The 261704-nt window shown below is 38.8% G+C and overlaps 1 protein-coding gene and 2 non-coding genes across 3 annotated transcripts; 1 reads left to right on the forward strand and 2 right to left on the reverse strand.

Annotated features, from left to right (window-relative positions):
• Positions 1 to 22193: 22193 nt before the first annotated feature.
• Positions 22194 to 143222, forward strand: LOC136872244 (glutamate receptor ionotropic, kainate glr-3-like). Its single transcript, XM_068227383.1, has 6 exons — positions 22194 to 22361; positions 43562 to 43668; positions 59431 to 59610; positions 88395 to 88615; positions 101048 to 101262; positions 142938 to 143222. Exons 1-6 carry the CDS (start codon positions 22194 to 22196, stop codon positions 143220 to 143222), a joined length of 1176 nt encoding a protein of 391 aa, XP_068083484.1.
• Positions 127640 to 127713, reverse strand: TRNAL-CAA (transfer RNA leucine (anticodon CAA)). The gene has a single exon. It is a non-coding gene; the product is annotated as a tRNA-Leu (tRNA).
• Positions 127937 to 128010, reverse strand: TRNAL-CAA (transfer RNA leucine (anticodon CAA)). Its single transcript has one exon. It is a non-coding gene; the product is annotated as a tRNA-Leu (tRNA).
• Positions 143223 to 261704: the final 118482 nt, after the last annotated feature.

Below are 261704 nucleotides of genomic sequence, written 5' to 3' on the forward strand. Positions count from 1 at the left end.
CATTGAAAAGGAGAGGGGACAAACTGCAGCCTTGCCTCACTCCTTTCTGAATTGCTGCTTCTTTTTCAAAGCCCTCGATTCTTATCACTGCAGACTGATTTTTATACAGATTGTAGATAATTCTTCGTTCTCGGTATCTGATCCCTATCATCTTCAGAATCATAAATAGCTTGGTCCAATCAACATTATTGAATGCCTTTTCTAGATCTACAAATGCCATATACGTGGGCTTGTCCTTCTTGATTCGATCCTCTAAGATCAGACGTAAAGTCAGGATTGCTTCCAGTGTTCCTACATTTCTTCTGAAGCCAAATTGATCTTCTCCCAACTCAGCTTCAACTTGTTTTTCCATTCTTCTGTAAATAATACGTGTTAAAATTTTGTAGGCATGAGATACTAAACTAATGGTGCGGTAGTTTTCACACCTGTCAGCACCGGCTTTCTTGGGAATAGGTATAACAACATTCTGCCGAAAATTGGATGGGACTTCTCCTGTCTCATACATCTTGCACACTAAATGAAATAACCTTACCATGCTGGTTTCTCCTAAGGCAGTCAGTAATTCAGAGGGAATATCATCAATTCCAGGTGCCTTGTTCCTATTTAGGTCACTCACGGCTCTGTCAAACTCTGACCTCAAAATTGGGTCTCCCATTTCATCAGCATCAACAGCCTCTTCATGTTCCAGAACGAAATTATCTACATCTTTACCTTGATACAACTGTTGGAAATGCTCCTGCCATCTTTCTGCTTTGTCTTCTTTCCCTAGAAGTGGCTTTCCAACTGAGCTCTTAATATTCATGCACCTAGATTTCCTTTCTCCAAAGGTTTCCTTGATTTTCCTGTATGCAGCATCTACCTTTCCTAGGACCATACAACCTTCGACATCCTTGCACTTCTCCTTCAGCCATTCTTCGTTAGCTACCTTGCACTTTCTATCCACTTGATTCTTTAATCGCCTGTATTCTTTTCTGCCCTCTTCATTTCTAGCATTCTTGTATTTTTGTCATTCATCAATCAGGTCTAGTACCTCCTGAGTCATCCACTGATTCTTAGTTGATCTTTTCTTCCTTCCTAACATTTCTTCAGCAGCCCTACTGACTTCATTTTTCATGACTCTCCACTCTTCCTCTTTAGTGTTTCCTTCAGCCTTTTCATTTAGTCCTTGTGCAACATGTTCCTTGAAAGAATCCCTCACACTCTTTTCTTTCAACTTGTCTAGATCCCATCTTTTTGCACTCTTTCCTTTCTTCAATTTCTTCAACTTCAGATGGCATTTCATGACCAACAAGTTGTGGTCAGAGTCCACGTCTGCTTCTGGGAAAGTTTTGCAATCCAACACCTGGTTTCTGAATCTCTGCCTAATCATAATGAAGTCTATTTGATACCTTCCAATGTCTCCAGGTCTCGTCCACGTATACAGCCGTCGTTTATGATGTTTGAACCAAGTATTGGCAAGGACTAAATTATGATCAGTGCAGAATTCAACCAGCCGACTTCCTCTTTCATTCCTTTGTCCCAATCCAAATTCTCCTACTGTACTACCTTCTCTTCCTTGGCCTACCACTGCATTCCAGTCTCCCATCACAATTAGATTCTCATCACCTTTTACAAATTGTATTAAATCTTCTATCTCCTCATATATTCTTTCAATTTCTTGATCATCCGCTGAACTAGTAGGCATATAGACCTGCACTATTGTGGTGGGCATTGGTTTGGTGTCTATCTTGACGGCAATAATTCTTTCACTATGCTGGTCGTAGTAGCTTACCCGCTGCCCTATTTTCTTATTCATTATTAAACCAACTCCTGCATTTCCCCTGTTTGATTTTGTGTTGATAATTCGGTAGTCGCCTGACCAAAAATCCTGTTCTTCCTGCCAACGTACTTCACTTATACCAACTACATCTAACTTTAGCCTATCCATCTCCCTTTTCAGATTCTCTAACCTACCACAACGATTCAAACTTCTAACATTCCACGCTCCGACTCGCAGAATGTCCGTATCCATCTTCCTGATGATCGCCCCCTCTCGTGTAGTCCCCACCCAGAGATCCAAATGGGGGACTAGTTTACCTCCGGAATATTTTACCCAGGAGGAAGCCATCATCAGTACATCATTCATACAGAGAGAGCTGCATGTCCTCGGGAGGTAGTTACGGCTGTAGTTTCCCGTTGCTTTCAGCCGTGTAGCATTCTCAACACAGCTAAGCTATGTTGAGTATTATTACAAGGCCGTATCAGTCAATCATCTAGACTGCCGCCCTTGCAACTACCGAAAGGCTGCTAGCCCCCTTTCGATGAACCTCCCTTACGGAACCTGAAATATTGACCAAGCAGGCATCAATTTTTGGAAATGAGACAAAGTCTCTCATAGTGCATTGGCACTGCCGGTGGCTCCACATAGCCTATGCAGTGGCCTCCACGGTATGCACTAGCCATGCGTCTTGGTGGGTGTGCTATTTTCCAACTGATGAGCCCAACATAGCACACTGAGGCAAAACACTGGCAACCAGGAATGAGTTAGCTGGAAAATTTATAATGTCCAATAACGGACCAACTACATTGGTATTATAAATTTACTTATTCAGGACAAATATTTCAGGTTCCCTGTGGGATTCAACTGTCGTGACCCTAAGGGATATACAACAGGCTGAGGACTTGGGTTCGGAGTTCTGGGAGCGTATAGTCAGATTGGCAAAGTTTAAACACTAATTATATTCTACACCCAGGATATTCACACATCAATATATACAATAATACATACAATATAAACTTGCTGACACCATTTACTCTCAATCCCTTCTCAACTTCAGATCTATGAGAATGTCTTTAAGTCTTGTTTCTAATACACACAAGAATACTTATAATGCATATATTTACTGTTGAATACTTAACTACGGAGTATAGCTGATTCTTGTGCAGCTGACGTCTTCACTCTTCTCTTCTTGCCTTCTCCTCTTCTGAGTAGGTATCCCTGGAACTCGTTAATCTTCACGGCTACGTGAATTCTCCCAATTACAATTGAGCTGCTAATCTATAAGCTTATATTCCAACACCTACTTTGACAATCGGTGTGGAGAATCTTTGTGATTGTTCAGCAACAAGTCACACTCAGTTCAAGAGCCTGATACCGCTCTATCTTACTATCACTTTACTGTGTCTGCGACTGAATGCTAAGTCTACCAGTACTCCAACAGTTCTCCCTAATTAACTATTCACTCTTCTGCGCGATACTGCCTACCGTCGAAAAGCCTCCTTTGAGGTCTGCTAGTCCAAAAGCCTTCTTCGAGTGTCGTGAGTCAAAAAGCTCTGTTGTTTACAAGTTACCCAGTTATATAGTTTCTTCTATTCTTTCTCGAATAATCCTACTGATTCATATACCACCACCACAAGTCACTAGTTCACGTCACAACTGCACTGTTCTCCGATTGGTTGTTGCGCACGGAACCACCCTGTCACGTTGCATTACACACATTGTTCTAGAACACTTTGGAAACTGTTTCTACGACTCTTACACGTGACTCTGTATATTTCTAACCCAAAAGAAGTGCGCATTTGACTTACACAATGTTCCACAATATTGAGACACAAAGCTCTTGGCTTACGAGCTCCCAAAGCAACATCGAATATTCTAAATCCTTCTTTGAAATATTCTGTTATTTCTCTTATTATTATTACTGTCATTTATGAATTATGAGTTATGAATATACACAAACTCTCCTATCATTTCCCTTCATATATACATGCGTTCATATGCCTGCTACTTTTAAATCACAGGCTTTCCACCCTAGAGTTCGCGGATTCGAATCCCATTCGAACCCGTTCGCTCTCTCGTTAATACGCGGAAGACGCGTCGTGAGCCGCCGTTCACGACACCTCCCCCGCCTGGGAAGAAGTGCTTTGCGTCCTCTTGACGCAAACACTTCTGTCAGACACTCGTGTTTGCTTACAATTTCCCTGGATGTGGAATGTCTCCCGTGTGTGGCATTATTATCTTTAAACTCTACCTTTCTCTTTATATCTCAAGCTACTGGGTGTTTGTACTGTTGCTGTGTCTTCAATTGCAACTACATTGACTTCTGAATCATGTATACTGGCGCGACTACTCGCTAACCTTGGTCTCTCAAAGTGGACCACTAAGTCATCATCTGATGACCTCTCTTTAACCCTATTCTCATTAATGATTTTCTGCTTAAAGCAAATTCGCGTGCAGCAAGCAGTAGCATGATCCCAGTGCTTTTTCTTAAAAATTCCCGAAAAGCAAGGACAACACTTGCAACATGTTAACAAAAGTACTAGAGCCACAATAGCCATTATCGTCCACACTATGATTTTATACACATTGATATCAGCATGTAATTGCTTTGTATACAACTCTTTTTACTTTTCCAATATTAAATTTTCCACATCTTCAATTTTTACTCCTGAATTTTTAACATCGTCTATATGTGTTAGTAGACTGTGTAGTGGTACCTCTTTTAACTCAGGTAAGTCATTTAGTTTTATATCACTATTAAGATATTCACAACATTCATATTCTAATAAAATGTCAGGAATTATATCCTTCGTATAAGTTGTGTTAACACTACCTGTGGACCGTATCTTACTATCTGGTCCGTAAATTGTACAAGGTTGATACATTGTAATTATACCCACATTCACTAAATTTACATTATGTGTTTCCTCACAAACTACTGTTATCCTTGTAAGTGATGGAGTCAAATATAAATATTTATTGTCACTTACAGGTAACCATACAAGCTGACTAACTTTGATTATGTTTTTATTACACTCACTTGGCATTATTGTTGTCCCTTTCAATAAAGTTAAAATGCAGTCTTTCTGTCCATGTACCAATTTTAACACAATACTAGATGTACACACTCTGTGAATTTTATCTACTTGTTTGCAGTCTTTCACTTGTTCTTTACTTAAATATGCATATAACTGCTGCTCTGAATCAATAATAACAAAATTTTTTTCTACCCTGATATGAACATATTCTTTTACAATATTTACATTATCATGATTTGCATTATCATCACTGTCTTTCATTAGCGTAGGGAAAGGAATTATCTTATATAACTGAAAATTTTTCTTGTCACTTAGAGGCATTTCAATTACATACACCAACATATTCTTATTTATGAATGCATTTACAGTTGCAATCCTGTAAATTAAATAATCTCGAGCCATATCCAACTCTAAAGGGAGGGTCATCCCTTGTGGAAACTGATCTTGGGATTTCCTATAAGCGTTTAAAATCTCAGAAGGGCTCAAAATTTGCATATTAATAATCCCTAATTGTGCATACATTATTCCATCTGATATCACCTTATATTGATCATACACCTGTGAAATGAGGTCCTCTATCTCTATCAAATGTCAGTTAATGGCAATCTCAATATCTAATTGAGTGAACTCGCGTTTTAATAGACTTGTTTCATTTCCCAAAAACTCTTTTATCTGTTCTAAATTCTTGTTTAATTTTAGCTCATTAGCTGTTACATCATATAAAGTATTGTTTAATGACTGTAATGTAGATCGTGTGACCGTAAGTTGTTCCTTCGCAAGTTTAAGTGTTGAAAGCTGTTCGTTCTCTAATTCTGAAATTTTATTCTGGTACATCTCAGCATCTTCGCTATCCAGCGTCCCGAACAATGTTTTCGATAATGTGCCTATAAAATTAAATAAACCTCTCTTTTCACGTTTCACTGTATTCTTAGTAAATTGTTTCAAAGTGTCCCTTAATTCCTGTATTCTCTGTAAGCGATTAATCTCCATCTGCACTTCGTGTTAGCAGGTAAAATTCAATTCACTCTGTAATTGATAACATAACACTTGTGTTTTCTGTATGTTCTTCCTAATTACTGTATATGCCTCTGCTAATTTACTTAAATTGACATAAGTGATCAATCTCCATTCTGTAGTAGACAATTGTACATTTCCCTCATCTTTAAAATATATCCCTGGGGTTTTCTCATACGGAGTTATCTGAAAATCTATCCCATTTCCAACTACTTTTCCCTGAAAGTATACTACAAGCACTACATAAATTATCCAATACATCTTGAATGTAGTGTGTGTCTTCTTGTTTCCTTACGGGTGACCTGCAAAGAAAAGTCTCTGTTGTACTGTACTGTAGGAGTACTATATTTATGCAAAAATTTGCAATTACATATGTTTCAAACACTGTTATAATAATTCATAGTAACTCATTTCTGATGCAAGTTATGTTCATCACGTCATATGGTATGCACCTTGTATCCCCTAATGAATGTTTCCCGTGTTGGGGTTCGTATCCCGTATGTGGTTTTGTTAAGTGTAGCCACCACCATATTTCGTATAGCTCTCCCAATTTGTGTACCCCTGTTTAGTTATTAGATCATTTTTACTTCCGTATATGCAACTACTGAAGGACACTTTCGCTCAAGGTTCATTAGACTCACTTTCCTGTTATCTGTAGCGGCCTGGCTGGCGTGTTCTAACAGTGTCCCTTGCTAAGTGGTTTGTTATCTGATGAGTGCCGTGAAGTAAGCTTGAGCTGGTCAAGTCCAAACATCCCTTCGCTCTACTCAACACTGTATTCTGTTATTATTATTATTATTATTATTATTATTATTATTATTATTATTATTATTATTATTATTATTATTATTATTATTATTATTATTATTATTATTATTATTATTATTATTATTATTATTATTATTATTATTATTATTATTATTATTATTATTATTATTATTATTATTATTATTATTATTATTATTATTATTATTATTATTATTATTATTATTATACTTTTCACTTTTAGTTAAACTGGATCTCTCTGTTCACGTTGTCGCATGCACATATTATATCAACATATCTCCTCGTTTATCTCTAACGTCATTCTATAAGATCGGACTCTCGGTTCGAATCCCGATGTGTGAGATGACAACTAGGTTAGGCTCTCACGGACCATAACCTTTCTGAAGGGTTTCACGATAACACACAATGTGTTCCGCTCCACCAATTATTTCTTAGCCCCTGGGTAATCTAGGTTTGAATCTCTAAAAAGAACTTCTCATGAAATTTAGGACGTGATTTGGCAGGATATTTCAAACTAATCCTACCAGCAATCATCTATACTTCCAAAGCGCCGTCGGAGTAAGGAGAAGTGTCATCTTACCGCGGCCTAAATCGGGGCGATCCTCCATCCTGTGGTCTGTGCTTCGACCCTCTACACATAAAGTTTTAGGCGGTTTTTGTGTATTTTGATTAGCTTACCTTTCTTGTTGATTTTCAACAAGCAGTTTACACCATCAATTCGCTCTATTTCGTAATTGATGGTTATGAATTTCATGTTTTTGGTCCGTATTGAACTGAGAATAATATATAAGTAATAATAATAATAACGTAAATGTTTCCACCTTTTCAATACTACAATATATTCACAAAATTACAAAATTATACGGTACTAGTTTCGACCCATCTAGGGGTCATCATCAGCCGTATTGGAGCAAAGATCATTTGTGGCGAAATCCTAAGACAATATTATTTTAAAGAATAACAAGTGAAATGAGATGTTATGGTAATAGTTAATAATACAAGGAATATACATACTAAGAGGTTTTTAACAAAGAATAAAGTATAAATGGGGTGTTGTAAAAATTATAATCATGGAAATCAGTAAGTTCTTGTATTGAAATGAAATATGGCTTAGGAAGAGGGCTTAAGGTGGGGCTGAAGGGTGCGGGAGAAAGTGTAATTGTCTTGGAAAAGTACCTTTGATTAAATTTAGGATTGAGTTTAGGTTGGCTGCATTATTGTTTCTGAGGAAAGTGATAAATAGATCGAAGAGTATGTTGGGTTTCTCTGAGATTTCATTGAGATTGTGACTGGCATTAAAGTATTGGTCTAGGTGTATGTAGTAATTTTCCATTATGTTCAGTAAAGGGCCCTTGTTTGCTAATACGAGGATGTCCATGTCTTGTTCAATATTGGTGAAATTATGGTTATAATCTTGCATGTGTTGGCCGATGGCTGAAAACTTGTTGTATTTTATTGCGTTAGTGTGCTCGTGGTATCTGATAATGAAGTTTCTCCCGGTTTGCCCGATGTAGGTTTTTTTACAGGTAAAAACCTACCTACATTGGGCAAACCGGGAGAAACTTCATTATCAGATACCACGAGCACACTAACGCAATAAAATACAACAAGTTTTCAGCCATCGGCCAACACATGCAAGATTATAACCATAATTTCACCAATATTGAACAAGACATGGACATCCTCGTATTAGCAAACAAGGGCCCTTTACTGAACATAATGGAAAATTACTACATACACCTAGACCAATACTTTAATGCCAGTCACAATCTCAATGAAATCTCAGAGAAACCCAACATACTCTTCGATCTATTTATCACTTTCCTCAGAAACAATAATGCAGCCAACCTAAACTCAATCCTAAATTTAATCAAAGGTACTTTTCCAAGACAATTACACTTTCTCCCGCACCCTTCAGCCCCACCTTAAGCCCTCTTCCTAAGCCATATTTCATTTCAATACAAGAACTTACTGATTTCCATGATTATAATTTTTACAACACCCCATTTATACTTTATTCTTTGTTAAAAACCTCTTAGTATGTATATTCCTTGTATTATTAACTATTACCATAACATCTCATTTCACTTGTTATTCTTTAAAATAATATTGTCTTAGGATTTCGCCACAAATGATCTTTGCTCCAATACGGCTGATGATGACCCCTAGATGGGTCGAAACTAGTACCGTATAATTTTGTAATTTTGTGAATATATTGTAGTATTGAAAAGGTGGAAACATTTACGTTATTATTATTATTACTTATATTCTATTTCGTAAGGTCCTCTGTATGGTGGTTCAAATTTTGATGACCTCCCTCGTCTCAAGGTTTCATCTCTTAATAATACCTTATCGCCTACCTGAAAATCTATTTCCCGTTGTTTTCTGTCATAATTTTGTTTCTCCCGCTCCTTGCTCTGAATTAGAGTTTTGCGTGCGATCTCATGGTTTTCCTGTAATCTACGGGTTAGGCCTTCGATTACATTCTGATACTCATTATAAGTAGGCTCTGGTTTTCTCTGCAAATTTCCCGGTACATTAGCCTTTCGCCCGAATATCAATTCATATGGTGTGAACCCTGTGTTACTGTGTTTAGAAGTGTTATACACAAAAGTAGCTGTTGGTAGATAATCATCCCAGTCATTCTGCTCTTTACATACATAATGACGCAAATATTCTATGACCACGCGGTGTGATCGCTCAATACTCCCGTTTGATTGCAGCCTGAATGCTGTTGTATGGATCTTTTCGATTCTCAAAATTTTACATAATCTCTTAAAAGTTTGACTCATGAAATTACTTCCCATGTCTGTCAGAATTTTACTTGGAATCCCGAATATGGCAATTACATTCATTACTAGTGTTTTTGCTACCGTCTCAGCTTCTTGATTGACCATTGGACTGGCAATTAAATATTTTGACAGCTGGTCTTGACAGGTAAGTATATATTTGTGTTGTCTCTCTGTAACCGGCAGGGGTCCTACGACGTCGATTGCTACTTTCTCAAATACTTGACTCGGTGTGTCTGTTAAAATCATGGGCATTCTAACTTCTGGACCCGTAATTTTGTTTTTCTGACACGAAGGACAAGAGCGTACAAATGTTTCTACATCTTTCTTCATATTTGGCCACCGTATAACATCTTTAATACGTGCTAGTGTTCTTGTGATCCCTTGGTGTCCGCCTACAAGGGACGTATGGGCATCACGCAATATTGTTAACTTTTCCTCCTCAGTTAAGTCTTTTCGCTCTTTAACAGGTGTTTCGCCTTCATCTTCGGACTCACTCTCCTCTGCTATTGCGTCCCCGGAGTTGGAGTCTTCGATTCGTACCTCTTTTCCTGACCTCTCTGCTTTCGCGTCCGTGAGACCATTCCGTTCAATATCTACTCTTTCGGTTTCACCTGTTTCACTTATCCCTTGGGGAGTAGTTCCCTCTGAACTCACCACTTGTACCGTTCTCTCAGGTACAATGGAAAATCTACTCAATGCATCCGCATTCTTATTTGTTTTTCCCGTCTTGTACACTATCGTGAAATCATATTCGGCTAACTTTAATCTGAATTTAATTAACCTGGAGGATGGGTCTTGCACATTAAATACCCACTTCAGTGGCTTGTGATCTGTTACTACTGTGAAGTGTTTCCCGAATAAGTATGGCCTGAAATACTTTACACCCCATACAATTGCAAGTAATTCTTTCTCTGTGACTGAGTAGTTTCTCTCCGCTTTATTCAGAGTTCTGCTTGCATATGCCACTGGTAAATCTTTCCCTAATTCTCCCTGTGATAATATAGCACCTAAGGCTTCACCACTTGCATCCGTAGTGAGAATGAATGGCTTCTCAAAATCTGGGTACTGTAATATGGGTTTCTCCGTTAACTTCTGCTTCAAAATATTGAAGGCTGCCTCCTGCTTGTCTGTCCATACATAAGGGACATTATTCTTCAGGAGTTCGTACAGAGGTTTTGCGATTTTACTGTATTCAGGAATAAATCTCCGATAATACCCGCTTAAGCCTAGAAATCCCTTCAATTGTTTTGTGGTTTGAGGCCTAGGAAAATTCTTTACCGCCTCAATCTTTCGCTCATCTGGTTGCACTCCATGCTCGGTAATGATATGACCTAGGAATGCTACCTCTGTTCGCAAAAATTCGCACTTATCTGGCTGTAATTTTAGCCTGTGTTCCCTGAGTCTTTGAAATACTTCTCGTAGTCTCTGATTATGGTCTTCTATGGAACTAGCATAGACCAAAATGTCGTCCATATAAATGAGACATTTAACACCATTTAGGCCCGACATGGCTGTTGTCATGAGCCTCATAAAAGTACTCGGCGAGTCCTTCAATCCCATGAGCAAACGTAAATACTCGTAATGTTTCCCTAAAGCTGAGAATGCCGTCTTCTCACGGTCCTCTGGCCTTATTAACACCTGATGATACCCTGACACCAAATCCATGGTAGAAAAATACCATGCTTTCCCTAAAGCATCTAAGAGTTCTGATATGAGAGGTATTGGGAATACTGTCCCTATTGTCACCTTGTTTAAAGCACAAAGATCAATGCACACCCTGTATTTCTGTTTCCCTGAAGCGTCCAATTTCTTGGGAACGAGAAGTAATGGCGCTGACCACGCACTTTTACTAGGTACGATTATTTCATTCGCCAACATGTCGTCAATTTGCCTTTGAATTTCCTCCTTTTGAGCCTCAGGTAACCTGTAAGGTCTCACGTTGATTGGAGGTTGGTCTTCCCTGACTCTAATCTCGTGTTGTAACAGATCGGTGCACGTTAGTTTATCCCCTTCTAAATGAAAAATATCATTATATGCTGCACAAATAGCATACAACTCTTCTCGGTCTTTAGGTGCTAAATGGTCGACCCTTAATTGTTCTATCACTCTCTGTTCTCGAGATTTCGTGTTTCCCTGTTCTACTTGTGTTACCTGGTTCACTCTCTTTTGTTCGATACATTCCGAGATTGTCATAGGTTCAAGCTCTTGTATAGGGAGTATGGGGCTTTCGAAGTTTACTTCGGTTTCCCTCGTATTAAGCACACTCACTATTGCTTTGTGATTGCGTGCCTTTGTTAAGCAACTCGCTATGTATACTCCTGGCAAAATTTCCTTTTTGTCAATCACACCTTCTGCTACTTTTTTGTCAGTTCTCACTTCAATAATCGTCTCTGTTCTAGGCTTGAGACAGATTGTGTGGAGCTGAGCAGTTTTCATCGTTATGTGATGTTGCTCACCCTTTAATATGACATAACCTTCTCTGAAATTTATTATACTATCTTTGAGTATGTTTCTGCCTACAATCCCGTCATACTTGAGCTGTACGTTGTCACCCGCTATATGAAAATCTGCGTTTGACTCCCCTATTGGAAGTCGTACGGTGCCCTTCGTTCGGATTCTCTCTGAATCTACGTCTTTTAATTTAGAGGCAGGTTCCCTAGCGATCATGGCTTCTCTTGGCACTACCTGTCTCTTTATAAGGGATACTTCACTCCCAGTATCTAATAAGAATCGAAGCAGGTTCTCCTGACCTCGTATTCCAATTTCAACAGTGCCTTCTAATGCACTCAAATTATCCCGGTTGGTGACACTTATTTGGCATATTTCATGTACACTTAAACCCATTGGGTACCTTCGATCGAAAATTTCTACATATCCATCTCTGTAATTAATTATACTCTCTTGTAAAAGGTCTCTCCCTATGAGGCCATCTGACGAAAATCGAAATTCATCTCCGACAACATGAAATTCAGGGGAAGAATCCCCTATGTGTAGTATAACACATCCCCGAGTGCGTGAAGTCTTCCCAGTTACGCCTGAGAGCTCTACTACCGGTTTACGATAGTGAATCTCTTTCTTTGGTATACTCTTTTCCTGGATTAGGCTAATGTCAGCCCCTGTATCTATCAAAAATTTGAAAGGTCTATCCCGTTCTTTAGCGTGCACGAGTATCGAACCTGATCTATCATGTTCCCTTCGTGATTGATCTCTTTCTGTAATGGACTGGTTTCTACTAATCTGTCGCGGGGAATTGCGCGACTTATCTGCGCATTTCTGAGTTGCGCTCCTACATGGGCCTTTGCTTTGCTGGGACTCATCCTTAGGCCCGTTGTGGTGGTCCCTGTTTAGTTTAAATCTTTATTATGAAGACTTTTTCCTTTCGCATACTGTTTCGGCCCGTCTACGTACTGTTTATCCCTTTCATGTCCCCTTCTCGCGTACTCACGAGGTTTGGATTTTGCACTATTCTCTTTTTGGTCTTTGAACCAACAGACTCTTTGTAAATGACCCTTTTGTCCGCAAATGAAACATTTTCTTTCCCTGAGTTGCTTTGGCCTTTCGCGACAATGGGACTGTTTGTGTCCCGTCCTGCCACAATTATAACATCGGATTATTTTTCTCGTGACTTATCCTCATCTTTTTCCCTAGTTTTCTTTCTACAGTCTTTTTCTATATGGCCTACCTTCTGACAATATTGGCAGGTAGGTGGACCTTTCTTGGTGGCTTTCTGTTTTCTACAGTCCCTAGCTATATGCCCCTCACAATTACAATTATAGCATATCACTCTAATGTTCGCCCTCTTATTTGTTAATTTACGGGGTGTTTGCCCGGTCATTCGCGGTGACTGTCTGTCAGAGTACGCGTGTGCTTTCACTCTAGTTTCGGCTGGTTTCCTTATCTGACCCGTGAGCTTTTGCTTAGACTGAGCGGAAACTATCGCTGTTTCCTCTTCTGTGGCAATGTTGACCGCCTGTTCTAATGTTTGTGCGTCCCGGCTCTTAATGAGAGATTGTATTCTCTCGTCTCTAATACCCTGTACAAAGCTAGCCTTTACTAACTTACGTACCGCCCGTATTTGGTATTCTCTGGCAACTAATGGTTCACCCTGGACCATTGCGTTCCGGAGTTCGGTTCCCATGCGGTCAACTCGATGGGCCCATTCTGCGATACTCTCGTTCTTACCCTGTCTGGCGGCAAACAACTGACATGCATAGAAGTCTACAGTTCGTCTCTCGGAATAGTATTCGTGTAAAGCTCCCTTTATATCGTTCCACGTTTCAATATCGGCCCTTACCAGTAGTTTGCTACGCGCATCTTTCGTGATTTTAGTGAGTATTAATTTGTCAAATAGTTCGCGCTCTTCTGGCTTAACTAACCCTATTGCCATTTCAACATTTTCACAAAATTCTTGCAATCTTTCTTTGTGTAAGCCATCAAATTCAGCCCCTATGAGTTTTAAAGCCTCTGTTACTGTTAAAAAGTGGGCATGCAACACTCCACTTGCATCATGCATTATTTCTGCATTACTAGGGGTAGGACTAGCATTTCTATCTGAACCCTCCATTATGAGTTGGCTTTTGACTCACCCTCTCTGGTTAATCGCTGGACTCCGAGCTGGATTGACTGTTCCCAAATAACTGCTACTGTCTGCTTTCTGCCACCAAGCGACTCGAACAACTTGAATTCCTTTCCCGTTGCCTTCCTCTTAAAGTACCTGAAACAGTGATCAAATACAATTACAAATTTATTCACCTTTATTCCCGATCACTAAGCAGCACTTAAAGTGATCGTAATTATACTTATATATATTCACTGCAAATTAACACCCGAATTTTCTATTAATTTCCCGTAAATTAATTGTTACCCCTCATCTGCACACCAAATATTTTAAGTCCACCTGTCGTGACCCTAAGGGATATACAACAGGCTGAGGACTTGGGTTCGGAGTTCTGGGAGCGTATAGTCAGATTGGCAAAGTTTAAACACTAATTATATTCTACACCCAGGATATTCACACATCAATATATACAATAATACATACAATATAAACTCGCTGACACCATTTACTCTCAATCCCTTCTCAACTTCAGATCTATGAGAATGTCTTTAAGTCTTGTTCCTAATACACACAAGAATACTTATAATGCATATATTTACTGTTGAATACTTAACTACGGAGTATAGCTGATTCTTGTGCAGCTGACGTCTTCACTCTTCTCTTCTTGCCTTCTCCTCTTCTGCGTAGGTATCCCTGGAACTCGTTAATCTTCACGGCTACGTGAATTCTCCCAATTACAATTGAGCTGCTAATCTATAAGCTTATATTCCAACACCTACTTTGACAATCGGTGTGGAGAATCTTTGTGATTGTTCAGCAACAAGTCACACTCAGTTCAAGAGCCTGATACCGCTCTATCTTACTATCACTTTACTGTGTCTGCGACTGAATGCTAAGTCTACCAGTACTCCAACAGTTCTCCCTAATTAACTATTCACTCTTCTGGGCGATACTGCCTACCGTCGAAAAGCCTCCTTTGAGGTCTGCTAGTCCAAAAGCCTTCTTCGAGTGTCGTGAGTCAAAAAGCTCTGTTGTTTACAAGTTACCCAGTTATATAGTTTCTTCTATTCTTTCTCGAATAATCCTACTGATTCATATACCACCACCACAAGTCACTAGTTCACGTCACAACTGCACTGTTCTCCGATTGGTTGTTGCGCACGGAACCACCCTGTCACGTTGCATTACACACATTGTTCTAGAACACTTTGGAAACTGTTTCTACGACTCTTACACGTGACTCTGTATATTTCTAACCCAAAAGAAGTGCGCATTTGACTTACACAATGTTCCACAATATTGAGACACAAAGCTCTTGGCTTACGAGCTCCCAAAGCAACATCGAATATTCTAAATCCTTCTTTGAAATATTCTGTTATTTCTCTTATTATTATTACTGTCATTTATGAATTATGAGTTATGAATATACACAAACTCTCCTATCATTTCCCTTCATATATACATGCGTTCATATGCCTGCTACTTTTAAATCACAGGCTTTCCACCCTAGAGTTCGCGGATTCGAATCCCATTCGAACCCGTTCGCTCTCTCGTTAATACGCGGAAGACGCGTCGTGAGCCGCCGTTCACGACACAACATTTATATCATCTGATGGCCAGGCAGGCATCAATTTTTGGAAATGAGACAAAGTCTCTCATAGTGCATTGGCACTGCCAGTGGCTCCACATAGCCTATGCAGTGGCCTCCACGGTATGCACTAGCCATGCATCTTGGTGGGTGTGCTATTTACCAACTGATGAGCCCAGCATAGCACACTGAGGCAAAACACTGGCAACCAGGAATGAGTTAGCTGGAAAATTTATAATGTCCAATAACGGACCAACTACATTGGTACTATAAATTTATTCATTCGAGACAAATATTTCAGGTTCCCTATGGGAATCAACATTTATATCACATACCACTTAGTCAAGCAACTTGTCTCCTTTCTCTCAAGTCTTCCCAGCCCAAACTTTGCAACATTTTTGTAATGCTACTCTTTTGTCGGAAATCACCCTGAACAAATTGAGCTGCTTTTCTTTGGATTTTTTCCAATTCTTGAATCAAGTAATCCTGGTGATGGTCCCGTACACTGGAACCATAATCTAGTTGGGGTCTTAACAGAGACTTATATGCCCTCTCCTTTACATCTTTACTACAACCCCTAAATACCCTCATAACCATGTGCAGAGATGTGTATCCTTTATTTACAATCATATTTATGTGATTATTTATTAGATATTTATTACACAAAGACTGATTCCAACACTCGTATCATATGATGAATTGGAACAATTATTCATCCAATAAAGATTCAAATACATTTTACTATAACCCATTAAACCATATCATGAAACACGTGTTCTAAAATATGAAGTATCGCCAGCATAAGAATAAACCCTATTTCATTGAATTCAATAACAAAGATCCAAACTAACTTTTAACTGTCACAGAGAGTAACTATAACATTCTCAGAAATGTACACTTATCTGACATCTGATTCAACATTATGATGACATTAAATTCTATCACCACAAGGCAAATAAGTTCCTTAAAATTACTGAAATATCACTCGAAGCTAAACAACATTTCCACAGAAAATTTGTAAAAGTAATGTTAGTTGTCTGATGACTTAATATTCTCTAAAGATTTACCAATGATAAAAATACCACATGATGATCTATCACTGTCACTGATACTTAACATATGGTTAGAAAATCTATCATTCTAAGTCAAAATATTCAATGTCTGAAGATCACATTTCAACATGAAGTGCACACAGAATGATGCTTATCAAAAGAAATACTGTTCATGAGAAATAAGAGTGAATAACTTTCTACAAGACCACACCAAAAGAAAGTAAGAATACAAATACACAGAACAAATATCTAGTATAATGGAAATGTTGACTTAGTTTGTTGCTTGTTGTTTAAAGGGGCCTAACATCGAAGGTCATCGGCCCAACTTAGTTTAGTTTAGATTGATGGTTTCATTTTGGATGATGGGGTATCGCCCTCATCTGATGTATTCAGGGTGGATGCCTCCTCATCTCGCTGCTGCCAGCTGCGGTCCCGTAGTTTAGCAGCACATGATGATAAACAGGTTGCACACACTGATAGACTGCATCTTCATGGTGAGTCTTTTCACATGGCAACAATCACTCATAAAATGCACTGAAACTTGTACAGAATAACCAGTAATAATTCTCGATGTAGTTCCTCTTCACGTGCTTTATTAAAAATATTTGGCAGTATCTGATGTCTGTTGTTTTAACAGATAATGCTTCTGGTGAATCACTCATCTATGCAAGCATGGCTTCTCCCTAAACAACTATCTACATCTGAATATGCGTAGCTCCAGTCGGGTATCGAAGTTGTAGTTCCTGTGTCCGTGGAGAAAGTCAGGGTGAGAGTGAAAGGCTGCACTGTACATGATCTTCTAGGGCACTGCTCGGCCGAAAGCAGAAGTATGCATTCAATTGAAATACTGTACTAAATTGTCAAGTCGTAATTCTAAAGTAATTTCCACAAATGCATTAGTAAATTTCTACAACATTTATTTCAAAATCTTCTTGTAAATGTTCCCATTAGAAATAACTTCATCATAATTACCATAACTCACATTATTGTTGGTAATTACACACGTAGTTAATTACAGGTGGCGCTAGTATTCGTCTTCTGATATTTGATTAATTTCCATCAACATAATTCTTCTACTTTAGAAATTGAGACTCAGCTGTCCTGAAGGTCATATATTATCAATTTATCTGGTCAAGGCTGAATTATCTGACCCCAAGCAGGTTACAAAAATAGCCACAAAAAGAAAAAACTTACTCGTTTCAAGGGAGTATAACACATATCTGGCAATCATAGGGTGGGTGAGGTATATTGCACTCACAAAAACCAAAGAATTTCATTTCATTCTCAATGTATATAAAAGTTACAATACACTTGATAGCTAATTTATAATTATCATCAAATATATGTTGAAATGAATGCCAATTATGACTTAACAAGTTTTATAACTTTAAAAAAAATAATCAAGATTTCCGTTCCTGTACAACAGCCCTCACTTCATCATTCCACTAAAATGTTTGCTTTTTCCCATCTTTATACTTGCATTCCATTGCTGTTTCTACTCCAGCATCTTCTGAACGTACTTTTGTCTACTGTTTGAAACTTTTCACTAATCGTATCCATGTACTTCTGTCTAATTTCCTCATCCTGGAGACTTTCTACCCTTAGTTGTCTGCAGACAGATTTCACTTTCTCTATCTTAGGCCTAGAGATAGTTCTTTACAGATCAGACAGTGATCTCAATCATCAAATAATCCCCAGAATATCAGCATATTTCCAACAGATTTCCTGAATTCAGTCGGTTTTGTTATAGTCTATTATGGATCTGGTGCTCCTACTCTCCCACATGTAGTGTTGAATAGCCTTATGCTTGAAGAATGTATTTTTAACCGCTAAACCCATACTAGCACAGAAGTCCAGTAAATGCTTCCCATTCATATTAGCTTTTATATCTTCCCCGTATTTACCTATCACCTTTTTAAATCCTCAGTTCTATTTCCAGCTCTTGCATTAAAATCGCCCATTAGAACTATCCTATCCTTGCTCTTGACCCTGACTACAACGTCGCTCAGTGCTTCATAATACTTGTTAACTTCATCCTCATCTGCACTCTCACATGGTGAATAGACTGAGACAATTCTCATCCTAATTCCTTCAACAGCTAAATCTACTCACATCATTTGCTCATTTACGTGCCTAACAGAAACTGTGTTGCGTGCAATAGGATTCCTGATTAACAGTCCTACACCACACTCAGCCCTTTCCTTTTTAACATCTGTTAAGAACATTTTATAATCTCTTCCTCATTATCTTACCTTACCCAAATATCATTAAGTCCTAACACGTTCAGATGCATCCTCTTTGCTGACTCACAAGTCAGCCAGTTTTACTTTCTTTCTTCCATAGGCCCCACTGATATTAATAGCTCCTTATCAAATTGTGCTTCTTTTTCCAAGTTGTTTCCAAGGAGACCTTCACCTGTCAAATGGAAGTAGGACTCCATTACTCTCATAGGTCCAAGGCTCGTTTGGAATGGTCTGAGCATGCTCAATGAAAATTCTGTGAAGCAGGATGCTACCCTGCGTACACACAGTCCCAGTGAGAATCTCTCCTCTAACTGATTAGGGGCCACTGGAGAAACTGTATAGTCCTAGCCGCCTGAGCACAAAGAGGGCCATGACTCCGAATATATCTGAGATGGCCACTCCTATTCCATAGCAACTAGTATGCTGACTCTCAGGACCAATTACTAGGCCCATGGTTCATTAACTAGGACATGACTTTAGTAATCCACACCACAAACCATTATGAGATATGAGATACATAAGGTATAAATTGATAAATATTTGATATTATATAGGACCTGAATTAGGTGGTTGCTCTAACATGAGATTATATTGCAAAAATTCTAAACATATGTAGAGTGTTCGTAATTGCAGTTAGGGCTATTTTGTTAGCTTCTTTTTTAATTTCGGTAGAATTTGAGAAAGAATGTTTTGAGAGTGTCAGATTTGAAGAAGAAATGGAGAATTATTTTTCTATCAGTAATGAATAGCTCTATCACATCAATGTTCTGTAAAGGGTACGTACAATATGATATGTTTTGATTATAAATACACTGTTTTTCTTGATTTACTTCCACAGTTCGTGTAACATAGCTCTTAAATAAATTAATGGGTGTCAGTGGTTTATCCATTTTCTGTATCATTGTAAAACACAATTGTGTCAATTTTCTGTTGTTTCATTTTCTGCTAATCCATGAACCTAAAAGATCTGAAAATCTCTTTCTCTAAATGTATTGGTTATGGTGACTCAAATGTTATAATGATGAACATTTCTCAGCAAGTCTCCATGAGGACATGAACCTAGTACTTGATCTGAGCTCCAGACAATAAGAAATCTTAAGGAGAAACGTTTCTGTTTACTACTACAATATTTAATGCCTTCTTCTTCTTCTTCTTCTTCTTCTTCTTCTTCTTCTTCTTCTTCTTCATTTTGAATCACCCACCTTTGGGGTACGTCAGATCAATCACTTCTTGGATGCTTGTGCTCTTTTATTCTCCCAATAGTTCTTCATTCTTACTGATGCCTCCTCCTTTCCTCCTCTGATATCTGAATCGGTTTTCTGGTGTTGTTCTTAACTTGGAACCTCTTAGTTTTGTCTTTGGGTCACTGTTTTGGCTGTGCCATTCTTTAACATGAGTTTGGTAATCTTAAGATCTCTCAGATCCTTTTCAACTTCCTTAAACCAATTGGGTTTAGCCTTATTTTGTAAAGAAGTCAAAGATCTGTTTAGTTAATATGTCAGGATCCATTCGGAATATGTGTGTCCATGGAAATCAATCCTCCTTTTCCTCATGGTATCTGAGAGTCTCTCCGACTTTATGTAGAGGGATTTGTTTCTATAAAAAGTTTATTTGTTATATTGGAATTTGGGACCCATGATCTTCCTCAAACTTTTCCTCTCCTTGATTTCCAATTTCTACATTTGCCCTTTCCTCCCCATGACTAGTGTCTCTTCTGCATAGAGTGCTTCCAGCTTAATTGCTGTGTTATAATGCCTTATTTTGGTGTTCCAAGAGAAGGCTTTCTTATTGTATGTGTTTTTGGTTTTCTGGAGAGCTAGTTCCATTTTGTTCCTTGTCGCTTCCAATACTTTTCCTTCAAGGTTGTTCCATTCAATCCATTCCCCTAGGTACTTGAAACTCTTCACCACCTCTATTTTTTGAGCCCCTACTTTAATTCTCTTAGGAGTGTCAATTATTCATCACTTCATCTTTTCAAAAGAAATCTTATGTCATGTCTTCCCCGCCTGCTCTTGTAATTTGGCAATTTGTTCTTTTGCTTCCTCCCACGTTTCTGCAAGCAGCGCCAAGTTGTCAGCAAATGCCAAACACTTAATCGTGATTCCTTTGTTTTTTGTTCCAAGTCTCATTCCCCCGCTCATTCTTGCATTCCATTCCCTCACAACTTTTTCAAGTGCACAGTTGAACAAAAGAGGGGAGAGACCATCCCCTTTCCGGACCCCTGTTCTGACCTCAAAAGGTTCTGATAGTTCGCCCATGAATCTGACTTTAGAGGACGTATTCATGAGCGTCTCCTTGATGATGTATAAAGTTTTCCCGTCCAAGCCAAACTCCTCAAAATATTTAACGACTCTCTGTCTATGGAATCGTAAGCTTTTTGGAAGTCTACAAAAGTCACTATATATGGTTTTGCCTTCTGCTTCTGGTATGCTAAAATGTTTCTGAAGTTTAAGATCTGTTCAGGGCAAGATCTTCCTTTCCTAAACCCTGCTTGATACTCCCCAAGTTGGCGATCCAACTGAGGTTCAGCTCTTTGCAGTAATGCTCTGGACAATATCTTGTATGTCACATCCACCAGTGAAATCCTTCTGTAGTTGTTGGGATCCAATTTCGAACCTTTTTTGTGAAGAAGGTGTATCAGGGCCATTTTCCATTCTTCTGGAATAACCTCATTCCTCCATATCTCTTTAAAAATTTTTTGGAGTGAGACAAAATAGCATTTTTGCTTGCATACTTCAATAATTCAGCTGTTATCTGATTTTCCCCCGATGCCTTGTTATTTTCCATATGAGTTAGTATTGTCTGGATCTCGCTTATAGATGGGGTTTTAGAGTCAGCGTTGGGGGATTACTTTGGTCCGCCATCGAACGCCATCTTTTGGCATGGTTCTTCACAATTCAGAAGTTCCTTGAAATATTCTGCTAGTATCTTACAGTTACCTCTATTACTATATGCCATGTTCCCTTTTTTGTCCTGAAATTGGAGAGTTGGGAGGTCATATCTGTTTAGCTTCTCCCTGAAGATCCGATAATAGTTTCTCATGTTGTTCTTAGCAAAATCATTATTTATCTTCCTGAGTAGTTGGTCTCCATGTTCCTTCTTAACTTTCTTGATCCCCTTGGACACCATCTTCCTAGTTTCCACAAAGTTTTGCCAGGCACTCTCGTCCTTTTTGGTTTGCCAGATGTGCCACGCCTTCTTCCTCAGATCAAGTAGTCTATCATATGCTTCGTTCCACCATTTGTGCTTCTTAATCCTGGTAACAGGCACAAGCTGCTCTGCCTTGGTTATAAGACTATTATAGAGTGAACTTTACTAATTGGATACCATACTTTAACAATCAGTTTACTATTATTCCAGATTATGGAAGTATACAAGACAGGACATAAGGGGCCCCTTATTACTATTCCTCTAGGAGATTGGACAACTAGTTTGCCAGTGTTTACTAAATTTGAACTTCTCACCTCATCTTTCAAATACAAGAGAAGAAGAAATCTCTATGGCTATAAACTGAAAGCTGTTACTGTTCTGGTGAGTAATACAGAAATTAATAGCCTAATTCACCTATTAAAATTCCATCTACCATATTTTCTTGCATAATTAAAGCACTTTTTTGACATAAAATTCAGGAAAACATTTTGGGTGCATAAATTATTTACAGAATACAGGTATACAAAAATATTGTATTTAGATTTGAAAGGTACGAGGCATGTTTTTGAGTAAGTACTGTTTTAATAGAGAAAAAGTAATGCATTTAAAAAAATTACACGTAAGCATATACCTTGAACTACTTATCAAGAATATTAAAACACTTATCATATCATGAAACCAGCTTCTGAATTCCACCCTCATAGAATTCTGCTGCCTGATGTGCCAGCCAACTGCAGCACAGTCATTTTTAGGTCATCATTATCATCGTGGCACTGACCTCCTAAATGCTTTTTCACTAGCACTAGGTCAGGACTATATGGAGGATGATCATATTGTTCCCAACCAAATGAAGCGATGAGGTCTCGGGTTCGATTAGCAGTGTGAGGTCACTCATTGTCATGGAACAAAAGAATCCTTTTTGTGAGCATGCCACGCAGTTTGTTTTGTATTGCACAATGGAGTATACGAAATGTCTAACAACAAATATCGGCATTTATTGTGTCACCCCGGTGCAAAAATCTACAAGCAACACACCCTGCCTATCACAAAATACAGTGCACATGAATTTGCTAGGTGAAATTGTTTGGCTGTACTTCACTTTCTTGGGTGATGTTGAGTGTCTCCATTCCATGAATTGAAGCGATGTGCCAAAAAGGGATCTAACCAACATTTTTACCAAAAGTGAGGTTTCATTGGAATAAGGATCTACATGGATGTTCCTGCATAGTGGCATAGTCATGTGGAAGAATTCTGAACTTGTTGCTGTGCTACGGGGTGGAAAACTTCTGTCTTATGCAGAAAAGGGATCTAACTCCAGTCTAAAATGGCGTTTTCTGCATTTAACTCGTAATAGAGATTTTGGTGGTTAGACCCCTATTTAGTGCATTGCTTCATTTGCTGTTTTGATTTCATAATAACATAAGCAATCCATGTTTCGCCACAGGGGACAGTTCAGTTTAGGAACGCATCATCTTCATTACAGTACCGCTCAAGGAAAATGTGTTTGATTTTTTGAACCTCTGTTAGCAAACTCGGTACCCAACATGAGCACAACTTCTGATAATCTAAGAGTCCTGCCATAATTTCATAATGAGCACTCCTTGAAATTTCAAGCAACTCATAACTTAATGACAAAATCGTAAAGCATCAGTTTTTTCGCACTTTTATGTCTACTTTCTGCATTAAGTCTTCAGTAATGTCAGATGGTTGTCCACTATGCTTCTTGTCAGCTTTCTTTAATTGCTGTAACCCATTTTCTAACCATAGAACCGTTAACTGTCAGAGGCATTTTCAATACCCAAAAACAAATGTAAATGCGGATGAATACTTCCATAATGTTGTTTGTGGCTAGCCTACAGATGTTCATACTGAGCGTGCATGTGCCAAATGACTACCAAAGCACTGCAGCCACCATATTTAAAAACAGTACTTTAAAAAACATGCTTCGTACATCAAATATACTGTACAAAAAATTGGTTCAACTCATTTGCAATTATCGTTGTTTGGGAAGATTATGGTGTAAGGTTTCTTCTGAAGAGTTGAACAGTGTAGGCAATAAATCAGGCAGGCAGAACACGTGTTTGAACTACAGCCACTGGAAAATATTCTTCCCGTTACAAGGTGATAATACGACCTGAAGCAAAGTAAATATGAATTAACTAAAGTACCAATCACATAAATAATATTGATATACTGGCAAAAAAAGGAAAAAAAATACAATGCCTGGCAAAAAAGTTGAAGCACCCAGAAGAAATTGTCCGGTGTCAATGTAACTTCGTACATGTACACACCATTGGACGGTAGGCAAGTGGTGTTGTTACCAGGCCTAGTAGAGTATATAGCGGGGGGATGAACAGCGTCAGATGTTGAGTGATATAATGCCAATATAAATGGTCCATTATTGGACATGAACACTGTAATGGATGCATCTGACAGATTTCGAAAGTGGACTCATTTTGGGTCTCCATTTGGCCAGCTTCTTGAGTCATGTAATATCCAGATTTGCGGGGCATTCGGATGTGACACTAGCTCCATGTTGGACTGCTTGGGAATGTGAGGGTAGACATACTCGTCGTCAACGTTGTGCCATTTCACTGTTCCCAACAAGATCCAATCGGAACAAAAATGGAGTTTAAGTCATCAGAACGTCGATATTAAAGCATCAGAATACTACTATGAGCCGAAGGAGTAATGTTTTCGTCAAGCGCTCAGCGAGAAAAAAAGCATAAAAGGCGGTGGTAAAGAAAAATGTATGAAGATTGTTAAGAGTTATTATTAAAATTTAACATTCGATTCACATAGAAGGAGAATGTCACGGTCATACGTAAGAGGAAGAAAAACATCATTGCACCAGAATACTAGCCATAAGATAGAGTGAAACTTTTGTTCACAACTGTTTTACGAAGTATTAGGGCTACAGAATATTTCACGCCACGAAATTAAATCGTATTTTAAAATATAAAGACTTCCACATTGCTACGTCACGATATACACCCAGGACAACGTATTAGCCGATATCATCAATTCTGAGAGGCTACAGAGGTGTAATATCGACAAGGAGAGAGAGAAGAAGAATAAATATATACATATATTTTCATAATTTGATTGGAATATTCACTTTTACATATTCCAAATTTTAGAATACTTCCAAGATCAACTTTTCTAAGAACAATATTCATTTTTCATATTCAGATGGTAGAAAAGCATATCCATAAGATGACGACATTAACCAAACTGACGTCTTGTTTTGTTCCGATTGCTCGAGAGACCAGCAGCATGCATTAAGAAAATGAAGGCGAGGCTACCTAGATGATGGTGGCACAGGATGACGTTTCCAGCCCATAAGGACCGATAACCAGCCGAGACAGTCCCAGATGTTCCCAAACAGATGAGGGAAATGCCAGGCGCTGTGCCCGTATGTCCATCCACCTGGACATGAGATGACTACGGGGGAATCAGAGCAAAGATAAGTTTCTTTAAGTCAATACTACAAGTAAATTTTTTTTTTCGAAGTGCTATTCTAATAAATGTCAGTGAAATAATTATATGCGAGAAGACGAATACCATAGTTAGGTTAAAGGTTGATAGGTATTCATCGGACCTAAATGTCAAATCCATGTGTAGGATATGGTCAACCAGTGATAATAAAGCATCCGTTCATAATGCTGTCAATGTAATATGAGAGGAGGTTAACTTTTTATCTCTTGGTGAATTTCATACGACGTTGTGATAAATATTAGACTTATGTGAGAACTTATGACATCAAATAATAGTGAAAATGAGATCGTATGTAGGATATGTTTACTAAATAGAAGGATATGGTAATATTTTACGGAATTATTAAAAGATTGAGACTATGACAGAGTAGTCAGGTACACGGTCAATGATGACAGTTAGAAATACGTCGAGTTGGAATGAGTTAATGCAGTTACTGTGAAGTGAAGTGCTATATTGATATGAAATGTGAAGTGATGGTTTTAAATGTGAATAATGATATGAGGTTATGATGATTAATGTTGGTGATGATTATTGTTCTTCGTGAGTAAGGTCATAGTTTGTTTTAAGGAAGATAGTATTTCAAGTTATGTATTTTTGAGGTAGTTAATGAATATAATTTGTCTTCAGTCGACCGTTGATCCTTGAATAAGCCATAGGTACAGCAGGATACGATCTCAATGACGTCCATATGTTGATATTTTTTATCGTAGATCACCAAATGATTCTTGATGAGGAAGATGATTTTAAATTAACCTACATCCATGTATTTCTTCTAATCGTAAGAATTTTCTCACATTTTAGGGAAGCTTTGAAGTTTATTCCAATGCATTACCCGATATCACTGGTGACTTAGCTTTACAACTAAGAGTTATTGGTAGTAAGTGAAGTCTTCTCACAAGGTAGACCATCCAATTACGGTATGATTTGACTGAGTGAAAGTCACATAAACTTGATAGCACAATGTTATGACATAGATATGCACTTGAATTAATTAATGATCTCAAATAAGAGAACAATTTGCATAATTTCTAGATATGATGTTTGATCATGATATTTTAAAGAATATATTGACTTAAAGGGGGTTGTCTTTGTCTCTGCAAGAAGAAATGTCAAGAAATCTGAGAACATGTTTGGAAAGTGTGATATATATTAAATGTTTGAAATATTTCTGAAGATATTTTCTCATGTCAATCTGGTTGTGTATTTGGACACAAATAGTTTGAGTCAAGCAAAGTTAACTTATTGCAGTGAATTAACAAATATTAGATGAAAGCAAGTAGAATTTTCAGAATAATTTTTCAAGAATTTACATAATGAAAGATGTGATTCCAATTTTAATTTATTCATTACCAAGTATGGAAACTGCGTCCAACATTTAAAGACTCTCAATCTATGACAGTGTATATATTGTGATTCAATGTAATTTTCATTCATTTAATTAGATGCATCTAATGTCTTTGTCTAACTTAAATTATTTTCTTTTCAATCAGATATTTTCAATCTAGTATTTTTCAATTAATATCTTTTAATGTAATGTTTTCATTTTTAATTATCCTAATTTGATATTTTATTTCAATTCAATGTCTCCAACTTAACATTTCAAGATGAATTACAAGATATATATCAATGCTTATTACTTACCATTTCAAAGAGGAAATCTTGACAACCTTTTGCGTCTGACCTTTCTTGATTTATAATAAATGACGCATAGTAAAAGTTAACCATCCTTTAATGACTTCTAGAATAGTTGCTTAGATGTAAGTGCTAACAATTTGGTAATTTCATAAGCCGGAGGTGGAAACTAACTAGGAATACGGGTAGGAGACGTTCTCTGCATAAGTTAGGTATTTCCACTAGCATAAATCGGTGATCTTTTCTCTAATGTGGAACCCATAGCCCGTAAACTGTGAACAGCGAGAAATGTGATCATATTTTAGCTAGCCTGGATCTTGTGCGTCTCGACCTGGACGCGGTAATGGCGCAACGTTCTGGTTGACAACGTCTGACCACCACAAGGGAGGATTGTGGTATTGTGCACCAAGCACATCGCAAACATTTTATATCTGCACCTGCCATTCGAGAACAACATTCTATGTCATCCCACACCATTGGTCAAAGACTAGCAACAGCTGGACTAGGAAATTACCATCCCATGTGTAGGCTGCCGTTAACACCACAACACAAACGGCTTCACTTGGAGTTGTGCCGTGACAAAGAAGTATGGACTGCTGATGAATGGTGTTGCATTGTGTTCAGTAGTGAATCGTGGTACTGTCCTACCCTGGATGACTATTGTCTGTGAATATGGCAGCAGCTTGTGGAGAGGTCCCATTCTTCCAATGTTTTGGAGAGGCACACTCCTGATGTCATGGTGTGCAGAGCCATCAGGTATGACTTCAGGTCACAGCTGGTAGTGACTGAGGAAACTCTGAATGCACAAAGGTATGTCACAGACATCCTGCATCCTCATGTGTTACTTCTCGTGCGACAGTATCATGGTCATTAGTTTCATATTTTCGTATTGATGGTTTACGACTCACAATTACAGAGATTTCTGATGTTCCCACATAATCATTTCTATATGTATGTTGTAAAATTTATTTATTTACGTCTAAATGTCAATACTAGTTTCGATCCATGGATCATCCTCAGTTGCTTATACTAACAATTAAAATAATTCGCATTCACAATCATTAGAAATCACTTTCTCTGAGTTTGTCATATATCACAGTCTTAAAATCTAATAACCACCCATGTTTCATAGCATATTGCTAATATTTGAATTAAAACAATCTTATCAAACTTGTACAAATTCACTATCTTAAGACTAAGGCTATATCCATTATGCAACTAACCACCTATTTGAAGATGTTCCCTCCTAGCCTCACTATGAAGAGTACAACATTAGTACAATACACAAACCTTTTCTTGATCTCTGAGCTCCATAGTGCTGAATGGGAACTTGGGATCAAGAAAATGTTCACGTACTATAAGTTTGTTACACTAACGATTAAAAGAGTACATTCGCAATCATTAGAGACCATTTTCTTTATTTAAATAAAAACCTTTATTTGAATAAAATTAACAATTAACACCGTAAACACGCGCTTCAGCTCCTGCAAGACAGGCCATCTCTCCCCACTACACGCTCACACTACTACCCCTCTTACCCACCCCTCCTATACGCTAAGCCATAGCTTGCCACAAACAAGGAACGGTAATCAGTGCACTAGGAATGAGGCCACAGAGAATTTGCCCATGAGGACACGAGGAAGTAAGTTATGTAACTAATACCTTTTCGAAATTTACACATATTACAAAAAACACTTTCTAATATCTCTTTTTGTCTTTTCAGATATCTCAAAACACATTTACAATCAATCAATCATCAATCAAGGAAGTGCTTCACAAAACTAAGGCTATATTCATTATTCAACTGACCACCTATTTGAAGATGTTTCCTCCTAGCCTCACTATCAAGAGTACAACAACTAGCTGATAAACCAATCTTCAACACTAAGTTCGCAGAGCCAAAATAAAAGATATATATATTGTACAAGGAACCATTAATGGCCTGGAACATTATTTTGTAATGTCAATAAACAGCAGCGACACAGCCCAACATGCAATGAACTGCAATGGCACAGCTCAGGCAGGCAAACGGCGACCTATCTACGTCAGAGCTTCCACGTTGGAGGCTGACATAATGATCACATGAACAACGCGTGATTGCTCTAGAACATACGAGAAGTGTTTCTACTAACTTTTTATCCCATAGAGATATCAAATAATGACCTGCACCATCTTGTAGCCCATGATTTAAACGTCACCATATGTAAATTTCATTAAAATCGGCCCACGGAGTTAAAAGTTATTCCACAGTAAAGAAATGCAATTTTATCAGAAAGGGAGGAAAGTTAACAAGGCTGCATGATATAAAAGAGCAGGTATTTGTCCTGGTCAGACAGTTCTCAACTCACAGCAATCGTGTAAGCACACTGTTGAATACAAATATACACGTCGAAAGTTGAACTTAGTTATCACATAGCGGTACTCTCCTTCAATAATCTTCGGACTTGTAGTCCAGTGACCAGTGTTGGACTTAGAAATTTTCAATTATTACTATGATGACTTGGTAATCTCACCATTTTTAATGTGTTTTTTTGATAGTAATTTACTTTACATTTTGGACTTCAACTCGAATGAACTTGAGTGTACAGACCGGGAAAGGGTAGTGCTGACGCTGATTCAGAATTATTTGATAAGATAATCAGCTATGTTGGAAATGGTATGGAAAGGAATGTGATAGTAGCAGGTGATCTCAATTTACCAAATGTCAATTGGGAAGGTAATGAAAATGACAGGAAGCATGACCAACAAATGGCAAATAAGTTAATATGAGAACGGCACCTGATTCAAAAAGTGATGGAACCAACTAGAGGGAAGAATACTTTGGACATGGTGCTGATAAAACCAGATGAGCTCTATAGAGAAACTGAAGTAATAGATGGTATTAGTGATCACGAAGTTGTTTTTGTCGTAGTTAAAAATAAATGTGAAACAAAGGAAGGTATTAAAATTAGGACTATTAGGCAGTACCATATGGCTGATAAAACAGGCATGAGAGAGTTTAAAAAAAGTAACTATGACTGCTGGAAAATGGTAAATAAAAATGTAAACAGACTCTGGGATGGGTTTAAAGCAATTGTTGAGGAATATGAAAATAGGTTTGTTCCTTTAAATGTGGTAAGGAATGGTACTATATTATAACAGAGAAGTAAAGAGACTAAGAAAGAGGTGCAGACTGGAAAGAAATAGAGTTAGAAATGGTTATGGAAGTAAGGAAAAATTGAAGGAACTTACTAGGAAATTGAATCTAGCAAAGAAGTCAGCTAAGGATAACATGATGGCAAGCATAATTGGTGGTCATACAAATTTTAATGAAAAATGGAAGAGTATATATAGGTACTTTTAAGGCAGAAACAGGTTCAAAGAAGGACATTCCAGGAATCATTAATGAACAAGGGGAGTGTGTATGCGAGGATCTTCAAAAGGCAGAAGTATTTAGTTAGCAGTATGTAAAGATTGTTGGTTACAAGGATAATATCCAGATAGGGGATGTGAGTAATACTAAAGAAGTATTAAAATTTACCTATGATAACAGTGACATTTACAGTAAGATACAAAAGTTGAAAACTAGAAAAGCAGCTGGAATTGATAAGGTTTCGTGGGATATACTAAAGGCAATGGGTTGGGATATAGTGCCATATCTGAAATACTTATTTGAATTGTTTGGTTGAAGGAGCTATACCAAATGAATGGAGAGTTGCTATAGTAGCCCCTGTGTATAAAGGAAAGGGTAACAGACGAAAAGCTGAAAATTACAGGCCAGTCAGTTTGACATGCATTGTATGTAAGCTTTGGGAAAGCATTCTTTCTGATTATATTAGACATGTTTGCAAAATTAATAACGGGTTTGACAGAAGGCAGTTTGTATTTAGGAAAGGTTATCCGACTGAAGCTCAGCTTGTAGGATTTCAGCAAAATATAGCAGATATCCTGGATTCAGGAGGCCAAATGGACTGTATTGCGATTGACCTATTTAAGGCATGTGATAGGGTAGATCATGGAAGACTACTGGCAAAAATGAGTGCAATTGGACTAGAAAAAAGAGTGACTGAATGGGTGGCTATATTTCTAGAAAATAGAACTCAGAGAATTAGAGTAGGTGAAGCTTTATCTGACCCTGTAATAATTAAGAGGGGAATTCCTCAAGGCAGTATTATTGGACCTTTTGTTTTCTTATATATATATATCAATGATATGTGTAAAGAAGTGGAATCAGAGATAAGGCTTTTTGCGGATGATGTTATTCTCTATAGAGTGATAAATAAGTTACAAGATTGTGAGCAACTGCAACGTGACCTCGAAAATGTTGTGAGATGGACAGCAGGCAATGGTATGTTGATAAACGGGGTTAAAAGTCAGGTTGTGAGTTTCACAAATAGGAAAAGTCCTCTCAGTTTTAATTACTGCGTTGATGGGGTGAAAGTTCCTTTTGGGGATCATTTTAAGTATCTAGGTGTTAATATAAGGAAAGACCTTCATTGGGGTAATCACATAAATATGAATGCAAATAAAGGGTACAGATCTCTGCACATGGTTATGAGGGTGTTTAGGGGTTGTAGTAAGGATGTAAAGGAGAGGGCATATAAGTCTCTGGTAAGACCCCAACTAGAGTATGGTTCCAGTGTATGGGACCTTCACCAGGATTACCTGATTCAAGAACTGGAAAAAATCCAAAGAAAAGCAGCTCGATTTGTTCTGGGTGATTTCCGACAAAAGAGTAGCGTTACAAAAATGTTGCAAAGTTTAGGCTGCAAAGATTTGGGAGAAAGGAGACAAGCTGCTCGATTAAATGATATGTTCTGAGCTGTCAGAGGAGAGATGTCGTGGGAGGATATCAGTAGACGAATAAGTACGAGTGGTGTCTTTAAAAGTGGGAAAGATCAAAATATGAAGATAAAGTTGGAATTCAAGAGGACAAATTTGGGCAAATATTCGTTTATAGAAAGGGGAGTTAGGGATTGGGATAACTTACCGAGGGAAATGTTCAATAATTTTCCAATTTCTTTGCGATCATTTAAGAAAAGGCTAGGAAAACAACAGATAGGGAATCTGCCACCTGGGCGACTGCCCTAAATGCAGATCAGTAGTGATTGATTGATTAATTGACTATTTAAAACTTATAAAATTTCTTCAAGACGGAATAACTTAAAACATTTACAACTGATAAACGTGTGTGAGTTGAGGACACTTTCTTGTGGAAAAATATTTCATTTACTAAAGCAGACTATCTCATAATAGTGCTTTAAAATACATGTCTAATGACAATTTTGAACTATCAACATGTGTAATATTTCGTCGCAAATGCGTGATGTTATACCGCAATCAGAACTTGTAAACATTCGCAAGATATAACATTTCATCATTTTGAATAGACTGTGATCTCAGTTTGACAGTACTTGTAAACATTTGCGAGATATAACATTTCATCATTTTGAATTGACTGTGATCTATGCGTGAAAATACTTGTAAATATTATCAAACTGTGCTTTTATAAACAACGATTTTCAGAACAATAATCATTTACAATTTACTGCCAGACTTTGTACGTGTGCACCTAACACAATACTGTGTTCGTCGTCTGATTCATAATGCTGAACTAGGTTAGATAGGATACTCAATAATCATTACTAGTCAAATTTAAGTAAACAAATTTCATTATTCATCCATATTGAACCAAGATTACAATTTATTAAAAATTCGTATCCACCTTATTCAATACATTAAAATGTTGTTAAGATGAAATTACAACATGTATATTTATTTTATCAGAACTAGTTTTGACGCTTTATATTGCGTCATCATCAGCTGATATGCATTGGAAATATTGGCAAACATATGTAAGTTTATCTACGTCACACAAATTATAAAAATTATAATGAAGATTTAAAACCATGTTATAATAATACTCTTTCCAAGTCCATATTGTCCAAGACTTGCAAGTATTAAACTTTGAATTGATAAAATCAGATGTAATTTGGTTTAAATAATCATAAGTTAAACAAAATACACTGAAAACACAATCTACATAAAAACATAAGCTCTGTTTGACACATTTAAAAAATGTTTTTGTAGAACTGTATTAAAACTATTCAATAAAGTCTTCAGGCTGTTGTAATGTAGTGATCATAAAGAATCGGAATAAGGTTAAACAACAAACACTGAAGGCACAATCTTCTTAAAAACATTGTCTCTGTTTGACACTTTTTAAAAATGTTTGTAAAACCATATTGAAACTATTCCATAAAATCTTCAAATTGTTGTAATGTAGTGATCTTTAAGAAGCGGATTGAGAAGCCGGTGCTTAAGGAAGTTAACAATTATCTCATTCCCAGTTCAATGCAGACCTGAAATAATATGAAACTAGTAAACCATCGCATTTAACTGGTAAAGTGAAATTTTTTACGTCTTATAACATAAACATTTATGTGACTCACCTCATGAGATCATTGTCCTTGCAAAGCACCGAGTAGCTAAGCAAACCTTGTAGTGTTAGCAATCCAGTGTCCAAGGTTGGTTTGAGTCAAAGAGGGGAACTAGAGGAACTAGGGGAAGGAGGGAGGAGCAGCTGAGGGGCGGCAACCTGTTGGAGCTCCAGAGGGCGTGATCGTGGAAGGCTGTATGTAAAGCTATTGCCCATAATACGAAATACTGTCCTATTGTCCGGTATATATACATTTTTAAAAAATAAGAAAATCAAAGAGAATATTTGGTTTTTTGGAAATTTAATTTAAATTACAATTTGGATTAAAATACTGATCTAAATGTATATAACAGCTCTCCGTAACATCCAGCAAATTACCTTTCCCTAAGCTCTCCAAAATTTCAATGTCTTGTTCTATAGATATAAATTTATGTTTTGGTCATGTACATGCTGGCCTACCGCTGAAAATCTGTTATATTTTATTTCATTGACATGTTCTGTGTATCTAATTTTGAAACTACGCCCTGTTTGGCCTAGATATGTGCAGTTACAGTCATTGCATTTAAATCTATACACTCCCGATTTGGTATATGCGTTCGATCTGTTAACCGAAGTTGCATTCTGCAAAACTACAGTATTATTATCAGTACGAAATGAAATTTTCATGTTATGCTTTTTGAAAATATTAGTAAATTTATAAATATCCTTGTTATAAGTAAAAGTTGCAAATGCCTCATGATTGGGTTTGTCCTTGACCAAAGTAGTATGCAAACGGAATCTAAACTTGTTAATAATACGTTCAATAAAGCAATCACTAAAACTATTAGCCTTAGCTATTGAACGTATTATATTAAGTTCTTTTTTCAAATTAGCTTTTGTCATAGGGATCTTAAAGGCCCATTCTACTAAACTATTAAAGCAGAACCCGATCTGTTGATTTTTAGGTCGAGGAAATTAAATGATTTTTTACTTTCTGACTCCAACGTAAACTTAATCTGTGGGTCAATATTATTAAGTAAATCAAGAGTAGCCCTTGCATCTCCTACACTTTCGTCCAAAATTACTAAAGTATCATCTACAAATCTAGCCCAAACAAAATATTATCAAAAACTTTGTCATTCTCCATCATGTATGTTTCCAAAGAATCCAAATAAATTTCAGCCAAGATTCCCAAGGCCGGAGATCCCATTGCCAAACCATCTTGTTTATAAATGACTTTTTTGAATCAGCAGTTATACGAGACTCACCTCAAGACCGCTACCTTGCTTACTAAAGCGCAATGGAACATTTTTCAAGATTTAGTTCAGAATAAATTAGATTACCTTCTTCCTGTTAAACAGAAAATATTGGATAAAAAATTAGAAATACTAAAGAAAGAATCGCTTTCAAAAAAACCAGTTGTAGAAGCTAAACAGTATCATAATAAAGATTTACTCAGGAGTTTTCATACACTGGTTATTAACCTTTCCAAAACCAGTTTGAATGAAAGAGAAATCCAAATTCTTTCTAAAGGGCCGAAACATAATTGGCCTAATTTCAACCTAGCTAAAAAGATCACAAAACTTGTGGTGGAAGCGGAGGTTGCGATTGGTAAACTACCACATGAGGTACAGGAAGAAGTTAGAATAGATTTAAAAAGAAAGTTGCATAATAGTCTATCTACTGGTGATAAAAATGACGCCGTTTCCAAGGACACCATTATTAATAAAAAGGGTATTATAGAACTTAAAAAGAAGGTTAAAGATGAGGAGCTTATTATCACAAAAGCAGATAAAGGGAATGTGTCAATTGTCATGCATAAAGGCGATTACTGTATATTTATAAGACTAAACAATTTTTCGATAATGAAAATGTTTTATTATCAAGAAAGACCCAACGCAAGCGCTACAATGCCAGTTAAAGCAGACATTAAAGAATACGTCCTTCATCTTCACCGAACAGGAGAGACAAAAACTAGTAAATATGAACCCGGGCCTTCCCACAGCAAGAGCACTCCCCAAGATTCACAAGGCTGGTGTCCCCATTTGACCTATTATAAACTATAGACCTAGTCCTCTATATAAATTGGCTAAATTCATTCAGAAATTCCTTAGAAAACACTATAAATTTACGGCAAACAAATCCATAGAGAATTCCATAGAACTGGTTAATAAATTAAGCAATTTCAAATTACAAGATCACCATACCTTACATTCATTTGATGTTGTCAACATGTTTCCGAGTGTTAATACTAATAAGTTACTTCCTGTTGTTCTTAAGAATCTAAGATCCTACAGTCAGCTAAGTGAACTTGAAATACAAGATTTCATGAAATTGGTTAAGTTACTTGTAAACAATAATTACTTCATCTTTGACAATGTCATTTATAAACAAGATGGTTTGGCAATGGGATCTCCGGCCTCGGGAATCTTGGCCGAAATTTATTTGGATTCTTTGGAAACATACATGATGGAGAATGACAAAGTTTTTGATAATATTTTGTTTTGGGCTGGATTTGTAGACGATACTTTAGTAATTTTGGACGAAAGTGTAGGAGATACAAGGGCTACTCTTGATTTACTTAATAATATTGACCCACAGATTAAGTTTACATTGGAGTCAGAAAGTAATAAATCAATTAATTTCCTCGACCTAAAAATCAACAGATCGGGTTCTGCTTTAATAGTTTAGTAGAACGGGCCTTTAAGATCCCTATGACAAAAGCTAATTTGAAAAAAGAACTTAATATAATACGTTCAATAGCTAAGGCTAATAGTTTTAGTGATTGCTTTATTGAACGTATTATTAACAAGTTTAGATTCTGTTTGCATACTACTTTGGTCAAGGACAAACCCAATCATGAGGCATTTGCAACTTTTACTTATAACAAGGATATTTATAAATTTACTAATATTTTCAAAAAGCATAACATGAAAATTTCATTTCGTACTGATAATAATACTGTAGTTTTGCAGAATGCAACTTCGGTTAACAGATCGAACGCATATACCAAATCGGGAGTGTATAGATTTAAATGCAATGACTGTAACTGCACATATCTAGGCCAAACAGGACGTAGTTTCAAAATTAGATACACAGAACATGTCAATGAAATAAAATATAACAGATTTTCAGCGGTAGGCCAGCATGTACATGACCTGAAACATAAATTTATATCTATAGAACAAGACATTGAAATTTTGGAGAGCTTAGGGAAAGGTAATTTGCTGGATGTTACGGAGAGCTTTTATATACATTTAGATCAGTATTTTAATCCAAATTTTAATTTAAATGAAATTTCCAAAAAAAAACAAATATTCTCTTTGATTTTCTTATTGAGTTTTTTAAAAATGTATATATACCGGACAATAGGACAGTATTTCGTATTATGGGCAGTAGCTTTACATACAGCCTTCCACGATCACGCCCTCTGGAGCTCCAGCAGGTTGCCGCCCCTCAGCTGCTCCTCCCTCCTTCCCCTAGTTCCTCTAGTTCCCCTCTTTGACTCAAACCAACCTTGGACACTGGATTGCTAACACTACAAGGTTTGCTTAGCTACTCGGTGCTTTGCAAGGACAATGATCTCATGAGGTGAGTCACATAAATGTTTATGTTATAAGACGTAAAAAATTTCACTTTACCAGTTAAATGCGATGGTTTACTAGTTTCATATTATTTCAGGTCCGCATTGAACTGAGAATGAGATAATTGTTAACTTCCTTAAGCACCGGCTTCTCAATCCGCCTCTTAACGATCGCTACATTACAACAATTTGAAGATTTTATGGAATAGTTTCAATATGGTTTTACAAACATTTTTAAAAAGTGTCAAACAGAGACAATGTTTTTAAGAAGATTGTGCCTTCAGTGTTTGTTGTTTAACCTTATTCCGATTCTTTATGATCACTACATTACAACAGCCTGAAGACTTTATTGAATAGTTTTAATATGGTTCTACAAAAACATTTTTTAAATGTGTCAAACAGAGCTTATGTTTTTATGTAGATTGTGTTTTCAGTGTATTTTGTTTAACTTATGATTATTTAAACCAAATTACATCTGATTTTATCAATTCAAAGTTTAATACTTGCAAGTCTTGGACAATATGGACTTAGAAATAGTATTATTATAACAAGGTTTTAAATCTTCATTATGATTTTTATAATTTGTGTGACGTAGATAAACTTACATATGTTTGCCAATATTTCCAATGCATATCAGCTGATGATGACGCAATATAAAGCGTCGAAACTAGTTCTGATAAAATAAGTATACATGTTGTAATTTCATCTTAACAACATTTTAATGTATTGAATAAGTTGGATACGAATTTTTAATAAATTGCATTACTAGTCAGTTGAACTTTTTCGTGTTTTATAAAATCCAACAAAAATGTGTTAAAAGCTGATGAGTGCCTATTATAATCATGTCTACCTGTCAACGTGGGATTGAAGATGTGGTTTCAATGCAGGATTGGAGACATAGTTTCAGTGAGGGACATGGGACGTTGTCTCAACGAGGGACTTGAACGTGGTACCATGGGTGATGACATCATGACACCGGCTGCCAAACATGCTGTTTGCTGAACTGCATATCTTCACAATCCAGTCCTGAATTCCAGATTACAGGTGATATAAGTGTTTTTCAGACTCTTTTTTTTTTTTTTTTTTTTTCCCTCTCTAAAATTCCACAAGACTAACTTTTCATTGGTGGAATATTAGAATCATTGATTCTGGATAACAGTTCAACAAACAGTTTATTGACTCTTACTGGAAATCATAATATTCTAGCAGTATTATCACAATACTTAAACTTCAGTTCGTAAAGAAACTATAAGACCAAACTTTGTAAGATGAATCATTTTGTGATATTTTGTGAAATATTTAAAGAGACTCTAGAGGAGACTATCACAATTTTAAGTGTTAAATATTTAGAAAAGACTCTAGGAAAAATTTCCATATTTTCAAGTGAAGGAAAATTTAAATTCAATCATTTTCTCTTTTCACATAATTCAAACGAGTTTGAGAATAAACTTTAAGAATTTTTAAAGAAAGAAATTGTACTTAAAAATGAAATTTATTTTGGAATGACAGACATTCATTACAATTAATTTGATATTAACTTCAAGAAGAAAGTGAATCCGTTTATTAAAATAATTTTTTTTTGATCGATCATATAATAGGGAAAATGCAAGCCATTCTCAATAAAATGAATAAATTTTTCCTTAAAAAAATCAACTATTATTTCGATCAGCGTATACCTCTCTCTGTACCTGCTCCATAACAACCGTTCACCCCTTTGTTGAATCTCATGCCCTTATTCCTTAATCCATATCTTTTCCTGGTACTAGTGCAACTAATTTCATAAAGCCCTATTTTACTGAGATTTTAACATAGAACAATAAAAACAAATAAAACAATTGGCTACTAGATTTTAGGATAACATTTTTATAAAAATCCTTTTTGAGGCAACACAATTACATAATCCCGACGTACTTATGGTTACAAGTGATTACTTTCATTTTGACCATATTGAAATCTAGTTATTAAATGTTAAACAATTAATTTATTGAAACCACCTATTCAATACTAGTGAAGTCTTTAGGACTATAACGTTATCATTATATTAAGTTTAAGTGTGGTCACGTTTTGCCTGTCATTGCAGGCATCGTCAGTCATGAATTTTAACTCCTAGTCAGAGCTCTGAGTGGATGCTTACTGGGATTATTCTAAAACAATATTTTTTATAACAATTTGCACTAGAGTACAAGAACATTAGGTCATATTGGAGTGAACAAGCTGTTCTTGTTTAAAAGTTCAAATGTGACATCCAACATAAGTTCACATCCAATGGAAATAATATTAACTGTCAACTCTCATGAGCCGGTAATAAGAATGGCATGATACAAGTGGGATTTAAAATATCTGTACATTTTTACAGTCTATTAGGAGATTAACTTGTACTAGAACTATTCTTAAAAACTATTTTTTTTCCCACAACTTACACTAATATATGCAACATATGGTACAATTTGGAAATGAACTTGCTGATCCCGTCATTAAGCTTCAAAGGGATGTCCTACTCATGTCCTTGTCGTATGGGGATAATACAAAATATTAACACACATAACGTCAATGCTGGAATGGCAATTGTAGTCTGTTGGATCATAATATTTAAACATTTCTTTTTACATTAGTGGGAGATCACACACATTTAGCTAATATGGTTTTGGGATGACTTAAATATTCTATAGTAACATCACTTCCTTGAAGAATGAGAATCGCTATTAAAGTGGAGTGCTGGTTGGATGGCAAGAATACTGGTAGAGAGCTTGATTGAGTTTCATTAAATAACAGATTATTTCATCTCTGTATAAACAAGCTGTATGTTGTTTATGTTGTGAAGATTTTGAAGTTATTCCGCGTAAGCCTGACGAGGAGTTAAACTGGATTCTGGATGTAAGTGTGCATCTTGTGAGCATGTTGAAATCTGTGGAATAAAACAAAAAAGCATGTGAGTGCTATATTAGGATGGTTTATTAGTGGATTTAATATTCTTGACACTTACACTTTAGACGTTAGAAGGAAGTCCGGTTGTGTAGCTTGTGTGAGGTGGTCTGAACAGTCGCTTTATCTCTGCTTCTCGTATTGTAGGGGTGTGTCATAGTTGGGCGGTAGTGTGTTGGGAGGAGTGGGTTGGGTGGGGCGTTAAGATCGCTATTGGTGCAACTGGGGGAAGGGATGTGGATGGGCGAGGGGGCAATGGCTGCTGTTGATATATAGGTATTAGTATTGGATTTATAGTTGAAGATTTAAAACAAATTATTACTGTTTATGTTAAGAGATGACAATAAGTTAGGAATTTGTTCCGTGACCGGGCTCTTTGTTTCTGCGATGTCATTTAGATTTTTATTTTTATTGAAGTGTTGGTCTAAAAAGATTTAGGTATTTTCAAATTCAGTCATTAGACTACCTTTATTAATGATCTTTAAGATATGAAGGTCCTGGTCTATGGTAGTGAAGTTATGCCCCGTTTCTTTCATACGAATACTCATAGCGGAGTGTTTGTTGTGCTTAGATGCGTTGTAATGCTCTAAATATCTTGTATGAAAACTGTGTCCAGTTTGTCCGACATAAGAAAATTCACATTGGGTGCATCTGAGTCAATAAATTCCTGAATTGGAGTATCGGTCATGTGTTGAATTTACTGTATGGGAGTTAAGGAATATATTTCTGTTAGTATTACGGGTTTTGAATGAAATATTGATGTCCTGTTTCTAGGTTGGGTTGGTGATCTGATATATAGCCGGATTTGTGAAGGTAAAAGCAGCAAAATTGTTTTCTTTTTAGGTCTTTCAGGTGTTAGGTTTGTAGCAGTAATATATAACAACAATTCAAAGAAAATGGTCTCTAATGATTGTGAATGTATTCTTTTAATCATTAGAGTAACAAACTAGACAAACTGGTTACAGGTTTTAAGGCAGTGAATTTTTACAAGTTCGATAAGTGTTTTAAATCAACTATTAGCAATATGCTAGTGATATGAAACATGGATGGTTATTTGATTTAAGACTGTAATATATATGACAAATTCAAAGAAAGTGGTTTCTAATGAATGTGAATGCACTATTTTAATTGTTAGTGTAAGCAACTGAGGACGATCCATGAATTGAAACTTGTATTGAAATTTAGATGAAAATAAATACATTTTATAACACATATAGTATTGATTACGTGGGAATGTCAGAAAACTCTGTAATCATGTGTATCGTGGTACCATTTTTCAACAGGACAATGCTTGTCCACATATGGCGTGTGTCTCTATGAACTGTGTGCATGATGTTGAGGTACTCCCATGGCCAGCAAGATCCTCAGATCTGTCCCTGACAGAACATGTGGGACCAGCTCGGATGTCAATTCTGTCTCAGTGCGAGTATCCAGGATATCAATGACTAGTAAAACAGTTGTTGACTAGCTTGCCTCAGAAGGGAATACAACAGCTTTATTACACTCTTCCCAACCGAATCAGTGCATGCATCCAGGCCAGAGGGGGTAGAACGTCATACTGATAAGTGGGCTCGTCCTGCCAAGTTCTTTGTAAAGTTGACTCGATTTTGTAATCACTGAAATAACATCACATACCCTCTCAACACATGAAGTTTCAGTTTGTTTCCTCCTCCGCTTCTGGGTGTTTGAATTTTTTTGTCAGACAGTGTAGTCTTACATTTCATAGGCTGCTGCCTTTGATGTCACTACTGGCACTGCAGGAATAATTGCTACTGCTATCACTGCTCCCATCTCTCACTAAGAAGTCATCTTCAGTCCCATCTTATGTATGATTCGAGTTTTCTTGAAGCTCTTTTCAATCACCTTCGAAGAAGTCATGTCCCAAGGAAGCAGTTTCCAGTTGCAAATGAGTTTCACCTGTGATTTCTGAATCTTGCCTGTTGAAAAAAATTTGTGCATTCTTTCACCATTCAGCACTGATAAAGTTCCTGCACATTGTCCTTGAAGTTTTATTTATCGGTATATCCAAGAGCTGAAGTGCTGATGTCAGTCCACCAAGAACCACTGCTAAATTGGTTTTCATGGTTTCTAATGATTTCTTAGTGCCTTCCTTCAGCTGTCCACAATCAATGTCCAACACAAGGAGGGCTGAGCATCGAAAGAGAGAACTCGCTTGATTTCCCCAAACAGTTTGTATCTGATCTTGTACAAATGACGTGTCCATCCACTCTTTTTGGATACAAATGTGGATCTCTCATGAAAGTTTTGCTTTCAGCATTGTTTTTTGTTTCAGATTAATATAAGGTGCAAGCTTTCTGTCTTCAACTGTTACATCAAGCATTACAGTACATCGTTGTTTCTAACTTCCAATAGTGCATACGTTAACACTTGATGGCCCTTTCTTATCTGTTGTTGGACTAGGTGGCATATCAAAGCTGTTCTGATTTCCCATTTGGGAAAGCAGTAATTTTTTCACTTTCAGCTCCCCAATCATGAAGCACCAAAAATCAATGGCTTTTTGGTTGAAATGATTCGGCATTCTTTGGCATAATATTGTTCTTCATTGAAGAGAAAATCCATTTCTTTTAATAAAATTAATCATTCTGCCTCGGCTAACTTTAAAATGTTAGACAATGATCGCATGTGTTTCTCATCCTTTTCAACATAGCATTTTGTAAGAAATGGCCTATCCATAATTTGTAACAAAATCACATATATCTGTAGATCCTCCTCTATTTGCAGAAACTTACCACTTTTTGGGCCGCAAAATGCTTTGCGAGACTTGTTGGTCACTTGAAGTACAGTTTTCTGTTTCCACCAGTAGTGCACATTGCACTCAGACACTGAATACTTGCAACCCGCTGTGCTATTCCCATGTGTTTTGGCATGCTGATCACCATGAGTTTATATGATGCAGTATTACTTGAATACTTGCTCATTGTGGATAAACAAACAATTTTAAGATCACAAAACACACATTTATCTGTAACTCTCTTAAAATATCTCCGTGCCAGACTGGAATAGAGCATCACTAGTCAGATCTGCACTAATTCACTCACTGAACTAAAGTAGTGCAATGGCCAGTGATATTTCCTAATGAGTGATAATTGGAATTTGCGCAGTATTTGGAATGCCAGGTTTTGCAATAGGAAGGCTGCTACCTGACAACTTTATTTCAAAATGCATCTGGAAGAGTGCGATAAATTATCAAGAAAGTAGGTGTGTCAAATACACAAAATTTATTTTTCCCCACTCTGAACCAAAAAAAGTAATTTTAAATTATGTAGGGGCATTAATTATGTGAGAAAATATGGTAATTTGTTGTTTAAATTCTTCCAGTTTAGATTCTAATGGAGATATTCCTTGTCTGTTTTAAATATCTTCTAACATGAGGTTAGCAAAAGCAGTTTTTCTGTTTTTTTAGAATATCGTGTGTATTCTGTATACCGTACTTTCAAATTACAGCCAATTTGTTCAATATAAAATAATGTAGTGGATTTATACATTATACATAGGTAATTGATACATATGTGTTTCCTCATTCAACAGGTAAATAGCTTCTACATTAAAATCAATAAAAATGGTGGAAATTTTGAAATAACAGGTGGATATTTTGGTAGCATCTTCACAAATCTCATGGAAATGATGAATTTCACGTAAGTATTACTGTTGTTTGCTACTCTTAGATTGTGATAAACTATGGAAAACTGATACTAATGTAAGTATGTATCAAAGTAAATACTCCAACGAATATGGAAAATGCTAGGTCTTCATTCCCTACTTGGAACTTAATGTGACACCACCACCAGTTGATAGCAGTGGCATGCGGTGAACACATTCCTTAACCCAGCTACTGAAAAAAAAAAAAAAGCATTCACAGCCATTTCCAAATTGGTGTCACACTAGCATCATAACATAAGCTGCAGCAGATGTTGAACAATGCACTTGCAGTTTCACCTGGTAACGCATTGTAATCATACAATTATGGTTTTCACAGAAATGTACTAGGACTTTTTTGTTCTTTAACTTAAAATCCTAATCTAAACTGAGTGAGCAATGACAGATGTGGAATGATATTCCTCACAATGTTATATGCACGAAGAATGCCACACAACTCATGAAAACTTCACCTATAATACAGCAACAACACTACAAAACAAAATTCTTGTACAGTACTTTGCACTTGACTATGTGTTCATGCTGGACACCCTAAATATTTTCCCAAGTATATTGAAAAATTTCCTCTATACCTGCCATCAATGAATAATCCCAAAAACTTGTAACCGTACACAAGTATGATCTTGTGATTTTAGGTTAGGAAATGTTCATAAAATAATTTGTAATATAAAGTATTGAACATCATATGAGTTTGTTAAATTAAGATGTAATAAAAGTATTATAAGAAGGATTTGTAGTTAGGGAATATTGAACATGTATATCCTTATATTTGTATAACTTTTAATTTGGGTAAGAGATTGTACACATGACTTAGCAGTGAAGATTATGCAACATGGGAAACGGTGACTCTATCAGTAGAGACGGTTGAAATCAGTTGAAAGTGTTGCAACAAGTGGCTTGGAAACCTCGGTACAGCTGGGAAGTATAGGCTGAAGATGATAGTTCATCAATGTGGATGACCACTAGAGATCGCTAACTTTCGTATCGGCTGCTTGGTAACCAATCTGAAAGCTCCAATTTTGAATGAGGTTGCGTTGACTAAGAGACACTTGAAGATGTTTTAGAGCGTTGCTATCAGTGGACTTTTGGCAATGCTACAGCCACAAGGAGCAAGCCTGTATATATGTGTACGCATGTGTGATCTGATCATTATTAGCCATTATGGAATTAGTAATGTTGAAGAACCTCGATTATGGAGTCATTACTGTACCATTATGGAACAGATGGAAATGTTCATAATTACAAGTTGTTTGGCACTAAATTAAAACATATCGAAAACCTATTCCAATGACAAACGCAGATTAACTCGAGGGCTAGTACCATTCTACACAAAACAAGAGAACTAATGAAAATTTTCCCGAACTAAGAGGTGAAAGAAACTCTTGCATCATCACTGAAACACTTCAGTATATGATCAAATGAGTGGATAAACAAACTACTGGACGGCAAACCCAATGGATAAAATTAACATTAGTACAGGAAAGGTTAAGAAACAAATTGTAGATGAACTTAGCCGAGAAGCTAAGTCATATAGACAAAAGTGCTGAACAGTAAATTTGAGGGCAAACTTTTGCATTATGAAAGAAATAAAAGTATTACATTTAAATTAAAATTAAATTAAAATTGAAAATGGAAGAAAGAACAGTGCTTACCCTGAGATGGCCAAGACTGAAGAACGAGGACGTCCGCTTGCTAAGATGGTCGAAGACACAGGCGTTACCTTGCTCCCACTAAAGAAGCGGGGCAAGATCGAAAAACAGGATATGGTGCAACTGCCAAAGAAAATCAATCAGAATCCAGAATCCACCTTGGAATTTCACATTCACCAATTACAATCTTCTTTATTTTCTCCAGTCAAAATGCTCTTCTTTCATGCTGACTCGGGGAGAATCGAATGTACAAAGTTCACACTTATGCAGCAGAAACGTTCTTCCTAAACTGTGCATTATAGTGCAGTGTGTTGCAAAATAATTTGACCCAAAAGAAAATTTAGAAGTTCACAGATTAACTGATAATTTTGCTACAAATAAATAAGAATGTTTTAAAACAGTCAGGGTGAAAAGGTTCTGGATAAGTCTAGGTTTATGAGATTGAAACAATTCTTCCAAGTTCAAAATTTTGGTCCAAACAGAATAAAATCTTATATAACAAATATTTTTTTAATACACTGAAATGAAGAATAAAAACCCACAGCCTGTTTCCAGTCATTTGACCGGGTCAGGAATGGAATGAATGAAGCCCGTATCTAGTGGCGAGGATAGGAAATGTGTCGGCTGCCGAAGCCTGTCGCACTCCTCTGGGGCAACGATTAACGATTGACAGATGAAATGAAATGATATTGGAGAGTGTTGCTGGAATGAAAGATGACAGGGAAAACCAGAGTGCCCGGAGAAAAATCTGTCCTGCCTCCGCTTTGTCCAGCACAAATCTCATATGGAGTAACCGGGATTTGAACCACGGAATCCAGCGATGAGAGGCCGACGCATTGCTGCCTGAGCCACAGAGGCTTTTTTAATACACTAAGAAATTTCAAATCAATTCCCAATTCTGTCTTTATACTGTCACAATTAAGGAAAGACAAAGAGGAAAGGAGGAAGATCATAGAAGGAATAGTTATATCATGAGTATGGCTTGCATCTTGCAACTGTAGTATCCAAGTGCTGGCTTAAATTTTATGAAGCAGTGACAACATATTTATATGAGTAATGCACAAATTAGTCACATATCACATATTTATACAGTATGTGTGGATGTTAAGTAGTTCAAAATCTAATCAGTGTTATTTAGGATGATAAATACCATGTATAAAAGTTGAAAACAACTCATAGCTGGAGGGGAAAATTGAACTATGTTTGGCACACTAAGGAGAGGGTTGAGTGTATTAGCTAAATTTAAAATCTGATATGTATGAAATGATATTCCTCATGTAAGTTAAAGCTTAAATTACAAGAAGAATGTGAAGTAGTGTCCAAAATTCAATCATTTGCAACACCTGTATTTAACCAGGTACACTCTCCAACAAAAAAATTGAAGCACCGAGAAGGGGAGGAGGAAACGAAATTAAACTTCACATATTGAGAGGGTGTGTAATGTTATTTCAGTGATTACAAAATTGAGACAAACTTACAAAGAACTTGGCAGTGCAATCCTACTTATCAATATGACGTTTCACCCCCTCTAGCCTGGATGCATGCACTGATTCGGTTGGGAATGGTGTCATAAAGCCGTTGTATCTTCTCCTGAAGCAAGCTGGCCCACAACTGTTGTGACTGGTCCTCGATATCCTGTTTACTGGCACTGTGACGGAGTTGACGTCCGAGCTGGTCCCACACATGTTCTATCGGGGACAGATCTAGGAATCTGGCTGGCCACAGGAGTACCTCAACATCATGCAGACATTTCATAGAGACATGTGCCGTGTGTGGACGAGCATTGTCCTGTTGAAAAGTGGCACTGTGATACTGTGTAGGAGTAGATCCCAGCATCTCTATTCACACTCTGGACGCAGGATGTCGGTGACGTACCATTGTGCCATCAGAGTTTCCTCAATCACTGCCAGCCGTGACCTGAAGTCATACCCGATGGCTGCCCACACCATGATGCCAGGAGTAACACTGCCATGCCTCTCCAAAACATCGTCAGACGATGGTCATCTGGGGTAGTGCAAGACCATGATTCATTGCTGAACACAATGTGATGTCATTCATCAGCATCCCGTGTTTCCCGGTTATGACACCACACCAAACGCAGTAGTTTGTGTTGTAATGTTAATGGCAGCCTATGAATCCGTCAAGCTCAGCGCCGCCCTCCCCCAGCCATTCTATGTGATTTGTGGGGACATATTTTACATGCCAAGATTAGCCTACTAAGTCATATGAAACATATTCACAAAGCATTGTGAGTGTGAAATTGTAAACTGCTGAAGAATATGTTTACTCAGATACGAGTTGCAGACTACAACAATGAGGCATGGTACGGTAAATCCCTAATCTGGCTGCTGCTAGTATCTGACCACTGATGTGGGATGACACAGAATGTTGCAAGGAATCCATTACTTTTTCACATATGGTAGCATAGATGTGAAGGGGTTACGATGTGCTTGATGCACAAATAACAATCCTCCCTTGTGGTGGTCAGACTTTGTCAAACAGAGCTTTGACAATGAGTATGCCTGCCCTCACGTCCCATGAAGTCCAACATCGAGTCACTGTCACATCTGAATACCCCACAAATCTGGATATTGCATGATTCGACCAGCTAGCCAAATGGAGACCCACAATGAGGGCCCTTTTATACTCTGTCAGGTGCTGATAACACTGTCTCACACAAGTACGCAGCACACATACCCACTCCATAGTCTCATTTAAATCCCCGATCACCCTCCAGTCAGTATCCCTCGTACACAGTATTCCACTGATAACAGTCTCCGCTTCCTTAAATTTTACTCATGCTGCATTTACCAGATCCCACACATCCCCAACTATTTTGGTACTTATACCAGCGTGCCTTACGTTGTTGGTACCAATGTGAAACACTACCACCTTCTTATTCTTCCCCTCCACCTTCTTTTCTACTTTCCTCAACATCTGCCTCAACCTAATTTCTGGATAACACTCTACCCTGGTTCCCTTTCCTCCACACACTTTCCTCACATATCTAACAATGGTATCCCCCATGACCGGAGCCTCAACCCTATCCACCTCATTTGATCCCCTCCCCTCCCGGTCATCGCTATCTTTCCAGACAACTGCAGAAGCTACTTCCTCCTCCCTTTTATCCCTCCCATGACCCTGTTTCACCTGTGTTTCCCTATCCTCTACATTTCCCTTTCCTACCTTTTCCCTTCCTCCTACTTCCACACACCTCATCAACAGTTCCCTGCTCCTCATCTCCCCTCTGTTGTTCTACCTGCAGTGACTCGTACTGATTTCTCACAGACACCTGTCCTGAATTCTGATCCTGATATAACCACATGCAGAGGAAACCTGCATGTCTGACTAGGATGAAGTAGTTTATGGGGCTTTACTTTCACAAAATTTTGGAATTTTTTAGTCCACCTATGTGTTTAGGACTAAAATGAATGTAGCTGTACACATCCCTTGCAAGGTCTTCTATGCACGTTGGTAATTTTACACCAAGAAAACTACCAGTTATGGTACCGTACTTCATTACTCTTGTCCAGCACACGCACAGCCATGCATAAATGTTATATATGCCCCTAGTGTATTCATCAACAATTGGACTTAATTTACTTCCTTTAAGCACATCAGTGGGCAACCACTGCAATCAGCCTCCCGAGTATTGGCGGGTAAACCATAGACTTAACTGACATGAGGAAATGCGTGTCAGGCACCGACTATCTAGTGCATAACAAAGTGTATCACTGCAAAGATCCATGGTAGGCCTAGCAAGTCAGTGGTAGTGTCTTCGAATTGCTTTCAACAATCAAATGAGCCTCGGATGGAGATAAAAAATAATACCGAAATTGACAAAGTCTTTGAGCAGATCTGGCAGGTATGACGGCCAACATGGCTCCGATGAAAGACAGATATGTCCGAAGAACAATGTAAGAATTTGGACTATGAATATTTTGACACTGACTGGAAAAACTGGAGAACTTATCGATATGGTGAAGAGGAAAATCTATCCATATTGGGAATGAGTGAAACAAAATGGAGAAAGGCAAGTAGCAAGATTCTCAGAGATGGCTACAAAGTATGAAGTGGACACAAGGAAGAGGCCAGAAATGGTGTAGCTTTCCTGATAACAAAAGGCATGGACACCATTACTGAAGTATCCTATAAGAATGATAGGATCATTAAATTATCTATACAGATGGACTCCACAAATTACACGGTTGTGCAGGTAAATGCACCACAGGTTGGATGTAGTGCTCAAGAGAAGGAACAATTCTGTCAAGATCTAGAAAATATAATTGATGAAGAAAATGTCATCATCATTGGGGACTTAAATGTACAAGTTGGGACAGACAGATTTTGTTATGAGTAAATCATTGGACCACATGGGTTTGGGAACAGAAATGCAGAAGGCGAACAACTGCTTGATTTGTGCAGAAGAAATGGATTGATTATCAAAAATACCTTCTTCCAAAAACAAGACAGACACAAGATATCAAGATATAGCTGGGATGGAAAACATAAGTCTCTCATCGACTATATAATCACTAACAAAGGTGGAAGAAAATATGTAACTGATGTCGAAGTTATCCCCAGTGAGACCATGGACAGTGATCATAGATTATTGATTTCAGACATAAATCATGTGGCTAATACAACCCCAAAGGAAAAAAAAAGAAAATGTAAAGTGGACTTGGAAATTAGAAGAAGCCAAGCTGAAGGAAGAATGTAAAATAAGGATACAGAGACACTTACCAGAAGGGGAAATGAATACTGCCCCCATTTTTCCTGAGCTAAGCCCAGCCATCGAGCGAGAGATCCCAAGGTGGACCGTTCGATCGTTGGCTATCACTTTCTAGAGGCATTTAAGGGATGTTAGGGATTGATGACCAAGCAGGATAAAAAGAAATGTTAAAACAACACTCTGACATTTATTCACATAAGCAAACAAACAAATGAAATACTCTTGCTGATGTGTTTACAAAAATAGAACTTTCATAATATTGCATTTCTTCCTCGATTTAGAGTGACACGTGTTCTTAATCTCCAGCCTTACTGTGCTGTAATGAAACCAAAGAAAAATTAGGCCTCTTGCCTTTTCAAATCAAAACATTCGACTGAAAGAATTAAATAAATTAACATAGAACTTAAAAAAAGTTGATCAACAGCTGTCTTGCGAACGAGGATTTTACAATAAATGTATTCAAAGCTTTACCAATTCAAAGTAGTCTCAACACGTGGTTTTAAGATGTACTCAACTGAATTTGTCATTTACAGTATTTAATAATAGTCAATGACACCAACATGAACTTCAGTAGAAAATGAAAATTGATTTCAAAATTCTCAAAATTAATTAATTATTATTCTGATTATTATTATTATTATTATTATTATTATTATTATTATTATTATTATTATTATTATTATTATTATTAATTTCTCATCATTTAATTAGCCCATGTTTCATTGTCACACGATCGTGTTCTTAATAATTTTCCACTGCATTATTTACCTAATGATCGTCATTAGCATTTCAGAATAATTATTTTGAATTAATTATTAATGACTTATTTTCACCATAACTCCAATTAATCATGCGGCTAACAAATTTCTACCTCTGATCTTTGTATTTCATTTCTATTCAAATTAATCTTAAAATATTTCAAATTTTAGAAATTTGCATTACCAACGTGTGAGCTAGTTAAATAAATTTTATTTACAAATCGAGTGCCTTCATAAAGTAACGAGATGATCTTTCCTTTTAAATCTCGCTAATTAAGAAAATAAGTTCTTCCTAGTCTTCCTCGACTTAACTTAATCAAACTTTCCCTTAAGGGCATGAAAATTATTTCTTAAGGCAACACACAACGATGAGTGTAATCTGCGTCACAGCGAGTGCGTGACCAGATCAAAATTAAATGAAATCAACATGGCACAAGAGAGATATACATATTTACATACACACACACATTCACACTAGGGAAACACGTTTTTATGTACATTATTTACATCGAATCCTGTTTTGGCAAGTTTATTAATGATTTTTATTGGTGGTCGGGATGCGTAATGTCTAGCAGAAATAATCCGTGTACTGAAATTATCCTTCATTTATAGTGGCTAGTGATCGAAGTCATGGGTATCACTTGGTAGAAACACATTTCACATATCAATGTAAGTTCATCTAACTCATGAAATTATAATGGAAGATTCTAGTAAAATCCATAAGCACTACCATCATTTGGGCTACAGGTTGAAATTACCGCAAGCGTGAGCCTTACTTGTATTACTTTTATTTCCTACCTGTGAAATACACTCGCAACACGTGCTCCAATAATTATAATCCATCTTGCGCTCCCAATACACAAGAATAAGTCAAATATCATCATTAAATCATCAACTACACAATTATACAACAAGTATCCCTCAGGATTGGTCATATTCCAGACCCTTCATGAACAGAGCACATTCAATCTCACATATAAGGACTCTACAGTAGTTTTATGGCTCACGAGCGTTTACTTCTGTTTTACCCGATCTTTAGTTAATATTATTATTATTTAAGTGATTATTACATCTACTGATCCTCGTGGAATATCGTAAAATTAGATGACTTCATCATAAATGCAACAAGTGATCTTGAAAGACACTAGGTTCGACCCTATTCACTCAAAATGTACACGTAAATTTCCATCCAGTAACTTTCAACATTACAAGGAAAGTAGATTTATCGTGTGGTCAGTGATTATTAAATATAAAGCTCCTTAAGCATGGGAAATCATTCAAAGACAACCTACATGTCTACTCTAATAGATTCCAAAATTTCATTCACACGTACCTAGTCTACCACGACACCTTAAGAAGTGGAAAAATGAAATATTTCTAACTACAACAAACTAATAGATCTACGACTTAAGAAGAAAGACCTCTAGTTGTACAAAAGGTAAGACAGATAAATTAAATTAAAAAGGTACTCAAGTTTTTATGTAGTTCGATTCCCGTCGACAGTCAGTTATTCCAGCATACTCCTCCGGTCAGTCTCCTTCCAATTACCAGATACGCCTCACATTTTACAGCTCCATGGAGGCTCTGCAACAGGTGTCCCTCGATGAAATGATGTTGGCGGTGGTTGCGGAATTATCCATCTTGAGATGTTCAATTCTAAGACGACTTCCGTAGAATGCCGGTCACAAGCTGTAACTGAGATGACAAAATTAAGTATTTTGCACAAGCACACGCCGAATATAAATAGCTCGTCTACACTGTCACACTTAACTTGGCTCCTAGGCGTCTTTATTCCATAGAATTCACTAATGGTTTCTCTAAATTCTAGCAGAACGGCGTCGACTTGAACTGGAATTACTTCTCCACGTGGCCCGATAACGTGGTGCAGCACAACACGACGAAGGATATTCAGAGTAAGAGCTTCAGAACTTCAGAGTAAGAGTTTCAAGAACATTAAGAGCATTAAGAGAGCGATTTACTCGAAACAAGGCCTTTTATCGAATTAGCCAGGGAGGTGTGATCTTCAGCGAGAACGGTAATTGGCTGATGGTCTCATTTAATTGGCTCAGACTATTCCAGAAACAAGCTGGGTTGCGCGCGTGCGAAGGCAGTCACGTGGTCTGCTCTGACCTTGGCACAGTCTTGCCGGTGTGTCACCCCTCTGAACGACGAAAAAAAACTCGTTCTCAGCTCGCCACAACTCCCCAAATGATATGCTGCAGTTACAGGCAGACAATAAAATTTTCACTTTCCACTTGTTAAAATATTCGTAATATCGCCAATTTTAACGGGGACAATACAGTAGAAGAAGAATGGAAAATTTTTAAAGATGCTTTGGTGGGTGAAGCTAAAAGACCTATGTGGAGTAACAGGATCGACATGAAAGAAAAAGAAACACCTTGGTGGAATGACAGAGTCAGATTGGCTATAAAAGAGAGAAATTGGGCACAAAAGATGCTAGACAAAGAAAAGCAAAGAGATGTACAAAATCCAGGTGGCCAACGAATGACTAAACTACAGGAATTCTACAGGGCAAAGAAACTTACAGCTAAGAGGATGGTAAGAAAGAGAAAGAGAAAAAATGGAATGAGTTTGTAGAAAAGTTGGAAGAGGACAGCAGTGGAAACAAGAAACTTCTTAACAGAGTAATTAAAAACAAGCAAAATAACATATAAGACATCAAGGTAATAGAGCAGGAAAATGGGTCAGTAGTACGAAAGGAAGATGGAATCAGGAGAGAATTCAAGACCTTCTTTGACAATCTCCTGAATGGAGAGGCATCAAATGTAATTCAAAACAGAGAAGAATCTGGAAAAAGTGAAGAGACCAGTAAAAGTGTGGAGCCACCAATCACATGGCTGGAGATAAGAAGAGCCTTAAAAGTATGAAGAAAGGGAAAGCTGCAGGAATAGATGAGTTAAGTGTGGACATGTTGAGAAGCCCAGCAATCCAATGGCTATATAAACTCCTAAATGTAGTATGGAAGCAAAATACCATCCCAGAAGACTGGAAGAAAGGTATAATTGTACCTATATTCAAGAAAAGCAGCAGACGGAAATGTATCAACTACTGCGCCATCACTCTAATCTCTCATGGACTAAAAATTCTGGAAAATATTATAGAGGATAGATTACGAGAAATTGTAGAACCACTTTTAGAAGAGGAACAACATGGCTTTAGGCCTGGAAGTTCAACAACAGATCTTCTATTTGCTGTCAGGATGCTAATGGAAAAACACTGGGAAAAAGAGAAGCCTTTGTATCTACTGTTCCTTGACATCAAAAAGGCCTATGACAGCATACCAAGGGAGCTTATTTGGGAGTGCCTGGGAAAGCTCAAAGTTCAAGACAGTCTAATTTCAAAAGTTAATGTGCTTTACCAGAAAACCAGAAGCTGTGTACAAGTCGGTTCTTGACTGTCAGACTGGTTTGAGACAAAAAGGGGAATACAACAAGGTTGCCCCTATTATTTATCATTGTAATGGATACCATATTAAAGGCGCTAAAAGAAAAGGGGCAACAAGACTTAAAAGCATTTGCATTTGCAGATGATGTAGTAATTTCAGGTAACTCAGAGAAAGATGTGGAAGAGAGACTGCAGGGGTGGAGTCAGGAGTTTGAGAGATATGGATTAAACATCAACAAGGCTAAAATGGTGGTGTTGAAGGTACAGGTGGGTGACAACCAGCCAGAAATCATGCTAGATGGCACTAAGCTGACATTGTCACAGAATTTAAGTACTTGGGTAGTATAATGTCCAAGGATAACTTAGCTAAATATGAAGTAAACAGTCGAATCAGCAAAGCAATACATTTTTACCTCCAAGTAAGACAGCTACTATGGGATAAACAAGTACCACTCAAAACCAAGATGACACTCTATAAATTATACTACATCCCTATCTTCACATACAGCCTGGAAACTGCTACATTAACAAGAAAGGACAACTCGAAACTCCAAGCAGCAGAAATGAAGTTCCTATGCACAATGATCCAGAAGACCAGGAGGGATAAAATCAGGAATGAAAAAGTCAGAGAAGACGTAGGACTAGAAGACTCCTTACTCCAGGCAAGAATGAAGTGGTTTGATCATGTGAATAGAATGAGTGCCAATAGGTCTGCAAGAAAGGAGTATGAAAGAGAAATAAGGGGAAAGAGACCAGTGGGAATACCTAGAGAACAATGGACAGACTTAGTGAAGAAGGATGTAGAGGAGACAGGTCAGGATTGGGAGCGGATTGTGAACGCAGAATGGTTCATGGACCGAACAAAATGGAAAGGGCTCGTATACCATACCTGGGGAACTGGAGTTGGTCAACAATGATGATGATGATGAAGCACATCAATTATACGGTTGAGACTTTCCTTCCCTGTAACCTGATTTATGATTGCTGTCAGTTTTGTTCTTTCATACTGAATGTGTTTCGCAACCTCTGAATCGGGACATATAGCTTGGATGAGTTTCGGAAAACTATAAGGTGATTATCACCGGCCTTAACTGATTCACTTAATTTTGTTTTACCACTAATGGATGCCATATCACTAAGTTTTATTTGTTTCTGAACACTGACGCACCTACTCATTTCTTTCCCCTAGAATGTTTCACCAGGTCAGTTTTATCAGATGTTATATTCAAGTCACTATCACATGCGCTACAGAACGCATAAAATGGACCCTTCCCACTTTCCTTTAACCATCCATGGAAAGTTGCATCTTTTTTCCCATTCTGCTTTATACTAACAACTATACTTCACATATTTCTTTATTAATTTTGACACAGATACCGAATCAGAACTTGAACTAGAAACCATATTTCTAATAAAAGACTTGCCAGCTAACTATTAGGAACTGTGACACAGATTAACATGCAGTTAAAGTGGCCTGATGTGAACGACAACTGACTGTGACTAATTCACTTAACATCCTGATCTGATTCTGTATGCGGGTCAGTGATTTCCCTTCAAATGATGCAGTCAAGCATGAGTTTTTAAGTTCAATAAGAGGGGAGAGATTACATAAATCGAGCCTAAAATGAATGCCGGGAAGTACCAAACGAGTGATGTTACTGATAAAATGCCACTTAGTGAGACGAGGAAAATGTTTTCAGCACAAATATATTGCGTACCATTAATCATTATTATTTATTTTCCTTAAATTTGAATTGGAAGAAATTTTGGGATTTTTTTGTTTTGTTTTTTGGTGTGTTGCAAAAAAATCAGGAGATCTCATGAAATTTCGGGAGATCTGGCAACCCTGCCTTCTGCATCAAAATTATTAATTGTATCCTCTTCTGGACATTATTGGGTGCTGCTTCATTTTGACTGTACCAGTGATTTTACTGATGAGGCATGTCATGCCACCACATGATTAATGCGTGTGTTTGTGTATTCCGGTCTTCAAAATTGTTTTTGGTCTTCTTGGACGTGTTCCATGCTTCTCCATGTTTCTGTTGCAGATATTTTCATTCGGTACGCCTGTTTAATTGGTGTAATTCTACCATTACTAATTATTTAAAATATGTGATATGTAATTTCTGTGTCCTTGGGCGGATGCAGTGATTGGCCTCTCAGAAAAATCAATACTGGCGCGCATGCACTGAAAGCTTCTTCTTGCTTGAATGAACTCGTTACTGCGCATTTTGCCTTGTGTCTGGGGTCCAAGATGGATGTGCATTTGTACATGTTCATTGGGACACATCCTGTGATCGACAGAATGGAGTTTGATATTCCATGATAGACTGATTTAAGCTATCAAACTTAATTTCTATATTTAAATCTAGTTTTGATTAATTATTTTTGGGTGTGGATTGAAGGGTGATGAGTTAAAATTTACAAATGGCTGTGTGCCAGTCCTGGTGAGAGTGATACCACAAGGTTTCGATTACCTTCCTTATTTTCGTCTCAGCTGATGTAAATAACTTCAAATTTTTTCTATAAACTAAACTATTCTACAGCCCGGTGGATTAATGCAGGAGCATTTTACCTCAAGTTTGAGTCAACAAAAAAAAAAAATGGAACGTTATAGAATTATTATGTGGATGAACTATTCGTATCCTCTTTTCAGAAATGTTAAAAAAAATCTAAATTATAAATTTGTTTAATCCCACTAATATTTTTAATGGGTAACTAAGGTGATTTGTAATTGCGGTATGTGGGCCTATGAGTGTAAAGGTTATCCTACAAGTATTTTAATTTGACTGGGAATGTTGCTTGTGTTTGATATTTTCAACTGATTTTCTTTTGGGGTATCTTTCTTTTTATTCTTATAGTGGTGTATTTTTTATCTTATTTATTCTATGCTTGTAAAGTGAACTCTTGTATTATTATTTAATTGTGGGTTTTGCCTGTGTTTGGTATCTTCTTGTAATGCGATCATTCTTCTTGTCTTCTTCTGGTGTTGGATGTTTAAATTCTACTTCACAAGTCCGTCATGTCACTTCCAAGGCCGCCTTACATTAAATTCAATAACCACGATAATGATTATATTAGTGAAATTTAAATCATACAATCTAATGTAATTATTATTATCACCATGGTATGTAAAGAGTTGAAATTTGATTCTCCTAATTCTTAAATTTTCTTTTCTTAGCCACTCACCATTCTGATCCACATCTGTGTTTTGTTTTCTTCTTTTCCATTTTTTTTTTTTTTTTTTTTTTTTTTTTTTTTTTTTTTTTTCTTGAGTACGCTTTGGTTAAGATGGCCTTGCCTGTTATTAGTAATAGCTTGGCTTGGTCAACTTTATTCCTTTCCTTGTGTGATTTTGTTCTGCAGTTTTGGCGGAAAACTCATATTTTCTTTAATGTTATGTGATTATATTGGGGAATGTTTTACTATGATTTTATATTTAATCATTTAATTTGAAGACTTAATTAGTTTGAGATTAATTTCAACTTCCATTAAGGTTGCATTTGATGCACATATTTAATTTTGAACTTGTTACTATGATTATATTTTAACCATTTTAATGTGAAGGTTAATTAGGTTGAAACAAACTTCAACTTTCATTAATTTCACTATATACTATTCATTTTTCAGTTGGTCCTATTAACTTATTTGTAACTATCAAAAGGAACTATGTTAAATAATTTAATGACTGGCCAGTTTGAGATGTATATGAGTATTGTTTTCTGTTATCCATCAATATATTTTTTTTTAATCTTTGCTAAACACTATGAGTATTTGAAACATTTCCCAGTTTGATTAATTGTAAGTTAAATTTTTATTACTTATTAAATATTTTGTTTCCACCTTACAAAGGTCTTGTCTTATCATTTGGTATACTGAGTGTCATTAGTTGCTTGTCAAGTGCCTATTTTCATTTGAGTCAAGGCCTTTTTATCTCTAATTAATTTATGGGTGCTTCCACATTATTGTTTATTTAATTCACTGTGGGCAAGGTAAGTAGTATTTGTTTCTTATTCTTGTATTTGCTCATTTGTGCTGTGTTTGTTTTTGGGTGTTCCTTGTGCCAGTTCAAAATGAAACAGTTCATTGATGAAAATTAATTAAGCCCTGTGCAAATAATTAACATGGTTCAATCACATGCTGGTAGGAGTTTGGTGTAGCGAGGAATAAAGTGAGTACTTGGGTTCAGTTTCCTCAACAGCTCATTCTTATATGATTATACTACTGTAGACATAAAGATGGGTGGAGCTTACCTTTGATGTACGTCCTAGCAGGAGAACTCACTGGTCAGTTTCTTTAGTCGATAACTAGTGATTTCTCTAACCTGAAGGTATTTACCAGTTAGCTAGCAAATATGTCCCAGACAGATATTTTTGAATGATGTCCAATGACCAAATGTACAGGATTTGGACACTTGGGTTCTTCTGTTGGATTCTAGGAAACCAAACATGGATGACGAATTATGGAATTCAACAATTTCTGTGTTTACAATTATTCTTTTACCTCCAGTCTCGAACACCAAGATTCTAAAATCTGATTTGGTATGCATTCTAAAAATGTCTGAATGACCTCCATCATTCAATACATCGTAGTACCGCTTCAAACAAGATGTCTTTAAAACTGTTCTACACAGTGCACTTACTGTGAAAAATGTTTGTCTTGGTCGTTGATTGCCTGTTATATGTTTTTCTGTAAATAGCTTGCTTTGTATTCATATGAACTGTGGAACAACATGTACAATGACATATCAGAGTTTGTTCATATCTGAAACTTGTTGCACCTTTAATATTGGCTTACTCCTTCCTTGATGGGACCAAAAAGTTTGCATGTAAACATAACTCTTTGTGTTCCTTTGAATGAACTTGTCTCATTGTACACCTTGTGTCAAAGACATTGTCCTTTCCTTTAAGAAATCATTTTCCTGTAACGCATGAGCAACAACTTAACATTGCACTGTGTGTATACATTTCTGCAGTGTATCAGTAGATCTTTGTACTGCTCTTTGTGTAGACTATCTTGCAAAGTGCATCATTGCACCTTCATAGGATTTATATACCAGCGTTTGTCTTATCCAAGGTTGGCTTTATAATATGTCAATTTTTATTCTGGTATTGCAGAAATGTAATGTGCAGTATTTATAACTCCAGAACTGTATGTCACAAGATTTGGTAAAACTATAATCATTGTTGGTTGTAGTTATGAATTGCAGTATCTACCAGGTTACTCTTATGGAAGTGTTGATAAAGATGGAAAGAACTGGACAGGATTGATCGGTGTTCTGCAGAGGAATGAAGCTGATCTTTCGGCATGCGAGGTTTCAATTTCAAGTAATCGTATGGAGATTATTGGATTTTCTACACCTATACATAGTGTGTCGTGAGTATAGTAAATAGAATACACGCTGATCAATTATTGTTTATATTTATAATTTACTGTAGTGCCCGGCTCTGCTTGGGTACTTTTTAAAATGTTTACTGTGTATTGCCTGTTTGAAGTGAATTTTTGTAGATTTTTTATTGTGTCGTTGACTGATTTTGTGAACTCTTTTGTAGATTTAGAAATATTTTTATGTATATAATTTTAAGTTTTAATTTGAGAATATTTTGTTACACATTAAAGAATTTCTTTTTGGCACACAAGATTGTCTGGGAAGTAGCTGATCCTTTCAAGCAACTAATTAAAGTAAGTTATTACTATGTGTATTTATGTGTTGCATTATACAGTAGGTATGGTGTACATGATTCTAACCGTCAGTAGGACTCTCACCAATCAGCCTAGGGACCCTGGAAACTGTGGAATCAATATTCTTCTCTCTTCTTCCATTTCATACATTTTCTTTTTTTTTTTTTTTACCCCTTCTGAACCCCCATGCTGAGGGATGCTGAACTTGTACTTAAATGGCATCCAGAGTGTCACAGTGTATCTTAATGACCCTGAAAAGTATGGATTCATCACTACTGTCAGTCATTTTTGATTATTTTTACATGTCATCCCCTGCCCTAGGGATGCTAGAGATGTCTTACCACTCAAAGTAATAAACTTCATTGTTAGGTTCCGTATTGAGTTAAGACTATGCTTAAAGTAAATACAAAATTTTAATATTCCACCTTCTCAATACTAAAAATCATTTGATGTTTTACAAAAACATTACAATGATATTAATAGGTACTAGTTTTGGTCCACTGTGGACCATCATCAGCCTAGCCAAATTACAACAGTTAAGGACATAGTGATAAAATAAAATAAGATAAAATAAGATAAAATAAGATTTTATTTTATCACCATGTCCTTAACTGTTGTAATTTGGCTAGGCTGATGATGGTCCACAGTGGACCGAAACTAGTACCTATTAATATCATTGTAATGTTTTTGTAAAACATCAAATTATTTTTAGTATTGAGAAGGTTGAATATTAAAATTTTCTATTTACTTTAAGCATGTCTTACCACCACAGTATTTTTTCCAGACAGTAAGTCATATGTGTACCAAGTTTGCTTGAGAGCTATGCTGGAACATACACGCATAGATCCATAATCTAGGTCATTTTGGACCTTTTCATTTTCATCCCTTCCCATACCCCATGTCAATGGGGGCTGAATTTGGAATGAAATGACATCTGGAGTGTCACTATTCATCTCAACAACCCCCAAAACTAAGGATTCTACATTAATACGGGTCATTTTCTATTATTTTTGTGATTCCCTTCCCATTCCCACCCCCAGGGCCCTGTTTCATAAAACTAGCTAATGATATTACCTAATAATATTAGAACTCATAAAAATAATTATTAGTTAACCAAATTCTGTTTCATAAAGATTTACACATGACTAATAAAATATAAAATAATATTAGTTCATTAGTCAACTGATACAAATGGAGGTTAGAATCAGTCTGTTGCATATGTTCTTGGTTTGTGTTTGTTCCTAGCAGTAGTCTAGTGGGCTAGTGCTTGACTACAACTGGCTATTAATCCATATGTTTGATAGGCTCACTTGATATTTTCGTTGTCCTGACTTTGATACATACAAGTATGGATAAAAGAAGTGAAAATAATGTGAGAGAAAGAAAGTTTCCTTGAAGAAAGTAATTGCGTTAAAATGTCTACTATTTGTAGCCTTTTGCACACTATAACCATCCTTGTTCTTTTTACTTTTATATTTTATGTGCTCTTAAAAATCTCTGTTGAGATGGACTTGCAAAATCTTGGTTTACTACCCCCTGTGGGTGGGGGCGGTAGAATAACACCCATGGTATCCCTTGCCTGTCATAACAGACAACTAAAAGGGTCCCCAAGGTCTCCCAAATTTGGGAGCGTGGGTTGGCGACCACAGGGCCCTGAGCTGAGTCCTGACATTGCTTCCACTTACTTGTGCCAGGCTCCTCACTTTCATCTATCCTATCGGACCTCCCTTGTTCTTTTCCAACCTGACAGTATTAGGTTGCGAGGCCTAGAGTGTCTTTCATTTTCACGCCCTTCGTGATCCTTCTCTTTCTTTGGCTGATACCTTCAATTTTTGAAGTGTTGGATCCATTCCATTTTTCTATCTGATTAGTGTTATATAGAGGATTGCCTAGTTGTACTTGCTCTTAAAACAATAATAATCACCACCACCATCTTGGTTTACTGGTGGTATAAACCAAGATTTTAAAGGATAGCTGGCATCTCCAAGCAGAACTGGACTAGGGGAACACAGTGATACTGTGTATCACCACCAACCCATGGAGTGCAATGTGAAGCTGCTGTTTTGAGGTTATACTTCATTCCTTGCAGTGGAACATTCTATTACCAATCCTATCAACCAAATACTCAAAAGTTCTGTAATCTAACCTTAATCTCTCATTGTATTCATATGTTTGTCATGTACCAGTACAGGCTGTTTCTGGTCTAACATTTATTGAACGGTGAATACTTGCACTCATTCCACATCATTATTTGAATCACAGTCGACCATTTCACTGATCTTCACGATTTTTTGCCAAAATATTAAAATACCACTCACTTTAGTTTCACTAATAATATGGATTATGAGTCAAAATACACTCATAGAAATAATCCCAATAATATGAGTAAATTTTATTAGTCATGTTGTCTATCAAACAATTTACTAATATTATTAGGAATATCTATTAATAATTTTGACTCATATACTAATTACTAATATTATTAGCTAATAGTTCTATGAAATATAATACTAATATTATTAGTTAATACTGTATTATATTATATTAATATTAATATTATTAGATGTTTTATGAAACAGGGCCCAGGGCTGCAAGAGGTGCCTTAACACAACAGTATTTTTGCCTCAGAGTTAGTCATACACATTCATCCATAATCTCGGTCATTTTAGACATTCTTTTCCACCCCTTCACAACCTCCATTCCGCCTGGGGCTGAGCTATGACTTAAACGGCATCCAGAGAGTCACAGTTCTTCTTGGCAGGTCCGAAAAGTATGGATTCGACACTAATATAGTTCATTTTCAGTTTTTTTTTTACACCACCCCCCTCCCCCTAGGGGTGTCTTGCCCCCCCCAGTTATTTTTTCAGATAGTAATTCATATATGTACAAAGTTTAATTGAGAGCTATGCTGGAACATACACACATTCATTTAAAAACTCAGTCATTTTGGACATTTTCTTCTTCACCCCTTCTCACCAGCATGCCGATAGGGCTATGATTTTGTCCGGCTCTATGGCTAAATGGTTAGCATTCTGGCCTTTAGTCACAGGAGTCCTGGGTTCAATTCCTGGCAGGGTCGGGAATTTTAATCATCATTGTTAATTCCGCTGACAAGGGGGCTGGGTGTATGTGTAGCATCATTTCATCCTCATCACGATGCACAGATCAAATCAAAAGACCTGCACCTGGCAAGCTGAACATGTCTTCAGACACTCCTGGCACTAAAAGCCATTTGATCTATTTCTATTAATTTTATACTCTTCCATCCCTGCCCTAAGGGGTGCTATGGATGTCTCACCCCACAGCATTTTTTTTCAGATCTTTCAAATTTTGGTTGGCAGCTGTGCTGGAATATACATCCATAAACTCGCTACTGTAGAATCTTTAAGCTCATGTTCCCATGGTTATGGCCAGTCATTTCTTCATCCAATTCCTAGAGTAGGGGTAGTGAGATGTCAATATAACAGTTGGTTTTAGGGCCTTAAAACCATTTTTGGGCTCATAGGGCCTTATTGAGTTTTGTTCTTCACATCGTGAGGCTTAAAATGAGCTTTGTCTCGTCTCTGTATGGCAAATACGATATTTCGCATATATTAATGTGCCAAAGGGCCTAAATCTAGGGATTGGAGAGGGCTATTAAAATCTTTTGTAGATAGGGTTACCTAAAAGTTGTTGTTTGAGTCATCAGTCCATAGACTGGTTTGATGCAGCTTTCCATGCCACCCTATCCTGTGCTAATCTTTTCATTTCTACATACCTATTGCATCTGCTCTAATCTGCTTGTCATATTCATACCTTGGTCTACCCCTACCATTCTTACTGCCTACACTTCCTTCAAAAACCAACTGAACTAGTCCTGGGTGTCTTAAGACGTGTCCTATCATTCTATCTCTTCTTCTCATCAAATTTAGCCAAATTGATCTCCTCTCACCAATTCGATTCAGTATCTCTTCATTCATGATTCAATCTATCCATCTCACCTTCAGCATTTTTCTGTAACACCATATTTCGAAAGCTCCTATTCTCTTTCTTTCTGATCTAGTTATCGTCCATGTTTCACCTCCATACAATGCCACGCTCCAGATGTAAGTCTTCAGAAACATCTTTCTATCCCTATATCAATGTTCGAAGTGAGCAAATTTCTTTTCTTAAGAAAGCTCTTCCTTGCTTGTGCTAGTCTGCATTTTATGTCCTCCTTACTTCTGCCATCGTTAGTTATTTTACTACCTAAGTAACAATATTCATCTACCTCTTTTAAGACTTGATTTCCTAATCTAATATTACCTGCATCACCTGACTTCGTTCAACTGCACTCCATTACTTTTGTTTTGGACTTATTTATTTTCATCTTGTATTCCTTACCCAAGGCTTCATCTATACCATTTAGCAACTTTTCGAGATCTTCAGCAGTCTCAGATAAAATAATATCATCGGCAAATCTCAAGGTTTTGGTTTCCTTTCCCTGGATTGTGATTCCCTTTCCAAATTCCTCTTTGATTTCCTTTACTGCCTGTTCTATGTAAACATTGAAAAGGAGGGGGGACAGACTGCAGCCTTGCCTCACTTTTTTCTGGATTGCTGCTTCTTTTTCAAAGCCCTCGATTCTTATCACTGCAGACTGATTTTCATACAGATTGTAGATAATTCTTCGTTCTCAGTATCCGATCACAATCACTTTCAGAATCCTAAATAGCTTGGTCCAATCAACATTATGGAATGCCATTTCTAGGTCTTGTCCTTCTTAATTTGATCCACTAAGATCAGACGTAAAGTCAGGATTGTTTTACTTGTTCCTACATTTCTTCTGAAGCCAAATTGATCTTCTCCCAACTGCCCCAGGGGCTCTGAACTTTAGAGCGTGGATCGGCGACCACGGGGCCCTTAGCTGAGTCCTGGCATTGCTTCCACTTACTTGTGCCAGGCTCCTCACTTTCATCTATCCTATCCGACCTCCCTTGGTCAACTCTTGTTCTTTTCCGACCCCGACGCTATTAGGTTTGCGAGGGCTAGGGAGTCTTTCATTTTCACGCCCTTCGTGGCCCTTGTCTTTCTTTGACCGATATCTTCATTTTTTGAAGTGTTGGATCCCTTCTATTTTTTCCTCTGATTAGTGTTATATAGAGGATGGTTGCCTAGTTGTACTTCCTCTTAAAACAATAATCACCACCACCACCTTCTCCCAACTCAGCGTCAACTTGTCTTTCCATTCTTCTGTAAATAATACATGTTAAAATTTTGCAGGAATGAGATACTAAACGAATGGTGCGGTAGTTTTCACACTTGTCAGCACTGGCTTTCTTGGGAGTAGGTATAACAACATTCTGCCGAAAATTGGATGGCACTTCTCCTGTCTCATACATCTTATACACTAGATGGAATAACCTTGTCATGCTGGTTTCTCCTCAGGTAGTCAGTAATTCAGAAGGAATGTCATCAATTCCAGGTGCCTTGTTCCTATTTAGGTCTCTCACAGTTCTGTCAAACTCTGACCTCAAAATTGGGTCTCTTATTTCATTAGCATCCACAGCCTCTTCTTGTTACAGAACCAAATCATCTATGTCTTTACCTTGATACAGCTGTTATGTATGTTCCTGCCATATTTCTGCTTTGTTTTCTTTCCCTAAAAGTGGCTTTCCATCTAAGCTCTTAATATTCATACATCTTGGTTTCCTTTCTCCAAAGGTTTCCTTGATTTTCCTGTATGCTGCATCTACCTTTCCTAGGACCATACAACCTTCAACATCCTTGCACTTCTTCTTCAGCCATTCTTCCTTAGCTACCTTGCACTTTCTATCCACTTCATTCTTTAATCGCCTGTATTCTTTTCTGCCCTCTTCATTTCTAGCATTTTTGTATTTTCGTCTTTCATCAATCAGGTCTAATATCTCCTGAGTTATCCACTGATTCTTAGTTGATCTTTTCTTCCTTCCAACATTTCTTCAGCAGCCCTACTAACTTCATTTTTCATGATTATCCACTCTTCCTCTATTGTTAAGTAATTAAAGTATACAAAATTTGGTTGAGATTGGTGGAATGGTATGGATTTGAATAAGGCACAGATAGACAGATGGGCAGGCAGGCAGGCAGACGGACGGACAGACGGACTGACAGACAGACAGACAGACAGACAGACAGACAGACAGACAGACAGACAGACAGACAGACAGACAGACAGACAGACAGATAGATAGATAGATAGATAGGACCAGATCTTTTCTGGCAGTGTAACTAATTTTGTCAGACATTTTAGAGTTCTGCCAAATTTAGTATCCCTACAAATCTTGTATCTACTGTAAATGTGTAATTTCAATGAGACATTGCACTTCATCTTCAGCCATTCTTCCTTAGCTACCTTGCACTTTCTATCCACTTCATTCTTTAATCGCCTGTATTCTTTTCTGCCCTCTTCTGTTGCATCAAAAATGTCAAAAGCAAAGCAGCTGATAGTTTTATGTGACTCCTGATATTGAGATCATAGCCAGTGGAACTTCACTTTTACATGGAATATAAGCCACAGAAATGTGACATTTCATTTCCAAAATACCTAATTCATTGGCTGGCATCTGAACAACGGCCACCTTGCATATGGCACTCAGCTCACAATGTAGTATCTTAGTTAGTTACTCTACAGGGTGTATACCAAAACTCGACGGCAAAAATTTAGGAATGGATTCCTCACGTAGAGAGAAACTATTTTGCTTTACTTTATGTCGCGCCGACACAGATAGGTCTTATGGCGACGATGGGATAGGAAAGGCCTAGGAAGTGGAAGGAAGCGGCCATGTAATTAAGGTACAGCCCCAGCATTTGCCTGGTGTGAAAATGGGAAACCACGGGAAAACATCTTCAGGGCTGCCGACAGTGGGGCTCGAACCCACAATCTCCCGATTACTGGATACTGGCCACACTTAACTGACTGCAGCTATTGAGCTCGGTCATAGAGAGAAGCAAAAAAGAAGGTTATGACAACATGGGTCCGGAAACGTATACTTACAGATTTATTCCGACTTTTGTACATTTACACCGTACGTCTGTAATGACAGCTGAAACACTTTGAGCATGTATCAGAGGAAATGTTCAAAGTGACGACCTTCAGCTTGAATGCAAGCCTCCGCTCGTGGTCGCATGTAGTTATGCACGCAATTAAAAATGCATTGTGTAGTGCGTACTGCCTGACAGGTTGTCACAATGCGCTCATGTAAAGTTGCTTCATCAGGGACAGGAGTCACATACATGAGGGACTTAACGTGTCCTACAGGTAAAAATCCAGGAGGTTCAAGTCAGGAGTGGCGGCCAAGCAATCGCTCCTCCTCTACCTATCCAGCACTCAGGAAAATGGGAATTCAGGTACCTGCGGGCAGGTAGACTGAAATGTGCGGGAGCACCATCATGCATAAAAATCTTCTGTCGACGGAATGCAAGTGGCATGTCTTGCAAGTAATCAGGCAATGCAGTACGCAAGAAATTTGTGCGGTTCTGTCCAGCAGGCCTATTCGGAGGAACGTAGGGCCCCAACAAGGAATTACCAACAATGCCTGTCGAGATGTTAATGGCGAACCTCCATTGATGAGAAGATTGGATCATTGCATGAGGATTTGTAACACTCCACACTTGTTGGTTATGGAAATTCTGTATTCCGTCTCTTGTGAATGTCGTTTCATCTGTGAACAATACAGAAGCTGCGAAGTTAGGCATCATGCCGCATTGTTGCAGGAACCACCAGTAGAACGATAATCCACAGGAGACAAAGATTGTACACGCTGCAGATAATACGGATACAACAGGTTTTCTCGTAGCAGTCTTCAGATCGTGATGTGCGGCCTATTCCTCTGCAAGCCTAACCTCCTAATGCTGATTTCAAGACTTTCATCTACAGCGTTGAGTACAGCTTCCTCCTCAACGGTTGTACTGCTTGACCGTCCCCCGGTTCCTGGTGGACATGCGAAACTCCCGTGTTCACAGAGGCGGCAATGGATTCCTTCAAATGTCTTTCGGTCCGGCAGTCTGCGCCTTGGGTATCGTTCCTGATACAAGCGACGTGCCTTCATTGCCATACCCCAAACCATACATGTAATGCGTGTTCACAAGCTCTGCGTTTGTGTACATGAGCACTTCAGAGCAGCCTGCAAACCACAATTACAATTACTGTTAACCACAAAAACACACACTATGCACCAAATCGCATACGGCTACGGCTAGTTAACTTAACTTCACTTACTTACGTAAGCAGACTGCAAACCACAATCTCTAATCACAGATACCAGACTTGTTAATCAGACTGAAAACCACAGACGTGTTATCGGAAATGACTAAGCCGAAAGATGATCAGATATCATGTGTGAAACCTAAGGTATTTTAAGACTCTCATCAGATTCATTCACAACATGATTACTTATGTAACAATTGTAACCGGTGTCTCAAATTTCTTTTTTGTAGCAAACAGGACATGTAAATTATTACTAACATTCATTTGTGTCACAAAGTATGAATAAATCTGTAAGTATACGTTTTCGGACCCATGTTGTCATAATCTTTTTTTTCTTCTCTCTATGTGAGGAATCCATTCCTAAATTTTGCTGTCGAATTTTGGTACACTCTGTATAAAGTATAACATCATCCACTGGAAAAGGCCTTTTCTTGGAATGCTGTTCTTTACTCATATCTACATATATATAAAATAAGAGTTTCTTTCTGTACATTGCACAGAATTAAAAAAAGAATGGTATTTCTGTATCGGTAATGTCCACACTTTGAGGAAGTGCAATTTTAAATTTTCTGTCTTGTCTGTCTGTCTGTCTGTCTGTCTGTCTGTCTGTCTGTCTGTCTGTCTGTCTGTCTGTCTGTCTGTCTGTCTGTCTGTCTGTCTGTCTGTCTGTCTGTCTGTCTGTCTGTCTGTCTGTCTGTCTGTCTGTGCGTTTATCACGAGAAAATGTCTGAATAGAATGTAATAAAAATCGCTATATAAAGTTGAGGACTAAAGCACTACAATCTAGGCTGTAAATAATTTTATTCACACTGGACAAAGTGGTAGTTTAGGGGCAGGCCTAAAGTGAATTACCAGTTGAAGAGGCAAAATATGTTAATGGGGATTGGCACTGTGCAATTTTAAATCGTAAAATCTAGAAGAAGTAGAAAGTCAGTCACTTATAAGAAGTAAGGCGTGATCTTCTGAATAGTAGCACAACACACGCAAAGTTCAGCACTGTCACATATTGTTTACACGAAGAGGTGAAAAGTTAAATGAGCCAGCATGCATATATAAAAATGCATATATATAAAATTGTCTAGAAGTCGAAGACGAGTCGCTTGATTGAAGCAAATTGCTAGCTCCTGAAGATCAGCGCAACACACTCAATGTCAAGCACTGTGCTTTCAATGCCGACGGAACTCTGTGAATAGCTTGATGAACCAGTCTGTAATTGTTTAGATCATGAAATTTTGTGTATATATTTATATAAATAATGCAATTTAATAAATATAACTGAAGTACATAAACATGATCTTGTAGATTCTTTAGAACAGTTGACATAAAAAACAATTGTGAAGATAAAAATGGTAAAAAGCGCAATTTTGGGACTTCATACTCATTAAATTATATTGCGACTTCGCGCCTGATAATATATGCATGCTGGCTCATTTAACTTTTCACCTCTTCTTGTAAACATTTTGAGACAGTGCTGAACTTTGCGTGTGTTGTGCTACTATTCAGAAGATTGTGCCTTACTTCATATAAGTGACTGACTTTCTACTTCTTCTAGATTTTACTACTTAAAATTGCACAGTGCCAATCCCCATTAACATATTTTGCCTCTTCAACTGTTTTTGTGAAAGACTCACTCTTTAATTTCTTATTTATCTATGCATTGTTTTTTGGAATTTATTCGGCTGATGACCCAGATTGGGGTTGAAACCGGTACCGATTCCGGTTATAATTAAATAGAAATATAACACTACATTTCTTATTTATTTGTATTGAATAGGTTGAACTACATTATTTCTTATTTCAATTTAATTGTGAAACAGTTCAATATGGAACATCATGAAATTTTTATCTTTAAAGGCCTGCAATATCAAAAGCCCATAAAATTGATCAACAAAATAATTACATTGACTACCGATTGTTTTGATGGGCTTTGTCTCTTCCACTACCACTCATCTTCAATAGATGGCATTATTGCTGCATGCCCAGTTGAACAGCCTGCCTGAATATTGGCAGGAACTAGCAAGGGAGTTAAGAAAACTTTCTTTTGTAGCATGCCATTCCTCTGATTCATACGTGTTCGGATAACTACTGCTACATGACACACTGGTTCATTATAGTATTCCAGCTATTCAATCCCTATTAACAGGTGTTGATGGGAAAGGGAAGTGTGGATACATTATGGAAAACGGGGGACCAATATTCACCGCTGTCTGTGGCGGGGTCAGTCCAGCTCTGGAACTTGGCACTATTAGAATGCCAGCATCGTACTGTTCATGAAGAGTGAGAAACTCTGCTGGTCCTCATTTGATAGAGTGTTTCATATGATAGAATTGCTTTTAAACATGACACGCCAGTTGGTTAACATTGTATTCTGTCAAGAATACTGACATCATTGTAATGACATATGTAGTATTCAGATTAATATTTTCCTGTGTCTGTTACAGAATCAGGGGAAAATTGACGGGTGGATTTAAATGAAACTTGGTATTTCAGTTTAGAATAAAGTTGAGTAGGATCTTAGGATAAGTTTTTCTAGAAATTTCACCAGGAGGGGTTGCTTCAGAAGGGGCCTGAAGCATAAAACTCAATATATCTCTCTCATCATGGTTGGTTTTACACTAAAATAGCTCATGGCTATTTTTTGTTCTATACTTATTTCCAATACAGCCAAAAATAAGGGAAATATCAGTGGCAGTCATGTGGAAATTTAAGTCCAAGAGCCAGTAACTAACTCTGTGGACTGTAAAGAGAATGGTGATTGTTCAGGCAAGGTTTTAAAGTCTTTGTACATCTGTCAGTATTTTTTAAAATATTAACCAGATACTTGTCTTTCTTTTATATGGGAGGGAAGAGATCAATACAAGATTAGCAATAATGCAAACAAATATACCAGTGCAAAGGACCACAGAGAGCAAAAATGTGATTACGCCACGACAAACTGCTGACAACATGCCCACTAATATGCCTCAAATTCGGGGGAGCAATATGAGGGTTGGACAAAAATGTAATCATGCACATTCTAAGTGATTGACCCATCAATGATGGGTACTACAGCTAGTCTTTTATATAGAGAGAAGAAAACATAATGGTCCAATAATACTGTCTTGAGTAATTCCCTTCTTAATCGCTACAGGATCAGATAATGCTTCACTTGCTCTAATTCTCTGAATTCTATGTTCTAAAAATATAGCCTCCCATTCTATCACTCTTTTATCTTGTTCAATTGCACTCACTTTTGTCATTGGTCTCCATGATCTACTCTATAAAAAGCCTTGGATAGGTCAATCGTGATACAGTCCATTTGTCCTGCTGAAACTAAAATATGTGCTATATCTTGCTGGAACCCTACAAGTGGAATAACCTGAGCTGCCTTCTATCCATTTAATAATTTCACAAACATTCTAATACACTGCCTGAATTAAAAATTGAAACCCCCTGAAGGAGAGGAGGAAACGAAATAAAACTTAACGTGTTGAGAGGGTTTGTGATGTTATTTCAGTGATCACAAAATCGAGTCAAATTTACAAAGAACTTGGCAGGACGAACCCACTTATCCGTACAATGCTGCACACCGTCTGGTCTGGATACATGCACTGATTCGGTTGGGAAGGGTGTCATAAAGCCGTTGTATCCTCTCCTTTGGCAAGCTGGTCCACAACTGTTGTGACTGGTTCTTGATATCCTGGATAGTGGTTATGGAACGGAGATGACATCTGAGCTGATCCCACACACGTTCTATCTGGGGATCTTTCTGGCCACGGGAATACCTCAGCATCACACAGACAGTTCGTAGATATACGTGCCGTGTGTGAACAAGCATTGTTCCATTGAAAACTGGCACCACGATGCTGTCGCATGAGAGAAGGATGCAGAATGTCCATGATGTACCGTTGTGCTGTCAGAGTTCCCTCAATCACTACCAGCCGTTACCTGAAGTCATACCCGATGGTTCCCCACACCATGATGCCAGGAGTAACATCACTGTGCCTCTCCAAAACGTTGGAGGAATGGGACATCTCCCCAGGTCGCTGCCATATTCACAGTTGATGGTTATGCAGGGTAGTGCAAAACCGTTATTCACTGCTAAACACAATGCCACGCAGTCCGTGGCTCCTGGTCATGGCACCACTCCAAACACAGCCATTTGTGTTGTTGTGTTAATGGACAGTCTGCTGCTGCTAGTCTCCGACCAATGGTGCGGGCTGACACAGAATGTTGCATTACTTGTTCTCAGTTGGCAGGCGCAGATGTGAAGAGGTTATGATGTGCTTGGTGCACAATAGGGCAGTCCTGTCTTGTGGAGGTTAGATGTTGTCAACCAGGACGTTCATAACGAGTATGCCTGCCCTCACGTTTCCATGCTGTCCAACATCGGGCCACTGTCACATTCAAATGCCCCACAAATCTTGATAATGCATCGTTCAACCAGCTGGCCAAATCGATATACACCATCAGCTCATTTTCAAGCTCTTTTGGGTGCTGATAACACTGTTTCACATGAGTACATGGCATCTCTATGTCCTTTACAGTGATCACTCAACATCTGACTCTGTTCCCGCCCCTTATATACCCTTACCTGGGCCTGGTAACAACACTAATGCACTCTGGTGACCGTTCTAACTATCACAGAGAATTGCAATTCTAATCATTTACGTACCCGCCAATGGTGTGTACCTGCATGAAGTTACATTGACATCCAACCATTTCTTCTGGGTGCTTGAATATTTTTGTCAGGCAGTGTATAATTAGGAATAATGCTTTCCCAAAGCTTTTTTTTTTTTTTTGCTAGTTACTTTACGTCGCACCGACACAGATAGGTCTTTTGGCGATGATGGGACGTAAGGCTAGGATATAAAAGACCAAGGTCGTGAATCACCCTGGTAGTGTGATTGCTGCCTGGGAGACTGATTACCTTGGATCGAGTACGGGTATTTCAGTCGCCTTGACAAAGAATACTCCAATGTACCGGTATTCGAAACATTGTCAAACTGTACGTAATGTACAGAAAACAACAACACGGTTCAACCCAAAAATAAACTAAATAAGTTTAGCTGGTGTCTGTCGGGTGGCACAATTAATACTAGAATTGAAAGCAATGGCCAGGGCAGAGAGATTTGCATTCCAAGCCTTATGGTAAGAATGATGAAATATGGAGAGAGCAATTTTGAGATTTCGATGATAGCGTTCCATGTTGTTAGCCTGATGATAATATGGAGATGTGGTAATTCTCTTAATTCCCATTTGGAAACACATATTAAAAAAGGCTTTAGAAGTAAAAATGGAGGCATTATTAGAGACTAAATTGGAGGGTAATCCAATAAAAGGAAAAATATTGCTAGAGAGAAGGTTAATAATCATGTGAGAAGAAATTTTACTTAAAGGGTGTAGAACCAAATATTTAGAAAAACCATCTAGTAAGGTGAAAATATAGGTGTTCCCATGCGATGAAGGCACAATAGGGCTGGCAAGATCAATAAAAAACGTTTGAGTTGGATAAGTAGGAGGAAGAGCAGAATGTAAGCCAGCAGATTTGGTATTTAAAGGCTTAGCCAATTGATAAGGTTCGCAAGCAGAAACATATTGACGAATGCATTTACACATTTGTGGCCAAAAATAAAGGGATGCAATAAGAGCATAAGTCTTAACAAAATCTAAATGACCTCCGGTAGGAGAGGAATGATAGTAAGAAAGTATCATGGGTTGAAGAAGAGAAGGAACTACAACTCTAGCAGAGGATTTAGGGGTGGGCTTGGAAAAAAGAAGTCCTTTGGAGAATGAAAAAGGGCCTCGATATGAGGGGTCAGAAAGCAAAGTTTTGGTTTGGATACAAAAAACATCATGAACTTGATGAGATTGACAATACTGAAATGATAGAGGAAAGTCAATTAATGAACAAATTAAGTTATCCAAAAGATATGAGACAGAAGTGAGGAATGACGGTGAATTAGTAGGGAAAGGAGAAACATCGGAAAAGGGGGTCTCAAATAAATGAGCTAAAGCATCAGCAATGCAATTCTGAGTACTGGAAATAAATTTAAGGGAAAATTTAAACCTTGAAAGACGCAATAACCATTGGCCAGTTTTGCCGATTTTGGGAGCATTTTGGAGAAGCCAAGAAAGGGTCTGATTATCAGTTTTAAAAATGAATTCTTTATGATCAAGGTAATCAGAAAAATGTTCAAGGGTAGTTACCAAGGCTAGATCTTCACTTTCGTAGATAGAATAATTGCGTTCGGTAAGACAAAGAAGTCTGCTGAAATAGGCAATGGGCAAAGCGGTACCATCAACTACTTGATTAAATAATACTGTTATACCGTATTATGAATCAGTTTCTAACCTTGGAGTTATTATCATGGAAACTCTAAACTGGTCAGCGCAAGTTAAGAATATCTGTAAAAAGGTGTGTTGTGGCTTGCACCCCTTAAAACTGTTCAGAAATGTATTCCGTCGATTCCTAAAAATTCAACTTGTTCAGTTATTATTTCCCACTTTTTACTACCTCGATGTAATTTTTACGGATATAACAAATGAATTAAGCTTGAAACTACAACACACTCAAAATGCTTGCCTTAGATATGCTATAGATTTACAGTATGAGGCTTGAGTTTCTCCCTACTATAAACAATTATCTTGGTTATGACTAGACAACAGGCGTAAACTACATTCAAATACTCTTGTGTATCAGGTGCTTTCAGAAGACATCCCTGCTTATCTCTCCAACAATTTTCATCACCTTGGTTCTTTACATGTTCATGATACTCGCTCAGTGTCCCTCCTAGAAATACCTGTCCACCAAACAACCACATACCATCAGTCATTTACTATCACCGCTTTGAATGGTGGAATGCTCTTCCCATCAAGGATACTGCATCAAAAAGTATATTTAAAACCTCTTACCAGCAGTTCCTCGTTAATTGCTTCTAGCAAGGTACCTGTATGAGTGGAACAAGTGATTGTGTGTGAAAATGATGTTATGAGATTATTGTACAATTAAATAAAGTATTGGGTTAATATGATAATTTAATAAAATTAAAAACATCTGTACTGTATTTACCAATTAGAAGTAAACATAGCTAGTAGTAATTACAGTATTTAGCTTAGATCTAGTATTGAAAGAATATAATTAGTTAAATTTCATGTAATATTTTTATTAAGTTTACTAGTATTTTTACTTTTGTATTTCCTTTGTTGTGTATTGAAATGAGTATTTTTATTCAAATCTGTATTATGTAGGCAGTTCCTTTTTTCTTTCTTTCTCCTTTGTGTGTGAATATTCATATTTTTGTCTTAAACATTGGTGTTATTTGTAGTTCTTAGTATATTAAGTTTATCAGTGTCATTGTATTACTAAGTAATAATATGTGTGTGGTTAAGTGTAAGAAAGGGCCAGGAGCCCTAACTTTGCCGCAGAAAATAAAGGCTTTATCTTTAACTCTCTTATCTCTATTTGCATTACCTTCCAATTTGACATTTGGTAAATTGAGATCACTCGTTACAATCATGTTCCTTTCTGTGTTGTTTCCCACATAGCTGATTATCTTATAAAATAATTCTGTATCAGTGTCAGCATTAACCATGTCTGTACACCATGAAAACATCAAGTTGGATATTATTTTTATAGAGATGAGCCTTACACCTAGAATTTCATATTTCACATCCTTAATATTTTCATTGCTTACAAATTCTTCTTTCACCACTATGAATACTCCCCCTCCTACTGTTCCTATCCTGTCTCTTAAAAATTTGCTTTACGTCGCACCGACACAGATAGGTCTTATGGTGACAACGGGATAGGAAAGGGCTAGGAGTGGGAAGGAAGCAGCAGTGGCCTTAATTAAAGTACAGGGCCGATGACCTTCGATGTTAGGCCCCTTTAAACAACAAGCATCATCATCATCATCTATTAAAGTACAGCCCTAGAATTTGCCTGGTGTGAAAATGGGAACCACAGAAAACCATCTTCAAGGTTGCTGACAGTGGGGTTCGAACCCACTATCTCCCGGAAGCAAGCTCACATCCGCGCCCCTGACTGCACGGCCAACTCACCCAGTTATCTTGTCTCTATGACAAACACTCCAGTTCTGTGAGATATTTCCACGTCCATAATATCACTTCTCAGCCACGATTCAAACAGTATCTGGTAAATATATATCTTTTAAAGGACATATTTCTATTCCTTTTTTTATAATACTTCTACAGTTAAACACTACCATTTTTATGTCATCCTTTCTTAATTTCCAGCTCCTTGTTGTCTTATCTATTACCATTCCCTAGTCCACCCCATTTCCCTGAGTGTACGTACTTATAACTATTCTAAAAATATCTCCTAACTTATACAGCAGCTTCCGCTGCATTTCAAGTGAAGGCCATCTGAGTGCAGATCCATTATCTCCTATTCACTCATTAGGGTCTAAAAATCTCACTCCTGGTATCCTCCATGCCACTCCATACTCTCATTTAAATCTCCGATCGCCTTCCAGTTTCTAAACAGCATTCCACTGATAACAATCTCTGCTCTCTTAAACTTTTCCGTTGTTGCATTAATCAGATCCCACACATCCCCAACTATGTTGGTACTTATACCTGCTTGCGTTACATTATTGGTACCAATGTGAAAATCTACCACCTTCTCCTTACCCTCCTTCTCTTCTACTTTCCTCAACATCTGCCTTAACTTCATTCCTAAATACACTCTCCCTGGTTCCTGTAGTAGTAAAATCTTCATGTTTTTCATCCTAAAACCAAACCTTTATTGATAGTGAGATGCACCAAATGTTAGCCAAAGGAATAACTGAGGCCAGTCATTCACCACAGCAAGTAGTTATTGTTTCAAATGATAACCACAAGGAATGAATGTGTGTTGACTGTTCACAGACAATAAATAAATTTACACAGCTAGACATGCACCATCAGCCGTGAATTGAAGATTTTTAAAAAAAAATTTGTTTGCTAGTGGTTTATATAACATATTTCAACTTGTAAGCTTGAGAAGTTCCACCCTTCCCACTGCTCTAAAATCCAATGATTTTCCTTAGATTAAAATAACAGGTGGTAAGTAAACTCAAGGTCTTATTAAACACGACAGCCAGATCACTTTTGTTCGCAACAACATCATAGGGAGTTGCTTTTCATCTTGAACACAATCAGTCCATTTCATCTGACAAGAAAATTCCCCCTTTCAATTCACATCAAGTGTTGAATGTCACAAAAATTTGCATAGTTGTACACTATTGTTTCAATTATTTATCAATAAACTTTAAGATCCCTTTGCCTTGGGATAATTTTCCAAGTGGTACTTTATGCATAACGCATCTTTCACATCAAGAGATGTCAAATAGTGATAATAAAGAAAAAACCAAAGAATCTTTGGATATTTAGATCTTTCATCTTGTCAAGGACAGTTCTTTTTATTATGAGTGGTTAATTGTGTTTTATTTATGTAACCTGTGTTTTTGTGAATATTTTAATTGTAAATTAAGATCACAGTTGAAGATGGTTTCTATGAAAATCGAAACATGTTAAAAAATCCTACTAATTTAAAAATAAATTAATGTTATTTTAATCCAAGAAAAATCGTAGGATTTTAGAGTGGTGGAAGGGTGGAACTTCTCAGGCTTACAAGTTGGACTTTGTTATATATATATAATAATTCCACCATGGACCAAGATGAAATTCATTACTTCCTAGTGATTTAACGTAGCACCAATACAATGAAGGTTTTTGTTGATGCAAGGATGGGAAAGGGCTAGTACTGTGAAGGAAGCAATCATGGCAGTCACATATCAATGCTAAGTGTTACATCAGTAAACATCACTGGTTGGCGTCAGCTACTGACCCCATGATTTTCATGCACATGAAGTGTGTTCGAAAGGAAACCAAACTTTTGAAATAGCACACCAACCAGCAGAGGGAGCGCTACTGAGCGCATGTAGTGGCAGGTTTAGACAACAAATTGCCATTTGCTGTGTTTTTCTCTGATCGTTAATTGCCGAGCTACAGCTGCTGAAGTGAGCATGTGCACAAGCTGTTCATGCTACAAACTTGTCAAAAATTTCAGAGACATTTCAATTGCTGGACCAAGCAGTCACCATGGATGGGCAAATGGTCTCCTCATCCAATAAAAGCATGCATGAGTTGGTCAAAGATCAAGGTGATGTTCGATGTTCTTTGATTGCAAAAGTAGTGTCCATCAGGAATTTGTACAACAGGGTCAGATGGTAAACATGGAAGTCTACCAGGGAATTCTAGCACGTTTGAGGGATGCTGTGCACAGGAAGAGGCCTGAATTGTGGGAAAACCAGACTTGGATATTGCATCTTGACAATGTGCTGGGTCACGCATCACTCCTTGTCTGCAGCTATCTAGAAAAACATCACGCTCCCATTGTGCCCTATCAACCATATTCTCTGAACTTAGCCCCAGCAGACATTTTCCTGTTTCTCAAACTTAAAACCACATTGAAAGGATGTCATTTCCAAACCACAGAAGAGATTGAGGACAATGTGACAGGAGACCTGCATGCCATCCCAGAAAGTGCATTCCAGGAGGCTTTCCAAAAATGGAAGTAGTGATAGGAATGGTGTATTGCTAGTAAAGGGGACTACTTTGAGGGGACAGTGCTTAAAAAGTTGTACAACAGTTCATGAGTGGATTGTACAACAAGAAAGTATCAAAATCACAGCATTCTACCTTGTGTGCAGTATTTGCGAAAACAGGATACACAAGGGATGCACTAGTTTATCAAATGAACAGTATGAAAAAGCAGTATGTGTTGACAAAGTGTGTGTAACATTCAAAGGCTCACAATGTATAATCCTAAGCTCAAAACCGGACGATTACAACAGGGCTAATATCGGCAACAAATTAGACACTTTAAGTGCTGAAATTGATCCTTTAGCTTACAAGAACAAGGAACTGAGAACTAAACTCGATGAAGTGAAGGACTCTATGAACATCTATGAAGATCAGAAATCGATTTTAGCCAAAAAGTAGCAGTAAGATTTATTGAAAATTAAATCACCTGTCCTCCAGTGAGGGTGCCCACAAAGGTCTGGAATACATAACACAGTATGTAATTATAATAATAAAATAAATTTTTTGTCAGGAAAATTCATCATAAGGAGATTACAATTTCAGGTCTAAATGCAACTGTATAATTTGCAGAGAATCTCTTATGATCTGTAATAAGCTTTTCTCTATGGTGTAAAAGGAACCCTGTGTTCATTGGCAGGGTACCTCTGCATCCAAACAGGAGGCTTCTGACAACCTATTGACCAAGAGGAATATTATATTAAGCTGATAGATATGGCAGACATGGTGTATAAATTGCTAATTTTTCCAGATTAACATCATAAGCTTGTTACAGGTCCCTCTCAAAATGAAAGGATCTAACACCATCACTTTATTCTCTTATTGATGGCTATGATGTCCACTCTTCTCGGTGAGTCATCGGCAGAGATGCAGTGAACTACTTCGAGTACCTCCCATCCACGCTGCCTCAGGTCTTGAGCAATTGATGTCTTTTCTTGATGGTAACAATTGTTATGCAATAACTCCTACAGAACCCCAGCACATGTCCAAACATTTCGGTCTCGTTGCAACCGTTTTGGTGGCAATGGGTTGAGCTGAAAGGAACCGATCTTACTGCGATCAGGTTGCACGGCATTTCTATAGCATTTATGTATTCAGATGAAGATAAAGGTGACTTGCAAGACATCCAGGAGTTTGCTTTTGGGTGATCGGTGAACAAAACCACTCCTCTCCTGGAAAATTGACACCATAACCGAAAAGATTGATCTCTCATTATCTCTTGCCGTTTTTTCCCATTGTTTGAGAGGGAAGACTTTCTTTATCAATGTTCAGTTTATGGAGTGCCATGTTCTGTTCATTGGAAAATTTTCATACATGATGCAGCTGTATGTCCTTAATTGGAAGTAAGCGACTGCAGATATCATAATGCTTAATATTAGCCTCCCATTTGGCACAGAGGAGTCCCATACCTCTGAATTTCTTCTGACTATATAACATGGAATTTGGTGTATCATCAGGTAGCGTCATTATTTCTTTAACCAAACTTCTTATAATTTTGTCCAGATCTTTAAGAAAAGTGCTGGATACCTGAGTTAGAGGTGTGCATTGGAGTTGGTGTATCAATACTGGTCATAAATTCATTGATAATTTTTACTTTCTGTTCTGGTTTTAAAAGTGTTGTTTTAACTAAATTGTTCAACTCAGAATTTAGGATATTAATTACTTTAAATCTGTCAAGAGATACTTATTTCACTATTGAAATGAATTCCTAGATACTTAATTCATTTATTATTTCAAGTTACTGATGGTATTGCTGATCCTTCAAGAGTGGAGATTTTTCCCTGAATCAGTATTCCTTCATTTAGGATAATAGATTTACTTTTTTGTGGGTTGGTATTGAGACCTATTTCTGTGAAAATACTTATGGCCAAATTGAATAAAATTTTGCATCCTGTTCAGTTCTGCTGATTATTGCTATATCATCAGCAAATGCAAAAGCAGCGTGGTAACATTTCTTTGGATAAAATGTATCCTTACTTATCACTGACGTCATGGTAAGATCATATAATATTTTATTAATTGCCAAATTGAAAAGGAATGGTGAAGTAGGGGAACCTTGTGCTACTCACGTTTAATTTCTATAGGTTTGGATTTCTGGTTCATGGTGTGGGTTACTGTAGTCACGTCCTAGTTCGTGAACAACGGGCAACGGCTGAGTGGCCTAGTAAGTGGTCCTGAGAGACGGGATACCAGTTGCTATGGAATGGGAGTGGACATCTCGGACATATTCTGAGTCATAGACCTCCTTGTGCTGAGGCGGCTAAGACTGTACAATCCATCGGTGGTCCATAACCCATTAGAGGAGAGATCCTCACCTGGACTATGTGTAAGTAGGGTAGCATCCTGCTTCATGAATTTATCGAGCTCAGAACATTTTAAGCAAGCCTCGGGCCTATGGGAGTAATGGAGTCCCACTCCCATTTGACAGACGAGGGACTCCTTGGAAACAACTTGGTGAACGAAATGGAATTCGATGGGGCAGCTGTCAATATTAATGGAGCTTATGGAAGTAGAACTGGCTGAGTCAGCAAAGAGGATGTATCTGGATGTGCTAGGAGTAAGTGATATTCGAGTAAGGGGAGATAATGAGGAAGAGATAGGGGATTATAAAGTGTACTTGACGGGTGTTAGCAAGGGAAGGGCAGAGTATGGGGTAGAGCTGTTTATCAGGAATACCATTAAATGCAACATAGTTTCTGTTAGGCACGTAAATGAGGTAATGCTGTGGGTAGATTTGTCAGTTGGAGGAATTAGGATGAGAATTGTCTCAGTGTATTCACCATGTGAGAGTGCAGATGAGGATGAAGTTGACAAATTTTATTAAGCATTGAGTGACATCATGGTCAGGGTCAACAGCAAGGATAGAATAGTGCTAATGGGTGATTTCAATGCAAGAGTTGGGAATTGAACTGAAGGATGCGAAAGGGTGATTGGTAAATGTGGGGAAGATATGGAAGCTAATGGGAATGGGAAGCGTTTGCTGGACTTCTGTGCTAGTATGGGTTTAGCAGTTACGAATTCATTCTTCAAGCTTAAGGCTATTCACCGCTACACATGGGAGGCTAGGGGTACCAGATCCATAATAGACTATATCTTAACCGACTTTGAATTCAGGAAATCTGTTAGGAATGTACGAGTTTTCCAGGGATTTTTTGATGATGCAGACTACTATCTGATCTGTAGTGAACTAAGTATCTCTAGGCCTAGGGTAGAGAAAGTGAAATCTCTCTGCAAATGAATAAGGGTAGAAAATCTCCAGGACGAGGACATTAGATGGAAGTACATGGCTATGATTAGTGAGAAGTTTCAAACAGTAGACACTAAGCAGGTTCAGGATATAGAAAGAGAATGGGTGGCATACAGGGATGCTGTAGTAGAAACAGCAAGGGAATGCCTAGGAACAGCTGTTTGTAAAGATGGGAAAAGGCGAACATCCTGGTGGAATGATGAAGTGAGAGCAGCTTGTAAACATCAAAAGAAGGCTTATCAGAAATGGCTCCAAACAAGAGTCAAGGCAGACAGGGATGTGTACATAGATGAAAGAAACAGAGCAAAACAAATAGTTGCTGAATCCAAAAAGAAGTCGTGGGAAGATTTAGGTAATAACCTGGAAAAGCTAGGTCAATCAGCAGGGAAACCTTCCTGGACAGTAATAAAGAATCTTAGGAAGGGAGGAAAAAGGCAATGAACAGTGTTTTGAGTAATGCAGGTGAACTCATAATAGATCCCAGGGAATCACTGGAGAGGTGGAGGGAATATTTTGAACATCTTCTCAACGTAAAAGGAAATCTTCCTGGTGGTGTTGTGAACAGCCAAGCTCATGGGGAGGAGAAAAATGATGGTGGTGATATTACGCTTGAGGAAGTGGAAAGGGTGGTAAATAAAGCAGCAAGAATAGATGAAATTAGACCTGAAATGTTGAAATATAGTGGGAAGGCAGGGAATGAAATGGCTTCATAGAGTAGTAAGATTAGCATGGAGTGTTGGTAAGGTACCTTCAGACTGGACAAAAGCAGTAATTGCACCTATTTATAAGCAAGGGAACAGGAAGGAGTGCAACAACTATCGAGGTATCTCATTGATTAGTATACCAGGCAAAGTATTCACTGGCATCTTTGAAGGGAGGGTGCATCAGTAGTTGAGAGGAAGTTGGATGAAAACCAGTGTGGTTTCAGACCACAGAGGGGCTGTCAGGATCAGATTTTCAGTATGCACCAGGTAATTGAAAAATGCTACGAGAGGAATAAACAGTTGTGTTTGTTTCGTAGATTTAGAGAAAGCATATGACAGGGTACCGAGGAAAAAGATGTTTGCCATACTGGAGGACTATGGAATTAAAGGTAGATTATTAAAATCAATCAAAGGCATTTATGTTGACAATTGGACTTCAGTAAGAATTGATGGTAGTATGAGTTCTTGGTTCAGAGTACTTACAGGGGTTAGACAAGGCTGTAATCTTTCACATTTGCTGTTCGTAGCTTACATGGATCATCTGCTGAAAAGTATAAAATGGCAGGGAGGGATTTAGTTAGGTGGAAATTTAATAAGCAGTCTGGCCTATGCTGACGACTTGGTCTTAATGGCAGATTGTGCCAAAACTTGGAACTTGAAAAAAAGGTGCAATGAGAATGGTATGAAAATCAGCCTTTCAAAGACTAAACTGGTGTCAGTAGGTAAGAAATTCAACAGAATTGAGTGTCAGATTGGTGATACAAAGCTAGAACAGGTCAATAAGTTCAAGTATTTAGGTTGTGTTTTCTCCCAGGGTGGTAATATAGTAAGTGAGATTGAATCAAGGTGTATAAAGCTAATGCAGTGAGCTCGCAGTTGCGATCAACGGTATTCTGTAAGAAGGAAGTCAGCTCCTAGACGAAACTATCTTTACATTGGTCTGTTTTCAGACCAACTTTGCTTTACGGGAACGAAAGCTGGGTGGACTTGGGATATCTTATTCATAAGTTAGAAGTAACAGATTGCAAGGTAAAAGAACAATTTCCTTTTAACACATAACAAAATGGACTTGAATGTGATGAGAAATGACGGGATTATGGGGTAACAAATACAGTATAGTACTCTTAACTGTGTACTCTAGACAATCGATGTTGGAAGAGAGGATCCCTGTGTGTATTAGATAATGAATACCGGAATGAAGTGGCACCTCAGGGGTGAAAGAGATGAACAGAAATATTGAGGTGAATATAAGATGTGCAGGAGGCAACCTGTCAATCTTCTGTCTATGGCAACCGATCACTGAATCGAGCAGGGATGGCAAGAATTGAAGGAGTGGGGAGGATATATAATAATTTTATTAATTGACTGTGAATAATACCGAAATACCTTCCTAACAGTGTGGAAACGCCATTTAACGTCTGCCAATCAGAATTGATGGTTATGAATTTCATGTTTTTGGTCCGTATTGAACTGAGAATAATATATAAGTAATAATAATAACAAACTCAACAGGCTAAAAAACTGCCAACTACATAACCAACAAACTAGAAACTCCAATAGTAACACGTTCGATCGTACGCAGTTTCATCCAGCTGTTGTAAATCTATCTAACACGCCCTTAAGTGAAAGTGAACACTTAACTTTATCCAAAGGACCGAAACACAACTGGCCAAACTTGAACAGCCTCAACATAGCCGCTACTATGATCACAGAATCAGAGCTAGCCATCAGCAAAATGCCGGAAGACACGCAAAATGAGGTTAGAACCGATGTTAAAAGGAAACTGACTGATATCCTCCCCAATTTAACCAAACCCGCAAATAACCTCAATAATAAAGAAAAAATTGCTGAACAAAAGCGCATATATGCCCTCAAGAAGAAAATTAAAGACAACGAACTCATCGTAACCAAAGCTGACAAAGGCAATGCAACAGTTATCATGGATAAAAAAGTATATATTGAAAAAACAAAAAACTTTTTCACAGACAGCTCATTTTCCATAATCAAAAAAGACCCCACCCAAAAAATTCAAAAACTACTTAAACAAACTCTTAAGAACACTTCATTTTTATTTACCGAACAGGAAAAATCCAAACTCATACATATGAACCCAGGACTCCCCACTGCTAAAGCTCTTCCCAAAATTCACAAAACCGGAATTCCCATCCGGCCAATTATCAACTATAGACCGAGCCCCTTATACAAAATATCACAATTCATCCAGTGTTTCTTAAGAAAAAATTATCAATTCTTATCCAAAAAGTCTATTAAAAACACATCTGAGCTAGTAGAAAAACTAAACAAGTTCAATTTGCAACCGGATCACTCCATCCACTCTTTCGATATTGTAAACATGTACCCAAGCATACAAGTATCAAAATTAATTCCGATAATTATAAACAATTTAAACAAAAACAGCCACTTAAGCAAACTAGAGATACAAGACTTTATCACAATATTAAAACTTATCATCGACAATAACTTCTTCACTTTTGACAATGTCATATATCAACAAAATGGTTTGGCAATGGGGTCACCGGCCTCAGGTATCTTAGCAGAAATATACCTGGACTTCCTCGAATACACCAAAATTGACAACGAATTCGAAAACATTCTCTTTTGGGCCAGATATGTCGACGATGTCTTTGTAATCATGAATGAGAAATCAATTAATGCACCCACCACCCTCTTAAGACTCAACAATATTGATCCTCATATCAAATTCACACTAGAATCCGAATCAAATCAAAAAATCAACTTTCTAGATTTAACCATCACTAGAAACTCAGATTCTTTCAGTTATAAAATTTTCAGAAAACCCACTCAAACAGCCTCCACCATTCGCCAAGATTCAGTGCACCCCCAGTCCCACAAACGAGCCACATACAACAGCCTAGTTCATCGAGCCTTCAGCATACCTATGTCCAATAAAGATCTAAAAAACGAACTCAACATAATCCGCGGAATCGCAAAATTCAACGGCTTCAGCAATCATTTTATAGAAAGGATAATCAATAAACACAAACATCGCCCAAAAACTACCCTCAAAAAAGAAATAACAAAACCTCTAACATTTTCCACCTTCACGTTCAACAATGATATCTACAAGTTAACCAACATCTTTAAGAAACAAGGCGTTAAAATAGCCTTCAAAACCAACAATAAGAACATGAACGTTTTATACAATACTTCACACATCAACAAGACCAGCAGTTTTTTAAAATCAGGAGTTTATAGGATCAAATGTACCACCTGTAAGAAAACCTACATCGGGCAAACCGGGAGAAACTTCATTATCAGATACCACGAGCACACTAACGCAATAAAATACAACAGGTTTTCAGCCATCGGCCAACACATGCAAGATTATAACCATAATTTCACCAATATTGAACAAGACATGGACATCCTCGTATTAGCAAACAAGGGCCCTTTACTGAACATAATGGAAAATTACTACATACACCTAGACCAATACTTTAATGCCAGTCACAATCTCAATGAAATCTCAGAGAAACCCAGCATACTCTTCGATCTATTTATCACTTTCCTCAGAAACAATAATGCAGCCAACCTAAACTCAATCCTAAATTTAATCAAAAGTACTTTTCCAAGACAGTTACACTTTCTCCCGCACCCTTCAGCCCCACCTTAAGCCCTCTTCCTAAGCCATATTTCATTTCAATACAAGAACTTACTGATTTCCATGATTATAATTTTTACAACACCCCATTTATGCTTTATTCTTTGTTAAAAACCTCTTAGTATGTATATCCCTTGTATTATTAACTATTACCATAACATCTCATTTCACTTGTTATTCTTTAAAATAACATTTTCTTAGGATTTCGCCACAAATGATCTTTGCTCCAATACGGCTGATGATGACCCCTAGATGGGTCGAAACTAGTACCGTGTAATTTGTAATTTTGTGAATATATTGTAGTATTGAAAAGATGGAAACGTTTACGTTGTTATTATTATTACTTATATATTATTGCCAATCAGAAGCTATACTCAGATCCTAGTGCTCTTGTAAGGGGTAAAATTTGTAGAAGAGCTTGCTGCGATTGAGAATACGCCAAATCCTGTGTGTACCTCATCCACTAACTTCAGCTAACCCTTTATTCTTTGGAAGTTAATTACTGACTACTACCTCACATGTACATCAGTAGAGTTTTACCAATCCTTTAAGGATAATAACTCATTGACGTGTTCTTACCTCATCACACCCATAAAACTCCAAATTTGATATAGGTTTCCATGATGCTTACACTTACCATAGTGGGTATTCTATCGTTTGGGAAAAGATGTCAAAACTCCGAAATCATTGTGGGCACTTATTGAATATTTTAACGCTCACACACATGAGCAGGAAATGGCGATTCTTTTACTCTTTTAAATCTAAGAATTTCATTTTTGTCCGTATTGAACTGAGAATGGAAGATAGGAAACTTAAAAGGGTCCACCTTTTCAATACAAAATTGTTATAGTTTATTACAACATATATTTACATTTGGAACTAGTTTCGACGCTGTTTGGCGTCATCTTCAGCCAAAATGTGGGAAATAGGCTAGCATGTAGACATTTATATTACACAAGGCATTATATTAAACAATACACATCTTGCAAGGAGATAAAAACAGGGACAAATATAGAAACAAATGAATCGTTGAGAAAGCAAAAGTTATACATATTAAAAATAACCTTAACCACACATCTTGTAGTGCGAAAATATTCGCCTTGAATGATTCCTGAATACAAAACGCACGCGCCCACATTTCTGAAGAGCCAGTAGGCAGGAAAAAGTAAAGTGAAACCTTGTGTAAAAAAAAAAAAAATTGGGTTAAATGAAGAAGTTATATCATGTTCAAGATCATGCCTTCACGTCTCTGCACAATATTTAAAATGAAATTTACCATTGGTCTTTATAGCTATTGTTGAGAGTGAAGGAGAATTTCCTGTTGTGTGTATTTATCAGGAACTCAAGGGAAACTTCATTAGTTAGTCGGAACACAGAAAAAATGATGAACTCTTCTCAGAAGAACTCTTAAGGTTTCACTTTACTTTTTCCTGCCTGCTGGCTCTTCAGAAATGTGTGCACGTGCGTTTTGTATTCAGAAATCATTCAAGGCGAATATTTTCGCACTACAAGATGTGTGGTTAAGGTTATTTTTAATATGTATAACTTTTGCTTTCTCAACGATTCATTTGTTTCTATATTTGTCCCTGTTTTTATCTCCTTGCAAGATGTGTATTGTTTAATATAACGCCTTGTGTAATATAAATGTCTACATGCTAGCCTATTTCCCACATTTTGGCTGAAGATGATGCCAAACAGCGTCGAAACTAGTTCCAAATGTAAATATATGTTGTAATAAACTATAACAATTTTGTATTGAAAAGGTGGACCCTTTTAAGTTTCCTATCTTCCATTCTTTTACTCTTAACGTGACTTATTTCTGCGTTCACAAACGAATACTTCAATTACAGTATCTGAAGTTTGCGCAATAAGAATAATGGACATATGATTATAGAAGTAGTGAAATCAATTGAGAAAAGGCTAGGGAAACAACAGATAGGGAATCTGCCACCTGGATGACTACCCTAAATGCAGGATGGATGGATGTATGGACGGACGGACGGATGTCATCCACATTGAGACTTTTATTTAGTTAGCTTTGTAATATCAAAACTCTTTCTCTTCCAGCATAATGATTATTTCTGATTTCAGGCGACAACTATTTGGTCACGTTGGTGCTAAGATGATGGCCGCAGAGTACTACATCAAGCCCTATTCTTATCGTGCCTGGCTGGCTATGGCTCTGGTTGTTGTGAGTCTGACAGTGATCAGGAAGCTCCTTAACTATCTTTCATATAAGTATTTGAATCTGGAAACACCTAAGAGTGAGTGTACAGACCTCTTCACCATCATATCCATCACACTGCAGCAAGGTACACCTTACAACATACCAGAGTTACAGAAAGTACAGTTCCAATACTATGAATTCTGTACATCAGTTGGTATTTCAAGTTAGAGAATTGAGCACACAATATATTGTTACTGATAATTCTGTTATTAAATTACCTCATAAAATAGTGATGAGAATCGTTCTTGTTTCTTCAAGAATCTCTCGGTTGACAAAAAAAAAATACTGAGAACCTCATAACTATTCTTGAGGTTGCAATCTCTGTATGCATATTATGCAAATCACATTTTCAGTTAATTTGCCCTGACTCATGTGGAACATCTTCTCAGAATTCCTTTCCTTCAGAGTATTGTCTGTATATTGGATCTTCTTCATTTATATTAACATAATTGCTCATTTCCAAAATAAGAAATGAAATACAACAAAACCAAGATTAGGAACTCTTTACAAACAAACAAAATATTTCAAAAATTATGTTCCCAGAAGGAAATTGTAATTTAAGTTCATCAATTGCAAATGTTAAAAAGATGTAAGCTCTTTAGGTCTATTCAATCATGAAATTACCAGCTTTTAGCTCCAGTGCAGTAGTGGGCTCATCAGTTGGATTGCTACAACTTTCCAAGACGCTGGCGGCTCTTGAGACACATCATTATCATCATCAAAGCTTTCATTCTTCTACCTGAAGGGAGAGGAGAGTAACCTAGTAGGTTATACCTACTCTCTGGCCAGGATAGTTGCATTGGTTGGAGAAGGGGTGAAGGAATTGGGAGATGGGCAAAAGGAGCTGGGAAGTGTTGGAAGGGGAGGGAGGATTGTACCTCTTGGCCATGTGCTTTATTTGTGTGGAATTTGGGGTACAGTAAAGAGTACATAAATTAGGTAGTATTGGTTTAGTATTTACAATGATTAATAAGAACACCATTATATATATAACTGCAATACAGATGTGTAACTAGCACATATTGATTGCAGACAAGACAATTGAGTTTTTTTTTTAAATAACTAAAGAGATAACAGAAGACAGAACTACATATAATATGAAAATGGTTACACTGAGTTGGATACCCACATAGTATGCATTTACTAAACATCTTTTTTTTTTTTGTTTTTTAATTAAAGAGGAAGAAAACACCAATTATTTGTTTCTGTTTACAGCACAGAGACACAGGAAGAACTTCAAACATATCTTAGAGGTGAAGCTTCCATGGTGTGTAGAATTATTTTGTTTATTTTCTGGGTTGAACTGTGTTGTTGTTCTCTGTACATTATGTACAGTTTGCCAACGTTTCGAATACATTGCAGTATTCTTTGTCAAGGCGACTGAAATACCCGTATTCGATCCAAGGCAATCAGTCTCCCAGGCAGCAATCACACTACATGAGTGGTTCCTGACCTTGATCTATATATCCTAGCTTTTCCAGCTGACGTAAGTACCCTGGCTGTCTCATGAGAATTCTGGAAAGTATGTGTCACAGCCGGATGGTGGGGCTTGCCCGCACCGTTATGTAATAGGAGATTCAACCTGTGTGTTTATGTTGTGGTCTGTATGTCTTAATCTATGTATGATAGGCATCCAAGAATTACTGATTTTATATCCTTCTTCTAGATTCATATTGTTCGGATGTTTCTTGATTTCGATAGCCTTGTGGATTTTCCTTTCCAGATTCCAAGGGATAGCTGCTAGGATCTTGGTCTTGTCAAATTATATTTTGTGTCTTGTTTCAGAGGAATGTTTGGCTACCGCTGAAATATCTGTGTTTTGATTCTTGGTGTGACGGATATGTTCTTTTAGACGGGTGGAGGTCAGACGTTTTGTTTCACCAACATAGCACTTTCCGCAGCTACATTCAGTGTGGTATACTCCAGGAGCCTATAGTTCTATTGTGTCTTTTACTGGTATTAGATAACGGGCTAGCTTCCGGTGTGGTTTATAGATGGTTTTTATGTCGTATTATACGTTATCTACTACCATTAAAAGACACAATAGAAACTACAGGCTCCTGGAGTATACCACACTGAATGTACTGTAGCTGCGGAAAGTGCTATGTTGGTGAAACAAAACGTCTGATCTCCACCCATCTAAAAGAACATATCCATCACACCAAAAATCAAAACACAGATATTTCAGCGGTAGCGAAGCATTCCTACAAAACAAGACACGGAATATCATTTGACAGGACCAGTTCCTAGCAGCTATGCCTTGGTATCTGGAAAGGAAAATCCATGAGGCTATCGAAATCAAGAAACATCCGAACAATATGAATCTAGAAGAAGGATATAAAATCAGTAATTCTTGGATGCCTATCATACATAGATTAAGACATACAGACCACAACCTAAACACGCAGGTTGAACCTCCTATTACGTAATGGCGGGGGCAAGCCCCACCACCCAGCTGTGACACATATCTTTCAGAATTCTCACGAGACAGCCAGGGGGCTTACGTCAGCCAGAAAGGCTAGGATATATAGACCAAGGTCAGAAAACACTCTTGTAGTGTGATTGTTGCCTGGGAGACTGATTACCTTGGATCGAGTAGGGGTATTTCAGTCGCCTTGACAAAGAATACTGCAATGTATTCGAAACGTTGGCAAACTATACAGAAAACAACAACATGGTTCGACCCGGAAAATAAACTAAATAACATCAAAACATTTTTTTTTTCTATAATATTACAAACAGGAAAGAAAAAGATATTGATTCCTATATACCAAACAGATATACAGATAACATATGTGTCAGATGAGACTGCGAAGGTGCATGGCAAGTCTGAACATAACAAGAATTAATGATTTAACAGTGTTTAATTTCATATATACAAATACATTAGGTGCATATATACGTACTTTTAATGAGTTGGGGAAGGACACCGATGCCGGCACTTGCACAACACAGTTGAAGAACTTGTATGAAGGGCAGAGTGTGTTGGGAGCCTGGGTGTGGAGTCCTGTCATAGTTCACAGCTGGCCTCAGGGTCGGTCACCACCTTAGGGTGGTGGTAGGGAGCGGTATAGGTAAAAGTGGGCCTCATGAAGTGTGGGGAGGGAAGGGATGGACCTTGGAGGAGCTGGGAAAGGGAGGGATGATCCCGGGTGAGGGCACGGAGGACGGTGTGTTGAAAATGGATGAGGACGTAGGAATTGAGTTTGAGGAAGGGGAAGATATCATAGAGGTATGAACGGGGAAGGTGAAAGAAAGGCGAAGGGGATGGCAGATGGTATGTTGTTCAAGGGATAAGAGTAGACAGTAAAGATTGGGATTAGAATGAGGTACAGCTGCCCAAGCGGTGAGGCCAGAGGTGATGGCAGGACAGACTAAGGTGTTGTAGGTAAGAAGGAGTAGAGAGGAGTTTAGATACCATCAAGTGGCAGCTAAGTGGCGGACCAGTCAGGCAGGGATGGTGGTCTTTGATTTTAGGTTTAGTAAGTGGGGATGGAAGGTCAGGTCAAGGTGAACATCCAGTTATTTCAGTGTGGGTTGGGTGCGAATGAGGGTGTTACGGATATGGAGGCGGTGTTGGGTGGGGTCACGAGTGATGCTGAATTTGTGGTGTTTGTGGCGTAAAAGGATAGATTGGGTCTTGGTAGGGTTTAGTTTAAGGTGCCAGTGGTCACACCAGAAGATGAAGGAATCTAGGAAGGGTCGGACTGTGCGGTTGATGGCCTGTACGGAGGGGAGAGGAGCAAGGATGGTGATATCATCAGCAAACTGTATTAGCTGGATGGAAGGAGGGGATTGAGGTATGTTTACCACAAATAAAATGAAAAAAGTGGTGAAAGTGGAAAAACTTTGAGGGACACCAAGGGTGATAGAGAAGATGGAGGTGGTTAATGGAGATCTGGGTTGTTTGGTTAGGAAGAAAGGATGAGATGAGCCAGATAGAGGAAATGGGAAGGGCAAAGAAGGAGAGTTGAAGAGCAGAGGATACGAGACAGAGTCGAAAGCTAGGTTAAATTTTATTACAAGTTATTAAGTATATTAAGCTAGGTTGAAGTCAGAGGTGATTAGGAGTGTGGAGCAAGCTCGATTGTAATCGTTGGATGTGGTTTGAACAAAGTGGAGGAGTTGGTCAGAGGTAGAAAGGCCTGGGCGGAAACAAAACTGTGAGGGTGGGTGTGGGTGTGTGTGATTGGATTTTAGGAAGGGGTGCAGGTGATGGATGAGGATTTTGGTTAAGACAGTGATGAGGATTATGAGGTGATAAGAGTCTAGGTCAGATGGATGCTTTCTGGATTTGGGAAACAGGAGTGTGTATTTAGGAAGCAGGGTAGAAGCCGGTTCAGAGGATAAAGGTGTAGAGGGTGGACAAGATGGTTGGGAGGTCTGGTGGACTCTGTCAGATGTGGAGGTAACAGGTTTTATTTGGTCCAGGAGCTGCGTTATGAGACTTTGAAAAGACGGATTGGATTTTGGATTTGGTGATGGTGCATTAAGGGGATGTGTGATGGAGGGGGGATGAAGTGGGAGAAAGCCAGGGTAAGTTTAAGTTGGGTATTGGAGTGTTCAAACTGGGGGGTCTCTATGGATGTTGAAACGATGGTGAAAATTTTGGGCAAAAATCTCCAGTGTTTCTGTGGTATTTGCTGGAGCAATTCTACAATTGATAATGGGATATAGCTGGGAGAGGATTTGTAATCTAGGAGTTTATTAAGTTTGTACCAGAACCTAGTGGAATGGGTGTGGAGGAAGTTGAGTCTGGTACAGGTTTGGGTCCAGGTGTGACACGAGTGGGCTCTGAGGTAGTTCAGGTTGGTGCGAAAGGTTTGGCGATGCAGACGAAGGAAGTAGAGGTCATGGGAGGACATAAATTTCTGGAGATACGTTTGGGAAAGTTTCTGGAGTTGGACAAAGCAAGGAGGGAGTCGGGGTTGGGATGGTGAGTGAAAAGTAGTAGGAACATTGGAATCTGAAGCAGAGGAAATAGCGAAGAGGATGAAAATGTTGAGGGAGTTTATGGATGCTTGGTCGGAGGGAGGGAGTGGGTTTTTTCTACAAATTGGGACAGTTGGGCATGGTACACAGTATGATTACATTGTTGGATGCGCTAGCGAGTAGTTGGCTGTTCCAAGAACTCTGTATTATCTTAGTGATGAAGTAGTTAATAGTTGTAGAAATTTAGCAAATTGTGTGTGTGCGTGTGTGCGTGTGTGCGTGTGTGCGTGTGTGCGTGCGTGTGTGCGTGCGTGCGTGCGTGTGTGCGTGCAAAAGCAAGGAGGGAGTCGGGGTCGGGATGGGAGTGAAAAGTAGTAGGAATATTGGAATCTGAAGCAGAAGAAATAGCAAAGAGGATGAAAATGTTGAGGGAGTTTATGGATGCTTGGTCAGAGGGAGGGAGTGGGTTTTTTCTATGAATTGGGACAGTTGGGTATGGTACATGGTATGATTACATTGTTGGATGCGCTAGCGAGTGGTTGGCTGTTCCAAGAACTCTGTATTATCTTAGTGATGAAGTAGTTAATAGTTGTAGAAATTTAGCAAATTGTGCGTGCGTGCGTGTGTTACATTTAGTTCCACAAATATTGGTGTTTAGTGTTTGTTTGTAGTAATTGCGATTAGTGGTATTTCCATTAATGCTTTCACGGCCCGTACTTATAGACATGATATTGTATAGGCTTTTGGGCTTTGCTGTGTCAAGAAAATAAGGTGAAATTCTTAACGTTTCGCAGAAAACTGTGCTCTGCGTCCTCAGAAGAATTCTCGACTGTCCACGAGAAAGGCTTCTTAAACAATGACACTTTTGAATTTGGAACGTCATAATAGAAGTAGAAGTGGAAATGGTACGTTCATTCACCACCAGATGGACCCCTAGGACGTGGCACAACGCTAGCGTTCAAAGCTTCTACTTCTATTATAACGTTCCAAATTCAAAAGTGTCATTGTTTAAGAAGCCTTTCTTGTGGACAGTCAAGAATTCTTCTGAGGACGCAGAGCATAGTTTTCTGCGAAACGTTAAGAATTTCACCTTATTTTCTTAGTGGTATTTATTTACAATTTTTACACTGAGTAATTGTGTCTGAATGGGTGGGTAGGAGATAGGAATCTGTGCTGAGATGGCCTTCACTTAAACCGCAGTGGTACATATAAGTTAGGACATTTTTTTAAGAGGATTATAGGGAGGTAGATTCAAGAAAATGGGGTGGCCTAGGGAGCAGTGATAAGGGTACAGGGAACTGGAGGTCAAGTGGGCATGACATAAAAATGTTAGTGCTCAACTGTAGAAGTATTGTAAAGAAAGGAAAAGAATTAAGTAATTTAATAGATATACCAGATATCGTAATAGGAGTTGAATCATGCTGAGAAATGATATAATGAATGCAGAAATATTCTCACGGAACTGGAGTGTGTATTGTAAAGTTAGGATAGGAATTGTAGGAGGGAGAGTATTCATTCTGGTAAAAGAAGAATTTGTAAGCTACGAAAAAGTTAAAGATGACAAACATAAAATTATAAGTGTAAGATTCATATCTAAAGATAATAGGACACTTGATGTCTTTGGAATGTACAGACTGGGAAAGGGTAGCGCTGACGCTGATTGAGAATTATTTGATAAGATAAACAGCTATGTGGGAAACGATATGGAAAGGAATGTTATAGTAGTAGCAGGTGACCTCAATTTACCAAATGTCAATTGGGAAGGTAATGCGAACAACAGGAAGCATGACCAACAAATGACACATGAGTTAATATGGGGAGTGATGGAATCAACTAGAGGGATGTAGTGCTGGTAAAGCCAGATAAGCTCTATAGAGAAACCGAAGTAATAGATGGTATTAGTGGTCACGAAGCTGCTTTTGCCATAGTTAAAAGTAAATGTGAAAGAAAGGAGGTATTAAAATTAGGACTGTTAGGCAGTACCATATGGCTGATAAAACAGGCATGAGGGAGTTTTCAAAAATTGACTATGATTGGTGGAAAACATTAAATAAAAATGTAAACAGACTCTGGGATGGCCTTAAAGCAATTGTTGAGGGATGTAAAAATAGGTTTGTACCTTTAAATGTGGTAAGGAATGGTAAAGATCCACTATATTATAACAGAGAAGTAAAGAGACTAAGAAGGAGGTGCAGGTTGGAAAGAAATAAGAGTTAGAAATGGCCGTGGAAGTAAGGAGAAATTGAAGGAACGTACTAGGAAATTGAATCTAGCAAAGAAGGCAGTTAAGGACAACATGATAAGCATAATGGGCAGTCATACAAATTATAGTGAAAAATGGAAGCGTATATTTATGTACTTTATGGCAGAAACAGGTCCCAAGAAGGACATTCCAGGAATCATTAACGAATAAGAGGAGTGTGTATGCGAGGATCTTCAAAAGGCAGAAGTATTCAGTCAGCAGTATGTAAAGATTGTTGGTTCCAAGGATAATGTCCAGATAGAGAAGGTGACTAATACTAAAGAAGTATTAACATTTACATATGATAACAATTTATAGTAAGATACACAAGTTGAAAACTAGAAAAGCGGCTGGAATTGATAAGATTTCTGAGGATATACTAAAGACAATGGGTTGGGATATAGTACCATATCTGAAGTACTTATTTGATTATTGTTTGCATGAAGGAGCTATACCAAATGAATGAAGAGTTGTTATAGTATCCCCTTTGTATAAAGGAAAGGGTGATAGACATAAAGCTGAAAATTACAGGCCAGTCAGTTTGACATGCATTGAATATAAGCTTTGGGAAAGCGTTCTTTTTTATTATATTAGACATGATTGCAAAATTAATAACTGATTTGATAGAAGGCAGTTTTGTATTTATGAAAGGTTATTCCACTAAGCTCAACTTGTAGGATTCCAGCAAGATATAGCAGATATCCTGGATTCAGGAGGTCGGTTTGACTGTATCGAGATTTACCTATCTAAGGCATTTCATAGGGAAGATCATGGGAGACTACTGGCAAAAATGAGTGCAATTGGACTACAAATAAGAGTGATTGAATGGGTGGTTATATTTCTAGAAATTAGAGCTCGGAGAATTAGAGTAGGCAAAGCTTTATCTGTCCCTGTAATAATTAAGAGGGGAAATCCTCAAGGCACTATTATTGGACCTTTATCCTTTCTTATATATATCAATGATATGTGTAAAGTCCGACTTGTTGGCTGAATGGTCAGTGAACTGGCTTTCGGTTCAGAGGGTCCCGGGTTCGATTCCCGGTCGGGTCGGGGATTTTAACCTGCATTGGTTAATTCCAATTACCCGGGGGCTGGGTGTTTGTGCTGTCCCCAACATCCCTGCAACTCACACACCACACATAACACTACCCTCCACCACAATAACATGCAGTTACCTACACATGGCAGATGCTGCCCACCCTCATCGGAGGGTCTGCCTTACAAGGGCTGCATTCGGCTAGAAATAGCCACACGAAATTGTTATATTATATATGTTTAAAGAATTGGAATCAGAGATAAGGCTGTTTGCAGATTATGTTATTCTGTACAGAGTAATAAATAAGTTACAAGATTGTGAGCAACTGCAAAATGACCTTGACAATGTTGTGAGATGGACAGTAGGCAGTGGTATGATGGTAAACAGGGTTAAAAGTCAAGTTGTGAGTTTCACAAATAGGAAATGTCCTTTCAATTTTAATCACTGCATTGATGGGGTGAAAGTTCCTTTTGGGGATCATTGTAGGTACTTAGGTGTTAATATAAGGAAAGAATTTCACTGGGGTAATCACATAAATATGATTGTAAATAAAGGGTTCAGAGATCTGCACATGGTTATGAGGGTATTTAGGGATTGTAGTAGGGATGTAAAGGAGAAGACATATAAGTCTCTGGTAAGACCCCAACTAGAGTATGGTTCTGGTGTATGGGACCCTCACCAGGATTACTTGATTCAAGAACTGGAAAAAGTCCAAAGAAAAGCAGCTCGATTTGTTCTGTGTGATTTCCGACGAAAGAGTAACGTTACAAAAATGTTGCAAAGTTTGGGCTGGGAAGACCTAGAAGAAAGGAGACGAGCTGCTCGACTAAGTGGTATGTTCCGAGCTGTCTGTGGCGAGATGGCGTGGAATGACATCAGTAAACAAATAAGTTTGAGTGGTGTCTTTAAGAGTAGGAAAGATCACAATATGATGATGAAGCTGAAATTCAAAGGGACAAATATTTGCTTATACGAAGGGGATTTAGGGATTGGAATAACTTACAAAGGGAGATGTTCAATAAATTTCCAATTTCTTTGCAATCATTTAAGAAAAGGCTAGGAAAGCCACGGATATTGAATCTGCCACCTGGGCGACTGCCCTAATTGCAGATCAGTAGTGAATGAGCGAATGAAAATATTTAGAAATTGAAATTTGTGTTCATTAATTTAGTAGTGCATAACATCATTATGTGGCTAAAACAATCCTTGTTGAGCAAAATCCAGTGTTTTGTTCCAAACTTGACATATGCTAGAAGTTTGTTCCAAAATACAATTTTCCATTAACTTACTTCCAAAATCCAACATCTGCAATTTCAAAAGTTAAATATCTCCTAAATACATTGTTCTATCTGTCTCTAGACCTGCTTTTTATGTTTATGCTACAGTTTGTAACAAAAATCATTTGAAATTTCCTGAATTTTTCCATTATGATGAATTTTAACTATAAATTTTCTCATTAACTTAAAAAATGCAGACGATGACTTTTGGAACTAGGTGCCTATGTGATTGCATTTGTGCTAGTCTACGATCTCTTGTAACTATCTATGAGATTATTATTCTGTTTTTCTTTTGGTATCATGTTTGACTTGATATGAGGGCGTTCAATAAATAAGGTAACAAACTCTCTCATTGCAGCACTCTATTCAGTGGGCGTGTATAGTATATATATATCAGCCATAGTATGGCTCTTCCATATAGTCACTGTACATGTCTAAACACTTGTTCCACCAGTATACGATGAAATTGTAGCCAGTACATGAGTACTCCATGTCATATCCCCATATCCCCAGCATCGGCCACCCAGGTGTCCCTTCCTTAGTGTGGTAATGATTAATGTTTGAAGAGAGGAAGTACAAATGCACAACCATCCTCTCCCTTCAATGGTCCAAATGGATGAAAATAATTGGCCACTAAGTCAGGGATTAGAGGGGATAATCCGGTACCTACCACAGGTATTTCTGTAACAGGTTATGTTTACTGATGGCTGTGTGTGGTCTGGCATTGTCAAGCAGCAACGCAATCCTGCGCAGTGCGGTCCTGGTCATTTGTGTCCATTTGCCTGCCGCAGTCGCTGGTGTAGCACAATAACAGGCAGCATTCACTGTCTTCCCCTGAGCAAGGAAATCAACCAGCAGTACACCCCTTTAGTCCCAAAAGACTGTCGACATAACCTTCTTCCCTACTGCTGTTATTTCAAATGTCTTGTATGTTGGGGATGAGGTATTTTTCCATGTCTTGAATGCTTGTTCATCTCTGATGACATATGATGCACCTAAGTTTTATCTCCTGGCACAATATGATGAAAATATTGCACCCCTTTCTCATGGAACCACATCAAGTGCAGGAGAGAGTCCCATCCTAGTGGCTTTGCGTATATCTGCAAGTTGCCTCAGTACTTAGCATGAACATTTCCTTCTGTACCCTGTTGCTCAAGGAGATGTTCAGTTCATTGGCAATATCATGAAGTAAAATCTGTCTATCATCCTGAATCAGAACTTCAAAGCTGTGAGCTTGCATTCGGGAGATAGTGGGTTTGAATCCCATCGTCGGCAGCCCTGAAGATAGTTTTCAGTTGTTTCCCATTTTCACACCAGGCAAATGCTGGGGCTGAACCTTAATTACGACCACTACTTTCCCAATTCTAGCTCTTTCCTATCCTTTCCTCATCAAAAACCTTTGATGTGTTAGTGCGACATTCAACAAGTAGCAAAAAATAAATCAGATCTCATGTTGTCATTTATGGTGGACATGCTTGGCTGGCCTAGGCAGTGCTCATCCTGCAGTTCAACAAATAAGGTAACAAGCCCTCTCATTGCAGCACTGTATTTAATGAACGCATACAGTATATATAGATCCCAACAGAGACAAATTGCCTGCCGCGGTCTCTGGTGTAGCACAATAACAGGCAGTATTCTCTGAAACATTTGGCTTTATTTCCATAAGCCGACATCTGCACTTCTTTCCTAAATCCAACATGTTCCATGACATTACATTCACACTGTTTATCTCAGTGAGTTAACAATTAATTTTGCTCATGCAGTACCCTTTAGTTGCAAAAAGAGGGTCACACTGTGTACTTGATCCTGTTTCCATACATGCAGCCATAGTACAACTGGTGTGGCAGGGCATGCCTGACATGCTTCTCCCGTGAACAGCCATGCATCACAGATCTCATTCCTAAGGTGATCAGATGTTCTGCTTTTTGCAGGATACACCTTTTTTCTGAGCCCCTAACCTGTGGTCTGTGTAAATTGTCCAATATCTTTAAAAGATCCTGCTTTTTAATATTATCCTGCCAAAAGTCCTGAAAAATATAATTTTGTCATAAGTCCTGCCTTATTCACTATGAAATTTAATAAAGAAAATTTCAAGACCCGGTCAAAAGTGTGAGTTACTTTCTATATTCTTTACTGTTCTCTATGGTGAAGACTGAATATGAAACATTTCCTGCTCCTGTTTCCATTAAAATCACCCATATGCAAGCCATGGCAGAAAAGAGATTAAGTCTGGTGTGATCTGAGAACGATTGTGACTATGTCAATATTTAAATGCAAACATGTTCTCAGTTCTGATATGTTGATCACCAAAGAGTAAATTGAATTACAACTGTCCTGTTCCGTAACTTCTTTCTCAGATACCAACAGTTGTTGAAAGCAACATATTCAAGTCTGAAACACCAATAATGGACTCATTGATTCTCGAACAATAACCAGTGTTATGTTTCAGTTGTACATTAATATGCATGAATTCACACTCCTTCATAAGGAGATTGCAATATTTCTTATTATTAGTACTTACAGGTACATACTGTATTTCTAGATTTACTTTGCGTTAATCTTAATCATTGTGTTACGAATGTATTTTAGGTATTATGATACACAACAAAAATGCAAATGGCAAAAGCCTAAGTCCATATCACTTGACCAAATTTAGGAACTGGTCCTGCATTCTATCAATGAAATACTGGTCACCCGACTCATCCCCCCTGCTTCTACCTGGCAGAACATTCAATCGTTAGAACAAATAATAGATCTTGGAAGGGGCCTGTTACCTGATATATTGAACTACTCTTATATATTCTGTTCTCACAGTACAATAGTGAACAGTAGATAATTATTAAGGAAGATGATCATTACCACGCCAGGTACACCTCATTATAGTACTGATGTCAGTTTAGTTGTTTCCTAGTAACATCACCTTTGGTGGTCCTATGTAAGAATCCAACCTGCCTCAGACAGATCATGATTAAGCTATTGGAATGAGAGAAAACATGAATGCATTTTAAGTGAAACAATTTATATATGCAGGAACTGACGTACCTCGTAGTTACCCGGCGCGTCTGCTGCAGTTGTCAGCGGCAGTCTTCTTCTTATTGGCCTACACTGCTTACAGTGCTAAACTCACTGCTACATCTACACTGAATGAAAATGATCTTGGTATCAGAGGCCTCAAAGACATTCTTAGAAGTTCATATTGGAAACTTACTCTAATAAGGGATAGCTTCAGTAAAAATATATTTGAGGTAGGTATGTTAAGTACATTGTGATACAGAAGATAATTACACCAAATTTGTTTTTCATATCTCTGCTGTGTTTGTGTCTCATGTATACATGGAGCCATTTATAATCTAGTTATTCTGTACAATGCCTGAACAAATAAATGTAGTTTCATTGTAAGTTATCAGCATGCTAGTCTGAGTAAAAGAACTAACGATAGCTTCCTTACTTGATATCAGTATTGTGTACACATTTGATCATTTCTTTATAGAATTTCTAACCTTTGTCTTCTAGATGACTGTTATTGCCATTGTATCTACCTAACTGTGAAGGAAGTAACTATTCCTAGCTTAAGGTTTCCTTCTTCCATCGCATTTCCCACATCCTAACGGGATCACAGGTGTGAACGATGTCACTTTGTTTTAGGATTGAATGTCCATCTATGGAGGAATGTATTTACTACAGTGTGATTCTGTGGTGGTTGGTAGGATTGTTTGTATATGAAAAAATGTGTGCCGCCGGTTTGGGTCACGTAGCTATCAGCTTAAATTCAGGAGTTAGTAAGTTCGAACCCCACTGTAGGCAGCCCTGAAGATGGTTTTCCATGTTTTCCAGGCAAATGTCAGGGCTGTACCTTAATAAAGCCCATGGATGCTCTGCCCGTTTATGTCATGACTAGCTACATCAGAAACACAAGACACCCCCAGGGGTGCTCAGTAAGGGATTTGACATGTTCCACAAAAAAATAATGGTGTGGATCAAAGGAATTGGGCAGATATAGGCAAATAAGGAATCTTCAAATACAGATCAATGGTAGATGATTTATTACAAACTAGCTGATGTACCCGTGCTTCATTATGGCATTCTACCTTGTATACAGAATTCTAGGTTAGGTGGTGTACACGTTGTGAGCAAGATTGTATTAAATTGCATAGCTCTTAACGTTACCCTAGAAACGCGACGGGGAATTCACCAAATGCCTTTTCTCATATGAAAACTGGGTTAGGGCATTTTCATTGTAAATGTAGGCCCACTTGCCTACCATCAGTCACAATCAGGTTGGGGAGTTTTCATTATAATGTCAGACACTCGCACTCCACGTGCCTTTTTACATCCTCAGAAAGACTGTCTTAATGGTTTTCCCAACTGAAATGAACATAGGTCGTTACAATGACGTCAGTAGGAATGGCGCAATTAAAAGCAATGCTTTCATATGAACTAGTTGATCAAATGAAATACCACACATTTTCTCACTTTTAGCGAATGCTGCCAATCCGACACTCCAAAGTTCCAGAGCTGGAATGACCAAGCCACAGACAGCCGTGATCTTTGAACACTCTTCATCTTTTTTTGGCGGGGGAAGTAGAATAGTGCAGAGTCCCAGGTCAAAAACAATGTCTTTTTACTAGTCTGTTTCCTAGGAGTACCCGATGAGTCGGAAAATCTCAATTCAGTACACTGGCGGTGGAAAAATCTATCTGACTTGGAGGCAAATTTTTCCTTCAAGCCAGAGCAGAAACCCCCTCTTCACTGATAATTAGGAATAAAATGAATGTAGAATTTAATAAAAGTGAAGGTGAAGAAGCTTTTCTTAAGAAACGGCCCTTTTCCGGGTTGAATTTTGAGTTATTTAGTGAATTGCGGTGCTATAATTTGGAATAGGTCTAAATTGTAATTCTAGACCAGGTCATACTACCACTACCACTACTTCTACTACTGCTACTAATTGAGCCTCTGCCTTAAGTGGGCACACTGCTCATTCAAAACAGCGCATCAAAGTAGGGATCGAATAGCTGGAATACTATGATGAACCAGTATGTTACGTACCAGCAGTATCAGAAAATGTATGAACCAGAGGAATGGCATGCTAAAGAAGAAAGTTTTCTAACTCCCCAGCCATTTCCCACCAATATTCAGTCAGGCTGTTATACTTGGTACACAGCAATAATTCCATCTATCAGAGTTGAGTGTAAGTATAAGAGACAAAGAACATCACAACAAACAATGGTCAATGTCATGTTATTGTTGATAAATTTTATGAGCTTTCGATATTGTAGGCCTTCATATATAGTTTTCTTCCAACTCTGAAATACCACTCTTATCATAGTCAGTACAGTAAAATAGAATAAAGCACAAATGATTGGAAATTTTATTCTCTATAACTTTTGTTATGTAGTAATTTTCGATAGGACCAATAACAAAGGTATTTAAAAATTAAATTTTAGGTGCCTTCCCCTAAACTACAATTTCATCCAGGATGAATAAAATTGTTTATAGCCTAGACTGTAGTTTCTTATCCCCCGACTCTATAGGTCTACACCGATTTTCATTAAATTCTGTTAACCCATTGTCTCGTGGCTCGACATTGATATGGACTTATCAACAAATTAATGAATATCTGTGTTATCAGAGCTGGTACAGTAAAAATGTATAAGACATAAATGATCGGAAATTTAATTCTATACAACTTTTGTTATGTATTATTTATCGATAGGACCACTAATAATATAAATATTTGAGAATTAAATTTTAGGCCTTCTCCTAAACTACCATTTCACTCAGAGTTAATAAAATGATTTATAGCCTAGATTGTAGTGGTTCATACTCCAACTTTACATACCAATTTTCATTAAATTCTCTTCAGCTGTTTTCTTGTGATGCATGTACAGACAGACAGACAGACAGACAGACAGACAGACAGACAGACAGACAGACAGACAGACAGACAGACAGACAGACAGACAGACAGACAGACAGACAGACAGACAGACAGACAGAAATTAAGGAAAAGTAAAAAGTGCATTTCCTGGTTACAGTGGACATGACTGATACAGAAATGCCATTCTTTTCAAATTCTGAGCAATGTACAGACAAAACTCTTATTTTATATATATAGAAGTTACGTCATCCTGAAAACTATGATTATGAACAATAATCACTAAAATGTTAAATGTTACTCTCAATCTTGATGTACATTTAAAAAAAAATGGGATGGTACATATTAATAAATTCCTACTAATTCTGACAAAATTTTATGTTAAACATCAATTTCGAATTTCATGACTGTTAAATTTTATTTGTTAAGAGAATGATGCTCGTGTGCATATCAAATCATGCCGGAAAATCTGGAACAAGATTTTAAATAGACATGATGCTGTATAGGCTTTTGGGCTTATGCCGTGTCAAGAAAATAAGGTGAAATTCTTAACGTTTCGCAGAAAACTGTGCTCTGCATCCTCAGAAGAAATCTCGACTGACCACGAGAAAGGCTTCTTAAACAATGACACTTTGAAATTTGGATATTATAATAGAAGTGGAAATGGTGCATTCATTCGCCCCCAGATGGCCCCCAGGACGTGGCACAACACTAGCGTTCAAAGCGGAAGCTGACCGAACCATCACAATCAGACTAAGTGGTTTGCATAACGCGTTCGCGTAACATATGACATAGACAGGTGTAAGCTATAGACACAAGCCTGGAATGAAAAATCTGGCGATGAAGAAACGTACGAATTTGGAAAACACCGAGATGAAATAACAATAGTGAAGGGGACAGGGAAGGGAACTACCTATGTAAATTTTTTAATGGCTGGCAACCAGGTATTACTTAATTGATAGCTGGTGTACCTTTTGAAATTGTTAGGATTTCTACGTATTTCCACAGCTTCCCGTATAACCCTGGTCCTGTAGTGTCTAGTGTGGGTAAGAGCTCGAGCATCTTGGAACATGACATCATGACCCAATGATAGAGCGTGCTCAGCTATTGCCGATTTGTCTGGTTGGTTGAGACTAATATTACGTTCATGTTCTTTGATACGTCTACCAGTGGACCGGCATGTTTGGCCGATGTATACCTTACTGCACGTACAGGGAATTTTGTATACCCCAGGATATAAAAGTGGGGACAATTTGTACTTGGGTTTTACTCAGACTGTGAGCAATTTTAGTGGAGGTGCCAAACACGGTTTTTATATTTTGTTTGCAGAGGACCTTAGCAATTCGATCTGTGGTGTTGTGAATGTAAGCTAAGTAGGCAGTTCCCTTCACTTCTTCCTTCTGTGATCTTGTATTCCATTCATTTGTACTTCTGAGTAGGTAGTTAAAGTATCCGTAATCTATATTTCGCTCCCTCGATCTTTCAGTATTTATGAGCGGTTAGCAAATAATAATAAAGTTCATATATCCCAGAAATTGCAGTTCAAGTCCCTGGAGTAGTAGTAGTTTTGATAGAAATATTTGAGAAATTACTGTAGACAACCTCATATTTTTCAGTAGGCCTAATTAAGGACACTTTCATTCTCCGTCCCGTGGAGTAGGGAAAATAATAGTAATCCACCAGCTGTAATAATCACATACCAGTAACCACATTTCAGTAGAATTGTAGTGAAGATGTATAATATATTAGATAGTATCTTGCCAGTTATATTCGTGGTTTTCTTCGTGTACGGCAATCCTTTCGATACTTAAGCATTTAACCAAACGCAGTGTAGTGTAGTGTAGATACATTGTAGTATAGATACAGTACATTTAGATAGTGCCGTATCTTGCCTGCTATATTCGTGTGTTATTTTTCGTGTGTATCTATTAGACCGTAATACTAATAATAATTTGTCTAAGCATTTAGCTTCGTTGGTAATCTTTGAGTACAGTAGTTCTTGCAAATTTCATTTCTGTTGTGCTTAGTTTAGTGACATACGGTACGGTACCGGTATCGTAATTAGGATACGTCTGAAAGTAGTTTAAAATTACTGTAGTGTACTGTACAGTAGTATATGAGTAATATCCTATTAGAATTTAGTGTGATTATTTTATTATTGTAAAATATTTGTGTAGTACTGGTGTAGTAGAGGTATCCGTAGAAACTCTTACTAAAATACTGTTGTAATTAGAATAGGCTTAATTGCAGTTTGGAATTGTGTAGTTCTTGTGTAGGCTATTACTTTCGATATTCAGTAATTAACAGCAGTTTTTATCCTGTTAGGGGTTGTAGGATTAAAAAAAATAGAGCACGACTAAGTAGTATTGTAGTGTAGTTGTATATTAATTACCTTATTGTTGTGTACTATCCCAGACAATATATCCCTCCGTTCATTTATTTTTTTGCAAATAAGTTACTTATTTCTTTAATTTATAATTTTCCCCCGTAAAGAATAGCTAAGGAGCGCGAGTGTCCTTACTGTGGATGTGGCAAGGTATTGAGGGGTATGAGGGAGGAGTTGGAAAGTTTGAGGGAGATAATTAGGAATCTCACAGAAGACAGGAAGGAAGATAGGACTCCCTCAAACAATGTACAGGTTACAGTAGGTGTACAAGAGGGAGGGGAAGGAAAGGGAGGAGTTATAGAAGACAGGTGGTCTAATGTTCTAAGGGAAAGGAGATTGCAGGCTAAGGGCTCTATTCAGGATCAGAATTCAGGACAGGTGTCTGTGCGAAATCGGTACGAGTCACTCCAGGTAGAACAACAGAGGGAAGATGAGGGACAGGGAACTGTTGCTGAGATGTGGGGAAGTAGGTGGAAGTGAAAAGGTAGGAAAGGAAAATGTAGAGTAGAGGATAGGAAAAGACAGGTGGAACAGGGTCATGGGAAGGAGAAAAGGGAGGGGGAAGTAGCTTCTGCAGCTATCAGGAAAGATAGGGCTGACCAGGAGGGGAGGGGATCAAATGAGGTGGGTAGGGTTGAGGCTCTGGTCATGGGGGATTCCATCGTTAGACACGTGGGGAAAGTGTGTGGAGGAAAGGGTACCAGGGTAGAGTGTTATCCAGGAATTAGGTTGAGGCAGATGTTGAGGAAAGTAGAAGAGAGGGAGGAGGGGAAGGAGAAGGTGGTAGTGTTTCACGTTGGTACCAACAATGTAAGGCAAGCTGATATAAGTACCAACATAGTTGGAGATGTGTGGGATCTGGTAAATGCAGCACGGGTGAAGTTTAAGAAAGCGGAGATTGTTATTAGTGGAATACTGTGTAGAAGGGATACTGACTGGAGGGTGATTGGGGATTTAAATGAGACTATGGAGTGGGTATGTGGGAAACTGGGAGTGAAATTTCTAGATCCTAATGGGTGGGTAGGAGATACGGATCTGCGCTCAGATGGCCTTCATTTAAACCGCAGTGGTACGTATAAGTTAGGAAATTTGCTTGGAAGGGTAATAGGGAGGTACATTCAGGGAAACGAGATGGCCTAGGGAGCGGTGATAAGGGAACAGGGAACTGGAAATCAAGTAGGAATGACATAAAATTGTTAGTGTTGAACTGTAGAAGTATTGTAAGGAAAGGAATAGAATTAAGGGCTCCATTTAGGATCAAAATTCAGGACAGGTGTCTGTGAGAAATCGGTACAAGTCACTGCAGGTAGAACAACCGAGGGAAGATGAGGAACAGGGAACTGTTGCCGAGAAGTTTGGAAGTAGGAGATAGGGAAGAGGTAGGAAAGGGAAATGTGGAGTAGTGGATAGGAAAAGACAGGTGGAACAGGGTCATGGGATGGAGAAAAGGGAGGAGGAAGTAGCTTCTGCAGCTGTCAGGAAAGATAGGACTGACCAGGAGGGGAGGGGATCAAATGAGATGGGTAGGGTTGAGGCTCTGGTCATGGGGGATTCTATTGTTAGACATGTTGGGAAAGTGTGTGGAGGAAAGGGTACCAGGGTAGAGTGTTATCTAGGAATTAGGTTAAGACAGATGTTGAAGAAAGTAGAAGAGAAGAAGGAGGGAAAGCAGAAAGTGGTAGTGTTTCACGTTGGTACTAACAACGTAAGACAAGCAGGTATAAGTTCCAACATAGTTGGGGATGTGTGGGATCTGGTAAATGCAGCACGGATAAAGTTTAAGGAAGCGGAGATTGTTATCAGTGGAATACTGTGTAGGAGGGATACTGACTGGAAGGTGATTGGGGATTTAATTGAGACTATGGAGTGGGTATGTGGGAAACTGGGAGTGAAATTTCTAGATCCTAATGGGTGGGTACGAGATAGGGATCTGCGCTCAGATGGCCTGCACTTAAACCGCAGTGGTACATATAAGTTAGAAAATTTGTTTAGAAGGGTTATAGGGAGGTACATTCAGGGAAACAGGGTGCGCTAGGCAGCAGTGTTAAGGAAACAGGGAACTGGAAATCAAGCAGGAATAACATAAAACTGTTAGTGCTCAGCTGTAGAAGTATTGTAAAGAAAGGAATAGAATTAAGTAATTTAATAGATATATACTTACCAGATATTGTAATAGGAGTTGAATCATGGCTGAGAAATGATATAATGGATGCAGAAATTTTCTCACGGAACTGGAGGGTGTATCGTAGAGATAGGATAGGAAAGATAGGAGGGGGAGTATTCATTCTTGTGAAAGAAGAATTTGTAAGCTACGAAAAAGTTAAAGATGACAAGCACAAAATTCTAGGGGTAAGGCTCATTTCTAAAGATAATAGGCAACTAGATGTCTTTGGAGTGTACAGACCAGGAAAGGGTAGCGCAGATGCTGATTCAGAATTATTTGATAAGATAAACTGCTATGTGGGAAACGATATGGAAAGGAACGTTATAGTAGTAGCAGGTGACCTCAATTTACCAAATGTCAATTGGGAAGGTAATGCGAACGACAGGAAGCATGACCAACAAATGGCAAATAAGTTAATATGGGAAGGGCACCTGATTCAGAAATTGATGGAACCAACTAGAGGAAAGAATATTCTGGATGTGGTGCTGGTAAAACCAGATGAGCTCTATAGAGAAACCGAAGTAATAGATGGTATTAGTGATCACGAAGCTGTTTTTTTTTTTTTGCTAGGGGCTTTACGTCGCACCGACACAGATAGGTCTTATGGCGACGATGGGATAGGAAAGGCCTAGGAGTTGGAAGGAAGCAGCCGTGGCCTTAATTAAGGTACAGCCCCAGCATTTGCCTGGTGTGAAAATGGGAAACCACGGAAAACCATCTTCAGGGCTGCCGATAGTGGGATTTGAACCTACTATCTCCCGGATGCAAGCTCACAGCCGCGCGCCTCTACGCGCACTGCCAACTCGCCCAGTGAAGAAGTTTTTTTTGTGGTAATTAAAAATAAATGCGAAAGAAAGGAAGAGATTAAAATTAGGACTGTTAGGCAGTACCATATGGCTGATAAAACAGGCATGAGGGAGTTTTTAATACGCAACTGTGATCGGTGGAAAACGGTAAATAAAAATATAAACAGACTCTGGGATGGGTTTAAATCAATTGTTGAGGAATGTGAAAATAGGTTTGTACCTTTAAAGGTGGTAAGGAATGGTAAAGATCCACTATATTATAACAGGGAAGTAAAGAGACTAAGAAGGAGGTGCAGGTTGGAAAGAAACAGAGTTAGAAATGGCTGTGGAAGTAAGGAGAAATTGAAGGAACTTACTAGGAAATTGAATCTAGCAAAGAAGTCAGCTAAGGATAACATGATGGCAAGCATAATTGGTGGCCACACTAATTTTAGTGAAAAATGGAAGAGTATGTATAGGTATTTTAAGGCAGAAACAGGTTCCAAGAAGGACATTCCAGGAATAATTAATGAACAAGGGGAGTGTGTATGCGAGGATCTTCAAAAGGCAGAAGTATTCAGTCAGCAGTATGTAAAGATTGTTGGTTACAAGGATAATGTCCAGATAGAGGAGGTGACTAATACTAAAGAAGTATTAAAATTTACCTATGACAGCAATGACATTTACAGTAAGATACAAAAGTTGAAAACTAGAAAAGCTGCTGGAATTGATAAGGTTTTGGGGGATATACTAAAGACAATGGGTTGGGATATAGTACCCTATCTGAAGTACTTGTTTGATTTTTTGTTTGCATGAAGGAACTTTACCAAATGAATGGAGAGATGCTATAGTAGCCCCTGTATATAAAGGAAAGGGTGATAGGCATAAAGGTGAAAATTACAGGCGAGTCAGTTTGACATGCATTGTATGTAAGCTTTGGGAAAACATTCTTTCTGATTATATAAGACATGTTTGCAAAATTAATAATTGGTTTGACAGAAGGCAGTTTGGTTTTAGGAAAGTTTATTCCACTGAAACCCAACTTGTAGGATTCCAGCAAGATATAGCAGATATCCTGGATTCAGGAGGTCAGTTGGACAGTATTGCGATTGACATATCTAAGGCATTTGATAGGGTAGATCATGGGAAACTACTGGCCAAAATGAGAGCAATTGGGCTTGACAAAAGAGTGACTGAATGGGTGGCTCTGTTTCTAGAAAATAGATCTCAGAGAATTAGAGTAGGTGAAGTTTTATCTGTCCCTGTACAAATTAAGAGGGGAATTCCTCAAGGCAGTATTATTGGACCTTTATGTTTTCTTATATATATCAATGATATGTGTAAAGAAGTGGAATTAGAGATAAGGCTTTTTGCAGATGATGTTATTCTGTACAGAGTAATAAATAAGTTACAAGATTGTGAGCAACTGCAAAATGACCTCAATAATATTGTGAGATGGACAGTAGGCAATGGTATGATGGTAAATGGGGATAAAAGTCAGGTTGTGAGTTTCACAAATAGGAAAAGTCCTCTCAGTTTTAATTACTGCATTGATGGGGTGAAAGTTCGGGAAAGATCTTCATTGGGGTAATCACATAAATATGATTGTAAATAAAGGGTACAGATCTCTGCACATGGTTATGAGAGTATTTAGGGGTTGTAGTAAGGATGTAAAGGAGAGAGCATATTTGTCTCTGGTGAGACCTCAACTTGAGTATGGTTCCAGTGTATGTGACCCTTACCAGGATTACTGGAACTGGAAACTGGAACTGGAACTGGAAAAAATCCAAAGAAAAGCAGCTCGGTTTGTTCTGGGCAATTTCCGACAAAAGAGTAGCGCTATAAAAATGTTGCAAAGTTTGGGCTGGGAAGACTTGGTAGAAAGGAGACGAGCTGCTCAATTAAGTGGTATGTGTATTGTATTGAATAGGTGGTAATTAACAAAATTATAAGAATTTGTATCACATAAGTGGTATGTTCCGAGCTGTCAGTGGAGAGATGGCGTGGGAGGACATCAGTAGACAAATAAGTTTGGATGGTGTCTTTAAAAGTAGGAAAGATCACAATATGAAGATAAAGTTGGAATTCAAGAGGACAAATTGGGGCAAATATTAATTTATAGGAAGGGGAGTTAGGGATTGGAATAACTTACCAAGGGAGATGTTCAATAAATTTCCAATTTCTTTGCAATCATTTAAGAAAAGGCTAGGAAAACAACAGATAGGGAATCTACCACCTGGGCAACTGCTCTAAATGCAGATCAGTAGTGATTGATTGATTGTAGAATTCATCAAGACAACACAAAATGGCAACCTAAACGAGGCAGTGTCAAAGCTGGAACTCCAAATACAAAATGCTACCTTACCCATGATTCATGTGAAAAGACATTCAAAGATGTGGTTCATTGAAGTGAATTACATGGCATGTAAGATGATATTGGGTGCTATACACATGGCACTAAACCTTCAAACTGAGGAGCATTTCCAGTCTTATGCCATGAGGAAAGAAAAAGAAGTGAAGGAAGTATATCAAGAGCAAGAAGAATATCTGATTGAAGAGGCAGAGCAGAACCCATGCAGAGTGTTAAATCCAAGGTAACCTAAATACCCTGGAAACATTCCAGTGGAAATCTTTGAATTGCTCTACAAGAGAAAGAACTCACCCACTAAATGACCAAACAAGCTATCTCGGAATCTCAGATACAAAACTATTCACATTTGAGCCGGTGATCCTGATTGTATTTATAATGAGCATCTCAAAAGTACTCTGCTGGTTCCAAAACAAGTCATTATTTCAATTTTAAATGAATGTCTTTGACAGGCAATGATTCCTAATACCTGGAGGATGTCAACTGTTAAAATGCTATACAAGGGAAAGGGAAATGCAGAAGACCCAAATTCTTCTAGAGGTGTTACCCTCGAGTGCACCAAGTTCAAGATGTTAACAAAGCTCCTGTGTAAATGATCAGAAAAGTCAATGTCAGACTCCCAGAATCCCAAGAATCACAATTTTGTTTTCCGAGGGAAAGGTCTACTACACAAGCTATCCAGTGTCTACAAAACAATGTCGAGGCAGTGCTATCAGTTCCAAAAGAATAACTGCATTCTATTTTCATAGACTTCTCCAAAGCATTTGACATGATTAACAGGAAGATACTTATAGAAAAATTAGGAAAATTGATGGGGGAATCACAGCAACTTAACTAGACTAATTTAAAACATACCGGTCTCCAATTATATAGTAATGAATAATGATATCTGATCCTATAGAACAGACCACTGGCACCTTGCAAGGCGACCCGCTGAGCTCACTGTTGTTCATCTTTGATACAGCAAATATTCCAGAAATAATTCCATGACAAATAATATTGTACATGTATGCTACTTGTTTAATGTCGCACTAATTTCACATCAAAGGTTTTCGGCGATGGAAGGATGGGAAAAGGCTAGGATAGTGAAGGTAGAAGCTGTGACTTTAATTAAGATACAGCCCCAGTGGCACTGTATTTACACGACATATTAGAGAACAATTAAACATAGCAGTTAAGACAAAGAAGTAGTGTTACAAAAATGTTACAAACTTAGGGGAGTGAGGAGACAAACAGCTTAACCAAGCAGTAGATATCAGGCATCCAAGTAGACTATCCCTTATGACAGCAATGCTATTGTTTCATCTCAAGATAACATCCATAGTAACATACTGCGTGGGGATCATATGGTCATATCTAAAGAAGAAGCACTTGGCATTAGAAAAATTTAAACCAACTTACCTGAAGAAGGTTCTGTGTGTTTCAAATGTACAATTTCACAATTGACCTACAAATTGACAAAGGAACTATTTTATATAGAGAAACTGTGGTTCCAATTACCTCTTCCATCCACACCAGGATATGAACAACTTGTAAAGGAATTAAAATCAATGAAGAGCAACATATGAAGAGATTTTTATGTCTCAAATGCAATTTATAATGACTGAATGAGTAAGGGGTATGATCTATGATACATAGTCATTCAGTACACCATATATGATTTCTACGATAAATTGTGTGTGACATTAGCCAGGTCCAGACTGCATATGTGATTGCTGTAGAAATCACTGTGACCGTTACTATGTAACGTACTGTCAACTCAGAGGAAAATCTTTAATGAAATTCTGTTGTGACTGCTCTGTAATGTAGTGTATCATTTTAATTTATTTATGGCCATTGGCTGCAATTAATGTTTCATTCAAATGGACTGTATCGCTGTTGACCTATCCAAGTCTTTTGGTAGGGTTGATCATTGGGGACTACTAACGAAAATAAGGGCTATTGGACTAGATAAAAGAGTGATTGAATGAGTGGCCTAATTAGAGTAGGCAAAGCATTGTCTGATCCAGTGATGATTAAGAAGGGAATTCTGCAAGTCAGTATTATTGAAACTTCAAGTTTTTTATATACTGTATATAAATGATATGAGTAAAGAACTGTGGATGATGATGTACTGTATAGAGTACCAAATATGATATAGGATTGTGAGTGACTGCAAAAAGACCTCAAAAAAATTATATGATGGACTGCAGGCAAATGGGCTGAAAAGTCATGTTGTGAGTTTCACCAAGAGAAAATGTCGCACTTTTAGTAACTGTCTTGATGGGACAAAAGCACCCCATGGGGATTACTGTAAGTACAGACCCATTAACAGGTAAATGGGGTAATCACATAAACAGGACTGTAAAGAAAGCTCTTCATATGATTATGGGGGTATTTAAGTGTTGTATTAATAATTTAAAAGAAAGAGCATATAAGCGGCTGGTAAGACCCTAATTAGAGTATGGTTCCAATGTGTCCGGCCCCACGGTGTAGGGGGTAACACGTCTGCCTGTCACCTGGCGGCTCCGGGTTCCATTCCCGGCTGGGTCAGGGGTTTTAAATTGTAAATGATTAATATCTCTGGCCTGGAGACTGGGTGTTTGTGTCATCTGTAATGTTCCTTTCCTCACATTCAACACACTACACTTCCTCCATTCCAATTACACGCAGGTTAATATCACATGGTGCAAGTAGGGGCAAAAGATCTCTATAAGTCAACGCCCCCAACAAATAGCATTTTAAAGAAATGGTTCCAATACATGGGACCCTCACCAGGATTGCTTGAATTCAAGAACTGAAGAACTGGAGAAGATCCAAAGGAAAGCAGAATGTTTTGGATGATTTCTGACAAAGAAGTAGTTTTATGAAAATGTTGCACACTTAGGGAAGTGAGGGAACAAATAGCTTGACTAAGCAGTGTGTTCCAAGCTGTTAGTTTGTAGCAAAGAGATGGCATGGAATGACATTAGTAGATAAATAAGCTTCAGTGGGACCGAGCTCGATAGTTTGTTGTGAGGGAGCTCTGCTATCATACTGTGGTGTATATTTGATTACCAATACTGTAGGGAGCTCTGAATACCAAATACTGTAGTGAGATAGCTTGCGATAAACAAATAGTATCAACCGAAGTGATATTATATAGTATGGATAATAATAAATTATTAAACCATGGAAATGCGCAGTAAGAAGGAGCTAGGCCAATAGGAAGACCAAAAATTAACAATATGAATAGAATATATTTAACAATCAAACATAGTAACAAGATAAATAAATCGAAGACAAATTTTAACAAGTGGTGAAAGATAAATATGTAAAACTTGAGAAAATTAGAAAAGTGTGCCACATTTACAAATAGAATTTCCAAAATGCATATAAGAAAAGTCTATTGAACAAATATGAGCATACAATAAATACATACAGAAACTGAGTAAGAAAAGTGGGAGCAAACCCTGAAAGAAAAGAAGTACGAAAGGAAGGGGAAAGGGAAGTGGGATAAGGATCAGAATGGGGAAAGGATTTTCTTCACCGGGTATTCCTATGTTACGAGAACAGAATTTACAAATGGCATACGTCTTAGAAGACAACTGAAGTGATTACAAATAATTTGATATTGTCTATAGCGCAGTTAGTGTAGAAGTGCAGTCTTTCATATGAGCTTTTAAAATACAAGGTATTAAGTCGGCGGAAGAAAAGTTCAGCAGGCAAATGGCCCAGATGAAAAATTAATGTCCAAATAATGATAAATCTTGCTCACTAAATAGTTTGAACATATACAGTCCAGATGGAATTGACATAATACAAAGTAGCACAGTTATTTTGGTGCTCCACCACTCCGAGACAAAAGCAGACTCAAATGTGGAGCAGCGGAGTGGGAAATATATAGTGGTGTAGAAAAATCTAGAAAGGTGAGAAGGCTACAAGCCAGCAAGTTCGAGAAGCATATCATCACGTGTCCAATAAGTGAGCACGCAGCGCACAAACAACGGAGAAGGCGAAGCGTAGAGAGGATGATGTCATAGTCACGTGATGAATGGCGCAGGCAGAGCACAGGTGAGCAGAGTAGTGGAATGCTTTATGTGGCAAGGACAAGATCGAAGAGAACAGCAGCATGCAAGGTAGGGAATACACGTAAATTCGGCGATCGTAACATATTGCCCACGTGCCGGCGAAAGTGAAGCGTCGAGATGATGCAGAGACGATGGCGTAGCTGTCTTCACAAGTGGTGCCAACTCGGAAGTGCGAAGATCGTGCACTAGAAAGAGAAGCAGACGGGCGAGAAATGGTGTACCCAAATGAAGAAAAAAAAAAAGGAGGTGGGGGGAAGGAGATGGACAGGTCCAAAAAGAGGAAAAGGGAATAAGAGGGAGGAAAGGGGTTCAGAAAATTGAGCGGTGATACATAAACGTTACATAAGTAGTACAATATAAAGTATAGAACACAAAAAAATTGTATGTGGCACAGAAAGAAATAATATAAGTATAGTTAAGAATACATAAGTTACCAAAATAAATTCCATGAGGGCAAAGTAAGAAAAAAAAAAGGAAATTATTTAGCCTCTCATGGGGAGTCCGGGTCGAAACGGAGTGATGGAGACCAGAGTCTGATGAGTAAGAGATATACTAGAAAAAGGTCAGAAACCCAAGGACCCAAAAAAAAAAAGGAAACATTAAATAACCGAACAGTGCTAGGACCAAAGAACAAGCCTCATAAAATAGGGGTAGTTGAAAGGAAACAAACACACCGGGAATCTTTCCCGAGAAAAAAAGGGAAGGGGGAAAGGAGGGAAGGAGAAAGAAAAAAATATTAATTATCAGAAGTAGGAGCATGGAATTTTTTTGACTGAGAAATATGAACACGTTTGACATCAACAGAATCAGAAGTAGACTGTAAGAGGGCATTTAGCAGGAGTAGGCAGGGAAATTATGCGAAATGGGCCTATCCACTGAGAAGCTAATTTAGCAGAAAACTGATCACTGGCAGAACTTTGGGGGTGATTACGTAAGAGAACCATGTCACCAAGTTTAAAGGTAGAGGGTCGTTGACAGGAGTCGTGTGTTTTCTTGGAAAGAAGTTGAGCTGCACGAAGATGAGAAAGAGCTTCGGTCCAAAGAGATTGAATAGATTTATAATCATCAGAATCTAAAAGGGGGTGAAGATCCCAAGTAAGTGATAAGGGAGTATGAAGATCATGGCCCAAAAACAGTTTAGCAGGGGTTTGTTGGGTAGAAGAATTTATGCTCGAATTGAAAGCAAGGACTAAAGCAGAAAGATTTAGATCCCAATCCTTATGGTAGGAGTTGTGGAAAATAGAGAGAGCGATTTTAAGGTTTCGGTGATAGCGTTCGACGTTGTTAGCCTGGGGATAATACGGAGAGGTATTTATCTTCTTAATTCCGAGTTGGAAACACATTTGAAAGAAAGCTTTGGAACTAAAAATAGAGGCATTGTCGGAAACTAAACTAGAAGGCAAACCAATAAGGGGAAATATGACATTGGAGAGAAGATTGATAATAATGGAAGAAGAAATTTTGCATAAAGGGTGAAGTACCAAATACTTAGGAAAAAACGTCCAGTAAAGTAAAAATATAGGTGTTACCACGTGATGAACGAACAAGAGGTCCAACCAGGTCAGTAAAAATGTTTGAGCTGGAAAGGTGGGAGGAAGAGCGGAATGTAGGCCGGCAAATCTAGAATTTAGAGGTTTAGCTAACTGACAAGGTTGGCAAGTAGAAACATACTGATGAATATCTTTACGCATGTTAGGCCAGAAATAAAGAGAAGCAATGCAAGCATAAGTTTTGGCAAATCCAAAATGCCCTCCCACAGGAGAAGAATGATAATAAGAAAGTATCATGGGTTGTAGAATAGAAGGGACAACAAGTCTGGCAGAAGATTTAGGGGTGGGTTTAAAAAGAAGTAAACCTTTGGAAAACACAAAAGGACCGCGATAGGAAGGGTCAGAAAGCAAGGCTTTCGTCTGAATGCAAAATTCATCCTGAAGTTGATGAGATTGGCATGATTGAAAAGATAAAGGGAAATCAATCAATGAACAAATTAAATTATCCAAAGGCGGTGAATCAGAGGTGGGGAGCGACTGAAAAGTGGTAGTAGAAGGAGAAGCGTCAGAGGATGAAGGATCAAATAAACGAGATAGAGCATCTGCAACACAATTCTGGGTACTGGAGATGAATTTAATGGAAAATTTAAAGCGAGAAAAACGGAGCAACCAGCGGCCAGTTTTGCCAATTTTAGGAGCATTAGAGAGAAGCTATGAAAGGGCTTGATTATCGGTTTAGACGAGAAATTGTTTATGATCGAGGTACTCAGAAAAATGTTCAAGGGTGGTGACTAAAGCCAAGGCTTCTTGCTCATAGATGGAATAGTTACGTTCAGTGGGGGAAAGTAGTTTACTAAAATAAGCAATAGGCAGAGGGGTACCCTCAACAACTTGATTAAGAACACTAGAAATAGCATAATCAGAGGCGTCAGTATGAACTTCGAAGGGTAAAGAAATCAGGGAACTGCAAAATGGGAGCTTTGATAAGAAGAGATTTAAAAGTAGAAAAAGCATGTTGTTGAGTAGGAGTCCAAAGAAATTGATCAGCCTTACGTTTGAGATAGTGCAATGGTTCAGCAATACGAGAGAAGTTGGGAATAAAACGGTTATAAAAAGAAACCATGCCAAGAAAGGTACGCAGTTGTTTGATGTTTTTAGGGGGAGAGAGTTGAGTAATAGCCACAATACGATCAGGATCAACGGAAACACCTTGGGAGGAAATGATGTGACCTAAAAATTTAACAGAAGTTTGTGCAAGAGAAATTTTGGAAGGGTTAATAGTGAGAGCTGCCGTACGAAGATGAGAAGATGAATAATATGGGAGTCAAAATCAGGAGAAAAAAATCAATAAATCATCTATGTACGGATAAAGATATTTGTACTTAATATCAGAAAGGAGAGAATCAACAAGACGTTGCATGATCTGGGATCCAACATTAAGACCAAAAGGAAGCTTAGTAAATTGATAGAGACCATTAGGTTTAATAAAAGCAGTAAGTTTAGAACTAGCCGCATCTAAGGGAATTTGGTGAAAAGCAGAGTTACACTCAAATGTGGAAAAATATTTAGCATTAGCAAAAAATGGAAAAGCGTTTTGCAGCTTAGGAAGGGGATAAGCATCATATTTAATCTTATTATTGAGATGACGGTAATCAATGACAAAGCGTGTGGAATTATCAGGCTTATTGACCAGAAAAGCAGGTGAAGCATAATTCGAAGTAGAAGGGATAATGGTCCCATCAGCAAGCATTTGAGATATGTGTTGCTCCAAAAGTTGCATACGAGGTGGACTAAGATGATAAGGGGGAGATCTGACGGGAGAGTGGTCCAAGAGATCGATATGAGCCTCATAATTGCGGACAGTACCAAGCTGTTCCGTAACCACGTCAGAAAATTGGTTAAGAAGCGAGGTTAAAACTTCCTGCTAAGACTCAGTAACATAGACATGCAAGTTAGAGAGATGTAATGAAGTAGGGTAATCAGAAGGATTGATCAAAGGAATGCTAGTCACAGAATCAAAATGAAAAGAAATGGAAGAGCTGTGAGTGTGGAGAATTAAGCCAGTATGTGAAAAAAAATCATATCCAAGTATAAGGGGAATAGGAAGATTTTGAGCGACATAAAAGGGAAAGGACCATGAAAATTTAGAAATCTTTACCGTAAGAATAAGTTGACCAAGAATGTTTAAAGGGTGACGTGAGACAGAAGTATATAATAAATCCGAAAAATGTAATTGAAGATGTGGATGCAATTGAAGTAATTGCTGGAAGAAAGAGGAACTGAGAAGTGAAATAGAAGCCCCTGAGTCTAATAATGCAAGAGAGGGAATGTTCTGAAGTACAGCAAGAACATAAGCAGATCGAGCCGGACACGGAGCGGCAAGTGGCAGAATTTGCCCTACAGACCGAAAGCTGCCTACATACGGCGGGAGGGAGCATTTCCCGATCATGGAGTAGGACAATAGCGAGCGATATGGCCTCGACCTTGACAGCGAAAACAAGAGAGAGTGGAAGTGGTTGGATGAAGAGAAGAAGTAGAAGGAGAAGAAGAGGGAGGTGGGGTGGGAATGATGTGAGGAGGAGGGGGAACAGAAGCACAATATGAAGCATTACTATAAGAATTGAAAGTGTCCATTTGAGCAATATGATAAAGGTGAGAAATAGATGTGGGAGGAGAAAAAGGATTAATTAATTGCCAAAATGGAGGAGCAGCATAAAAATGAACCAGAGAGATGATTTCCTGAGGGTGTTCAGATATGGCAAGAACATCAGCAAAGTTAATGAGAGAATCCAAAAAGTCATAAGTTGTTTCATCAGGACGTTGATGATGACGTAAGAAAACAGAGCTTAACTGTTGGCGAATTTCATAGAGAAGAAAATAATTGTGTACAAGGGAATGAAATTGAATCCAATCGTAGCAATCAGACATGTGTTGTAACAGAAAATTACTAAAATGACCAGAAGTTTTAGAATACAAGAGGGAAAGTAATTGAAAAAATGAGGCCAGGTTCAGTTGTAAGAATTTACAAGCGGCAAACAACCAGAGTGTAAGTACTTGTGGATGCGTTGAAGTGAGGTGGGGGACTAAGTCTAAAGATTTCTTAATGAGATGAAAGTTAATAGCCTCTGAATAAGAAGAGGTAGAGAAAGGATTAGGAGATTCATACAAAAATTGTGGAGACGGAGTAGGCGGTGGTGTAGATTGGGGTGGGGAAGCGTTTGAGAAAGGTTTGGAAGGGGGAGGGGGCGATTGACATAAAAGGGATTTTGTAGGCGGAATAAAAGCGGTACAATCAAGAGATAGTTCTTTTCAGCGATAAAGAAATTTCAGAAGAGGATAGGTCAAAAGACAGCGTAGAATCCGTTGTGGAAGAAGAATTATGAGAAAGTAAATCATAAGTAACAAAAGGGTTTGGAGCCGAGAAATTAAGAGGATTGGAAGAAGATGTAGAAGAAGTGTCGGATTGATAAGGAGCAAAATTGTCTGAAAAGTAAGCCATAGTAAGAAGACAAGCAAAAAAGCCAAAGACTATACCAAAAATAAAAATAAAAGAAGAGACGGGAATCGAACCAAAGTTACTCTGCTACCATACTGTTGTGAGGGAGCTCTGCTATCATACTGTGGTGTATATTTGATTACCAATACTGTAGGGAGCTCTGAATACCAACTACTGTAGTGAGATAGCTTGCAATAAACAAATAGTATCAACCGAAGTGATATTATATAGTATGGATAATAATAAATGATTAAACCATGGAAACACGCAGTAAGAAGGAGCTAGGCCAATAGGAAGACCTAAAATTAACAATATGAATAGAATATATTTAACAATCAAACATAGTAACAAGATAAATAAATCGAAGACAAATTTTAACAAGCGGTGAAAGATAAATATGTAAAACTTGAGAAAATTAGAAAAGTGTGCCACATTTACAAATAGAATTTCCAAAATGCATATAAGAAAAGTCTATTGAACAAATACAAGCATACAATAAATACATACAGAAACTGAGTAAGAAAAGTGGGAGCAAACCCTAAAAGAAAAGAAGTACAAAAGGAAGGGGAAAGGGAAGTGGGATAAGGATCAGAACGGGGATAGGATTTTCTTCACCGGGTATTCCTATGTTACGAGAACAGAATTTACAAATGGCATACGTCTTAGAAGACAACTGAAGTGATTACAAATAATTTGATATTGTCTATAGCGCAGTTAGTGTAGAAGTGCAGTCTTTCATATGAGCTTTTAAAATACAAGGTATTAAGTCGGCAGAAGAAAAGTTCAGCAGGCAAATGGCCCAGATGAAAAATGAATGTCCAAATAATGATAAATCTTGCTCACCAAATAGTTTGAAGATATACAGTCCAGATGGAATTGACATAATACAAAGTAGCACAGTTATTTTGGTGCTCCACCACTCCGAGACAAAAGCAGACTCAAATGTGGAGCAGCGGAGTGGGAAATATATAGTGGTGTAGAAAAATCTAGAAAGGTGAGAAGGCTACAAGCCAGCAAGTTCGAGAAGCATATCATCACGTGTCCAATAGGTGAGCACGCAGCGCACAAACAACGGAGAAGGCGAAGCGTAGAGAGGATGATGTCATAGTCACGTGATGAATGGCGCAGGCAGAGCACAGGTGAGCAGAGTAGTGGAATGCTTTATGTGGCGAGGACAAGATCGAAGAGAACAGCAGTATGCAAGGTAGGGAATACATGTTGTAAATTCGGCAATCGTAACAAGTTGCAGTCGCTTAAGTGTGGCCAGTATCCAGTATTCGGGAGACAGTGGGTTTGAGCCCCTGATAGTTTTCCGTGGTTTCCCATTTTCACACCAGGCATATGCTGGGGCTGTACCCTAATCAAGGCCACGGCCGCTTCCTTCCCATTCCAAGGCCCTTTCTGTCCCATCATCGCCATAAGAACTATCTGTGTGAAAGCGACGTAAAGCAAATAACAAAAAAAAAAAAAAATAACCACTTAAGTGGAGTTTCTAAAAGAAGAAAAGATCATAATACGAGGATAAAGTTGGATTTCAAGAAGATGAACTGGGGAAAATGTTCATATATAGGAAGAGGCATTAGGGATTGGAATAATTTACCAAAGTGATGTTCGATAAATTTCCAACTTATTTGAAATCATTTATGAAAAGACTATGTAAATAACTGATAGGGAATCTGCCACTTGGATGACAGTCCTAAATGCGAATCAGTGGTGACTGATTGACTCATTGATTGATACACCAAATACACTTGCCTCATAGTCCGACTCGTTGGCTGAACAGTCAGCGTACTGGCCTTCGATTCAGAGGGTCCCGGGTTCGATTCCCAGCCGGGTCGGGGATTTTAACCTTAATTCGTTAATTCCTATGGCATGAGGGCTGGGTGTATGTGTTGTCTTCATCATCATTTCATCCTCATCACGACGTGCAGGTCGCCTACGAGCGTCAATAGAAAGACCTGCACCTGGTGAGCTGAACCCGTCCTGGGATATCCCGGCACTACAAGCTATTTGACATTTCATTTTCACTTGCCTCATATGCAGTGGCAGTGTTAGCAATAACAGAAAGGGCATTTTATATGAAAGAACTGAAATGGAAGAAAGTAGCTCTACTTAATGCAACGGTAAAACAGTAGAGGTCTTATACTAGCAGCTTTGGCTCATCCCTTATGCTGTAATTTGGGTTGTCAGTTGAAACAAAATGGATAGTGATTCAGGGACATGCTGTATAGGTCCATTGTCTTACCAAAAATTTCTCTTTCATACCAGTGAAAGAATCATTTGTAAGCTACAAAAAAATAAAGGATGAGAAACATGAAATTTTAGATGTAAGACTTATCTCTAAAGATAAGTTCATGTGTTTGGGATGCACAGACCTGACAAAGCTGGAGCTGACATTGGTGTTGAATTACTTGATAAAATAATCAGCTACGTAGGAAACAACACAGAAAGAAGCGTTATTGTAGCGAGTGATCTCAATTAATCAAATGTTATCTGGGAAGAGAATTTGAATGACGGAAATAATGACCAACAAATGGTGAATGAGTTAATATGGGAAGGACAGCTGAATCAGAAAGTGACAGAGCCAACCAGAGGGAAGAATTTTCTGCATGTAGTGCTGGTAAAACCAGTCGAGCTCTATAGAGAAACTGAAGTGATAGATGGTATTAGTGATCACGAAGCTGTTTTTGTTGCAGTTCAAAATGAAAGTGATAGAATGGTTGTAAAAGAAGTACTGTTAGACAACACCATATGGTTGATAACAGAGGCATGGGGGAATAAAAAAAAACAATTACACTGAAGAAAATGGAAATTTCAACACCCAGAAGGAGTGGTGCTACATTGCTGCAATTGAACATGCAGGACGAGTGTTCGTTTGTGATTCGATGATTACACTTTCAGGTCCCTCTGACCGGAAGTTTGGACAACAATCAATACAGGATGTGCCCACCACGAGCTGCAATACATTGATGAATTTGTCAAGGCATGGAGTCAATTGTGGCCCGTGCTTCCTGCACTGCACGGGTCAGTTGTTCCAGAGTTGTGGGTGGCTGAGGACGGTTGGCCAGTGTCGACCCATCATGTCCCACACATGCTCAATAGGACTGAGGTTCGGGGATCTGGCAGGCCATTCTAAAGTTGTGATGTCGTGGAGAGCTTTTCTGGAGATATGTGCAGTGTGAACCCGGGCATTGCCCTGCTGAAACATCCCATTAGCAATGTTCGCCATCATAGGGACAACCACTGGATTGAGTACCCTATCAACGTACTGTTGAGCAGTCATAGTGCCCTCAACAAGCACTAATTGTGATTTCACATTAAAGCCAATAGCTCCCCAGACCATAATGCTTGGTATTGGCCCTGTGTGCCTCTCGACAATAAGATCTGGGCGGCCCCTCTCCCCGGTACATCGGCGCACACAATTCCGGCGATCACTGCGGGCAAGACAGAAGCACAATTCATCACTAAAGACGACCCTATGCCATTCGTCGACCCACATCGATCCTTCTCGACACCAGGCCAGCCTTACATGTCGCTGTTGTGGGGTCAATGGAATACCTTTTGCAGGGACACGGGCTCGTAAGCCAGCTGTGCGCAGGCGATTACCAACTGTTTGTTGTGTAACGTGGGGTGCCACAGCTGCTCGAATTTGTGCTGCTGTTGCATGGGGTTCCATCCGGGCCATCCAAATGATGCGGCAATCCTCTCTCACAGTTGTCTGTCGCACTGGGCCTGTGCCAGGTCTACGAGTGTGGGTACCTTCATTTCATCACTGCTGCCATACACATTGTACCATAGATGCCTGTCAGCCAACACGTGCAGTGACAGTCCTTAGCGATAATCCAGCCTCACACAGCCCAATTATCCGAGCCCTCTCAAATGGCGACAGTTGTTGATAGCATGCTCTTCTCTGTCGTCGAGGCATGTTTGATGGGGAACACTTCACTGCACAGACTGCAAGTCAACTACGCTACATCAGAGTCCGTACACTAGAGTTGATTCCTCCGCCACCAATCACATGGGGAGACCTGTAGCAACAATCCAATGGGTCTGAAACTTTGATCGTTTACATACCTACATGGCATCGTTCCATATCTTGAAAATTAACACAAACGACCAATGCCTTCATGATGTTGCAATTTCCATTTTCTTAAGTGTATGTTGTATGGAAAACGTAAACAGCCTATGGGATGGGTTTTAAGCAATTGTTGATGAGTGTGAAAACAGGTATGTACTGTTAAAAGTAGTAAAGAATTGTAAGGACCCATCATAAAGTGATTATTTTTTAAAAAATCATTTGCTTTATGGCTCACCAACACAGATAGGTCTTATGGCTACAATGGGATAGGAAAGGCCTAGTTGTGGGATGGGAGCAGCTGCAGCCTTAATTAAAATACAGCCCCCAGTATTTGCCTGGTGTGAAAATGGGAAACTACAGAAAACCATCTTCAGGACTGCCGACTGTGGGATTAGAACCCACTATCTTCTGGGTGCAAGCTCACAGTTTCGAGCCCCAAACCATATGGCCAACTTGCCCAGTAATAAAGAGATTGAGAAAGAGGTGCATATTATAAAGAAACAGAGTTAGGAATAGTTGAAGGAGCAAGAAAAGATTAAAGGAACTTACTAGGAAATCTGCTAAGGATAATGTGCAAACATAATAGGCAGCCGTATGAATTCTAGGGAGCAATGGGAGGATACATATAGGTACTTCAAGACAGAAACAGATTCCAGGAATGACATTCGAGGGATTGTTAATAAACAAGGGGAGTGTAGATGTGAGGACTTACAGAAGGCTGAAATATTCAGTCAGCAGTAAGTAAAGGTAGTTGGATATAAGAATAATGTCCAGGTAAAGGAGGTGACTAATACTGGTGAATTACTGAAATTTACCTATGATAATAAAGACATTTAAAAAAGGCAATGGGTTGGGATGCAGTGCTAAATCTGAAATACTTATTTGATTACTGTTTGCAGGAAGGAGTGATGCCAAATGAATGGAGAGCTGTAATAATAGCCCAGTTTACAAGAGAAAGGATGATTAACACAAAGCGGATAATTACCGGCCAGTCAGCTTGACACGTGTTCTTTATTAACTCTGGGACATTCTTTCATGATTATATCGGACACATTTGCAAAATTACTAATTGATTTGATAGAAGGGAGTTCGGGTTTATGAAAGGTTATTCCAGTGAGGCTCAACTTGTAGGATTCCAGCAAGATATATTAGACATTTTATTCAGGAGGTCAAATGGGCAATATTGCTACTGACCTATCCAAGGCTTTTGATATGGTATATCATGGGAGATTACTGATGAAAATGAGGGCTATTGGACCAGACAAAGAGCGGTTGAATGGGTGACTACATTTCTAGAAAATAGAACTCAAAGAATTAGAGTAGGTGAAGTTTTATCTGATCCTGTAGTGATTAATAGGGGTTACCACAGGGCAGAATTATTGGACCTTTATGTTTTCTTAATATACAGAGTGTATCTAAATAATACCAACAAAAAAATTGCTCTTCGTGTTATATAAAGAATGATGGTGCAATCAGATTGGTGGGGAATATTTTTCTTTTTGAGAAGGGCTGATGACCTAGCTGTTAGGCCCCTTTAAACAACAAACAGCAAGCAACAGCATCTTTTTGAGAAAATGAAATTACTTTGTTACTTCCAGACACATGAATTAAATTGATGAACTCGTCGTATTTGCTATGCCAGAGCACAAATCATTGCCTGCTTCTGTGCTTCATGGAAGACAGGGGAAGTGAGGTGTATGATAGATGGAGACAAGAAATAATGCTCTGTGTGAATACAAGTTTCTTTGTTTGACTCGCAAAGAATATTGTCCTTGTCTCTTACAGGAAAAATCCACAGTTTGTTTATTAAGCAGTCATAATTGCAGACACAGTAATTTAGACACACTTGTCAGTCAAGGAATGCATCCAATCATTTCTCCTCTTGTCTGTCAGTTTCAGTAACTTTCTTTATTATTTAACATGCATGCACATCTGCCACTACATGATCATGCACTCCTTTACTCAAAACATTGTAAAAGGAATGAAATAATGAACGTAAGAAACAATATACACAGTGGTCTGATTGCAGTAAATCTTCAATATTTCTGCCTCCTTCTACGATCTTCCCATAACAAGAAAAGTCCATGGGATTTAAATTGGCCAAACATGGAGGCCATTTAAATGGCCCACCACAGCCTACTCATCTCCTAGGATGATGATCATTTAAGTGCTACGCAACACAGCGAATGAAATGCGACAGAGTTCCATTACAAAATAGCGACATTCACTGCTGAATACTCAGAGAAACATATTCCAATAATCCAGGCAGTGATTCTACAAAGAAACGGTAGCATTCCTCACTGTTGAGGCAAGGAGAAAGGACATATGGCTCAAGTAAATAGTCACCAACAATGCTGGCCCAGATATTGACACTAAACCAATGTTGAAATATGCACCCTACTGTCACATGAGGGATTTCTTCCGCCCTCCTTCACGCAGCCACCTGCCAAGGGACACAAAGTTTGAATAATGAGATTTATTTTGATTAGGGTGCCAGGAATTGTAAATCATTCAGGCTTCTCTTCGGATGCCACTTGATGCGGCATAGGCTAGGTCAAAACCATACCCAATATTTTTAGGGAGGTTCAACCCCACTCACAAAATAAAAAATGACTTGTCAAATTTAAACAGACCATAGGAGTTATCAAAAATTTAACCCATTAGATTAAAATGATTATGAAATCAAGACTTTGGAAAATAAAACAATTGAATTTAACCCATAAAACTGCACTGTCTTTAAAGGTTTCTCTATTAATGTAATTAAAAAATTCAAGTTTACTGAAAAAATAAATAAAAATGTTAATTTGGGGGAGATTTGCTGGTTTTTAATGATTTTAATAAATTGAAATAGACTTTCAACCTATTAGGTCATGTTACGTACATTTAGTACGTGTTGAAGAGATGTCAAGTACAGAACAAAAATGGCCAACCAGACACCAGTGGGATCCGAACCCACAACCTCCCGATTTTGCGTCGGTTGCTCTACCAATTGAGCTATAGTGGCCTAGGCCATCTTTGTTCTGTTGGAAAGGATCCAAGTTACAGGTCTGACACTACTGCCATCACACTGTAGAGTGCGCTTAAGTTGCCCATTGACGCCCAAGTCAATGAATATTGAATTTTCACGACTGCATTGTAATCAAAACAGACTTTCAACCTATTAGGTCGTGTTCCATACATTTAGTACGTGTTGAAGAGATGTTAAGTACAGAACAAAAATGGCCAACCAGACACCAGTGGGATCTGAACCCACAACCTCCCGATTTTGCATCGGTTGCTCTACCAATTGAGCTATGGTGGCCTAGGCCATCTTTGTTCTGTTGGAAAGGATCTAAGCTACAGGTCTGGCACTACTGCCATCACACTGTAGAGTGTGCTTAAGTTGCCCATTGAGGGTCAAGTCAATGAATATTGAATTTTCACTACCGCATTGTAATCAAAACAGACTTTCAACCTATTAGGTCGTTTTACGTACATTTAGTACGTGTTGAAGAGATGTTAAGTACAGAACAAAAATGGCCAACCAGACACCAGTGGGATCCGAACCCACAACCTCCCGATTTCACGTCGGTTGCTCTACCAATTGAGCTATGATGGCCTAGGCCATCTTTGTTCTGTTGGAAAGGATCTAAGCTACAGGTCTGGCACTACTGTCATCACACTGTAGAGTGCACTTAAGTTGCCCATTGAGGGCCAAGTCAATGAATATTGAATTTTCACGACCGCATTGTAATCGAAACAGACTTTCAACCTATTAGGTCGTGTAACGTACATTTAGTACGTGTTGAAGAGATGTTAAGTACAGACCTATGATCTTCCTCAAAATTTTCCTCTCCTTGATTTCCAGTTTCTCCAATTGCCCTTTCCTCTCCATGACTAGTGTCTCTGCTGCATAGAGTGCTTCCGGCTTAATTACTGTGTTAATGCCTTATTTTGGTGTTCCAAGAGAGGGCTTTCTTATTGTATGTGTTTTTGGTTTTCTGGAAAGCTAGTTCCATTTTGGTCCTTCTCGCTTCCATTGCTTTCCCTTCAAGGTTGTTCCATTCAATCCATTCCCATACATACTTGAAACTCTTCACCACCTCTATTTCTTGAGCTCCTACTTTAATTCTCTTAGGAGTGTCAAGTATATTCGTCATGACATTTGTCTTTTCGAAATAAATCTTAAGTCCTATCTTCCCCGCCTGCTCTTGTAATTTGGCAACTTGTTCTTTTGCTTCTTCCCATATTTCTGCGAGCAGCGCCAAGTTGTCAGCAAATGCCAAACACTTAATTGTGATTCCTTTGTTTTTTGTTCCAAGTCTTATTCCCCCTCTCATTCTTGTATTCCATTCCCTTACGATTTTTTCAAGTTCACAGTTGAACAACAGTGGGGAGAGACCATCCCTTTGCCTGACCCCTAGTCTGACCTCAAAAGGTTCTGATAGTTCGCCCATGAATCTGACTTTAGAGAACGTATTTGTGAGCATCTCCTTGATGATGTTTAAAAGTTTTCCCATCTAAGCCAAACTCCTCCAAAATATTGAACAACGACTCTCTGTCTATGGAATCGTAAGCTTTTTGGAAGTCTACAAAGCTCACTATATACAGTTTTGCCCTCTGCTTCTGGTATGCTAAAATGTTTCTGAGGTTTAAGATCTGTTCAGGGCAAGATCTTCCTTTCCTAAACCCTGCCTGATACTCCCCAAGTTGGCAGTCCAGTTGAGGATCAGCTCTTTGCAGTAATGCTCTGGACATGTCACATCCACCAGTGAAATGCCTCTGTAGTTGTTGGGATCCAATTTTGAACCTTTTTTGTTATGAGGCTGTATCAGGGCCATTTTCCATTCGTCTGGAATAACCTCATTCTTCCATATCTCTTCAAAACGTTTTTGGAGTGAGACAATTGCACATTTGCTTGTATACTTCCATAATTCAGCTGTTAACTGATTTTCCCCCAATGCCTTGAAATTTTCCATATGAGTTAGTATTGCCTGGATCTCGCTTATAGATGGGGGTTTAGAGTCAGGGTTGGGGATGACTTTGGTCCACTATCGAACGCCATCTTTTGGCATGGTTCTTCACAATTTAGAAGTTCCTTGAAATATTCTGCTAGTATCTTACAATTACCTCTATTACTATACTCCATGTTTCCTTTTTTTGTCCTGAAGTTGGAGAGTTGGGGGAGGACGGGGTCCTATCTGTTTAGCTTCTTCCTGAAGATCCAATAATAGTTTCTTATGTTGTCCTTAACAAAGTCCTTATTTATCTTCCTGAGTAGTTGGTCTCTTTGTTCCTTCTTAACTTTCTTGATCCCCTTGGACACCATCTTCCTAGTTTCCACAAAGTGTTGCCAAGCACTCTCGTCCTTTTTGGTTTGCCAGATGTGCCAAGCCTTCTTCCACAAATCAAGTAGCCTATCACACTCTTCATTCCACCATTTGTGCTTCGTCTTGGTAACAGGCACAAGCTGCTCTACCTTGGTTATAACACTCTTCTCCATCTGCTTCCAGTCCTGACCTCCTAGGTCACTGGTTAACTTGCCCCATTCCTCCTTGCTCTCCTTTATTATTTCCGGACATATCTCTTTCATGCAAGGTCGTTTTCCTCTGAAAGATACTCTTGGGGATGTTCTTCAGTTTCACTTTAGATAAGTAGTGGTCCAAGTAGAGGTTGACCCCCCTGAGAACCCTAACATTTTGGATTTCCTTATGAACTTTCTGCTTTATCGCAACATGATCTAACTGGAATTCTCCCAAGAGAGGGTTAGGTGATATCCATGTCTTCTTGGCAATTTCTTTAAGCTTGTTGATTTCAAGTCCAAATTGTGCACCTGGCATAATTTGATGAGCCTGACACCATTTTGGTTGGTACTGTTATGTGCTGGGTAACACCCCACTGTATGCCTGAACCATTTCTCTCTCCCCACTTGGGCGTTAAAATCCCCTAGAAGGATGACGTTATGTTTATCGGGTATCTTCTGGATTGTGTCATCTAGTTTATCCCAGAATAGTTCCACCTTCTCCTTATTCCTTTTGCTGTCAATATTTATAGGGGCATGAACATTCACAATTGTACTTTGTTGGTCGACTTAAACGTGACTGTGGATAGTCTTTCAGATGTAGACTTAAAGCTTATAATGGAGTCTAATACTTTCTTGTCGATTATGAAACCTGTTCTGAGATAGGGAACATTTTTCATAACTCTTGCCTCCGTCTTCCCCTTAAGTACCCTGAATCCTCCCATTTCAAAGCTGTCCTCATCCAAAAACCTGGTACAGCCGTTATGATGTTTGTTTGTTTGTTTGTTTGTTTGTTTGTTTGTTTGTTTGTTTGCTTCTTTGTTTGTTTGTTTGTTTGTTTGTTTGTTTGTTTGTTTGTTTGTTTGTTAATGGTTTTAGTTTATTGGGGTATGAAGATGAGTTGATTTTAAACTTATTTTATGCAACAATAGGCTATACATATGTTACGAATAAGACAGCATCTATTTTATTACTCCATTTAATTTAAGGATGACCCAATAAATGCAAACACACACACACACACACACACACACACATATACACACACAACTCTGTTCAGTTATTAACTTCCACCCTTACTAATTGCTGTCTATTTACAAGTCTCCATTCCTTACACACAGCAGGGAGTCCCAGCTCCTTTGAATTACCTGAGAGTGTTTTAATACTATTCACAAGCTCGCCTTACATTCACTTCTGAAAGTCTAGTCACCCTACATAGCAACTACGTGCAAACAGCTAGGATTAAACACAGGCTACTGGCCACACAACACACGATGACTGTTTCTTAGTTCGACTCCAGAGACAGTCCAGTAATTTGCACAGTCAAACACAGCGAACAAATAAACAGCAACAGCTTAACAATGTTAAACAACAGGACATTACTCCTCACAACAACGATTATTAATGCAGTTCCAATTACACTCACAATAGCGCTCTAATTGCTGACTCATGATGATCCTCAGTCCACAGAAGCACACACACACACAGAGTCTTCTGTCCCTTATGCCGTCTTCAGTCCAGCTACTCACTCAAAACTCCGACGTACCAACAACAACCACAACTCCTCGTTTAGACCTCAGTAGGATACTAGGGACAGCCAACACCATTGTTGCCCTCAGCCCAGCTACCAAACCCCAACACACAGAGTCTCATACTCACTCTTAACGCTGAGTCTCACAGTGACTCTAACACTGACTCCACCACGGAGTCCAACACTGACCGACCGTCCGTGGCTAGACTCCCTTTTTATAGCTCAGGTGATGTGTACCAGAATAATTATTGTAGATAAATGAGGTAATCCACCTAATCAATACAATTTAAAATTAGTATTTCAATTTATTTTAATCACAGTACTAGTTTTGGCCTATTGATATTTGATCATCATCAGTCATAAGGTCTTAAAACATTTAAAAACCTAATTGGTCATACATATAATAAAAATTGATAGCATAATAATTGAAAATAGTTGTGATCTAATATTCAATATACACTCAAATTATTCACTGTCTTGAGGATGTAACACAACACTTGAAAATTCTTATGATCTGTTGATATACTTCAATAAATATAAATCACTGTCTTGAAGATCTATAAATAATTTGTTGAAAACTTGTATAAAATGAAAAGCAATTGGTGAGAAATGAAGATAAATTAGATTAAATTAGGTAGGAACTCATCCTCATAGATGTGCAGGTCATCTATAGGGCATCATTTTGAAAGATATGCACCATGCCTCTCCGGAGGCCATACACCATTAGTAGTATGCAACCAGCCTCTACTAACACTGATCAGAAGGATTGTAGAAGATGCCCACGTTCGAAGAATGAAGGCATCAGCAAAAGAAATGGAAGGTCAATGAAGGGATTGAGAAGGAAAGACTTTCTAGGCCTTGCAAAACGTAATAACATCAGGGTCGAAAGAGAACAAGTGTTGATCAGATGTGGTCAGATAGAAAAGATGAAAGTGAGGGGCTTGATACAAGTAAACGGAAGCAATGCTAGACCCAGCTATGGGACCTGTGCTTACCAACCCACCGTGGGTGTATTCTACCATCGCCATCCACAGAGTATTTTACTGCTCCTATAGCTTTTGTTTCTAGAGCGCAAACACCCACCCACCCTCTGCTAAAAAATCCTACTCCCCTCTCCCCCCAAAATATTCCTAGGTATGGCCATGGACTACGTGCACATCAGCCATTTCTTCGTTGGTGTTCTGAAACAGAACCATTCTCGCCAGTGTGAGCAGTGTGTTCGGAATGTTGTTGTTGGGGACGGCGTTGACGAAGCACCGAAAACAGTCGATGAGGAATATAAAAGTGCATTAGAAATTATAAACATTCTAAAAAAGGACAATGAGACTCTTAAAGTTGAAAATCAAGAATTAAAAGAAAGACTGCGATCGCTAGAATTTGGGACTGACCATTCTTCGAGTGATATACCGGTACAAGTAACAAACTCGAGCACGTGGTGTCAAGTAGTTCGTGGATGGCCGGCTAAGAAGAAATCTACAACTGAATTTCCGGAAATAAACATTACAAATAGGATTTCTGCCCTAAATAATTTAATGCTTGAAGAAAGTGATCGCGCGCGTGAAACCAAATCATCGCGATCCGTTGCCGTGCCGAGTTTAAAATTTAGGCCTAGAATTCAGATTCAAGACCCAGTTAGGTCTAAATCAGCGAAGGTAGCTGTGTTTGGTGATAGCCAAGGAAGGGGAATTGCGGGAGTGATTAACGACGAGAATATAGCAGCAACAGGAGAAATATATCCAGGAGCTTCTATCAGCAGTGTTGTGGAAAACGTAGAAGCAGCAACTAGGAACTTCAGGAGCGGCGATGCAGTGCTTATCATCGGTGGGACGAACGACGTAGCTCGCGACGACGCCAAGAATGTAAGATCACAACTTAAACATACACTAGGGAAGCTGACCCACACTAACGTTTTTGTAGTAAACGTGCATGATTTGAGTAGAGACTCGTGTGTGAACATTGAAGTGGACAAGGTCAATACAAATATTGTTAAAATTTGTAAACATTTTCGGAATACTCAGGTTATTGAATGCAGCAGTTTTGAGAGATACTGTTATACAAAACATGGCCTCCATCTAAACAATTCAGGTAAACGAAAGATAGCAAATATTGTTCTAGATTTTATTAATCTTAAGATATGTACTGTAAAACAGGCAACTCCCTTGAGTTATAATACTGACCAGGAAAACTAGTAGAAAGAGCCAGCTGTACTTCAAGCTGGTTCAGTCAACTAGAAAAAGAAACTCAGGATAGTAAGGAATTTCAAGTTACCCAATTGCAACAGTCAAGTTTTAGGGAGGAAGGGGGTCTGAGATTGCTCTTGGTAAACTGTCAAAGTGTAGTAAATAAACAATTAAAATTCGGTACATTGATGGAATCTTATGAGACTGATGTGGTGATAGGAGTGGAATCGTGGTTGAAAGAAGGGGTGGGTAATAGAGAAGTATTTCCAGAAGGGTACACAGTCTATCGTAGAGACCGAGGAGATAAAAAGGGAGGGGGGGGGGTGTTTATTCTGGTGAAGGAAACTTACTGTTCACATGAATGGTTTACCGATGAAAGGGATGAAATATTAGGGATAAAATTAGTTTGTGATAATATGAAGGAGGTGGGAATTATAGGAACATACAGGCCTGGAAGAGAGGAAAGAGACATGGAAATCTTTGAAAAAATAATAGATTATACTCATAAAAACAATAATAATGATATGGTAATAATTGGGGGAGATCTAAATTTGCCTGAAGTTGAATGGAAAGGAGCTGCAAGTGAAGCCCATGAACAGAAACTGGCAAATAAGTTAATTTGGGAGGGAGGATTTACACAAGTAGTACAAGAACCGACTCGTCTCAATAACTTACTAGATGTATTCTTGGTTAAACCATGGGAAATTGTTGATAAAACTGAGGTAATTGAAGGAATAGGAGACCATAAGGCTGTAATAATGGATGTAGGACTCGTACCAAAAAGGCTTAATAAGAGGGTTACACAAGACAAGAAATTGTACAGAAAAACTAAAGTTGATGAATTTGGGACTTACCTTAAATCACAATTCAGTTGTTGGATAAGTGAAGGGAGTAACGTGGATACACTTTGGGCTAAATTTAAAGGAATTATTTGGGAAGGAGAGAAGAGATTTGTACCTGTTAAGAAGGGTAAAATGACCTCAGACCCTGTTTATAATACAAGGGAAATAAGAAAATTAAAAAGAAAATGTAGAATAGTAAACAGGAAAATCAAAGAGGGTAGGGAGAGTAGAGAAACTAGAAAACAGCTAATGAGGGAACTGAATAGAGTGAAAAAGGAAGCAAAAGAGAATTATATGAATGACCACAAAGGGAAATGGAAAAAGCTGTATTCATATATCAGGAATCAAAAAGGAAAAGGAGTCCAAATTCCTACGATGGTGGGAGAAGGGGGTGAACACTATTTAACAGATACTGAGAAAGCAAACCTATTTAGTAGGGAATTTAGAGATTCAGTAGATGATTGTCAAGAGTTGGAAACCGAAACAGAAGATAGAGAGGGAGAGAGACAGAGGGAAACAAGAAGCTTCTCATTCACAAACGAAGATATTTTCAGAGAAATCCAACTGCTTCAGCAAGGAAAAGCTGCAGGAAGTGATCAAATTACTGGGGAGGTGATAAAGACAATGGGGTGGTACATAGTGCCTTATTTAAAATTTCTCTTTGACTATGTCATAAATAATAGTGTAATACCAAAGGAATGGAAGGAATCTATAATAATACCAATTTATAAAGGAAAGGGTGATAAAAGGAAACCAGAGAACTACAGACCAATCAGCCTGACCAGTATAGTTTGTAAAATTCTGGAGAGTTTAATATCGAAGTACATCAGAGGGATATGTGATGATAAAAATTGGTTCATGAGGAGCCAGTATGGATTTAGAAAGAAATTTTCTTGTGAGGCACAACTGGTGGGATTTCAGCAGGACATATCAGATCAGTTGGATTCAGGAGGTCAGTTAGATTGCATAGCCATAGATCTTTCCAAAGCCTTTGATAGAGTGGAACATGGAATATTATTAAAGAAATTGGAGGGAATAGGATTGGACGTAAGGGTTACACGTTGGATAAAAGCATTTCTAAATTCAAGGGTTCAGAAAGTCAAAGTAGGAAATAATGTATCTCAGGAAGAGAAAGTTTGGAAGGGAATTGCACAGGGTAGTATAATCGGTCCATTACTTTTCTTAATATACGCAAATGATTTAGGGAACAATATAACATCAAAAATAAGATTGTATGCAGATGACATAATTGTTTATAGAGAAATAAACAACATTGAGGATTGTTCAGAATTACAAAGGGACCTTGAAAGTATCCAACAATGGGTTGAAGAAAATAATATGAAGGTTAATGGAGGCAAATCAACTGTTACAACTTTTACAAACAGGAGCTTTAAAACTGAATTTGAATATACTTTGGATGAGGTAGTTATCCCAAAAGATGGCAAGTGCAAATACTTAGGTGAGAGATTTGAAAGTAATTTGCACTGGAAGGGTCATATTGATGACATTGTTGGGAAAGCATACAGATCATTACATGTCATAATGAGGCTACTTAAAGGATGCAACAAAGAATTAAAAGAAAAAAGTTACTTGAGTATGGTTCGTCCATTATTGGAATATGCAAACAGTGTTTGGGATCCTCACCAAGAATACCTAATAAAAGAAATAGATAGTGTGCAGAGGAAAGCAGCAAGATTTGTAACAGGGGATTTCAGGAGAAAGAGTAGTGTATCAGAAATGTTAAAGGAACTTGGGTGGGAAACTTTAAGTAAGAGAAGGGAGAAAACTAGACTTACAGGATTATATAGAGCCTATACAGGAGAAGAAGCATGGGGAGATATCCGTGAGAGGCTTCAGTTGGAAAATAATTATATCGGCAGGACTGACCACAAATATAAAATTAGAAGGAATTTTAGCAGAAGCGATTGGGGTAAATTTTCATTCATTGGGAAGGGTGTGAAGGAGTGGAACAGTTTACCAGGGGTAGTGTTTGATCCTTTTCCAAAATCTGTACAGATATTCAAGAAGAGAATAAACAGCAACAGAGAAAATAAATGAAGTGATAGAGGGCATTCGACCGGTGCAGGTTATTGTAAATAAAAAAATGTGTGTGAATAAATTAATTCCATCCTCTGGTCTAAGGAGTTTGGACAGCCAAAGTAGGGGACTGCCTGTAGGGGTGAAGTACAGTGGGGACTTCGAGGGCCCTGGGACCGCTACGGTAGCTGTGAAGGCCCTTCAGGAACTCTGAAAAGTGGTGGCAAAAGGGGCTCTGGTTAAGACGCAGCAGGTCGTTATGCTACTTAGGATCCAGAACGGGTAAAAAAAAATAGTAAATAAATAAATGCAATGTAAATATTAATGTTATACCAGTTTTATAGTATCATTTGAAGCAATTCCACATACTGTATATCAGTTGACTATATTTGCAAGTAGTACAGGAGATATTATAATTAGAATTTTGTAAACAATATAAATTTATTAAGGATGAGCTGTGTGTTTAATAGAAAACATTGTTAGCGTAAATTGTATAATATTGTATTATAGGAAAAATTTTCTTCTCTTGTTAATTTAATATTTAGTGCTTGACAATAATGTATTTTAGTGTACCATTTGCCACCGAGGTAGACACCTCATTTGCAAATAAAGAGATTTTGATTTGATTTGATTCGATTTGATTTGATTTTGAATTTATACTGAAAAATCAGTAGCTAATATGGACAAAATAAAATCACTGTATGCTGCCTACTGGGGGTGGGAAGTGCATTTGCACCGAGCATTATCTCTGTGTCTGTTTATCATATACCCCACTTTCCCTCATTTCCCTTCCCTTCTCTGAAGCATAGCAGCAGACAGCGATTTGTGCTCTGGCATAGCAAATATCGCAAGTTCGACAATTTGAATTGTGCTCCTGGAAGTAACAAATTAACCTAATTTTCTCCGCCAATCTGATTGCGCCATCATTCTTTACATAATATGAAGAGCATCCCTTAATTCCTTTTTGTCAGTATAATTAAGTTACACTCTGTATGAATGATATGAGTAAAGAACTGGTATCACAGATAAGGCTATTTGCAGATGATGTTATACTGTACAGAGTAGTAAATGAGTTACACAATTGTGAGTAACTACAAAAAGACCTAGACAGTGTTGTGAGATGGACTGCAAACAACAGTACGAGGCAAACGGAATGAAAAATCAGATTGTAAGTTGCACCAAAGGAAAAGTCCTCTCAGTTTTCATTACTGTGTTGATGGGGTGATAGTACCTCATGGGGATCATTCTTAGTACCGTACCTAAGTGTTAATATAAGGAATGGTATTCATTGGGGTGATCACATTAATGAGGTTGCTCTGAAAACTGTAGATGTAGTTAGTGGGACATAAAGTAAATAACATTTTTTTAAATTTATTTTTTAGAATTTGCTTTACATCACACCAACACAGATAGGTCTTATGGTGACGATGGGATAGGGAAGGGCTAAGAGTGGAAAGGAAGTGGCTGTAGCCTTAATTAGGGTACAGCCCCAGCATCTGCCTGGTGCAAAAAATGGGAAATCACAGAAAACCATCTTCAGGGCTGCCGACAGTGGGAGTTCAAACCCACTATCTCCCGGATTCAAGCTCACAGCTGCGTGCCCCTTACCACATGGCCAACTTGCCCGGTAAATAACATTATTTAATGAGGTTGTAAAGAAAGTTACAGATCTCTTCATATGGTTATGAGGTTGTAGTAAGGATGTAAGGGAGAGGGTATATAAGTTTCTGGTTAAACCCTAATTAGAGTATGGTTCCAATGTATGGGACCCTCACCAGCACTACTTGATACAAGAACTGGAAAAGATCTAGAGGAAAGCAGCATGATTTCTTCTTGGTGCTTTCCAACAAAAGAGTAGTATTACAAAAATTTTGAGCTGGGAAGACTTGGGAGAGAGACGAGCTGTTTGACCAAAAAGTGGTATGTTCCAACCTATCAGTGGAGAGATGATGTAGAATGACATTAGTAGACGAATAAGCTTGAGCAGGGTTTTTAAAAGTAAAGTTGGAATTCGAGAGGACAAATTAGGGCAAATATTCCTGTATAGGATAAATAGATATAGATAAAGAACACTCCAAATACCTAAGAGTTCATAATGAAAATCTGATCACTGAAGATGAGAAGATCAAAGAGACTTGGAGGACTTACTTTGATGAATTGCTAAATGTGAATTGCATGGATTCAGGAAGGGGAAATCAACAACTGATTTAATCTTTACAGTCCGTCAGTTAATGGAAAAATACTACGAACACAACTGAGATTTGTGGTTATCCTTTCTGGATATCAAGAAAGCATTTGATGCAGTGAACAGAGAGAAGGTGTGGGAAACACTGAAGAAAATTGGAATACAGGATGACATGATACACCGGATCAAGAATTTGTATGAAGATACCCGAAGTAAAGTCAAAACACCTGTAGGAATGACTGAAACCTTTGATATAAAATCTGTGTTAAGACAGGGTGGTGTTCTGTCTCCTCTTCTTTTCATCACTGTGATGAACGAGATTCAGAGAAAAGTTCACCAAACCATTGGAGGTAAGAAAATGAAAGTTATCTTGTTCGCGGATGATATATGCTTGTGGGGAGACTCTATAAAGAGGATCTTCAAGGACAAATAAACTCCTGGACAGAAGCTGCTAAAGAATATGGACTCGTCTTCAGCCAAGAGAAAAGTGAGGTTATGGTCATGAAGAGATACGGACAACCAATGGGACACATTGAAATGGAGGGGAAACAGCTACAGATGAACCATCAATTCAAATATCTTGGAAGTGTTATCTCGGATACTGGTTCTATAGACAAGTAAATTTCTCACAGAATTCAGGCAGGTAGCAACTTTTACAAAATAGTTAAAGACATAATATGGAACAAGAAAATACCAACAAAATGTAAGAGAGTCATATATGAAACCTATTACGTACCAATCCTGACCTATGGTTGCGAAACATGGACCATGAGAAATAAAGATGTTAGTAGAATCCAGGCAGCAGAAATGAAATTTGTCCGTTGCATGATCAGTAAAACACGGAGGGACAGAGTCTGTAATGAGGAAACCCGCAAGCAAACTTAAGTTGTAAGTCTGCAGGACAAAATAACAGTGCAGCGACTGAGATGGTATGGACATATGCGACGCATGGGTGATAAGAGATTTCCAAAAAAAATGTATGATCTAAAACTTGAAGACAAAAGACCAAGAGGGCGACCAAGACTCAGGTACAAGGACATGGTGAAGATTGACATTCAACAGAGAGGACATACTTTGGAAAGCATCGAAGAAGGAGAGAAGTTCAGAGACCGCAACTGGTGGAGAAGCCACGTTCACCGACCCATCGCTTAAGATGGAACGACATGGGATATGTATGTATATATGTATTCATATTTAGGATGAGGAATAAGGGATTAAAATCATTTATAAAGGGAAGTGTTCAATAAATTTCCAAGTTCTCTGAAGATATTTAAGAAGAGGCTAGGTAAACAACTGATAGAGAATCTGCCACCACGGCACCAGTCCTAAAATCAGATCATTGACCGACCGACCGACTGACTCTATTCTGAGTGTCTTCATTGGTAGTGTCGGCATCTCTTTTGCAATAGCACATAGATTCCCCTACAAAGTTGGCATTTGGTTCGAACCCCACCTTTAGCATTCCTGAAGGTGGTTTTCTGTGGTCTCCCATTTGAACCCCAGGTAAATGCTGGGACTGCACCTTCAAGGAAAAAGGAAAAAACAGTTGCCTGCACACCTTTTTTAGCTTATGCTGGCTAAACCATTAAAGATACATCTAAACTATGAGGGTAAGAATTGTTTATCATAAAACATTCTACAAAAATGTTCACAACAACAAATATATATCTTTAACACATAGACCACTATTAGTGTTTTTATATTACCATAAAGATTTAAATGAAGCAAGTAAAAGAAAAAATGGTCATCTGAGTGCCTTTTTAGCTTACACAGGCTAAACCATTAAGCATAGCTCTATACTATGAGTGTGAGAATTGTTCAGCATAGTAAGTTCCACAAAAATGTACACAACAGCATATATCTATCTTTAAGACATAAACCACTGTAATTGTTTTGATGTTACAGTTTGCAGTAAAGAGCTGTCAAATTTAAAAACATACTTTTAAAATTAATTAGTTAATCCTTATCAAAATAAATTGTTTATTCCCCTCAAGTATCTAATGAAGATTAAGATGTAATTTACAGAACGTTCTCTTCGTCTTTACTTTTGGAGATATCATCGTTTTCATTTCTGGCACAGTCTCCATTTCTGAAATATGGAAATATAATTGACCTGCTTCAGAACGATTAGTAGATCGCGAGCCAGCGTGTGAGCTATCGGCAACTTCGGCCAGCATTTGTTAAATATGCTACAATACAATAATTAACAGTTTTCTAGTGATTTTTCATTATCTCTATAAAATCTATGATAATCCATCCCGGCAAGACAGAAAGCAAATACGGGTCATAATACATTGTATTAAAAAAATGTGTGTATCATTTAACAATGAAACCAACAACAAAGGGATTCTCAAATGTCACAGGGCAGAGAAAGAATGACTTCACAAAGACAAAGGGAGTCATCTTTCTCCAAATTCTCTACCCAGGTTTAAGTATATTACGCAGTATACACAGCAGTTGATAGTGAAGAAGCTGTTCATTACCCTACAAAATTTTTAAATTCTTTCCATCCTTCCGGCTTGCCATCACACAAGCTGATTTTGAAAAGTAGGGCTGCCTATTTATTATATTGTTATGTAATCTATATCTGCCGAAGTTATTCATGGGATGCAATTGGTAGTTGACATTTTGAAAAACTTTGATTGAAGCTACTAATTTAACTGGCTGTGACACAGAAAAAGTGATCTTAATACCAACAATCCCTCTGATTCGTTCAAATTTTCCTTTTGATTTCAAACGAGTCCAATTCCCACGAAGAGTCTGTCTTGGCATGACAATAAACAAAGCATAGTATCAGACACTTAACGTGCCTGGAGTTGTTCTCAGTGGAGAATTTTTTTCTTGTGGACAGCTTTAGGTATTCCTTTCACATATTACATCAAAACAAAATCTTTTTGTGTTTGTTACTGGAGGAAAGAAAACTAATGTTGTATATAGGGAAATCTTATAAGTCCTTGGTTAAAAGTTTTTTTTTTGCAAGTTGCTTTACATCATGGACACAGATAGGTCTTATGGCGACAGTGGGATAGGAAAGGGCTAGGAGTGTGAAGGAAATGGCCAGTTACAGCCCCCTAGCATTTGCCTGGTATGAAAATGGGAAACCATGGAAAACCAATTTCAGGGCTGCCAACAGTGGGGTTCGAACCCACTATCTCCCTAATGCAAACTCAAAACTGCTTGCCCCTAACAGCATGGTCAACTTGCTTGGCAGTTAAAAGTAAGCTACCGCCTTAAATTCATAACTATTACTGTACGAGGCCAAGGCAGGTAGCTAGTTGTATACTATACAGGTTCCAGGAGCTGTATAAGATACCACACTCTCTATACTGCATTATTTCTCTTTATCTAAAAAACCCATTTTATGTACAGTAGTTACTATTTTACTATATTATCAGTCCACCCATCTTTGCACAGGGTAGGCAATGCTTTATAGAAACAATAGGTCCGCCACTCTTTAAGAAATTGTGAGGAAAGGAAAATCCAACTTCTTTTGTCTAACTTTAAATCTTGGTCTCAGGCTATATTAGTAACAAATCCAAAAGTACAGTATTTTATAGCTGAAAAATAGTATAATTTAGGGAGATATTAACTATTGAATCTCCAAGAAGCTAGCGGCTTCTTTGGCCAGGAGCAAAGTGCCGCATAAAGTATCCCATCACGTTGTCAACAGTCAACATGAAGTATCATATGACAGCGGTAAGCATTGTAAATATCTTACCTCAGGTGTGTTGTGGGTTGATGCTACACACTTTATAGTCATTTTGCTCCCTTGTAGCTCCCATCTCCTAATAAGAAGTCACGTTTTATACTTTACATCATCTGCAATGATGGGAGCTATCTACATGCCAAATTTCAAATTTGTAGGATGTTGTGAAGTATGCTACATATTTCAAACAGATTCACATGTATAAATTTCTATTTTAAAATATAAATGAAATGAATTGTCTGTTACAGGAAGCTGAACCTGCAACTCTAGAGGGCCGACTGTGGGAGATAAAGCTGCTCAACAATCCATCACAGTTTGTTGAAAATACTGTGGAGGGCTTGCATAGAGTACTGTTTAGTCCACAGTACATTTTTCTAGGACAAGAAGATTCTTGCCTACAGGCATTAACTACGAATTTTACACCTGAGGAAGCTTGTCAGATTGGAGCTGCCTCCAAACGATATTATACCAGTGGATTAGGATTTGGTCTCCAAAGGCAGTCCCAGTACAAAGAACTCATTGATTATAAGTAAGAGACAAAACAAACTTATATTAACGATAAAATAATAGAAACAAGGATATTGACAGCACCGGGTGAGTTGACCATGCGGTTAGGGGCGTGCAGCTGTGAACTCGCATCCGGGAGATAGTGGGTTCGAACCCCACTCTCGGCAGCCCCGAAGATGGTTTTCCGTGGTTTCCCATTTTCACACCAGGTAAATGTTGGGGCTGTACCTTAATAAAGGCCACGACTGCTCCTAGGCCTTTCCTTTCCCATCGTCACCGTAAGACCTATCTCTGTCGGTGCAACGTAAAGCAAATTCTAAAGATACTGACAATAGAAAGTGTCCCACTTTTCTGTAAAGTTCACCTCTCGATTGTCTTCATTTATAAAAGTAGTTTTAGTTTCCACAAACCTAGGGTTTATTCAAAAGCTTGTTAAATGAGCATCATTACATGATAAAATTATAACTAAGGGACAGATGTTGACTTAAAAAAATCACTGAAAATGATTGATAAAATGCCCTTGAACATATGTAAAAATCCTATGAAATAAGTAAAGGATGATTTTAAAATATCTGACCAAACTGAACTCTGGTGACTGAGTAACAAATGTTTTACAAGTAATATATTCCTCATCTACTCACTGCTCAGCTGTTCTTTTTACAGAAATAATTATCTCCTAATTTACTTGGGAGTGTATATAAATGTAGACATAATGATTTGCTGGATGTAGTACTTTGCCACGCCCCCACCGAAGAACCTGGGAACACTTGTTATTCTTCACACTCGTTACAGCTTTCAGCTGTTTTTCTCTTAATGTACTGTTGTACAACAGACTTCCTTTACACACTCACTTCACACTGCACAATTTACAAATTGAAACATGTTCATCTGTTCTGAACACGCCTTTCCCTAATTCATTCACTTCCTGAATTACAGTATAAATACACTTTGTGATACCGAGCAAGTGACTGTGCGGTTTGGGTCACAAAGCTATCAGCTTTCATTTGGGAGATAGTGGGTTTTCCATGATTTCCCATTTTCACAGCAGGCAAATGCTGGGTCTGTATCTTAATTAAGGCCCCTTTCCTATCCCGTCATCGCCATAAAACCTGTCTGTGCCTGTACAGCGTAAAGCAAATTGTAAACACTTTGTGATGGTTTCACTTCTACTTGGGAGGAGAATTCTGTCCTGAAGTGGAAAGTTATATAAATGTTGTTTCCATTTGTTCTTGGGCTTGTGGTACGTGGGGCCGTAGAGGCTGGTGCATTGTGCTTGAGGAAAGTTAGGAAATACCTTCTTCTAATTATCAGAGTTCTGTATTATGTTCTGCCCATATCTTCGAAACACAAGACTCACAGGTATAAATCCTTTCCTTACCCTTTCTTCGTCAAAAACAACTGTTGTCAGTTGCTTGGTCATGAAAGATATTTAGCAAATTTAACCATGCATAAGAAACAATGGAGGACATTTCCTGAAGATGGGCATGTGGCCCTATGTGCCCTTTATCTGGTAATCATTTTCAAAGAACCACTATGTTCCAAAGAATAAGCACACCAAATTTTGTTATGATATTACAGCTCTAACCTGTGCAGTATGAATAAAAGTTGGCACACTTGGGTTTGACTACTCTTTGACATAATATTTACAGCTTTTGTTTTCATTGTGTTGTGATGTTGCTGTGAAGTGTGTTGGTTCATTATTTTTATCGAGGTGTGTGAATAGTGCTGACAGTCATGGAACAAGACAATCATCCTAAAAAGAGACATAAAAGATATAGCCATGATAATTCAAAACGTGAACTTGCTAAAAGAAGAAAGTGCAGTGGAAAAACTTACACTTGTACTTCTGGCACTGAGGTTAACGACAAGGAATTTTGTTTAGTTACCAAATGTTGCAAAGAGAACTGTTTTAGTAACTTTGATTCTGCATATCGGTTGGAGTTGCAAATCTGCATATCTGCATATCTGGCTAAGTGCATGACAAAACCAAAGAATCACAAGAAGTTTATATTGTTCTAAATTGTAATCAAACAAAAAAGAAAATATGGTAAAATTTTGACAACAGATGCCCACTTTCATGCATTTACAGCAGGCAACCTACATTACAGAGAGCTCAAGGATGTTCTATTAATGGCAGCCCTCAATAGTCTTAAGATTAAATCATACCTTTAATGCATGGCCACACTTAGCCTCCCACTCTTTATATTTTATTGATCTGATTCAGCAGCCATTCCACGCGACACAAGCCATTATTATGCATAGAAAACATCTCGCCTATATTTTGATAATCCTGAACTAGGAGTGAAGGATCTATATAACTCCTTCAGAGAGTACTATAAAGAGAAGACTACAAGAGAGTTGAAAATGTCTAATGTACATTTTTTAAAACCTCAAATCACATTTTAACTATGGTTTTAAAGGACCCAAGACTGACATTTGAGATTATTGCTCGGAGTGTAAAGGAAAGTTAGCACAGGACTCACTAAATGAATGCAGAGTCCAATTAGAAATTCACAAAAGGAGAGGCAAAGACTGGCACTTCCTTTTTTGTACTAAACTATCCAGTTCCTCAAACAAATGTGAATAGCCAGTTTTATAAATGTTTGCTATGGTTATGGCTGTATTCATGTTTTCAGTGATAACTCTTCATACTTTTATTGTTTCATGGAGACCCAGGCAAAAAAGAATGCAGATTCAGTAGCGTCATTTTTGTTTAATTGTCTGAAAACTTTACAGAAATTTCCTGGTGTTAAAAATGTTGTACTGTTATCAGACGCAGCTGGTGGACAGAATAGAAACTCCACATTACTCAAATTTTGTTCTTGTTCCAAAGTTCATGGAATTGTAATCATACATTTGTATCCAGTTTGTGGCAACTCATTTTGTCAGCACGGCAGGAACTTTGGAATTGTACACTCAAATATTTCAAAAAAGGAAACTATTGGGACAGCAAAGCGATTGTTACATCCAGACAGAACCCATCTAGTTTTCAATTTTGAAACATCTCTCACCCCATTTTTTCTGGAATCTCCATCTTAAAATACAACTTCAGTTTGATGCAATGTGTGATTTAAACCGGATGTGTCCAAGAACTATTATCCAGTGTTCACTCCGTTTCAATTTATGAAGAGAATGAATGAAGAGCAGTTACTATGTTTACAACCAGAGACTGTTCTTTTTCCAGATATCAGTGAATCAAAACTAAAAGATGTGAGTAGTTTGTGTAAGTATCTGGATAAAGAAAGTGGTGATTGGATCGAATAGATGATTAATGAAAAGGACTGTTTGTACTGGACTTGGCCTATAATGAGATTTAAATATAATATTTCCATTCAGGTTCAGGCTTAAATATTTCAAAAACATTCTTCTGTTATGTACTATCCTGCTTTTTTTTTATTTGAGTATTTATTTTTCATTCACAAGAAAATGTAAATGCATTGTTTCAGGAAAAAAGGCATAGGCCCTAAATCACAACATTTTAATGTAATTTATTTCAATTTTTTATCCAAATGTTGTGTTAAAATACAATGATACTTGTATATTTTGTACAGAAATATTTCTAAAGGACCATTACAGAATAAAGGGCACATAACACATCATTTGTGATTTGTAATTCAATCAATCACTACTGATCTGCATTTAGGGCAGATTCCCTAAACACAAAACATTCCATGAACCTCAACAGGACTGTGTTTGTGATCTCTGCAACCTGCCATTTGACAGATATCATATTACCAGCGGTAAAGGAAAAAGAACAAACTCATTCATCTCCTATTGTAAGATGTGATGTTCTTTCATTATGCACACTTGTGTGCAATTCTTAAATTAAATTTGTATAGTGCAGTTTAGAATTATAATGTAATTATTGTATTATATAGTGTCTTGCTTGCTAAATTGGTATTTCAGCTTAACTTAATGGCAGTTTTCATTTGCATTACAGCATATTATGTTTAAAATATTTTTAAAAATATATGTATGCATTTAATGTTGTCAGGCAATTCTTGTGTAGTCCTTTTGATATTTCAATGCTTAATGGCAGTTTTATTTTCTGTTACTGCATAGTGATGCAAGTGCGATAACACTGATATAACTTGAAAACAATATTCTTTAACACGTGGGTAAATAATGCAAGTATCAAGCTCAAATTATTATTATTATTATTATTATTATTATTATTATTATTATTATTATTATTATTATTATTATTATTATTATTATTATTATTTTACGATTATGATTATTATTATAACTTGTGAGGTATGGCTATGAAGTGTTTACATACACTTATTAGTATTAGTATCATTATTATTTATAATCACATTGTTTGTGAGGTTATGTCATGAAACATGTGCTGTGCTATGTGTGTGTGTGTGTGTGTGTGTGTGTGTGTGTGTGTGTGTGTGTGTGTGTGTGTGTGTGTGTGTGTGTGTGTGTGTGTGTGTGTGTGTGTGTGTGTGTATACACAAGTTTAGTTAATGTAAGAATCTGTAATTAATAGTATATAATTTATTATCACCTGTACATATGGTGTGTAATCCACTACAGTATTGTGCAACACATTGTAATATCCAGAATAACACTAGGTAAGATGAGAACAATGGAGAACCTTCCTTCCAACTTTAACTGTGTATTAAGCACTCTAGAATTTACTAGAAGATATGCTGTGACATCGTTCTAGAAGCCTGGCCAGGCGACATAAATAAGGAAGTGGTCTTGATGGTGGAGTGGAGTTATTGTTTAGGTGGAGTTGTTTTCGTGAGCATGTGTTGCGTTTAGGCCGACATGCTAATGTAAGCAGTCAGCAGTCAACTGTTTCAAGGTTGCAATCTCCATGTGATTCATGATAGGCATTTGTTAAAGATGGTGGTTTGTTTATGTGTCTTGTTTGTGATGGCAGTTGATTAGGTTATGTGTGATTAATGTGTAAATAATTAATTTTAAATAAAAATTGGTGTACACAAGTTGACAGCATTTTGTGTGCGTCTTTGTGGCTACCTCAATAGTAGAAATAATAATAATAATATGCCTAAGTAGTATTGTAGTTTAGTTATTTTATTAGTTAGTACATTGCTTACTTTATTGTTGCATGATCTTTTGTGTAATATTCTAGACAATATTTCTTTCCTTTGATTTTTTAATTTGCAGAATATGTTATTTTATTTTTGCTGATTTTTTATTTCTGTAAAGAAGAGTAAGGAATGGCTAAGGAATCTAGGTGTAGGGGCTGTGGGAGGAGTTGGAAAGTTTGAGAGAGATAATTATGATTCTCACAGAGGTCAGGAAGGAAGGTAGGTCTACCTCAAACAAAGTACAGGATATGGTAGGCATACAAGAGGGAAGGAAAGGAAAGGAAAGGAAAGGAAAGGGAGAAACTGTAGAAGACAAGTGGGCTAAGTTATTAAGGCAAAGGATATCGCTGAGAAATCAGTACGAGTCACTGCAGGTAGAACAACAGAGGGAAGATGAGGAACAGGGAACTGTTGCACAGGAAGGGATAAATAGGACAAAATGGAAATGTAGATTAGAGGATAGGAAAAGGGAGGTGGAACAGGATAACAGGAGGGAGAAAAGGGAGCAGGAAGTAGGTTCTGCAACTGTGATGTAATCACAAAGATGCACACATGAGGTGCTGTCAATTGTGTACACTATTTTATTTACAAATTATATACACACACACACATTAATGAACCACCATCTTGACAAACATTTGCCTGCTACATCAGCATGTCAACCGATTACCAACACAACAAAATCACAACATGAGTTTGCACACTCGACTAACGACATTCACTAACAAGTCTCGCTAACAACTCTACACCGCCTCCCAAGACTTCCTCTTTATACACATTGCCTGGCCAGGCTTCTAGAAAAATATGACCCAACATGTTTTTCTTGAATCTTCTCGAGTCTCCACTAACCTATGTACAAATGGATCGAACATTCTATAAACCTCCAGTGACAAAGATGCGTTGTTCTGGACTATTACCCCGTGTTACACAACATTACATTGGATTTATAGATCATGTTTACAGGTAATAATAAATTATATACTATTAATTACATGTTCTTACATTAAATAAAGTCATATTAATATACATACGGCAGACGTGTCGTGACATAACCTCACATGTTTTGTTACACAAGACAGATCATATAACACACAAATAATAAATGATATGACCACGATTTATACCAAATAAAGTCCATACATATCTCCATAAATAATAATAATAATAATAACAACAATAATAACACGTGCTAAACGAGCTCGATATTTCTACTAATTACCCATCAGTTTAGAAAATTGTTTGCAAGTTTTACTAGTCCGTTACACTTGCATCAATATCCCCCACTATAACTTGAAACAATTTCAAAAGTCTATCTCACTCATCGACTTTGCCTCGGTCGTAGATTATATCTTCTCTCTTCCTTGACGTCACTGGATGTGCTCTCCTCCTCTTGACCGGATTGTGCCATGTCAGGGGCGGTGTCGACTCGCTGCCAGCCTCCTCCTGGGTGGTACTTCATGCCATTCTCCTCCTCATGCCCAGATTTTGCCGTGTCATTAGTAGCCTCTCCTCCAGGTGGACCCGTGGCAGTACTAGGCTTACTCTACAGTATATGCGCAGCAGTTGGGTGACTCACCGCAATTCTGATGCGTGAACCTTAACAGGATAATTGGTACCGGTTTCTTGGTCATCTTCAGCCAATTACAAATAAGTATAAAAGACAATGCACAGGTAAATAAAATGCGAAGTTTAAATAATTCGGGCACCAACAATAATTAAGTAGGAATGTAAAACTTACATTTCTTATTTTAATAGTATTGAAAGTTTGAACCATCATATATCTTCTTTCAACTTATTAGTAATTTCACTTCAATATGGAACACTATGAAATTCTTATCTCTTAAGGGATCTCTTCTCGGCCAAAGCTTGCCTTTCCTTGATCTCCTGCTGCTGCTTATGCTACTACTCTGCTAGGGAAACAGCTTCATCATCTTGACCAGAAGTGGGTGGTGGACAAATCTCCCAATCTCTGGTGCCATATATTTGTCGACCAAGGAACAGCCTTGCTGGGGAATACCCACTGACACGGTTGATGCTTCGTCGCAGGGCAAAGAGTGACTGCAGTATCTGACGGTCCACAGTCGATGTTCCTTGTCTATTAGGTGGACCCGTAGCATCCTTTCTAGCTCCTGGTTCCATCATTCTGTTGAATTTTTTTTTTTTTTTTTTTTTTTTGCTAGGGGCTTTACGTCGCACCGACACAGATAGGTCTTATGGCGACGATCATTCTGTTGAATTAGCCCTTGGGTTGTAGATAGGGGTGGTCCAGTGTTCCACACCCCATTCAGTCATCATTTGCTGCTACTTCCTTGACATGAACTGACTCCTGTGACAGAATGCACCGTGGATAACTGTAACGGCTGAATATCTCATCCTGTAGAAGACTGGTGATGCGTCCCGCCATGTCTTCTGGTATCGGAAAGGCTTCAGTTCATCTTGTGAACAGGATGGTGATTACTAAGAGTCCTGTTTTACCCCACTGTGTTCTAGCGTAAGGACCCATCAAGTCCAGGGCTATGATCTTCCTAAGGCATTGTGGCCATCTTCCTTGCTGACTGGAATCTGCCTTCCTGTTGCTCGCCTTGGTGCAGGTGCAGATATAACACACTTTCACATAGTCAAGGATGTCTTTCCGCATGTTGACCCAGAAGAATCTTCTTTGAATAGACTGATATATCTCTTCACCTCCTGCATGTGTGGCTAGTGCTGTTGTGGAACTTCTCAAGGATGTCCGTCGTGTGTTGTCTATGGATCACCACTACTGCAGGCGTGTCAGAGAGGTGCGATCTGTACATCAAGAGTCCTCCATCAACCCGGAAGTTCTTGTAGCACATCTTGAATTCCCTCTAGACGAGTCGACTATCGGTGTTCTGTCTCCTTCATAGGCCATAGTAATCTGGCAACAGTCCCATTTACAAATGAGTGGCTTGCTTGTCTGTCGAGTATGCCTGAAAAATTCTTGTTGCCTATCCTCAAGATGATAGCCGGGCAAGGTTGATCATTTCTGCTTACAATCTGACCAATCCCTTTCCTACTTGTCTAGGGCTGCTTGTCTGTCGGTTCTTGAGGTGCATTCCTGTTCCCAGTACCAAGCCAGAATGGGCCGGACCTAGTTTTTCCGATGCCGGAGTGGGGCATTTGTTCTTCAGGTGTCCCGTTCTTCCAGACTGGTAGCATTTCCTAACCGAGCTGGTCTCTTCCGTGGCTTTACTCTTGTGTTCTTCTTCCAACTGGGCGATGATTCTGCGCAGATCATCAAAGGATCTCGATTGTGATACCTTCACTAGGGGTCTAATCTTGTCATAGAGTAGCTCTACGATGTCTGGTAATATCTCGTTCTTGCTCCCTTCAGGATTCAGCCGCTTGAAGAGCTGGTACTTCTGGAGGACGAACGTGCTAGCTCTCATGCCAGTGGGTTGTGCATCACTCGCTAGCTTCCTTTTCACAGAGCTCTTCACCCCTTCAGAATTAAACCTAGCAAGGGATTCCCTCTTGAAATCAGTCCAGTTTAAGTTTAAGCCCTTCAAGTTATTCTACTAAGTAGCAGCTTGCCCCTTTAATTGCAGTGCGTCAAGTTGAATGAATATGATTATTTCAACAGAAAAGACAAAAATAATGGCCTTCAAGGGAGGAGAACCGGTTCCTAGTAAAATATGTTTAGATAATACAACACTGGAAAGAGTAAATGTGTTCAATTGTCTCGGGTACAACTTATCATACCAATCAGAATTAGATATATCAGCAAAAATTAATAAATTCACAAAAACTACAGGAATAATAAACAACATCATGAAACCATCACTTGTTCAGAAGCATACTCGATTGCACCCTTATAATACCCTAGCTAAACCAACACTTTGCTACAGTTGTGAGGCAAGGACGTTAAGATCTCAAGACTTGTCTTGAATTGTAGCATGAGAAATGATATCCATGCGTCGTACAGCAGGGTATACAAAATGGGACCATAAAAAGTAATGAAGAGGTGCTAAATGAACTGAAAGTACAACCGATAACTGACTACATCTACAGTTATCAGGAAAGCTGGAAACATCATATACAAAGGATGGAACCTGGTAGATTGCCAAAAGAGATTCTTTGATACCAACCCAGAGGAAAAAGATCTGTAGGACGTCCGATGAAGAGATGGAGGGAAAATGCAAGATCGTAACAGGACACATGATCCAATACTTGGAAGGAGGATGATGATGATGATGATGATGATGTCCTCTGGTAGATTAGTCCTTCCTAGTAGACTGACCGATCCCTCGATGAAGTTAGTCAGGTTCTCCTTCTTCAGGTCTAGGTGTCCTGTATTGCCGTTTCGGTTTGAGGGTGTTGAAGGTGTGGTGATAGGCCCTGTTTGAGTTAATCTATCTTCTACTACATAAAGGATGCTCTCTCTCATATTCTGCATATCTCCCTTGATGGTTAAAACTGGTTTTCTAAGCTTCCTTCAATGGCAGAAATACGGCTCCCAAAATTTCCCTCAACGGTAGAGATACGTTTCCCAAAATTTCCCTCAACGGTAGAAATTCTCCCCTCAATCTGCTGTTTGATGTCGGAAACCTGGGTTTCCACCTCCTCCTTGAGGTTCGAGATGTCCCCTTCCAGCTGGCTTACTCTATTATCGATCTGTTCAACCTGCCCCAGTTTTGACCTGATGTCCGATATCTGCTGAGTTAAATGGTTGGTGACATTGCTAATTTGGGATGAAATTTTATCATCTACGGTTGAAATATTCGATTCTAAGCCCTGTTCTACTTCGTAAACCTGTGTGTACACTTGAGATATTTGTCTGGTTAAAACTGTAATAGCTTCAGAAATCTTGCATGTACCTTCAAAATTTGTTCGGAAATCTGTTCTGTTGAGGTTGAATTAACTTGTTAAATCTGTTCTGTTAAGATGGAATTGACGTCTAAAGTTTTGTCATTTACTTTCAAAATGTTGTCGGAAATCTGTACCGTTAAGGCAGAATTACCTTCGGAGATCTTACTATTGAGTGCCTGTATCATGCTCATCAAGTTGGAACACAGTTTGGTTATATTTACCTGATCTTCCAATAACAAGTCCAGTTGTTCGTCCACCTTGATAAAAAGCCTTTCGGGATCTTCACCGTTTTTAATGAGGTTTTCTTGTAGCCGTGTCTTCAATGATTTCTTGTTGCTGTTCATCAGAAGAGTTCTTTTTGCGAGTTCGCCTCGAAGTTGTTTTACAGACATATTTTCCAGTATCACTTACATTTTGTTCTGATTTCCACTTACACTCTTATTACTACCGAAAATTATTCTTAAGTTCTGTCACGGTCGCCACTGACATAATCACAAAGATGCACACACGAGATGCTAACAATTGTGTACACTATTTTATTTACAAGTTATATACACATTATACACACACATCAATGAACTGCCATCTTCACAAATATTTCACTGCTACATTAGCATTTCAACCGTTTACTAACACAACAAAATCACAACATGAGTTCACACACTCGACTAACGACTTTCACTAAGAAGTCTCGCTAACAACTCTACACCGTCTCCCAAGACTTCCTCTTTATATACATTGCCTGGCCAGGCTTCTAGAGAAGTATGACCCAACATGTTTTTTCTTGAATCTTCTCGAGTCTCCACTAACCTATGTGCAAATGGATCGAACATTCTATAAACCTCTAGTGACAAAGATGTATTGTTCTGGACTATTACCCCGTGTTACACAACATTACATTGAATTTATACATCATATTTACATGTTATAATAAATTATATACTATTAATTAAGTGTTCTTACACTAATTAAAGTCATATTAATATACATACAGCAGACATGTCATGACATAACCTCACATGTTTTGTTACACAAGACAGACCATACAACACACAAATAATAAATCATATGACCACAATTAATACCAAATAAAGTCTGTACATAACTACGTAAATAATACTAATAATTGTTCCGGGGATTCTATGGAACACAGAGGTGAAAGAAGGTGCGGGCATGATTGAGTGGATATAGAAAAGATTAAATATTAATTTAAAACTTTAAAATTCTGAATATATTTCTTTCCTAGGTTTTTCTTTCCTTTTCAGTTTTTATACTTTGCTAAGCAATAACAAATAGTCAGGTACAAAAGTTTAGCTCCTGAGCTCAAGAAAAGTCTAGAACAGACAACATAACTTAACAACATGAGCTTGAAGCTCCCCTGTAACAACTTCAACAAGAACACTACTGCTACCTTCAATAACTCCTCAAGGAGACTGAGCTCCAAAATTTACAACAGTAGGAAGAGTGTCTTTGCTCCATACAATACTCTCTAGGAGACTATTCTCCAAATTTTACAAGTTCAGGCATCTTAAAGGCACTAGGGCCTATCTACATTTTACCAAAACCAAAAAGAATTCACTATCTTATCTGCTCAACAGCTACATTTAAAGGGAAATGAATAATTTAAGTTAACTTTAACAGGAGTAACAAATACCCATTCTATGTGGCCTTAGTAAAAGGAAAAGGATGAAGTTGTATCCACAAAGATGCACACAAAATGCTGTCAGTTGTGTACACTAATTTTATTCACAATATTTACACATTACACTCACACATCAATAAACCACAATTTTTAAGAACTGACTATCATGAAGCACAAGGAGACTGCAAGCACTGCATGTCAACTACAACTCTACAAAACCAATTCACATACTTCAAACACACTTCTACACACGTCTCATTTGGCCTTCCAAACATTCAAATTTTTCATATTTAGCCCCCTCCCCCACCCAATCAAAATATCGGACTCAATTTTTGGCTTAGACCCTTCCAGATGAGCTAGGAACTTGAAATTCGGCAATCTGATAGTTATTAGGCTGTAACCCAAGGAAAAATTCCAAAAAGTTCAAATTTTTTATTTTGCCCCCTCCCCCAATAAAATGGCGGACGCCATGATGCAGGGCCATACAAAATTAAAATTTGGCAAAGTTATAGCTCCTAGCCTGCAACCGACATAGAATTTGCAACATGCTCAAATATTTAATATTTTACCCACTAAAAAGTTGAAATATTAAACCAAATTTAATGACGGTGCAGACTTTCATTTTGAGCTATCTTGTGGCTGAACAGTAATTGCTATCAATATACGGATTACACTTTCTGTCATGGAATGAAGAGATCTACAACTTTGGTCCTATGACTTTTTGTCGTATCTCATCCCCTTCTACCTTAGATTGAGCTTCATTTTCCCAGTTTTGGTCAATTTTGTTAAATTTCCATCATTTATTTTACTGATTCACACGCTCATAAGACAGATGGATAAACGAAATTCAGCACACTTATTGGCACGATTATTGGTCATATGCAGACTAACTTTCATTATTTTAGCTGCCTTGAATGTATGTGAAAACTGAAAGAATATGTGGAAACACTAATCAAATTTCAGCCTAATTTATGACCCTTAAGCAATTTATGGTGAAGCCCATGGAGATAAGGAATAACTGCAAACAACCAAAATTGTAGGCCGTTTCATCGCCGACCTGCCTGCCAAGTTCCAAGGCTGTAGCTGTCTGCTAAGTTGGCAAAATAATTTTTCAACTTGTGAAAAGCGGACGAAATTTGACCTGGATCAATAGCGGAGGTACAGCAACATGTATAACACAATAATCAAAGCGACTAAAAGGTTCGTCTGATGCGGGAATCCGTTTCTCGATATGACATACCGTTTGGCAGCAATAAATTTCCAAATGAAAGTCTGCACTATTTGGCGTGCACATTCCCTGGCCCTATCGGCAATCTGATAACTATTAGGCTGTAACCCAGTGAAAAATTCCAATACATTTAAATTTTTAATTTTTACCCCACCCCACCAAACAAAATGGCGGATGCAAAATCCGGGTGCACCAGAAAATTGAAATCTGGCAAAATTATAGTTGTTACCCTGTAACTTTTAACTTCTTACCTCTGAAAAATATTGAAATATTCAGGCAAATTTCATGCCGTTGCAGACCTTCGTTTCGAAGTACTTTCTGCCTAAACAGTAATTCCAATCAAAACTGGATAGCACTTTCTATTCCTGAAATGAAGAGATCTATAAATTTGATCCTATGAAAGTTTTGAAACTGCAGCTGAATATTAAGTGAATAAAATAATTTTTCAACTTGTAAAATTTGCCCCAGATCGAAAAGTTTACTCCTATCCATACAATAAATCGCCAATATACAAGAAAATATATTAGCACCAAACATGCAGACCAGTAAAAGATCAGTCAGTTGGCACAGTCTGTTTGTCGATGCGACATACCGTTTCGCCACAGTCTATTTCGAAAAGTCCATTTGTAATGTAGAGTACCCGGGAGTTTGGGGGCAGAGCCCCCAACGAGCGAAAGCGAGTATATATATATAAAACTGCCAGCTACTTGGGCTGCATGAAACAAAATTAGTAGGTGCAAGGGAATTATCAAGTATATCTATATATCGTAGGAAAAGTTCATGTTTTGCGACAATAAAAAAAGTTGTTGTTTTAGAAACAAAGTAGACAATGAAAAATATTGTGTAGAAGACTATCTGTGTAAAGAATAATCGTACAACAGATCTCAGTGTGAAAGAAAATATTGGGACAAATTTATGAATAGTCGGCAAACATAATAGAAAAGGAGGAATCGTGCGGAAGGATATTCACAAGTAAGACAATAATTTAACAGATATCAGTGATGAGGAAGATACTATGACAAGCTTATAAGTTGTTGATGAAGGTAATTCTAAAAAAATCTGTTTACAAGGCCACTGACGTGATAGGAGATAATTCAACCGAGTTGGTGCTTAAAGAATAATAACATAAACCTTTAAATTGTTGATAAAAATATGCAAAATTTTACCAAAAATTAACTGTGTGAGTGAAAATAATTCTGTACATTCGGTATTGTTTTTTAAAGAAACTTACTGAAATAAGACTGTGTAAACTGAAGCCATTCAAAAGAAAGTCATTATTGAGTGGGATTGCTAATTGAGAGTTTAAAAATGATTGCTAAAGAAAGGAAGAAGATTGATGTCAGATGGAATTTATTAAAATCAAGGCTTTATAGCATTGTATGGCTGAGGAATTGTATATTCTTCTGGATTTTTGTTACATTCTAAGCAGAAAACTTACATCATTGGATATAAATTGGGAATCAATATTCATCATCATCATCCTTTAACCATCCCCAGTCACCTGGGTGCGGTACAAGAGTGCCCTCCATCTTTGTCTATAGTTGGTGCGATGTAAAGCCACTAGCATCTTTGTCTATCCAGGTACATTTCTTCCTTAGTACCATTCCACTACTCTTCCTTCCAGGTCCTGTTTTACTTGACTGATCCACTGTTTCCTCAGTCTTCCTCTAGGTCTTTTGCCTTCCAGTTACTTTTCCAGCCATTTTCTTGCTGTTCTCATTTGATCCATCTTTTTTACTTAGCCATAGCATTTGAGTTTTGATGTTCTTACATTTTTGCTTAGCAGTACATTGCTTTACTTGTGTATTACGATGGATCTGTTAATTCTGGAGCTTATCTCTTCTTGTTTTCTATAGCATTGACCTCAGGAACTTCATTTCAGCAGCTTGAAGTCTGCTACTATTTCTACTGTTGATCGTACAGGTTTCATCTTGTTATTGGTACAAAATACACCTGATAAAGGGTTCTCTTTGTACTTGAAGGTATTTGGTTATCCCATAGAAGAGACCTAACTTGGTGATAACATTGTGCTCCTTTTTGAACTCAGTTAGTGATTTCAGCAGAGGACTTTGTGTCACTAGTTGCAATACTACCCAGATATGAAAATGGTTAACATTTTGTAGTTTCTCACCATCCAGTTGGATGTTAACCTGTAGGGCTTCCCTGCTGACTGACATCACTACTCTTTTTTTGTGGCTAATTTTTAGGTCAAACTGCTTAAACTCCTGGTTCCAAGTGTTTAATTTCTGTTCAACTTCTTCTCCTGTTCCTCCCCAAATCACCACATTGTCAGTGAAGATTAATGCATTGAATTCTTCATTAGATTCATTCTTCACTCTCTTCATTACTTCATCCATCACCATAACGATCAGGAGAGATGACAAAGTGTTGCCCTGTTGCACTCCTTTATTTGTAGTGAATCAGTCAGAATAACCATCTCCTATATGAATACAATGCCGGCCCTGTGGTGTAGGGGTAGCGTGTCTGCCTCTTACCCGGAGGTCCTGCGTTCATTTCCCGGCCAGGTCAGTAATTTTTACCTGGACCTGAGGGCTGGTTCGATTTCCACTCAGCCTACGTGATTAGAATTGAGGAGCTATCTGACGGTGAGATAGCGGCCCCGGTCTAGAAAGCCAAGAATAATGGCCGAGAGGATTCGTCGTGCTGACCACACGACACCTCGTAATCTGCAGGCCTTCTGGCTGAGCAGCGGTCGCTTGGTAGGCCAAGGCCCTTCAAGGGCTGTAGTGCCATGGTGGTGGTGGTGGTGGTGGTGGGGGGATATGAATACAACTCTGGCAGTGGTTGTAAAATATTTTCACCTTGTTGGTAAGATATACTGACATGTTTCTTCTTTCTAGACATTCATATATTTTGTCTCTTGGCAAGCTGTCATATGCCTTTTCTATATCCAGAAAGACAAAGATGATATCTATTCCCTTTTCCCAGTGTTTTTCCATTATCCTCTTAACAGTGAAGATAAGGTCTGTTGCTGTTCTGTTGCTTCTAAACCCATACCGGTACTGTTCCTCTTCAAGTTGTGGTTCAGTAATGGCCCTTAATCATCATTCAATAATTTTCTCCGTCAACTTAAGTCCGTGTGACAAAAGTGCGATTCCTCTGTAGTTGCCACATTTTTGCCTGCTTCCTTTCTTGAAGAGGAGAACAATTATGCCTTTTGTCCAGTCTTCTGGAATCTTCCCTTCTTTCCAGATGATGTTCAGCACTCTGTATAACCAATGAATTCCAAGAATCCCAACAGCTTTGATTATGTCTGTACTTACCTCATCTATGCCTTATGATTTGCCCTTGCTCATACTCTTCAATGCATTGTCCACTTCTAACCAAGACTTCAGTCATTTCTAGCATTGCTGGCTTGTCTTGTCCTTTCCCATAATGGAGCTGTACAAAATGATTTCTTATCTCTTTTTGCATGTCCTTTCTCTTCCATATGATAGTTCCATCTTTTTTCACTAGAGCATTTATTGGAGTAAGTGGGTTCCTTTTATTTTTCACGACCCTATACTCTAGCTTCTTCTTGCTTTTACAGCCTTCTTTCAATTTCTCAGTGAAATCTGTCCAACATTTTCTTTTTCCATCTTAATTATTCTCTTTGCCTTCAATTTCAGTTCTTTGTATTTTTAATCTAATTCTCTAAGCCTGTCCATGTTCTTTTCTACACCCTTCTGGTTCTCCCTGTCCTTCTCTTTCCTTGCCATATTTCTTTCTCTTATGGTACTCCGGACACCATTTCCACCATGGGGTTTCCTTCTCTCTCACTATTGTGCTAGTCTTCCCAACAGTGTCAGCTGCAGTACCCACAAGAACTCTGTTAAATTTTGTCCATTCTTCTTCTCCATTTCCTGCATCCTCTCTGGGTAACTGGTCTCAAATTTTCTGTTGATATTATTTCTGTTTCTCCAGTTTTTCCAATTCCTAAACTTTTATTTTGGATATTCATCTTGTTTTGACCTTTTCTACTGCACAGTTTCTCAGAGTTGCAGCAAGTAGCTTGTGCTCACTGTCCAAACTTTCTTCTGGGAAATCTTCACGTCAGTGATATGTGCCATGGCTACTTTATCATAATCAATCAATGATCTCTGTTTTCCATCCCAACTACATCTGGTGATTTTATGGCTAAGCTGTTTTTGTTTTTGTAGGTGTTCTTAATGATAACATTGTTTCTCAGACAGAAATTTAGGAGGCATTCACCTTCTCTGTTCCTGGTTCCAAAGCCATTTGGGCCAATCACAATTTTGTACCCTATTCTATCCACACCAACTTGGGCATTTAGATCCCCTATTATGATTGTATTGTCCTCTTCTACATGTTCTTCCAGATTTCCAAGGAAAGTGCCTTTCTCTTCTAGTGCGCACCCAGACTGTGGTGCATAGACCTGGACAATATTTAGGACCTTTCCATTTACCTTGGTTCATAGTTTGATTATTCGGTCACTCTCTCTCTCCAGTTGTTCCACTCATGACTGAGTATCGTGACCCAAGGACTTTGTTGTTTCTTTTATAAGCTGATACCATTCTGTACGTACTTGCATTTTCCGGACAGTAACTCTCCATGGTAAGCCCATGATCTCTCTTACTCGATCAACCCATCTTTTTGCGCCCCGTCCTTGTGACCTTGTGCCAGAAACTTTTCCTTGAACAATTCATTTTTCCAGGTTGTCATCCTCTCTTCTCATAATGTGACCAAAGAATTGCAGGATTCTCTGGTACAGAACTTGGCATAGACTTTCTTGTATTCCAATTTCCCGGATGACAGAATCATTTGTTCGCCTGGCTGTCCATAGTATTTGCAACATCCTTCTCAAACACCCCATTTCAAAGGCGTTGATTTGGTTCCTGTCTTTAGCTTTTATGGTTCAAGTTTCGCGTCCATACAGGAAGATCAAGAACACAAGCGAATGGACTAATCTTTTCTTCATATTCATAGATATTGCTCTATCTTACCAGATCTTTAATTTTGCCATAGCTGTACGTCCTAGAATGATGCGACATTTGATTTCTTTTTCACAGCTATTTGTATCCTCGAGTATTGAACCAAGGTAAGGAAACTGACAGACTCTTTGGAGATTGTTTAGGTGCTGTGGCAGCTGAATCTCTACACCTTTGTTGACATAAACTATATCGGAGACAGCATCTACATTCATACTAATGATAAAGGCAACATCATTTCTTGCCTCCTTTGCATTCCCATACCAGTAAAGGTGTATATACATATATATTGTACCAGAAAATACATATACTTCATGCTTGAAGAGCATGAGATGGATGCTAGGCGTGTACGGTATGCTATCTTGTAACAGGTACAGAGAATGAGAGGTTTGAACTTGAAATAATGTTCATAATCCTTTTGAACTCTTCTTTTATTGAAAGGAAATCCATTATAACATCACCTCAGTACAGCCAGAGTAATTGAGTACGAGATCCCCTCGTACAGTTGAATGTCATGTCACCATTGAACCCTGGTCCTCCTCGTTCCAGGTCGGGAAATAGCTGCCAGAACCATGAAAACCACGGACTACTCCCTCGTTGGTCGATTTTGAAGGTCCAGAAGTTTTAGAATTTCCCCAAACGATCTAGAATATCTTGTAGTTCACGTACAGGTTGCATTCACTCGAGTCAATGAGGTGAGCACATGTATAAAGTCACTCGTACTTGTACTACGGCTGGGTGATAAAGTGCACTTTGCGATTTACGTTCACTAGTCCCACGAAGTGCTTAAAGAAATGCCTTAAATGTTTGTTGTTTGAAGACACAATAGATCTTAGAGTATTACAGTAATATTACGCACAAGAATTCTGAGAGTTTATTCATGATGGAACATTGCTATTACTGAAGAGAAATTATTTACAACTTTTTACTGCACATACTTCGACTGTCTGTAAAGCTAAAATGTATTATGCGTGAAGTTAGTCCCGTTCATGATGTTTCAGTGTGGAGGTAATATGAAGTTATTTTACTCGAATACTATCACTGTTTAAGTATTACACAGTTCACAAAATAAATAACACAAAGACTATTATAATATATTTCAGTTCATGGAAAGAATAAATTAAAGTTGTTTCATATGGAAACTATCTTTGCACAGTTTTTGTAGTGTAGTAAAGAAAGTGAAATTGTTCCACACAAAGACTATCATGGCACAGTTCAATTTGTAAAATAAGTAAAGCAAGGTTATAAGTATTTACACAGTTCAGAACGCAAAGTTATTTCACACGACAATTCGTACAGTTTATGAATGATCTGAGTGTTTGAAACACAGTCTATTATTGGAGAAATATTAAGTTCAGAGATTATTGAATTTACAAATTACCTAAGTGTTCACTGCACAGGTGAAACTCCAAGTTTGACACACTAGGTTATAATCACTTTGAAAACATTGAAGTATAGCAGCTAACTTGTCAGAAATATCTTAAAGTATCTTAATCACTGCTCACATGGCTCAGTCTGTTTGCATGTAGAAATTTAAAGTATTTATTCTCACCAACTTTGAAGATTTCCACTCACTTAGCCATCTCAGCATGCAGACGTTCACTAGCAGTCAACTATGCAGGTGTGACTGTGGAATAAGACTATATTTGTGTCCTGTTCTCGTGTCTCTTTTATACTGGAGTTCCAGACGGTAACTGTTTCATATTTCTTTTAATAATTTCTTTACTCCATGGAGGATCTTATTGAAACTTGGAGATATTGATGATATTAAAGCGAGGCATAAAATGGTGTTACTCCCATGCTCGTATGATAATTATTACGGGAGGTATTCTGGGTAGGAGGATTGGAACATTCTATGGATGATATGACATATTCTGGGTGAGGTAGAACCGGATGCTACGTCGTTCATCACACGTTAGCTGCAGCCGGCAGCCCGCTAGAACGTACGGCGTACGTTTCAAAGTCATAAAATACTTTGCAAAATGATTACAAGACCAGCGTTCCTGGTTCTATATATACATATAATGACATGAGTAAGTCTGCTAATGATTATATAGAAGACCTTCAAAACTATTATTCCATGTCCTGTATCTTAATGTAAAAATAATTCTAATGGTCATTTTTTTGACACTCACGGCATTATTCACATGGAATTTGTTCCCACCGTCGCCACTGAAAATTCCCAGTGTTACCTGGGTGTCATGGATCAGCTGTGCAAGAGAATTCAGAGGGTTCATCCATAACAATGGAAGGAGAGGGCTTTCCTCTTGCTGCATGACAATGCGCCCGCTCACAAGGCTGGTGTTATAAAAAAACAAGTGCCAGTTCACAGCCACCCTCCATATTCACCCGATTTGGTGCCGAGTGACTGTTTTATTTCATAAAAAATTCACATGAAGAATCAGTGCTTTGATGGCATAACTGTCATTCAAGCCACTGTGACATGCAAGATGAACAACATCCCAAACAAGGACTCTTGTAAAAGTTTCATATGGTTATATGAATATTCTGTGCATTGTACTCAAGTGGGGGAAGACTGTGTAGAACATCTGAAGTATTAAAACTGTCATCTTAATTTTCTCTATTTTTTATTAATCCAGTCCTGAAACTTTTCGGACGGATGGTGTATGTTGAAATGAATGGCAATTATAACTAAACAATTTTTTAACATTTAAAATAAATCAAAGTTTCAGTCCCTGTACAGTTACAATTTCTCCACCATTGGCAGGTAGTGGTGATTGGTGGGGGGTGATAATTGGCCAAGATTTTTGCTTGCCACTCAAAACTTGGATGCCTTGGTAAAGATGAAACCTACAAACTCAGGATAATGAGTCAAACATAAGCTGATAACTGTGAACCTTTCACTTGGTTGCATTTCTGGCAAAAATGGTACTTTGTCCAAATAAAAAATGGGAAAAAATTACACTGGAATTTCAATTATATCACTTTTCAAACTCACTCTTATTTTGTTGAAGTTCTTGATTCATTCCCCTTAAGATATGAGTAGTTAATGCTTGAGAATGTATGAGTTTGATGATTTTGATATCCACCCAGCACTAGAGCTGAGGACTAATATTCACCCATTTTTAAACTGTATTAAATATACAGTTTTTACAGTGTATGCATTGTCCTGAGCCTGGAGGTTAATTGGAATAGAGTTGCCACCCATCCAGTTTGAGTGGGATTGTCCTGGATCCTGGACAAAGGGTGCCAGGACAAACTTCTGTCCCATCTTACATCGAATTCTAACTTTAAATGCACTGTAGCCACAGACAGTATACACAACCGTCAAACCGTCAACAACATTCATAGTTGGCCGGAAGTGGGACGAAAGAATGCTCCACAAGCACTTCCCTCCAATTCTCACTGTCTTCTTCTTCTTCTTTTATTCATGGGGGCTCTAAATATTAGTTCCTAATTAGTGTCAACCTCTAAGATCTTTTGCTACCATGTTTTTCCTTCATTCCCACCTAGATATACATGCTCCCTTCACAAACCTGCAGGTAGCTCTTATTGGGTCTTCTTGGATTCTTTCTCTGTCTTCACCTAGTAGTCCTAGAGTGGAGAGTCTGTTTCTACCCAGCGTCTCACATTTGAAAAGTATGTGTTTAGCTGATTCCTCTGCTTCATTGCATTTCCTACATATATTGTCTCTTATTACTCCAATTCTATGTAGGTGTTTTTTCAGATGGCAGAGTCCTGTCAACATTCCTACTACCCATCTTATATTTTCTATGCTGAGTTTCAACAGTTCTTTAGTATGCTTCTTGTTTGGTCCTTTTATCAGTTCCTTTGCAAGCCTGCATCCTGGAGTATTTTTCCAGTTCTCCATTTGTTTCTTTTGTACCCATTTTCCTATGTAGTGTCGAGCTTGTCCATAGGAAATCCTGCATACGTGCTCTGGGCCTACAAAATATGTTTCTGCCCCTTTCCTGGCCAGTTTATCTGCCTTTTCATTTCCTTCTATACCTGCATGCCCTGGTATCCATATTATTTTGACAATGTTGTACTTTGAGAGCTTCAGGGGAAGTGAATGGCAATATCAGACAATTCTGGATATTATCCGGACTGCTTCTAGTGCCTTAATGGCTGCTTGTCTGTCCGTAAAAATGAAAATGTTCTTATTCCTATAGTTGATTTTCAGATTTTATTCAAGACAAGTTGTGATAGCTATCACTTCAGCTTGAAAGACTGTAGTGTGTCTGCCCAGGCTCATCTGGATTGATCTTTCAGGTCTTCCCCCATTGATCCTTCCTCCTGTGCAATCCACAGTCTTTTTGAGCCATCAGTCCACCACACTATATCTTCTTTTTCAGCATTCCATTTGTTGATATCCCAGTCTTCTTTTTTTATTATCTGGGTTTCAAACGGTTTTTCAAAGTTGTACTTTGGTATCATATGATCAGAAGGCATGTGTAGAACTTCCTCTGTTATTTTTACAGTGTCCTAGATTGGGTCTTTGTGCATTCCAGCACTCTGATTGTGCCAATCTATATGAACTCATTCTAGCCTGTCCTTTTATGAAATTGCATAGTGATGGAAGGTCTAGTAAAGTATTCAAGACTTTTGTCAGCATAGTTCTCATTGCCCCAGTTATGGTTATGCATGCCATTCTCTGTAGGCTATCCGATCTACTGCCGACTTTTCCCTGACTTACTTTCTGCCACCAGATAATTTCAGCATAGGCCATCAACGGTCTAATGATCATTGTGTATATCTGTATATCTACATTACCATTGATGGTCTTAGGCCCCATGTCTTCCCAACGGCTCTTTTACATGCATACAGCAAGTTCTTGGCCCGGGTTATGTTCCTTTCTATAAATGGATTCCAGGTTAGATTTTTATCTAACACTACACATAGGTGCAGAGCCTGTTCTTGCATATATATATATATCTTGCCCAAAGAGCTTCAGTGATCTCTTTCCCTCTAATTTTCTCCTTCTTGTAAAAGGGACCAGAGTTATCTTGTTCGGCTTGACTGATAGTTGTTCTTCCCAACACCAGTTCTCCACAAGGTTGAGTGATCTTTGCATAAGGTCCTGGATAACACTCATCACCTTACCTCGTACCACAATCACTAGATCATTTGCGTATCCTTGTGCATAGTAACCCTGTTCATTGAGCATAGCTATGATTTTGTTCACCATGAGGTTCCACAGCAGGGGTGAAAGAACTCCTACCTGAGCACAGCCTCGGGTGGCCCCAACCGTCAGCGTTTCTTCAAACAGGGTTGCTTTTATCTTCCTTCTGTCTAACATGGATTTAATCCATTTGACAACAGTTTTCCTCACCAGGCTCTTTTCCAATGCTTTGATCATAGAGCATAGGTTGTATTACTGAAGGCTCCTTCTATATCTAGAAATGCTGCCAGTGCAATTCCTTTATATATTCTAGGTTTTCCTTTAGTTTACAAAGCAGCTGGTGGAGTGCTACTTCAGTGGATCTGCCAGGTCTATATGCAAACTAATTTTCATGAAACGTTGAGTTCAGTTGCACCGTTCTTCTGATATATTTATCCAGAATTTTCCCCATTGCTTTCAGCATGAAGAAGGTTAAACATAATGGTCTGTATGCTTTGGCTTGGGCATAATTTGCCCTTCCAGGCTTAGGTATGAATAATGCTTTAGCTTCAGACCATGAATTTGGCACGTACCCTAAAGCTAGACTAGCTCTGAAAAGGTCCGTCAGGGCATTGACGAGTATCTCCCCTCCTTCCTGTAGGAGTATCGGAAGTATACCATCTGGCCTTGGAGCCTTTATAGGATGAAACGTATCGATTGCCCATTTTACATGGTTGTTTTATTTTCCTGTTGGCAGAGTTCTAGTCTGCTCTTCGAGCTCCGGTCTCTGTTCCAACCATTTCTTCTTCTGTCATCTCCTCAGCCTCAGGAAAGTGACATGACATTAGTATCTCCAGGGTGTCCCTCCCTGCCTGAGTAAATGACCCATCTGGTTTCTCCATTGTCCCCACTTGATTTATATGAGTTGCTCTCAGAACCTTCTGGAGCCTTGCTGTTTCAGTGTGTGATTCCACTTTCTCACAGAATAATCTCCAAGATTTTCTTTTTGCTTTCTGTGTCTCTAGGTTATACTCAGTGAGTTTCCTATAATATATGTCCCACATACCATTTCTAGATGATATTCTATACAACATCCTAACCTATTTTTTCATTTTGGCTAGTTTGTTGTTCCACCACCTTATTTTTTTTGTGTTTTTCTTTTCTTTGAGAGGACAGTTTTCATGGAATGTCTATAATGGCCTCTTCCACTGCATCATCCAATTTTTTCTGTCCTCTCACGTTAGAATTTCTTGTACAGTCTTCCCTAGAACTTCTGTCCCAGTCGGTTCTTTTTGGGTCTCTGTACATCTCAGTCCTACATAGTTTTGCATCTATTGCAAATTGGATATGCTGATGGTCTGCCAATGATGGTTCCTTCAGCACCTTCCAGTCTAAGTTTGCAATATGTGTAGTGCTTAGTATAATGTCCATTACCTCCCTACGATTTTTATTTATAAATGTAGGTTTGTTTCCTCAGTTCCAATAATAAACTCTAGTAAAGACGCACCTCTTGCATTGCGGTTTGTGCTGCCCCATGCCGTGTGGTGTGAATTTGCATCTGCTCCAAGGACTAGGTGTTTGCCTTTCCTCTTTGCATTGCAAATTAGGTTCTCAACTTCTTCTGATGGGGGCAGATGAGTCATATGGGAGGTATGCAGACCCTATGGTTATTTCTCTGGGTCCCTCCCAATTTCCAAGTTTAATCTTGGTCATGGTTAAGTCCCGTGAACAGTGTTCCTGCAACATAAGACATTTTAATTTCCTGTTCACAAGAAGACATGTTCTGGGTATTTCCAATGTTGTATCGTACATCACCTTACCTCCAGATTCCGCCAGTCCTGCTACTCTGCCCTTAACAACCCATGGTTCTTGAATAAGGGCCACAAAAATAGCCTCGGACTTGAACTTCCTGGCGAAATTGGCCACAGCTGCTTCTTTATGCTGAATATTGGCCTAAAGGACCTTCAGCTCCATCTTTATCAACATTGGGTTTCATTTTTCCCCTGATGACCTGAAACTTGATCTGCCCAAGTCAGAGCCTAGCCTTAAGGCTTCTCTTTTTGAGCTCTTCAAAGTCTCTTTCACCAAGGGCTGAAACGACTGTCCTTCCTGTTTTGTCGATTGAAGTGGCATTCAGCACTCTCCATTTTTGTGTTAGAATTTTGGTATTGTACTGATTGATTCTAACAAGAACATCCTACACTTTCATCTTGTCAAAAGGAGGTGGGAACATTCCCACTGGCTAGCCTGCCAAGCATGTGACACTCACCAGTTCTACGTCACTGTCATTGAGCAAGTAGCTTCAACCATTTCAAGTCATAAGTTCTTCATTTTCATCACTATTTTTGCTGTGCAGTGCATCATTTATTATTATTTGACACAGCATTTCATCATTAATCCAATGAGAAGGAAGATGTGGAGATCCAGGTCTTTCAAGTTTTTCTATGTCTACAAAGCAGACACCTCCTACACTGCCACTGAAAGAAAGTTAAGTGGTACACTTCTTTCAACAAAGATTGGATGGAAGACAAGGACTTTGCCAAATGGCTTGATGGTATCACAAGAGCAGAAGTTGTGTCTGTCTATCACAGCATGAAACAACCATAATTACAACTCATTGGATTGCCAAATGAAACTGAACCATTCTACCTTTGCCGACAGTAAGATAGTAGCAAAAATTTAATATGATGCTACCAAGGCAACTTCTCTCTCTCACTTCACAAAGTGTTCTATATTTTTTTGTCCTATGATGCATCAAATTGAGGCAATATTAAAACTTTCCCATATGCAATGCAATATTTTGATGTGAAATATGGAATTTGTCAGAGACTGCTTGATTTTTATAAAGATCCCAAAGAGACTCATGAAGACATTTTCTATGCAGTGAAGAATATTATGAAAGTTAATAGCTTTCACCTGAACCAGATAACTGCATACAATGCTGACAGTGCACTGGTAAATTATGACAAAACAGTTCCATTTTGTAATGCTTATAAAATAAAAATTTGTCCATCCTGGAAGCAAACTGCAATTGCCATATTATAAACACCACTGTCAAACATGGGCTTCAAACTTTTCCCTATGACATTGAAGCTTTAATCCTCAAAATATGCAGTGAGTTCTTCAGTGTCAAATGTTGCATCACTGAAATAATTTGAATTTGTAAAGAAACAGGTCAAGGAAATCCTGTTATATATTTGCACATTATGGTTGTCTCCACTTTCTGTGTCCTGCTTGCCTGCCACCAAGTCATACCTTTTGTCAAAGGGTTAAGAAGACAGTTCAAAATTAATCTGGTAGTTTGCAGCCCCAACTAAAGAGAATGATGCTGAAACTGACCATCTACTTCCTGAATGCTACCTATGATTTCTGCAGCATATCTTTCTACTATTTGAAAGAGCTATTAGGAAACTGGAATCCAACTCAATTTCTTGTGTTCAACTGGGCAGAATCTTAAGAGATCTCAGGAACAAACTAGAGAGCAGAGTAAGGGACCGATTCCTTGGAACAAAAATTCATGAAGTCATTGAAAAATTCACAAAAGCTTAGAGCTTAAGTTTTGAAAAATGCAAAATGTTTAATCCAACAGTGCTTCAATTATCTGTCCAAAATCTATGACTTTTCTGAAAACAGTTTCATTGCTTGCCTTTTGTTGAATGAACATGAAGATCTTTGCTTGCAGTGGTGATCTGTTTCAAAGGTTGCAGACAGGCTAAACCTTAACCTGAATAAGGACCAGTTGTACAATGAGTTTTGTGACTTCTCAATTGCATACCCTGGACTTGACAAAACTAAATCAGAAGACCAGATTTGGGTACATTTTTCAAGCACAAAAGCACCACTGAAGTATTCCATTCTCAACTACTGAGGCTGATATCATTCATATTTTCATTTTTATTTACATCAGTAACTCATTACCTGAAAGAATCTTCAGTTTAATGAAGGAATCAGTTGTCATTTGAAACCAATTGGAAGTATATGAGAACTGCAAATCTGAGTGAACTATACGGTATGAAAGTTGTGTTGAGTTTTTCAGTTTTCTAAAAGAGAAAGAAAGTGAAGGACTGCTGAAAGCAGCAAAGAAAAACTCTAGGTACCGGTATGCATAGAAAAATTGAGGTTATGAAAAGTAAGGACATGTTCTTAATATTCATCCTTTTTTCTGTTAGTCTCTTTAAAATGGTACCATATTGTTCCCTTTAAAAGATGTTTTCATGTATAAATTGGATTATGGTTTATGATTGTTTTAATGAATGAAGCTGATAAGAACAGTGAATCTTTTTTATAATATAATAATCTTTTGTTTCCGGGTGCCTGTAGATGGGGAGATGTTGTCAGCAGAGGGATTCTTGAAAGATTGCAACCATAGGTTGGATCTTCAACAGCTCCACCATCAGCTGTCATAGAAAGCCTAGGCATCTCCAAAGAGACATACTAAGGAAATAAGGAATGGGTTAGTTTCCCATTGCTTTCCTCACTGAGTCAGAAATTGCTATTACATATCAGTCTGCTGTTAAGTCCACTGAAATGCACACACTATTTGAATCTACAAGCAACACTTTTATACCATTCGTAACAGGGACTGACTGCATAACAAATGGCATTACTATCACTGCTCATACCTCAGTCATTTTCATACTGCCAAAGCCAAGGCTGAGATTGAGACAGACAGATCAATGAAAGTAACAAGTTTGTTCCAGTGCACTGTAAACACAATGCCCCACCATAAATGAACCTGGGCTATATTTTACAGTGCCAAACCAATAATTATTTTAAGAGAGTAAATCTAGGTATGACACATGCTTGCAATATGTTTCCTTTGTACATATGGCATTGTCTGCAATGCCACAAGTGTTCATATCATACTATTTAATTTCCTATTGCAGAGTACTTTCATTTTTACCTCCTAAATTCTAAAGAGGATTTAGCAGAAATCATTAGAAAACTTGGGATTCATACCTTCCCCATTTCTATGTAAGTTCAGCAGCCATTCATTAGAACAGTCAATGGACGAGAGGCTCATATTTTGGAATCATAGTTGGAACAGCTGGTGATGCCATATTATTATATTATTGTAACCAAATTACAACATTGATATAAACTGAATAAAAATGACTTTGAAAGATTGCCTCAAAACCTTGGGGCTTAATTTCTACATTGCCCAGTGTAGCATAATAGTCAATACACTCCCAGGAATCAGACGAATAAGCCTCAAATGTGCTTCATATCTTCAGATCTACTCCATCTAAAATATTCTGCTTTATGGAAATGACCCTTTTCTTCTATATTTTCAGTCTCCTGAAACTGAAAGAGACTGGTTTAATGCAGCGTCTAGCGCATAAGTGGATTCCTCAGGAAATTAAGTGTTCTGGAAATGCACATGAATCAGCAGAGTTAAGAGATATACTTCCCTTGATCATCATACTGATGGCGGGTACAGGGATGGCCATTATAATATTTCTACTGGAGCTCTGGAGTAATAAGATCTGCATGCTACAAAATATATGGTGAGTACAACAGAACATCATCTGCATGTGAAAATCATACATTTCCATAGAGATTTATGAAAACATTCCACTCTGCTGTCATTCAGAATTATTTTCACCCTTCAAACTAAAAGCACATCCAAATGCCTGGTCATGACTGATTTCACAGAATGACCTGTCCAGCAGAAACCTACTAAAGCAGTCTCCACTTTGGAAAGCCTGATGTGTGCTTTGGTAAATCACATGACATTCATCCAATATCATGCAGTATTGTCCTGGTGACTGCTCTGAAAGGTGCTGGTCCAGGTTTAAGTGAATTTTTCGTTGCTTGGATTGTTGTGGTGGTGGTGTTGATTAACTGTGAGATAGAAGAAGAAGGTAAAAGGGTGAAAAATTGCACAGACAAGCAACGGGAATAATTTATAGGGTGCATAGCTACTTCCTGCTTGAAAAGGAAGCTGTGTCAAGGGAAATCTGGACTTGTCTGTGAACAACACAGGTCTCCATTGGCAAAGTTGACAGTTGACATATGTACAGGCAAACAGAAAGTGAGCTGCACGATGTTGCTGCATTAAACGGGGCATTCGAACAGGATTTCTTGGTCATAAGGACACTTCTCTTAACCTGTTCCTTACTGTCTGGTCAGACACCATGACTCCAGTGACCCTCCTGAGGTCTTGTTGCAGTTCTCTGGCAGTTGCTGAATGACGCCACAACCAACAGATGGTCAGATATCAGTCATCCTGTGGGGTTGTCATGCGTCCAAGATCTTGTCCAACCCTCCTTGTGATCTAGCCTGTCTCACTGTAGCGATTCCACAAACAGTGAATAACTGATGGAGAGACATAGAGATCCTCAGCAACATGACGAAAAGTCCATCCTTCCTCTCCTGGGATGTGCTGGTTTACATACAATGTGCCCAAATGACCGCAGTAGTCTGTATACCTCACAACGACATACGGACGCACCACTATTCACTTTGTTTTGAGGGGTCACCTGGCAGTTTAATGTATGGCAATGCCTACAGATGGAGTGTAACTTCAATTTGACATACCCTGAGTAGCTAAGATCTCAAGGTATGCTGTATGAGCATTGGAACCACATCTACCAAATTAACGTTCACATACCAAATGTTACAAAACATGTTCCCCTAATTTTTTTTAACTGTGTGTATCAAAATATAAAAACATTGAAGTGTTTATATACACATGCCACTGGACTTCAGAATATCTCCAGATAATAAGCACTATTGTTTTTATTGTTTAATTTCATAGTAATCATTTTGGAATTAGGTGTTAGATTTTTTGGCTTTCTATTTTGATTTTATCCTGGCAGTCTGGCATAATCTCAGCACAAAATTCTTCTAAGTTTATCTGTGCTCGGTATTTAAATCTGGATATAGCATGGGCTAATTTTGTGAAGCTCATTCCAGGTGATGTAAAAGGTTGTACACATCAGCGGGTAAGGAAGGTGATGTGTCTGTAACTCGAGACTCCTGAGGAAATTATGTTTGTTTGCTGTTTTCTCTCTCCCCTTTGGTTCCAATTTTTTTCCTAATTTCATGACTGTCATTTAATGTTGTCATTAGCCTATTATTATTATTTTAAAAATGAAAGAATTACCATAATTACCATAAGAATATGATAACCATAATCATATCAAATTTAAGTATTTCATCAGAATACTGAATAGAAATAGAAACGCATCAGTCGGCATGTGTGCAAGGAATGGAGGGCTGGCAATATCGCAATCAGGGGAGAAGTAAGACAGACACTGTTGTCTCCAATCTCTCTCTGCACAGGCAAGGGCCTTCCCTAGTGGTGACTACTATAGACCTACTCATGCTATACTGACCAGCAAAAAAAGAATCACTAACACTCATTTAAATTAAGTAAACCTAGATGTAATACAGCTGCAATTATAACCATCTTAAAGATTAAATTTTTATGAAATCGTAACACACAAAAGCATGCCTTTAAATCTGTTTTGAGACCATCTGTTTTAAGAAAAAATTCTACATTTTTCCAAAGCTTCAACCTACTGAAAAAGATGTTAATGCACGTATCTTAAGTCCTCGTTAACAATACTAGAAACAAACACTCAGTATCTGGTGTGTACCCCTCTAGTGGGAATTATGGTCTCAGTTTTCTCAGGCAATGTCTCAGTTATGGTTCTGATGTCTCTATGGTCGTATTGATCCATTGCTCATTCAGTGCAGTCCTCACATCATCTGACATCACTGGAACAAAATTACAACCTTGGATTTACCTACCCAACTTATCCCAGAGATGTTATATGAGATTTAAATCAGGATTGCAAGCTGGTCAGTTGATTCAAACGATTCCTAAGGCATTGAGATACTGTGATACGCAACACACTACATGCAGACGAGCATTGTCTACACAACACACTACATGTAGATGTCCTTGAATATGAATTTGTCTCCAACATGTAACTATTAGGTGAAATTGAAACACGAAATGGATAAATGGTAATTCAAATAAAATATAAATAACAAAATTGGGTGCCACCTGCAAGAGACTTACAGAAATAATTGACTCTGTAAAGTCTCTCTCCCAAGGTGACAGTCATCATGACGAGGCCCCAAACTTGCTTCATTATCTTACCTGCTACTATTTAACTCTGAAAATAAATTTGGGTACCAGTAGCATGCCAGATTTATCCTTACTCCATCAATAAAAGATTTATCATAAGTTTCACTACTAGAATTTACTCTTGAATCCAAAAACAAAACACCAACAATAATCATCACAGGATGAGACCAATTCATTTTGCCACTTACAAAAATAAACATCCACAAACAATATCTACAAACATACATAGTTCTGAAGGCCACTCTTCAGATTGATTTTTTATTTTTTTATTTTAAACATTTTTATTTGCAATCAATAATATCTTACATATACATACAGAGGTAGTAAAAGATACAGTGTGAATCCCACATGGGCTTCAAAAATACAATAGCTAGATTATGTACATCATGGTTTCATATGGGTTTCATAACCTTATCTACATGAACAAATTAGCACCATCACCATGGAATCAATTTCTCACATGTTATAACTGTACAAAAAATCCCAATCAATCAATCAATCAATCAATCAATCAATCAATCAATCAATCAATCAATCAATCAATCAATCAATCAATCAATCAATCAATCAATCAATCAATCAATCAATCAATCAATCAATCAATCAATCAATCAATCAATCAATCAATCAATCAATCAATCAATCAATCAATCAATCAATCAATCAATCAATCAATCAATCAATCAATCAATCAATCAATCAATCAATCAATCAATCAATCAATCAATCAATCAATCAATCAATCAATCAATCAATCAATCAATCAATCAATCAATCAATCAATCAATCAATCAATCAATCAATCAATCAATCAATCAATCAATCAATCAATCAATCAATCAATCAATCAATCAATCAATCAATCAATCAATCAATCAATCAATCAATCAATCAATCAATCAATCAATCAATCAATCAATCAATCAATCAATCAATCAATCAATCAATCAGCATTTAGGGCAGTCACCCAGGTGCCAGATTCCCTATCTGTTGTTTTCCTAGACTATTCTTAAATTATTTCAAAGAAATTGGAAATTTATTGTAGGCTACATCTCCCTTGCTAAGTTATTCCAATCCCTAACTCCTCTTCTTATAAATGAATATTTGCCCCAATTTGTCCTCTTGAATTCTAGCTCTATCTTCATATTGTGATCTTTCCTACTTTTAAAAGACACCACTCGAACTTATACGTCTACTAATGTTGTTCCGCGCCATCTCTCCACTGACAGCTTGAAACATACCACTTAGTCAAGCAGCTTGTTTTCTTTCTCCCAAGTCTTCCCAGCCCAAACTTTGCAACATTTTTGTAATGCTACTCTTTTGTCAGAAATCACCCACAACAAATCCAGCTGCTTTGCTTTGGACTTTTCTTCCAGTTCTTCAATCAAGTAATCCTGGTGAGATTCCCATACAATGAAATTGACTCTATTTGGGGTCTTACCAGAGACTTGTATACCCTCTCCCCATCAATGCAGTAATTAAAACTGAGAGGACTTTTCCTATTTGTGAAACTCACAACCTGATTTTTAAACCAGTTTATCATCATACCATTGCCTGCTGTCCATCTCACAACATTATCAAGGTCATTTTCCAGTTGCTCACTATCTTGTAACTTATTTATTACTCTGTACATAATAACATCATCCACTTCTTTACTCATATCATTTATATATATATATATAAGAAAACATAAAAGTCCAATAATACTGTCTTGAAGAATTCCCGTCTTAACTATTACAGGGTCAAATAAAGCTTCCCGGGCTCAATTTCTCTGAGATCTATTTTCTAGAAATATAGCAACCCATTCAGTCATTTTTTTTTCTGGTCCAATTGCACTCATTTTTGACAGTAGTCTCCCATTATCCACCCTATCAAATGCTTTAGACAGGTCAATCTTGGTACAGTCCATTTGACCTCCTGAATGCAAGATATCTGCTATAATGAGCCATTCCATAGATACCTCAATTATTTATTGAATAGACTGTGGGAATAAGTCATTTGTTTCAAATTCAAGGCGCTGAGGGCGAAGCCAGTAGGCCGTTAACACAGCGAGAGGGATGCAGCACTGCCAGTATTTTTCCACTCGCAGCACACTATTTCAAATTTACGCCAAGCCATTGCCTGCAGATTCAAGTGAGGAGACCTCACTCAACCATTCAAAAAAAGCCAATTTTGAGCCGGGGGTGTGGTGTATTCAGATGGTGGAAACTCCAAGACAAGTAAAATCAGATTGGCCAACTTAACTTCACAGTGCTGAGATCCTTGAATTCGATCAGAGATATCTGTTAATAAGCTGCTACTCCACAGATCTGATTTAACCAGAAATTAGGAACGTATTTATCATTCACAGTTAGATGAAAATATTGAGTACTTGAGCGCTTTAAGGTATTAACTAATTTGAATATGAAGCGGTTGGGCTGAGCAAAGCCGCTGATAGGCTACAGTATCTTGCAGACGGAGAAGCCCCGAAGCCGACGACTAACAGCTAGTCTATTTAAACTACGCTGGAGGGGGAAGCGCCCCCGGTCGCCAGAAGTGTTTAGAGAGAGGTATACGTAACGTGTGTCGGTCTCCACGAGAAGTTTCTTTCTTTGTGAGCTTGCTTTGTGACAATCATGTGTATATTTTGTGGAGTACTATTACTTCTTTCTTGGTCCAGTATGTAAACCTTTTTAAAATACCAAGTGTGGGCTGATACGGTAATATTCAGATATAATCTAAACTCAAATATAGAATTCTCGAAGCTCCCGAGTGATATCATAAGTACTACTGACGCTTATTATTATATCCCGTCGGTACGCGGTCGTAAATCATGAACGGTTCGTGTGCGTTCCGTATATTTGAACCGATGTGAAGGACAAACGTCGATCGGGTTATTTACCCTTGATCTAATAGCGTACGAAAAGGGACTAAAACTCGTGCGTCGGCCAGTTAAGTTTAGCCTTGTATTAGGATCGATATTGTGTAATTGCGCACGCGAAGCGTTGAAGAGAATATTCTAACGCCCAGAAACTTGCAAATATCAACAGGTACGAGCAGAAGCAAACGATGGTGACGCAAGGACTTGAACCCAGGACCATTCTACGTGTACCATCTGTCGTCATGATGTGCTAAAGGAACGAGACGCAGCGGACATGTGATCCGTTGGCTGATGCTGTGTAACCGCCGCGTTATTTGACTCTATTTGGGGTCTTACCAGAGACTTGTATACCCTCTCCCCATCAATGCAGTAATTAAAACTGAGTGGACTTTTCCTATTTGTGAAACTCACAACCTGACTTTTAAACCCGTTTATCATCATACCATTGCCTGCTGTCCATCACACAACATTATCGAGGTCATTTTGCAGTTGCTCACAATCTTTGAGTGGCGTTTATACAAGTAGGAAAGATCACAATATGAAGATAAAGTTGGAATTCAAGAGGACAAACTGGGGCAAATATTCATTTATAGGAAGGGGAGTTAGGGATTGGAATAACTTACCAAGGGAGACGTTCAATAAATTTCCAATTTCTTTGAAATCATTTAGGAAAAGGCTAGGAAAGCAACAGATAGGGAATCTGCCACCTGGGCAACTGCCCTAAATGCAGATCAGTATTCATTCATTCATTCATTCATTCATTCATTCATTCATTCATTCATTCATTCATTCAGTATTCATTCATTCATGGAAAACTACCTAGAAACGGATTGCACTTCAAAAGAAGAAAAGAGGAGAAAAAGTTCTGGTAATGTGCGTGTAAAATTGAATTGCAACTACGTCAATAATAATAATAATAATAATAATAATAATAATAATAATAATAATAATAATAATAATAATAATAATAATAATAATAATAATTGTACCGGGAGGTACACCCCAAAGCCGCACATTCAAATTCAGCGTCTAAATGAACTCCTCGATTGATAAAACAGTGAAACTGAAACTACACCAACTTAGAACTTTACTCAAAAGATGTCACTAGTTGTTTATTGTAAAGTTTCCCAAACTGACTTAATTTCTCCTAGTTTTGTTTGCTATACATCAAGAAGTTTGGACATTACTCCACAGATGACACTACAAAAAACTATGATCCCGTACCCTGGTGCTAAATGTAAGAAGTTATAATTTAAAGAAGTTTTGTATTTCTAGGTTTCTGTAACTGATTGATGTTCATTTATTTTTGAGTTGGCAATATTTCCTTTTTCTTTCTGCCAGTTTTGAATCTAGCCGATCAATAATTTCTGTAATTAATTTGCCACCTATCACAGGCTTCTTGTTCGATTTTGAGTGTTACTTTTGAATTTAGCCAATAAAATTGAGAGGGTGTGGGGGTTAGTCTTGAATGATCTCGAACCTTCCCTGAGGGTTTATAAACTGCGGCTTTTCACGGTTCTTGGCCAACTGATCGTCATCTTACTGAGTGTGTGTGTCAAAGCAGAATGTCCTCTTTCATCGGTCAACAGAACATCTACAAGGTAATGGCCACATAACTTCTTTCTTTCTTGCTACCTCCGCAGTTTAACCCGAGGGAAAGGTCCGACTCTTTGCTATGTAACAAACTTTTCTAAAATGTAAATCTTCTTCGGCCAATGTAAATATTTCATAAAGCTTTGACTTAAATCGGGGATAGAGAGTGAATTTTCCTCTCGAGCTCCCCTTCATCTTGGTTTGAGGTGACTATGTTTTTATAACTGTTTTTCATTCTGGAATGTGCTAAAGTAATTTCTATACGAGTCACCTCAGTAGTTTGGGAATAGCCCCTGTTTCATCGGCCTAGAGCCCTGTAGGTTGTTTTAGTGTTCTTATCTAGGAGTGCAAGTATACGCCTCCATTCCGTTTGTGTTTCGAGCCAGTTACCTAACCTGTTCTGTTTTCACGAAGGCCCCGTATGTTGGGTAGTAAATACCCTGTATAAATCACTTTTAAATTGTAAGTCGTGCCTTGAGAGGCAGGGATTGTAAGTTGATGTTGCCTTGAGTAGGCTTGGAAAACTAGGAGCCTATTAGCTCTTTTTCATGTTTTGTAATTGTAAGGAGTGCCTCTGGGAGGCTTGATATTGTATTTAGGGAACAAGTGCTCTTGATTTGGGGGATTTCTGCCCTTTACTTATGATTCCCAATTTTTAACTTGAATTGTGTAAACTGAATCCGGTATCTCCGGAATTGTAAAACTGGGGGCTTAAGGCCCAAAGTGTTAAAGTTCTGAATCTTGGAATTTTTCCTAATCTTGTTTAATGATTGCTACTTGTACCTGTAATATTGTCAAAAAATTGTTAAGTTTGAAGTTCTGAAAATATAACCTTCAGTTTAAGTTTTAAATTATTTTTATATTGTAGTTAGACCCATTCAAGCCTGCACCTTCTTTCATCAGCTCTTTCTGCTCCACAAGTATCCCCGGAATAATAATAATAATAATAATAATAATAATAATAATAATAATAATAATAATAATAATCTCTGATTCGGGTAACGACTGTGCGTCCATTACGTTACGACAGGTTCGATTATGGAAGTTACATCTTAGCGTGTATATCATGCACGGTGGACAGTTTTTCAAAATTTAATTTTATGTTTTATTCTAATTTTTATCCCTGAAATGTACCTAATAGTCTCTGTGTAAATCAATGTGGTCCTCGCAAGGATGTCGTCTTATCTCGCTTAAGTTTAAGTAACTTTTATTTCCTTGTGTGGTTTGTTCTGGCTTTAATATTATTCTTTCTTTTTTAGTTGATCTTTGCCATTTAATTTTGTGCCGGGTCTGTTCTATTGTGGCTCTGGGTGGACGCGCTGCTTTGTTTTTTGGTGTCCCCTAGCAACGGTGGTTGTTGATGTAATTGTTGTTATGATTTGGGATTTTGATTGGGCCGGTGTGACTTAATTGTGATTTCAATAGTGTGGATGTTTATTGATTTCCATGTGCACTAGCTGTGATGTGTTCCTATTTATTCATTTTCGCCGTCTATTATTCTTGGCATTTCAAATTTTGAAGGGGATTTGTTTTCTCGTTTACCAGCGAAGATATTATCCTTGCGTCGGCCCTTTGGTGGGGAATGGGTTTTAATTCTGTGCGATTTTAAGGCAACCTAATGGAATTAACATATTGGATAGAACGTGTATCTAATTTTATTAATTCCACTGGCACGGGGGCTGGGTGTATGTGCTGTCTTCATCATCATTTCATCCTCATCACGACGCGCAGGTCACCTACGGGTGTCGTATAGAAAGACCTGCACCAGGCGAGCCGAACTTGTCTTCGGACACTCCCGGCACTAAAAGCCATACGCCATTTCATTTTTTCTAAGAGAATGTTTAATTTAATTAATTTTAATATAGGTGACCGGTCACAACTATGAGCTTTAATTTTTTCCTGATGTTTCCAAGTTTTTATAGAGGTCAACATTTCATTTCCTTTTAACCAATTTGAATTATTCACATTTTACTAGTTTCTTCATAACAATTCAAGCTATTCAACATTTTATTGTTTTCTAAAATTATTTAAATTGATCTACATTTGTTCTTTCACATATTTTAACCTTGAATTAAAGATTTTACTACCTTAAGATTGGTGGTTTTCGTTGCTTTACATCGATTCAGCACTGTCACTGTTTGTTTTTTTTAAATTTCGACTGCGGCCTTCGAGCCCATTGATCGCGCTTCCCAAAGTAAGTGTTTGTTTCTCTCCCATTTGCCTGTTGTTGTGATGTGTTGTAATTGTTTTCTTTTGTATTCTTATGCCTTTCTTTCGTGTTAGCTTTAACTCCCTTCCGGGGATTCACATTGGGTGGGTAAGGTTAAAGCTCACCTTCCTAGGGGTTATGGGTTTGCCCCGTGGACGGTGCACTAGTGGATTCGTATTTTCGGAACATGTTAAAGACGATAATGTATTGCGGGTTAAGGGCCAAAGGGCATCGGCATTTAACTAGCGCGGTGACCCACATTTACGAACTCATAACCTCAGACACATCTCCATGTAAATAATATTGTAATTGTTTTCTTGGGTCGTTACACATTTTTCGTGTGTTTTTGTATATTTTATTGTCATGTTGAGATATTTCATGTGCGTGTCACATATCTCACTGATGCGACGTAAAGCCCCTAGCAAAAAAAAAAAAATATCTCACTGCCATTATTGAGGTCGAATTTAACATTTTGTTTTTCCAATTCAATTTTAGTATGGATCATTGTTTTGATAATAAATCCATTCTTCCTCCTAACATATAAATCTCATTCGAATATATGCCTCCATATTTCTTGGCAATATACTAAGTAGTATGTTATTGATATTTTATTTTACCCGTTTCGGGCAGTTACCACGAGCTTTACCGCAACTGTGTTAGTCGGCATTTTATGACAGGATATGGTGCATATAAATATGGCGTCCTTATAACATGGGACAGCTCAACAGTCGTGTTCATGTTTATATCCGCGGTAGCGAATATAAATGTGGCACGCCAACGTGTCAGGGCTGTTTCGATAGGGTGTCCAAAGTTTATATCCATGATATATGTGATAGTATGCGGGCATGAAAGGGCAAGGTTTCGACGGAAATCGTATATTTAGGGATGATCAGTAAAGGCTGAATACATAACTTTAGGAATAGGTCGGTAATTTAATTTGATAAATTTTTGATGTAGTTAGGATATCAATAGGAAAGACACAGCAAATAAATTAGGCGCGGTAAATTAATTGAAGGACTTCATTCGACTTTGAGAACAGTAAAAGGCCGCGATGTCATATTTCACATTCGAGTAATTATGGCAGTGACGCTAGCCGATATGATAGCCCGCATGGACTTAGCGGCGGAAGAGAATGCACGACGCTTGGAGTTGGCGGCGTAAGAGAAAACGCGACGTATGGACGAACATTTTAAGCGGGTCGTAGACAATAGTGAATGGTTAATGAACTCAGTAGTAGGAAAGTTAGGAGAGGAATTAAGCGATCGCATGGCCGCGGAAGAGGAGTTAGGTGGGCAATTCAAACAGACGACAGAGGTATTAGAGACGAAAATAGATACAGTTCAGAAATGCTGTAGTGAAGGCATTGAGAGACTTGAGAAACGGCTAGATGGAGTAGGAAGTAAAGCGCAGTCTCATATTGAGAAAGTATGCGAATCTGTTGAGGAGTTGGCTAGCAAAGTAGCAGATATTATTGCGAGCACAGACAAGCGACTAGGAGATACGACGTCAAGCTTAGACGAGGCCAGGACAGAAATAGCAGTGAATCGAAGTGTCATAGATAAGTTTTTGCTGAGACACGGAGAATAGTTTCGAATCCATGTCTACAAAAATAAGTAAGCAGATAGCAGAGGCTGAACAGAAGGTAGAGGACAGAATAGAAGTGAAAATCAAGGGAAAGCAACAGGAAACCGGGAATGAAATGAAGGAAATGGAGATGCAGATCAGACAAAATGTAGAAGAAGAGATGGTCGAGAAAGGGATGCAAGTGAAGTAAATGATTATGGAAGATAGAGAGAAGGCAAGAGCGAACAATCAGGAATTAGAATCTAATATTGGAGCTTGGGCTGGGCTTAGCCAGAAGAACCAAATGAAGTTGAGTTCAGTAGAAAAGGAACTAACTTACATGAGTGGTAAAATGGAACTGTGCAGTACAGCAGCAGAGCATGGAAAAGGCACCAAGTCAGAGTGGCGAACACGCTGCACTGAATGACATATTGCAGATACCGAGACTTGAAGAGCGGACATCGGACATTGGAAATTCAGTAATGTCACAACCTTGCGTAATCCTTCAGAAAATGAAATACAATCTAATCCTAGGGGCAGATGTTATGGGGGAATATAATGCCCTGATCGACATGGGAAATAATCATATTGTATTTCGGACCCAAATTTCTAAAGAAGAATTTAGATTGGATCAAACGGATAACTTTACAGAGGAAAGAATTTGGACGGCGATAGCAGCGAAAGGGGAAGAAGAGTTTGCCGATTTCCCTACCGACTGGCTAGATAGTTGCAGTGAACTTAGAGGAAATTTTGAAGCAATAACAGCAAACCTGGAAGAGGAAAACGAAGATTTTTTTTAGATTATTGCCGGAGAAGTTGGCTGAAGCACCTGTGACCGAAGACATGCGTGGAAAGCTATGGGATATTTAATGAATTATCAAACTGTTTTCGGATCAAAACCAGGGAAGATACCAAGTTACGAATATAAGATAGTGGTAAATAATTGGGAACCATTTGACCAAAGGCCCTATCCAATTCCAGAGAAGTTATTCCCTGAGGTTAAAGAAATTATTGAAGAGATAGAAAGAAATGAAGTAATTGTGTTAAATTACCTACTCCGTTCTTAAATACAATCCCCGCTGTGCCCAAACCAAATGGCTCTATCAGGGTATATTTAGACGCAAGGGAGATAAACAAGCGATTAGTCCCCGAGTATGTGCAGGCTCCAACTCTCAAGGACATCCGCAAGGGATTCGGAGGGATGGAATTCTTTGTAACAGTCCACCTCACTTCGTCCTTTCATCATATCATGTTACATACAGTATCTTGTATGCTGACGGGATTCATGCTTGGCAATCAAACTTACCATTTTCAAAGGCTCCCTTTCGGATTAATGAACTCAAGTTCTTCCCTCATCCGAGCATTAGAAGACAACCTAAGTCCTGAATTTAAGGCCTTCTCCTTGAAATACATCGACGATATTATTTTCTGTTCAAAAATTGTAGAGGAGCACCTCCGCAAAATTGATTTGTTACCCGCAGAATTTAACAGGTGTAATTTTAAAATAAACCTAGAGAAATCGCACTTCTCTCAACGTAGCACTCTTTTCCTTGGTCATGTGATTTAGTGATGGTCAGTCTGACACGTGGTCTCGAGATTTCTCGAAATTTCTTGAGACTAGCGCAGGCACTATTTCTCGTGAGAAATTTCGAGAGATCTCGAGAGCGTTATCCCCGCATTGTGTGGCGAGCAGCGTGCCGTAGGCCTACAGGTAGCCTGAGCTTAATGCTGTTTGTGCCGAGTATGCGAATAGCCAACCAAGGGCCTTCTCCTTTCCGTCAATACGTGTTAAAAAGCGGCTAGGGCGTTAATTTGTTTCATTTCTACCGAGGTCTATTTCGACGCAGTATAACATAATTATAAGGGAAAAGCATTCTGCATTCTATTCAGCAGTGAGTACACGAATGAGCAGGCTAAGTACAGAAACTGACGGCTAATGTAGGTACGCCTACCTGGATATTAGAGACGTGCATTATTCGAACTCGAGACGGGACAAGGTGCACCTTGCTGCGTATGCAACCATCATTACGCATGAGTGGAACACGTAATCTAAAAAGCCTGATAACCTCCAGTTCTTTCAACAGGTAGCTGAACATCGTTATTACAACCCACATTCAATATCATCTAACCACTGTTTGTGTTTACCAATATTTTGGAGAAGAAGGAAATAATTCCTTACAATGTCATAGAGTATTCACGTCATAATTAGGTGCAATGCGTAATTGTGTCTTATTGTACGCGACAACTTTAAGACGATATCCGAAAAGCGACGTAAGTCGTGGATGTAAGTTATTTTGAAGAGGTGCCACATAGCACAGCTAGCTGTGTTGTTTATTCAAAAGGAGTAAAATACGTCAGCAAAATACTTCTGGGATGATCCGGCACTTGAAAACAGTAGCGGTGATAGGAGAGAGGCAGTTGCACCCACTTTGTGGAGAAAACATTGCATTTGTATTCCATTTTAGCCGACTGAAACCGGTAATTATTTTTCTAACGCAATTTATTCAAGACCTGTTGTGTTCTCAGCTCTTACTCTATTTTCTTAAATTATTACAAACGTTTTGGCGGAAATACGCACAAAATGTTGTTTGTCGCGGCTAACCACCTATTTGTATAGCGCAACAGCATGTAGTGAAGACATTGCATTTGCACGTGCTGTGAGGAAGTGTAGCAGTCTTTTATTTGCCAAAGTAATGGGCACTGAGGTATGATTCACCCGTTTGCGGCGCGCATTCGTCAGTCCGACAGTCTCCTCAGCGTCTGTTAGTTTCTTAGAGGGTAGACAAATAATAAATGATTTTATTTGTTTTATCCCGCCTTATTTCTATTATATTGTTATACATGTGTAATTATTCCTTTGATGAAAGTTTTATTGTATAGTGTTGAATCAACATCTCATAAAAACTCTTATTGACGCACTTAATTTTGTAAACTGTTGCTTCTATGTCGAAATTCGCTCAGATAGTTTCAAAAACTTACCATTTTGTAGATTTTTTCACTTTAATGTACACCTCCCGTCGCATTATCCCACAATCACGGGTATTTCTTTCCTGTGCAGTTTTTTGCCCCCTCACTTCTAATTCCCAATCGTCGCTACTGCTTAAAAACACATATCTATGAAAGGGAATCGTCACAAAAAGAACCTGTGGGTGGGGACGGTATAATAATACCTACGGTATCCCCTGCCTGTCGTAAGAGGCGACAAGAAGTAGCTCTTAACTTGGGAGCGTGGGTTGGCGAACACGGGGCCCTCAGCTGAGTCACGATATTGCTTCCACTTACTTTTGCCAGGCACCTCACTTTCATCTATCCTATCCGACCTCCCTCGGCCAACTCTTGTTTTTTCTGACCACGACGGTATTACAGCACTCGAGGCCTAGGTCGTTTTCATTTTCACGCCCTTCGTGGCCCTGTCTTCCTTTGGTCAACACCTTCGTTTTTCAAATTGTCGGATCCCTTCCATTTTTCTCTCTGATTAGTGTTGTATAGAGGATGGTTGCCTAGTTGTGCTTCATCTTAAAAAATAATCACCACCACCACCAATTGTCACAGAACACCTCCAGCTTGGTCTGCACCACAAGACGCTACCCTACCGACAACTGTTGCGATGTATCCAGGCAGGTGTACGTCCTATCTACAGTTATTAACTAGTGATGGGCAGTCTGAGACTAGGTCTCGAGATTTCTCGAGACTAGCGCAGGCACTATTTCTCGCGAGAAATTTCGAGAGATCTCGAGAGCGTTGTCCCCGCATTGATTGGCGAGCAGCGTGTCGTAGGCCGAGAGGCAGTCGGAGCTGAAAATTGTTTGTGCCGATTATGCGAATAGCCAACCACGGGCCTTCTCCATTTCGTAAATACGTGTCAACAAGCGACTAGGGCGTTCATTTTTACCGAGGTATATTTTGACGCAGTATAACATAATTATAAAGGATACGCATTCTGGCATTGTATGCACTGGTAGGAACACGAATGAGTGCTTTAAGTACAGAACCTGACGGCTACTGTAGGTACAGCCGGGCTTAGTGGCTCAGACGGTTAAGGCGCTGGCCTTCTGACCCAAACTTAGCAGGTTCGTTCCTGGCTCAGTCCGGTGGCATTTGAAGGTGCTCAAATACGTCAGCATCGTGTCGGTAGATTTATTGGCACGTAAAAGAACTCCTGTGGGACTAAATTCCGGGACCTTGGCGTCTCCGAAAACGGTAAAAGAGTAGTTAGTGGGACGTAAAGCAAATAACATTATTATTATTATTATTATTATTATTATTATTATTATTATTATTATTATTATTATTATTATTATTATTATTATTATTATTATTATTATTATTATTGTAGGTACACTTACCTGAATACTAGAGGCGTGCATTATTCAAATTCGAGACGAGGCAAGATGCGCCTTGTTGCATATGCAACCGCCAATACGCATGAGTGGAATGTGTAATATAAACTGCTTCGGTTTGCTCCAATTCTTTCGACAGATAGGTGTACATCGTTATCAGACCCTACATTCAATAACATATGACCACTGCTTGTGTTTTCCGATATTTTGGTGACGAAGGAAATAATTCCTTAGTATGTTATAGAGTATTCCCGTCATAATTAGGTACTTCGATATATGACGGTGCAATGTGAAATTGTACTAGTTGTACACGACATCTTGAAGACGATGTTCTTAACGCAACGTAAGTCGTGGATGTCGGTTATTTTGAAGATATGTCACATAGCACAGGCTGCTGTGTTGCTTGTTCAAAAGAAGTAAAATACGTCGGCAGAAATACTTCTGGGATGATCCTGCACTTATAAACGCATAATAGGGCTTTGTATCTATGAAGAGAAATCGTCACAGAACACCTCCGGCCCGGTCTGCATTACAAGAAGCTACTCTGTCGCTAGTGTGGACAGTCTGGGACGAGATCTCGAGATTTCCCGAGACTAGCGGAGACACTATTTCTCGCGAGAAATTTCGAGAGAGCTCGAGAGCGTTGTTTTAGCCGAGTATGCGAATAGCAAACCACGCATCTTCTCCATTCCGTAAATACGTGTCAACAAGCGACTAGGGCGTTCATTTCACTCATTTCTAGCGAGGTCTATTTTGATGCAGTATAACATAATTATAAAGGATGCCCTATTCATCTTTGTGTTATCGCTGTAATAATAATAAAAGTAATAATAATAATTAAACATTCTGGCATTGTATGCAGTGATAATTACACGAATGAATAGGCTAAGTACAGAAACTGACGGCCACTGTACGTACACCTACCTGGATACTAGAGGCGTGCATTATTCGAACTGAGACGAGGCAAGATGCGCCCTGCTGCATATGCAACCACCATCACGCATGAGTGGAATGTGTAATCTAAAATGCTTGAGTTTGCTCCAATTCTTTTGACAGGTAGGTGTACATCGTTATCAGACCCCACATTCAATATCATATTATGACCACTGCTTGTGTTTACCGATATTTTGGTGACGAAGGAAATAATTCCTACCCTATTCGCTTCATATGTAAAGTTAGCATAATAACCCAACAACAACAACAACAACAACAAGAGTACAACAAGCAATTTTATGGAAAGGAATTATTACAAGAAGTGCTACTAATTTACCATTCTAAATCCAGCCTAACATTACAAGTGGTAATAAAGTGAAGTTAAACCATCATAACCCTACAAATAAAACGACAACAACAACAACGAAAGAAAATATGACAATAAATACTGTACCGGGCGGTACACCTCCACTCCGCTAATTTAAAATGTGCGCCAGTTGAAACTCCTCTGCTGGAGGAAGTCTGAACTTTATCTACGCTATTTATTCTCTACTTTCTCAGAAGATGTCACCACGTGGAAAATTTTGAGTTTTTGAACTGTGTCATTTTTGATGTGGTTTTGTTTCGCTTGAAGTAAGATGTGTGAACTTTCTCTTCTAGAGGACACTACTGAAGATCAACAATAGTGCAACCTAGTGCGAAGTCAAAGAACTATTTTGTTGGAGAAATTTTTATTTCAAATGTTTGTCTTTGCTAAATTTTTTTCAGTTATTGTTTAAGTTGGCTGTATACCCCTCTCTTTCCCCTTGTTTTGCATTTAACCAATCCTGAATTTCTTTGAGTTATTTCCGACCAATCCGATGTATCTTCCCCCAACTTGGATATGTTTCTGTACCCGAGCCAATAAAACGTTTGTGGGAGGGTGTTTTCATTCCCCTAACGCCTAGAACCTTCCGCGAGAGGATATAAACTGCTGATTTTAGGGTCTCCGGGCCACTTCTGTTCCATCTTTCAGTGTATAAAGTACATAGCAGGAGGCGGGAAGCGCCTCTTTCCTCGGCAGCGGTCATCAATAAGGTAATGGCCGATTAATAAATTCTTTCTTTGCTAGCTCAGCAGTTTAACTCTCGGGGCGGGTGCGAAGCGTTCCTCCATGTAACCTTTTCCTAAAATGTAACGATCTTTTCTTCTATTCTCTTTTAAGCTGCATATTGGGATAGAGAGTGCTAACCCTCTCGAGCTCCCACTCACATTGTTTTGAGGTGAACCACTTGTTACGGAGTTTTTCCGTGGTAGGTAGAGGTGAAAGAAGGTGCGGGTGTGAATAGGTCTCCAGCTACGAAAGCAAAATTAATTTAAAATTTAACAAGGTTATATTTTCTTTTTTAAAACAAAGAAATAACAAGCATGGCAGGTACAAGGTAGCAAATCAAAAAGGGTAGTTACGATATGTACAGGATTTGGGCTTCGCGCCCTGATTTTACACTGCTTGGGCAATCAGCTCAATTTTACCCCAAACACGAGTTTTAACAGAGGGGCAGAAAACCCCATTCATACCTAGGAGCCCTTGCTCCAAATTACACAGAAAAGCCTCCACGAGGCATACAACACCTTTTTTTTTTCAAAAGAGCCACTCGCTCTCAAAATTTAAGCCTCTCCCAGGCCACACCAAACTCCACCTTCAAGTTGTCCTCAACGGACATAAACACAGGGGTAAAATACCCAATCTACTGAGGTCTATTAAATGAAAAGCAGGTTAATTAAATGACCTCTAAAATAACAATTTGAGAGGAGGCGAACTTGCACTCCTAATACACTTTGATTAAGACCTACTTGGCACTAGGCCGTTAATACAAGGGCTAATCCCATGCTAAAGAGGTGACTTAAGAAAAGAACAATTTGTTTTACGTTACCGAAGAATAGGTTGAGAAAATAAGTTCACCTCAAGACAATGTGAGTGGGAGCTCGAGAGGGTTAGCACTCTCTATCCCAATATGCAGCTTAAAAGAGAATAGAAGAAAAGATCGTTACATTTTAGGAAAAGGTTACATGGAGGAACGCTTCGCACCCGCCCCGAGAGTTAAACTGCTGAGCTAGCAAAGAAAGAATTTATTAATCGGCCATTACCTTATTGATGACCGCTGCCGAGGAAAGAGGCGCTTCCCGCCTCCTGCTATGTACTTTATACACTGAAAGATGGAACAGAAGTGGCCCGGAGACCCTAAAATCAGCAGTTTATATCCTCTCGCGGAAGGTTCTAGGCGTTAGGGGAATGAAAACACCCTCCCACAAACGTTTTATTGGCTCGGGTACAGAAACATATCCAAGTTGGGGGAAGATACATCGGATTGGTCGGAAATAACTCAAAGAAATTCAGGATTGGTTAAATGCAAAACAAGGGGAAAGAGAGGGGTATACAGCCAACTTAAACAATAACTGAAAAAAATTTAGCAAAGACAAACATTTGAAATAAAAATTTCTCCAACAAAATAGTTCTTTGACTTCGCACTAGGTTGCACTATTGTTGATCTTCAGTAGTGTCCTCTAGAAGAGAAAGTTCACACATCTTACTTCAAGCGAAACAAAACCACATCAAAAATGACACAGTTCAAAAACTCAAAATTTTCCACGTGGTGACATCTTCTGAGAAAGTAGAGAATAAATAGCGTAGATAAAGTTCAGACTTCCTCCAGCAGAGGAGTTTCAACTGGCGCACATTTTAAATTAGCGGAGTGGAGGTGTACCGCCCGGTACAAATACTACTAGTTTAACTTTCTAAATCCAGCCTCATTATACACAAATTAGTCGCTTAAGTGCGGCCAGGATCCAGTATTCGGGAGATAGTAGGTTCGAACCCCACTGTCGGCAGCCCTGAAAATGGTTTTCCGTGGTTTTCCATTTTCACACCAGGCAAATGCTGGGGCTGTACCTTAATTAAGGCCACGGCCGCTTCCTTCCCACTCCTAGCCCTTCCCTGTCCCATTGTCGCCATAAGACCTATCTGTGTCGGTGCGACGTAAAGCAACTGGCAAAAAAAGTATACACAAATCCAGACACACAACTTAAGTATTTCCATTACTTGACAGTATGGCTTACAATACTATAGGACAGGTTGAACTTACTACTAGCTTAACACTACAAGTGATATTAAAGTTAAAACATAACTACCCAACAACTACATCAACAAGAGCAAAACAAACAATTCCATGGAGAGAAAATATTAAAAGAAATACTACTAGTTTAACATTCTAAATACAGCAGAAAATCACAAATTTAGTGTACGTCGTTTACAGCTTTTACTTTTTACTTTACACTAGCACTAATCATCATCTTAAACGTTTTGATACCGGAAGAGAATCTATCAAAGTCTGCTGCAGGTAATTTATTCCAATACCTTATGGTCCTGTTGACGAAGGAAAACTTGCCCACATCAGTATGCTGGTTATTATTACACTATTACAAGTGACCATGCCAACGGGATATTTCGCATTTGTGATGTATTTGTTAATAATAATTATTAGGTACTTCGGTATATGACAGTGCAAGTGTAATTGTGTCTAGCTCTAGCTGTACGCGATAAGTTGAAGACGATGCCCGAAATGCAACGTAAGTCGTAGATGTCGGTTATTTTTAAGAGATGCCGCATAGCAAAACCTGCTGTGTTGTTTATTCAAAAGAAGTAAAATACGCCGGCAGAAATACTTCTAGGATGATCCGACACTTAAAAACACATAATATAAATGAAGACGAATAGTCGCAGAACACCTCCGGCCGGGTTTGAATCACAAGAAGCTACCCTGACGACAACGATTTTGAGGCATCCAGGTAGGTTTACATACTAATAACAGTTATTAAAAAATTATACGGGTTATTCAGCTAAGAAGTCCACCTGAAATAACTCGTGAACAGTTTAAGGTACTGGCATTCTGTCTTCATTTTCGTTAATGGTACTAAGGAGCTCATAGTTAAACATGCAGTGCTTTCCTAGGCTTTTGACAAAATTTATCGTCACATGCGTTTCCATATGAAAACTGCTGCTGATAACTATCAAGCTTACACTCGTAGTTACTGGGACGTCGCGTAGCACAGCTCGCGGCACACGATAATCGGTCTCGAGAGCGTTTCCCATCACCCCTACTGAAAGAATTGGAGCAAAGTTGGGCATTTTAGATTACACGTTCCACTCATGTGTAATAGGGATTGCATATGTAGCAAAGCACGTCTTCCCCATTTCAAGTTCGAATAATGCACGCCTCTAGTATCCAAATAGGTGTACACCCTAGGCCGTCAAAGTAGAAAAATACATTTTGAATATGCTAGGATCGAATATGCTAAGTTGTAGAAAGATAACGTTGAGGTAACGGAATTTTTGTCCTGCAGACCCTCTAGATAATAATAATCTCAACACCGGTAGAACATCATTTAATCTGATTACATTTTATAATTCCTGTTTCTAAAGTATGAATGTGCTTTACATATCTGCTCCACGGTGAACAGTGCAGTGGACAAGTGCGTAAGCAGAAAATTGACACCGTTTCCTGTCGCGAGACACGTTGGGCAGCTCGCAGGGAGCCGCACACAAACACTTGATAAGACAACGCATACACACAAGACTATCTCAATGCATAGATTTAATTTATTATTTCAATTCATAAATAAGTCCAATAAGGTAAGTACAAAAAGTAAGTTGCGCCTGGCTGTGCTGCACAGCGCGTGCGCGCGTGTGAGTAAGAGTCTTCTCTGCATACTACGAAATGACGATGTATATCTGTAATATCTGTTTGTGATAATACTAATTTCAGGATTGTCCTTTGTCGCTATTAGCCCCCTGTATAGTTGCAGCTAAAAAATCTATAACCTTGTTAGAAATCGAAACCCCCGGGATAATAGTGTGTATCTGTTTACGCCACCGCACAAACCTTACGTAAATTATATGCCTTTATAGCTCATGTGGCATCGCGCTGGCCACCCGACAACTGCATGCCTTTAGGAGTATTCGATAGTGATTATACTAATCATTGTATTAGAATTAAATTATAGATTGTAGTCGCCAACCCACGGACTCAGCTATGTGCCCCGTAGTCGCCAATTGCATGCCTTAGGGCGTTGTAGCAGGAGCTAAGGGCGTCTGTTTAGTGAATCCCGTGTTTGAGCAACGGTCGCTTAGTTGGCCAAGTCCCTTCAGGTAGTCTTCCTTTATTCTTGACCTCGCAAATGTAATACTATTATTATTAATATTGGCAGCCTCTGCCGAGTTTTGAACCCGCTACCTTCGGGCTGAGCAGTGGTCGCTTGGTAGGACAAGCCCCTGTAGGTACAATATAGAGGCGGATATTTTGCTTACCACCAGTCCTCCTGCGACCGAAAACTCAGCAGGCCTTCAGGTTGAACAGCGGTCGCTTGGTAGACCAAGGTCCTGTAGGGTACAATATAGAGGCTACAGCTGAGTGTGCGGAGATCGTGATGCATGCCTGTTGTTACGCTATCTACGAGTTAACATCTTATGACTTATTGCGCGGCCCTAATCCCACAGCCAACTCGTTCGGCAAATCTCCAGACAACTAGAGATAATGTTCAGTACCGCATGGAAAACAACTAAAGAGAATAACCAGTACCTCGCTCCCGAGAGAATGTCAATAGAATACAATTAGAGAGAATGCTCAGTACCTCGCTCCCTGGAGAAAATCCAGTACCGCATGGAATACAACTAGAGAAAATTACGAGTACGTCGCTCCCTAAGTACCGCACGGAATTCAACTAAAAAAGAAGCGGCCGCAAGTAACCCGGGTTCGATTCCCGGTAAGGATAGGGATTTTTATCAGAGGGCTGGTTCGTGCAGGCCTACAGGCTGAAAAGCGGTTACTTGGTAGGCGCGGTTCCCCGGTAACCCGGGTTCGATTACCGGTAAGGATAGGGATGTTATCAAAGGGCTGTTTCACGCAGGCCTTCGGGTTGAGCAGCGGTCACTTGGTAGGCGCGATGCCCCGGTAACCCGGGTTCGATTCCCATTAAGCATAGTGATTTTTACCTAAGTGCTGGTGCGTGCAGGCCTACAGACTGAGCAGCGGTCAGTCTAACAATACGGCAGCCTTGAAGGTGGTTTTCCGTGGTTTCCCATTTTCACACCAGGCAAATGCTGGGGCTGTACCTTAATTAAGGCCACGGCCGCTTCCTTCCCACTCCTAGCTCTTCCCTGTCCCATCGTCGCCATAAGACATCTGTGTCGGTGCGACGTAAAGCAACTAGCAAAAAAAAAAAAAAAAAAAAAAAAAGAAAGAAAGAAAAAAGTCTAACAATACGTTAATCACGCGTAAGTTTTTACGGACAGATGCCATTCTCGTCGCCATTTTGGAGGTGGCTGACTACACAGTGCCAAGTTTTACCCCGAAGACCTGCAAATTACGAGGTGTCGTGTAGTCAGCATCATAAATCCTTTACCATGGTAACCCGGGTTCGATTCGCGGTAAGGACAGGGATTTTTACCTGAGCGCTGGTTCGTGCAGGCCTTGAGACTGAGCAGCGCTCTTACCCGGTAACCCGGCTTCGATTCGCTGTAAGGACAGGGATTTTTACCTAAGCGCTAGTTCGTGTAGGCCTTCAGGCTGAGCAGCGGTTACTTCGTAGGCCAAGGCCCTTCCCCGGCGACCGCTGCTCAGAGGGTGCATGGTATTATTTTTTATAATTATTCGAGGTGACACTGTTTGGAATCAGTACTGTAGGTGAGACAAAAGTGCGCTGCATGTTCCCCGTCAAGGTCAGAGTAAAGCTGGCAAATCACATCCGGTGTTGCCAGCAAATAGACTCTTGCACGTTACTACGTCCTTTTCTATCGCTTCACGCAGAGAGCAAACATCAAATTTTAATATATGATTTAATCCCTCCCTTTTTACATGTAAGTATCTCAGGTAATCAAAAATTGTTACATCTGTGAATAAAGTGCGCAGAAAATTAAAAACCGTGTGTGTGCTTTTTTTATGCACAGTTGTAAAATGTACGTTGTGTAAGGCTAGCTCACAGCATTTGCTTGTCCTACAATCAGTTCCGTATTTTTGCGTCTGTTCGGTTTTTACAATAGAAAGTGTTGCGTGTATATATCATCAAGGAATTGTACAAGCGAATATAAGAAGTAGTGATTTAGATAGCGTGTGTTGTCTGTTGTTATCTTACGAGCAATCAGTGTTCGAATCCATTACAGTAATAGGAAGAGATTGTTATAGGGGTTATGTGTTGGTATTTTTATTCTATTATTATTCGGAGTGATGGGGGTTCGATTCATAACAGAGAGAACGGGGGTCGATTCCATATTTCTTCTAATTTTTTTTTAAAAAAATCTGACATTCAACAGAGTAATCAGTGTTCGAATCCATTCCAGTAATAGAAAGGGATTTTTATAGTAGTTATGTGTTGGTATTTATTTTATTCTACTATTAATCAGAGTGATGGGCGTTCGACTCCATGACTGAGAGAACGGGTGTTCGAATCCATATTTTTTCTTTTCTTTAACCTGAAATTCAACAGTCATCAGCTTTCGAATCCATTACAGTAGTAGTTGTTGTTTGTATTTTTATTCTGCTATCAATCAGAGTGATTAGGGTTCGATTCCAGAGTTTTTTTTTGGAAAATCTACATTCAACAGAATGATCAGGTTTCGAATCTATTACAGTAATAGAAAAGGATTTTTATAGTAGCTATGTGTTGATATTTTTATTCTACTATTAATCAGAGTGATAAGGAATCGATTCCATTACAGAGTAATCAGTGTTCGAATTCATTAGGGTAAGAGAATGAGATTTTTATAGTAGTCATGGGTTGGTATATTTATTTTAGTATTAATCGGAGTGATAAGTGTTCGATTCCATGACAGAGAGAACGGGGGTTCGAATCCATTACAGTAATAGAAATATTTTTTACATTGAACAGAGTGATCAGTGTTCGAATTCATAACAGTAATAGTATGTGTTGGTATTTTTATTCTACTATTAATCAGGTTTCGATTCCATAACCGAGAGAGAACGGGGGTTCGATGCATAATTTTCTTCTAGAAAATGTCTTTCTTTAATCTGACATTCAACAGAGTAATCACTGTTCGAATCTATACCTGTAATACACATTTTTTTTCTGTTGCATATAATAGAGATTTTCTTCATTCGTCGGTTAGAGACGTGAAGCCTTATCGACGGTGTTTTCTTCTGTTCAGAACACGATGGGGAATGTATACTGTATATTCCAAATCTTGTATCTAACATAACAACAGACTATATATATGTTCTAAACACAAATATTTGCTCTTGGTAGAGGAGCATTGCGCAATGCAATTTTTGCGGTTCTCTGTAACAACATGTTTTATCTTGTTCAGGAGGAGAGGTCACGCGTCGGATAGAGACGTAAAGCCTGAGCAACGGTGTTTAGGCTTCCTCCGAGGGGAAGGGTATCTGTTCGTAAAAACTGTAAGGAGGAGGAGAAGGGATTGAGCTAACATCTGTGTAAGTAAGGAGGAGGAAGGATTAAGCTGACCGCTGTAAGAAGGAGGAGGATGGATTAAGCTGACCTTCGTAACGTTATGCTGTCGAGAAGAGGAGGAGGAGGAGGGAAAATAGTGTCGAGTAGGGCATTTTACTTTAAAACTATAGCCCAGTAAGTTTAGACCCCCTAGGGTAGTGTCAGGGAAGGGACATGTCGAGAAAGGCAACTAGGCTTAATCGTCTGACGTTAGGCCCCTCCAAGATGGTGCCGGGGAGGACAGCTAGCCTTAATCCACCCCCTCTAAGATACTGTCATGTCGAGAGGGGCAGCTTGCTTTAAAACTATTATCCTCTCCAAAATGTGTCGGGAAGGGTCATGTGGAGAAGGGCAGCTTGCATTAAAACTATAAGTCACTGAGGTTAATTCAAAATTCCGCCACAAAACAAGTGCACGTGGTTAGGACCAGTAATACTTGTAAAAATCATGTGGATTTTAAATTCCGCGCTCCACGTAGTTAAGTTGGCAGATAGCTGCCATCTTGCGCAATCGCCTTAGACCGTCTCCTTAAATCCTATGTCTCCCCTACACCAGCTTTCTCCATAAGAGCCTATGTATAGCCGTCATCTTGCGCAGTAGCCTCACGACCATTTTTCTCCATAAGAACCCTGTATAGCTGCCATCTTGTGCAATCGCCCCTAGGCCGTCTCTTTAAACCCTATGTCTCCCGTGAGCCAGCTTTCTCCATAAGAGCCTATGTATAGCCGCCATCTTGTGCAATTGACGTCGGGAAGGGCAGCCTGCTGAGGAGGAGGGAGGTTAGGCCCATCCATGATAGCGACTAACCACGTCGGGAAGGTTATATGCCTGTAAAACTGAGGTAAATCACCTCCTAGATGGCGACTGTCCAAGTCGGGAAGGGCATCTGCCCGTAAAACTGAGGTTAGGCCCCTCCAAGGTGGCGTTTGTCCACGTCGGGAAGGGCATCTGCCCGTAAAACTGATGTTAGACATCTCCAAGATGGCGACTGTTCGTGTCGGGAAGGGCATCTAACCGTAAAACTGCTGTTAGGCCCCTCCAAGATGGCGACTGTGAGGTTAGACATGCTTTCTTACGTAAAATCCACGTCGGGAAGGGCAACTTGCCGTAAAACTGAGGTTAGGTCCCTCTGAGATGGCGTCGGTGAGGTTAGGCTCGCTCTCGTATGCAAAAATCCGCGAATCGGCAGTGTATAACTAATATACTAGGGGTCAGTGACCTTGGTCCACAACCGGCATAGTTACACTACTAGGGGTCAATGACCTCGCTTGCTGACTCAACAGAACAAATGCTGACGCCATGTTTCTGAATCCGCCTAGCCATACTACTGGCATCTGCCCGTAAAACTACACCACGTGAGGTTAGGTCCCTCCAAGATGGTGACTGTCCACGTTGGGAAGGGGATCTGCCTTTAAAACTGAGGTTAGGCCCCTCCAAGATGGCAACTTGCTTTAAAACTATTATCCTCTCTCCAAAATGTGTCGGGAAGGGTCATGTGGAGAAGGGCAGCTTCCATTAAAACTATAATCCACTGAGGTTAATTCAAAATTCCGCCACAAAACAAGTGCACGTGGTTATACAAGATCCACGCCGGGAAGGGCAACTAGCCTTAAAAGTGAGGTTAGATCCCTCTAAGATGGCGACTGTGAGGTTAGGCTACTCTCTTATGCAAAATCCACGTTGAGAAGGGCAACTAGCTGTAAAAGTGAGGTTATGCCCCTCCAAGATGGCGACTGTGAGGTTAGGCTACTCTCTTATGCAAAATCCACGTTGAGAAGGGCAACTAGCTGTAAAAGTGAGGTTTTGCCCCTCCAAGATGGCTTCTGTGATGTTAGGCTCGCTCTCTTATGCAAATCCGCGATTCAACATAGCCCTAATACTAGGTGTCAATGAACTCGGGTGCTGACTCAGCACAAAAAATGCTGACGCCATTTTTAGAATCGGCCTAGCGCCTACTACTAGCACTTGGCATACGTATTAATTCGACCGTACTTTCCCCATAAATTAGCAACAAGTCAACGTACTCTTCATACGAATACATCGTAAGGAAATGAATAAGTGCTGTGACGTTACCTCGTCGGTGTGGATTATTATTTGCGAGCGTTGGACTTGGGAGGTTGTGGGTTCGAGCCCCATGCTGGCCGCCCTGAAAATATTTTTTTCTCAGTTTCCCATTTTCACCATCAGGCAAATGCCGGGACGGTACCTTAGTAAAGGCCAAGCCATATTTCCTCCCCCCCCCCACCCCCTCCCACCCATCCTTAAGAAAAAACGCCAAATCAGAGCACATCCCTTAAAATCAATAGGAGAAAATATTGATTATTATTGCATCCACGCTAATTGGAGCACATCTGTCATTAAAAAAAATTGTCTTCTGCTGTATTCGTACCACTACGCTGCCGAAACTCAGACACCTTGTGCTCCAGCCCTTGACCGACTCGGCCATGAAGTCAACATACAGCATACTAGCTAGAGGTTTAGTACTTACGTATGGCCGTTCCAGCTTGAAAGTTAATATCCGTCTCAAAGTTTTCAGTGATGTTTTACAGTGTTCATTTAACTTCTTTACATTACAGAACACGTGACACAATCTATTAATTCGATCGCATTTCGGGTACCTGTTTTATTTCAAGGCGCAATAAATTACATGTTTGCAGAATGGTCCTTAGTATTTGGCGCGGTATTCTGCATAGTAGTTTTTCCTTTGCTAGGTCCATGGATCAATTTACAGCGGTGACACGCAGGTAGCAGAGAGCCTCATCGACCGTAAGGAAACATTTCAATGTTCATTAAACTAAATTATAAGGATCTTTGGGTTATATGCGTTATTTGGGTTGCCTGTCTATGACAAAATAAGGGGCTTGTAAACCACCCGATATATATCGTTCCAAATCGACTTCCATTTATTTACGTATAATAGTGATGGGCAACGCTCTCGCTCGAGACTCTTGAGACTTACGTCGCAGATCTCGAGACTCTCGCAAGAATCTCGAGATCGATCCTCCTGTACTGCAAGCTGTGCGACGTACTAGTAACTACGACTGTAAACTTGATAGTACATTGTCAGTTATAGCGTGAAATGACGTTTTCATATGAAAACCTGTGAGCCAATGCATTTTGTCAAAAGTCTGGAAAAGTACTGCATGTTCAACTATGAACCCCTGAGTACCATTAACGAAAGTGAAAACCGATTGTCAGTATCTTAAACTGTTCACGGCTCATTTGAGGTGGACATCTTAGCCGAATAACCCAGCATAATTTGTGAATAACTGTAGGAAGGATGTACAACTCTAGGGAGTAATGCGCACCGGTAACCCGGGTTCGATTCCAGGTAAGGATACGGATATTATCAAAGGGTTGGTTCCTGCAGGCCTACAGGCTGAGCAGCGGTCACTTGGCAGGCGCGGTGCCCTGGTAACCCGGGTTCGATTCCCGGTAAGGACAGGAATTTTACATAAGGGCTGGTTCCTGCAGGCCTACAGACTGAGCAGCGGTTACTTGGTAGGCGCGGTCCCTGCCTCTTTACCCTGGTAACCCCGGTTCGATTCCCGGTAAGGATAGGGATTTTTATCAAAGGGCTGGTTCGTACAGGCTTACAGGCTGAGCAGCGGTTGCTTGGTAGGCCAAGGCCCTTCCCCGGCGACCGCTGCTCAGAGGGTGCATAGTATTATTTTTATTATTATTCGAGGTGACACTGTATGGAATCAGTACTGTAGGTGAGACAAAAGTGCGCTGCATGTTCCCCGTCAAGGTCAGAGTAAAGCTGACAAATCACATCCGGTGTTGCCAGCAAACAGTCTCTTGCACGTTACTACGTCCTTTTCTATCGCTTCACGCAGAGAGCAAACATCAAATTTTAATATATGATTTAATCCCTCCCTTTTTACATGTAAGTATCTCAGGTAATCAAAAATTGTTATACCTGTGAATAAAGTGTGCAGAGAATTAAAAACTCTTGTGTGTGTTTTTTATGCGTAGTGATAAAATGTACGTTGTGTAAGGCTAGCTCACAGGATTTGTTTGTCCTACAATCAATTGGGAACATGCATCATTTTCAAAAATATTTTTTTTGAAAAGTACACCAATGAAATAGTACGTAAACGTATTACATTGTGGTATGTTGCCTTGTTTTCTACCATTAAAAAAATATTTAATAGTGCCTTTCCGCAAGGCGAGTGAAACGGCCTCTGACGTAAGCGGTGCGCTGTGACGTCACGATCCAGTACCGCATGGAGCTCTACCAGCCGTTGTGCATCAGCCGTTGCTAAAAGCCGATTGTTTATTATTCATGATCGCGAATAACTTCAAAATGACAGAAGAAAGGTTCAAAACAGCACAATCAGACAATCTATCATGTGTAAATGTCATCATTCTTGAAAAATAGTGACTTTTGTGGCCGCAGAAATTCGCGGATAACAAGCAAGTTTGTAAGTGGCGTCTTTTATATACGTGCAATGTACTGTAACCCATAGTATTAGGATAACAACGAACCTGGATAGACGTCACATCACTTTCAACATTTCCTTCTAGACTGATTCCCCTATTAAAGAATAACATTACATTTTCGGGCTTTCAGCATTAGTAAAGTAAGAAATCGGATTTCAGTACTAACATAAACATATAGGTAGCATTATAGTACTAGTCCGCTTCTGTGGTGTAGTGGTTAATGTGTGCCACTCCCGGAGGCCCGGTTTCGATTCCCGGCTCTGCCATGAAAGTTGAAAACAAATAGTACGAGGGCTGGAACGGGGTCTACTCAGCCTCGGGAGGTCAACTGAGTAGAAGGGTTTCGTATCCCACCTCAGCCATCCTCGAAGTGGTTTTTCGTATTTTCCTACTTCTCCTCCAGGCACCTAAGGCCACGGCCGTTTCCTTCCCTCTTCCTTGTCTATCCCTTCCGATCCTCCCATCCTCCAACAAGGCCCCTGTTGAGCTTAACAGGTGAGGCCGCCTGGGCGAGGTAATGGCCCTCCTCACCAGTTTCATCACCATACTCAAAGTCTCACGTTCCAGGACACTGCCCTTGAAGTGGTAGAGGTGAAATCCCTCGCTAAGTCGGAGAGAAAACCAACCCTGAAGGATAAACTGATTAAAAAGAAAGACATGATAAAGATAAATATGACTTCATCTAGTTTTCACAAGTCGGGCTGAGTGGTTCAGACTGTTGAGGTGCTGGCCTTCTGACCCCAACTTGGCAGGTTCGATCCTGGTTCAGTCCGGTGGTAGTTGAAGGTGCTCAAATACGTCAGCCTCGTGTCGGTAGATTTACTGGCACGTAAAAGAACTCCTGCAGGACTAAATTCCTGCACATCGGCGTCTCCGAAAATCGTAGAAGTAGTTAGCGGGGCGTGAAGCCAGTAACATTAATTACATTTGGCTTTTAACAAGCTGAGCATATCAGGAAAGAAAAGTGTCCTGGTGACATTTTAGTCGCTCAATACAGGAATGACTATGGGTGCTGTGACTTTTACTTTTTTTTTTTTTTTCTGTTTGCTTTACGTCACACCGTCACATATAGGTCTTATGGCAACGATGGGACAGGAAAGGCCTAGGAATGGGAACAAAGCGGCCGTGGCCTTAGGTACAGCCTCAGCATTTGCCTGGTGTGAAAATGGGAAACCACGGAAAACCATCTTCAGGGCTGCCGGCAGTGGGGTTCAAAACCCACTATCTCCCGGATGCGAGCTAACAGCTGCGCGCTCCTAACCGCACGGCCAACTCGCGCGGTATTTTTACCCTTCGGTTTATTGACTTGGCTTGTATAACCTAAAACTTAGGCTAAGTTGGATAATATTTTAAACACCTACATCACTATTTTCACCTGTGTGCAATTATGTTATTTATTTCATTAATATTATGATAATTATTATAATTGAGCATTGTTAACTTATAAGACCCCAACAGACAAGCATTGGTTTTGTGTAGAGTTAAACATTTGTTAAATTCACGTTGTTTCCTTTCATGGTGTACACGCCTATTCTTTGTTACATTATAGAGTAGCCTATTTAGATATAGCCTAAATTTCTTTACCAATTAAGCTCTTCAATAAAGACATACATAACTGTCCCATGCCAAGATATATTGGTAGAATTAGAGCTGTCAAAATGGTTCATAACCCCTTTGATTTATTATCTTGACATGGATCACACAAAACATAGGTTAGGTTTGGAGAATACTTTAACAATCAGCATTATTTAATGCACTGTTTATTACTTTTTTTTTTTGCTACGGGCTTTACGTCGCACCGACACAGATAGGTCTTATGGCGACGATGGGATAGGAAAGGCCTATGAGTTGGAAGGAAGCGGCCGTGGCCTTAATTAAGGTACAGCCCCAGCATTTTCCTGGCGTGAAAATGGGAAACCACGGAAAGCCATCTTCAGAGCTGCCGATAGTGGGATTCGAACCTACTATCTCCCGGATGCAAGCTCACAGCCGCGCGCTTCTACACGCACGGCCAACTCGCCCGGTGTTTATTACTTTCATATTCCAAGATGTAATTGAAGCATTTAAATAAAGCATCATATATTAAAATTTAAAGTTTTACCACTAGAACAGCTGACATTGAAAAGTGATTTGAAAATTCAAACAAATTCATCTTACGTTAAAATCTTCAAAAAAATAAACTGTAGACTTTTCCGATATATCACCAGCATTTCTCCAGCTCGCCAAAATCCATTTCTCCCTAGTTTTAGCGTCTTTCGAACGTTTATAAACAATTTGTTTGGTATGGTATGCGATGTGCTATTGCACATCGGAACTCTACACCATTTATAAGTTTTCTGCCTCTCTGTCTGCGCAGGATTCATTTTAAGTCTAAAATATACCACTCAGATTATTATCCAATGTATAGACCTCGAATTTAACCACACTAGACACTAACGTAAAGTAGAAATACGCGAAGTGTATCGTGCTTCTCACGGCACACTATGTGTTATTTCGTCTGCTAATTCAGTCAACCTGTACGATGACGTCAGGCCAATGAGATCGCGTACTTGCGTGACGTGACATTTTCGTAGATTTTTATCATGTTTCGAGTTATTATTTGTACATTCTGACCACATTTTTGAATTCTGCATGCAATTTTGAATCAGATTAGCATATTTTTTATTAAAACCCCGGATCATGCATGTTCCCTATTCCGTAATTTTGCGTGTGTTCGGTTTTACAATAGAGGGTGTTGCGTCTGTATATCATCAAAGAAGTGTACAAACGAATATAAGTAGTCGTTTGTTAGTCAACATGTATTGTTTCTTGTTATCTTACGAGCAATCAGTGTTCGAATCCATTACAGTAATATGAAGAGATTTTTTATAGGGGTTAAGTGTTGGCATTTTTATTCTACTATTAATCAGAGTGATGAGGGTTCGATTCCATGACAGGGAGAACGGGGGTTAGAATCCATACTTTTTTCTTTCTTTAATCTGACATTTAACAGAGTCATCAATGTTCGAATCCATTACAGTAATAGTATGTGTTGGTAATTTTATTCTACTATTAATCAGAGTGATTAGGGTTCGATTTCATATTTTTTCTTTTTTAAATCCGACATTCAACAGAGTGATCAGTGTTCGAATCCATTACAGTAATAGAAAGAGATTTTTTATATATTAGTTATGTATTGATGTTTTTATTCTACTATTAATCAGAGTGATAAGGGTTCGATTCCATTACAGAGTAATCAGTGTTCGAATCCATTACCGTAAGAGAATGAGATTTTTATAGTAGTTATGTGTTGGTATTTTTATTCCACTATTAATCGGATTGATAAGTGTTCGATTCCATGACAGAGAGAACGGGGGTTCGAATCCAATACAGTAATAGAAAGATTTTTTCTTACATCCAACAGAGTGATCAGTAGAGACGCGGGAATTTGCCTATTTTATTCGTTTGTTCAGAAATGTAGGCTTTTGAGATATAAATCCGTTTTAGGGTCCTTTAAGCTAGATTTCGTTGGTTTTATTGTGCCTATAATTGCCTAGTTCAGGGGTTTGTGCCTATTTGGAGTATCATTCCTATTTGATGTCTTTTGAATCTATTTTAAGGAACCCAATTTTCTCCCAGTGCATTCATTATATTGTAATTGATGAGCTCGACGGAATTATCTTCTCGTTTCTGAAGATCTGTTTACCACACGAACAAAAATGGGAATTCTCGGAAGTCACCAGAAATAGTTCTTGGGAAATTTCCGTCAGGAGAAACGGGGAACAAAAAATGAAATGTCGTATGGCTTTTAGTGCCGGGATATCCCAGGACGGGTTCGGATCGCCAGGTGCAGGTCTTTCTATTTGACACCCGTAGGTAAGCTGCGCGTCGTGATGAGTATGAAATGATGACGAAGACAACACATACACCCAGCCCCCGTGCCATTGGAATTAACCAATTAAGGTTAAAATCCCCGACTCGGCCGGGAATCGAACCCGGGACCAAGGACCAAGGGGGAAGTTTTCATTCCCCTCCCCGAAGGGGAGGGGCGGGCCACCTAGAAGGTTACGCCTTCTCTCTGGCCAGGAGATTTGGCGGGGTTTGGGGATTTGGTGGGATTGGTAGAGAGGGATGGAGCTTTGCTAAGTTGAAGGAGTTGGGGGGGGGGGGGGTCTCGACCTCTTGACTAAGTATTTATTGATTTCTTCAATATGTACAGTATTCATTTTATATTTTTACAATTTTTGGGTTTTTACAATAAGATTGTTTTTCTTGTGCTGTAACATTTTCTTGTTTATTGTTTTGCCTACTGTGTATTTGATATATCCCTTCCCCCCTCTTTTTTTCTTTTTTTTCTTTTTTTTTATTAGGGGGTTATTAGGATATTTACATCTGTTTAGCTATGGATTATCTGCACTTGGTTATTTACAGAACTTGGATTTTTACACTTGATTATTACAGTGCTTGATATTTACAATACGATATTTACATCTGTTACTCTATGGACTATCTACACTTGGTTATTTACAGAGCTTGACTATTTACAGAACTTGGATATTTACACTTGATTATTCCAGTGCTTGGTGTTTACAATACGTTGTTATTTTGAGTACATTGTCTTGTTTTACATAATTATTTGTAGACCAAAATGGAGTTATTTACAAGTTGTTCTGGGTATTTACAGTTGTTTGTTAGCAGGTTTACATTTGTTGTTGCTTGTGGTTGGCCGGCACTGCTTCTGAAACATAGGAGGTTTTTGTTATTACATTTAACATATATCCTGATGTTGGGGGGGGGGGAGGACGCCAGGTTTTCTTGGGGTGTTGGAGTTGCTTTACCTGTGATGGGAGTGGGTGGGATTTTACAGGGTTAGGGGCTTATGGGGTGGGGTATTTTCGTCACAGCTTCTTTTACTTATGTGGTGCCCTCATCGGGTGGGGGGAGGGCGGGACCCTCTGAACCGAAGGCCAGTACGCTGACCGTTCAGCCAGCGTGTCGGACAACGGGGAACAATTTGATCTCGAAGACTTCAACCCCTCCAAGCTTCTAAGACATATGCGAGAACCAATCAACGTCGAAGTACGTTGCATAACCCATATCCCTTCTGCCTCCTCCTCGATGTGAACTGTTGTACGCGTACGCTTTATCTTCAGAATGTGTTGTGATTTATTGTGAAGAAGTGTGTCTGTGGCAATGCCCAAAGAAAAATCGTCGAAGTCCGTTGGATCACAGGGGATCCTAATTTCACTACAGATGGAAGGGTAGTCTCCTGCCAAGATTGCTGTAAGGAGGTAAGTTCGTTTGTTCCTTTTATATCTTTTTCTGACTGAACTAACATCGCATTTCCTTGTAGCATTTATAGGCCTATTAACTTATGCATTGTGGAAAGTTGTTCTGTTGCAACGCTGTATTAGTCATGAACTTTCAATAATTTATATTGCTAAAATGTAAATAATAATTTAATTACTGAAGGAGGAGTTAGAACGCCAGTAGTATCTTGTCATAGAGTGGATGAAAATTAAAAATAGGTATTTTGAACCCTGATTCATTTCCTGTGAAGATAGAGATTTACAACTGAAATATTTTCTTTCTTTCATTCATTCTTTCTTTCTCTTCTTCTTAATCTATTTACCTCCAGGGTAGATTTTTTACTCGGAATCAGCGAAGTTCCCACCTCTACCGTCTCAAGGGCAGTGCCCTGGAGCGGGAGACTTTGGGTTGGAGGATACCACTGGGGAGGAGGACTAGTACCTCGTCCAGACAGCCTCACATTCTATGCTGAACGGGGGCCTTCTGAAGGAGACTGGAAGAGACAGGCAAAGAAGAGGGAAGAAAGTGGCCGCGTCCTTGAGTTAGGTACCATCCCGGCATTTTCTTGGGGAAGTGGGAAACCACTGAATACCACTTCGAGGATGGCTGAGGTAGGAATCGAACCCACCTCTACTCAGTTGACCTCTCAAGGCTGAGTGGACCCAGTTCCAGCCCTCGTGCCACTTTTCAAATTTCCTGGTTGAACCGGCAATCAAACCCGGGGCTCCGTGTGTGGTGGCTAATCATGCTAACTACCAGTGGCGGTGCGTGGTATTGTTGCAGGGTTGCACAACTCCCAATACTTTTTCACTTGTCGTCTTTTTCTTCTATTGTTTTAGTTTAATAAACCTAACATGTATTAGAAAATATGTTAAAATCAACCATCTTCGGTCGTTCGCTGTAATAATGCTTCGTAACGGACCAACAAACGCTGCTGGCTTCGAATCAAACTCAGGGGGTTTGCTTTCCTACGGCAACTCCCTAGCGGACAGCGCGCCGCAATGTACCTCAGATGGGACGAGCCTAAGCCTGCATAGCATCAGGTAGCAAGCTCGCCAGTATCGGTCACAGGGAGTTGCACGAGACTAGCAAGTCCCCTATCGAGAACCTGTTCCAAATGTTCCGGGTAGATTGCGCCACTATGCGGAGATTACTTCATTCCTACATTCTCTCCTCTCGCAAAGATAATTAATTTCCAATTTTTTAAATTTACAAATTTCATTTACGTTGTACCGACGCAGATAGGTCTTACGGCGACGATGGGATAGGAAAGGGCTAGGAGTTGGAAGGAAGCGACCGTGGCTTTAATTAAGGCCTAGTGTGAAAATGAGAAACCGTGGAAAACCATCTTCAGGGCTTCAGACAGTGGTGTTCGAACCGACTACACCCCGAATGCAAGCTCACAGCTAAGCGACCCTAACAGCACGGCCAACCTGCTGGATAATTTCTTTTCCACGCCATACCAGACCACACACAATATTACCAACATCTTGCTTCAATGAAAAACAGAAGGGCAAATTTTCAATTCAAGTGAGGCTGCATGGCTCAGAATGTTGCGGCGCTGGCCTTCTGACCCCAACGTGGAGGGTTCGATTCTGGCTCAGTGCGGTGGTATTTGAAGGTGCTCAAATACATCAGCGTCGTGTCAGTAGATTTACTGGCATATAAAAGAACTCCGGCACCTCGGCTTCTCCAAAAACCGTAAAAAGCCGTTAGTGGGACGTAAAGCCAATAATTATTAAGAGTAACTGTAGTTACAGTGTATATATAGCCTCTTATTTTCTGGGTTGTAATTGTCAGATATATTACAGTTAAAGTAGGAATGTAGTTCATTACTTAACGATAGTAGAGTTTCTTGTTATTTCTGTAAGCTATAAAAATTAAAAATTTTGGTGTAACACCCAGCCTCAGATACCACCAGCCGCCAGACATTGTTGGGAAAGCATACAGATCGTTACATGTCATAATGAGGCTACTTAAAGGATGCAACAAAGAATTAAAAGAGAAAAGTTACTTAAGTATGGTTCGTCCATTACTGGAATATGCAAACAGTGTTTGGGATTCTCACCAAGAATACCTAATAAAAGAAATAGATAGTGTGCAGAGGAAAGCAACAAGATTTGTAACAGGGGATTTCAGGAGAAAGAGTAGTGTATCAGAAATGTTACAGGAACTGGGGTGGGAAACTTTAAGTAAGAGAAGGGAGAAAACTAGACTTATAGGATTATATAGAGCCTATACAGGAGAAGCAGCATGGGGAGATATCCGTGAGAGGCTTCAGTTGGAAAATAATGTTATCGGCAGAACTGACCACAGGTATAAAATTAGAAGGAATTTTAACAGAAGCGATTGGGGTAAATTTTCATTCATTGGGAAGGGTGTGAAGGAATGGAACAATTTACCAGGGGTAGTGTTCGATCCTTTTCCAAAATCTGTACAGATATTCAAGAAGAGAATAAACAGCAACAGAGAAAATAAATGAAATGTTAGAGGGCATTCGACCAGTGCAGGTTAATGTAAATAAAAATATGTGTGAATAAATTCATTCCAACCCCGGGTCTAAGGAATTTGGACAGCCAAAGTAGGGGACTGCCTGTAGGGGTGAAGTACAGTGGGGACTTCGAGGGCCCTGGGACCGCTACGGTAGCTGTGAAGGTCATTCAGGGACTCTGAAAAGCGGAGGCAAAAGGGGCTCTGGTTTAGACGCAGCAGGTCATTATGCTACTTAGGTTCCAGAATGGGTAAATAAAAGTAAATAAATGCAATGTAAATTTTAATCTTATACCAGTTGTATAGTATCATTTGAAGTAATTCCACATACTGTATATCAGTTGACAATATTTGTAAGTAGTACAGGAGATATTATAAGTAGAATTTTGTAAACAATATAAATTTATTAAGGGTGAGCTGTGTGTTTAATAGAAAAAATTGTTAGCGTAAACTGTAAAATCTTGTATTATAGGAAAATTTTCTTCTCTTGTTAATTTAATATTCTAATTGGACACATTTTTTCTCGCAACTTCCGCACCCTTTTATCCTCGGGGGAGATCTAAACTGTCACCATCAGAGATGGGGATGAGAGGTCTCTTGTCCTAAAGGGAATAAAAGAGCTAAAATTGCGGCATTATATAATTTACGCATTTTGAATGACGGCTCGCCTACTCGAGTGACGTTACCTGCTGGAAAGAAGAGTGCTGTCGATTTAACAATATGTACTAGCGATCTGACACACAGAGTCGAATGGGAGGTAGCCAAGGACACTCATTCGAGTGATCATTTCTCCACCCTTACTGTTTTTGCTGACAGTCAACCTGCCGCTGTCACTTAAAGTGAGTAGGCGCATGTTACCCTCCAATACAACCCAGTTTCAATAGTTTTTGTTAACAAGTTATCTGATTTTGACTGTCAACAGATGCCCTATAATACTTTTACATCTATTCTCACTCAATATTTAGATCTGTACCATCCAAAACGGCCACGTTTTGGAACTTTCCAAGCATACTTACATTATAAAGTACTGGTCGCCCAAAATTAAAAAGGTATTTAACGACAAACGCCACCTGGCTTGGAAAGCCTTCATTTCTTCTCTTAATAGACAAACATCGTCCAAACATATATGGCGAGCGATTGTCGGCCTGTCCAACCGTTTTTTCATACTCCATCTACTGTACACTTCAATATGGAGGCTCTTTTACGCTTCTTTCATCAACTAACCCCGGATAACCCCCTATTCCTCCTATCTCCAATAAATTTTCTTCTCTCCTTAGTCCAGTTGATATCAAAGAATTAAATCTGGCTATCCAAAAATCACGTACTTCGACCCCTGGACGGGATGATATATCGTATTCAGCAATAAAACAAATTCCACCCTTGGCGCGCCAGAACTTACTGCAGATGTTCAATCGTTGCCTCGAGTCTGCTCAGATTCCTTCCACCTGGAACGAATTTTATTTGGTTCCCCTCTTAAAACTAGGGAAAAACCCTTTACTTCCCGACAGTTATAGGGGCATATACCTTGGACAATGCCTTCGGAAAATTTTCCAAAAATTCTTCTTGAACGCCTTAAATGGTCTCTAGACTATTACAATTTACTGCCCAAATACCAATTTGCCTTTCTACCGGGCCGTTCTGCCACTGATGATATTAATCTTTTGGTAACCGATATCACCATAGCACGCTGTCGGAAAGAACCCCTGATGGCTATATTTTTTGACTTACGTGAGGCTTATGATCATGCTGACCTCCAAGTGTTACTTCAAAAATTGCTCCTTTATAACTTCCCGCCCCTATTTCTTAATCTTCTCTTGAACATGCTTTCGCACAGAACGCTTCAATTAAAAAAATCCTCATATCCAGGCACGCATGACGTCTACAGGGCTTCCTCAAGGGGACATTCTCAGTCCTATTTAATTTACAATATATTCGATGTCGCTAGAGAAAATTATAACACGCAGTGCTCGTATGTTACAATTTGCCGATGACCTAGTTATATATCTTAATCTCCCGTCCCTTGAAGCTGTTTACAATTCCTTACATGCGACTCATCTGGATTTTGCTACTTGGCTTCACGATCAATTAGAAGTGGCCTACGATAAATGTCGATCGATAATTTTCTCTTGGTCCCAGCGTACTGATCACCCGCCTGACCTCTTTCAAGGTTTTTCGATCCCGATTGTCCAGTCGACTAAATATTTAGGTATTTACCTCGACAGGAAATTATTATGGCACTCTCACGTTCAATACCTTGTGGAAAAGTCTCTTCCAAAAAAGCTTAATTTTTTGCCTTACGGCAGAAATCTTGGGGATCGGATCCCAGTACTATGATACTGTTGTATCGAAACATCATTCGTTCAACCTTTGATTATGGCTCGGGTTTCATAGACACGGCGGCCAATCAAAAGCTTGCTAAATTGGACTCGACTCAGGTATAATTTATTAAACTTTGTATTGAGGGTCGAGACTGCGGAATTCCCATTACATTTGAGGAGAAAATTGCTTGCCTCCAAGTTTATTCTCAGGACACTCTCTCGTAACTCGCACCCACTCCTTCCCAAATTATCATTACTAGTACGCTACTATCAGGAACGAGGTACTCCCCTCCGCCGTTACCCAACCCTTGCCTGGGCATATACTTACTTTAGCTCCCTTCGCACGTCTATTATTAGTACCCCGTCCACATATAATTATATTCTTCCCTTTCAAGCAAACTACTATCATGTCCCTTCTCTTATTTCACCATAATTCGGTGGTTCTCAACCCTTTGGCCCGTTCGGGAGAGACAGTGCTAGGAAGTACGTACGTCTAGCTTTGTCCCAGGATGTTTATTACCTCACCAATATTCTATACTGATGGGTCCAAACTTCACACCTCTCCATGTTGTAGGGGTTGCTTTTTTCTCACCCGATTTACACATTTCAAAACAGTATTCACTCCCGTCGGAGACAGCTATTTTCACGGCGGAGGCTTTCGCAATCCGTCAAGTCTTACTATGCATCAAGTATTCGCCACTAGACAGTGCCTACATTCATCTGATTCCCTGAATGTGCTCCAAGCCTTAAATAATTCCAGTTTCCGGACAAATTGGTATATTCAAAATCTTCGCAAACTCTGTTTCGATTTACACCAATTAGGTAAAATGATGGATTTCGGGTCATTCAAATATGAAAGGTAATGAACAGGCTAATGCCTTGGCTCAGGCGGCAACTCAAGGTCAGGGCGTTGCATACCATTTGGCGTTACCCTTCACTGATTTTTGGAGCGGTTGTCGAAATAAGATCAGACAATTATGGCAGGATATGATTGGAGTCACCCTTCGTGTCGAACAGGTCGTAGTTTGTTTACGCTCCTTCCGAACATTCCGTGCTCTCCGTGGTTTACTAAACATTATTATACTAGACGTCACATCACTAATATTATTCGTTTGCGGCTAAATCATATGTGCACGCCTGATCAGTTATTTGGTATGCAATTGGTTGAGTCTAACCTCTGTAAATGTCGTACTACGGTTGGTAAATTAACCATATCTTGTTTCAATGTCCGTTGTTCAAAGTTAGTAGAATAAAATGATTGCAGCCGTCTTTAGGCAACAATTCGCGTTACCCACTCAATTGTCATGTCGGATACTCAATCCCACGCCCACTACGGTGGTAGCTCTACCGATTTTCCTTTCTGACACCAACACTTTCCTTTAATCTCTGGCCGTTTGATGTTGACCCGGTCATGTTCGTGTGGTAGCAAATCGCCGAGATAGGTAGCTCTGGTGTGAAGCTTTATACCTTGTGTCCTTGTGCTACTCCTGTGTGTTATAGATTAGTCGAATTTAAAAAAAATTAAAACATCTCTTTATTGCCCACCCTAGTATACACCATCGGCTTACAGGCAATAAAGACAACGAAACACACAGAAACAAAAACAACAATTTAAACAAACAATATCTAATCTATGTCTCTTAAAACTACCTAACTACATACTCTAACTAATTTGGTGGCGACGGCCAGGCGGATCACCAGACCATGGGCTGCGCCACCCTACACTAAACAAACAGTATCACTAAAACTAATATTCTACTAACTACAACTAACTAACAAAAGGAAAAAGAGACAACTGGCTGTTCGCGATATCCCCTGGTAATGAGGGAATCCCCTCCACCCATGATACCACTATCAGCCACACCCGTGGGTCAGATGTCATCCCCACCTAAACCTCATGGCTATGTGCTTCCCTCCCATTCTTTGCGTGGCGAATCGCAGAGGTGGATACCAGACCGTCATGCGATTCGTCACGCTCTTATCTATTGTCCCGCCTACTAATCTGAGTCGTCTTAATACACATTGCCCGCTCCCATCTTGACTCTTAATTATCTCTATGAGGGGACATGCTTGTATTTCTCACCTTGGGATGGGTCTTTCGCACCCCATCCTTCCACCTTATATCCCCCTCCTTCCCTTTTACAAATCTTTCCATCTCTCTTCCTCACACCTATTCATCTACCTTATAGTAACTTATCCACTATATTGTCAACGCTATGTCTTAGAGTTAATATTTTATACACCATTTAACAATACTGAACTTGTCAACAGTTCTACAGTTTCCTTATTCCTCACCGATCCTTCATCTTATTTACATCTCTTAGTCTTAAAAAAACCACTAATTAATTGCACATTTCTTTACATTACCAATTTCAATACACCTGTTTATCTACCCTTTTGTAATTTATCCACTGTCGTTTACACCCTGCTTGTTTATTCCATCCACTATGTCCTAGTGTTAATCTGTTACACATTTTTTTCAACACCGAACTTGCCAACAGTTCAACAGTTCTCTTACTCATCACAGTTCTTTCCTCTTATTTACATCTCTTAGTCTAAAAAAACACTCACTATTGCACATTTCTTTACATTACCAATTCCCTTATTATCTTCACCTAGAGATGGGTCTGTCTCAGCCCCTCCTTCTATCTCTTATATCCCCTCCCCTCCCTTTTCCAAATCTACTCATCTCTCTTCTCACTTGTACGTACGTTGGGTATTCAGCCCGAAGGCTGGTTGGATCCTCAACAGGTTCACCATTAGCTGTCATAGAGGCCTAGGTGTCACTGAAGAGGCGTACTAGGGAAATGAGACGTGAGGTAGATTCCCGTTGCTTTCCTCACCGAGCCAGAAGTTGCTATTGCACATCAGTCTGCCAAGCCCACTAAAAGGCCTGCACCAACCGACCCTATGAGCGATATTTTCACACCATTCATAGCAGGGACTGGCTGCATAGGAATGGCATTACTAGCGTCACTCATACATCAGCCACATTCATATAGTCAAAGCCAAGGAAGAGACTGAGACAGGTCAATGAAAGTAACAATTTTATTCTAGCCCATACCAGAAGACATAGCGCACTGTAAACACTACATCTTGCCAGCAAAGGCATTCTTCTCACTTACACCTGTTTATCTACTTTATAGCAACTTATCCATTATAGTTAACACACTTCTTACTTATTTTCAACCCTATGTCCTAGCATTATTAGTCCCAATTCTTCCATTCTTATCTGCGTCTCTTAGTCTAAATATGACTCACTAATTGTACGTTCTTTACATTTCCAACTATATTCTACAATCCTTTCGTTCTGTCACTCATTATCTGGAACATAACACCTTCCTATTATTCACTTAATTTCTTTAAAAACCTAGCTCTAACCAAATTTAATTATTTTGAAATATTTGTTCCTCTTTCCCTTTCTCTGCATAGCCATGCCTTCATCTTATGACCCTTTTCTACTGTATCTATCTCTTTCTTATTCAACACTTTCTTTTTCATCTCTATATTTCGAAAATATATGCATATACGACCATCCCTCTCCACATAAAATACATCTATCCTTATTTTCTCGACCTATCCATCCTATATTTTTTGGAATTCCCATAAACAACCAGTAAAATCCTCTTTTACCCCTCCTACCCTCAAATTCGTTTCTCGAGTTCGTAATTTCTACTAATTTGTTTAATACTGATAGTGAGTCTCTTTCCCTACATTCCATTATTAAACACCGTCTTTCTATATCAGCCACTCTCTTTTCCACCTTTCTCAATACCCATTCTTTCCTCTCTCCCCATCTTTCACACCATTCTCCTAACCCTATCTTTCGTAGTTTATTTTTGCACTTATTCACCCAGTACTCTTCGTTCTCCATACTTTTCTGGAACCTATACACCTCTTGTAATAAATCCCCTCCCTTTCCTTCTTCCAATCTCATCCAATACTTCATTACCCTCTTTGCTATAGTAATATCTATCGATTCTTTACATACTAATCTAGTCCCCACATTAGCAGTACAGTTAGGAACCCCCATCATAATCTTACTAAAATTGCCACCACCCGGTTTAATTCATTTCTATTCTCCTCCAATCCCCACACTCCTACCCCACATAACATTTTTCCTTTAACCATTGATTGGAACACCATTCTATGAATTTTGTATTTAATATCCGGGAATTTATTCTCTAATACCCCCACTACTGCAAGTGCTCCTCTCCCTTTTAATTTTGCTCTTTTGGTCTGTTCCTTCCATATTCCGTTGCGACTAATTATTACTCCTAAATACTCAATTTTTTCTGGTCTGATTTCTTCCTGTTCTACTATCCAAAATTTAATTTCTTTCTTGTCTTTCCTTTTCCTACATACCATTATCTGTGTCTTCTGTACATTTATTCTAAGTGCCCATCTTCTAGTATATTCCACCACCTCTTCTAGCCCTTTTTTCAACTCCTTTGCTGTTAGTGCCAAAATCAATAAATCGTCCGCAGATAGCCGTCCCGGTATCTCCCGTTTCCTTATCCAAGGACATTGCCAGCCCTCGCCTCCATGTCTGTCTAATACATTGTTTATAAACAATATAAATAATATCGGTGACAGCTTACAGCCTTGTCTCACACCCCTCTTCGATTCAATACACTTACTCAATTCACCCCCTTGTAATTTAATCATCACCATTACTTCCTCATATATTTCTTCTGTTGTCATCCTCATTTTCTTCGATAACCCAGTATCCGTTAATCTAGTAAACAACGCCTCCCTATTCACTGCATCGAAGGCTTTCTCCAAATCTATTGCTGCTACATATAATCTCATCCATGGTATCTTGACATATTTCGTAATTAAGGTATCCAAAATCCACACATTATCCACAGTATTTCTCTCTTTTCTAAACCCATTTTGATACTCCGATATCCTTCCATACTTCTCTGCCCAATTTATAATCCTATTGGCTAAAATTCCTGCATACACCTTCGACAGCGAGTCAAGGAGTGTTATTAGGATCACTTCGACTCAATTTATTCTTGTATATAGGACATAATACTCCTTTTCTCCATTCGCTAGGACACTTCGCTGATTCCCATATCTTGTTAAAAATTTAACCATCACCTTCAACATCGATTTATTTGTCCCTAGTTCCTTCCAAATTCTGTTAGTAATACCATTCGCCCCACCCGCTGCTTTCATTTTTATTTTACTTAACACACTAATTATTTCCTGTATTGTTATTTCCCCATCTAGTAACTGTACTCCTATTTGTAAATCTCTTAGGATATATGTCATACTTATTTCCCCATGCCAGTCTCCCCTCCCACTCAAAAGACCTGTAAAATATCCTACCCACTCATTTTCCTCTATGCTTGTTCCCTTCCCCTTAGGCCTAGTTCTCTTTAGTTTATTTATGGTTTCCCATATCCTCTCAAATCTTTTCTCTTTGCAATCTCTGTTCACTCTTTCCGCTTCCGTCTCTTTTCAGCATTTCTTTTTCCCGTTCTGTAACTTCAAGTATTCTCTTCTTAATTTACAATATTCATCTCTTTTTTCTTATTTCCCTCTTTTCTTAAATTCTGCTAGTGCTGACATAACTACCTCACGTTCCCTCTTACAATCTTCATCAAACCACCCCGTGGTTCTGTTTTTGTCTCCCTCTTCTCTTATCTTCACTTTCTTTCCCACCTCCCATACAGGGCGTTCTATTATTATTAAAGCTTTATCTATGTCCTCTTCTTCCAGCACCCTTTCAGCTTCTACCCTTATACTATCTCCCTTCTCACTTAGCTCCAATCTCAATTTCTCAATCGTATTTTCATTCCAAATATACTTCCATCCTTCCTTATGCCTCACCCTTTTTCCTAACCCTCTCTTTACTTCACCATTATCCTCTCTTAATTTTATCCTGATGGGCATGTGATCTGTTGCCCCACATTCTACCACCTCAAAAATTATTTTCCTTAAAGCTGTTTCCGAGCTTACTCCTATATCTACCACACTCCCTTCCTTCGATGTGATGAATGTCAATTCTCCCGTACTGTCTCCCTTCATCCATCCATTTAAAATATATAATTTTTCTATAGCACATAACTCTAGCAACTTTACACCATTACTATTTATATCATTGTCTTTACTGCTTCTTCTGTACCCTCTCACTTCGGTATCCACCCTCCCATAATTTGGTACCCTATTACTAACTCTTGCATTCCAATCTCCTATTAATATCATTCCATCTTCCACATAGGTACCTTCAATTTTATTTATTTCTTCAATCAGTTCTTCAAAAATATTTATTCGCATAAACTGAATCCTTAGCATGATGGTACAAAAGAGCTAGACAAATTGCCTCCTTCTCTTCACTTCCCATTTTAACTCTATACCACACCATCCCTTCTACCTCATTCTGTATTCTCTCTACTCTCCTTACTATCTCATTTTTAATTAAAACTTATCCCTCCAGGGTTCCTTCCCATCCTCCCTATTTTTTTCTTTGTGACATTGACTACTCTATACGCATCCCATTCAATTTCTATCCCTTCCCCTAACCAAGTCTCGACTAGGGCAATGATCTCAAACTCTTTGACTAATTTCTCTATTTCTTTATTCCCTAGCTTCCCCATCAACCCCTCAATATTCCACAACCCTATCGTCATATCTAGTTATTTTTTCCCTCCCCCTCTCTGCTTCTGTACTCTCCACTTCCAACCCTACTCCTTGTCACTCTTTCTGGCAAGTCTTCTCCATCTCTCTCCTCTTCTTCCTTACTCTCGTCCTCCTTCCCTTTCTCCGTGCCTACGCCTATTTTCTTTCCCCCAAAATCCTTCAAACTTAATGAACTTTCCTTATTTAGTACCTGTCTTCTCTCCATTTTATTTTCTGTATTCCTTTTACTCGGGGAGGATAAATCCTTAAATCCTTACCCTGCTTCCTATTGTCTTCAATTGCACTTTTCACTTCACTCTGCACCACTTGCGACACATTACTTGCTTCCTGCACCTCTACGCTGCGCTGACTCTTCAAGGTCTCTGCAGTCCCGACCATCTGTTTGCTGGGTCTGCTGTTCTGCAGCTCTCTACATTCTGCACCTGATATGATGTGGACTTCGCTCACTTCCGTAACATCACTCTCCTCTACGTCACTGCCACTTCTCCTTGTGCCCTTCCTTGCTACTTCCTCTGCCGTCAAGGACTCCTTCTGCTGATGTTGACGTTCCTCATCAAGTTTTTTTAGCCGGCTTACCCCCAATATACGATTCCATCTTCCGTCTCCAACCACCAATTGTTGTCCTCTAATATATGCTTTAAGGCCTTGTTTTCTTGCGTTTTTTAAGTACCTGTTCAGGATCCTGTTCTCGATGGCTTCCCTGTTCATCTACCTTCTTATCCACACTTTCTCTCCTTTTAAATTGCTCGAATTTCTTATAACAATGTCAGCCATCGGCGTGGATAATAATTTCACTCTGATGGGCCTTTTCCCCTTACCTTTCCCCACACGATGCACATCGTCTATATCGACTTCGCTAAAATTGATCTTCATCCTATTCTGTACCACTTCCACCACTTTGTATACTAGTTCCACTTTTGTCTCTTTTCCTTCTTCTTGGACACCATATATAAAAATATTCTTACTCACACTATCTTGTACACCCCTCTCTACTACTCTCTTAGTTTCTCTCAGGTCCCGCTCCAAACTTCTTACTTTCCGTTTCAACACGTCCAACTCATCTTTATTACATCCTTCCTCTTCTAATATCTTCTTTACGTCTTCCTCAATACTCAACTTTAGGTCCATAAAATCATTGGATAGCTCTCGAAACATTTCCTTTATTTGCTCCGTCTGACAAGCCTCTCTTATCATCGCTCTTATCGTTTCAAACTCCTCCCATCCAATGGAACCCACTGGACCTGGGCCAGGATTAATTTCCACTCCTATTATCAATAGCACCTTCACCACCGCCGCCACCAGTAGAGTAGCCACCGTCCTCCTTTTTTCACCTTTCAGCTCCATTCTTGTCTCTATTTTACTTCCCTTTATACCGTTCCATCTACCAATCGCTATCCTGTACTGTGTCAACGTATTACCCATTGCTCCGCAGCTCCGCGCTCTACTGAGCACAGCCGCACTCCTTGCTGTCTCAAAGACGACTGGATTAGTCGAATTCATAACATCCTTTTTAACATTAGCTCTTGCGTTTTCGCCTCCTCCATGCACTGATGTTCATTATAGGGTCTGTGACTGGGTACACCGCCATCACGCGAAGCCCATTCAATTATCAAGACAAGAGAAGATACTGTGTTTCAAGTTTTGTGTGTGTTAATTCGTGAATATTTGTAAATAAAAGAAATTGTACCAACTGACAGCATCTTGTGTGCATCTCTGTGGATATGTTAAGTATTGTTTGGATTTGCAGTTAGGGAACATTGAACATGTATGGCATCATACAAGTTAAAAAATAGGGGAACATATTTTTTAACATATGCCAAGCTCCACAAAACAATACCTCACATCCAGGTGTATTACCAGCTAAACCTTTATTCTTTACCGTTGAAGTATACAAAAGAACATCGATAGATTCGCGTTCCTTTTCAGAACACAAACAGAAATGTCCAAACAGGGGCAAAAACAAAGCGATAACAGTCCTCCACGAGCATTTATCACAGCTTGGCACCTACATGGCATGATCTGTATAAGTAGACGGAGGTCACGTTGCGGTATCAGGTCCCATTCTTCAATGAGAGCCTGTGGTGGAACAGGACGTCCACGAACACTTCTGTCAAGCCTATCCCACACGTGATCGATGGGATTAAAGTTGGGACTCACTGCTGGTCATTCGATCTCTTGAATGTCCAGTTCTCGCAAGACAGCTGTAGTGATGCGCGCTATATGAGCCCTGGCATTGTCGTGCACGAGTACGAATTCAAGGCGAACACCGTATGCAACAACCAACACATGCTGTAGCAGTATCTGCTCGATGTACCCCGCAGCGGTAAGATTACCACGGACGACGATAAGATACATACGGTCATCTATACTGATGCCACCCACACCATCACAGAACCTTGTCCGAATCGGTGGCCTTCCTGGACAACATTTGGCAAGTACTGCTCACAACGGCGTCTCCATATACCTTCACGTCCATCACGCTGTGTCAGGGGAAATATGGACTCGTCTGTGAACAACACAGGTCTCCATTGGCGAAGTTGCCAGTGACGTGGGTACAGGCAAACAGAAGGCGAGCTGCGCTATGTTGCTGCGTTAAACGGGGCACTCGAACAGGATGTCTGAATTGTAAAGACAGTTCTCTTAACCTGTTCCTTACTGTCTGGTAAGACAGCGTGGCTCCAGTGTCCTACCTGATGTCTTGTTGCAGTTCTCTGGCAGTTGCTGAATGACGCCATAACGCACAGATATCGGTCAACCTGTGGGGTTGTCATGCTTCCACGACCTTGTCCAACCCTCCTTGTGAACGGGCCTGTCTCAAAGTAGCAACTTCACAAACTGTGAATAACTGACGGAAAGACATTGAGATCCATAGCAACACGAAGAAAAGTCCATCCTTCCTGGATCAAAGTGACTGCCCTTGCGACTTGAACCTCGTTAAGATGTCTCAGGGATGTGCTAGTTTACGTACAACGTGCTCAAATGACTGCAGTAGTCTGTGTATCGCAGGACGACACATGGGCGCATCGCTATTCACTTTGTTTTGAGGGGTCACCTGACAGTTTAATGCACGGATACGTCTACAGATGGAGTAACTTGTGATATTCAAATTAGGACATTGTTATTTTCGTGGCTGGTGTTGTGAATGTGAATTTAAACACATATTAACACAAATTATGTTCAAAATTCCATTAACGACTCATAAAGGCCAGCGTTTAGTCTTGTGGCAAGAAATGCTTTTGTGTCATCACAGCAGCAAATCATCTTAGGTTTCTTAGTTAGGTACGTCATCTATTTCAGCTCAATCGTGCATCGTCGATAACAGAATGACTATTTTGTTTGATTTAGGTTTGTATGCGACAAGAGTCTTTGCACTGTCAAAGACAAACATAGATATTCCCGGTTTTAAGTATTTCTGGAAGTATTTCTCACTTATTGAGTCTCACAGTACCAACAAGAGTGAGTTTGTCTTTTAGCAGTTTAGCAGATCATCAGCTAACTTAAATGAAGTGAACTCGTTATCAACTGTCACATTCCATTAGAATCTCTCATTACTTTTGTGAACTCCTTCAGGTGATATTCCCCAAGGGGCAGACCGTTAGCATCTGCGCCTTTGCTGCTGTATATTTTGTTCCAGTGACACAAGCCACAACTACTTTAATCCCATATTTAGCAGGTTTCTTGGATACGAACATATAAAAAGGACATTGCCATGGAAGGCATGAATGAGCTGGTCTGTAATAGTTTCAACAATATTGATAACAAAATCATTCCACAATTCCCTGATAATTGCAAATGGATCATACTGCTTTCTTTCTTCACGAGTCAACAGTCAGGAAATCAAGGGCTCATCACTCAAAAGTCACGGCTAATTTACATCTAGGGCTACATAAATTACTGTCAAATAATTCACAAGAGGACAGTTATTCTTCAGGGCTGCTGTCAAGATTAAGGGTTCCAACCGAAGCTTTTAATTCTTTAGCAGAAGTTGAATTCTAAGTGTTCTTTGGATGTTGGTGTTTCGATCTTTTCCTCATTACCTCCTCATCTGTGTGATTTACTATCAGTTTTTAAATTTATTTCGACTTTCCCCTACTGGAGATTGCCCCTGAAGATAAAGTGTATAAAAAAGACAAGATGAATATTAAAAGTAATTCTGAGTTGTGTGCCACACCAAGTTTGCCTCTTGCTGCACGATTCCAACATCGTAATCTTTGGCGATGTCACAGGTATATAAAACTTTAACATTCCCGAACGTGACATGTAATTCGCTTCTCTTAGACAGATCGCGCTTCTTGCCATCAAAGATTGACGAAGCATTTCTCTCTTGCTATTCTTTGCCTTTTGCTCTCTGAAAGAGTCAACAATGACTGGTGTCCAGAAGATGGAAGCGTCGGGCTGTGAAATGATTATGCTAAATTTTAAATGGTACTATAAATGGATTTACAATTTGCCCTACACAACTCTCTATCTAGAGTCAATGTTCATAATTATATAGAAGCGCCGGGTTCTATCCTACGAGGTTTAAGGTATTTATATCACTATTTTGGTTTGTCATACTGATGCTGACATTGTGTTCTGAGATTCTAGCTCTGCAGGCTTTTCATTAATCATTTCCTGCAGACCTTATGTATCTTCCGTTTTGTGTGTCTGTTTTTCGTACATTTATTCATACGTGAGGGCACAGGATAACATTGATCTGTGTGAATGAGGTGCTTGCCTGTGGTTTTGATTTGAGACATTTCATTATTTTTCTTCGTGTCTACTACTGGCTGAGCTTGTTTTGGTGTTGATATTGTTTAACGCTAATGCTATGCATTTCATGTTTGCCTTAGGCGAGGCGAAAATAATATGTCACGTACCAAGTATACTGTTTGACGGTCAAAATTGTAACTGGATGAGTCTGGCCTACTATGCGGCGATCCAGGGTTACGATCTGGGTATTAGAATCAAGCTTGGGAGCCTGTGATTTTGCCTGTCATGGTGTACGGATTGTCTCATAACGTGTCTTGACAACACTAACTATTCTGTTCTCTACGCTGTGCGTGTTCGTGTGGATTGGATGGTTAGATTTGTTATTTTTCCGCATCTCACCACCATTTTTACACCACCATTATTCCTCTTATAATTTTTTCTCTCGGATTTACTCACCCGAGTACTTGCTTATTTTAATAGATTTTTTCTGTTGTATTTGTTTAATAGTTAGTGTTGAACTGTAGGAGTATTGTAAGGAAAGGAATAGAATTAAGTAATTTAATAGATATATATTTACCAGATATTGTAATAGGAGTTGAACCAAGGCTGAGAAATGATATAATGGATGCAGAAATTTTCTCACGGCACTGGAGTGTGTATCGTACAGATAGGATAGGAAGGGTGGGAGGGGGAGTGTTCATTCTGGTGAAAGAAGAATTTTTAAGCTACGAAAAAGTTAAAGATGAGACACATGAAATTCTAGGTGTAAGGCTCATTTCTAAAGATAATAGGCAACTTGATATATTTGGAGTGTAAAGATCGGGAAAGGGTAGCACTGACGCGGATTCGGAATTATTTGATAGGATAGTCAGCTATGTGGGAAACGACATGGAAAGAAATGTGATTGTAGCGGGAGATCTGAATTTGCCAGATGTCAATTGGGAAGGAAATGCGAACGACAGGAAGCATGACCAACAAATGGCAAATAAGTTAGTATGGGAAGGACAGCTGATTCAGAAAGTGATGGAACCAACCAGAGGGAAAAATATTTTGGATGTGGTGCTGATAAAACCAGATGAGCTCTATAGGGGAACTGAAGTAATAGATGGTATTAGTGATCATGAAGCTGTTTTTGTGGTAGTTAAAAATAAATGTGATAGAAAGGAAGGTCTTAAAAGTAGGACTGTTAGGCAGTACCATATGGCTGATAAAACAGGCATGAGGCAGTTTCTAAAAAGTAACTATGATCGGTGGAAAACGGTAAATAAAAATGTAAACAGGCTCTGGGGTGGGTTTAAAGAAATTGTTGAGGAATACGAAAACAGGTTTGTACCATTAAGGGTGGTAAGGAATGGTAAAGACCCACATTATTATAATAGAGAAATAAAGAGACTAAGAAGGAGGTGCAGACTAGAAAGAAATGGAGTTAGAAATGGGTGTGGAAGTAAGGAGAAATTGAAGGAACTTACTAGAAAACTGAATCTAGCAAAGAAGGCAGCTAAGGATAACATGATGGCAAGCATAATTGGAAGTCATACAAATTTTAGTGAAAAATGGAAGAGTATGTATAGGTATTTTAAGGCAGAAACAGGTTCCAAGAAGGACATTCCAGGCATAATTAATGAACAAGGGGAGTGTGTATGTGAGGATCTTCAAAAGGCAGAAGTATTCAGTCAGCAGTACGTAAAGATTGTTGGTTACAAGGATAATGTCGAGATAGAGGAGGAGACTAAGGCCAAAGAAGTGATATGATTTACATATGATAACAATGACATTTACAATAAGATACAAACGTTGAAAACTAGAAAAGCGGCTGGAATTGATCAGATTTCTGGGGATATACTAAAGACAATGGGTTGGGGTATAGTACCATATCTGAAGTACTTATTTGATTATTGTTTGGTCGGAGGGGCTATACCAGATGAATGGAGAGTTGCTATAGTAGCCCTTGTGTATAATGGAAAGGATGATAGACATAAAGCTGAAAATTACAGGCCAGTAAGTTTGACATGCATTGTATGTAAGCTTTGGGAAGGCATTCTTTCTGATTATATTAGACATGTTTGTGAAATTAATAACTGGTTCGATAGAAGGCAATTCGATTTTAGGAAAGGTTATTCCACTGAAGCTCAACTTGTAGGATTCCAGCAAGATATAGCAGATATCTTGGATTCAGGAGGTCAAATGGACTGTATTGCGATTGACCTGTCTAAAGCATTTGATAGGGTGGATCATGGGAGACTACTGGCAAAAATGAGTGCAATTGGACTAGACAAAAGAGTGACTGAATGGGTTGCTATATTTCTAGAAAATAGATCTCAGAGAATTAGAGTAAGTGAAGCTTTATCTGACCCTGTAATAATTAAGAGGGGAATTCCTCAAGGCAGTATTTTCGGACCTTTATGTTTTCGTATATATACACACTGACTGACAGAGCAAATGCAACACCAAGAAGGAGTGGTCAGAACTTTATGCCAATTGCAGGGTAGACTGACGTCACTGAGGTATGCTCATGATGTGAAATGCGCCGCTGTGCTGCGCACGTAGCGAACGATAAATGGGACACGGCGTTGGCGAATGGCCCTCTTCGTGCCGTGATTTCTCAACCGACAGTCATTGTAGAACGTGTTGTCGTGTGCCACAGGACACGTGTATAGCTAAGAATGCCAGGCCGCCGTCAACGGAGGCATTTCCAGCAGACAGACGACTTTACGAGGGGTATGGTGATCGGGCTGAGAAGGGCAGGTTGGTCGCTTCGTCAAATCGCAGCCGATACCCATAGGGATGTGTCCACGGTGCAGCGCCTGTGGCGAAGATGGTTGGCGCAGGGACATGTGGCACGTGCTAGGGGTCCAGGCGCAGCCCGAGTGACGTCAGCACGCGAGGATCGGCGCATCCGCCGCCAAGCGGTGGCAGCCCCGCACGCCACGTCAACCGCCATTCTTCAGCATGTGCAAGACACCCTGGCTGTTCCAATATCGACCAGAACAATTTCCCGTCGATTGGTTGAAGGAGGCCTGCACTCCCGGCGTCCGCTCAGAAGACTACCATTGACTCCACAGCATAGACGTGCATGCCTGGCAAGGTGCCGGGCTAGAGCGACTTGGATGAGGGAATGGCGGAACGTCGTGTTCTCCGATGAGTCACGGTTCTGTTCTGTCAGTGATAGTCACCGCAGACGAGTGTGGCGTCGGCGTGGAGAAAGGTCAAATCCGGCAGTAACTGTGGAGCGCCCTACCGCTAGACAACGCGGCATCATGGTTTGGGGCGCTATTGCGTATGATTCCACGTCACCTCTAGTGCGTATTCAAGGCACGTTAAATGCCCACCGCTACGTGCAGCATGTGCTGCGGCCGGTGGCACTCCCGTACCTTCAGGGGCTGCCCAATGCTCTGTTTCAGCAGGATAATGCCCACCCACACACTGCTCGCATCTCCCAACAGGCTCTACGAGGTGTACAGATGCTTCCGTGGCCAGCGTACTCTCCGGATCTCTCACCAATCGAACACATGTGGGATCTCATTGGACGCCGTTTGCAAACTCTGCCCCAGCCTCGTACGGACGACCAACTGTGGCAAATGGTTGACAGAGAATGGAGAACCATCCCTCAGGACACCATCCGCACTCTTATTGACTCTGTACCTCGACGTGTTTCTGCGTGCATCGCCGCTCGCGGTGGTCCTACATCCTACTGAGTCGATGCCGTGCGCATTGTGTAACCTGCATATCGGTTTGAAATAAACATCAATTATTCGTCCGTGCCGTCTCTGTTTTTTCCCCAACTTTCATCCCTTTCGAATCACTCCTTCTTGGTGTTGCATTTGCTCTGTCAGTCAGTGTATAAATGATATGAGTAAAGGAGTGGAATCGGAGGTAAGGCTTTTTGCGGATGATGTTATTCTCTATACAAGATTGTGAGCAACTGCAACGTGACCTCGAAAATGTTGTGAGATGGTCAGCAGGCAATGGTATGTTGATAAACGGGGTTAAAAGTCAGGTTGTGAGTTTCACAAATAGGAAAAGTCCTCTCAGTTTTAATTACTGCGTTGATGGGGTGAAAGTTCCTTTTGGGGATCATTGTAAGTATCTAGGTGTTAATATAAGGAAATATCTTCATTGGGGTAATCACACAAATGGGATTGTAAATAAAGGGTACAGATCTCTGCACATGGTTATGAGGGTGTTTAGGGGTTGTAGTAAGGATGTAAAGGAGAGGGCATATAAGTCTCTGCTAAGACCCCAACTAGAGTATGGTTCCAGTGTATGGGACCCTCACCAGGATTACTTGATTCAAGAACTGGAAAAAATCCAAAGAAAAGCAGCTCGATTTGTTCTGGGGATTTCCGACAAAAGAGTAGCGTTACAAAAATGTTGCAATGTTTGGGTTGGGAAGAATTGAGAGAAAGAGGAAGAGCTGCTCGACTAAGTGGTATGTTCCGAGCTGTCAGCGGAGAGATGGCGTGGAATGACATTAGTAGACGAATAAGTTTGAATGGCGTTTATAAAAATAGGAAAGATCACAATATGAAGATAAAGTTGGAATTCAAGAGGACAAACTTGGGCAAATATTCATTTATAGGAAGGGGAGTTAGGGATTGGAATAACTTACCAAGGGAGATGTTCAATAAATTTCCAATTTCTTTGAAATCATTTAGGAAAAGGCTATTAAAACAACAGATAGGGAATCTGCCACCTGGGCGACTGCCCTAAATGCAGATCAGTATTGATTGTTTGATTGATTGAATTGTTAGATATGCTTATTGATCTCATAATTATAGCAACCTCTCAGTCTCGTTTTGTTCTGTTTTCTTTACCGGGCTACTTCTTGGTGTTTTTGTTTCTGGGGATGCTGTCTCTTTGGAGATAACTGTTGTGTTCGCGTCTTTGAAAGTATGATTGGAGTTCAAGTCTAGCATTACCGAATGCTTTGATTGTGTGGCTTTTAAAGTAAATGTTTGTTTCTTTACGCGGGTCCAACTTCTCACTCTGGAGAAAGGAATGCTTTGCGTCAATTGTTAATTTATTTTTCCAAGATAGATCTATTATGATCACTATTTTTAACACATTTCGTATTGCCTCTGTTGCATCCTCGATGTTTACAAAGCAGATTTCTGTGGTTGAAAAAAAACATGACTGCGTGCACAACGCTCTTTACGCCTGTAAACGTGAGTATCTTTTTCTCTGTATCCCCATTTTCTTTTCTCGTTTGTACATTCATTTGAATCTCATGTTATGTTAATAAATCTTATTCTTGTGATCCCAATCCTCCATTGACGGCACATGCCTTTACTACTTCCTTTCATAAGTTTAAGAGACACGAATTCAGTTCCTGGCAGTCTCTAGCTTGTTCCGACTGGGTGGTGAGTAACCATGGCTGCGGAAACGTGTACACGGCAATGAGTTGGTCCTTCATTTTTTGTGAAATGAGTGGAAATAAGTGCGGTTTGAACAAAAAGCGTCTGAGAAATGGTGTACAGTGTAGAGTTTGTTCTAGATGGTATGATTTGGAATGCATTTTAGTAGATAATTATAGTTTAAATAGAAACGCATGGATTTGTAAACACTGTGTGGACGAGGTATCAGACAACACGTTTGATGCTACAGATGGCGAGTGTACAGCGTGTGACGAATTGCGATTCGATTGTGTAAATAAAGCAGAGATAATCAAGGTAATGGAAGAGAACTTAAAACGCTGCACAAATAAAAAATCGTTCGAGTGAAGGCAATGAACGACGATCTAGGTTAAGCCGGAAAATTAGGCCTACGACTTTAGCTACAGTGGACCCAAATCCAGTTAAACTTTCGAACAGATTCGGGGGCCTTAGTGAAACAAATACTTAACAATTCATTTTAGAGGAGAAGAAGAAGACAACTGGAACGGCGCAGACGACTTCCACAACTCGAGCGAGAAATACAACCCAGATGAGGAAGATTTTGCTGATCGACGACAGTCACGGACGGGAATGTAATGGTATTCTTCGTTCCAAATTGGGCCAAGGTAACGAAGTGCAAAGTTTTATCATAGCATATCGAGGAGAAGTGCGACATCTTCAAAAATTACCGTGGAGCGCCGCACAGATGGCACTGACATCCACAGTGATGACCGAACGCGAGGATAACAGAGGCGTTATCGGGATTACTACTTCAAAATCTACGAAGAAACTCAAGCATGCAACTTACTTTTGAAAATGATTTCATCTGCTGGACACTTTGGAATATTTCCTGGATGATTTCGCTGCCTTTGAAATAACCAGCTCCTTTATTATCTTCTTCGTGCGTAAGAAGAATCGACATTTAAAATAGTGAAATACGAATTTTGGTAGCAAACACAGCACATGATCTTCACAGCACCCCAACTGCGATGACTTCACTTTAATAACATTTAATTTATCCAAGGACTCAAAGAAAGTATCACCCCATAAACTATCCATACACGATAGCCTTTCCGCAACAACATTTTCCATTCACAACAACACATTATAAACACTTTCTGCCGCATACGTGAGATATGTGGCGTTTTGCATTGAGCCGTAATCTTTAACTAGTGTTAGGGAAGCAGACATATTATCAGTCGGTTCACCGAAAAAGAAAGGACGACATAGATCACACTGAATCACTTTTGAAATATTCCGCACTATGTATCCAGCTAAATGATACACTAAGTACTCTTTGCTACAATTCTGCCCACTTAACTCAGGTAAACAGTTTTCCCAGTCTGGTATTTGAATGTCATTTTCAGTGTTCACAATTTTTTCCCTGATTTCATTAACAGCTTGTGTCTTCACTGCACAATTCTTACTTTCAATTTCTCTTGCAAGAATACGCATTTGATTAACAAGAGACGTCAATGGGGATTCAGCTCTGTACTCATAGTTTCCGCCAGACAATAAGGCAAGTTTAGTCGGTATGTAAACAGACTGCAACGAGTGTAAATCTAGAAAGTCAATAGTGAACGGATGATCATCTCAACTTAGTGATGGCAGGATACCGAAATGACGTTCTAGGGGATCTTGATTTCATTTTCCTGTCAAAACGTAGCTATAACTGCGTTTCCACAAATATTCAGACACTTCTAAGGTACTCTCCACAGTAACTCTTTAAGACTCCTGTGTTCTTTGTGAAGCAAATCAATTTTGAGTATCTCTGAGAACATTCTGTCATATAATTAAAGTTTCATGTGCTTGTGATCCTTTATACAGTGCTTTAGTGGGAATAGCCCAATACAATGCGTCAATCAGACAGTATAAATCGCTTGTGAAAATTTTTGTTTGTTTACCGTCTTCTAAACCCTGCGTTTTAATACCCCGATAGGATGCTATACCATTAGCGACTGATCTACTGAATAGTTGAAATGTCAGTCTTACATTCATTCGCTGAAACAAATTAGAATTCAAGTGGGCAGAGGTCAGTTTGTAGCAAACTTTCAATCTAGAAAATTCAGGAGACGAGTCACATTCATAAATTTTCCTGTAGAATGAATAATCAACACTATTGCCATTATAATTAACCTGTCCTTTGTCATAAAAATGATTTCTTACACATTTAAATATATGTGGCGGGTCTAAACATGACCATAATTTTCTGTTGGAGTTAGATGGATTGGAAATATAACACTTCACATTCTTTATGTTACCATATATTCCTAAGCATTTCCGCAACTTTTTATGCGACTGGATACCATCCGATGTGAAACCAGTGATTCGGACACCTACTTGCTCTAATTGTATGATGAATTGAATGAGAATGTTTGCACTTATATCACCAGGGGTGGGGTTCCGGCTAGCATATATCGCTATGGGTTGTATCCAGTTATATAGAAAAGGAACAAACATAAAAACTAGAGCATGATTTGCCAACTGACCCTTGTTTTTACCTTCAGTAAATTCCCCCAAATCAACAAAACAATTCACTTGCAACGATTCCGAGTTAAAGCGAATTTCTTCTCGAAACTTTACCTCGTCAAATATCAACATCCCTAAGCGTTCATGTTCCTCCTTTCCATGTAAAAAATTTGCTATGGCATCGGTAGCATGCTCATTTATGCCGTACGAACATTTTAGGCCCTTCACCAAATTTCTCAAGTGGGATAAAGAAGGCAAAGGCAGCAAGTCATGATTTAAAGAGTGCCGATAACCCTTAGGAGACTATTTTTAAAAGAAGTGCATCAAGAAGAAATTCATCACTATATCTCATTCCTTTTTTACTTTTCCCTCGACATTTCTTTAACACTGTATCGACTATAAATCTCTGTCTTTGCTGAGAGAACTGAATTTTGACTGAGTGACATTTCTCTTCGATTTTATATCAGAAATGTCTTTTTCAAGCAAATGTATCTTAGCTTTAGCGACATTGAGTTGATTCTGCGTTCTAATGAAATTACGTTTGTGATTCTTCAATCTCCTCTTTAATAGCGCAATTTTTTCCATAGCATCTGCGAAGTTAGAGCTATCTTCAACTGCTGAGCATACAGCTTGATCACTATCACTGATATTTATGATCTGTTCAGGGCTTTTATTAGAGAAATCTTTTTGTGTGGATTGCCTATTCGTGGGGGAGTTGTATTTCTTAACTGCCTTAGAAATATACTTGGGTAGACTAAGAAATATACGAGGAAATGCTTCTGGTTTTAATTTCCAGTGCTATCTTGGTATCTCTACTCTTTCACCATTCACCATAAACAAGTCTACTTTTACTAGAAAGTCACCGCATAAATAAATGTCACACACAAAAAAATAGAAGTTAATTTTCGGTCTATTTCTATAGATAGCTTTCTCCCATTTCAGTAAAATACCACTCTCTTTAGGGGCCTAAAGAAATGCCTACTTGAAGGCGATTGGTCATATCCAGAAATGCAGCCAGGTACAAAACATGAGGACATAATGAGGTAGTTAACTCCCGCACTGACATACGTTGCCTTATAGCACAATAGCGACAAAGACCGAGGTATTTAAAACATAACACTTCTCACACCACTCAATCGTGAATACACTAATAATGCAAACTGTCGAAACATCTCTGAGAGTGACAATAATGAGCAATAAAAATTACTACAACTGAAGGCGAATATAATGCGGGCTAATGGCCAAGGGTCTCTGTTGACATCACAATCGCCTGTGCTGCCACCAAGGGGGTGTCCCACCAAACTCTTGAACTCTCTTACGGGAGAACGGAGAAGATGTCGCACTTCCTTTTCGATACGCCATGGTATTATTAAACCGGATGCACCTTTAAGGGAAATTGTGAAAGACACTGAAAGACAGAAAACTTAGGAGAGAGAGATGTGCTAGTGATAATGGGAGGGAACAAATGATGTAGGGCTAAGTGAAAATGTAATTACTGAGAAATTGGACCATGCCATAAGTAATTTGCTAAAATTAACACATAAAACAAATGTAATTTTGCATGCTATACCACACAGACATGATATGCCTAACTTAAATACTGTTACTGAGAGAGCTAAGAAACATATGATAGGATTAGTTAATGCATCTGAAATTGTAAACAGGGAAAGAATAGCAATTAATTTTGAAAGTGAGAGGTTATCTGGGCATCATTTTAAAATGCATGGTCTTCACATGAACAGGCATGGGAAAAATCAGGTGTGTGACAGGTTAGGAAAGTATGCCACTGAGAATTAGAGATAATAATAATCATAAAGTAGGAAAACCAACGTTGCTAGATTGTTGGGTGATCAAATTTAGAAATAACCCCATAGGTAACACTTTTTTTAGGAAAAAGGTAAAAATATCCGAGGATGTAGGTAAATATTTACCAATAAGCAACTTAAGGAAATGCATCATAGAGCCCCAGCCCATAAGTAAAACAACAGTAAAGAATGATCATTTGGATAATAAAGAAAATTCCAGTATGGCAGAGATCAACAGGATCTTGATCACAGTAAATGACTGGAAAAAGGAAGGGGGTCTGAGATTTCCCCTGGTAAACTGTCAAAGTGTAGAAAATAAGCTATTAAAATTCGGTACATGGATGGAATCTTATGAGATTGATGTGGTGATAGGAGTGGAATAATGGTTGAGAGAAGGGATGAGTAATAGAGAAGTATTTCCAGAAGGATATACACTAGCATCAGAAAGTTTCCACTCACCCATGAATTTTCACTTACCATGAAAGATAGGGGCTATTTTTTGAAAATCAACATGGAAATACCTATGTTTTAGAACTAACTACTGTAGTTTTATTACACATTTCACTGGATTTTCCTTTACACTGATCATTCACAGGGAGCTAGAAACACAATCACGTCATCTTAAGCAATCACTGCCTGTTCACCAATGTGTCCACCCTTTGCTTTGATTACTGCTTGACAGATGCGTGGCATTCTAGCTGTTAATTTTTCCAAAGTCTTGGTATTTATACATCCCCAGGTTTCTAACAGACAATGCCACAACCCATCCACACTGCCTGGCGCCTTTTCTTTCACTTTCCTGTCAAGTTCTTCCCACAAAAGTTCAGTGACAGATCGGGTGATTGAGGAAGCCAGACCATTAATTCCAATTTTCCTTTCCAGATACTGCTTGCACAAATGAGAGGTGTGTTTAGGATCATTGTCCTGCTGTAGAACAAATCCTTCACCAATCAGCTTCATTCCAGATGGCACGGCATTGCGCGAAAGGATACGGTGATATTGTTTCTTTTCCAGTATTCCCTGTACTTTCACTAAATCAAAACCTGATTATTTCCAAATCATCACCACACCATCATATTTCCTCCTCTTTGCTTCACAAACGGGATTATGCAGGATTCCAAATTTCGATTCATCCGTCCAAGGCACCCTTTTCCATTGTTCAGCGGTCCAGTTAGCATGCATTTTGGCCAATTGTAGCCTCTTCTGCCTGTGTACAGTTTTCAACAAGGGTTTCCGTGCTGCTACGCGACCAAACAATCCCGCCTCAAGCAGACGATTTTTCACTGTTGTCACAGACACAGGTTTTTCTCTAGTTTTATTTATCTCTGAGCAAATATCTACCGCTGTACACAATCTGAGGATTAAAATAAGGTTATCTTCAATTTTAGAAATCTTCCTTTGACGTCCACTGCGTGGTCGATTCTCATGACTACCCGTTTCCTTTCTGCGTTTCACTGCTCTACGAACGCTGCACTCTGAAATTTTCAATTTTTCCGCAATTTTTCAGTTCGACCACCCAATTTCTTTATAAGCACAAGTAGTGGCTCTGTTTTCTTGGGTTCTATTAGCTTTCTTTCCCATATTCAATTGTTTGATGTGCGTTGTTACCATAATTATGCCCAGATAACAACAATGTAGAAAATAAACAATCTCGTACAGAGATTAACATACATCTGCTCAGGATAACTTCTGCTGGCTAACTGTCGACTTCCAAGACAGCGAGGAAACAAGAAGGACAAGTAATCACGTGAGAGGCATGTTAATTACCTGGGTAAGGGCCGGAAGTGATCCAGGTAGGAGCAGGCAGTAAGAGCTGGGGACCATAAATCTGTCACTTCTTTGAAAAGATAAAATAAAATCTTGCAATATGCACTGAAATAGCTTTATGAAAGAGCTGAAAGCATCCATACATAAGGAACAGAACTAAAATACCATTTATCACACAGAAAACAATTATTTTTAAAAAAATATTAATTTTCGTAGGGGAGTCTAAACTTTCTGACACTAGTGTACAGACTATCGCCGAGACCGAGGAGATAAAATGGGAGGAGGGGTGTTTATTCTGGTAAAGGAAACTTATTGCTAACACAAATGGTTTACCGATGAAAGGGATGAAATATTGCGGATAAAATTAGTCTGTGATAATATGGAGCAGGTGGGAATTTTAGGAACAGAGGCCTGGAAGAGAAGAAAGAGACATGGAAATATATATATATATTCATAATAATAATAATAATAATAATAATAATAATAATAATAATAATAATAATAATAATAATAATAATAATAATAATAATAATGTTGTAATAATTGGGGGAGATTTAAACTTGCCTGAAGTTAAATGGAATGGAGCTGCAAGTGAAGCCCATGAACAGAAACTGGCAAATATGTTTATTTGGGAAGGTGGATTTACACAAGTAGTACGAGCACCAACTCGTCTCGATAACTTACTAGATGTATTCTTGGTTAACCCTTTCCCACGGACTATCTTTGACTCACTGTCTGGCAAAACCTAGAGTAATAATTTGCTTGTCAGGTATAGTTGTGGAGTACCTTCACTAAATAATTTATTCTGTAAAAACAACATAAGATATCGTTTTCAAATTTTGTAGCAATGGAAAGTATACTAAGGTTATTATAAAATGATACAATGAGATCACCTAATTACACGCAGAACCCCCCCCTTCTTGTTCGGAATGATGCATCAAGAAGCATCCGATATGATGAATAATATTAAATTGCTTGTTCTTAACTCATTCACTGCCAAACCCGTATATATACTGCACCATCCTACGAGGGAACTCTTTCTTGAGCCATGACGGGCGACCCATGTATTGCACCGGCTGTTTCCCCTCTTCCGACTATACATCACGTATTGGAATCAACTGAATGGATCATGCATTAATAATGATGCTAATTATCGGCAGCTACGTTTGTCTTCATTAATCGGTGAATTCATTACGCTCGTACAAGTTCCGATTAAAGCAGTTATCTCCATTCCTCGTTCCACTGTAAGCGTCAAAGTAATCTCCGACTTGCTACTCGATACCTGTCAGGGGTAACTAATGTGCATCAATAAGGTATATTTTTTAACGTGTGATCGACTGGGAACCAGCATTTCCTTTCATATAATTTACCAGCAATTCCATCCTTCCATAAATATCAATAGAGATCATCATCTAAAATCATTCAACTAAAAATAATTATGTAAGAATTCAATGTAAGCTTATCTGCTATAATTATGAAAATAAATTGCAATAATAATAATTTAAATATATAAATTCTCGATTTATTCAATGAATTATTATGGGATGAATTAATATATTAAAATAATATCCAATTACATTCAGCATCTCTTCACTGAAAGGATAAATCGATAAAATTTTGATTGAGCTTAAACATTCTCTTCGTTAAAGAATTATGATTCTCACAACACAAAAACAAAGAAAAGTTTACGAAGTTTCATACGTCGTAATTATCAATCTCATTAGGTAGTATTCTTGCTGAATATTCATGAAATTCAAGTATTAATTAAGTTAAAATGTGAATAAAATCATAAGCAAATAAATTAAAAATGGTTAAAATCAAAATTGAATCTTATTCATTTAAATCGAAAATGCCTATTTTCTTCTTTTGAACAAATCATCCATCATTTCATTCATCTTTGTTTGATCTTCAAATGTAACGCTAGCAGAGAAAGCAAAGTTCCAAATACTATAGCTTCAAATGGCTATTTAAATATATTCCGATGCATAAAAAAATATCAATCAGTTTCACCAAGTTACTGGGTAAATATGTCCATATTATTTCCTAAGAAGTAAATGTAGGCATCGCCTAATTTTAGAGAATATAGTTGGTGACAATATTTATTTGTCAATGGCAGAGACTTAATTTAAGAAAATGCTTCCTTTCATAAATGATGACTTCGACAACAAATACCAAGAAAGACTATTTACAACATGTGAAATCCTCCCAGAAGAATTCAGGTATACACCAATATTTATTATTTGAAGATTTTATTTTGATGACTATATATGGTTATGAGCCTACGGATTCCGTAACGTATTTCACCGTATGAATATCCCACTAACCCAAAAATATCTTATGTTGCTATCAAAATCATGCCGCGAACACGTCAATTATAATCGATGGTTAGTATCACATCATGTAATTACTACCAATAAATCTCAAATACCTAACTCTCTCCATATTCCAACCGTAAACATTATAACTTCACATTATTCATATCAACAAATATATCCCTCAGAATACTTATAATCTCATCTTTACGACGAATAAACTCTTAATTACTCATATAAATATCAAACATCTCTCCTTTAGTGGCGTATCGTCTCAATATTCTATTATCGAATGGCAACGATGCATTAATACACATAATCACTCTTTCCTGAAAAAGAAATACATATATGAACAAATCAGGTTCATATTTACTGCACCGTACGGGGTACATCATTCGTATTGTGCCTTTTCCCTCACTGCCTCATATACTCTGGCTAATAATCTAATAGAACATGTTGGATGGACAAATAAATATAATCATCTCCTAAAAATTCAGGACGACACGCAGGTAAGAATAAAAATAATTACATCAACTTAGGTCTGCGACCAAATAATATTACAATTATCTGTATCTGCAAAAAAAAATCGTTTGTATATTTCATCCCATCCAACATGTGCATTCATTTGTCTACATCGATATTGGCTTATTTCGGTGAATAACACATGAGAATCGTTTTTTGTTGTCAAACCATATATTCGTTCGCTGCACAATACCTTTCAGGGATACTCATTTCAATTAACCTTTTTTAACGTGGACTCAACTGAGAAATGCACAGCCTTTTCCCCAAGTCCGTCCGCAAAACCAGTTCCGATTAATTGTAGCGAACAATAAAATAGATCTTAGAATTTATCTATTGATTATTTATAAGTACTCCACCCAATATCTCTTCCGATAATGAAATGAATAAATAACAAGAATTCCGGTTAAAATCCTTATCTCCTATTTTATTGAAAGTTCATTGTACTTGGAATGAAGTATGATTACAATTACATGTTCAGTTACACTCTTAGGAATTCCAATTCCAAATTGAAATACAATTCAATATTTTCTTATCATATTATTTAAAAAATCTACGAAATTAACATTAAAATCTCGTTTCAATATTTTTGAAATACTATTAATTCATTGAAATATTATTGAAATCTTGTAAAATATTCCCTAAACATTGTCGAGATGTCGCTGGAATGGCTGAAATACCTTGGAATATCGGTGAAATAATGTTGAAATATTCCTTAAAAATCTTTGAAAAGTCACTGAAGTGCCTGAAATACCTTGGAATATCGGTGAAATAATGTTGAAATCTTCCTTAAAAATCTTTGAAAAGTCACTGAAGTGACTGAAATACCTTGGAATATCGGTAAAATAATGTTGAAATATTCCTTAACCCGCCATCGGTATCGTCCGCACTTACGCGAGAGGTAGCGTGTATAGGGGCTCCCTAACATCGGCTTGGTATATGATTTTAGTTCTTATACGAGCTCTTCTCGGCAGTTTGAATAAATTATACTAGTATTTGGTTATTTAGTATATATACTTACATATTTGTATATATCCACAATTGTTTATTACCTAAATATTTGCTACTACAATTTCGACTCGTACACTGTTTTCGTTCTTTTAGAAGGTAATTATAATTTTGTTTTAACAGACTGGTTTTATGTTAACTATTTATATAAATTTACATAACTATTACTAAATATTATGAAAAATAACAAAAATCCTTGGCAATACAAATACATTACAGTACAAAACAAATGTTAACATGATTTGTAGACCACATTATTTTGTATCATTGTCCTGTTCACTAATTTCTTTCAACTTCTTGCGAAAAACATTCACTTCATACTACTTTTGTTAGTCCAGTGTGCTCTTTGCACGTTGAGCGTTTGCACGCATCACAGCAAGCTGACGTAAATCGTTTTTTTCGAACTGGGAGTAGGCACATCTTGATTTCCGCCCGGAAACGTCTGAAAATATATACAGTAAACACCATAGCTTTTTTTGGTAATGATTATAAGCAAGTTTTACAAAGTGTTCAATTAGATACTTGTAAAAATGGAGAAGTGAGAATTGTTAGCAATACTTACCTGGGGCTGCTGGTGTCGCATTTCTGACGGGAAGTTCTTGTCCAAAGATATTTTTTATGGAAATTCTGAGACCAGTTGACAGAACATCGACTAAAGCACGTCTCTACAGATGTGGCTTTACGATTTCCAGGGCAAGATTCTTCAATCCAGCTCAAAATAACAGATTCACTAGGCCTATTAGACATTATAATTTCACTGTGATACTGTTTACTAAAACAGTACACCAGCACGGAATGCGCAAAAATTGTGACGCCAAAGGTATCGAGGCTAGAATGTGCCTAACACTGCCTGTGACGCGACCGGTATCGTAGCGAGGCGCGGACTAACACTCCAGACAGAACGCACTTCCCCCACTCCTCCACGTGACACGTGTGCGTGAATCATCGCGTAACGAAGGAAAACATGTGACTCATAAACTCATTTGAGAATACCTGGAGTTTGAAAAGTGTGAGTCTTAAAGCAAAAAACTTTTCTTAATAAGGAATGTTTTTGTTAGGGGCTACCTAACAACGATACCGATGGCGGGTTAAAAATCATTGAAAAGTCACTGAAGTGACTGAAGTACCTTGGAATATCGGTGAAATAATGTTGAAATATTCCTTAAAAATCATTGAAAAGTCACTGAAGTGACTGAAATACCTTGGAATATCGGTGAAATAATGTTAAGATATTCCTTAAAAATCATTGAAAAGTCACTGAAGTGACTGAAATACCTTGGAATATCGGTGAAATAATGTTTAAATATTCCTTAAAAATCATTGAAAAGTCACTGAAGTGACTGAAATACCTTGAAATATCGGTGAAATAATGTTTAAATATTCCTTAAAAATCATTGAAAAGTCACTGAAGTGACTGAAATACCTTGAAATATCAAGAACATTAACTAAGTATCACTCAAATATCAATTAAACATCATTAAAATATCATCTGAATTTCATTGAATATCCCTACAAAATTCATATGTATGATCTTTGCTTTCTTTGTTCTCTCAAGTCTTCATTGTGTAATAACGATAACAATATAAGTAAGTTCCATAAATATGGTTCAAAAATTACCATACAGCTCTATATACCGACTCAAATAAAACCGAAAATAAAATATTCTTTATACTAGGTAAACTAATTTGGTCATAAAACCATCTGAAAATAAATAGGAGTAGCCTATCATAACATACATGTGCAAACAAGCTAATCAAACATCTAGGAATGCAATACTTCCATTCGTAAATAAACATCTTTCCGCGAAATTAAGACAGAAACTGGTATCGGAAATTTACCTGTTTACAAGCAGTAGCCATTTAAGTCATGAAGACGTTTCCTCCCTCCAAACATGCGTTTGACAGGAAATCAACTTGGGCTTAGCTTATTATGTGAGGTTCTTCAAAAAATTTAATTTTCAATCGCAAATGCCTTGTTTTAGGATATAATTTTTGATGACCGTACACCTCTTACATTAACCTCTTACAATCGTATGCATGTGCCATATAACCCGACTTCGTATACTGCTACATAATTCACATGACGAAAACATCAACTATAACCTAACATTAGCGTTATGTTGCTTAAATATTACCAACTGCTCAAATCTAGTCGTATTTCACCAAATACGCATTCTATCAATAACAATTCCTCATTACTTATACACTTCCGTATATCCATTATTTTAGCCTATAATCTCTTAAGATCATCGATCATAACAACGATTCCACCTAACAAAATCATTCGTCGCTTCACATATGGTGCAGTATACGTATATTCCATTCACATAATCTCATCACATATCATGGGTTTACGGTATTCCGTAACACAAGCAATCACATATCCCCAGCAAAAGAACGCATGTGTTAATATTTCAGGTTCTACTTACTTACTTTTGGTGTCACGTTATCGTCAAATTAAGTTCTATTAATCTAGAAGACGGTCTTATACCATTCTGCATTGCATTGGAATTGATCAATGAAAGGCATAAATCTTCAGAATCACATTGATAACGTCGGTTTTCAAAGCTTCACATAAAATAAACAAGCATTCCTACTCATTGATTATAGATTTGAAACGTCAAAGGCTACCTAACTCCATATCCTGAACAAGTTATATGGATTCCTTTTTAAAGACCCTACTCATGGAACGTTTATCTTGAAGAATTAAACATTAACCATACTACAATCATATATATAAGTAGTCATTTACTATCGTTCATCCAAATATAAGTAGTTTAACTACGAAAATTTAAATATATGGAACTTGACTTATCTTGCTTTCGTTATTCGACTGGGATGGTCTTCATTCTGGATCTCCCTTGGCTCCCGACTCGAGTTGCGGTTCACGTCATCGTTGGTTACTGGTGACTGGCCTCGGGTGTGGGTGATGACGGCTGGCAAGGGCTCCCACCGGATTGTGATCCCATTCTTCTGGTTTATTCAGCCATAATATCTCCGTCGATTACGTGCGATGGAAACATAATGAAGGATAGCATTAGATGCAATCTCCAGACAGGAAATAAATAATTTTGAATATATTTTATCTATCTAGTAAATTATTTGTCACGATGCAATATTTAGCGCAATACTTTAAGTATTTCTTGTTTGTCGCTAGCTTAAACAATAAGCTGCCGATCTCTAAATCTTCTTTAAGATTTCAGCTATGAGTTCGTATTGGCAACTATTACGGGGCGATGTCTTCCTCTTTCCTTTCACTCCTTTCACGCCCGATGCTTTTAATTCGTATTTATGGTTAATATACCGCCGTAATTATACTATTAGCAGTTCTCTTCTCCGATTTCAACCTCTTCTTTTCTTGAATACCAATTCTTGCTTACAGTTTCGTTCCGATGATCAATACGATTTTTTAAAGAGTCGTCTTTTTTTTACTCGGGACAACAATCTGATTCTTTTACGGCCATTTGGAGTCCTTAGGTCCGATCGTCGCAATATTAACTCATGGCCTACTTGACTGGTTATATCTGCATTTTCTCTCTAGAATATCCTCTTTCATTATATAACCTCCGTTTTTTATATCGCGACGCATGGCAAGTATTAGGGATATAACTCCCGCTCATGACGCAAATCGGGCAATGAAATGGTACATTACTTACATGTGATCACGAACTGCCGATAACCAGGACTTAATAACTAACGAAATCCTCTAACTCCACTCCGCATTACAGTTACATTATATCACATTATGCATTTCACTTTTCTTTGGTAATCGTCGTAACATCGTTTTCCAATCTCTCTACATTTGACTAAAAGCATCCGTACATAAGGATATTGGTTTCCGTAATCGAAGATTACCTATTTCCATGGTTTTAAAGCGATTATGATAATTTTTTTCGAAGACACTGCACATTGAAAACACATTTCGAAGATATAAAGTACGACCTTCATGAAAATCACGCTTCTAACCTCTACGTACTACATTTTAAATTTAAGTATTCATATTTACGTTGAATAAATAAAAATGCTTGGAACTTAGCTTTAATCTGCTGGCGATACTGGACTGGACTAGTCTCCAATTCACTGAGCTCGATAGCTGCAGCCGCTTAAGTCAACACCTCCTAGATATAAGGCCTCACAACCGTTCTGGGAATGTACTGTGACGTCAGCATCGGCAGGCAAGGTTGAACCTTTTCAGTAATAACACAGCAATGAGTTTGGCCATGTAACGCTAAAATTAGAAGAGTTTTAATTCGTTTAATGGTGCCAATTGCTAATACCGTTGTACGTAATGGTACTGATGTGTTGGGTACTCAACTGTAAGGAGAACTGCGGCAGTGATAACGAAGTGCATGCATTAAGTTTCCGAAAGACGAGGTTATGCGGCAGATATGTTTACGTGCAATTCCAAGACAAGACTACAGATTTACTAATAACTCAGTGGTGAGGAACTATTATTATTACATTCTCACACAATCATAATGAGCATAGGCCTATGACGTATTTAACTACACGCAACAGCTGGTGATATGTAGGCATATTTACTCTTCAATTATATAAGGTTATGTTAGCTCACAATCATGGAATACATTATTTCAACGGTATTATTATTTTTATTATACGCATTAAAACATACCACTTACAAGAGCTGCTGGTGTAGGCCGATTCACTCTGTAAATGCATGAATTTCGCTCACGGTGATACATTATTTTACAGGTATGCCACAGACATTTCAAAGTCGGTGATATTTTATGGGAAATAACTGGTACTGATCCTCAGGAAAAACTTAACTACTTCTCTTCCAAGACCATGATTGTCAGAGAATGCAGTGCCTTATGACATTCCGAACTGCCCATCATATTTATAGTCACATTCTGGCAGGTGAAGAGAAGAACCAGGCAAAAAAGTAGAATAGAAAGAGGAGCAATAAGCAGAGCCATTGAAGATAGTATATATCTCATACCGTACACAGAATTTCAATCCACACTCTTACACAGCTGAAAAGTACAATAAACATGTTACCGTACCTGATGGTTGTTGTACTGTGATGAAGGGAACGTAAGTAATTTTTCTGTACGTCGATACATCAAGGCAACCATACTGCATAGCATATCTAATAAGACAGGGCCTTTATTCTAAACGGCTTTTATTAAAGTATAAAATATTTCTAATGTATATGTGAACAAAATTACTAATACAAATGCGGTATATCTTTTAGTTACAAAACATCATAGCTGCATTACAAGGAATGACTGTAACAATGTGTAGAAAGATTCAAGAAATAAGTTCATTCTAGTCCTAGTTGGTGAATTGAACACCGAGGATGATGTCTCACAGTTAATTTAATAGTCGCAGTTAAAACATTTATTACTGTAGTTCATAAAGGAGTATGTGCATGATTTTCTTGTTATTTGTTCAACCTTCTCTCTGATATCTCATCATGTTTACAAATTTACGGCCGACCCCGTGGTGAAGGGATATAATGCCTGCCTCTTACCCGGAAGTCCCGAGTTCGATTTCCGGCCAAGTTAGGGATTTTTACCTAGATCTGAGGGCTGGTTCGAGGTCCACTCAGCCTACGTGATTACATTTGCGAGTTATCGTACGGTGAGATAGGAGCCCTGGTCTAGAAAGCCAAGAATAATGGCCGAGTGAATTCGTCCTGCCGAACACAAGACACCTCGTAATCTGCAGGCCTTCGGGCTGAGCAGGGCCAAGGCCAAGCCCTTCAGGGCGGTTGCGTCGTACGATTTTCACAAATTTATGAGACATAGTAGCAATTTAATGTTGGCACATGTCAATACTTTTAAAAGAGCAGGCTCCAGTCTGAATGGTAGTCCAATATTAGGACAGAAACGTACATACTTTCTGGAATACATAAAACATAAAGTTCAAGGTTTCAAACAGAATGACAAATTGGTAACATCGATGGTAGGTGAAAGTCTCATTAAACCATACATGAACTTCAAGGGAGGAAACATTGTAGGCTCATGTGCAAATACTGCCAGCTTAGATGTTAGGCCTATGCTAATATTATACGTGCATGTTTTCTTTTAAGATCATGTAATGCCTGTTTAAATTGAAATGTATTTGTAACATCCTGTTGTGCTGTTAACAATTCGGCCCAAGTAAGTTAACATTGCAAGATGCTGTCGTGTTTTACAACTGTTTACTCGTTATATTTAATGACAGAGTCACTAAAATACGGTAATAATGACAGTATAATTCAGTATAATTTAAAATTTAAATGCTATTTGTTAGTAAATAAATTATTCCATTGCCAAAAAATATTAAAATCATGTCTGTGATTAACCATGTTCCGCGTTTCTCTGCATTGCCATCGCCTCCGTAGCGTGACGTCACCACGCTGTTGTTAGGCCTTATTATCTAGGAGGTGTTGCTGAAGTGCGGCCAGTATCCAGTAATCGGGAGATCGTGGGTTCGAGTCCCACTGTCGGCAGCCTTGAAGATGGTTTTCCGTGGTTTCCCATTTTCACACCAGGCAAATGCCGCGGCTGTACCATAATTAAGGCCACGGCCGCTTCCTTCCAACTCCTAGGACTTTCCTATCCCACTGTCGCCATAAGACCTATCTGTGTCAGTGCGACGTAAAGCAAATAGCAAAAAAAAATCTTCAATTCCGTCATTTTAGGATAGCTGGCCGGCTTCAAGTGATAGCTGCGTCACATATGGGCAGTAGCAACCAGTTATGGGCTTGTAGAATCAGCTGGCGTGGAGTCCGTCAGTCGTTAGTCCCATCTCCGATTTATTTACTCATGTCGAGGTCGTTGTTTGCATGTGACAGAAACATATTCAAGATCTTAATTAGTACCACAATTCAGCTTCTTTTCAAGAAATTCTCCTGTATCTAAATTATGATTTTAAACAGGTTTTTCTACCGAAAATTCAATGTTAACTTTCAGTTACAAGCTTCGTAATGGTACACTAGTTAACTTCTAACTTTTCGTAAATATGTTTCGAGTTGGCGATATCTTATTTCGTTAGGTGACTCGCGTCATCTTTCGGTTTGAACCCCAGTCTCCGATAATTTAGATATTTTTCTCCTTTCTTTAAGTTTCCTCTTCGTTAGCCTTAATATTAAGTTATATGTTGGCGTAATATCTTTTAATATTACTTGATGTATTAACTATTCTTTCCGTAGAAACTTCCTCGTGACGATTTTTTTTGCATGAATGATCGTTTTTATGCTCAACGTAATTGATTGTTCACTTTGCCATTAACAATTCAAAACATTCGGCATTTGCATTAAACACGGCCGGGTGGATTCTTTAATTCTGAATGTCTTACTTCGTGACCATAGCTTATTTTGTCATTTTTTAAATTGTAACGTAATCACGACCTATTTAACTCTTGTGTGTCCGTACTTTCTTGAGATTTATTGCTCGACTATATAATCTTTGTCATCTTACTACGGTGCATGGCAAATATAGATGTTGTAATACTTTGTTTTTCATAAGGTCAGGGCAATGAAACGGTACAATACGTTTTGGTGCAGTGTGTACTTCTCCGTGGAAATGCTCAAAGAACTTCTATACGGCAGATATACCACTCCGTTTCGTGTGATTTGAAAGCAATCGGAAGTTATTTTCAGCTACGCTGGAGTGAAACGTCTTTCCCGCTAACGTGTAGCCATCATGGCGTCTTGAAGTATACATTTATCTCTTGTTGACGAAGAAATTGAATGTTTCCTCATAAACAGTGATTCTGGAGAGCTATATTTTGATAATGAAGGTGGAGAATATCTATCTGGCGATATTGAACTACAAGAAAGTGCGAGACAAAGCAGTAATGATGAATTTCATGCGGAATTGTCACCCCTTCCTCAGATAAATTATTTTTTCCCCAAATGTAAATGATTTTAATAATATCAGTTCTTGGCTCAATAATTTTATATGGCTTAACTATAGAAAGGCACACGCAAGGATTAGTAACACGAGCCACCACCAGGTGGCGCACGCGAGTTTACTGTCGCACTGGAAGCGCTTAGAGGGAGCGCCGAGAGGAACGACAATGCTGCCAACCGTATTTCTTGCATTTTAGAAACCCCTATATGACATTTTACTTGCCGTGCGGGCAGTATGCCCCGCGGCCATAGCTAAGAGCCTCTCGAAGGGAGTGTGGCTCCCGAGCCACTATGCTCACGACAGAGCTTGGCCTGGGTTTAAAATGATAGGTTACAGCTACTAAATTACATTTTTTTCTTGCCGTGCGGTCAGTATGCGCCGCGGCCATAGTTAAGAGCCTCTCGAAGGGAGTGTGGCTCCCGCTGCTCTCATGACAGAGATTGGCCTCGAGGTGCAAAAATACCTTAAAGCTAATAAATGATCTTTATATCTCGCGCCGAGGCCATTTCAAACTTCCCTGGCCGCTTCATATTTTTTTCTTCTGCAATGGTTGGTAACAAAATCTCGGCCTCATCCTAGGTGTCAATGACGTCATCCTCTTCCATACGTGAACCAGTTACAGTTACAAGCAATGGAGTACGGCGTCTAAAACAGTATTTTTGGCTATAAAAGCAACTATACTAATAGGAGCGGGTGGGTTGGTTCCTAGCTAGCGTATTGGACACATCCCTCTTCCACAATCATTTTCAGGTGAGAATAGCAGCATTTAAAGTAACATTTTATGTTAGAATTCTTGCGTGTCCCTTTCTATATTTCAGTAATAATATCACTGAGTGGAGTAGCCATGCGTATTAACATGATACGGCTATGGAGACAAGCTCTGCACTCGGCAAGCGAGTGGGTTCGAACCTCACTGCAAGCTGTCGGGACGTTTTTGTTTTGTTTTCCCTTTTTGCACTCCCAAGCAAATGTCGGGACAGTTCCTATTCATAAACCACTTCCTTACCCAATTTCATTAATTTTATATTTATTATCTTCTCAATTGAGGTTTGGATCAGGAAGGGCATCCGGCCGTAAAATATGGTATAAAATATCTCAGTTCATCCCCAGCACCGTATTGGGCTGTGGAGCTAAGGGTACTATATGCATTCCATTAATAGTATCAGTAAATATGTATCTGTAAAGTAGTGATGGGCAACGCTCTCGCTCGAGACTTACGTCGCAGATCTCGTGACTCTCGCGAGAATCCCGAGACCGATCCTCCTGTAGCGCAAGCCGTGCGACGTACCAGTAACTACGACTGTAAACTTGATAGTATATCACTGGCAGTTATTGCGTGAAATAACGTTCTCTTATGAAAACGTGTGAGTCAACACATTTTGTCAAAAGCCTGAAAAAAGTACTGCATGTTCAACTATGAACCCCTTAATACCATTAAGTGGAAACAGAATGTCAGTATCTTAAACTGTTCACGACTTATTTCGGGTGGACATCTTAGGTGAATAACAATGCATAATTTGTGAATAACTGTAGATAGGATGTACACCTACTTGGATACTAGAGGCGTGCATTATTCGAACCTGAGACGGGGAAGATGTGCTTTGCTACATACGCAACCCCCATTACACATGAGTGGAACGTGTATCAGGGGCGATGGGCAAACGCTCCCGAGACCGATTCTCGTGTGCTGCGAGCTGTGCGACGTCCCAGTAACTACGAGTGTAAGTTTGATAGTTACCATCACCAGTTCTCACATGGAAACGTGTGTGACGATAAATTTTGTCAAAATCCTAGGAAAGCATTGCATGTTGAACTATACGCTCCTTACCATTAACGAAAGTGAATACAGATTGCCAGTATCTTAAACTGTTCACGAGTTATGTCAGGTGGACTTCTTAGCTGAATAACCCATATAATTTGTTAATAATTGTTATTAGGATGTAATCCTACCTGGATGCCTCACAATCGTTGTCGGGAGGGGAGTTTCTTGTGATTCAGACCAGGCCGAAGGTGTTCTGTGACGATTCCTCTTCATTGACATTATGCGTTTGTAAGTGCCGGATCATTCCAGAAGTGTTTCTGCCGATGTATTTTACTTCTTTTGAATAAGCAACACAGTGGGCTGTGCTATGTGACATCTCTTAAAAAAAACCCGACATCCACGACTTACGTTGCGTTTCGGACATCGTCTTCAAGTTGTCGCGTACAATTAGACACCATTTCACATTGCACCGTCATATATCGAAGTACCTACCTATTTATGACGCGAATACTCTACAGCAATTTAGATTGCACATTCCACTCATGCATAATGGTGGTTGCATATGCAGCAAGGCGCATCTTGCCTCGTCTCGAGTTCGAATAATGCACGCCTCTAGTAACCAGGTACGTGTACCTACAGTAGCCGTCAGGTTCTGTACTTAAACCACTCATTCGTGTACCTACCAGTGCATACAATGCCCGAATGCGTATCCTTTATAATTATGTTATACGTTGTCAAAATAGACCTCGGTATAAATGAATGCCCTAGTCGCTTGTTGACACGTATTTACGAAAATGAGGAGGCCCGTGGTTGGCTATTCGCATATTCGGAACAAAGAACAATTCAGCTCCGACTACCTGCATGCTTACGACACGCTGCTCGCCGCACATTGTGGGGACAACGCTCTCGAGATTTCTCGAAATTTCTCGCGAGAAATAATGCCTGCGCTAGTCTCGAGAAATCCCGAGAAATCTCGAGACCTCGTCTCAGACTGCCCATCACTACTGTAAAGTGCTACTTCCTTTATAAAAAAAAAACGGCCCAGAGGGCTCGCCTGGTCATCAAAACTCGACAGTGAAAAGGTCAACCTGAATTGCTCAACCTGATGGCGCCGTTATTTTCTTGGTAATGCAGAGAATGCAGTAATTCACTCTGAATCCCTCCATTTATTTAATTTTCGGGATCCGTCGGATGAAGATATTTAGATGGCAAATCATACTTCCTCTCGGACATACAAATTATAAACAATTTTTCACTGAATGGGATTGGAAGATGAATTGACATTAGTTGGAGTATTATGTAATTACATAGAGGCCCGTAGTCCAAAACGGAATTAACTTGTGGATTAAAACTGATAGGCCTAATTAAGTTTTGCACAAGCAGGCCTAATGTTAACAAAAAAAATGTACCTGAATGAACATTTCCTGCCCTCTGCTGTATTTCGATTTCCCTCAGATTTATCTTCTGTGTCAACAGCTTCCCACACCATTTTCATGATCATGCCTACAACTTTAAATTCACTACCATTGCATTCGTCTACATATTAATCTAATGTGTAACAAATATCCTCTGCACTCAACTGATTATGTGCAGCCATATTGCTGTAATGTGTTTAAATTCTGTCAGTTCTCTGTTCTATTTAAGAAAACGTACAAAAGAACACTAGGATTCCGTGCATGCCAGTTGTATCTAGGAAGCGTAGTGAATTAATTGGTTCAAAGAGGTTTAACAGACACACCGCCGTCTCGATCCTCTTATACTGCCTGCTCTATGCCACTAGTTTAACAAAGGAAGGCGCGACTACCAATAGTTCTCCAAATCGCCGTAAGAGTGCAGCACGAATGTGTGTGAAAACCTGAGTATTTTGTACAATGAGTAAACGTGTCTGGTCACTTTCGTTCGTACAAGATATATTTTGAATAGAACTGTGAAATGAATTAATCATGTTATGTTTATAGATATTTCAAAAGTGATTTTAAGGTGTTGGTACTTGTTTCTTTCCGTTCGTGCAAGGTATATTTTTCGTAGAACTGAAACTTCAGATTCTTACCCGAAATATTCAACTGTTGTATACCATGTTGCCAATCTCGGCAAGGTTGTTCGCAGCCAGAAAATATACGACTCCATGAAATACCGTCTAGAAGAGAATTGAGAGAAAAGCGGCTGTCGGCTTTATCTAGACAAGGACCTAATGAAGGACGTAATGGGATATCTTCACATTACTCTCACATCTGTGCCTTTACACCTTATTTCAGAATTTGATGGAGCCTCCGCGGCTCAGGCGGTAGACGCCGGCCTCTCACCGCTGGGTTCTGTGGTTCAAACTCCGGTCACTCCATGTGAGATTTCTCCTGGAGAAATAGGAGGCGGGACAGGTTTTTCCCCGGATACTCCCATTTTCCCTGACATATTGAATTCCAGAAACACACTCGAATATCATTTCATCTGTCATTCATTAATCATTGCCCCGGAGGGGTGCGACAGGCTTCGCCAGCCGGCACAATTACTATCCTCCCTGCTAGATGGGGGCTTTATTCATTCCATTCCTGGCCCGGTCGAATGACTGGAAAAAGGCTGCGGATTTTTTTCCAGAAGGTGATTAAAGCCGTGGAGGATAGTGGATTCACTGTGATAAAAATTGTGACGGACAATCACAAAACGCCTTCATGTTTAGACATTTTGGACAACCTCAGATATCCAGACGATAATATTCCAATCAAACTAGAAACAGGAAATCAAATCCTAACTTGCGGGTACTAGGCTCGTGTTGTTGAAGAGGATGGAGTGTGACATTTGTGTCAGCAACATCTCACTGCCTAGAGCTTTGACACCTCTAAATGGAACTGATTATACATCAGGACAGAGGAGGAGTTCGATACCAAAAACCTAGTTTTGTTGCTCTGGTGAAGCATCTCCAGGAGTTCATTTAAACTGATGTGCCCTATTGTCGAAGTCCTTCAAGCGTATGGGCGTAATACGAGGACTTGCGACGTCTTCCCTTTCAGAATACGGGGCGAGTTGGCCGTGCGGTTAGGAGCGCGCAGCTATGAGCTTGCATCCGGGAGATAATGGGTTCGAACTCCAAGGTCGGCAGCCCTGAAGTTGGTTTTCCATTTTCACACCAGGCAAATTCTGAGCTGTACCTTAAGGCCACGGCCGCTTCCTTCCCATTCCTAGGCCTTTCCTATCCCATCATCGCCATAAGACCCATCTGTATCGGTGCGACGTTAAACAAATATTTAAAAAAAAACTTTCAGAATGTGTTTGTTACAGTGTGAGGTCAAAGAACATCAGCAAAATGTTAGTGATATTATCCTAACCAAGTTCGTAAGACTATTATTTGATATTGCGTTGGCAAGAACACAAAAAGTACGGTACCACTCCAAGCCTTCGTCCAGGAAAATCTTTAAATTGTGCACGAAGAGGCCAACTGCGACTTCGTGCAGGTAATATTGCCGATGTTTAATATTACTGATGTAATTTACGAGCTTCAGTGAACATATGACCATACTGCATAGTGTTTTGTAGGCTGTCGTCATTAGAATAAGTTTAGACCATTGTGCGTACATGTCTGCCATCTAGCGGAGAAATTTTGTCGTAGCGTAGTCGCAAAAAGGCTCGCATAGAGCAGGCAGTAAGGAGGATCGAGACGGCGGTGAGCAGACAGATGGCAGAGGAAGTTAGTTTAAAAGCCGAGTACGCTTTACTACGCAACTAGGGCGAAAGAGTTAAACCCTGGGAAATTGTTGATAATACTGAGGTAATGGAAGGGATGGGCGGCCATAAGGCTGTAGTAATGGATATAGGACTGGTGCCAAAAAGGCTTAATAAGAAAGTCACATAAGATAAGAAATTGTACAGAAAAACTAAAGTTGAAGAATACGGGACTTGCCTTAAATCACAATTCAATTGTTGGATAAGTGAAGGGAGTGATGTGGATACATTTTGGGCAAACTTTAAAGGAATTATTTGGGAAGGAGAAGAGATTTGTACCTGTTAGGAAGGGTAAAATGACCTCAGACCCTGTTTATTATACAAAGGAAATAAGGAAATTAAAAAGAAAATGTAGAATTGTAAACAGGAAAATCAAAGTGGGTAGGGAGAATAGAGAAACTAGAAAACACCCAATAAGGGAACTTAATACAGTGAAGAAAGGGGCTGCCTGGCCGAGGCGGTAAAGGCGTGCTCGGTTCGCCCGGAAGGATGTGGGTTCGAATCCCCATCAGGAAGCCTACACCAAAAATGAGTACCAGGTTAATTCCTGGGGGCAAAGGCGGCCAGGTGTAAAGCTAACCACTCTACCGCATCACGTGCCGAGGTTAACAATGGTGGGAGCCTTTACCTTCCACTCCTCCAAGGTCCTTCGTGGCCTGTACGGAGGTGACTTTGCTTTGTTAGAGTGAAAAAGGAAGCAAAAGAGAATTACATGAATGGCATACTTCACGAGGGTAATGACCATAAATGGAAATGGAAAAAGCTGTATTCATATATTAGGAATCAAAAGGGAAAAGGAATCCAAATTCCCACAATGGTGGGAGAAGGGGGTGATCAGTTTTTAACAGATAATAAGCAAATCTATTTACCAGGGAATTCATAGATTCAGTAGAAGATTGTCAGAGTTGGAAACTGAAACAGAAGACAGAGAAGGAGAGAGACATAAGGAAACAAGAAGCTTCTCATTCACAAATGAGGATATTTTCAGAGAAATCCAACTGCTTCAGCAAGGAAAAGCAGCAGGGAGTGATCGAATTACTGGGGAGGTATTAAAGACAATGGGGTGGTACCTAGTGCCTTATTTAAAATTTCTCTTTAACTGTATTACAAATAATAGTGCAATACAAAGGAATGGAAGGAATCTATAGTAATACCCATTTTTAAAGGAAAGCGTGATAAAAGGAAACCTGAGAACTACAGACCAGTCAGCCCGACCAGTATAGTTTGTAAATTACTGCAGAGTTTAATAGCAAAATATATTAGAGGGGTATGTGAAGATAAAATTGGTTCATGAGGAGCCACTATGGATTTAGAAAGAAATTTTTTTGTGAGGCACAACTGGTGGAATTTCAGCAGGACATACAAGGCAATTAAAAATGATGGATCCGATTTCATAAATTTATTCTGTGAAATCTAATAAACATATCGTAATGTGAGACGTGCTAAGAATGGTAAACTCTTAAAGTTTTTTCCAGTCATATCACAAGTGTTCTATGTGAGCACCTCACGTAACACGACATACATCAAGCCGATAGTCTACCTCCTGCCAAACCTTGTGTAGTGTGTCGCGGTCAATCTCTGCAATGGCTGCTGTGATGCGGGCACGAAGGTTGTCCAATGTTAGTGGAAGAGGTGGTACGTAAACATGATCCTTTACGAAACCCCACAAGAAGAAATCACATGGGGTTAAGTCGGAGAACACGGTGGCCAACGAATAGGAGTTCATCCTCCTGTGATGCACGACCTATCCAGCGTTGTGCCAATGTCTCGTTGAGTTGGCTCCGAACGTTGCCATGGTAATGCGGAGGGGCATCATCCAGTTGAAGGATGAAATCTACACTATCATCTTCGAGCTGTGGCAGGAGCCATTGTTGCAGCGTATCAAGAAAAACATTTCCTGTCACAGTAAGTTCAATGAAGAAAAACCGTCCATAAACGTTCTCATGGGAAATGGCACAAAACACATTCACCTTGGGAGAATCGCGTAGGAGTTCCACAACTTGATGGGGATTATAAGTTTCCCAAATCCTTATGTTGTGTCTATTCAGTCCCGGAAAGGTAAAAAGTTGCTTCATCACTGAAAATTACCCTTTCGGAGAACCCATCCTCTTCCATTAATGCGACAAAATCAACACAGAAAGACGCTCGAGCAGCATAATCAGTGTCTTTTAAGGCCTGCACCAGTTACAAGCGGTAGGGTTTCATTCGTAAACGTTTCTGCAGAATGCGCCAAACGGTTGCCTGTGGAAGTTCAAGTTGCTTCGCTGCCCGGTAGGTGGACTTCTGCGGACTCCGCACGGAACTGGCGTGAACACGTTCCACTGCCTCTTCCCCGGTCGAAGGACGGCCAGTCGACTTTCGCTTACAGATGCAGCCCGTGTCTTTGAATTCTGCATACCACGCACAAATGGCTTTCCCAACAGGTGGGTCTCTTCAATATCTGGTACGGAAATGCCGTTATACACTATTCGCAGACTTGTTTACATGGTAATCAAGCACACAGAACAACTTCTGCTCTCCAGCTGCAGCCAATTTCTTTACCCGCTTCCTGCGCGCTTGCAACGGCTGAAATTGAAACCACATGGGATGAAATCTAAACTCAACTAAACTTTGAGAGTTTGCCTTTCTTTGTGCATATCTCACAGTATATGTTCATTAGATTTCATAGAATAAATTTATGAAATCGGGTCCAACATTCTGAATTGACCTGTATCAGATCAGTCGGATTCGGGAGGCCAGTTGGATTGCGTAACCACAGACCTTTCCAAGGCATTTAACAGAGTGGAACATGGAATATATAAAATCGGCCCATTACTATTCTTAATATATGCAAATGATTTAGGGAACAATATAACATCAATAATAAGATTGTATGCAGATGATATACTTGTTTATAGGGAAATAAATAACAGAGGATTATACAGAATTACAAAAGGACCTTGACAATATCCAACACTGGGTCGAAGAGAATAATACGAAGATTAATGAAGGCAAATCAATTGTCACAACATTTACAAACAGGAGCTTAAAAACTGAATTTAAATATACTTTAGATGAGGTAATTCTCCCAAGATATGGCAAGTGCAAATATTTAGGAGTAAGATTTGAAAGTAATTTGCACTGGAAGGGTCATGTTGATGACGTTGGAAAAGCATACAGATCATTAAATGTCTTAATGAGGCTACTTAAAGGATGCAACAAAGAATTAAGAGACAAGTTACTTAAGTATGGTTCGTCCATTACTGGAATATGCAAACAGTGTTTGGGATCCTCACCAGGAATACCTAATAAAAGAAATAGGTGTGCAGAGGAAAGCAGCAAGATTTGTAACAGGAGATTTCAGGAGAAAAAGTAGTGTATCAGAAATGTTAGAGAAACTTGGGTGGAAAGCTTTAAGTAAGAGAAGGGAGAAAACTAGACATAAGATTATATAGAGCCTATACAGGAGAGGAAGCAAGGGGAGAAATCCGTGAGATGCTTCAGTTGGAAAATAATTACATCGGCAGGGCTGATCACAAGCATAAAATTAGATGGAATTTTTAGCAGAAATGATTGGGGTAAATTTTCATTCATTGGGAAGGGCATGAAGGAGTGGAACAGTTTACCTGGGGAGGTGTTTGATCCTTTTCCAAAATCTGTACAGATATTCAAGAAAAGAATAAATGGCAACAGAGAAAATAAATGTTAAGAGGGCGTTCGACCTGTGTAGGTTATTGTAATAATGAATTTTTGTGAATAAATTAATTACATCCCCTTGTCTATGGAGGCTGGACAGCTGAAATAAGGGACTGCCTGTAGGGTTTAAGTACAGTGGGGACTTCGAGGGCCCTGGGACCGCTATGGTAGCCGTGAAGGCCCTTCAGGAACTCTGAAAAGCAGTGGCAAAGGGGGCTCTGGTTAAAACGCAGCAGATAGATATGCACATTAGGTACCATAATGGGTTTAAAAAAAGCCAGGTACATTTAAATCTAATAGCAATATTGTATAGTATTTATTGAAGTGATTCCACACACTGTATATGAGTTGATTATTTGTTTAAGTACAGAAGATACTGGCTGATGTAGCCGTGCTTCGCTACGGAATTCTACATTGTATACAGAATTCCAGGTTAGGTAGTGTACACCTTGTGAGCAAGATTGTATTATATTGTATAGCTCTTTAACTTTACCCTAGAAACGTGACGGGGAAGACACCAAAAGTCTTTTCTCATTTGAAGATAGGATTAGGGAAATTTCATTGTAATGGTAGGCCGCTTGCTTACCATCAGTCACAATCAGGTTGGGAAGTTTTCATTATAATGACAGACACTCACTCTCCACCTTTTTTTTTTTACATCCTCAGAAAGACTGTCGTAGTTTTCGCAAGTGAAATGAACATAGGTCATTACAAAGACGTTGGTAGAAATGGTGCGATTTAAAGCAATATGAAATACCCGATCTAAGAAAAGCGTTTTCCTCTTCACTCTTATTAAATTCTACACTCATTTTATGCCAAATTAGCAGTGAACAGGGGTTTTCTCTTCTGGCTTGGAGGAAAAATTTGCTTCCAAGTCAGATTTTTCCGACTCATCGGGTACTCCTAGGAAACAGATTAGTGAAAGGACATAGATTTGCACTGAGACTCTCCACTATTTGACCCCCAACCCCCTACCGGAAAAAGGCGAAGAGTTTTTACGGATCACGGCTGTCTGCGGCCTGGTCATTCCAGCTCTGAAACTTTGGACTGTTAGATCGGCAGCGTAGTACTGTTTGATAAAAGTGAGAAAATGTGCGTTATTCATTTGATCAAGTATTTTATATGGCAACATTGCTTTTAGTTGCTACATTCCTACTGGAATTTTTGTAATGACCTAAGTTGACTTCAGTTAGGAAAACCACAAAGTCAGTCTTTCTGAGAATCCCGTAGCGAAGCACGGGTACATCAGCTAGTGTTAATATAAATTGTATAATACTGTATTTTAGGGAAAATGTCTTTTTTAACTTAAAATGTAGTGGTTGTGAATAATGTATTTTTGTGTATCATTTGCCACCGAGGTAGAGACCTCATTTCCAAATAAAGTATTTTGATTTGATTTGAAGTATTTTGTGTGTGTTAAGGCTGGGTGGTGGTGTAGTTTGTTAGCACATTTGACATACTGTATGTTATTACATTAAAAAGTTCGGGAGATATGGTTCTTCAGGATTTGGATGGAATATTTCAAGGCAGTCACTGCAATTTCTTTTGTTAATAATTCTAAGGGTGAAGCAGCCTTTCTAGCATCACTGATTGGGGGCTGAATGTGATGAATAATATTTCTTAACGGTGTACGAGCCATATTCTTTTTAGGAGCTTCAGATGACCAACGTCTGACTTTACCCTGCAGAGAGATTTTTCTAGGCCAAATAATGTAGTTCTTATTGTTGAAAGATTGAGAAACACTTTTGCTTGAGACAGATAATAAAGACAACAAGGAAGACGAAGAAATGATTCCGAGTTGCTTCCTTATCATTCCTTTCTTTGCCAGAATCTGGATGTTCTGAATCATGTGTAATATGGTGCTTTTCACTCTGGCTGTATGTAGGCTCAATATCATCCTCTTCAATAGAGTTCAACTTCAGTTGTTGAGTCATAAATATTGCTCTCATCCTTCACTTTCTCCAGCTCATCCAGAAATTTTATTACTTTATCTCCATATTTGGGTCATTTACATTTATTAAATCTGACATCAGGAATTAAATAAGAGAGTAACAGACAATTTCTAAATGCTGGTGTTATTATTATTATTACTGTTATTTATTCTTCCTCAAGAGTGTGACAGGCTTAGGCAGCCGGCACAATTCCTATCCTCGCCGCTAGATAGGGGCTTCATTCATTCCATTTCTGATCAGGTCGAATGACTAGAAACAGGCTGTGCATATTCATTCTTCCTCAAATCATTAAGATTGCCAAACCGACAAAGAATATCACACAGTATAAATTTAGTAATCTAATTACAATACAGAATAAAAGATGGACAATAATTCTGATGATAACGTAGAGTAAGCAATCCTTAGTGACAAAGAAGAAGCAGATAAAATGTACATTAATTGATTTAATTAAGTGGGTGGGGCATAGAGGTGAAGCTTGAAGCATGTATAAAAGTAATTATAGGCCTATATCTTAAGTATCACTGATCTTGTTAAATGTAACAATGTTAGAAACTTCCACGGTGTGAAGAATTATTTAATTTAATTTCCGGGTTGAACCGTGTTGTACTTGTACGCACATCACGTACAGTTTGCCGACGTTTCGAATACATTGCAGTATTCTTTGTCAAGGCGACTGAAATACCCCTACTCAATCCGAGGTAATCAGTCTCCCAGGCAGAAATTACACTACTAGAGTGGCCTTGATCTTGGCCTTTTATATCCTAGCCTTTCTGGCTGACGTAAGCCCTGGCTGTCTCGTGAGAATTCTGGAAAGTATGGGTCACGGCCAGGTAGAGGGGACTTGCCCGCGCTGTTATGTAATGGGGTTGCGGCCCGTGTGTTTATGTTATGGTCTGTATGTCTTAAACTATGAATGATAGGCATCCAAGAATTACTGATTTTATATCCTTCTAAATTTATGTTGTTCGGATGTTTCTTGATTTCGATAGCCTCGCGGATTTTCCTTTCCAGATTCCAAGGGATAGCTGCTAGGATCTTGGTCTTGTCAAATGATATTCCATGCCTAGTTTCGTAGTAGCCTAGTTTCAGCAGTAGCCAAGCATTCCTAACATTTCTAACAGCAGACTTTTGGGAACATCTAACCAAAGAGACAAATTCTTATGCAAGTAAATGTCTTGTATCAGCTGCCGAGGATATAGACTGGGTAATGTCATATGAAAAGGAACAATGGTTTCCTGAATATGTGGGTGAAATGAAGGCCCATTTTGCTCTGTGTATCCTAATATCACAAAATAAGAAGCCCTCACTCCAAGACAACTGGTCTAAGCACAGGCTAATGGAGACCTCCAATTTTTGGAGAAACCATGCCCTTCAAGAGGCTCAAATCTATAAATAAATTCCTCCACTTATCCAGTGATGTCCCTGAAACCGCTGGTGATAAACTTAGGGGCCTGGGCTTGATTTACTTTTAGATGGATTTCAAAAGGTCTATGTGCTTGGAGGAAAAATGTCTATAGATGAAAGTCTGGTGAAATTCAAGGGTAGGCTTTCATAAGTACAATATAACCCATCATAGAGAGTCAGGTTTGGCATCAAAAGACGTATACAAGGTGTGTGCATCTGATAATGGGTACTGTTGGAACTTCAAAATTTATACTGGCAGTGAAGTAAAAAAGTATTTCTGGAAATGTGTGGAGACCTTTTGGGTTGCTGGAGAACTCTGTACATGGACAACTGGTACAGTTCACCAACATTATTTAGAAATCTACTGGATAATAAGACATATGCTGTTGGTACAGTGAGACCAAATAGGAAGTTCATGCCCAAGGAACTCAGCAACACAAAGCTGAAAAGGGGGAACTCACCTTCTCCTCCTTTCCAGTAATGGGGTTTTGGCTGTGAAATGGGTAGACAAGAAGGTGGTGCACATGCTCACTACACAACATAGGACAGATTACCTTGAAGTAGTGAAGTATGTTGGCAAGAAGTAGTTCAGACCCAATCTTGTTGTTTACTACAACTGTGGAATGGGTGGTGATGATTCCCACGACCAGAGACTCGCTTAATTCCCCTTGATGAGGAAGTATGTAAAAGGATACAAAAAAATATACTTCTACATACTAGACATGACACTTCTGAATTCCAACATCATTCATCGCCTCCTCAACCCTGACAAGAAGCAAGTAGACTTTACCAGCTTCCGGATCAATTTGACTGAACAGCTATTGGCAAGTGTGACCTTGCTTGACTATCCAAAATGAGGACACCCAAGCCCTAGGAATACACCACTGAGACTTCAGGGGAGGCACTGGGGACACTTTCCAACCAAAATACCCCCAACAACGAAGGAGGTTATCCCATCTCGGAGATGCAAAGTCTGTGTGACACGGTGTCTGAGGAAGGAATCTTCATTTGAACGCCACCGGTGCAAGGTGGCACTACACGTAGATGACTGTTTTATGATCTACCATACACATAAAAGAGTTTACAAAGTACATCTGACAGTAGTTTGGATATTTCCTCTCATTAGGTTGCTGTAAAACATGCTTTTTCAGTGTTGATAATATAAAGTAATGAAAATGAATGGTACACCAAGGCATAAATAAGTTCAGTTAAATAGTATGTGAATGAATTAAGGAAGAGGTAAAATGCTTTTTTTGGAGTGTGGCATTATAATGGAGCAGAGACCTGTATGCTAAGGAAGATAGATGAAGAGAGACTGGAAGCATTTGAGATGTGGAGATGAAGGGAAAGATCGAAAGGATATCCTGGATGGAAAGGGTATGGAACGACCAAGTACTGGAGATAGTTGGACAAAAGAGGAAGTTATTACAAACCATCTATACAAGGAAGAGGAACTGACTTAGGCACTGGCTACAAAGAGTGTGTTTGCTGATGGACACACTAAAAGGATCGGTAAATGGAAGGAAAAGAAGAGGACGAAGAAAGTACCAGATGGTGGACAGTGTCAAAATAGCAGGAAATTATGAAGAAACTAAGAGGATGGCTGCAGACAGAACTGCATGGACAGCAGCTGTGTGAAGACCTGCCTAAGAGTAGAACACATATATATTGTATTATTAATAGGAGTAATTATTGATCAGTTTTATGAGCTTAGGACATTGTAGGCCATTGCATTTAGTTTTCTTTCAGTTCAACAATATTAAGGCGTCCAAAGTCAAGATAGCCTCATTTCCACCTTGCTTCACAAGTCCCTTTTCATATTTTTCTTTGTGTTTTCCTTCTCATTTCAATGATTATCTTAGTTATCAACCTGATTAATATGGGCTGGTAATAATAATAGTAATAATAATAATAATAATAATAATAATAATAATAATAATACTGTGAACACTTGGCTAAATATTTCAAAGTACTGCTCAACTGTGATCCACCTCAAGAAAAACTGACGTTCCAGAAACCAGAAAGCACACTGCATGAATCAACCCCGCCAGATAAGAACAAAATAAAGGAAATCATCAAAAGCTTGAAAAAATAACAAAGCATCTGGCAAGGACTCAATTGTTGCTGAACTTCTGAAATATGCAGGGGATAACTTCCTGGAACAACTTGAAACACTCTTTCAACAGATCTGGTCCACAGGAAAGATCCCAGATGAATGGAGGGAGACTATCATCCACCCCCTGCACAAGAAAGGAGACAGAACGAATGTCAATAACTATAGAGGGATATCACTTTTGCCAGTAGCCTACAAGATACTTTCTATAGCACTCAAGTGTAGGATAGAAGGACATATAGATAAACAATTAGGAAAATATCAAGCTGGCTTTCGAAAGGGGCGGTCATGTGCAGAACAGATTTTTGCCATTAAGACCTTAATCAAAACTTAAAGACATTAGCAGCAGATAAGAAAGTGATAATGACATTCATGGATTTCAAAAAAGCATACGACTCCATAGACCGGGACACACTAATGGAAGTTCTTAAGGAATTTGGAATAGACAATAAGACAACAACCTTGATTCATCAAACACTAAAAAACACACGATCGCAGGTAAAATTTTTAGCAGAACTGTCAGAGCCCTCTGAAATCAAAACAGGTTTGAGACAAGGAGATGGCCTCTCTCCAATTTTGTTAAACTGTGTTTTAGAGAAAGTTATCAGGGAATGGTGTAAAGAAATGAGCAAATTCAACTTTCCAAATGGAATTAGATTAGGTCACAAGAGAACTGGGCTTAAATTTGAATGCCTCGCATTTGCAGATGATATAGTCTTTTTCTGCAGTGAATTTGCAAATTGCAATTAAGCAGATTGAAGTCCTCAAAGAAACAGCAGACAAAACAGGATTGCAAATATCTTTTGAGAAGATGGAGTACATGAAAAACACCACTGACCCAACCTGGACAATGAGGACGAAGTACGGTGACATCAAAAGAGCTACAAAATTCAAGTACCTAGGAGAGATTTTGACTCCAAACATGAATGAGAAAGCAGCAATTCAAGAACGTGCAAGAAAGATGGAAACTGCGTTTCAATTTGACGCCATCTGGCTGTCTGCTCGTCAGTTTCGACGTTCCATTTTATTCTAGGCCCACTAGATGGCAGACCAAGTAAACCGAAACTCTCTAGGACGTCTACACCAAATGTATCACCAGAGATCTTTTATATGCTGACATCGTACGACATGGAGCGTCGAATGGACTTTTTTCCACCCTTCAAAAATCCAACTACCTCTGCCGGGTTTGAAGCCGCTATCTTGGGATCCGGAGGCCGACACTCTACCATTGATCCACAGAGGCAGCTTATGGACTGGTAATCATGCAATTTTGTACCTTATAAAAACAATCACAACAACATCAATAACCGTCAATGCCATTTAACTCGTTACCATGACAATCAAATATTTCCATGTCAGCAATATTCAGCATTGATGAACTAAAATAAATATTTGAATACCCCTTATCATAGCCTGTGCAATAAAGGAGTAGGAGGGGACGCCGGCTGAGTGGCTCAGAATTCCGGCACCTCCGCGTCTCTAAAAACCATTAAAGTTGTTAGTGGGACGTAAAGCAAATAACATTAAAGGAGTAGGAGACATAAATGGTCAGAAATTGTAGTTTCTATTATTTTTGTTATATACAGGTTTTACAGACTATCCACTTCATGTCCGTATCGATAAAGTAATCCAATCAATAAATGAAAAAAGGTTCCACCTAATCGATACTTTCTCTTTTTTATTTAGCCTTGGGCTATTTATAAAAACATTAATATTCACAGAACATGTTTCGATTGCTTAGCAATCATCATTAGCTGTTTTACATGTAGCTTACATGTAGTTTTAAGAAAAACATTCACAACACCAGCGTAAACAATGAACTACAACGACAAATCAGGCAAAGTGACGTAATCGTAACTAAAGCAAATAAGGGAGAAACAATAGTTATTCTAAATAAAACCGATTATATTGAGAAAACCAAAACCTTTTTCAATAATAACAAGTTCAAAGTCATAAGTAAAGATCCTACACCACAGATTCAAAGAAAATTGAAAGGAATACTTAAACAAAATAC

The sequence above is a fragment of the Anabrus simplex genome, chromosome 4 (genome assembly GCF_040414725.1).
Source record: "Anabrus simplex isolate iqAnaSimp1 chromosome 4, ASM4041472v1, whole genome shotgun sequence".
Taxonomy (NCBI): Eukaryota; Metazoa; Arthropoda; class Insecta; order Orthoptera; family Tettigoniidae; genus Anabrus; species Anabrus simplex.

Excerpts from the sequence above, each read along its gene's own strand:
- LOC136872244 (XM_068227383.1), top strand. The coding sequence starts at position 22,194 with ATGGAAGTATACAAGACAGGACATAAGGGGCCCCTTATTACTATTCCT. Across the intron at positions 43,669-59,430 it reads ATGGAAATGATGAATTTCAC|TTATGAATTGCAGTATCTAC; the intron begins GTAAGTATTACT and ends TGTTGGTTGTAG. Across the intron at positions 101,263-142,937 it reads TCAGTAAAAATATATTTGAG|GAAGCTGAACCTGCAACTCT; the intron begins GTAGGTATGTTA and ends TGTCTGTTACAG.